Genomic DNA, 288,358 nt, shown 5'->3' on the forward strand with positions numbered 1-288,358 from the left:
TTTTTTTTTTTTTTTTTTTTCTGGTACATAGGTATTTTTATATTTACAGAAATGCTCTCAATAATAAACATTTTAGAAGAATTGGAAAAATCACAGAAAAATATATACATAAATACACACTACTAGACAAAATAACAGAGGTGATGATATATTTTCTGTATTGTACATGATGATTTCAGTAGCCTAAATGGTCAGATGAAGTTTGCTTGTTTGATGCCATCTCCTTTCTGGGTTGTGATTGCTGCACGACGCGCTTCTCAATTTGAAGTCTTTCAGCACTACAATATTACCACTTTAATGTACGTCCATATATGTATATAGTCACCGTGAATGTACAGAATGTACATAAAACATCCTAAATCTCTTCTTTAATTCCTTTTTGTATTTTTATTTTTCTTATTCTTTGATCCACTGTATATATATGGACACTGTATATACCTGATGCACCTTTTCCTCCTTTTGACACCTTCTTTTGATTATTGAGCCGATGAGACAAGTGAATTTCTCCAATGCGAGATCAATAAAGCCTATCTTATCTTATCTTATCTTAACAAACAGCCAGAGCTGCAGTGAAATGGTTCAGATCAAGCAAAATTTCTGTGTAAGAATGGACCAGTCAAAGTCCGGTATTGTTTGGCATTCATAAGCTTTCCTTCCCGTCTGACTGAGTTTGAGGTATTTCGCAAACTAAACGAGTAAAACAAAACGTCTTTAGACGTATTAGGATGGCAGACACGCACGCCAAAAGACCTGCAGCTGCGATCGCAGCAAAAGATGCTTTTACGACGTATTGACAGGGTGAATACAAATGCACCCCCCCCCCCCCTTCCAATCTACTCTATGGTGTAAATCTCCAATAACATACACAGACATTTATGGCAGTAAAGTGCATCTAAAAGCAACTGCAACTTTAACCCTGGTATAAAACACGGCGTATCGCAGCATCCCATCATCTATAAATACAGGAGAAACAGAAGTGCATTAAACCGTGCTGAAAAGGACTCAAGCTCTGCAGGGGGATTTCATTTTGCTCCATGTTGCCTTTTCCCATTCTGCCTCTGGATCGTGTTTCTTCATACTTATGCTTGTGATGATGAAAAGTTGGCCTGCCTGACCCGCGATGCTGTGGCGGTGGGCCCAGCTGTGGGGATGCCTCTCACGGGGCGCTTCGCTCTTAGCCGGGGTTGGATGAGCTCACACTGTTGGCTGCTTGCATGGTTCTCGTTGCAGAACGGGAAACGGGATGAGAAGCTGCAGCCTCCTCGGTTCTGTTATGCCCCCAGGTTGTTATTTCAGCTTCTTTTGTTGTCTCTGCTGGTGAGCTGGTCCACATTTAAAGGCGGGGAGACATTTTCAAAAGGCTGTCTTTTCAGTCTAATGTATTCAAGATTTATCTTTTTTTTTACCTCTCATATTTAATCATAGGTCATCTGTTGCACTCAGAAATAAATTGAAGGAGCTTAATATTACCTCGACTCTTTTTCGTTGTTTTAGTCACAGTGCTTAGTCTTCTCTGTGAGCTGGAAGCTGTTAATTAAAATGCATATTTTAAACACACGCAAGCAGAACCATTTTTATCTTGCTCAATCACATCATCTGGTGTTTATTTCAAAAAAAAAAAAAGTATCCCCTATACATCTTTAAAAAAAAGAGGGAGTGCATTTAATGGAAAATAACATTTACGTAATAACATTTTAGGAAGACTATGTCAAATAATTGATTTGCACGTCATCGGCATGATGCTGCCACCACCGTGTTCCACAGTCGTGTTCACGGTGTGGCTTCGCACGTCATATTTTTTTGTGATCTTTTAAAAACAAACATTGACTTGGTTGTTTGGGCCACATTGAAGTATGTGATCTGATCACATAAAAACCTACAAACGGAAATAGATACAGGAAATACTTATGCAACAACAACAAAACCACTCCGTTATCTGTGCTCTGAGTGATTCTATGATCAAAGTCCCGGCTTCATATGTTCTTATAGCATGATCAATTTGTAAAACCATATTTCCATTTAGAGGTGAAATACATATTTCGTTCCATGTTTGGAGATGTACATGTGGCATTTCTTCAGTATTCCGCTATAACAAAACAGACTTCACACTTTTCTCCATCATTTTTGGACTTTATTATGATTATTAAAGCTGATTTTTTTTTTGTGCTTCATAAAGTTGAACTATAGCACAGCATTTTGTTGGCATTTGATGGGGGAATTTAACTGGGGCACAGAAGGGACCCTTGCCTGACGGCGCTTACGTGAAGTAGAATTCAAAGTGCAAGCTTTGCTTCTCTAGCTGCCCCTTAGAAAATAAAAGAAAATAAAAAGCGTTGTATACAACCGTGTACATTACGGTAATGTATTACCTGTAAATGCTCTGCGAGCATGATGCGCCAGGAGCGTTTTAAAGGGGAAGAGGTTCGTGTTATTATATAGGAGAGCGGAGCGTCAAGGCACGGATGAGAGGACCAATCAGAGAGCAGTCAGGCAGTTTCTCTTCGTGATTTTTCTCCTTTCCCCCCATTTTTTTTTTATTATCTGTACTGTATCTCAGACGCTGGATGAAGAGCAGGCATCCTCCTCCTCGCTGTAACCCGTGGCCGGATAATAACGCGAGTGTGCGCGTTGCCGTGTTTTCTGATTTGGCTCGGCGCTAGGACCGGGCACCCAGTCAGTGCGCAAATCCCAGCAGAGAGAGGCAGCTCTCCGACGAGGAACGACAGAGGCAGGGGCTGTCTGTCTGCTCTGCAGGTTCAACCCATCACCGGCGGGGGCTGCTGCACCTTCTGCCCGCCGACGGACCTGAACCAGCCGGCCTCGCCTAACCGGTGCCCTCCTTATGGGCTCACCATGCGCAGGATACGGGCCAACGCCATCGCCATTCTGACCGTCGCCTGGATCCTCGGCACCTTTTATTACCTGTGGCAGGACAACAAGCCCGCGTCGACGCCGTCGTCGTCGTCGTCGTCGTCGGCGTCGCAGGCTCGGGGCAGGGGCCACGGGCAGAAGCTGGTCCCCGGTCGGCTGGAGATCCACCGGGACGAGCGGACCATCCCGCTGATCGTAAGTAAAACGGGGACATCTCTCATCATCAAAACAATGGGGCTGCCTGCGGGAGAGTGTGTGCTGCATGTTGATGTGGCCGGTGTGTGAAAGTTGGAGCGATGTGGTGCTGCCCAGCTGAGGAGCGCCTGCAGACGCACGCCACTGGCTCAGCTGGGTGGCTCGCCGGGGAACGCGTTCAGCCGACGCGTGAGTAGTGCGGGGACACCGTCGTCCTCCTGTGCGGACATGCCTTTATCCAGTAGGCGTCTCAGCGCAATCCGCAGGCTGATCGGTTTCCCCCCTGAGTAACCCAGTCCGGAGCCCATACAGCCGATCCTTAAGGACCTTCTCCCATGAGAAGCTGTCTCTTGGGTCACTGGTGCCCAAACTTTTTGTCAGACGGACCAAAAGTACAGGCGTGCCATTTTTACCCCCCCCCCCCCCCCCCCCCCAAAAAAAAAAAGAAAAATAAAAATAAAATGATATGGTGAATCAACAATTATCTAAGCGGTCTTGTAATTAAACATATAAAGTAGCCGCTTTTTTTCTGGAAAACATTATCTACTGTATTTCCACCACTTAAAAATACTTTTGCATGTGTATCTTACTAAAAAAGAAAGGCATCCAGTTTGAAAATTCTTTTGGGCTCGACTGAATAAAAGTATATAGCCTAATGTAGTCTGCGCTTGGCAACAAGTTGGATTTGGCTCTCTCTTTCTATGAGCAGCTGCTTGCTGCAGGGAAGTTAAGATACATTAGGGGCACGTAAATCTGCTTTTGAGAAAAAGTCACCGGGCAGACGTGGTCCTACTACGACATCGCAGAGAATGCAAAAGCATGGGTATTAAAAGATAAGAACTTTAAATTTTCCACTGAGGGAAGAAATTTATTTGCTCTAATAAAAAAAAAACACGATCTGCATTGCATCTAATGAATTAATCTGCATCGACTAGATCACATTTGTATCATTCATGAGTTGCAGCTGGGAGGCCACACCAAATCAGTCCAGGGGCCACAAATGGCCCCCGGGTCGGTCTTTGGACGCCCCTGTCTTATGTCCTATGTGTCATGCCTAAACAGATGGTAAATAAATTGCCCTGAGAACTTTCCACGGGTGCCTCCAGTTTTATGCGGGGCAGCCAAATTGGGGGCCACTAATAGTTGTGAGGTGGCTCTAAAACCAACAGTAAGAACAGAAATTCAGGAGTTTATTTGTATGCTGCAGAGCCGTACCACAATCACAATCATTGTGCTATATCACCATGCAATACGGCAATCACAAAGGACTGATTGGATGCAGTTTGGTTGGATATTTCTTACCACGCTTTCACTCTCAGCATTTTAATTTATACCATGCTCACTGCTCTGAGAGACATAAAATGTGTCACCTGTACCCAGCCACTAGCGTCCTAGGGGTCTCTGCAGGTAGGTACGAAGAGCTAAAAGGGCTCTTTGCACTGGAAATGTGTGTTCACCCCAACTATATACAACCAAAATTTGTTGTTTTATTGTTCACGAGTTTAGAAAACTGTATCTCTGCTCATTTCTGATCAAATGATGCATTCTATTTGTACTCAATTTTCTGATTTCTCAGTTGGAAATACAAAAGGAAATTCTAATATCCGAGTTCGGTTTCCAATATGGCTGCCGAACATGCGAAACGTTGTTTTTTTGTTTTGTTTTGTTTTTTGCTGAAGATGTCTTTGGTCGGTTCTGACAGCTTTTATGCCATTCAACCTGTGTCCCTAACAGTGCTGTTCAACCTCTATTTGTGAAGGTTGATTTAGTGTTTAAATGCATTAAATGGAGAGAAATACACTGTTATTGTCTTGAATTGCTAGTTTTAGTTAGCACCACAACAACTTCCAAAGACCTTTAGTCTTCCGACTTGTCTTCCCAGAGCACGCTAAACAATGGCGTAACGTCTTTCCTAGATTCAGGCTTCAACTTCACAGAGAGTCCAACACAACAATTTTATGAGATTCTGGGGTCATCTGAGGGCAGGGCCGGGGTTGAGTGGCAGGCATTCAAAAAGGAGCACTATAAAGGACATGAACATGAATGCATGTTAATATGAATTAATAAATTATTCTTGTGACCCGTTAAAGTTTGTCCTTATCTCCCTTAAATTCATGCATTTAAAAAAAAATGCTTTTCATGTAAAGTGGGAAGCCAGCAAATCCACGGTGTGGCTGTCGCCCACTCCCCCCCCCCTCCCCCCTCCCCTGAGTGGTTGCCACTGGAACGCTAGAAAAACAACAGATTTCAGGTCAAGACACGAGACGAGGACCTAGTAATCTACAGTCTGTCACTAAAGGTTTATCTGTCAGATCAGATCCTGTAAATAGCCCTGTTGACTTCTCCAGGGCTCAGAGTCTAAAATAACCCATTGCAAATGTTGAAACTGGTGCGGCAGGGGTTCATCAACCCCCTGTGTGCAGCCACAGATCCAGTCAAAGAGCGTGTCCTCACCTTGGATTCTGGGGGGGGGGGGTTCTCTGCAAGTTCGGCTTAGACTATGTTTTCTGTCTGACTGCAAGCATTCTGTTGCATTACCTGTAAGGATGTTAGAGTATGAATTTATAGCTGTAAGGAGGAGCTGGGAGTAATCTTGTAATAAAGTACCCACCTACCTATTTAATCAAGAATCCGAATAAAAAATGCATAAATAGTAGGTTCTTACTGTCTTCAAAGCTGAGATAGAACAGGTACACTAAGTGTATCCAGTTTTTCAGTTTACCAAATCTCTCCTTCTTAGTTTACTCTTCTAATATATCTGGCTGCAGGAAAATCCTTCAAATTGGCAGCTGCGTTTGCGTGATTTTTTTTTTAAGGGAAGAGCCAGACGGGGGTTCTTTCTGTTGCATCTACCCGTGCCGCCCTCCGTAAGCAGTCCCCTCACCTGGGGAACTGTGCTCCGCGTCCGTGTGTGAACGCGTAAGCCGAGGTTTGGGTGGTGAATCGGAGGACGGACGCAGTGATCTCTTTCCATAAGCAGGGCTTCATCCCTCCAGCAGAGTCTCCGGGCTCACGCTGTACTCTGGCAGTCAGACATCAATTCTAATCAGATCGCTCTTTGACCTGAAAGTGAAGCTCCCTCTTTTGTATTTGCTGATTTTTTGTCAAAAGGGATGGTTGGCCTGTCACCAAACGGAGATGTCCCCGCTGTTTGTTTTGGTAAGCTGACCTGACGCCTGCCTGCTGCCAGCCAGCCAGCCGTGCCCCTCTCTCTCCGGCTGGTGCAGACAGGAGGCCTGCTGGGAGTCTCTTTCTGTCATAACTGATAGCTTGTTTTCTTTGTGGATTTAAATTGATTCTTCCATCTTTTGTTTCTGCATATTGACACACATATTGCTTTGCAAAAGTGGACAAAAATAAAATTTTTCACATTTTCTAATGTCAAAACCACAAACTTCCAACATATTTTATTAGGATTTTATGGTATACTAAAACAAAAATTGCATAATTATGAATTGAACAAAAAAAGGACACATGGTTTCCAAACATTTTCCCCCTGATGCCTCTAAATAAAATACCAGTCAACGATTTGCCTTTAGAAATCACCTAATTTGTAATTTATTTAAATACAAATCCACTTGTCTGGCCTCAAGGGTTTTTTTAGAGGACATAATTGATCTTTTGGAATCCAAGGAGCACAGCAGGCAGGTCGGGGATAACTTTGTGGAGAAGTTGTTCTTTGAACATATCATGGAGGACAAAGGAAAACCTACTATGTAACTTGATCTGCCAGGATTAATCGTCCCCTGAAAAGGAACGAGGGCATTAATCAGAGAAGCAGCCAACAGCCCTGTGGTAACTGTAGAGGACCTTCACAGATACTGTTTATAGGACAGGACAACAATTAAACGTGGACTCTCTGGTCCTTATTGAAGAGTGGCAAGAGGAAAGCCAGAAGTCCGTGTCACGGTTCGCTGCAAAGGAGACGCAGCAGACATGTAGAAGAAGGTGCCCATGTCACATGAGATCAAACATGAACTTTTTATTTTAGCCAATAAGCAGATCACTAACACTGAACCCACTATCTCCATGATGTAGGGATGCTTTTTTTCACACGGACGGAAGCTAATCAGATTTGATGGGAGGGTGGTTGGAAGCAAATACAGGAAAATCCGTCAAAGAAAAGAAGAAGAGCAACCCTAAATGTACAGTCAGAGCTGCAATGGGATGGTTTAGGTTAATGCATATATGTGTGTTAGAATGGCCCAGTCAAAGTCCAGTCCAAGACATGGACATTTACGTTCTCAGGTGCTTTTCATCCAATCTGGTTGACACAGAGCTGTTTTGCAGGAGGGAATGAGGGGGAAAACGTCAGTCTTCTAATGTCTAAAGTGGGTAAAGACACATCCAAAAAGACTTGAAATTGTAAAGGGTGGGTTTAGTGTACTTTTTACCAGGGCTGAGTTTAAAAATCAATGCCGCACTCTTCCAATTTTTATTTGTGAATGAGGTCAAAAACTCTCATTCCACTTCCTAATATGTACTTTGTGTTGGTCTGTCACATCAAATCCTTGTAAAATACACTAAGGCTTGTTTTTGTAGTATAAAATGTGGAAAGGTTCAGGGATATGGATTCATTTGCAAGTCAGTTTATCTCTGCAACCCTTTTTCTCTCAAACTCTCTTCGTATTTTTATTAGCTGCATTTGTTACAGGTAATCGAATTTGTGAGAGCAGACGCCGCTTTCCTCTCCCATTTTTCTTGCCTCCCAACTTGTGTTTGCAGTAACACGTTACGTTGCATGTGAACTTTCCCTGATTAAATTTTCAGCGTTCGCTGTAATCACCGCACTCACTGACCTGCACATCTGTTGCCTTGTTATTAACGCTGGGCATGTTGCAAACATTCGACCTTAGCTTGTCATTAACCCTCGGGCTTTAGCTAATGTCACCGCACCCATATACTTTATGTGTGTCATTGGGCTTTTATCTAAGGTTTAAGTTCCTTATGTTTTAATCTAATATTAACCAGATTCCAGTGCCTAGGCTCGAATAAGGCTGCTGGGCTTTGTGGTCGGGTTCTGCACCGACACGAGGTCCAACTTTCTTTTTTTTTCCCCAACGGACATGTGATCGTATTAAAACTTCATGACAGAATTGGGTTAAATGTGCTGATAACAATGTTGTCTGAGCTGGGATTAACTACATGTTCCATTACTGTAATGCTTCCAAAAAAGGAGTTTGTGCGAGAGGCCAAACCTTGACTTAAATAGAAGCAGTTTAGTTTTCTAACTAGATGACACTCAGTAAAATATATAGGACTGTACTTCAGGAGAAATAAAAAAAATGACTGCTGTTTCAGTGAAAGATTTATATAGAAATGTCTTCATGTGTGAAAAACATCTGATTTAAAAACTATATATGATGTGGCATTTTGAATACAGGACTGTCATGCCACAAGGAAGTTGTGCTAACAGCTTGCCTTAAAGAAATCCATCTATCCATCCACCTATCTGTCCATTGCTTATGTTGCGAGGGGCAGAGTACACCCTGCCCTGGACCGTGCAAGTTTGAGCAACCTGAATTAACGATAAAAAAAACAACAACAACCAAGAAGTGAAATCTGCAATGTGATATCATATAGATGATGTGACTTTGGCAGAAAAATTGCATTTAACGAGGCCATCCAGTCCCTTGTGGAGAGGGAACTTTTGCTATTTTGATTGGATGTATTTACAAAAAGAGTCTATGTTAATAATTAAGAGGTTTTCATTGACAGCAAAGTGGAGCCAGCGTCTAATTCCTTGTTGTATGAAGCAACTTAGCAATTAAACCTGAATCTGATATAATTATTTCAGTGTGATCCCCTCTGGCAGACGTAAGGAAATCGTGAATCAAGCTTAACCCACCGTAGCCGGTTAGTCTGATGCACTGTGTATCTTTGGTCTTCATCACGTCACAACCCCCTAAGAACCAACACAGAGCTGCACTTCGTAGTGCATAGGGCAGATGCTGCTAGCTTGTAATTTGTTGAGTGTTTTAGCTCAGCTTGTGAGAGCAGACCTGATCATCTTCAGGCAAGGCTCATACATATTTCACAAGACTGGGCCTCAAAGGGTCTAATGTTACTGTTTTCTATCATCTGCCTGCTAGTTAGTTTTTTTTTTTTGTTTTTTGTTTTTTACAGTTTTTTTTAATGCAGATCATACTTTTCAGGGATAGATGTTAGATGATTTGTGTCATGTGTTGTTTTGTGGTCATGGAGCCAATGTACAAACACGAGAGCGGGAGCCATATGCTGAGTGGAAGAGTGATTTATTAAATTAAATAATAAGGCGTACAGACCAGCAGGAGACACAGGGACCGGGAACACGACAGAGCAGGGACCAGAACAGAGGAGGACCTGGCTATGAGTATGGCGGGACTGGTTGACTAATCAGAGGAGGAAACAGAAGGGACCACAGGTAGAGCGATTTAGTACCGGTGTAAAGATAATTAGACTGAAGGATAGAGATGGCAGTGATCTGACCGGGACATGAGGAGAACAGAATCTACAGGAATACATGATGAATTACCTAAAATGATAGACTAAACAAATTAACTGTGGTAAATGACTTCATCAAGTCCAAGGACCTCAGAGCGCTTTACACTACAGTCACCTCCTGATGGTGGTGAGCTTTGCAAGAACACAATGGACACAACGACTGAGACGTTCAGAACTGGGGATCAAACCAGCAACCCGCCGGTTACAGGACAAACTCCTTCACTGTTGCGCCACCGTCACAAGACTTCTGAGGACAGGCAGGAAGGAAAATAAGGATCTAACGCACAAGAATAGGCTCCTTAAATAATGAGTGGAAAACTGACTAATGACAGAAACAAGGATCTACAGATCTAAAGAGGTGCAAAAACAGACTGCAGGGTTCCCAGGAATCAAAGAAATAAACAAAGACCAGAGGATCCTGACAATTTGAGAAACAGAACATGAGTTTGAATATTACATTTTTCATCTTACAAGCTTCTTTGAGTAGCTCAGGCGAAGTTTTAGATACATTTGCATATGTTGCCTCACGTCCTTGTTTTTTTTCTGCTGCTTTGTAGCGTTTCGATTAACAAGTTAAGATGAATTGTTCTTACGGCTGAACAGCTAAAAAGCGCTCACTTCGTATGCTCTCTCTTGTTGTTTTGGTCTTTTTGTAGTTGGTATTTTTTTTTTTTTGGGTCAAAATGGAGTCATCTGCATGTAGTACTGGCCATATGTCCCTTTGTACACACCTCTGGGATGTTTCATACTGACAAATTCATACTCACCTTGGGAATGTTTCGAATGGACCACGCATCAGTTCATGCAAGCTTTGCTAGCATTTCGTACCAACCAAGCATACATTTGTATCCCCACTGTAGACATTTTCTTATCAACCATGTGCCAGTTTGTGTCCACTTTGGGAATGTTTTATACCAACTATGCAACAATTCATACCCACTTTAAGGACATTTGGTACCAACACTCCATCAATATGTATGTTTTAGACAGACCATGTGGCAATGGACACCTGCTTCAGGGATGTCTCTTGCGTGTCATGCATGGGCCTGATTTGTGCCGACTACGTCTCCATTTGTTTCCCTGTAGTGATGTTTCATACTGACCACGAATCCAGTCATAACTAGCTTAAATTTTTTTTTTTTTTTTTACTGACCATGCTTAAATTTGTACCTACCATAGGCATCAGTGCCTGCTTTAGAGAAGTTTTATGTTGACCATGTGTATACTGTAGAGAAATGTGGAAGTTCATAAACTACTGGTTTCATAACTTTGAGTTTGTCTATTTGTGGAGCAGAATGCAAATAAATGGATCGGTATTGTACAAAGATTTCAGAAAATTATGTAAATTTAAATTACATTCTATGTGATACTCAAGTATTTTTATGAACATGGCTATAATTAAAAAAATCTAACTACAAGGAAGCTGTTACACAATAGTTTAATTGCATAGTTGTGAATTGTTTTGTTCTTCAGTACAAAATTGAAGACGGGAAAAACATGACATATCTATATATGGATACAAAATGTGAGTACGAATTAGCGCTAGGGCAGAGTGATTGTCAAAAACAACAAATACATTCCGCTCAGAGGCTGCATCACTTTATATTGGAATGTCAACGAACCACAGAGCTGTGTGGATTAAATAAGAAAAATTAAATATTCAATATTTTTTGTTAAAGCTGAGGATTTCTACAACTGTATTAGAGATCTCTATTTTTTAGTTGATAATTATTAAAGGTTCATGAAATATATAACCTAAGTGATATGGTATTGTTAATGTAGTCTGAATTCTTTACCATTATTTTATGAACTGATTACATTAAATTATCTGTTTACAGCAAGAGAATTAGATAACATTAAATAAACTCATCAGGTTTTTTTTACATTTGCAGGTGGACTTATAGTCACAAGTTATGATGCAATAATCCTATTATTGGTTTATTGCATTAGTTCAAGCAAATTAACCTTTTATTTGTCCTAATTATTTTGGCTGCCATCCAGTAGGACTTTTTGCATCACTGTATACTTATTTGAAATACATTTTGTAAATTATAAAAATATAGAGTCAAAATGTGAGAACAAGGTCCATATGCTGCTTTTTGTGATACTTCTATAGCACAAATAAATACCATCTACTCTTCTTTGATATTATTTAAATATTTTTCTCACAGTTTTAACAGGTTTTCTCACCAAACCCAAACTGAAAATGTAATATGGCTGCCACGCACATAAAACAACAAAAATGGAGTAAAAAAAACTACAGCTGTACAGATCAACATTTTGTAGCTAATCGCTGCTGATATAGATTTTTGTAGATTCTAATTCCTCTTTAATAACTATAATATAATATAGCATGACATAAAATAACCTTAGCCTTTGTGTAGTAAGCGATCATTGATCATTTAAATTAGGTACATGGGCATCATCAAGTCCATGTGTTGCTGGGAAACCGTTTAAGTGATAAAATAGAGACAATATAATTACACAATAATTAAACATTTTAACCGATCTTTAGCGCCCCATGTTAGCCATTAGCTTGGTTAGCTTCAATAGCTGTGAACATTACTCTCCATTTCTATTCACAGCGAAATATAGAGACCTGCATTTACAGAACAATTTTTAAAGGCTACAATTATTTCCAGATGAAGTAGATTGTAGGACAGACTTAGGTTACAAGCACAATAGGATGAAGCAGGACAATTTTCCTGTTATCCCATAAAAGTCTTGTTCTCTTTGGGAAGGATCACAGTTACAAAAAGGCAGTGACGAGCATGTCGTGCCTTTTTAAACATCTTCTTACATTTCTATTATTTCTCTTATTATTAACACCTTACTTTTTCCTGGAGTGAAAATGTCCACAGCGACGAGCGTAGTGACTGATCTAGTACTACATGCTGTTCACTAATTGGAAAATAATTGGATTTTTGAGCTTGTGACCATCCAGTCACCAGTCAGGCCTAATAAAGCGAATTCTGGTCAACAGCTGATTTAGTTATTTTTGGTAAAAAAACTGTTTATTGACAGTTTTATACTTCATTGAATAAACTGCAAACACAGCGCTGTACAACTTCTGTAAGGGAACCTTGTCTATAAGTGGATTGTTACATCACTCCCATAGATCAGGCATTTGGATTGCAACATTACAACTGTCTTTATTAGAGTTTGTCAGGCTACTATTTTTTTTTTTAAGTAAATGCACAATGAGTGTTCATGAGCAACTGGTTGGGCCGGTTTCCATCGGTATTCGAAGAACCTTTGGCCTCTGAAAGGTAGCTGATCATATATCCAGCTTTCATTTCTAGCAACCTGAAAGTCTCTCCTCTCACAGTCAGCTATTCACTTTGTTCCAGCTCAGGTTTTTTTTTTTTTTTTTTCACACTTTTGGGGTCATGCTGCTTCACTGGGGAGGCTGAAAATGAGGTCAGTCTCACCTCAGCCTCTTCAAGAGCTTGTTCTACACACCCTTCAAGGTGCACACCGAAGCAGCAGCAGCCTGTGCTGTGTCTGCATTTGAACCTCTTTGATGAGACCTTCTCTTACTCCCTTGAAGTATTCATCGGCTGTGTTTTTTTTTTTTCAGATGTGTCCTGTTGAGGCATTTCAGGCATAGCATATGGAGAAGCGGGTTGCCTACGTTACCAGGGCAGTTCTACTCTACAAAGAGGAAATCTTAAGATGGAATCCTCGTTGCATGGTTGACTTCATTAAATTCACACTCTGTCTGGCATCAAAATAAACAGGCCAGATTAATGGAATAGGTTCCTTTGTGCACGTTGACCTTGACGTCCCTGAAACGGGAGAGGCAGCAGCCTCCAGGCCAAGAAGGCCCGGTGTGAGACGTACGGTACCGAACAATCCCCATTTTGGCTGATGAAGGTATTCATAATGAATTAAAAGTCAACCCAATTGATTTATTCCTTGGCATCGCGTATAGAGATGGGGGACATTAATAACCATTGCTGCAAATGCGCTGAGAGTTTGCCAAGAGGCTGTTTTTGTCCTTTCCCCTGGAACAAACTCAACAAAGTCACCCAGGAGAAATGACAAACATCTTTTGGAAATAAAAGTTCTGATCCTGAGGGACAAGGCTTTTTTTTATCCTCACTCTGGCTTTGCTTAAGTTAATTGTATGTAACAGAGTCTTGCAAAAGTATTCATACCCCTTGAAAAGGAAAAGGAAAGGTGGCATTTAAAAAAAAAAGAAATAAAAATAAAAATGTGGCATGCATTTATATTGAGTCAGTAGCGTCTAGAATTATGTTGAGGTGCGATTACAGCAGTAAGTCAAGTATTTTGGAGTATGTTTTTATCGGCTTCACACATCTAGCACGAGAATCAGTTCTGACGCAGATTCTCTTTGGGTTGAAGTTGTTTCTTTGACTAGGCCATTCTATTGCGTGGTTATGCTTTTATCTAACCTATTCTATTTAAGCTCTGGCTGTATATTTAGGGGTTTTCTGTTAGAGGGTGAACCTCGACCAGAGTCTCGAGTCTCTAATGGGGCTTTTAAACTAAGTCCAGTTCTTAACCGCGGCTTATGTTGGAGCAAGTTCCTAACTGGTTCTGTAGAACAACTGGTTTGCTTTTCTCACCTCCTGAAAGCCAGGTTGGTTAGAGATAATTTAACCCCACATATGTTATTGTTAATCCCAGTAAATAAAATTAATCCCAGTGCCTCTCTGATTAATGCCTTACTGGCTTGTGTTCTGGTGGGCTTCCCTATTCTGGCAGGCTTTCTGTGGTACCATGCGCTTTCCATCTGAATATGACAGATCTGATGGTGCTTCCAGTGAACATGAAAAAGTTGGAAATTTTTTTCTAACCCCACCCTGACTTGTACTTCTCAACAACTTTGTCCCTGACTTGTTTGGAGAGCTCCTTGGTCTTCATGGTTTGATGGCTGTACCCCAGTAGTGCTGCAGACTAGGGCCTTTTAGAAAAGCTGTGTCTATACTGACAGATCATGTGACGAGCACTTGCGTGCAGCTTAAGTGTCTTAGACTATTTTGTGCAGACCCATCACAAAAAATCATGCATATTACTGGTTGTAATGTAACAAAATAGTTAAAAAGCCAAGGTAGGCACATAACTTTTCCAAGGCACTGTCTGTTTTATATTTGACAGATCAAAAACAAAACAAAACCTTTGAGGGGTCACAACATTTTGATTGTCTGCTGTTCCCATGTGCCGGCCCTTAGCTGCTGACGCAAGTGGTTCTTTTATGGAGCTAAAACAGTGACAGCTTGCAGCGACATTGAAAAGAGATTTGGCATTGTAAAAGCAAACACTGAAAAATGAAACATTGAAAAATCACTTGCAATGATATCAAAAAAGAGATTTTGCTTTGAAAAATTAGACATTGAAAAGTCAAACATTGTTAGAAAGTAAAAACTTATGATGATATTCTCATTTTATGCCGCAGCTTTTTTTCAACGAGAGATGTTTTCAGTGTCACTGCAGAGTTCCTTCAGCTGCGATGTCACTACGAGGTGGCACTGTTTTGCCGTCAGGGGCGGAGCTAAATTGAAGGCCCCTTCATGGGCCTTCCGTTTTTCCGGTTCCCTTCTGGATGTTTCCTTCCAGAATTGCCCTGTATCCATCCATCTTCCCAGCTGCTCTGACCAGCAACACTGATGCTGCCACCACCTTACATGATGGAGATGGTTAGTCCAGGGTGATATGTAGTATTAGTTTTCCTCCGTACAAATACTTTTTCATGTAAGCCAAAGAATTTAGTTCCGGTCTTATCTGACCAGAGTATAATTTTTCAGGTTTGCTGTGTCCCCTACAGGGCTTGTGGTAAACAGCACACAGGTGGACTTTATTTAGCCCGTCTTTCAGCAATGCCGTTCTTCTTGCCAGATAGTTGTTTTGTTGCTTGAATTTCCTACCTGCCCTATGAATCTCTGCAGCTCTTTCAGACTCTCTTTGCTGCTTCTCTGATTGGTACATGAGTTACATTTATGCTGTCATCAAATTCTACAGATGGGCTCTGGTTACTAATGAAGTGACAACCGAAGGCAGTTAGCTGTACTGAATTTTTATCAAGGGGCAAGAGAGTTAAGTTGGATGACAACAAATGCATTCCACACTTTTCCAGATTTTTACGTCCAAAATGATCAAGATAACAGTATGTCCTTCCACTGCACTACTTCGTTTGCACTAATGCGTGTTGGATTGTCGCATGTTAACCCAAATAAACACAGTGTGGTTTGTGGTTATTATAAATATTTTTTAAAAGCTCAAGGACTAGGAATACTGTATGTATATTTGTATAAATGTGTCCGCTTTCCGTTGTCTTTGCACTTTTGGATTAACGTGGATACATTTTACATCCTGTGCAGGTGACTCAGCCCCCTCGAGCCGAGCATCAGAGCCAACTGCTGGGCAGCTTTGATGAGAAGGCCTACCTGGCAGCCAAGCAGCTCAAACCAGGGGACGACCCATACAAGGAGCATGCCTTTAATCTGCAGGAGAGCGACCGTCTGGGCAGTGAGCGAGCCATCCGAGACACTAGACACTACAGGTGATGTAGGGCTTCCTCCTTAGAGTACATGTTGTTGATCTTCACAATATGAGCAGGATGATCATGCTGTTTTAAAACTCCTAAAAGTATGAATTGGGACATTTCATTGTAGAGTTTTGCATTTTTCAAGTGGAACCACTATTGCCAATGTCAGTATGTAATTTATGGGTGATTAAACAAAGAAAAAAATAAAATTTGCTAAGCCTAACCTAATTTCTGTAACCGTGTCTGTGCAGTGAAGCATTTCTCTGAGAGAGTTGGCGATGTTTGAAAGACATTTAAATGGCATCTTGTGTTCCGCCCAACCATCAGGCGGATGCTGCCACTGCTCGTCAGTCTTTGCCGTCAACTTACTGGCAAACCGCTGCATTATTTTAGATTTTTATTTACCGGCTATTTCCTGTACTTTGATATCCAGTCAGGCTTCCACTGGCATTCCTAACTCTGGTACACTTCTCTGGTGAATCTGACCTCACCTTGCATCATGAAGCTGGGACAACTGTGTGAATGGACTGTGTTCTCTTGGGTTCTCCTGTTCGGTCTTTATAAGCCTGCATTTGGTCTTCTGCAATACTCTGCTGCCGAACTCCTTTGACACACCCAGACTCTCTCAGCACCCCCCCCCCCCCCAACTGTTTCATCCGGATGCCGCTCTCCCTCTTTGCCGAAGATATATTCATTGTGGCTCCCGCCGCAACCACCATGTCAATAAATCCTCAACTATAAACTCCATTTGATCCACTTCTCATTGACCCGACCGTATCTCTGGCTGGAGAGTTGACTGCATGGTGCTAGCCTACTTATCCAGGGTGGCTATTGTTCCCCCGTAACAGCATCATAGTAAATGTTGGCCTTTTGAACATCCGCTCTCTCTACGGTAAAGGACAGCTCATTCAGGATCTCATCCCTGATCACATCGTGGATTTTGGATGTCTCACGGAAACCTGGCAACAGCAGCACACTTAACGAAGCTACTCCCCGGACAACATCTCTCCTGAACAATTCCCTGTTTCTGATCATTTTCACTTTCATTTGCTGCCTCGTTACCTTCAACAGTCATTATATCACCTCGCCATATTTCTTACAGGATACAAACCTGGACATTTGCTCTCAACTTATTAACAACTTGTTGGTCCTTAATCCTTCCATCCCCCTGACAATATGGCTGCTGCTTGTAATGATACTCTTCCCACTATTCTTGATTCCCTTGTAAGGATACTCCTCCTTACTTTTATGGCCATCCATAACCTTGCCTCTCCCTATTTGTCCAAACTTCTCCATATTTACACGCCCTGTCCCTTTCTCAGGTCTTCCTCTTCCATTTGTCTCTCAGTCCCCTCTATCCGCCTCAAGACCATGGATGGCAGAGCTTTCTCCTATTCTGCTACCCAACTCTGAAATCAGCTGCCTCCTGACATCCGCAATGTTGCCTCCCTCTCCCATTTTAAAAGTTGCCTCAAAACTTAGCTTTTTAAAGCTGCCCACTCTGTAAATGTTTTATTTCCTATGTGTTTTAGATTATTGATGCATTGTTATTTTGCTATTTGGATTGTTTTATTTTTATGCAGCATTCTTGAATGTTATTAAAGGCGCTTTTCAAATAAAATGCATTGTTATTATTATTATTATTATTATTATTAAAGTGCTATGAAATAGTATTTGTGAAAACAAATATTGAGGCTCATTTTAGAAACTTAGGGTCCAACAGGCTTAAAAAGTTGAGGAGGATTGAAACTGATACCCAAACTGATTACAGTAGCAGTTAAAATGACCAAGTTCAATGCTCCTGCTGAAGAAAAGCATCCCTACACCATTATGCTGCCACTGCCATGTTTCAAAACTCAGGGTGATGTGCGGTTTTAGTTCAAAATTGCAAAATTCTCATGGCATACACTGAAGCTGATAATTCAATGTTGGTATTTTTCTCCCCAATATATCACAGACCAAAGCCTGATTTCTAACTTGCGCTATCGCCTTATTAGCCATGGAATGTTTGAGAAAAGTGAAATTAGCTCTCTAGATTGTTAGATCATCATTGTGGCACGCTTAAAACTGCATCATGTGTAAATATGATTAAATATTAGCTGTCTACGTTAAACTGTGAGAAGAAACTGGACTCACAAATCAATCAGTCAATCAATCACTTATTTAAAGGCTTATAGACTTAACGCATGTTCACTTGTTAATACATGCACTCATTCATGATGATTATCTGTAAAGAATAACTCCCCCTTTCTTCCCTAAACACGGTTAAGCAATAGATAATAGACATATGCGTTGATATTGAGGAAAATAAAACCTTCTAAAGAGCTCCTAAACATTTAGACACACTTAAAAGATGCTAATTGAACTCCCAATGAAATAATAAAGTTACAATGACCTGTCCATAACGGATATTGTTGGTAACAATTAGGAAAAAGTTGCTTCGTTTGCTGTAAAGATATTTAAAAAGTTTACATTTCAGCTGTATACGATATTTCAGCCTCATTTCTTCTGACCTGGGCTGGAGTCTCCCAGCATTAAACATAAGAGAAGAAAGTGGTCCCAAACCTGTGCAATTGTTGCCGGGCAACTAGATATCTTCATGTCACTAATGGCAACAATGAGGCTACTCCTGCTAATCACAGCTGCCTGGGACTCTGCTCAATATGCGGTCTGCTTTGTGAGTGGATAGAGAGCTAATCACGTGTGACTGACTGAGCACATATATCAAATCTCGTTTTTCTGTCTTTTGTCATTTTAGATGCGCATCTTTGACCTATGATGCAGACCTTCCCTCCACAAGCATCATCATCACTTTCCACAATGAAGCTCGCTCCACTTTACTTCGCACCATCAAAAGGTAATGAGGCTTAACGTAAATGGCTTAGACCGGCGCTATGACACAAGCACGTGTTTTCATTTGGATCTCCTCTCGCTCCCTTTCCCTTTCAGTGTCCTGATGCGAAGTCCCCCATCTCTCATCCAGGAAATAATCCTCATAGATGACTTCAGCACCGACCGTAAGTTCTGTCATTTGTTCTTTGTTTACACACTGAATGTAGCAAAGTACCATATTATTCCATTTTTATGCTCCATTTATTTAATGCGGCTATGCTGGATGGCTTTATAATGACAGTGCTCTGCTGAACTATTAGCTGGTGGGAGGTTTATTTGAACTTTGATTGTTTTCAGTCATTTTTCATTTAGGCTGTTGCTTTTGAATAATTAGAGCCTGCAGTTCTTTGTTTTTGAAAATGCTTTAGGTTACATGACTGTAAATAAAATGTATTGGCACGGCCCAGAACTAGTACGGACTGACCCTGACAGCCTCAGACAGCACATCATGAAAAGAAGACTCAACATCCTGGTTTTTCTATCTATCTATCTATCTATCTATCTATCTATCTATCTATCTATCTATCTATCTATCTATCTATCTATCTATCTATCTGTCTATCTATCTATCTATCTATCTATCTATCTATCTATCTATCTATCTATCTATCTATCTATCTATCTATCTATCTATCTATCTATCTATCTATCTATCTATCTATCCATCCATCCATCGTTCCATCCATCCATCCATCCATCCATCGTTCCATCCATCCATCCATCCATCCATCGTTCCATCCATCCATCCATCCATCCATCCATCCATCCATCCATCTATCTATCTATCAACAACTAAAGCAGTGCACTGTCATTATAAAACCATTGACTTTGGAAAGTGCCTTGAGATGACATGTTTAATGAATTGGCGCTATATAAATAAAATTGAATTTTAAATTATTCCTGAATCAATGGTTTTGAGTCCAACAGGAACAAACCATAAATGGGACCAAATGGCTTGTCGGCATTTGGTCTGAAACTATTATTGGAGGTTGTATGGCATAGGTAACTTATTTTCACTCACTTAAAATATTTTTTGTAGTTTATGCAGGTCTTAAAATGAAATCATTATGGTCTTACATTGAACCTACCGAACCAAAGAATGTTTTGTCCAGCGTTCAGGAAAATGCAAAGGGCAAAGATCTTGGGGGTATGAGTAACCTTTAAATTGAGTTGCACTATTGTTTAAAAACATAAAGTCAGAGACTGAATGGGGGTCAAAGCCTCCTAGTGGTTTACTCAGTTTTTATGTTCATGGTAAAAAGAAAGGACACCATCTTTCAAATCTTGCGTTTTAGGAAACGAGCGACATTGAGCATGATCTCTGGTTTTTATTACACTCTGAAAATTAAAACTAACATTTACTTACAATTTTTACACTGATTACAAATACATCTCAGCAAATATTAACCAGTAATCTGGATTGCATTTAAGCTCAGCTAATTAAACCAGACCCCCTTTCTCAGATTCCACCAGATTTGCATTAAAATGCTGTTAATGGTGGCGATATTCTTTACAGGAAAAGGGCCAAAAACAAGGCACAAACAACCTTGGGCCAGCCCTGGTGGTCACACACCGGCTGATGCCCAATTTTCTTATGGATCAAAATCTTATGAAAGCAGCAATGTGTCAAAAACGCCATAGTTTTTGACACACTATTAAGTGTGTTTTTTTCACTTAAATTTAGTTTCCAATCATCTTAGAACCCAGTAAAAACCACAGCAGGTTCTTCTCTCTATTTTTACTATGACTGTTGGTGAGATAAAGCCATCTAGATATCATAAGCTTGCTTCAAGATATAACACTTGCTGGAAAAGAAAATGTGAACTTGAAGTGGGCCCTTAGAATGGGTCTTTTGCGCTCAGAAGCCCCACAAAAAACAGTTGTTTCTAGAGCAGCCCATGGAAATAGGGAAATTATTCCCCTTTGTCAGCATTAGGCAGATGAATTACATGAGCTCATGTTTAACACTGTCCACTGTGCTTTCTGTAATTTCCACCACATGCATTTTGTCTGTGGGAACCGCACGCTGACCTAAATTCCCCGTGTGCTCGGACCCACATAAGGACACACTTGAAAGTGCCGGCGCTGGCCAGACATCTAAACAGTGGTGTCTCAGCGGATGTAGCAGCAGGAGCACTTTAAGCTCCCTAATGCCATGATTTATTCTCCCCGTGGGCTGCCAGTCTAGCAACACCCACGACGAACAGCCAGCATCCACCATGTCTGCACTGGCCTCTCTCTGCCCAAAAGACCTCTAAACAAGACTTAAAGCCCGCTCCCTGTTTTTTAATTGCAATTCCTAGTATTGAGTATCACATGAAACAGCTTCATGTAGCCCCTGGTTACAATTTGAGGCTTTTAGTTTTGCCCCTGTCTGACTGTGAGCCTCTTTCTTGCTCACCTTTTTGTTCCTCTGGGTGTTGTGTGTGGTTTTTTTTTTTGTTTGTTGGTGCTTCTGTGTTCTTAGCACTAGAAGAAAGAAGGAAGAGCTCACTGAGAGTCTCCCTTGTCAGAGACAAATAAATCAAACTTTCCCAACGCTCATAAAGCCATCAGTAGAACAACCTGTCAAAAATCAGGTCAGATTCATAGTCTCAAAATGAATCTAAGGGATGAATTCTTCAATGAGCGATCTTCACCATACTTAGTTTTTTTATCTACGCTGTATAAAGACAAAGAACCTTTTTTGTTTTGACGACAATCTTTCTCACTTCCTGATATAAATAAGGCTCAACTTTCCCTGTCACGAGGTACGTTCACACCGAAATGCGATCCAGGCGAATATTTCGTCTGGACCGGCTGTCGTTGGGCGCTTCAGATTTCACCTCTCTCTCTCTCACAAACAATCAACACTGACAACGCAGTTGTTTCTTATATTACTTTGACAATTGCGCAGCCATAAAAGTCTAGACTATGGCATCTTGCCAATATAAATGGTATAATTGTAGTGTGGAAGGGGTGGGTGGGTGTGGGGGTTAATCAGCCCCGATTACATGAGACTGAGGGAAAGGCAGTGAGAGTGTGAGCATGTTGGTCAATAGATGAGATCTGGCAGGCAGACAGGCGAAGTAGGTGGCGGAGCACGTCGGTCAGCAATAGTATTAAGAACTGTCCTGGTGGAGTGTAATCCCATTAAGGCTCACCTTAACTATATGCTCTGTGTCCTCAGTCAAGGACACTGATCTTTACTGTGTCTGGACAAGTTCATGTGTGTCCAGTATCCCTGGGAAAAGAATAGGTTGCTCAAAAATTACATACAAATTATTATAATGATCATTTACTGAGCAAGATTTATATACAGTAACGGCAATAGAATGTATAAATACTCAGGATACTCACGACAACAATAAGAGCAACGGACGAGGAGAACCTTAGTGTCATCTTTGATTGAGGTTAAACAATTTTTGATCTCATGGAGTAAGAAAAACAGGAAGGCGGGAGGAGGGAGCTGAGTTTAGAGACAAATATTTGGTTCTATCTGTATATTTATGAAAGCTGATATTGAACTTATGGAAAATATTGCTGAGCGGAAGAAGATATGGGATGAATGGGAGACGTCTGAGGACAGAACCTTGAGGAATACCACTAGCGACAGGACATTACTGTAATTAATGACAAATTTAGTTTATATGTTTTAGGACAGATGTTTTGTTTTGTAATGTTGTATAGTATATTCAGGAGTCATTTTCTATAATTTTCTAATTTTATCATAGGATTAAGCTATTTTCTAGATAGCTTTAAGGTGGTTGTTGCTAGCAAAATAAACTAGAATCGTTCAACTTCTGAAGAAGTTGAAGAAGGCGCCCGCCTGGTGGTGCGCGTAACCGTCAAAGGCAAAGCTTCCGAGTTCCTTGGTCGTAGGCTTTTATCACTTGGGGATTTTAAATCAAATCTTCTGAGTGTGAAAAGGATTTGTCTTCGTCAAAACCAGCCGACAGGAGAAGGTCTGCATCCAAGCAGCATGGAAAATTGGTGTTATTAAAGCATGATTAAATACTTCAATGTGGCATGAAAAAATTAAATATGTGAATAAAAATGTTAAAGGCATTACAAACTACTAAAGGAAGTACAAACTCTGTGAAGCAGAAGTTGGTGAGACCTTCCTAGAGCTACTTCCGGTTAGCAACATGCTAAGCGTTAGCCGCTAACACGGTTGTGTCCAGTATGACCGTATGATTGTACTCTGTTAGTTTGGTCCAAATCCTGTACTGGGAAGTTCCTCAAAAAGGGTGCCAATACTTAATGTCACCAAAGCTCACTTTGGCCTCCTTTAGCAACTAAGCCTCACCAAATCTGGGTCCAGAACTCAACATTTGACAAAAATGGTGTGTTGGGGTGCCAATACTTAATGTCACTAAAGCTCACTAAAGGCTATGTGTCAGATCGGCCTCCTTTAGCAACTAAGCCTCACCAAATCTGGGCCCAGAACTCAACATTTGACAAAAATGGTGTGTAGTTCCATTTCCCACAGGTGAGTGGTGCTGTATTGGCCGGGGGGTAGTTCTTGCTGTTGCAATTTTTTCATCATTCATTCATTTATATCAGTTGTTCAAATTATTTATTTGTTACTTGTAAAAAAGAAAAAAAATATTCGGTACCCCAAGCGGCTTGCGAACCTGCGACCTTTGGTGCACCAGCCCAACACCTAAACCCCTGTACCAAAAAAAAGTGCCATGCTGAGCTCTGCATTTTTGAGAGGTCAACTGTGTCTAGGAAGTGGTTTTGAGAAGTGGTTTTTGGTTAATTTTGTCACCACGGTAACTTTAAATGGCGTCAAGTACAAATAGCACACTTCGCGGCGTCGAGACGCACGTTTTGATATATAGTTTGTGGGGGTACAGCCTACGGTTCGGGCTGTATTGACGGTGACGAACCGTGTCCACATGCTCTTTTTATTCACGAAGGAAGTCATAACTTAGATCCGGGGATGATACCACACCTTTAATTTAAGTGTCTTCACATTACATATCATTAAATAATGCTATTTGCTAAACAATGTACTCTGTAAGGATTATTACTGTGAAGGTGACTGATTTTGATTAGTAACAAGCCATCAGAAGTGCAAATAAACAATTCATTACTTTTGATATAGCCATATTTTATGCCTATGACAGTCATATTGGATGCTGGGTTTAATAAAGGCTCCTCAGACTCTGTCCAAGTACATTTCTGACTTCTAGATTAATTTAGGCAAAACAAAAGAAACTGCAGTCATTGACAAAACAGCTGATTTGGGTTGATTTTGAAAATGTACCATGAATGAATGGTTCATGAATAGTTCATTTTCAAAAGCAAGTACAAATACTTCCTTTTTTAATGTTACTTCCCCTTCTAGTAACATTAAAAAAGTAGCAGACTACTTGTTGTCTATCCTATAAGGTCCCAATAGAATACAGTATGTGGTGGCAACATGGCAATGTGTGGAAATGTAAAACATGTGTGCGTCCCTCTGCAAGGTGCTGCCTCGATGACAAATTTGCACAAGCTCTCGAAAACGAATGCTATGGTGCGCGCACATTTCATTTGGCTGGAATGCAACATCTGCTCTGTGAGTGCAACCGGTGGCTTTCCTCTCATCTTCCCTGGGTGATTAGTTCCCCGTACAGACATGTTTGCACACACGCGCACACCTCCTGTCCGGCACTTCTTTCTCTCACGCACACACCCACGTCCCCTGTGACATATCGGGGACCTGTGAACACAAACAAACGAGTTGGGACGGGCGACGTTATTTAATCAAAGAGGATTACGAGTTGTCGAGCTTCAGTCTGTGACCATAAGGCCGCGTCTCTGCCAGAGAAGGGGGGGGGGGGCTGCTAGATCTACCCACAATCCCTCAGTAAGATCACACTCACTCTCTGCTGCTGATACTAATCCTCGAAAGGCCACGAGTGTGTGTCAGCGCTCATATTTGTAATGCCGACCGTCTGCAGTGGCAAAAGGTCGGCTTTTGCTCAAGCAGAGAGAGTTGGAGGAAACTGGCTGCTTGCTGAATTTGTTTATAGCTGATAGCCTAGTGAGGTAAATTAGTCAGTGAAACGAAACTCCTTTGTTTAAGCACTCATTTTGTGCATGTTTACCTGTTTCTGGGTAGCGCATTTTTTAGCAACGATGGATGTTTGCTGGTCTGCGTTTCTTAGGTCCATGCTTGTGTGGCTGCCGCCGTGTCCTTTTGGGTCCATGTTACTGACTAAGAGTGAGGCGAGGCGAAAAAAAGAGTAGTGTTTTTAATCTGTGTGTGTTCTGCCCCCAGAATAACATGTCATCTCCTCTGCTCTCCTCCTCCAGCTGAGGACTGCCAGCTGCTCTCCCAGATCCCCAAAGTGCGCTGCCTGAGGAATAGCAGGAGAGAGGGTGAGTGGAGCGGCGGGGAAGAGATTGGGAGGAGGTTGGAACTCAAAACGCTCCAGTGGGAAACATACAGCACTCAAAAGTGCTGTGTAGTGCGTTTTAAGTAGCCTAAGCTTTAAAAAAATAAATAAATTGTGCACATGCAAAAGGTCATAAGAAACAAACTGAATTCATGGTGACAAAAATGTGATAAAGTGTATAATTTACCGTTTAGAATTACAGTGCCTTGGAAGTGTATTCTTATGTCTTGAATCATTTCATATTACAACAACAAACTAGAATGCATATTGATGAGATTCCATGGGGGTGATCTAATGTCAGAAAAAAAAATCCTACTATTTTGTGAAGCTCTCAGGTGTTTGTCAGTGAACATTAGTGAACAAATAGTCACAGAGACCAAGGGACACACATAGGATCACGAGGAACATGGCAGACAGGCCAGGGATGAAAAGCACTGCTCAATCCATCAGCTGCAAATCTACCAGAACATGGCTGCAAATGTCAACCACTCGGCTCTAAACAGAAAAACAGCCAAGATGCCTATAAATGTGGAGGAGCTGCAGAGATCCAGAGCTCAGGTGGGACAATGGGTCACAGGACAACTAGCAGTCGTACACTCTTCAAAGTTCAATGTGCAAAATGGTTGTGACAGCATCATTCTGTGGGGATTACTTTATTCAGCAGGGACAAGGAAGACTGTCAAGGTTCATGGGAAGACGGATAGAGATAAATGAGTGACAACCCTGGAAGAAAATATTAAGAGAAAGCATAATTACCAAAAAAGGGCATTTGACCAAAGCGGCATTTCCCCTTCCAGTAGGACAACAGCCCTAAACACTCAGCCGGTGCTACAGTCGAATTATCCCAAAGTATATTTGTATTGGACTGATCCAGATCTAAATACAAATTAGTATTTATTGCAAAAGTAAAAACTTGATGTTTCCCATACAATCTGAGTCTGAGTTAAAGAAGAAATCTCCCTCTGTAGTTGCGCTGCTCCAGCAGAGGTTCACTCCAAAGCCTCACTGCTGTAATTGCAGCTGTTCTAAAGCGCATTGCGGCAGATGTGCTGAATATAAATTTGCGATTTTGAAAATGATATATTATTTCAATTTTAGTCGTTTTTCAGTTCTACTTTGTGTTGCTCTGACAAATAAGATCCCAATAAAATAGATTAAATCTTGTGGTTGCATTTTTCTGTTTAAGCAAGTTTCTGCTGACATGCACATTAAAATACCTATAAGTAATACTGACAGCTTGTGGCTCAAATCGGTACAACATTCTGCCAATCACAACAATCTAATATGCCGTTTTTAAACTGTGTGTTGCTATTGTGAGTTTTTACTTCCACAGGATAGGTCGAAGATGTAATATCCTGTTCTATTTCTGGTCCGCTTCTCTTACTGGCTTCCATGTTAGCAGGCTGCTGCTCTTTTGCCAAGATAAAATACTAAGTGCTGCGTTCTGTTTTGGGAACCCTGGGAACGCTCGTATTATTGGCTGAGGAACCAGGAAGTAAACACAAGCTTCACTCTGAACCGAAGTAGTTCAGGACCGTGACCTCTAGGTTTGAAAGGAGAGAAAAATGACTAAGACATTGTTGATGGAGAGGACCGATTGTTTATAGAGAATGTTACCTCCATCCCAGGTGAGAAATTAGAATGATTTAGGTTGATTTTACAGTAAATATCTTACTTATAGCTCATTTAAAAGGTGACCTCAAAGTGTCCAAGTGACCAAGTTTTGCCTTGTTTGTCATTACACTATGACTGTTCTGACGTACAAACCAGTCTCTGGAAATTATTCAAACGAACAAAGCTAATTTCCACATAGTCTGACTGCTCTTTCACTTGAACCTGCTGAGAATGTGGTGAAACGCTAAGATATTCAGGTCAGACTTTCTTCGGTAAACCTCTGAGTTTCTGCCTAAATTAGAGCCGTGTTTGCTGCCTCTGCTGCTGCTCACAGCAAACAAAGTATTTGTTTCGGCTTATCAAGCACATGCTGACAAAGCAGAAGTATGTCGTATTCAGGCCAGCATTGTCCGACTGGCAGTTACTGTGAACCAGATCAAGCTTATCTTAAAGATTTTCTATTCTGCCAGCTTTAAAATCCAGGCCAGAGATTTAAGGCTTCCAGCATGAGCTAAATCTTCACAGCTTTTCAGAGATAAAAATGTTCAAGGCGGATTACTGTATTTTTAATTTTTTTATTTTTTTTACCACAACAGCAGAAGAAACTGAAAACAAAACAGCACTGAGTTTTATCAAATGACATTATTTGTTGTTGAACTGATCTGCGCTTTAGCTTCACACCTTCGGGCATCATTGACTTTCTCCCATTAAATGTGTTGCACTGTGCTGGAGGTCAGCGAGCACTGATGCAAGCACTGGATCAACATTACCAGCAGGCTAACACAACAAGGTGGGCTTTCCCATCGAGTTGTCAACCAAGCTGATGCCCACCAAAAAAACATTTGATTTAGGTGTTAAAGCTAAAAGAGCTGGGATTTCATTTCCAGTTGGGCTCAAAAGCTTTATAGGTAAAATGTTTGCTATGAACTTGGTGCCTGAAATGTCCAGCCTTTTTTTTTCAGCACATACGACACAGCTACATCTGACATATCGGATGTAGGATCACTCAGACCCTTGCATTCACACCTCTGGAGCATTTTCAGAGTTTGTCACAACACAAACACAAACATCAGTGTATTTCATAGGGATTTTATCTAATAGGCCAACACAACGTGCATCATAGTTGATAAGTGGAAGGAAAATTCTAAACATTTGCTCAAAATTTAAATATCTGACTAATGCATATCCAAACATGTGGCTTATATTTCTGTTAACCTCTCTTGAATCATTGCATTGTTGGACCAGTTGCATGTCTTTTAGGGTATGTTGCTACCAGCTTGCCGCACGTGCGGGACCTTTTCCCCATTATGCTGCCATTCTAACGCATGAACAAACATGGATTTAATCCATTCCATTGGAGCTCTTGCTGTGTGTTTTGGGTCAATGTCCTGATGGCAGATAAACATCCACCCTAGTGTTTTTAAGCTTTTAACACAATTTTTTTTAATTGCTCATTAAACCTTTTTAAAACCTCTCAGTGGAGTTTCTCCACCTCTGAACAACTCCTGCCTTAAACTCTCATAGCAGTTTAGTTAAATACTATTTTTTGAACATTTAAACTGCTATGTTTGTGCGGGGGGTGGGTGGGGGTGGAACTACACAGAGCTGAATAACTATTTACAAAACAAATGTAGGCAGAAAACAGTGCCTCACTAGTGAGCTTCCTGTGTAAAAACATAAAGTACCAGTAATGTTTAGAACAACTCTTTGAGAAAGGATTAAGGCAATGCTAAACAAAAATAAATAAATAAATAAAAAAAACTGAGCTTTGCTCTTTCTGCCAGGCAATTATTCTGATTAGAAATGCTTTATATATTCTCAGTACACCGGAAGACCATCAGTGAGGCACTGCCTCCTGCCTTCGTTCCCGTGTAAATAATCATTCTCCTTACTGTAAATAACCACCCGATGCTAATGTGACAGCAGTTTAAAGGTTCATAAAGGTCAGACGGGTCTTGACCTCTCCCTGACGAACCGTTAGCTTTATCTTCCGGAACTAATCTGGATTTATGCTAAAAGAAGAAGCCTAGAGAGTTGTCCTATAAGGGTAAGATATTAACTCTTAATAACCGTGTTACAAAACCTCAGTTAAAAATGTTCATCTATCCGTTTACTGTCCAACAAGGACTTCTATGTCAAATGTCACTTACTATCATTGAAAATATAGTTTTTATTGGGAAAGATACATCTATTTATATAGATGACATGTTTTTAACATATCATCTATATAAATAGATTTTACCCTCAGCTCAAATGGCATTTTGTTCACAAGCCATTTATTTCACCCGCATTGGCAGAAAGGGAGACACTCTTGTATCTAGCTCAGACTAATCCAGTTAATCGCTTCCATGTCTAAAGGCTGTTTGGTCTTCAGAGCATGTGCCAGCTTATGTTAAGTGTAAATATCACCAAAACATTTTTAGCTTCCTCCAGAAAGTCAATTACTTTTAAAAGAAACTGACATAAAAAGCCATGGAGATGCTGGCCTTAAAGTTCAGCAGCGCTCATAAAAAAATTGTTTAATAAAAAGGAGCAAAAGGATATTTTGATTGATGAGTGATGGGTACAGGGAAATCCAAAAATCCACATTTTTCAAAACATGGATGGATAGATGGATGGATTATGTAACAATAAAACAACATGTAAAAAGGTCACTATCATTATAAGGATTTATTTAATAATACTGCAAACATTTAGGATTAAGAAATGTTTAAATCACTGTGAAGTTTGATATTTAAATAGACCCGTGTTGTACCAGATGTACTTTAATGCACCATAAAAGTGCAGTGATGGGAAATCGCCTCTGATCAGGAGGACTTGTCAGACAGCATCGTCGTGTTGCTGCATCTCATATGCTGTGCAGCGTTTTGGACTGGTTGAATGCTGCAGGAAGCTGAATTTGGACTTTAGCTGATTATTCTCCGGTACCAGTGATGTTTCACAAGCAGCTTGACTTTGTTTCAGCTGAGCAATTCAGTGACGTGCAAAGCGAGCTTATTCTTGATACTCAAGTATCACAAGTGCTAACTTTTACACAACTACACATGTTTCCAAACAAATTAATTTGTCTTTCCGATAAGCATGGTAGCCTTCTCTTAGCTGGCTGACCAGTAGTGCGCTAAAACAAGTAGGGGAGGGGCAGCGCTGCCTATCTGTTTCCAGCATACGATAGTCATGCCATTCCTCTGACATTAAAAATTAAAAGGACTTTAAACCGAAAGATATTCAGAGTCAAAAGACATTTCTTTTTGCTGCCTGTGTTGCTGCTCACACGGCAAACTACAGTAACACCTGTGCGTAAGACATGGTGATACTTTCCACTTTGCTTAAGTGTTCCTTAAATGATCCAAACATGGTGTGGCATTTTAATAATCCACTTTGATAGCAATAACCATTTCAAGACAATATCAAGGTTTTGCGATGATGCTCCATCAAGAAAAAGGAGGAATTAATTTTCTGTCACCAGCTTCCTCGGTGTGCAGCCATCTGGATACACTTCAATTTGGCATTTAACCTCATAGGTTATCTGATTCAGACTGATGTAATTTTCACATGGGACTGGGGAAAATACATAATATACATTTCAGCAAAATATGTTTTGTGGTTCATTGGTAAGGAGGTTTGTCAGTGTGTGGGTAAAAAACAATTTAAACGGCACTAAATGGGGACAACCTACTGTAATGAATCAGACACGAGACAACGTTTTTGCCAGACACGGAGAGCGTTTTAACATTAATTTTTCAAAGAAAAGCTGGTGGGAAACTGGAATCTGCCAGAGGCACGAGCAAGATCCACTGTAAATAGAGAGAACAGGTTAGTTGTACTTGCTACTGGGGGTTTTATTGAATGAAAGAAAGCTCAGATATAGAACCACTAACATTCTCAGGGTTCGTTGTTTTTACCGGTGAAGTTGTCGTTGTTCTTGGAAGCCAGCAAGCAGGCGCTGCAGGGATGATGGCATCACAGGAGGCAGTGGCTTGGAAAGGACAGGTGCTGACTTCAAGTGCTGTGGCAGCGTTAGGCAAAGGGACTGACACTTGGTACTGATCATGGGGACATGCTTGGGCCATACACAGGTAGTCAGGATAGGGCAGACAAATCCTAGGGATGGACAAAGATTGTTGGCCACAAGACAGAATCAGGGTCTTGGTCCAGTAATCAGAAGCTTGGTGGGAGCCAAACAAGTGCAGGGCAAAAAGGGAAAATCTAAAGAACATGGTTGTGTCATGACATGGTCATAACAAGGCAGAAAGGCATGGGAAACCCACTGGACAGCTACAGGCAGTTTTTTAAAAAGAAATCTGGCACTGTCTTGCTGTATGAGAGGAGCTTATAAAGGGTTTGAAACAGGTGTATGGAATGAGGTTGATGGCAGCATAGCAAAGAGGCAGTCATGTAGCTGCGGTGAATAATCCTTACTGACACCGTGGAGAGGAGAAATGACTGGATGCAGTGCAGACAGGTCAGAAACATGACACCTACTCTGTGCCACACTGGTTCATTCACACTAAATGATCTATCTGACAAACTAAACAAATGGGATGGGTTGTACAAAGTGTTGTATTGAATTTAATTGAATTGCCTTTATTTTCCCCCGTAGGGGGAATTACGTTTCAGTACTACCCATTAAGAGAAAGACAAACATCAGACAAACATTGGTAGACAGGTCCACTGAGGCCTTACTGTTGTTTTGAAGGCGCTACCTTGTAGCAGAATTTAGAAAAGAATACATTGGGATGGTTGAGGAAAAAAAGTGCATTTCTCGCACTGTCTCTTGTAGACAGTAGGAGAATGCAGATGAAAACTCTCAGCACAAAATAGCAACATACACACGACATTATAAGCATAACGTACACCAGTCATGGGACCAAGTCACTGTTTTGCAAGTCCCAAGTAAGTCTCAAGTCTTTATCCTCAAGTCCTGAGTGAAGCATCAAGTACAGAAAGCCGAGAGAGAGTCAGGGCTCAAGTCAAAACAGCTATTTCTCAGCTCACATCCCAAGTCTGAAACTTCTAATTTCAAGTCGTTTCGAGTCGTTAACAATGTTGAAATATACGTAAAATCTAAATAATAGAGCATCAGATAAATCAGTATTTATCTCAAAACAGAATGAAACCAGTGCTTACCTTCGAGAATAGTCCTCCTTTGAACTATATTTTTCTTTTCCTTTTTAAAAAAAATCTGGTTAATTTGATTGGCTGTGCTGCATCTCACGCACACATACGTACAGAGTGCGGAAAGAGAGAGACTACCTGCGTTTGTAGATACTGATTGAGTTAAATTAATTTATGATGCGCACTTTTTAAATCATAGATATCTTAAGCTTTAGATTTTGTTTAAAAAATTCTAGTCTTTTCAAGCAAACATGTTCAAGTCCAATTCAAGCCTCAAGTTACTGATATTAAAGTCCAAATCAAGTCACAAGTCTCTGAGCACTTTTTCAAGTCAAGTCTAAAGTCATAAAATCAATGACTTGAGTCTGATTCGAGTCATGTGACTCGAGTCCCCCACCACTGATGTACCCAGCGAGGGCAGTGAGTCATAGCGGGGGTGTATTTATTGCTATGTTCATATGTACTGTATGTGTGGGTGTGTGCATCAATGTAGGCCTATGACTGCCCAGTAGCCTCCTCCACCCATAGTCTCAGATGGTGTGTTATCAGCAGTTCAGTAGAGCATTTTGCAGGTCACAAGTGTAGAGGGGTAGAGCGTCTTGTTTGCATAACATCCAAGAGAGTTTGAGTTAAAAACCAGCCTCCAAGGCCAGCATAGGGAGCCAAATTCAATAACAAAGAAATTGTTTTGTCTCAGACTGTAAATTTTCTGCCTTAAAGTCTTTACTGATGCGTCCCAGTGGCGAGTCCCAAACAGCCGAATTTGTTGGCCTTTCTGCCGTAAAACGAGCTAGAGTTTTCCTGAGGTTTTTTCCCTTTCACCATTGTGTTCACACCACAGCCGGCCTGCGATGCTGTGCCAGGATCGCATCCAGCTTGCGGTTTTGCTCACAAAGCATTTGATTCTGGGTGTGTACAGCTCGATTTAATCCCTCACACACTGCCGGCACCCTTACCAAGACCAGAACTGCCGCAGAGATCTTCCGAATTTGCCGATATACCAGGTAACTGCCAGCTCCGATAAGCAGAAATCCTGTTATCATAAATCCAATGGTGTACACCATCTTCCAACTTCCCCAGGAATCCAGGGTGTATCCCGCTGCATGTGTCCCCTAAGGACAGCTTGGTTCCCCTGTGCCTGGTCTTCTCGTTGAGAAAATCAGTTGTGTTGAACGACCAGCTAACCAGATCCATGATTTATGATTTGGATGATTTGCAGAAAATTATTCTTAGAGACTTAAGCAGCATAGAGACAAGAGAGCCCAAGCAGGAGAGGTTTGGGGAGGAGAGGGCAGAAAAGCGTGCGCCTTCACTGAGGCAAGTTAGTGGTCACATAACGGCTCTCAGCTTTGGGCGTTGGTGGTCACATAATCAAACCATGTCTTAGCACAGTGCTTTAATACATGAACTACCACATGCGATGGAGCCTCAGCAGGTCTCGGAGGATTATTACTATGCATTTAGCATAATAAGCAACAGTTGGCATTAACAGTTACCATTACTGACTATACATGGTTCTCTGTGTGTATTCCCTAAAAAAATACAGATCCTTACCTTAGCTGCACCCTGGCAGCAGCCAGTGTAATTCTTAGTACACTTAACAAGCTTTGAACCTTAAGGTGTCTGCATCATGCGTTTTTTTTTTACAGGGTTGATCCGATCGCGAGTGAGAGGAGCCAACACGGCCTCTGCCACCGTTTTGACCTTCTTGGACAGCCACTGTGAGGTGAACACTGACTGGCTGCAGCCGATGATCCAGAGAGTCAAGGAGGTACGACAACACAGACCCACACGCTCTGGTCGGCCATTCTGTACACGGAGCAATGCATTCACGGTCACTCTGTCCTGGGGTGACATACTGTTGCTGCTTTCCAGGATATATTTAATGGTCATAATGTTAACAGGCTGCCACTGCAATATGCTAAGATTTAAGTCATTTCATACCTTCCCACTGCTATGTATATATTGAGTCCTCTAAAGTAATGCAAATTATAGACTCCTTAATGGTGCTTTATATGAATGTGTACGTTTGATATCTTGATACAAAGACCTGCAGTGCTTCTCAGTATTTGGTATCTGTTTTGTGTTTCTGCTGTGTTGCATTGCAGTCAGTGTTTACTGCTGCTCCAGGCAGCATGCCGCCTTGTTTTGTGATCAAAAACAGCCTTTGTTAATGCAGCCGACAGATTCTTTCGATTCAGTGCGTCCTGGAAATTAAGTTATGCAGCCCACCGGGGACACCGCACTCACAACTAACAAAGAATGCACAGAATACATAATGGAATGCAAAACCAGCCACTTTTCATCATGAGTAGTTTTATTTTATTTTTTTGTACTCTAGCTTTTTAATTTCACTGGAATTGGAACGTGACCTCTCAAGGACATTTTCACTGTGAGCCGTCTCTGTTTCTCAAGAGTACAAAGCTGCTGCAAAGCTAGATTAGACATTAGACATGAGGGTCTGGCATTTTGATGGACCGAAATGTAACCGTGGAGTGAGACCATCATCCCTCACCTATGTGTGAGTAGATTTTTTTTTCTTTTGTCATACGTCCACTGGCATTATAAACCTGCAAGATTGGCTGGAGGGCCAGATGGCTAATTTCATATTCCTTTAATTTCTTTCCTCTGAACCTGTATGGTTCATTACATCCTTTTCCCTACACATCATGGGTGTTTTTGACATCCAGCTCTAAGATGGCAATACAAACAACTGCATGTTCGAAATCCATAGAAATCTTATATGCTGTATGTATTTGCTTTTTATTTTTTTTTTGCCTTTGTTCTAATTTATCAGTTGCTTTGTGGTGAAAAAACTACTAAATATCATCTCAAAGGAACACACAAGAATAGCCTTTTTCTAAATTAGTTGAAAAACTCCATGTTTTAAAGCCAAATAAGTACCCATACCACATATCAATTAGAAATCAGAACTTACTACAACACGCACAACAATGCTCCTATTGTCTTAACTCGCAGGAAACAGGATGGGTTTGTTTACAATGTTTGCTTTTTGTAAACTCATCTTTGGCTTTGGGCCGCTGTGACTCATTCGCGCTTTCATTACAGCCTTTTAGTTTTGCATTCATGAGAGCCCAGCGATAATTAACTAAATCCTCATCTTCGCTCCATCTGGTTCTGAAGTCATTTGTTTCCCTGAGATTACAGCTCTGGGCTTAAAGTGGGAGACAAATGACGTTGTTTGTTTCCATATGGTGACCACTATTAATTATAAACTCCCTACTAAGACTCAAACTGCTTTAATTTAATTAAATGGCAAGAATTAATAATCGCCCACTTCAGTTATGAAACTGTTGCGGTCTCTCAAATTTATAGTTTTTCAAAAAGATGGAGCTTCTTAATCTAATTTTGGCTTAGGGCACTGAGGAATCGTTTCAAAGCTTAAAAGTAAATTTCCTGGCAGGTAAGTTTTCATTAATGCTTTTTGAATAATCTAATATCTCAGGCCCTCTGTTTCATAAAGATTAATAACCGCCCCACTAAATTATACAGCATTTTAATTCAATTTTAATCTACTTCTCTTCCGTCCACCTGCGGCACTGCCATGATTTCCTATTCCAGTTTGGAGACAACTTGTAAAACAGTCCAGATATAATTTTAATTCTCACTTGAAAGCAAAACTGATAAGGACATTTTGAGACGTTATTTGATAAGAACCAGATGAAACTGTAATATTTACACTTGAAAAGGATGTATTTTGTAAATTGTCATTATTGTAAAGCCGGTTCACAAAAGCTGATCTAATCCAAGGGTGATTTTGTATATAGCTATTACGGGTCTAAATATTCAGTGCAGCCCTGTCGGTTCTCTAGGCCTGTGTCCCAAACAAATACAAAGTTGTTTTATATCTGAACTCGTGGAAAAAGTTTCTGCCTGGCACCAAGTGTGCAATGTTCCATTCTGTTATGCAACCGACTTTTAAAAGTGACACCAAAACATAACAGAGAGGACCTCCAGCTGTGGGAACAGTCAGGTTTTTAATGCAGCTACAGTGAAGAACAGTAGACCGAACCAAAACTTTATCTTAGCATGTGCATTTTGCAACAGCAGTAAATTATATTGCTCGCTCTGCATTTGCTGAATTGCTCGGCTGAAACAAAGCCAAGCAGCATGTGAAACATCACTGGTCAAAATCCAGCTGCTTGCAACACTCAACCAGTCCACAACACTGCACAACATGAGATAACATCACACTGGTACTGTCTGACCAAACCCTGTGACCAAAGGAGAGTTCCCAACAGCTGTGCTTTTATGGTGCATTCAAGTACAACTGGTACACTGGCTTGTTTAAATATCAAACTCCAAAGTGAATTATACCTTTTCATTCTTAAACATTTTCAGGTGGTTGTGTTGTCCATCTGTCCATCAGTTGATCCAGTCAGTGGCTATAACTCTTCTTTTATTGATAAAAAAAGTCAAACTTCACCTTTTTGCCTCACCTTTATCACCTTTCTTTCTGTTTTACCTTTCCATTTCTGTGTCCATAGAAATTTAAATAATCCCAAAATAGTATCTAATGAACTTTATGCATACATATCAAGCTGAGCACTATAGCGGAAGCAGTAATGCTCCACTTGTGAAAGTAAATCTGTTGGGCTCTCTTTTGGCATTAAGAAAGCAATTCTTAGTGCTACACAGCCAGACAGGGCACGTAAAAAAAGAAAAAGTCGAACCAAATCCCTGGTCAGTTCTATAGCGGCCAATTTGTGATTGTTTCTGTTGATTAAAGCATACTAAAAATGTACTTTAAAAACCCAACCGTGATTTGTCTGTTCTGTTGCACTCCTAATCCTCATAGTGCTCTCTACACTTAATACACTGCTATTATTTTAGAAAGAAAATAAGAAGAAGCAAGGGTAAAGATATTATTGGCAGCTGTTTCAAATGTACACACATTTTAATTGTCTATTAAAAGCCTAATAAACATTTCAAGCTGTAATAAACTCACAGCCACTGATGGTTTTAAGGGGTGGGGGTGTAGGGGGGGGGGGGGTTGCTGGTACTTCAGTCTTTAATCCTCAATCTTGTGAGAAATTTATTAGAATAGGTTAAGCAAGCTGATGCAGTTTAAGCCATGGCCCCAGAAATAATACAATGCGGCATGTTAAAAATGTACAGCTTGTTTGGCCGAGCCTTAAAATCTATTCACAGTTTTACTTAAAACAGAAGTCCTCTGTGTTGTGATTGAAAATTGCCAGCACATGTCAAAGCTGCCCTGCTGTGCTTTGGGTTCACCTTTTCTTTTCTTTTTTGTTAACCAAACATTCCAAGCATCATTCCACATGAGTCAAGTGCCACCGGATCACCCGATCCAATTAGAGGCAGTGCAGAACAGGCCATCACTAAGCAACAGTATAACGACACATCCACCATGAGAGATGAGCATATTGATGATTACAGTCTAATCTGTTATCTGCACCAATCTTTTTTCATACCTAGACTTAAGCATAAACTTTTCAAGGGCATCTGTCTGTTGTTGGGCTATTTGCTTGGGTAGTGCTAATTTGTAGACAGCTGCTCACAGATGGCCAAATGTTGGTTTTTTTAAGCAGTGTTACTTTCAATATTACTCAGTGGTACTCCATTTAATTTCCACGCCATGACAATCTGGATCTTCCAGCTGAAAATGTTTCAAAATAAGATGAGTTTTACCAAAGCAAGATAAAAATGTAGCTGTCCTCTTTCAACAAGCTGTTACTCTATGTGCCATGCAGGCAGAGGAAAACTGCACGCCAGCCAATACTTTACCTGACATCTCATTAAAATGACTTTAAACTGTAAGAAAAGTTAGTTCCTATAGTTACATGTTTCAAATGCTAACTTTTTAAAAACTTGCTTCAACTTTAAATTGATCACCAGCCAAGATATTTATCCAGATGTTGTGTTTTCTATGCTCCTCTTATTCTACATTGGTCCAAATGTAAAAAAAAAAAAAGAAACAACAACAAAAAAACATTTAAATGCTTCCTTCCTGTGATTCCCAGTGTAAAATTATCCAGTTCATGTTTCATCATCTAGTAGGCCTATGTTAGGTAACATAATCAAATCTATTCCAGATTTTGTATCAACACTGTGAAACAGCCCGTATGTAGGTTCCAGAAGGAAGTTGCCGTCTTTAGCCGCTAACTGTTAGCTAGTTACATTATCCTCCAACTGATTCCAAATCATTTTTATCTTGTCTGTCACCTCTTCGTTTTTCTACCGGGTACCTAAAAAAATAACCAGATAAACAGTTTAAAAAGCGGTGGAGACGTCTCCAGTGCTGTCGTAACTAAGCATTGTAAGTTGGCTTGATCAACAGTGTTGTTGTTTTTTTTTTAGTCGACTCAACTTCAACAAGACAAACCTAGAATGAACAGGTTTTGAAGCTTAAAGCACCCAGTTTAACAGAAAGAGGTGAACGGCTAAAATTGAAAACAGCTGTTTGTTTGGAGCCAATGTTAAAGTCTTCAGTCCTACACACACACACACACACAACATACACACATAACACACACACACCAAACACACACACACATACACACACACCTAACTCATGAACAAACAAAAGTGGTAACCTGCACATCATGTTCACACACACACACACACATACTAAAATAAGGGCAACAGTTTGCTCATCGGTTGTATTTACTTTCAGGATCATGTTGCCTTTGCAACAAGAGGTAGTTAAACACTTGACAGATGTGAAAGCTCCACAGAGAGCTTGGCTATTTTTTCCCCATTGTTTTTCTTAACAAATCACTGTGAAAGCGATTATAAACCTTGACCTAATCCATTCCTGCAGTCCTCCTGGTACAGAAAAAAAAGAAAAACTTTGCCAACATATCCTTTCTGTTTCTGGCCAAATGTAATGTTTCGCAGTTTTTTTTGGATAAACTTGAGGTCTAACCCTGTCGTGTGTTTCTGTTGGTCCTTCCAGGATCATACACGAGTGGTCAGCCCCATCATAGATGTGATCAGCCTGGATAACTTTGCTTACTTGGCTGCATCTGCCGATCTAAGAGGAGGTAAACACAACACAACACAACACACATGGAGCAGTAATACAACCCATGGTATGCCATTTATGCTATATTGCCAAAAACCTCCAAATTACATTGGATGTTCCAATCTCTTCTATGACCACAGGTGTTTAAAATCCAGCAGCGAGGCATGCAGACTGCTTTGCCAACGTATCCTAACAACCATTCTTTAACAACCATTTGTTAAAGAATGGGTCTCTTACTCTGGAGGTCCGTGAATTGATACCAGTCCTTTAGGGACATTTTCTTTCTAATAGACAAACTCTTGACTCTCCTTGAAAAGTGTGGAAATGGCCCCTTTAGTTCCAGTACTAGTGCACAAAGCAATGTCAATATAAACATGAATGAGTTTGGTGTGAAGTAATCTGAAATCTCACAAGGGTTGAGGTCAGAAATCTTCAGATTTCTGACATCAACCCTAGTAAGAGCACTTTTTGGATATACTGTAAGCCAAGCTATCTCATCCAACATTAGTGTCTGACCTTACAAATGCTCTCCTGGAAGAATGGTCATATATCCCCACACTTCTAAGCGTTGCAGAAAGCCTTTTGAAAAGGTACTTTGCTAGCTGCTTTAGCTGCAAATGATGGGCTAATGCCGTTTTAAAGCTTTTGTAGTACGAATGGGATGCCTGTTAAGTTCATGTGCGTGTAAAGGCAAGTAATCCAATATTTAAATCCTACCAGGAAAGAAAGAAATTGGGGAAACCTGTAGTTTGCAGTGGCGGGATATATTTTATGAACAGATTTGGTGCGCTGACATACAACTACGACAGATTTTGATATAAAACACAGATAATCAGGTTGGATCAATTAGCTTTATTTTCTATTTGTCCACCTGGACCCAATAAAACCAAATTCTTGACAACATATTTAAAGAGCCAGATGTATATTCTTGTTTTTTGCGTCCCAGTCAACTCAAACTGTCTTTTTTCTTTTTCATGTTAGGATTCGATTGGAGTCTCCACTTCAAATGGGAGCAGATTCCCATCGAGCAGAAAATGGCGAGAAGCGATCCCACGCAGCCCATAAGGTACGTCTACACTAGTAATTGGGTTACTTACTCGTACATTACGAACTCCGTCTTTCAATTTTATGCCGTTTTAATTCTAAAGCCGAAAAGCGGAATAATAAGGAAAAATTCTGAAGAAAATGCATTCTTGAAGTTAAAAAATTGGTTTGCGTGTCTTTGGGTGAAACAAGTATTAAATTCCCTGCAACACAACCAGAATAATGAATTTATCATTTCTCAGAGGTGGAAACATTTTGTTGCAAAGACCAAGAAACATAAACGATTTAGAGAGTTTTCCAACAAGGGGTAGAAAGAGAATGCTTTTCTTCCTGATAATGGTTGGTTCCTTTCATGCTTTGATGAAGAACCAATTACTCATATCCATCATCATAATCAGTTTGTCCTCACCTGGTCAGACAGGTCTTTTTGTAAAAAAAAAAATCCTTTAGTGCTAGAAACATAAAATAGTTAGAGGTTCTTTGTTATCATCTCATTTTGCTAATAGTAGCTTGCACCAGTAAAATTGGCTAATCTCAATGGTTTTGCCATTTTCAACCAGAACACATTCAAACTGGGCGTGACGCCCTTTTCAGATCGGAGCTCTGACTCCCGAGAGGAATTATACGCTGCATTAAATGTAGGTAAATCCACTGTGGGATGAAAGAACTCGGGTCATTTAACATAATCTCTTGAACAAAGGCAAAATGTTCAACCGGTTTATTAAAAGCTACGCCCCCTCTTGTTGTTCTCATGAGGTTAATTAGCATTGCGGTACTGCCAGTCCAAAATGCACTTGTAGAGAGCAGAGAAAATAGTAGATTGCAGCTCTGGACCATTCAGTATGGCGTTAACGCAGAAGAAGCTTGCATCAGTTCAGGGAAGCTAGCCGGGCCATTTTAAGTCACTCTTTTCAGTGAGAAAAATTATTCTCAAGCGGAAAACTATTCTAGTTGGCTGCCAATTTTTCCAGTGATGTAGCCCAGTTAGTATGAGGTCATATTGTGCAATGCTCAGCAAAATGGGAAAAAGAAGAAGAAAAACAAAACAAAAAACACATACATCTGAGAATGTATGAGGGCTTTTTTTTTTAACAATTTAATTAAATTAGAAAAAGACTGACTAAGTAGGGTATTTGTGAGAAGATGTTGGAGTTAACAGACCCATATTTGGTTAAAAGTGTGATGGCAACTGCACCTCATTCAATTTCTTCTACCCAGTGAAGGACTAATGATGAGGATTTTTTGTTGCAGCAGCAGGACCTGGGTATATTTCATTCACAGAGCTAGCCATGGGCCAATGATCCCAATATGAGCACTAAATTTAGATCAGAATGAATGTTTTCACAACTTAAAATCCCAACTCCAACCTGACTAAAATGATGCAATGGAACATTTTCGAACAGAAAACCCAAAAACCTTAGAGAACTGAAGCACCATTATCAAAAGGTATACGGCAAAATCGTTTATTTATAGTACCGCTGCTGTAGGGTGTTCTTACTTTTTTTTTTTTTTTACATACTGTTCCTGCATTAAGCTAAATTTACTGAAGTACTTTTGGCCTAAATGTTATGCTCATGTTGGGAGCATTGTATTTAAATTGCATTTAAAGTGTATTTAAATAAAATTTGGTTTGTAAATAATGTAAATGGACATGCGGGAGCACAAGGCTCGTTTAATATTGGATCCCGATGTTCAACCTGGTAAGAAACAGATGAATATTTTTCCGTCGCATTAAGAAAAGACCTCAGAATAATTGGAGTGTAAAATTCCTTTTAGCTATGACTGTATGTGAATCATTTCGGCTACAGTGCCTTGCCAGAATATTAATACTACGTGAACCTTTCCACAATTTGTGACACTGCAACAAATAAACTGTATTTTATTCTTATTTACGTGACAGACTGACACAAAGTAGTCAATAAATGGGAAGTGAAAGGAAAAAGATGCAGGGTTTTAAAATGTTTGACAGTAAAAATGGAGCACAATGCATTTATATTCAGCCCCTCGTACCCAGACAGGTCTAGCCAATTGCAGCAAGCTGCTGTTATAAGTCACTAAATTAGTCCACCTGTGTGTAATTTTATCTCAGTATAAACCAAGCTGTTCTGTGAAGGACTCAGATGTTTTATTCTTGTAGATTTAAAAAAAACAAAAAAAAAAAACACGCATTGACCCAAATATTAGCTCAAGGCTGGTTCACACAGCAGGATAAAGTAGGCCGATTTTGCCCCAAATTTCCCCTTCCAACAGGCCCCGACTAATGTTAAATATATATATATATAGATATATATATAGATAGATATATAGATATATAGATAGATATATAGATAGATATATATATAGATAGATAGATATATATATATATATATATATATAGTATGTATACCTGTATAGATAGATAGATAGATAGATAGATAGATAGATAGATAGATAGATAGATAGATAGATAGATAGATAGATAGAAATGCGCTTTCGGGGTGGTTTTTCTCATTTGCACTGCTTCCAACTAAACTGACTAGTATTACAAGAAGAACTTTTATCATGTAAGCAACCTCTGGAGGAGTTGCAGAGATCTATAGCTCAGATTGGAGAATCTGTTGACAGAAGACAGATTTTGTTGAAAGACAGAAAATAATTTTAAGCTGTGTAGAGGAGACAGCAAGCATGTGGCAGGAAACTAACTTTATACATTATACACTACCCCCACTGTGAAACATGATCATGGCAGTGTCATGCTATGTGGAAGCTTTTCTTTAGCAGGGAGAGGTAGGCTGGAAAAAATATGTGGGAAGATGTAAAAGCTAAACAGAACAATTTTAGTAGAAACCCTGTTAAAGGCTGCAAAAGAACGGACCAGAGGTTCAAAATCCAGCTGGAGAACATTGCTAAACATGCAACCAGAGCTGCGTTGGAATAATTTAGGTCTCAACATAGTCATACGTTAGAATGGCCTAGTAGCCAGACCCAAATCCAAATAACAACCTCTGGTAGCGTCTGAAAAGTGTTGCCACTGATGTTCTGTATCACATTTCATGGAACTTCAGCCATTTTGCAAAGAAAGATTAGCCAAATTTTCAGTCTTTAGCTATGCAAAGCTGATAGAAACTTAGAAGAAATAGATACCAAAAACATCTGCAGCTGCAATTGCAGAGGTCGATGACTCGGGGAGGCTGGAGACGAACACACATCACATTTTTCAGATACATGTACATTTATTAATACTCATGAAGGTGAAAACTCCCTCTTCCTCATCCCACAGGACTCCTGTCATTGCGGGGGGCATCTTCGTCATGGACAAGAGCTGGTTCAACCACCTGGGCCAGTATGACACTCACATGGACATCTGGGGCGGGGAGAACTTTGGTGAGCTCTCTGAGGAGTTGAAATTCTTCTGCAGCTCAATACAAATGTCTTTAAAGCAGATTTAGAAATTATTTCATGCTGAACATTTAGAAAGGGCACGACAGAGCGAATCTGTCTGCGATTCTCACAGTATAGTAATCCCAAGTAAAAGACACCTACTTTATTTCTGTCGCTACTTAAATAATGCAATACATTGTTTATTACAGTTAATGATAATTCATAACTATTTTATATTGTTTAGATTTTTTATACATTGACCATCGTGATGTCATGTGGCCATTAGCTAAAATCACATCAAAGACCCCTTCATAACGTAGTCATTTTAAATAGTGCTGCGTCTTTTTTTTCTGCGCCATGACTGTTTCCATTTTCTCTGAGGCTGGAAATGTTTCCAAACTGGAATATAAGTGTTGGATGTTTGGCGCTTCCTCTCTTTGGAATTCGCAACCAAAACAGTCCTTTTGGATCAGCTGGATTCTAGTCTCTAACACAGAGGCAAAATGAGGCTTCCGCAAAGATTAGATGTTGAAGAAAAACCAAAAGTTTCTCTCAGACATCAACTTGATGTCATCAGATGCTGAACACCTTATATTTACCTCTCGGAGGAGTATATTCTAAAACAGAGATCAGTGATGGAAGTCAGAGGTTTCTCTCAAAGTTAACAACCTACGATGAAATATTAAAGTCAAACTAAACCCTGGAAATTGTCTGTTTTCAGTCATTGTATAATGGTGAACTTGAAGTATTATAAGATAAGATAAGATAGGCTTTATTGATCTAACGTTGGAGAAATCCACTTGTCCCATCGGCTCAATAGTCAATCAATAGTCAGGAGAAGGTGCCAAAAGTAGGAAAAGGTGCATCAGTTATATACAGTGTATCACTATATATTATCGCTAGTAATTGTCTACCGACGCCCGCCAATATAGAATGAAGATGAATGTTTTATCATTCTTGAGCTTTTCACTGGTGCTGCCTTCTTGGCATCCAAATTACGCACCGTTCCTCAAATCACGCAGGAACAGGCGTGGGCCCACAATTCAAGTGTGTTGGTCGGGCTCAACACGGGTCGGGTCGGGTCGGGCTTTATGCCCACAGGGTTGGGTTGAGCAGCATTTACTGGGCCAGATCTATACTGTTCCCTGGAATATGAATGTGCAGTAGATCTAAACATGGTGGAATCTCAGGCATACGGTTGCACAAGTGAACCACGCGGATGCAAAGGGAAGTCCTTTTTCAAAATTCCCCACCCATTGACAGATGCACGTGTGCGAGAACAAGCAGCAGCCGCCTGGCATGCCGACTGACTGACAGCTCGCAGTGTGACGTGAAGGTGTGTTCACACCCTCCTTGGTGCAGTTTGTATTGATGTACGTCACTTACGGGCTTACGGTTGAGTTAATAATGGCCGCGCTCAAGGATTGCTATTGCAGTGCTTTAGGGGGTGTCAGGAGGTTACAATGTAGCACGTATCAATTATGAATGCACCAATGTGTTATAGTAAGAATATGGCACGTTTTACATGAAAATTATTTGTTTGACTTTAAAAGCTGAATGGTTTACTGAACTTAAAATATTACTTTAAGAGCATTACTTTGACACACATTGACTTGCACCTAAATGAGCAGTTTCTCGTGACATTTATGTAACTGTCAGTTTATAACTTTGTATTAAGCAGAACAGATTATTCCAACTCAGTGCAATATCTGCAGAAAGGTCGGATTTCTGATGTGTTTTTAATGCCGCAGTGCCCCATGTCTGATTGAGATGGAGAAAAAAAAAAAACCTGAATATGCCTTTTAGTCTTGATTTAACCCTGACTCCTTTGAATGGTGCGAGCATTTAACACCAGGCCTGAATTTTAAACCTGTTCTTGGAACTTGCAAAAGTTTAAAAAAATATGTTAATTACGATAAATGTCAGTGTTTTTGGATCTGGTTTGCATCTTTCATCCCTAAAAAGCTGCTAGGGAATTCGGTCAGTGATTTCCTGACGGTGCATATTAGATGTTCAGTAAGATAAATAAACAACCTGAAAGAAATGCTGAACAGTCTTCAGCAGCATGTCTGCAACCTTTGCCAACGTGTCTTCTTGCAGAGCTTTCGTTCCGAGTGTGGATGTGTGGAGGAAGTCTGGAGATCCTTCCCTGCAGCCGCGTGGGTCATGTGTTCAGGAAACGACACCCGTACGACTTCCCAGAGGGCAACGCTCTTACCTACATCAAGTGAGTGGCTAGGGTGTTTACTGGCATCATAATTTGATGGCAGTAAAGCGAGCTTAGTTTCTGTGCTCCCCACCAAAATATTACTTATCAAATTAAGCCGGATGAGAAAAAACATGTCAGGTGACACATGTTTACACTTAAACATGTGTCACCTGACACAAGTTTTCTTGACAAATGAGCTGTAATAACTCTGATAAACATAACTGTTTATTTCTAATTTGGAATTTGTTCTATGTATTCTGTAGTTATTAATGACAAAGATGGTAAAATTAAGTTTAGTAATTTGGTGGTCAATTAAAGGATAAATAAGTAAAATGTAACAAAGTAAGATGAAAATGTTTTGACCTTTTACCCTTTAGCCCCCTTCATCTTTAAACAAAAATTTTTGTGTCTCAAAAATGTGTGTTCCCACATTAAAATTATTAAAATAAATATTGTATTCCGAGGCAGGGCATGGCAAATTTATTTGTATAGCACATTTCAGTACAAAGACAATGCAAAGTGCTTTTGCATGATTAAAATATAGGAAAATAAAAACAGAATTAAAGCATGTTGGAATAAAATGTAGAAAAGTTGAAACAAAATAATTCAAGGGAAAATGGAAACTAGGAAATACAGTCAGAGACTTACATTTTAGTAATGCCAGCCATGGTAACTGTGACCATCCTCCTTTGAAGATGATTAAAGCAGGTTAAAATTTAAACTCAGTTATAATTTTCAAAACAGTTTCTAAAATATAAATTTCTATTTCACAACAGTTTAATTCTCAGATATAGTACGGCATAATTTCCATTCCATAAATAATTAATGACTGGTCACAGCAGGACGTAGAAAAGAAAGCATTTTGAATTCTATTTTCACATCTTTTAACATAAATCTTAATAAAAAAAATTGCTTTGATTGTTCAGAGCTCAGCAACCCCCGCGACCCCATGAGGGATAAAGCGGTTCGGAAAATGGATGGATGGATGTTCAGAGCTCTACAAAATAGTAAATAAAAAAAGACAATTTCTGCCCCAAAAATCAGCCCTAAAATTCCAATCAGTGGATTTCTAATTTTACTCTTAAAGCTTGTTTTAAAATAAATAACTTGTTTCAAGTCGTTAAACTACCCGAAAAACAAAGTCTTGAAACATGATTTTCTTTCTGATGGGGTGCAGAGCAGTTCTTATGTCTGGAGGGCCCTCCATGCAACAAAGTCATTAGAGCTGACTGCAGGAATCCCAACAGCACTGTAATCACAGCATCTAAGCAGGTTGTGTGTGTGTGTGTGTGTGTGTGTGTGTGTGTGTGTGTGTGTGTGTGTGTGTGTGTGTGTGTGTGTGTGTGTGTGTGTGTGTGTGTGTGTGTGTGTGTGTGTGTGTGTGTCGATGCAGGAACACCCGACGGGCTGCTGAGGTGTGGATGGATGAGTATAAACAGTACTACTACTCCGCACGGCCGTCCGCTCAGGGCAAGGCCTTTGGCAGGTTTGTCTCTTAGAATTATACCTCCTCAGTTTGTGTATGATCCAGCATGAAGACAGGCGCCCAAAAATAGGACGGGCAATGTTTCACACAAGTCAGACCCATTTTAGTCAGGCACGCTACACTTTTAAAAAATGCTTACTGTCATGCTTTTAAAAGCGCAGCTATTATTTACTATTTTTAAAGGTATATCTGCTCTTGTGGGGTAAATGTCACCCGTTTAATGTGTAAAAACTTTTATAATGTAAGAAAAATCAGTGATTATGTCAATAGGGAAGATTTGGGGTTTTCTGTTTTCTTATACTTGCTTTTTCTAATACTTTTTTTTATACTTTCCATCATCTCTGTCTCTCCTCCCATCTCTCACTCCTACCATTTTACATGATTTTCCCTTTGTTTTGCTCCTCCTGCTTTTTTTCTTCTTCTTCTCCTTTTGTTTACAGCATCGCCGACCGTCTGACACTGCGGCGAAAATTGAATTGCAAACCTTTCCGTTGGTACATGGAGAACGTCTATCCTGAGCTGAGGTGAGACAATTTAGCAAAGGAAATATTTTCTGTGGTCTGCATTTGCTTTTGTAGGGGGAAACATAGCTGAACTTAAATCTGTACGCTGAGTAAAAGTAAAAAAATTTTAAACATTGTCCGTCTAGCTACAGTAGCAAATTAAAGATTTCCCTGTTTTTCCTTGCAAAAAAGCTCAGACTCAGCCAGAATGGATGGAGACCATCTGAGAACATAAGTTTTAAAGTCTTTCCAAGTCTTTTGCAACAGGTTTTTTTCCAGTAGAGCCCAGTTTTAGCTTCATCAAACTTCCCATCATTTATTAATTTAGCACGGATAAATGTATCAAGCAAGTAAAGTGAATGGATTTCAGCAGGAGATTGTACTCGGTTTTATTTTAGTCCATCATAAGAAGAGGAGCTGAACACAAATAGTCATCAGGTTTTTATATTTATTAAGAATATAAAGAATACATTTTTTCCCTTTGGCATACATATAATTCTGATATCAAAACTTTTTTATTTTTGCTGTGCAGTATATAAAAAGTGATAAAGTTAAATTGGAAAAAGTTATTTAATAACTTTGAAGAGGGTAGCAATCCCCCAAGTTAAAAAATAAGCCGTCCAAAGGTAACCGATTTCAGATGGGACCGTTTGCCTTGATTTATATCAGGATCTCAACAGCTTGTGTTTCTGGCCTCTTCAGCTGTATGTGCTGCAAACAACTGGGCTCTGACGGCGTAACTATATATGTCTAGAAGAGCTTGCCATAATAAGACACAGTACTTGTGGAGAGATGCAATTACTCGATACAGCTACCCATCACTGCAGTCTATCTGCTCTTTATTGTTTGTAATAAGATCATTTCATTGACCTCCCTCCTCTCTGTCTTTGATTTCCTCAGGGTCCCTGAGCAGGAAGCGGTATCCAGTGTGCTGAAACAAGGCAGTTTGTGTCTGGAGACCCGTGGGAGGGACGGCATCGGGCTGGCAGAGTGCAGGGGCGCTGGAACCAATAGACCGCAGTCACAGGTCAGGAGACCGTAGATAACAGGTCATGTTTGAAAACTACTGTGTAATCTCACTCTTAGCTTTAAAAGGCTTGGTGAAGCAGCCCAGCTCAATATTTCCAGGACATTTCTGACACTGCTTGATATTTGTCATAAGTCATCTTTGGGTGTGAGTCCGCTAAATTGGCCATCCGTGATCCCATCATGCTGAACAACCACAGATTGCTAACTAATGCTTTGGACCTATGAGTGTTCTCAAAATTCTTTAAAAATGAAATATTTTATCAGCAACGGCCTGAAATCTTACAATGTGAACCCAGTTTAAAGCAACCAGTAGATAGCCTCGTGTTGATTAGGTCCGCTAATTCATCTCTACCCTTCATACATCCAATGTCTATATTCACTTATTCATGCAGGTTCACCTGTGGCCTGGTGCATATTTTCAGGTGTCTTAGGAAGAAAGACGAAGTATACACCCTGGGCAGGTCTCACCTCGGCCAGCTTATCTGAAATCCCTTTCTTTAATATATGTTTTAAGAAGTGATACTACAAATGGTTTTGAAAATATTACTTTCAGGTTGCAATCTTAAAGAGCTACTAACGTTTATGTTGCAATTGGAAAAAGAAATACAAGCCAAAACTTTTAAAAACAGTCTTACACCTGTATTGAATTGCACTGAATTAAACTGAAGAGAATCACATTAACTCAAGAGCTAAATCTATAATAGAAGCATACACATAATACAAACTTTCTTTCTTGGAAGTAACTCTAACCAGGTCCCTAAACTGACTCTTTTCGGAATAGTGCTGAAGAAATTTTGGCAGTAAACATCAATATCTTATTGAAGACAATACTATTGAGTATCTGCCCTGCTTTTCAGTGGTTAAGAAGATGTGCAGTTTTAAGTTAGTAACGCTCCAGTGTTGCGTCCGTTTACATGTAACAATGTAGCATACATTGATCAGCAACTAAACCCAGCTACCACACATCGTTCAGACACATCCAATATTCTACGACATGAGGGTTTCAACTCTGAGATACTATATTTACCACACACGGGCTCTGCCGCTATGGAACTGAAATAAGGGGTACACCAAAGTCACAACAGTTCCATGGTATGCTATGCAGTTGCTTTGTCTGCGCTGATGAAGATTAACTTATGTCTGCATGCTAAATGTTTGTCAGCTCCTGACGGCTTCCCAACCTTATCTCTGATTGATTTACCTAATAATCATTTGACCACTTTGAGGTATTTAAAATGACTGAATCTTCATCTTTAAATGATTGGTTGCTCCTTAATAATGGAGAAAAAATGTAATGTCACAACAATAGAAAGATACACATTCACACTCTTTACAGACACATACTTTAAATATGTATCAGAACTTGATCACCTAATATTCCATTTAATTAAATTTATTCCATTTAATATTACATTCAGAAGCACATAGCATGTTTTTAGATATGCCAACATACGTGGACAAATAGGAAACACTACAATAAATAGAAAATCAATTTTTTTTAAAATCTATACATTTCTGCTCTTACTAAAATCTTAAATACAAACGCGAATGTCACTTGTAAAATGTTTTACTTTAAAAAAGCTTAAATGAGAATGAATTTTTTTCTGAAAACTCAAGCTTTCGATACCTGGTGTCCACACTTTCCCCTGCTTTCTGGGTTTGCAGAAATGGGAGCTATCGGAGCCCCTGATTCGGCAACAGGACCTGTGCCTGGCCATTTCTGCCTTCACAGCAGGGTCAAAAGTCAAGATGGAGTCCTGCAACTCAAAAGAGCCCAGACAGGTAAGAGGAAGAAACATTTTGTTTGCCATGTCTTGCTAAATGGGGGGAAATTATATAGAGCTTTCTCATTCATACTATTTAAAGCATCTTGTACTATAGCCACATCCATTCACATTTATACATCAATATGTGGGGAACTTGGGTTTTAATTGCCTTGACCTTCTGTTTGCAAGACAACTACCCTTGACACAGAGTTTTTAGTTCTTAATACACCTTAATGCATACAAATACTTCTTTAACTATACCATGAAACTGTTGATGCTTTGTGGATGTTCCATATACAGTAACTTAGCCATATAATGGCAAATGTGTAATTTTGACATGGTTTGACACTCAAGTCCTAGATGCAATCTTCATCTCTTACGATTAGAAATGAAACAAATTCAATAGTAAGTCAGAGACTGTATCCCTTTGACAAGTTATGTGCTGCATACACATATTCTACTGTAGCAGGGTGTAACAGTGATGTTTGTCAGTTGTGGACTATAAATAGGGTATAACAATGAGAAAAGGTTTTTTTTAAATTATTTAAGACTAGACTTATGCTTGAGTTAAAAGACTTGAGATTTGACTTGGATTCGTCTTTAAAGACTTCAGGCTTGACTTTGGGACTCCAGTTTACCACATTATCCACAAATAGAGAAAACACAAAACAGTGGAGAACCTTCACAGGCTTTGAATGGTCGACCATAATTGACAACACATTCATCACCAACACATTGAGCAAATCTGAAAAGAACTGAGAACATTTAAATCACTGCAAAGTCAATTGTCAAAAATGTCGCTTACCAAAAAGAACACAAAGGCCCGTCTCACATTCAGCCAAAAAAATAAAATAAACGATTCCCTAAACGTTTGGGAAAAGAAAACATTTACTGAGGGAGCTCAGTAAATGTTGAACTTGAAAGTGTGTTTCTGGTGTTACACTAATACAGCATTTTAGAAAAACAACAAACACGGTGGTGGTAGAGTGATGGTCTGGGGCTGCTTTGATGCTTAGGGGCCTGGACGACTCGTCGTTATTGATGACACCGTTAATTCTAAAAGAAAATTTCCAAGCATCAGTTGATGATCTGAAATTCAAGCCCACTTGGGTTAGGCAGCAGGACAATAATCCAAAGTTTACCAGCAGGGCCACCTCTGAATGGTAAGAAGAAAAAAAAAGAACGTTTTGGTGTGGTCTAGTCAAAGTCCAAACTCCAATCAGATTAAGATGCTGTGCCATTAAAATCTGTAATTTGGTTGAATTAAAACAGTTTTTTAAAAGAGTCTCAATTCCTTTTTCACAAAAGTCCAGGTTGTTTTTGGATAGCCTCCCTTTACTCAATAAATGAGTCAAAGCTAAAGCTAACCCTTGACTGGGGATAACTGTAAATAACTGTAGGAAAATACAACAAAAACTATATATATATATATATATATATATATATATATATATATATATATATATATATATATATATATATATATATGTATGTATGTATAAATATGGTTTCACACAGATCAAGTATGGAGTGTTCTGTTTTCTGACTATAATGAGGTTTTTTAGAGTTAAATCTTGAAGGATTTACAGATAAGAGGTAATTTGAGAACAGATGTGTTGCTGCCAGAGGAGCTGTGTGAGACCTCGAATGGCCTTATTCTACTAATGCAGATCCTGGCAGGCTGATTTTATAGGTGGAGCAGCTGAACAAGCACTCTAAAGACTCCAGCCCCTGCTGGTTCCTTCCTTGTTCTCCTTTTTGTGGACGTTAAATACTAACATCCTGCGTGGACGGGGAGTTTGATCTGTTCGTGATTTGGGGCGTTGCAGGAGTTCAGACTCTTGCCAAGGCTTCTTCTCCTCCGTTACTTGGCCCATCACGATCCCTTCAGCGTTCTTTAGGGGCTTTCCCATCAACAGTCAACCACTTATTTCTGATGGACATATTTGGCATCGCTATAGAAAGAAGGGAAAATAAATTCCTCTTGACTGTGTACTGGTCTGTCTTTCTGTGAGAAAGTGGACATGTCATCCATCACCAGCATTACTCAGGCTTTTTTTTTCCTAATCTCTCTGCTGGAAAACAGTCTGGTACGTATAAGGCTTCTCTATCCTAGTGTTCATATGTTGTAGACACTTTCTGTCTTTAGAAATACCATGTTGATGTAGCTTTGGGTTTTGCATAAAATATTATGTTCATTGCTGCTTTACTAAATTAAAGGCTGCGCATAAATTAAATGAAGATAATGAAATGCAGTGCTGTGCAAGAGCCAGTGCACCCCCCCCCCCACCCCCATCTGTCAGCATTTTGCTTCCAAGAAGCCACATTTTTCTTGTAATCCTTTAAAGTGGTTGTCGTCAATAGTTCTTCAGGCTTTAATAGTTTTTCCTTTTGAATCTCATTTTGTTTCTACCCGTTTCCAATGGATATCTTTTTTCTTTGATAAGCGTCTTTACACTGACTTGTGAAATGAATACGGTAACTTGCTAAAGTATTCATACCCCTTCAACGTTTTCACTAACGCCTTGTTGAAACCGCAAACTTTAATGGGTTTATTGGGGGATGTCTTGCAGACCAACACAAACGTCTGTAAAGTAGAAGGAAAGTGGAAAACGTTTTTTTAACATTTCTTGAAAATAGAAATCTGAAACGTGTGGGGAGCTCATGCACTCAGCCCCATAAGCCAACAGCACCCCGAGTCAGCTTTCTACACCTAGAAACTGGAATTTCTGACCATTCTTCTTTGCGAGATAGCTCAAGCCGATTGCTAGACACTGTCTGTAAGTTCTAAAATAGATCTGGACTTTGACTAGGCCATTTAAACACATGAATGTGCTCCGATCTAAAGCATCCCATCATTGCTGTGGCTGTATGTTTAGGGTCATTGACCAGCTGGAAGGATGGACAAGTCGACAGTCCATCACAGAGATACATCGGACAAACAACCATGCATATACCGATGGGTAATTTTCTCCCGGAGACAACCAATTAATCTAACAAGTCATATTTTTGGACTGTGGGAGGAAGCCAGAGTACCCGGAGAGAACCCACACATGCACAGGGAGACCATGCGAACTCCAGGCAGAAAGACGCCAGGCCTAGGACTTTCTTGCTGCAAGGCGACGGTGCTACTAACTGCGCCGCTGTGCAGCGCACAGAGTAAATTTTACACCTTGTATTGTCAGTCAAAAGCTTTAATTTTGGTCTCATCTGACCAGAGCACCTGCCTCCATGGGTTTGTGGAGTCCTTCCCATAGTTAGAGGTAGTATGGCCTTCCTTCAACAATGACTTTCCTCTTGCCACTCTTTCACAAAAGGCCAAAATTTGTCAAGCACATGCCAAAAAGTTGTCCTGTAGATTCTCCCGCATGATCTTAGGATCTCTCAGCTCTTCCAGAGTAATCACTTGTCTCCAATAAATGCTGTCCTTACTCAGCCTGTCAGTTCAGACTGATGGCCGTGTTGTGGCAGGTTCGCCTCCTGTACTCCTCCAGTTTCAGATGACAGGCCTCTGTGAGATGAACAGAACTTCCTCCCTGATCTGTCTGATGTTTGTATATTTGTTCTCTAAGGTTCTCTAGCAACCCTCTGAGGCTCTTACACAATTATGCTAAGATTAAATTACACACAGTGTGGTCTCAGTGTAATAATAACGGGATGTTTTACTGGGTTTTATTTAGAAGTTTCAGAGTAAAGGGGGCTGAAGACAAAGACAAACCAGACTTTTAATATTTTTAGCATTTGCCTTCATCAGAATGCACAAAGCTTTGTAGCTGCAACTTGACAATATGTAAGAGGATGAATAATTTGTGAAGATACTTATAAATAAACATTTAACATGAGGTCTGTCATTGCCATATTCTCTGGCATGTGTGCAGACACAACGCTAGTTCATGTCTTGAGTTTCAGACTTTCACATCGTCTATCTCCGTTTTTCAAGTGAGCACTGGGCAAAACCCTCAGAATTCCTTACTATTAAATACAAACTTTAAAACACATTTGGCGTACATAATACCTTCTACCCTACACGCAGCGTCTCCAAGCCTGCCATGAACCTGCGGTGCATGTTACACTGTGTTCCATCATGTCACCCACAGCCAGCAGTCACAGCAGCATCACCGTTAGACCTCATTTTTGTCTGTCTGCGGTTCTGCTGTCCAAACATTCCTGCTCCTCCAGGCCCAAACAGGTCACGCCCCTGCAGCAGTCCATGTTTACTCCCAGCGACACACATACACGGAGACACTTTCTCGGGGATTTTAAGATTAACCCCTCGCTCGGCTGCAGACTCCGTCCATGTGACTCCATAAATCTGTACTTAACGCTCTCGCGCCTGGAGTTCAGCGGCTCTATCCACTTATCGATTGAGCTAAAAAAGGAGACAGGCGCAGCGTCCTTTGCGGTCTGTGGGCAGCCTGTGCCTAAGGAGCAAACTGTCTCACTGTCTGCAGCTTCTGGCGCATCTTTCTTGTCCAACCTGCTCTACCGCTGTGCGTGCAGAACCTTGTGGAGAAACGCCTTCAGGAAAACCAGTGCACTGTCGAGTTTAAGGAGTTTAATCAACGCGCAGAATTCAGCGCAGTCAATTTTTAGCACATTAGCTGACGCTAATATTGTCACAGTTCTGGTATAAGTTATTAAATTCAGTAGTAAAGATGTGTGAAGGTCTTTGAATGAAATCACCAATTATTGCAGTGGCATTATTCTACACATAATAGAAATAAAGTTTGTTGGTCTGTTGGTTTGGCAATATGTTTTAAAAGTTATCCAGCTGAAAGACCCAATAATGATCCGTTGTCGCTTTAATTGTAACCATTTATAATAATTTAAGCTAACATAAGAAGATAAGAAATTCCTTTACCTTCCCACAGCGGGGAATTTGGGGTGTGACAGTGGCCCATGCAGTTTATAGTAGTAAAAAAAAAAAAAAAAAAAAAGTTAATCTGATCTAAAGTTAGTTCCAAAGCAGCAGAGGATGGGCTTTATCAGAAAAGGCAAAATAAAAATTTAAAAATGTGTCAGAAATGTTATGGTATTTCAGAATGTTTTGCAACACTGAGGTTGCAAAACTAAATTTTGCTTAAAAAAAACACATAACCATCAGTAATAATACTTCAAAGTTATTCAAATGAATTTCAATTTCCAACAAGCTGAACTATTTGAGACATTTTAGAGATTATCCCTGGTGCGTAGCAGATGATTACATTTATCAGAGGTACAATATGTTTAGGCATGATCAGTATTTTGTTGTGAAAAGCAGATATGCTCCATTTCTTTGATGGGTGAATCATTCTGACTCAAAGGCTCATGTTGCATTTTATGCATCTTCAAAAATGTGCAATGCGACTTGACTAAAGAAAAAATATATTTTAAGTGTTGCGTTCAACATTGCATTGAATATCATGTCCAGACAGAAATTGTAAACTGCACCCTCTGAAGAAGGAAAAATGTTCTGCCCCCCCCCAAAAAAAAAAGTATCCTCTGCCGTTTTCTGTTTTAATGCATTAAAGCTGTCGTTCTGAATATTACCCAGAAGCCCTTTTACATTTTCTAACATATGTATGGATTAATTTACTACATATGACAATGGTTTCTAACAACGTGCCACACCATCAACATTCCCACACCCTTTTTCAATATATGATATTAACAGCAATATAAATGGCTTTTAGCCTGACCTGCAGTCAGCTTTTAACTAGCTATGAACCTCATATGACAAAAATAACATCAAGCCATTAATATTAAAGATAAACTTCAGTTACATTAAGTTTAGTTACATACACCCAACATTAGTTCGGGTGTAAATAACTGAGGCTGTTTTAGGCCCCCTGTAACTGTAATAGTAAGAAGTGTGACAAAAAATGAAATGATGCATAATTATGTGCAAAAATATGCTGATTTCTCCTAAAAAAAAATTTAATTAAAATCGGGGATGGGGTGCTGTGACATCTTCCACCACCTCCTATAAGACAATTGGTATCCACAGATGTCTACGATAGGTAACTGTACGTGCTATCCACCAAACCTAGCTGCCCCTGTCTTCATGTGACGCTCTGCTCCTGGGGCGGTGCTGCTGGATGTTCTGGGACGTATCCACGGTGCATACTGTTTGTCAGTATAATTCACTAATCCCAGCCTGAGTCAGGCCATTACTCATTACTAACATGATCCTCCTGTGCTGATGCACATCGTGGAAAGCAAACCAGAGAGCGCGCCAGGGTGTCTCTGTACAGACTGAAACAGCTTTTCCCTTTTTTTCCCCTCCCCCCAATCTCTTTGCAGAAGTGGAGGCCAAAAGGCCCGGCTCTTCAGCACATGGTGAGCGGCCTGTGCCTGGACAGCCAGAGCGCCAGCGGACCCCTGGTCATCACGCAGTGCCGCCCCCAGATGGCCGGCCAGTCGTGGGAGCCGCAGGTCGTCGCCTGAAGCGTGCCTGATGGGAAGGGTAGGAGACTGTGGAGGCGGTCCGCAGAAGGACACGAGGAGGGGGGCGGGGGAACCGGTCGAGTTGCTAAGGGACAGACGAAGTCAAAACTGTGTTTCTCTGACGTCAACCTCTGACTGATCATTTTAAGGCCTTGTTGAGGGGAAACCCTCCTGAGGTCCTCTGTGTACAGCGGTTCATCCTGCGAGGACGCAGCATAATCTTCTATGTATTCTAAGCTTTCCACTGAAAAAGTTGCACATCTCACCACTTTGTTTCTGTTTCTACTGCGGTCCACGGTTTGCTTTCGTTTTGAAACGATTTGACGAGCGCAAGCGGTTACTGTAGCAAGCGCCTGAGCGACTCTTCGATCAAAGTCACTGCTTTTGTGAAGCAGCCCGGTTTTAGGCGCGTCGAAAGGCCGCGAGGGACCAGGGCGGCTTTGTGCGCGGCCCCCCCGGAAAACGGGAGCTTTATTGTTGCTGATTAGCAAAGCACTGTCAGGACATTATTTATTGTTTTGCACGGTCAGACCCAAAGAATGTTTTTGATTTTATTTTTTTCCTTTTGTTTCTGTCTCCTAAAAAAAAAAAAAAAAATGTTATGTAAATATCTGAAACAGGTCCTTGTTTTTGTGTAATCTGTATGTGGTTTTAAAAATAAAACGTGGTTACAAAGACAGTAGCATTGGAGCCATTTCTAAAATAAATTGCATAATAGTGCAAACAATATTGGTATTATTAAACCCCATTACAGGTGTGTGCTGTATTCTTTTTTTTCTTTTTTTTCTCTAAACTGTTCTGTCGTAGATCTGGTCGTGTGTTTAGGGTCGTCATCCTGCTGGAAGGGGAAACTCCTCGCCGGTTCCATATATCTCAGCCTCTAACGACTTTTCTTCCTGACCTGCCCTAAACGTAGCTTCAGCCTTCTTCCCATCCTCTCTGTCCAGCCTCCTCGTCTCTGCTTAAGACAGGCATTCCGCCGCCCGTATTTTACTGTGGGGACGTTGTGCTGAGTTATCTTTCTTCCACTCAAAGTTCAGTTTATGTCTGGCCTGACCAGAACATCTTCATCCACGTTTGCTGTTTCCCTGACACTTCTGCCCCTGCCTTCCTTATCAAAAACAGCTCTCTTCTTACAGCAAAACAGTGAACGATGTACTGCTATTCCGAAAAGGCTGGAGTTTAGCACACGGCTAATAGTTGTGCTGACATCTGATTCTACCCCCAGGAGCTGAGGGTCTATGCAGCTCCTCCAGAGCTCCCACGGGCAGGGGCGGTTCTAGACAGGGGCCGACAGGGGCCCATGCCCCTGTAGAAATGGTCCTGGCCCCTGTTATGGCCCCTGTACTAAAGACATAACATTAAATACACTTCAAAGAAACCATAACTGATTGGTTGCTTTGACCAATTTTATTTTTTACTTATACAGTTTTCCTCTTAGAAGGATTTAAAAATTAAGATGTTTCATGTTTAGCTTTAGCCGTATTGAGCTGGGGGCAAAGTTTTCAACTGCTAGATAAGGGGTCCGAAACCTGCAGTTCCAAAACCACAAGTGGCTCACTTAATATTATTACACAGTTAAATATTGCCATTTTATTGTTTCATTTTTTTGTTCTGTGCCCCTGTGAAAAAACACTGGCCCCACCTTGGCCCCCCTGGTAAATTTGGTCTAGAACCGCCACTGCCCATGGGCCGCTTGGCTATACCTTTCTGATTATTGCTCTCGTTGCCCAGCCAGTCAGTCTAGGTGGACGGCCCCGCCTTGGTGGGTTTGCAGTTTTGCTGTACTCTTTCTATTTTTTGGATGGCCAAGCATTCAACCTGACTTTAATCTTCTCCGGTACGTTCTCCCTGTTGTGTCCTTTGGTCGTCATGATGCTGTTCGCCCACCAATGTTGTCCTAGAAACCTCTGAGGCCAGAAACAGAACCGCTGGATTAATACTGAGTTTATATCCCACTCAGATGGACTCTATTAACTAATAGGAGGACTTCTGTAGGTGCTTGGTTTCATCTATGGGTGTCAGAGTAAAGGGCGAGGTGGTATGTCCCTAATAAGTCAATAGTTGGTTTTTCACACACGTTTTTTTTATATGGGGTTTTGGATGTGATCTACTATTCCATTCATCAGTTGTTAAATGTTAGAGCTCCAGAGATAACTAATGAGGTTATGTCTCCCTGTTTTTCAGTCTGCCAGGAGTAATCCATCATGGATGTACTCTGGCTGATCTCTTATTTGTAATTTACAAGCACTGGCCATCGGTCTTAAGATGAATTGGGACATCCAGGGAGTTGAGGGGGTGGGGTTCAGACACACATCTTAATCGCTCGGTACTTTCTCCAGACACTTTTAGCTGCGGTGATGTGCGGAAACTCTTCTTGTCATCGTCTCAGTCCTCGGGATACAGAAGGAATGAGTCTGAGGCCACGTCTGCGGTGGGCATGACCCCGCGTCGATATGCGCTGCAGTTCCTGTTATCAGAGAAACGCAGTTCACTGTAATGGATTTATGAATTTGATTACGCTCTAACGAGACTGCTGCGGCAGGATCTGCTGTGCGGATGAGCCACTGTATGATGGCAGGGTCAGACAGGTTTCATGGAATAGCTGCCAGCTCCTAAGACAAAACATACTTATTTTCAGGAGAATCAATACTGCATGACTTTATTTATTGGTTTATTACTTATATTTATTATTATTTATTCAACAGACTTCATTGCAGTGACGTGTGCTCCTGTTTTAAACAGACAAAAGGCACAGCAAATCCTGTTCACACAGACTCAAACAACAACAAAAATACAGCCAAGACATATTGAACGTTCAATTCAGCCCCAAATTATTCATCACCCCCGGAGAGATTTAGATTTAAAATTGTTCTCATTCAACCAATAAGCTTGTTTCTAATAGGTAATGAGATGTTTGTCTCTCAAAAGATGATAAAGCAACGTAAAAAAAACCAGAAAGTATTTCATCTATTTTCTTTACATTTTACTCAGAATTGGCTGGTCAAGAACTATTTATACCCTCTTCAATAATCACTGGAAAAATATTTTATCGACAACATTACAGCAACGGAAGCCTTCTCATCACTGCCCAGCAGCTTTCTGAAACTGTCCGCTCGTATTGTGAAGATTTCTCCTTGGTGATGAACTCGAAGTGTTGCCGACTCCTCGCCATCACCCTAACCCAGGGGTGTCAAACATACGGCCCGCGGGCCGGATCCGGCCCACCGAACAATTTAGTCCGGCCCGGTGGCTAAATGCATTATCATTATAAAAAAAAAGAAAAAAAAAGATTTTTTTTTTCAGTGTCCTGTCTTAATGCCAAAAAGAGCTCATCAGATTTGACTTTCACAAGTGGAGCAGTACGGCTTTTGCCATAGTGCTCCGCTTGATTTATGAATGTGAATAGTTTTATTATGATTCATGCGGGGAATATCTCAAATGATATGGACACTACAATGGGAAAGTAGGAGAGGAAAGGAAGAACAAGAAGAAAAAAGAAAAGGTGAAAGAATGAGGAGATAAAAGGAAGAGAATGATAAAACAATTATTGGAAAAAACATGTACTTTGTTTAATTGAAAATCTGCAGTTCATATATTGTCCACGAGGGGCGCTGTGTTTTAATCAGCAGATGGTAGCACTGAGCTTCAGATGTGGAAAATAGATTTTAAATCATTTCTTAATTTTTATCTGTTTCATGTATTTTGTCATGCAGGACAGTGTTTTTAAGTTCCAAAAAATGTGAATAAATGTTTTTCAACATTGTATAATCACTGTGATCAGTTCTTATGCATAATGCACTTAAGTAAATGTTTAACTGAGTAAAAGTATTGTTGAAATTGCACATACTTTTCTTAAAAACGCTGAGGTTATTCATAATATATTGTGTAAAAGTGAAATTCATTTAATATAAAAATCAACAACAAGTCCACTTTTATTAGTTCTATTTAATCTTGCAGTGAGTTTACTCGTGTGGCCCTCTTGAGATCAGATTAAGCTGAATGCGGCCCCTCAACCAAAATGAGTTTGACACCCCTGCCCTAACCTTTAGCTCCCTTTATAGATTCTCGGTACGATTCAAGTCGGGACCCTGGCTGGGCCGATCCAAAATGATTACATGACTTCCTGCCATTTTAAACATGTCAGTCAAGTTAAAACATGACTTTATAACTGAATTTGCCTTGGGTGTGAATAATTTTGGGTTAAACTTTATGAAATTATTATGATAATAATAGCCATATTTTACTAAAGTAGCCAAAATCTCACTGGGAAAAGAAACACTGCAGAGAAAACCACTTAGAGAATGACAGGACAATTTCATTTAATGTCTTCGAAAACTGTAAACTTTCAATAGCTGGAAACATGTTTCATGGAAATTAGAACTCTGCATCCATCTTAAATAATAAAACATCAACAAGAGCAAGACTTAAATTAATTATTAAAAGTTGTACTCTTCCAGGATTGCTTATAAGGATGTACATTAGAGAATCCATTGTGGATGATGGATCGCTGCGGTTCATCTGTTCCACTGTATGGTAGGAACCCAGATATTCGCTGTAAAGTGCCTTGGAAAATTAGAATCATATTTAATGCGTTTCATTGGAATTTAATATGATGGACCAACACAACGGGCAGTGTAGTTGCAATGTGGAAAGAAAATAGTAATTTAGTTGTATTTAGCCTCCTTTCCTCTGATGCCACTAAATACTATGCAACAAATGGCATTCAGAAGTCAGCTACTTTGTAAAGGAGGGTGTAATTCAGAGAGGCAGAAAAAGAGTCCACTCTGGAGGAGCTGCAGAGATCCACAGCCCAGCTGGGCCATTCTGTCTGCAGAACAACTCAGGTGTGTGATCCGCAAAGCTAACCTTTATGGAAGAGTGGCAAGAAAAAAAGCAAAGGCGCAATGTCAAAGGAAATACGCGCAAGAAGGTGCTGTGATCCGAGACCAAAGCAGAATCTTTCGGCTTTAATGCAAAATGCTATATGTGGGGTAAAACCAACACTGCACACCTCCACATAGAAACATGATGGCAACGTTATGCTGAGGGGATGCTTCTCTTCTTCAGTTGATGGGGAGATGGTTGGACTGTAAGACAAACTGTTAGTTAAATAAAAAGAAGTATGCCAAGGTTCACCTTCCTACAGATCAACTTTAATCTAGAGCCAGAGCTACGATAGAATGGCTCGGCATGATGGTGTGTTAGAACGGTCCAGTCAAAGTCCAGAACAAAACCAAATGTAGTTTCTGTGGGAAGACTTAGAAATTGCAGCTCACCAACGATCTCCATCCTATCCGACAAAGCTTGTCGGATAGGATGGAGCGGTCAAAGCAACAATTTCCCTCCCAGAAATGTGTAAAGCTCTTAAACGCATTCCTGTTGCCAAGGTGAAGGTGTTTTGACAAAATATTGACTCAGGCGACTGAATGCAAATGCACACCGCTGTTTCCTGATTCTATATGTCGCCTACTTTCTCCTTGACATTTTGTGTTCGTCCATCGTGTACATCTTGATGTTGTACTTTTAAAAAAAAACTGAAAAAAGAAGGGGTATGAATGCTTTTGCAAAGCAAAGTAGGGCAGGCATGAAACCTCGTGTAAAGAGTCATATTTGGCCATTTCAGAGATAACGTTGAAGACCCAATGGTTATGGTTATCTTAGGAGATGGTTTGGAGATAGTTATTCATGCAGTGCTGGAAAATGATTCCCCACCCACATACATCTAGCTTTTAAAAACTAATTTAGCCTTGAGATTTATTTTATGACACAGACTGCCAGTGAGGAATACGCTGTTTATTTTTACTCAGAATATGTTTCTGAAAAGTTTCCATCCTATAATAAACCACCACCCCAACGCCCCAGGGGACAACAGGAGCAAGATGGGCAGTAAATTTACTCAAAATAACATACACAAATACGAAAAGATATTAAACAGCTTCACTGCATTTAAGAAAATTAGGACATTTCCTCTGGCTGCTGCTACACCCTGGCTGCAGATATGTCTCTATAGGTCTCTGCGTCAGGAAGGCAGGTGATCAAATCCATGCGAACTGCCTCAAATCAACAGAGCAAACCATCCAGGACGACATAAAAAGACCCAATCAATATGTCAGGGAAGGGCTCCCACCAAACCTCTCTCTCTGACTCTGACACCGCCTGAGGTCTCAACGCCTGAAAGCCAGCGTGGTGTCCGTATTGTGCGTCACAGGGCCAGCGCACATAAGCAACACGCCTGTCCTCCTCACCCACTGCACCAAAAAGAGAAAGCAAAGAGCTGATGCTGGATGGGTCCCAAACACATGGACCAAAGCGGCTTTGTCGCTGCCACGTCCGTCACAGCGAGGACCCAACCCCAGGTAGTTCTCCTGGCATAAAGTGATGAACTACATAAAAGAAGATTTGAATCCCAGTCATCATCTATAGGTTAGATGTTTGATTTATTATTCAAACTCAAATCCTAAACTAACTTCCAATTAGGTTTGCACATCCTGTACTCCTCCTTTATCCTGTATCAGATTGTTTTTTTCTTTAAAAAAAAAAACTTCTAGCAGTGATTTCCTGCGCAGGTTTGGAGGAAAGCAGGGTCGTTAGGCTAACTTTATTGTAAGCGTCTTCCTGGGGGGGAAAAAAAGGTCTAATATTGCACAAAACTGAGCGTCTGGGTCAGTGCTTTGTTGTTGAACTTACCAATGTTGACCACACGGGGGCGGGATAGCCTAACTAAAAAAGGAAATGGAAAGGAGTCTCACACACACACAAAAATCCTCACTTACAAATGTTGATTGATTTCTTTAGGGTTACATTTTTTATACTGGACATAAAAATAATGAGATTATTAACATTAAAAAGGAGACAAAAAAAAAGTTAGTGTAAGTGTTTGACAGAGAGAAGGAGCATTTTCCATTGAAGTACTTCCACAAACACATTTACATGGCAATCATCAACATACTGTAACAGGCCTGACAACTTTGTTGCCTTTGTTGGTGTGTGTGTGTGTGTATGTGTGTGTGTGTGTGTGTGTGTGTGTCCTTTGTTCTCTTCGTAACCTTTGCAGGCACAAAATATGCAACACTGCTGCTTTGTAAACTTCAAAACTATGCAAGGAATGCAGATAAACTTGTGGCCTTTTGGAGTGTCCAGTGTGTCATCATCAGAGGGGGAGGGGGGGTTGCATGAAAACAGGAGAGAACGATGAGGACAATGAACGTGAAAAAAAGTGAGTTTGATTCAGTTTGACAAAACGAGGTGAAACAGTAAGAAAATGGCACTGATTTGAAATCCTCTGTGTTGAATTTGGAAGGATGTGAGGGAGATGGACGTATCCAAACCTTCCCCCGAAGCGTGACCATTACCTAGCAGGGCGTAATAGGTAGATAGGTTTCATTTCACATAGACAGCGAGCATAGTGGAAAAGCTATTTTCTTTGACCGCTTGTCTAACAGCGGTCAAAGAAAATAATTTTTTAAATCTGAAGATGGATATTTAAACACTTGACTTCAATGAATAACCTGCAAAGCAACATTAATCATGGAAACATATCGGAGTCATAAGTCATCGATGAGCAATCATGGTCTATTAAAAGCCTCGCTTTGAATAGGCCAATGTGAATCAATGTGAATCAAGATCTAAATAAAGTTGTGCAAAAGTATTTACGGTGCATCTGGGAAGTAATCAGTGTGCCACTTTTTCCATATTTGGTAATGCTTCAGCCCTACTCCAAAATGGATTACATTCATTTTTTTCCAATCATAGTTCCATAAACAATACCTCATAATAATAAAGTTAAGTAAAATGTATTCTCAACTCTGCATCTAGGGTGTTTTCTACCCTTCTTCTATGCAGAACCTCTTCAACCCGATTAGGTTATTAAATGCCGTTCAGGAGTTCAGCCCAAGTTCTAGCTGGGCCTCTAAAGGACATTCGCAGATTGTACCTGACGCCACTCCTGTGTTATCTCGTCTGTGTGCTTTAGGTCATTATCTGGTTGGAAGATGCATCGGTACGAGGTCCAGAGCAATCTGGAGCAAGTCTTCTTGAAGAAGCTCTATATTTGGTGTCATCTTTTACTCTCCTTGCTGAACTGAATTAAGTGACAAACCCTCTCGGTTCCTGCTGAATGAAAACCTCCCCACAGCATGATGCTGACACCGCCATGCTTCCCAGCAGGCATGGTCTTGGCAGAGTAATGAGCAGAGACCCCCCCCCCCCCCTTTTACACGACAGGTGGAGTTCAGGTCAAAAATTTCTGTCTTTGTCTTATCAGGACTAAGAGTTATGTTTGTCCTGGTCTGACATCCTATAAGATGGGTTCCTGTTAAATTCCAGTGGGTTGTGATGCCCATTTGATCAACTGTGCCATAAAAGCCTGACCGGTGGAGTGCATTAGCAAGCGCTGACCCTCTGGGTGGATTTTATACCTCCACATGGGAGCTCCAACATATTATGTAGTTTAATTACCTGTCTGACAGAGAGAGGCCCTTCTTCCCTGATTACCCAGGCAGGTGAGATGTCCAGATCTAAGCAGGGTGCTGATGATTCCTAGATGTTTTCCATTAGTACATGATGGACAGTACAAGGGCGTTTTGGGAGGTTCAATGCCGCTGACTTTTCTTACGTCCTTTCAGCAGCTTCGTGCTTTGACAAAAATCAGGTCACGGAAATCTACAGACAGTTCTCTCCACCTTGTTGCTTTGCTTCTGCTCTTTTATGCACTGCCATCTGGGAGCCCTTACACGTGTATAAAAGGGAATTCCAGATTGCAGACGTCGATCTAATAGAGCAGGGGGTCTCAAACTTCTCAGACTGTGACCCCCAAAATAATAACGTCAGAGACCAGTGACCCTCTTTGTGTGTGTGTGTGTGTGTGTTAGTGTGTGTGTGCGCGCAACAATGTCGAGCATCATCGGTTTCACAATTAAGGAAATACTAATTATCTTTAGCAAATCAGCATCAAATTATTATTATTAGTTTCAGAATTTTGAAACGATTAAGCAAAACATTGTGGAACTTTGTTCTTGTAATATTATGACTTTATTCTCGTAATATTCTTTATTATTGTACACCTAATATTGAGACTTTCTTCTTGTAATTTCCAAAAAAAAAATGTATTGCAGTCATTGTAGATTAAAGAAATTAAATGATTGGCAACAGAGATGTAAATTACCACACACACACACAAACTCCTACCTTTTCGAGAACTTTTTCTTTTTCTTCCATGATTAAAGGCATATATTTGCTATATTAAAACAAGCATATCTCTGACATCGTAAATTCAGAAATTTTGGATCATTATTTGAATCATGTCGTGACCCCCACCATGGTAACCTCCTGGGGGGTGAGGACCTCTACTTTGGGAACCCCTGTAATAGAGAATCTATGGAGGGAGCAAAAAATGAAGACAATGAAGGAGACCTTATTCGAAATTTTATTCGAACATGAACATGATACAAATATAAAAATAAAATAGTGCACAGTAACAAGAAGTGCATAAGAAAGAAGAGAAAATACAGATTTTTGTTTCAGTTAACATATCATGCTCAAAATGGGGTAGGAAGAAGTGAGAACTTATAAACTCCTACCCCTAAACACTTGAGACTTTAGAGTCCGACTGTCATTAAAAAAAAAAAAATCAAAATCAAAGTGGCAGTTTGAAGTAACAGTTACTAATATTTACCTATACATTTTCCCATTTTATGCTGGTTTATCTTTCTAAACCCTTACACCAAGTTATTATCTTCAATACACACATTATTGCTTTCTGTCCCCATGTGTATATCTATTGAAAATTACCTCTTTGTACCTTCTTTTGAATTGTGTTAAACTATTGCTTTGTTTTGAATCTTCCCACACAGACATGGAGTTCATCGTCAAAGATGAATCACCAATTCCAGAAACGCCTAGGTTGAGTTTTAAATAATCTAAAAACGATTATATATAGCGGAAATCGCTGAATATGTAGCACGGTTGATGGTATTATTCATCAATTTAACACCCCCTCACTTTGGATTCCAAAGCCGCAGTGGGGTCCATATCCCGACTTGGTGCAAAAAAAGAACCAAATCTGTCACAAAAATGTTTTAAAAGTCAGAATAAGGCATTAGTCGCATGAGATACATGCATTTCCTGTTCTACTGACGGTGGGTTTCTAGCGCCTCCATCCCCATCGTCGCACCGCTGGGTTTCTGACCCTGCCTCCATTACTATGGGCTATCGATCACCTCGGAGCTGCGCGAGCGGGCGGGCCAATGAGGTCACGCGGAGGCGGTCCGTTGCTAAGGAGGAGGTTTGGTTGAGTCTCCGCGTAGCAGCCATTCAGCGGCGGTGGCTGAGGCGATTGGACTGGGAGGGCTGCTCCGACACTTTTTTGTGGAATTTGAATTATTTTGGCACAGCGCGGCTCTTGGTTCATAGGTGACGGCTTGAGCGGGACGGCTTGCGGGTCGCAGAGGTGGTCACAGGTGAGTTACAGAGCAAAGAGGAAGAAGACGAATAAGTGCGCAGAGTCCTGCCGGGACTAGCGAGCCTGGTGAAGCTTGCGTTAGCTCGCCGAGCTAAGCGCCCACTGGCCCTTCTGAATGCGGCACACGCAGCTACGCTAGCTCCCGATTTCAAGCCATCCTGCTAACCCGAGTGTTTGGCGGAATGAGAAAAACGGTATTGGTGAATCTGTCTGCCGCTGTCTGCGCACGTAGGCGAGACCGCGTTGTGGTGAGGCGGCCGGCGGAGGCAGCAGGTTCCTCGGTTAGTCGCATCCTGGTAATTGGCCAGACGGCTCTCAAGTTACCTGGATAACTTTGAGAGAAGGGAGGGCGTCCGTCGGCGAAACGAAGGGCTCCATCTCCGACGGAAACGTGCGGCTCGTCCTACACACGGGCTGTCACGACTTGTTTCCCCCGCGGATCGCTTGTGTAATGTCGTCGTTACAAACGTTGTCCGCCGCGGGGAAAAAAAAAAAAAAAACACGGGATCCGCTTTCCTGCCAAGTTTACTGTCAAGGTGTCAACAGTCTAGCTCCTTCAGATCAGAAAACATACGGCCCAGAAACGCCAGGCAGCCGGGCAGCCGGGCAACCTGCCTGAGTCATGACTCATGGTCTTAACACGCTGCATTTTTGTAAAGTTTGACAAGGCGTCTCAGATTGTTGTGCAAGGTGTCTTTGTGGGACTCCTGGCTCGTACAGTGGTTTTACTAGCAGGGGGAGGGAGAGATCTCTCACTCTGGCATCAGTGATCGGTGGTCGGATTACTTCCTGCCTGCTGACCCGACGAAGGTAAACACAGGAAGCGTCCCGTTTACCAAATAGGATTCTCCTAGTGATCCGTGTTTGTAGTTTGTGAATAGCGTGGAGGGAGGGAAATGGAGGCAAAATGTTTTCCTTTTTATTGGCTTTTAAGTCAGAGATGCACCGATCAGCTTGTTTTGTCGTGGCCGATTTCCGACACAATTGTGAAAGGCCTATTGTTGCCTTTTATTTTCCTAATCTCTGGCCAGACAAACATCAAATAATACAACTATTTATGGCAGAATGGGATTGGAAGCTTTTCAAAATGAGCCCCAATTTACTGTACACAGCTGTCCCTCTGTGCTGCATCACCGAAAAATCAACAACTAAGGTAAAATAATCCATGTTAGGGGACAGAGGTATCTATAAATAAAAATAAAATTTAAAAAACAGCTGTAAAAACGATAGATTTTTTTTTTTTTTTTACAGCTGACACATGAATTGAATACAGGAAGAAAAAAAAAGTTTTATATTTGACTTGCGGGATTGTCATCCGCCCATCTCTGATGGTTTAATTGGAGCATCTCTTACCTGAGCCGTCTTAACACGTACCGCATAAATCTGCTCTTAAATTGTTTTAGATTTATGTTTTAGAATAATCAGCCAATACAAATTATAGAAGGAGGGGGGAGAAGCAGTAATGTAATCTGATTGGCAAAGCAGTTTATCTCTCCTGAGGGTATGAGTTAGACTGCTGGTACTTCTCAAACATCTTGAAAGTAGCTCACGGCTCGGCTCTTCTCGGCACAGAGAGGGAGCCGGGGTTGGCCGTCTGCCACCACAACCCACTGTCTAAGTATGTCAGCTGTTTCAGGGAGGAGCACAAGCCTCTTTCTGCCGCTTTGCTTCACTCCGTGGGAGAGAGCGGCCGTTTTTTTTTTGGCCCTGCTCTCAGGGCGACAGGCCCCTCCTCGGCAGCGAGCTGTGCCTGTGAATTACGAGAAGTGACGCAACACAGGTAGATAAACCTGCTGCGTGATGACGACGCAGCCGGAAGTGCTTCTGCTCCCGGCGGCTGGCAGCTCGTCCAGCCTCTGGTTGCATGTGTTGAAATCACTGTCGGCGTCAGCTTAGCTCGCTGTTGGCCAAACTATCACGGCCCCGTACCCCGGAGCAGTGCTTTATTTTCTTTGCCTACCAGTCTGTGTCGAGGAGTTTTGTTTTTCTCTCTCGCTTTTTAAATCTCAACCCCATTATAGGGCCTTCTTTCCCTGTCTACTGTGTACTTGTGAGTAGGGCTGGGTGATCTGGTGCAAAAATAATGTCTCAGTATTTTTCAGCTGAATGCAGACACACAATATTCATCTCAACGTGTTTTTCTTTTCATTTCATAATCACGAAAAGGCTTCTCTGAATCAAAGACGTGTCCCAAACGTCTCACTGGATGTAGATCAATATGAGAAACAGCTGAAGAATAACCCACTGGGATACGCAGAAGTATGATTGTCTATAAATTAGTCAGTTAAATCGCCATCCAATCAATTAAATAATTCATTTCCATCTTGATAGCAACGATATAGTCTCATCTTGCATTTCTTTCTTTTTTTTATCTCTATTTTTAAAATCTCCATATATTTCCCGGCTCTATTTGTGACCGCATCCCTTCAACATTTCCCACTTCCTTGCATTTCAACCCAAGACCTGATTGTATTTTATTGGCATCTCTGTGTGATAAAGCAGCCCAACGTCTACAATGTAAATCTCAGCCTCCGCTTGGCACAGAGCAGGATGGCTACGCCGGGCTTGTTTTTGATCCATGCCTCGAAACGATTGGCACGGGGAGACTTCCGGCAGAGAGGCTTCTGGGAGCCTAGCGCCGTCGTTAACGTCGCGTCGCCCGGCGCTGGTGGCATCATCCCTGAAGGCTCATGAACCGTGCGAGACGTTGCTGTCTTCACTTTGGATTTTCTGCGTGGTCGGATTGGGTTAGGTCGACTCTGTAAAGTGCCTTGAGGTGACATGTTGTGAACTGATGCTATCTGAATAAAATGAAACTGATCTGAATCAAGTAAGTTCTACGGAAGAGGATTAGGGCCATTCAAAATAGGTAATAAAAGTCTATTTAATTCTGATTTTTTTTCCCAGAATTCTGAGATTAAAGTCTGAATTTAGAGAGAAAAAGTCTGAATTCTGAGAAAAAAGTCAGAATTCTCAGAATTCTGAGAAAAAGTCAGAATTGAATAGAAATTTTTCTTTTCTTTTTTGAATGGCCCTAATCCTCTTCCGTAGACTTCCAACATGGCGGCCGGTTGCTCTGTATTTCTTGAGGAAATGGGCTTGAATGCAGAAACTTTATATAGATAATTTTCTCCCCGTTTCACAGTCTTGCACTATTTTTATGTTGGCGAATTCCATAAAATCATTAAATGCATAAAAGTTTGTTGGGGCCCTGAAATGAGCAGTTTTCATTCATTTTAATTTACTCTGTAAAATAGGCCATTAATCCCCCTGTTTTGTTTAGCAAAGATAAGAATACTGCAACTGACTCAAGGCTCTAACCTGTGACATGGATAGCATTTAGAGAGATTTGTGAAAGGCAAATCATTTTTCCCTAGCTACTGCAAAGGCCCACGTAGCGGGCGGGTGGCTCCGCGTCCCGGCAAAGCGAGCATCTTCGCCCGGGCCCGCCGTCCGGCAGAGACACTCTGGCAAGGCTCGACCGGAGGGCAGGTTTAAAGAGCCGCGATCTCAAATGTGCAGCTGACCCCATTTCAGAAACAAGCAGCTGAAAATAGGTCCGCTGGAACGGCTTTGCCGCCTTTTGGGGGACGAGCGCCGTTCTGCCGTCTCCTCTTCCAGAGGATAGCCGTCGCCGGTCACGTGTCCTTCAAAGAGGATCTGTGTGTCGGGCGAGCCGAGCACACAGCTGAACAAACAGGAAACGGCAGCAACTGATTACCGCGAGTGATTATCACGCGGCAAACGTGCAAGATCCAAGAGGGAAAACGGGACGAGTTGTTTTCGGGGGGGTGTCCGGCCGGGTTGCTGAAGCAAGAGGCCATCAAACTGTAGTCAAGCGAGGGGTTCTCTCTGTAAAGCGCCATCATTGCTGTCAATTACCCAGAAGGGCTGGTGTCAGATCGTGTGCAGCCATGCTTTGAGCTGCACTGATGGCCGAAGGTACCTAGCCACAGCTTTCTGTTCTTCTCCCCTGTCTAAGACCTTTCAGAACGACTCCGTACTCCCGGCATTGATCTTGTGCAAACAGGCATGTGGTCTCGTTTAAATTTTTCCTGTTAATCAGATTGGTCACGACTTTCTCTGTCTGGTTGTTTTATTCCTTTGAATGCACTTCCTTGAGGGTGCCGTTTTGGGTCAGTCATTTTAAGCTTTAATTGGCCTCAACGGGTCTGGATCTCCCCTCCTTGCCCTTACTGTATCATCAGGGAGGGCGGGGAGGGGTTGGGGGGGTTATCACTGTATGCAAGGAGTTGCCTTTCAGGTCGGTGCCTGTGTGTGACTCCTCCCTGGAGCCGCTGTAAGGCTCAGGGACTCCTTTTGTCTTTGAAGGCCCCCTATATAATGTGATACCCGAGCCTCTGGCACTGGAACAGCTCATGCTTTATTCAGCCCTCTGATCTCTGCTTTAATTACGGCCGAGGCAGGGCGAAGCGGCCCGTGGTTGGATCTTCCTAGGGAGGGGGATTATGGTACCAGCTCCCAGTTGCAGTCAGGAGTTTAGATAGATATGTAGGCTCAGGTGCCGGCCACCACCACCAAAACACACACAGACGCGTGTCGCAGCGGCCAAATGAAAGGGCAAGACCAGCCTGCTGTGACACAGCTGAGGGGGGGGGGGGGGGGGGGGGGGGAGTTGGTGCCCACATCTGCTGGCGATCTCTACAGCTTTGTCTTAAGTCTATGACATAATGTCCACCTGTCTGGGGAAATTCACAAATGTGCTCTTGATGGGGCGACTGTGGCTTGGGTAGTCGTCTCGCAACTGGAAGGTTGTGGGTTCGATTCCAGTTTCCCCTTGTCACGCGTTGATGTGCCCATGGGCAAGGCACCTAACCCCAAGTCGCCTACCGCTCTGCGTATCGGATGTGTGCGCGTCAGTGGGAGCACCTGTGGCTGTAGTGTACAGAGCTTTGGGTGGTCAGCGTGACTGGAAGAGCGCTGTATACGTTCAGTCCATCCACCATTTTTGCTGTTGTTAGTCCTACTCAGAGTGCGAAATAAGGGTTAATCGGGGGGGGAGGGGGTTGGGGGGGGGGGGGGGGGGCTCGACCCCCCCCCCCCCCCCCCCCCCCCCAACCCCCTCCCCGATTAACCCATGAGACCCCCTGAAAGCCTCAAAAGCAAAATTTAAAGGGGGTCTTAAATTGTGTCAAAAAAAATTAAAAATTAAATATTTTTTGTCACTAATGGTCACTAAAAAATTTTTAAGCTCAACATGTCCAGTATTCAAAATTCAAAACATTTATACACAAATATCAGAATTAGAATCAGACATACTTTAATAATCCCAGGGGGAAATATGTTCTGTTTTTTGCCAAGTGGAGCCAGCCAATCCTATTAGCGGATGCAAATTAGCCATGTGCGCGCCGAGCAGAAGAAAGACGTAACGTTGACAACAATTAATACTAAAAATGTTTAAATTTTAGTATTAGGAACTGATCTTATCTGTTGTGCCTGTGCACTTTATCTGTTTCACTGTTGGTGAATTAGAAACCTCCTCTCGAGTCCTTGTATGTCTGGTGAATGTGAAGAATTGACATTAAAGCTAACTTTGACTTTGACATTGTAATGTAGGCCTACTGCATATTGAGAAAATTTACATCGGTATTGCGCAACAATCGGGAGACGGGGACCCCCCCAAATATTGACAGGTATTTCGCACACTGGTCCTACTCTATCCAACCGTATTTGTGGAACATTTAGCGGAAGGACTAAAAGGGGCTCACAAGAAGATGCGCAGCTACGGCCTTCAGAGGATCGAAGGGATTTATACTTTACTTCCAACTGGACTTTGGGCATCGCCCCACCAAAAATACCGGCGCCTGGTCTAATGACCACGGCATCACTGAATGGCCGGCTTGACCTAAATACCACGCAGAATCTCTGAGGTGTTGCCAAGAGCAAGAGGAGACCCCAGTAGCAGCGAAGCAGACCAGCTGACGGACGGTCAGCCTGCAGCTCGGCAGAGACGCGGGCCGACCGGCTCCCCGGTAAAACTAATTGACATGCAGGCACACGTTTGTCTCTGTGTCCAGGACGTGGACGCAGTGTCCGTACATGGTGTGCCTGCCCCTCCAGCTACTTCCCGTCGGGCTCCATGTGACGCGTAGCATCTTTTGGCCGTCACGGTTACCTTGGCACCAGTTTCCACCGCAGAGGCTGCTTAGACGCAGTGGAGAAGACAGAATACCCAAGAATGACACAGCGGTGACTCTCATCATCGCGCTTCGCTCTGAACATCTTTGTTTGACTCAAATGCAGCGTTTTGAACAGAGGCGAGACGGAAGGCCAGCAGCGCGCTAGTTTAAAGCAGCACTCCCTTGTCCGTCGTCGGCAACACTGGAAGAGTGACATGGCCTCACAGGCTGGACAAGGAGAGCATTACTCAAGGGAATGGTAACTCTGGAGGAGATGTAGAGATCCACGGCTCAGGTGGGAAGATCCGTCAGCAGTTTTAAGCAGGAAGAAGGCCGCTGACAGAACCAGTCCGCATGAGGTCCTGTTTGGAGTTGGCCCTGTATGTGGGCCAAACACGGCACACGTGAGGAGCGAGGGGATCTTCTGTATGACAGATGCGCCACATGCAAACACATGCAAAGAGGTAGAAGGGAAGAGATCATGCTTTAGGGAGCAGGGAGGCTAGTCCCAGTTGGTGGGAAGATGGATGGAGCTGAATACAGAGTAGTTGACGGAGGAAATGTTTTCAAGGCCAGGGCAGAGATCCACCTTCCAGCACCAAACAAACAGCCTCTAGATCAGGGGTGTCCAACATGTGGCCCGAGGGCCATTCCTGGCCCGAGGGCTGGTTTTCTGCACATCTATCCAATGACTTTTATTCAAATGCAGACTTTGCTTCTAGTTCATCTAGTGAAGGAGGCCAAGTACAGCAAGTCTGCTGAGAACAGACAACAAGCCTTTCCATCAAGCCCAAAAATAATTTGCAAATTAGGGGGGGGGGGGGAAATCAGTTTTTGTTAATTTTATTGTTTATTTATTTGTTTTATTGGCCCTCCAGTAATTTTGACTTGACAATTTGGCCCACGTGACAAAAAGTTTGGACCTCCCTGCTCTACATCAATGTGTCGGAACGGTCTAGTCAAAGTCAAAATCCAAGGGAGAATCAGCGGCAGGAAAAGAAAACGCCGTTCCCAGACACTCTTCATCCACGTCGGCTGGAGTTGAGCTGCTCTGCGTTGGACTATTACGTCACGTCTAAATGAAGATGGGGTTTAGAAGGCCGTCTTTTCATAACCCATCTCAGCCGTCGCATCAAAAGAGGCGCAGCTGTAATGCCGGCGTCCAAGGAGAGGCTTTATTTAGGCATAAAACGGGAGACTCTGAAGAGCGAACTGTCTCCCCAGACTCCTCTGCCTTTTGAAAAGACGGATTCTTTTGTCTCAGCCGTGGTTTTTACAGCGAAGAGCCTTCTCGCCTCCCGTGGGCCCACGTTCACCGGCGCTTGTTGCGTAACCGACACGGGCCCGACCCCGTAGTCCTTTTGTCAGCTGTTTTCCCGTTGGATAACTGGGTCGCGATGAGTGGGCAACAGACTCCGCGAGGAGAAAATCAAATTTGGAGGTTCAGTCGAGCCATTTTCTTTTGTGTAGCGACACCACATTCTGAGGTGTGGGGTGAAGTGAGGCAGGTTACAGCGGAGGGAGCACCTGCTCCACAGCAACCGGCACCGAAGCTTTGCCTGATCGATAATGAAAGTTCCCCCCCCGTGCCAGAAGGAGTCAATTATTAATGAGCCAAATATCATGTTCTGCCTCCAGTAAGAGGGGAGTTGTTTTTCCTTTTTTTTTCCTTCTTTTTTTTAATGAATCATTGCTTCTCCCTTGCAGTTGGACAAATACCAAGATGAGAGCAAAAATCAATTTCTTTTGATCTAGTCGATCTGGATTTTTTTTTTTTTTTTACGGATTGTATGCGGCTCTTCGTTTGGTCGGGCATTAAGGAGGGCAGCTCCGAGCACGGTCGGCGTTTAGCTGAGTCAAAAGCTCCAGGGACGGGTGTCCCGAGTAGCACGTTTGCTGTGACCTGTGCTGCATATGTGTGCGTTACTGGCATCGTGTGGGTGAAGGAATCCGAGACACGGACAGCAGCAAGTTCGCACGTTGCACAGCCTCGCACCATTCCTCGACTGCGAGCGGCCTGCTGAGAGGGATGTCTGGCCCGTGAGAGAGCGAGCTGTGCTGAGTCGACAGGAGGGAAGGGGTGGGGGGGGGGACAATGCCGCTGCTGTGCGGCTCGTCGGTTTGGCTGCCTTTCTGCAGCTTTTCAGACAGGCCCACCATCAGCTTTTGGCTCCGTGAGCCATGTTGACTAGGCCCTTGCCTGGTGGTTACTGACCCTTTGTGCCCGCGGTGCCTGCAGCTCGTCGGGGCTCCGAAGGCTGCCGATTATCCCGCAGTAATTGGTGCTTGGGCCCTGACTGATCAAAGGTGTCCAGCTGATTGTGGGGGCCCTGGTAATTTTCCATCCTCTGATGCTCTGCAGTCATCGCCTATTTGCCCGTTCCTCTGGCTCACTGTTTGCCTGGCTGCTCGTACTATATCTGGACAAAGGGGGTTGATGCATCGCTGCATAATTATTCTTCTCCTTTTTTCCCCCCCAAAAGTGATTATGACTGGTGGTAACCCATTCGCAAAAATACAAACAGCTAAATTTACAGCAAAAATCTTCTCGTCAACTCGTTTTCTCAACATCAGCTGTTACCTGTAAGCCCTAGAGGAATGGAGTGTGCCCAGCAGCCATGTGACTTGGCAAAGATTTTATTCAACTCGCACACCTCAGTCATGTGCTTTTTAGTTGTTGTTGGGTTTTTTTTTTTAGTTAGTAAGGACTTTGTACTTTTCTGCTTTAAATGTATTAGTCTGGCTGAACATCTCCTTATGAAAGTGCATTAAAATTACGTGCAAATAACCTCTTAAAGTACCAAAATATTGTTATTCTTAGCATAAATTTAAAGAGGACATGTGAGGCTTTTGACTGCCATTCATTTCACATTCAAACCATTCAGTTGTGATCCTTATGAAGCGGGACAACAATCCTTTGGTCTGAATTCCTTGTTATTGTTGCTCTCTTTAGCCCCCGTTCCAAGGTGTGTCTGAGAGCAACTCGTTTTGGCGCTGTCTCTTTAAATCTAAAGGAGGCACTTCACACCCCGCCCCCTTCCATTCCTTTCTGACATTTTGTGTAGTTTGATAGCAGAGATGCGATTATTGACAAACCTACAGAACCCATCCTTTTAAATGAATGCATCACATTGGTGTGTTACTGTATCTACGCCATCACACCAACTTCACTATAATATGGAGCGTAGCTTCACTATGCCGCCCAACCCATGCATTTCAAACAGCTATTTAACACTGGCAAAAGAATATTCAAACACACAATTAAAGATTTGCAAAAAGGTTGATTTAAGCTATCTCATTTTGTGTTGGTCTCTTGATGGTAGAAATGTACAAAATAAACTCTTACAGTTCTTTTAGTTAATAACCCTGAAAGAGGTGTAATGAATTTTGTGGGTGAATACATCCAACAACTGAACATTTACGCTTATCCACTTGTAGCTTCGCCATCCGTGACCCAGGACTAAAAATCCACTGTGAGGAAAAAAAACAAAACAAAAAAAAAAAGTGGATTTACGTCGTAGGTTAGCCAAAAGTCTACAACCTTGTTTAGCAGCTCCGCAACAAATGCTGCGATGTAATTTTTCCAAAAAACGTAATAGAAAACAGAGAAAATTGAACGGATTGAAAAATATGACCCAAACCAAATAGGATACCTACGCACCCCCTAGACAGACTAGATTCAACTTTTCCGCTCCCCTAGAGACTCCAAGTACACAACAATTTTATTTAGGGGCTTAAAAAAAGTAGATTTTGCATATGTCCCCTTTTTTTTAAAGTTTTGAAATTGAAATAAAACGACTTTCTCAAACTGCCCTAAGTTTCAAAGCTTTCTTTTTATGCATCGACTAAGAGATACTTAAAGAATAAGATCCCTAGATTATGAGGAAGTGGGATAAAATAAAACACAACCAAAGAGAACTTTTTGGGGGCTTTCTTGTCCCAAACGGTGTATAAAAGAAAGCAGTGAATTTTTCACGGCTGTGCACTCAACCAGGATTTTAGTTTGTTTTTGTTTGTTTTTTTTCCCGATCAAAGCTACAATAAGAGTGATATTTTAAATAGCCTTTAGCATCTTATATTAGCATTTAGCAAGATTAGCACATTTTGTAGGGTTAGCATTCCTATTTATAGACATCAGTCTCTCCGCTGTTACAAAATGTCCAAAAATCTATTAATAACCCAACATTTTTCTAATCCAGCGGTGGCAGAACTGGACGTTTCACAAGCGTAAAACCGCGTCTTAGTTGCAAAACGTTCAGCTTCCAGTTACCTGCTGAACCCTTACCCTGTCGTGGCAGCCCGAATGAACAGCCAACATGCCTCCATAGAAAGAAGTTTCATTTCTCGAAGCTTCTTACAGCTTTCGGGCTCCGACTTCATTGTTCAATCACCTCAGTGATACTGGATGAGTGTTCTTCACTTGGTAAACACGATCCGGGGCAATGCGATTTGTTTTCAGTGTAACCTGTTAGTACCTATGTACGGTTCATTCAGTGATTGGAGAGGAAAAATTGGGGGATTTTTCATTTATGGTTGGCTGATCACCAACCATAAAAAACAAAGGTTGTCATTATAGCACTGTTTTCAGGAGGCGTCCCACATTTCTTTTAGTTATTTTGGAAATAACTAAAAGTAAGTCAGATTTTCTTGAAATTTGTTTATGTGTCCTTGATTTGAGCAGGTGAATGGAATGAGTATTTTTTGACCCCCTAAAATAAGACAATTAGATATACTGCACTGGATTAGATAAGATGATGGAGAGTTGTTTTTTTTATTTTAAGTGCAAAATTCTTTTTCCATTGGCAGATGATTTAAACTTGCCTGCTCACATCCAGAACAGATACACTCATTCCAGGAACATTTTACTTCCTTTTAGTTCCCTTATTGCTGTGTGAGAAGGACCCTTAACTGAGCCCCCTAATGCTGTCTCCTTCTGAATGATATTCCCGAGTACACGGTCCCTCCTAATTGGGGTTCTTCTGTAACATTAGCCTCTTCTGTCGTGATTCCCTGATCCGTATGCCAGGGATCTGCAGGCCAAACACAATCGTTAAAGGTTTCGGCGCAAGGATGCGTCAGCAAACTGTACGTTCATCGATGCATGCTGTTTTCTAATGACAATCACCCATTCCCTTTATCAGGATTCCCATAGTGCAATATTTTCTTTTACGTCTGAGGTTCGTCTGGTTTGACTGAAATAAAGCATAGTAAATAAAAATGTTACTACAATAGTTCCACGCTTGCGTCAGCAATTAGGGTGACCTTCCTGGGGAAACACCAGACATACATTAGCTGTAACGCAGCGGTCGTGACCAGCTTCTGAAAGTGTCCCTTTGCTTCACCCTTGCTTGGGCTTCCTGGAGAAATCTGCTGGGTAAACAGCGGCACGGTGTTGCTTAGTCTACCGCGTGTCTGCCTTGGTATTCAGCAGCCACCCTTTGCCGAACAAATAGCCCGGCCAGCACACAAAGAGCCAGACCCAGGTGTGTGCAAAGAATCCCCGATGTGGTGCGCAGCTCAACAGCTGCACTGCATTTCACAGAAAGCTTTAACCGTCCAACCCTCTTCAGCCGGCGTCTCCATGCTGTCCATCCAGAGAGGATGGCCGCCGCTTTGTGCCGACCTCCTCCTTCCTTTCAGTGACCGCCACCGGCAGCCCGTACACTTGATAAAGGGTTGCAGTGTGGTTATAATTTTGCACGTCTCAAATCAGCTTTAGCCAAGCTCGAGGGCAGGTGAGGGCAGTGTGTGTGTGTGTGTGTGTGTGTGTGTGTGTGTGTGTGTGTGTGTGTGGAGGGCATTTGGTCACGATGTGTCTACTTTAAGCCGTGTGTGTTTCTGCGAGCTGTAGTCTTGTCGGACAGCCAATGTGGCAACTGCATGTCTGTTCACGCAGCAGGAAGTTCCTGTTCCACTCCATCCTCTCGTCACTCACGCTGCTAGACTAAATCTGCCACGCATTCCCATAAACACACACACACACACACACACACACACACAGCCACCAACCTATGCTACGGTGTTGCCATTCACCCGTAGTTCTGTCGCTGTTAACATTATAAATCAGCGGTTCTCCAGGTGGGATCTGTCTTTATATATACACGCCGTGCTTTAAATAAGTATTCACACCCCATTCAATCCCCCCCCCCACACACACACATTTTTCCCATGTTTTGTCTGGATTTCACGCTGCAGAGTAGCACAACGTAAGGGAGGGTTGTGGAGCGGGAGGAAAAGCCGCCACGATCAGGTGTCGCCATAAAAGGCGGTCAAAGTCCATCCGACTGGCCAAATATACTATTGGCAGGCAGAGTTTGAATGCATAGCACTTGAAATATTATAGCCTTCCAAATATTGCATCCAAACAGTTCCCTGCAATCACCCCGTTACACACACACACCGGAACTGCTGTCTGGATTGCAATTCGATATTTAGGGCAGCTCTAGATCGTGAGAGGGCAAACGGAGACCAAGGAACACATCCGACAGGTTTAGGGTAAAGTTGTGGTTTTGTTTAAAAAAAAAAAAAAAAAAAGGGGAGGGGGGTGGTAGGTCCTGAAATAGTATCCTAAGCTTTAAACATCTGACAGAGTTCTGATCAGTCCGTCATCTGAAGATGGAAAGAGTGTGGCACAACCTGGCAACGCGCGGCCGTCCACCTGAACAGACTGGCTGGGCAGGGAGGGCATGAAGCTAGAGAAGCTTATGATCAGGTCTGCAATGGCTGAAGAATCCATCTCCTCCTGCAGCCGTCTCCAGACGATGGTGGGGGGGTGGGGGGGGGGGGCGTTGAAGAGTGACAGGCCTTTATCGCCGTGTCAAGACCACAAACAAGCGCACAGACACCATCCCTCACTGCCATGCGCTTTGAGGCGCCCTAATGGATGCTCCGGCAGCCAGCTCAAATTATCTTCCTCGACACACAAATTACCAAGTGGGGAAAAATACAGAATGCAAATTATGTTTGTTAATCTTGATCAGGAAAAAAATAGAAAACATATTGACTCCCCTCCCTGTGTTGCAAATGCGATGTAAATTATCATAATAAAATCAATTCTAATTTTTTTTTCGATAATCCCATCCTGGTCAGAGGCACCACATACAGGCTGATTTCTTTTTTTCTAATGGCTTCTCTAAAAGTCAGGCAGGCACAGCGGTGACACTTTTTTCATCCCCGTGCGGTGGAATCCCAGTCGGTTTGGCTCAGGAGCTCATGTACGGGGGGGGGGGGGGCTCTAATCACTGAATCATTTCTGTTTCTCTGTAGTTTTTCTTTGATGGCTAAATGAACACGTCTGTACAATTTGTGATCAGATAAGGGGCACTAAAGCAATAAAGGTTCTTATTTACTGAGCATTTGACTGTAAGTCATTACGCCGTTTATTTCTACATCTCGCTAGTTAGTCAGACCTTGTTTCAGAGAAGTGCATGCAAATGCATTTTTCTTCAATCAATTATCACAGAGAATAGATTAGTTACAAAGTTGTTCTTTTTTTTTTTTATATAGATATGTACTTTATTGTCCCCATGAGGAAATTCGTCTTGGACATAGTACGCTAAACAAAGCTGCTTCAGCAATCAAATACATTACAAACAATAAAGATCATCTACGATAAAAATCATCATCATAAAGTTTATTAAATGCAGCAGTTATGTTTTAGTTGAGTAATCTTTTTTTTCTCATTCTGGTACCTTTTTTTTCCCCCCTTTACTCATTCATTATGTCATCATTATATTCAGACGCAGGGGGTTTATGGCTGCTTGGGTGTCGGCAGGAATGCCGCTGCTGTGGAAGAGCTGAGCGGTAACTCTGAGAGCCTGAATGAAGGGTTGCCGTAGCGCAAAGCAAAAGCTGCGCGTAAAACTTACCACAGATTGTTTTAATCATCTCCTGTTATCACTGATCATGTGCAGTTTCGTTTCTTTTGAGTCAGAGGCTTGGTAGGTAGTTGTTGTGGTCTAAGGAGGCATCACAATCGGTGCCAGAAACAAAGACGCTTTAGGACGGATGTATTTAAAGTGCCTGTGACGTCAATGTTTTTAAGATAAACTTAACGATATCAATGGAAGGTTAACATCGACAATATTGTTTCGAAAGACGTATTTCGCCGCTTAAATGAACGGTTGTTAAGATATATGGTCATAAATCTCCCTAAAAAAAGGACATTTTTTTTAGATTCTGTTAGCTCCTTTATGACGTAAAAGGAGAACCCCGGCGCTGCTACAATGGCTGACAACACAGAAAGCAGGAAGCAGTCTGACGTTTCTGCAGAAATGGCTCAGTCTCTATCAGCTGACTAATAGTGACTCGGTATGGTGAGGAAGCCGAGTCAGGAGAAGACAGTCAGCCGTCATCGTCAGCTGGTGGGGAACAAGTTTTGGGAGCGGCTTCTTCTGTGTTTCCGGCCGCCAGCAGATCTGAGAGCTCCCCCTGGAGGTTAGGCTCCGCAGCGACAAGCAGCAGACAGCGGCTTTTTTTTTTTTTTTTAGACTAGAAGACAAAACTGGTTTGTAATTTTAAAAGTTTACATAGGAATATTTAGATAAATATTCATTCCATAATATTATATTCACCCTTGATCATTTATCAGATGTGGTATATTACCAGTGCACTTGCGGCAGCTGTGACAGCAAGGCAAGTATGACAGAGTGTTGCTAAGAAGTTCCTCAAGTTGTAAATGTCCTGACAGACTACGAGCAATTTTTTTTCTCTCTCCACAAAGACCGACACCTAACAAACATCTAGCCACACCCGGGATTTCTCACCGTATGTTCGGACGTTTGGGTCCTGCAGATAGCGTACGGTGTGCAGTGGAACATCATGCAGATGCAAATCAGCTGCTTTAGTGTAACCACCAGCGAGTATATGTTTCAAAGGAAATATGAAGTAAATTTATCTTAAAATTTCTTTAACAATGATTTTTGTAGGGTTACAGGAAATGCTGCTTATCGACAATTTGTCCAGTACCTGGTTGCCTGTTCCGAGTCGCACTGAAACCGTGACATCAGAAGACTGCTGGTCACTGATTGGTTTGGGGGCGGGGTAATTATTTTAATAACTTATATCTTCAACCGTTAAATAATTTTACTCTGGACTTATTGTGTATGAGCACTATATTATAGCAAGCTAGCATTAGGTAGGGTTAGCTTAGCTTCACGTAGCCTTCTGTTTGATGCTGGATGGCTTCTTTCTCCTGTACACATCCAGGGTGCTTCATCTAGCTGCTCACAGCCTTCCCTGGTTCTCATCTTTTACAGTCTGATAACAGCCATAAACTGAGCAGCAGTCGGCGTATCGGACCGTGGAGCCGCGTTGCTATAAAAAATCCCTACCCCATTGAGATGCTACTCGATTGTAATAGAAATGAATCAAACCGTGTTGAACTGACCCGAGCCATCTCCACCCCAATAAAGCCTGGTGGTCCGCCGGGGCTTATAATACAGTGGGGGAAACCCTGAAGGCAAACTATATAAAAATGTTTCCCATTTAAAAACCGGTACAACTGATTTGTCTGATGTTTAAATTGAAAGAAATGCAAAATCTCCCCGTCGCATTCCATCAAGCTATTTGGATACATTTTTTTGTAATCTTAGAATAAAACCCTCTTGAATCCAGTCTTATATAGCCAGTCAACGGCACATGGAGCACACAGCGGCGCTTCATATGGCCTCAATGATCACTGCTGTGATCATTGAGGCCAAAGTTCAAACATCAGTGTCATATATTAGCAATTAGTGCGTGTGGCAATACTACTTGTTAACGGCAGCCTCTAAGAATGTTGTCCCAGATTTCCAAAAGGCTGCAATCATTTTGTCCACCATGCTGAGTTTGTCCTAGGTCCATTTTTTTTCCTTCCCCTAATAATCGATCGGCCCCCAAGGCAGGTATGAATTTATGGCTGCTTTCTGTAGTGGGAGAAAAGTTGAGTAATGGGGAAGGAATGAAAAGCCCAGGAGCAGTCAAGTTTAGTTCTCTGCTGCAGTAGCCTGTATAAACAACCAAAATGCCTCCGTTAAAGCAATCTCGATTCCTTTTTAAATGGCCTTACAGACTCTGTACCTCTGCAGACTTCATTTTTAAACACCTCACTCACTCCTACCGAAAATGGCTAATGTCGTGTCGACGTCCTACAGTGACTCCTTCCACACCAATGAGTTTTGTCAACACAACCAGGTAGCCCTCAGACGTGGTGCATTCATTGATCAGAGAAAGCTTGGTATTTTTGAATTTTCTCCCCAGCCATTCGCCGGTCTGGGCCGGTCAAGCCAAAACTCGTCCTTTCCCACCCACCAGCGGATCTTTTAGTGAATGTCTTTGTCCCAGTCAACATAAAGCTTCACCGGTGGTTCTAACTTGAGTCGACGGCCTGCGGCGTAAAGCTTTAGAACGTAGCCTGGTGCCATGAAATGTGGTTTTACATTGTAGATGGAGTACCTGACCACATGTTGTGTGTATTATCTAACGTCAGCATCATACCAAAAATGATACTATGACAGTAAGGGAAAACTGAACTTTATGGTAACTGTATTTGACCACGACAGCTTGTTTTTAAGGATGGGCTTGTAAGGGAATATCGACGCGTGTGACTTTGACCAAAGCTCTGATAATACAAGAGTCCCCGCCTCCTCACATAAAGTCTCAGCTGGCAGCAGCCGTTTAGGCCCAGATGTGGCGGTTCGCCCTGTTTTTGTCTCCGCTGATGGCAGGGCTGGATCAGCGTGTTAAACATTGTCTCAGCCTTCGGGGGTAAAATCTGCATGCTCGGATCACAATGCTTCCTCGCAGACTGCTATAAATTAGATTGAGCCTGCTTTCTCATAGCGAGCCTGCCATACGTAGGAGTAATGGGTCACGTATTAACAGCACCTGGTGAATATGTAACGGTGACGGTGCTTCTTCAGGTCACTGCTGTGTACAGACCAGAGGAAGTACTCAGTGTTAACACTCAGCCCCGTTTCTTCAGTTTGCTGAAACTCTGGTCATCTGTATTCCTCGTTAGACTTTTTTTTTTTTTTTGTCTTCGGTTCTTCTCCTGCTTTTTGTTAATGAATTTTTAGTGGCATTTGAACAGGAAAATGTAAACATCGTCTTCGTAAGAACCTTTTTCACCCAGATCCTTTTCAAGAGTTCATAAAATTGTTTTTTGGGGGTTTTTTGTTTACATTTGGGAGGATGTCTTGCTAATAATTAGTTTTGCCAGTACAGGTTTGATATTCTGTCCCATCCCAACGTGGGCATTACACCAATAAAGCATTAAAAGTTTCTCTTCCTGCCTTTTCACAAACGTCACAAAGATTTATTAAAATTCAAAAGTTTTTTTTTAATGAATCTCTGTTTGGTGTCTAATCTAATTCGGGTTTAATCAAAGTCTTTTCCATATCGAGGTAGGGATGATCAAACTGCACTCTAGGCTAATTAAAGACTGCTTAAAGACACTTCTTCCGTTCAGTAATGTCATCGATGAATATCTTCCGCCTGTTTCTGTCTGTAAACTCGTCTACCCATAGCGTGTACTTTGAAAATCAGATAAAGGTTATGGTCATTTGTTTTTAGACATAGATAAGGATGAGCTTACATTGCCTTCATTTCCCTTTGGGAATCAAAAATAGCTTCCTCTAAGATGTAAGCAGAAGAAATTGTAGCTATTTAATGAGTTATGGGCTTTGGGGGGTGGGCAGGGAGTGTAAATCTTTAGATCAGATCCCAGAGAAAACTGAAAATCAATATTAACTGAGAAAACCCCGATCACTGCGTCTCTTATCTGTCACCAGTTTTATTAGAAAGAGTTTTTTTTTTTATCAGTCGACTCTCTCAGCACAATAGGGAAACTCAAAAGCTACTTCAACATTAAATTCTCAAGCATATTTCTAAGAGGAGCACAGTTTTTTTTAATCAAAGTATGGTAGACTTTACCAGGTTTTTTTTTTTTTTTTTTTTTTTTTGCATTTTCCAGTCAATCCGCAAACGAAGTAAGATCCGTTCTGTCGGGTACAGCACTGAGTCATTGCTCACACAATTACCTTTCGGCTCCATAAAGACATTTTTCCGTGGCTACCACATGAGTTAGTACTCACTGCATTTCCAGCAGCAGCTTCCAATAAATAGAAACGAGAATGGATGGCGTCGGATGCTCAGAACACTAAGTCAAACCACTCTCACCAGGCCCCTGCTGTCAGTCCCCAACGTCTCTGCACTGCCCGACTAGAGTGTTTACACCATACACCTAGTTATTTGAAGCTCTTCCCCATTAAGGTTCTTAGAAGCACAACCTCAGAATGGATCTTTGGGGGGAAATCAAGGAATATAAATCTTTAGAGGGACTTCTTGACACCCTGTATTTGTCTCTGTGGTGGAAAACCTTTCAGATCCTGATTGATTCAGTCAGTGAATCATAACCGGGGCATGCCTGGGGGGGATGGTACAGCGACGGTGATTTGGAACTGCTTCACTGCCAGGGTACTGCCCTGGATGTTTAAATGTGGCCTCAGCTGTTGCCCTAAGTGATGCTTAGCTCCGAGAGTTGAACGGCGTGCTAGCTGGTCAACCTGCTCTCCGCCTGGAGATCATCACTGCCACGCCGGACCACACCTAGAGAGGCACGGTATGGAAGCAATAACACAGTATGTGCTGCTCTGCGGTCTGGTCCATATGTTTTACTGTTTTTCCTCCCCTGCCTGCACTCTAACCCCAGTCAGACGTTGACTGAGGAAATAGAGTCGTCGTGTCATTCAGAGGGCAGAGAACAGATTCACCCTGTAATTATTCAGTGGCAGACAGGGAGCTTGTCAGCAGGTCAAACAGTGTCCAGCACTCCTATTCCCACCATTTCCTTCCTCTCTGGCATTGCACCCATCTTCCTCATGGCCTTATCAGTTGCTGTCATGTATTCAGGTTGAGAATTAGCATGTCCATGCTCAAAGGCCATGTTTACATGACAACAATCCATTGAAAACTGGCCATTTTTCCCCGTTTCTGTTTAAACCAGGGTTCTCGCCAGTGCATTCCAGTCTTAATTACACAGAAATTAGACAAAGGTACAACAAGGAACAGTACAACATAAAGCTGTAGAATGTGCATCAGCGCTGTTATAAACCTCCTGGACACACACACACACACACACATATACACATAAACTGTAATTCCCATGCCGCACCACTAGAGGTGCTTTGTTATTTGAAACTTGCATACTGGCTAAAAGCTGCTGCGATTAATAAGTTTGAGATGGCAGAGTTCAACTGTTGGGCTGCACCAAGTCATGGTTATACTCAGAGGAGTCAGCAGCCAAAGTGTTTCTCTGCTATCCGCGATTTTTCCGTCTTCTGTAGTTCTTAAAATTGTTGGCAGCTGTAATGTTGTGCCTGTGTGCATTCATTTCTACCGATTTCTGTTATACGGCGCAGGAGCCAAGGATTCATGGTTTATTAAAAAAAAAAAAAATTCTGTTTTTCCTGTTTACATGACAATGGAAAATGGGACGTTTTTGAACCACTGAACCAGTACACTCTGGAACCCGTTCTCAAAATGTGCCGTTGTCAGAGAAAACATTCAGCGTTGTGGTGAAAATGAACCGTACAAACGCAAACAAACCGTTCTGTTTTGTCCAGAAAACGTTGTTGTGTAAACGGGCCCAACAATAAATGTTCTACCAGTCCTGGGCCAGTATGTGGTGTATTAGCATGTAAAATACCAAAAAAAACTAAATCAGTACGCCAAAATATTATACCTTTTATGCTGCTCGTTGCTCGTCAACGGTTGTTTTAAAACAACAATTCTTGCTTAAAACAGATTGGCCATGCTTTTCAACTGGAAATATTTACAGTAGAATGAATCTGTCTTTCTTGGAAGCAATGGTAAACATTCAGCAGCCATCATTTTGTGACTTATATCCGTTTTGATACAACTTTAAAAGACATGTTGGTTTACCTTGGTACTGGCAAGCAGCCCTTATTTATATTACACAGGGAAAATCCACGTGTTTGTCTTGCTTTCAGAGTAGCAGCGTGGAGTGGTTCACTTTAGCGCGCGTCTTCAGCAGGCTTATACCCATGAAGCACCCTGCTGACAGTCTCTGTAAAGTGATTGTGGCCGTTGTGCAGAGGGCGGTGAAAAGTGTGCTGATCGTCAAAGGAATGAGCGGTGTGCTCAGCCCGGAGCGATCAGCCAGTGATGATTCTCACTTATTTCTGCACAGTCTGCCTTTAAGTCTCTGATTTTTAGAAGTTAGCAGCTTCTGCAGCTTATGTTTTTTTTTTTTTTGGACTGTTAAAGTTTATGGACCTGAAATAAAAATATGGAGCTGGGCCAACGTATTTAAGCTTTAAAACATGGCTCTGAATTGCATAATTGTAGCACAAGTCAGAATGCGTTTTTTACATTTGGGCTGTGTAAAAATGTAATAAGATGTCAAGTAATGAGCAATCTACCTGAAACCGTGCCTATTCAATCTATTTCTGAGCAAGCGATTTGTTCTTTTTGGGATTCAGTCGTGCCTGCTAAACTGTCAGATGAAATATGAGACTCTTAGATTTCCTTTTTGATTATTCCAAAATCAGATTTCTGATTGGATTTGAAAAGAGAAACACGGTCGCTGCTTCAGAATTGCAGTTTGGCTGGAGCAGCGACTGCTTTAAGGTTTGCAATAACATCCCTCTACTTTGCATAAAGACATCATCCCTGTGACATTGAATGGACTCGATTCAGGTCAGACGTCCCCCGAGTGCCCATGTGTAATACTGTAATTAATTGTATGCGGTTGCATGTGACCCGGAACATTACATTGGAGGAACGGCATCAATCAAATGAGCCACTGGTTGTGCGTGGTTTCGCTCATGTTTGAACTTGGATTTTTAGTACTGAACCAGTGCTGATTAAGCATGCTGGATCTGTTTGTCTGCTTACTTAATTTGTCATGTTTTGTCACCATAGAGTTATGGATAAAAAAAACAACAACAGAAAACATTGTTCTATCTAGAGCTGCATCTAATGATTTTGGTAGCTGACTAATTTCTAAATATATTTCTAAATAATTTTAGTCCGCGGCTATTTTGATTCACTTCTGCTCTGTGTGGGTGCATCCGCTGTTACTAACCATGTTTATTGCGTAATGTTGCCACATTACTGTAGAAATCCTCACAATGAAGTAAAATGAGTCAGAAATATGACTTTAAATACAGTTTACCTTATTTGGTCGGTTCTCAGGTTAAACCTGACCTAAATGTGGGTCTGATTATACATTCTTTGGAACCTGATTATACGTTCTTTGGAACACAGTTTGGGGTTTCTGAGGGAGGGGATGGTGATTTCAGAATTTAATTTGGCTTTGTAGCCCTTCTGGGATCTGATCCAAGTATTGAAGATGCAAAGAGATTGAAGTTAAGGCCTAATCCATGTCCTAAATTTGGTCATCGGTGCATGCCCACCAGGGTCTGTTTGGACGTAATGTTTGGATGTAACGTCCAGGTTTTTGTTGAAACCTGCCGTTAAGATACTCATGCGTTTGGCTAAGGCTACTATGGCGGGAGAGCTTCGGTTACAGCCCAACAACTTCCTGTGGTGCTTTGCAGTTGTTGAGAAATTTAAAACAAAACATGGAGGTGGTTTTCCACGTCAGGTCAATGTTTTTGGTCTCAAACGGTGGGATCCTCATGACTTTATCTTCATTCGTACACCTGGCGAGCCAGATTGATAACGTCTAGCACTCTACGTTCCGGGGCAACGTCATCTCCAGCTTACTGTTATATCAGGGCTCAGTGGATGTGCTTTACTTGGTCAGTTTGCTTTACAAGTCTCTAGCTTCACCGAGTAGATGATATACAATAGTATTATTGAGCTATAGGCTATAAACACGCGTAACATGGAATTTCCTGAGCATGGCAGAATAAAATGGCATTAGCCGTGTTAGTTTGTGGGACAAGTGGTGAAAGAAGATGGGCGGATTGTTTTGCCTTGAACTGCCCTCTGTTTCTCAGTCTCACACTCACTCCCTCTTCTAGGCCCTCACTCCCTCCTTTCTTTGTCAGAGCCAACTGCTTTACTCATCCCTGGGCTCCTTTCTGCCGGGATTAATCAGTTTTCCATTCCTGGAGAGATTATTCAAATACCGTTACATCTGCAGCTAACTGCAGCACATCCCCTCCCTCCCTCCATCCTTCCAGGCACATCGCAGACGAAAGCCAGTCGACAGAAGTCTTGCTCCTTCTATCTTTTTACCCCCCCTATTTGTCCAGTTCTACCCTTCTACCCCACCCAAAATGTTGCACATGCAGGGACCTGATGGGACTTCCCACCTTTTACCATTTACGCTAGAGCTGTGCGTGTTCTGATGAATACAGAGTGAGTATGGATGGTTCTTATGTAATTGTTCTCGTCCGTGGTAACCGTAGAGAAGCCAGAGTTTCTCTAGGATCGCTGACCGCTCCAGCAGAGTTTAGATCCTGCTCTCCTACACTAAAGCCTTTACGTCCTGACACAGCCACTCGTCTCACCATGGAGACCAAGGACCAAAACAGACGGGTAATGGGGGGGGAAAAATTAGAACCGACCATATCTTATCTAAACCTGCAAAGACATGGCCTTCCACTAAAACGACAGTCTAGGTAGGAGATCTAAAATCAAAGAAGCAGCCAAGAGGCCCAATGGTAACTCTGGAGGAGCTGCAGAGATCTGCAGCTCAGGTGGTAGAACCTATCCTCAGGCAGCTACTACTTGTGAACGCCACAAATATGGCCTTTATGGAAGAGAAGAAGAAGGCTGGAGAAGGAGGAAGCCATTTAGCCAAACTACAGATGAATATTAGCCTCCATGGCTAACTCTGGTCTTTAGAACTGTTAATTAATATGCACAGTCCCATCTTAAACCCTCCCAAAACAAAACCAAAACATGTGGAAGAAGGCGCTTTGGTCAGAATAGACCAAAAGGTTTACCCTCCATATGCTATAGTGCAGGGTTTTATGTCAAGTTTTACATCGTTTATGTTGAAATGGCGTGGTCATATTACAGAGCATGAGCACATTTCAGCATCTATGGCCAGACTGTAAAGCCAATAATGTTCACAGAGGCTCCCTGTGTAATGACATAACATGCAAAGACCAAATGGTGCTAATCAGTTTATACGTGAGAATAGTCAGTACAGACGTTACCCCCATAACACCCGCACCTGTAAATGGATCAAAGTTCTATAAAGTATTGGCACCGGAGGGGGGCGAACGCAAGGGCAACAGAATCGTTTTGAGTCATCTGTCCCTCTCCTTCCAGGCCACAGATATTCCTCACTTTGTGTTGGTCTGGCACATGTGTTAAAGTCCAAGGGGCTGTGAATACTTTTGCTTGGCACTTAACATACCTCGGCCTTAAGGAGGACCAAAGGAAATGAATGCTTTGGGCATTTCAGCATTATGTTTTTGAGATGGGACCAAAATAATGCACAGCCATAAAATGATGCGGCGACAGGAGCTGAAGCACAGCTGTGGAAAAAGCAGAGAAGATGAGTTTATTTATAAAACTCACACATTTGAACAGTTGTTTTTCTTCTTTTTATAGGAAAGAGAAGTTAATTGTACGTTTAACTTCTGAGGGTTGCTGAGGGCTTTGGTGTCTGTGGTGCACTTCTTGTGGTTTGTATTTATTACAATGCCACGACTCAAGCAGATTTCTTGTATTTCTCAGTTTCTGGTCAAAAAGGACTTAACTGTTCTTCCAGTGTGTTTTTTTTCTGCCTTAAGCTTCCATCATAACAGGATTTTTCTGATTAGTGATAATAGTATAGGATAATACTATGTCTGCGTTGCGTCTCTGGTGATGGATCAGTGGATGTATCAGAAGACGATATGTAACCACATTTCTAGCTCTGCATGGTGTCATTCATCACTTTCATTCTCTGTAATCTCAGAGCCTGCAGTTGACTAAATATGATCTCATTACTCATCTCTTATTCATATTTGACTGATTTTGTGTTTCTTTTCATCTCTCGCCTGCTGTTGCATGTTTACTTGGCGTGTTGCGTTTTAGCAAAGAGCTAAATGTACCAAACATGACCTCTTGCCTACTACTGTGCAGCAGCTTTCTGCACCAGCACACTGCTGCACGTCTTTGTGGCTCACTCCCTCCGACCTCAATCCTGATAACTGCCCATCTACCTGCTGTCGTCATCCTTAAACGGTGCCTTGAAATAGTATTCATATCCCTTGAACTGGTTCTCATAAGTCTATTGGACATTACAGAAAAGCAGCCTCATGATGCTTAAGAAACACATTGGTTAGGTCAGTGATGAAGCTGTGGTTAAATTTAAACCAGGGTTAAGTTGCCCTGTTCAGTGTTTGAATGGGAAATGGGAACATTTGCGCACAACTGCCAATCTAACCAGACTTTTCCGTCCACCTCAATGATATGAGAGCCAAGGAGAGCAAAAATCAGAGCTAAAATAGCTAAAAATAGGCTACTTTTTCATGTAAATTTTGAAATATCGCAGAAGAAGGGTCAATATAAACGCCAAAATGCAAAATAAACTCCTCAGTTTCACCTGAGATGCTTTTTGGATTTTGCAAACAAAGAGTTTATACTCAAAACAAGAGATGGAAACACATTTGCCGAAAAAGTTCCCGTAAATTGTCACTTGCCCAATAGCAACATGTTCCTGAAAGCCTCTCTCCTTTTGTTGGATGTGTGGTCCTTGCTAGTTTTAAACCTCTATTTCCTGTTTATTACAGCTCTAAACCAGTGGAAGGAAACATGGCTAATTCGTATTTTAATTTTTGCAACATTTAAAATGTTTGTTCACAATGCGCATTACATTTGGATGGAAACATGGCTATTTAAAGTAAGATATTTACTTTAAAAATCAACCCACATACGTTCCACGGAGAAATGAGACATGCGGACACAACGTCTAGTGTTTATGTTCCATGTAGCTTTTCCTCTGAAGTAGCACTATTCTCCTAGATTGTAGAGGGCAGTGTTGCGCCCCTACACCAAGCATACTACACCTACGTAGAAGTGGAAAACACAGTTGTTTCCAAGAGTGACAACAATTTTTGTCTCTGCAGCTCATCCAGGATGAATTCACAGCTCAAGTAGAAGAATGGGAAGAGGGGAAAAAGAAAGCACTAAAAGTCCCATGAAAAAAATAAAATTGTATGCAGAGGGGCTGAATACAAACAGGCGCTGCTCTTTTCAGATTTTTTTTTATTTTATTTGTGAAAACATTTTTGTTTTTTCTTCATGTAGCAGTTAAGCACTAGTCATTCACATCAAATCCAGATAGAAACACATTGATGTCTGGGGTTGTAGCATGACAAAATGTGGAAAAGAACGCTTTTTTCGGCCCAAACTCTTTCGAGTTGTTGTGAGAGATCATTGTTTATTTTAACCCTAAAAACTCCAACTCTACCTTTTTAAGAATAAGAATTCCTTTATTGCCTGGCAGTGAGGAAAGTCGGGTGTGGCGCCCGAGACAGTTACACACAATTATTAGCAATGAAGAGAAGAAGAAAAAAGCACAAACCAGTCTGACCTAAAATTATCTCTAAAGAAAGAATCCACCAATAGAAGATAGAAGTAAATACCAGAGTAAATATTGCACAGTGAAAAGTATTTAACAGTGGAAAAAAACTCCAGTTTATTTACATAAGGCACAATACCAGAATATGCAATATGCATGATAGTGCAGCAGCATTCCTAGCCGAGGCGTGTGCAAGTCACCTTAGCATCAGGGAACAGTGTAAACAATTAATGGTTGAATCAGAACCTGTGCCACCATTAGCATGATGTAAACAGTTATTTTGTCTGCTGGGAGCAGCAGAGATTATAAAGTCTGACTGCGTCCGCGAGAAACAACCTATGAAAATGCTCCTTAGATCATCTGGGATGCAGCAGCTTGTCCCTGAAAGAGCGCTCCAGCTCTGCAACAGCTCCGTGCATGGGGTGGAAGACACTGTCCAGCAGTGATGAGATTTGTTTCTTAAAGGAAATCCCAGGAGTAACAGTAAAGTCGGCTTAGACACCACCCCTACAATCTATAAAAAGAAGGTGAAACCCAAGCCTCAAGAAATGTACAACAGGCCACAGCAATGCAGATTTATTACACAATATCATTGGTTGACGTTGGCCTGTGAACATATGTTGCACCTTGTTGACCTGCTGGCTTGTTTTCACAGTGTAATCCCTGGCTCTTAGTGTTGACACACACCACGCTGCGCAGCCTCAGGTTGGCTAGCTGCTGAGCTGTATGGACGCAAGTGGAGATTCCTGTGTAACAATTAATGTTTAGTGGGGGGAAAAAAAGGACTTATGCTTCACATAACAAGTTTGAAAAATAAGGTACAAAATCTTTTCCTACAAGAATCTACATAAATCCGTTCAAATTGCCACCAGTGTTGATCCCAAAGCCTTCTAAGGGTTACGGTGTACCCACCACTACCATTGAGATGACACCTGTTGTTACGTGACCGGATAGAAATTACACTCTGCAAACGCAAGCATTTTTTTTAATTCATCAGTTAGTATGGAAATCTGGAGTTGTGGATGTATTCTCCGCTGATCTCATTAAACGCCTCCCGGTGTCCCTTTTTGCACTTGGCAGGAATTTAAATGAGATTTAAAAAAAAAAAAAACGACACAGCGGTGCAGAGATTCTGCGTCTTTGCAATCCTTCACTGCTTGATGAAAGCCTATTTGCCTTTTTTTTTCTGTTAGCATTTATATCTTTTTAAAATTGTACAACAACTTCTCACAGTCCTTGTTGTATATTCCCCGCTGGAACAGGAGAGACAAATGTAAGGCCACTCTGTTCTGTTCTATTTGTTGGTGGTAAATCACTTTTAATTTTTTATGCAACTAATTTCTTCATCTCTGCACCATCAGTCTGCACCCATTGCATCTTTTGGCCTTTCCCCTGATTTTGCTCTTTCATATACTGTATTTTATCTCTTGCTTCACTTGAATTCCATCTTAGGTTTAATATTGATCCAACATAGAAGGATTTTAAGACGTTTTTAGGTTTGGTATAGTTTGGTGTATTTAAGTCATCTTGAAATCTTTGTTAATGGTTTAATGTGTAATTTGCTATTCCAAGTTTCCGGTTAATTATGTTGATCATATGTTGAAGTAGGGCTCACTGGGAGCCACAATAGGGCATCTCTTTTCAAATATAGGCTTTAAACTTTTTTTAAATGATCGTTGTTTTTTTTTAAATACTTAAAATTATTTTTAAGCTGCTTTTGTAGGTAAAACATTGTTCACTAGAGATGGAATGTTTGAAATGTTCTTTGTCAGAGGTCTGAGCTGACGCCCGGGCTGGTGCTTTGCTCCTTGCTGTGTGTCAGAAACCTGTGGCTCAGATCATTGGCGAATCTGGATCGTTTATGGGTCAGTGCTCGCTTTGTGCTGTCACCCTGTAGACCTTTTCGAGGCGCAGTAGAATCAGATTCGCAAGTCATAACAGTCTGCAGTGGGAGTCGGGTTGTTGCTCTTCCCAGACATGCAACGTTCTGTCGGAGGCCCCGATGTCCCAAGATGATAGGCGCGCACATGTTGAGGTCTGGTTTGTTATTTACATATGCTAGGTCAAGATCCAGCGCTGCTCTCATAGATCCATGCCCTGCACACGAACGCCGTCTTTCCCACGCACATGAATAAACAGCCTATGTTTTCACCCAGGTGCCCTCCCTGTCTTTTGTTATCTCTGTTGCAGACCGGATCCTTCGGTGTGTGTGGGGGGGTTGGTTGGTAGCTGACAGTGAGTGGTAGGAAATCTGGAAGATGAGTTCAGTAGCTGTGTTATATCACACACATAAAGTCACTTCAATTGGGTCAGTTTCCCATACTCTTGCTTTCTGAGCCAGGATGAGCCACTTGTCTGTTCTCTCTGATTGTCTGCTTGACATCTCTTTGTGTTTGGGATTGACTAAATTTCAGAAAACATGGCTACCTAATGTTGAGACATTTAGTATTCTCAACCATTGCGATGAGCGGCTCCTCCCGAGCTACCAAATCAATCCCCGGCTTTTGTTTTAGTTTTTGCTTTATTAAAAAGACACCGTTCTCTTCTGTTTGACGTGTATCTCCAGCATGACTGCTCACAGTTGTATATTTAGGGTCCGAATTGTTGAAATCAGAAACCCACTTCAGGTTTGTGTATCAACGCCGAGCATTTGCTTGAGTTCACAGACTAAACCTTAATATTGAAGGGGTGACGTTTCATCAGCTGAGTTAAATATGTCGGTATTGAATGAATGACTGTCGGTAGCACCTGTTGATGTGTCTAATTTAGACATCAGTGTTTCCCGCAGGAATTTGATTAGGCGAGGCGTAAGTTTGGTGGGGGGGGGGGGGGGGGGGTGGTATTGGCGGTTGGACGACAAGTGTTACGCGGCCCGACACGCGGAGCGGGGGGGGGGGGGGGGGGGGGTACGACACGTTTTCTTTCCGCGGACCGACTCGCGGAGCGGGGGGTATCCAAGTGTTTTTTCCCTGCCATTCACGCACGCGCGTGTTGACGTCACACTTCTTTTTTTTTTTTTTTTTTTTTTTTTTTTGGGAACGTTGGCGTGGCGGGGGCGTGAGTTTGGCGAGGCAGCCGCCACGCCAAGATAGCGCTGCGGGAAACCCTGGACATTACGGGTGGTGTGACCTAAACAAATGAGTTTCTCAGCAGATTGACTACAGATGCACCAACTGGGCTCTTCCTGGTTGATACTGATTATTTGTTTTCCTTGAGGTCTGAACAGTTCATTCTGATTTTGACCAATTACGTACACCCCCCATCCTTTTCCCCCCCCCTACAGACTGTTCAATGTAACTCGTTTTAATTCAGTTTATCTACAAACAAACAAAAGTAGTGCAACTTTTTATTATGGACAGTTTTAGTCCAACCAAAAATGAGAGAGTTACAATATTATCTCTATGCATCAAAGCATGTGTCATTAAACCTTATGCGATTTTTTTATTTCATTTTTTTTACTGAACACCAAAGAATGTCTGTGAATGAACATAGTGTTACGTGATGCTGTGTACTCAGGAGGTTCTTAGTATTGAAATGGGAGTATAATATTTTCAATATTTTCCTGCCAATTACCGATCAGAGCCGATCCGAGGTAAATAGCTTTTTTTTTTGTCCGAGAACAAGTATCGAGTTCTGCTACTGATCAAAGAAATATTGATGATGTGGAACTGAGGTCAGTTGTTATGTCTTGTTTTAGTTGTAGAGATGCAAAAATCAACCAGTCACACAGAATGGAATAAATACGCACACAAATTTCTCTCCTGGCCCGCTGGGCCGTCACTCCAAAATCCATTATTTCTTCCTGTGAGTGAACGCACCATGCCACAGGTGAGAAAGTATCTCCGTCCTACGGTAGGGTCGACTCACTCTACAGAAAAGACGCCGTGTCTGTTGTTTAGTACGTGATGCTAACAATGCTAACCGCTAACATAAAAGGTGAAAGTTCACATGTCATTGCCATTCTTTTAGATGTCTTTGTACACACGCGGCGTGACAGCGCCTCAGGCGAATACACCGACTGTTCAACTCAGAAAGGCTCCCTAAGTCTTGTGTGTAGATATGAAAAATAAATGAATGGTTTAACAATCATGTATCATATTCGATGGAAACTTAGAGTTTTTCCTCTCAAATATGAAGTTAGACATGGGTGTTATGCATTCTAAAGGGATTTGGTTGGAAAACATGTTATGTTCTGCTGACAATGTTGGTCTTTTATGTTTTAAAGTGTGCAAATATCAAGCAGCTATTGTAATTAGAATCGACTAACATCATTATTCGCCGGCCAGAGCATTACAGAAATCCGACACTAAGCCGCAAACCCTGATCGCTGCATTTCTACCCTTTACCGATATTTCTCTTTTTTTTTTTTTTCGCTTCATAATTCATTTGGTCGTTAGAGCCCTCCTAATGTCATTGCTTAATGGTAACAAGTACATGAATTCTGTTGAGGCGAAGACGCGATGCAGATGGATCTGTTTTCCTCCGGTCTGCGGTGTGGCATCACACAGTCTGTCACAGGCTCTGCAGTGAGCGCAAACATGATATGACCTAAATAAATGAGTTTAATAGAGGAGAGCTGCAGGAGCGAGGCACGAAGCACGTTTATTCCCTTGCTTGTCGTCTTATTTTTTTGGGGGGGGGGATTTGAACCTCAATTCCAGTATGACTCCTATGAATATGATACCTGGAGCTGTGCACTCACTCATTTTCTTTGCTTCTAAGCACCTGCTTTGCACTCCGGTGTCCATTTTCCTGCCTCGTCTTAAACATTTTCACTTTATTTTTTTATCATGTTGCAGCCACAAACTCTGATTTGTTTAACTGGGATCTTATGTAATGTACCAACACAAACAGGCGCATCATTTTGAAGCGTAACAAAGGGGATTCGGGGTTTAAACGCTCTTTTTGCTCTGCCAGTTGTTCAGAATGTGAGGTGTTGTTTCATAACCCGACATCGCTTTAATCCTCCTCCCTGACCTACCTGCCTGCTGCGAAGGGTCTGCTCTTTGCTTGCAGCAACAAGGGAGCCGGTTGTGTTTAGGTGTGCTTCTGTGCTTTGGCTTGGTCCGACCCGCAAAGCCTTTTTTTTTTATTGTGTCCTGGCTCCAGAGCTGGGGGGCCTGGCACGGACAGATAAGGGAACCTCACCTCAAGTACGCCGTGTGCTCCCAGTCACTGCAGGACGGCTTTCATTATGCAAACAGACAGCCTCTGTCGTCTGCGTCGTACGCGTGCGAGCGCGGTTTAGCCAGAGCCGCGTGCATGTGATCGGTCGGGCTGGCTGTGCAAGCGCATGCTGCGGCTCGTTCTTGCCTGTGCGCGTTTGTGGACACTCAGCTCTCCTGGATTAAGGACCGTAAATCCAGACAGATCCTCATCAGTTCAGAAGTCAGTGGGTCCAACTCGTTAGTCGAAGGACTTTTCTCTACTCGTGTTTAAAGGGAGAATTTCATGGCCGAATGGCTTTTGGTCCCCCCAGTTTTGTAGTAGATCGGGGTGTTTTGAGCCAGGCTCTCCATGATGGATGGACCTCTCACTTCTAATTTGCGTCAGCAACTTTTAATTGGGTCTCCGCTTTTCTTGTGCATCTTAATCCCCTTTCAAAGCCAAGAAAAAGTGCGCGTAGTGGTACTGTCACCTTAATTAAATACGTTTTGGGTTTTTTTTGGTCAGATTTTACTGTTTGAACCTGGTTGAAGCTCATAACCAAACACCAAGAAGTAACTTTTTGAAAGAATATTCCTAGTTTGAGATTATTTAATCCTAAATTAAGGCCACAGTTGAAGTTTTTTACATTGCATTGTTGAGCAGGAAGCCTAAAAGTAGTTTAAAGTGGAACCAGGATGTGGGTTTGCAAACTGTTATGTGTTCATACTAGACCATAAGTGAGAAATGTGCTCTGGTGTGTTGCCTTCCAAACGAACGTGCTAACCTACAGAGTGGCAGAGCTGTTCACGTTCATTTCAGGGCTGCTCCGTTTTTGCGTCACTGAGTGTATTTTTAACGTTAATTCTTAGATCTGATGAAATGATGAGTGACTGATGCATGACTTGACTGATCGGTCAAACATTTCCCGATTAGCCATGGATTATTTTTAATCATGCCTGCTTTCTGTGGGGGACATCTTTGGTTCCCGCCGTGCTGGTACGTGTTTTGTCATGCCTATGAATGTCAGCCTGATGCCTCTGCATTAGGATGTAAATTCCCACACTAAATGGAAATGACTCATAAAACCTGACTTGGAAAATCCAGTTCATAATCTAAAATGTTGAAGTTCTGTACGGGTCAGAGAATCTTTTTAAATGTAGTTTGATCTTTAAATCCTATTTTTGTTTGTGGAAAAAAGGGGCTGTACTTTAAATCAAGTTTTTAAGACCGTAGCTGGAATATTTGACTATGAAAATACAATTTTGTTCTGTTTTTTTTTTTTTTTCGCTCTAAATCGTTTTAAAGGCTGGGTTATACGTATAATAATTCAGTTCAGGTATAATTGGTTTCAGATTTTGACGTGGTGAAATAACTCAACCTACGTGCGACTTCCATTCACCATTTCATCATTGCCGCTGACGTATTTCGCAAACATGGCTAAAACATTTTTCAATGGCTGTAGTGAATGGTCATCATGATATGACTTATTAATCCCTTGGAGATACTCTGGTATTTACAAGGTTCTAATAAGTCACCAAAAGAGCTACATTTATCTGTTTTTGAGAAATGCACAGTTAGAAGTAATTCTCAAATTTATAGTTCTGGATGAGAAATTTGGGTGTGACGCAAAAGTACAAAATCGATGATGGTCTAAGTCCATAACCACATAATAAATGTGTCTCGGCTATTAAAATTAAAACATTTGTGTTGCTTTATCTAATATAATTTTTTTTTTCAAATCATGTGACAGTAGGTACTGAAAGAGTCTGGGCTTTCAGTGCTTGGCTAAAACCTTTAATCAGTAACTGTTAAGAGAGTTACAATATACTGGACTAAATGCGCTGAAGTTAGATAACTTATTGGTGTAAAAGTAATCGAGTGACATTCCACAAATGAAGAAACACCAATTTGAGTTGACAAAGTTCTTTGGAACTTGTTTTTACTATGATGATAGTTAAATGTAAGCGGTTAAGTTACTTTTTTGGAATGGGTGGAAGCCTTAAATTTAAAATTACCATAACAAGTCCCAAAGTCTCCAATTCAACTAGCAAATGCTTAGAGAAATCCTGAAATTTTCATAGTTCTTGGTTGATTTAAGACTTAGCATCCACACCTTTTTTGTAGTAGACATCATCGTTGAAGTGATCATTGCAACCCGAGGTACGGTTCGACGATAAAAGAGAAAAAAAAGCATATTGATAATATAAAAGGCATTGATCGATATTGATAATTATAAAAAATAAAAAAAAAACATATGTTTTAAGCGCAGCCCTGGGCATTTTATGCTGTTGCTTAACGACCTATTTTTAGATACAGAACACAAAGAATCACTGAATTCGAACTCAACCCTTTATTCAACCAACTTTTTGCCAAAACTGCAGGTTTTTAAAAGAAAGGGTAGGAAAAAAGTTCTTCTATTGAACATTTTATTTACCCTTTTCTTCTAATGCACCACACGTCTATTTATCGATATATATTGTCACTTATTTATCGTTCGACCCTAAACATTTATTGTACTTGTAGGTGTAGTAAACACCAGCAGAAAAACTGTTCAAGCTTGCATTTGGTAATGGTCAAATCTTCCTGCTTTGTGCTTTGTCTGTAAATTAAAGATGAAGAGCAGACCTGTCATTGTTCTGCAGAGCTTAAACAAGCAGCGAGTCAAAGTGCTCACAGAGAGAGAGCAGCGTTGGGGCTGCCTAACCTTCCAGCCATTTGTTGCTCTGTAGGTTATTAGCTCTTAACTCCTGACGTTTGTCTTCTGGCTCTTTGGCTTTGGACATCCAGTGAACACTGAAGACGTCATGCATCATTCACTGAGCCCATTGTTCACATTCAGGGATACTAACTGAAACTTGATTCAAACTGTTACTTGTTTAAAAAGTCTTTTAGCAAGTTTGGAGAGTATGTCCTGTTTGAGATGAAATGCCACGGGATCAGGATGTTTATTCAAACCCATCTTCTCGCATAGTGAGCCTGCAGTCATCTGTTTGTAGCTTTTTGTGACTGTCCACATTATGTTTTTTTTCTATTTTGTTTTTTTGTGAACAACAAAAAAGCGTGCAAACGTTCTTCAAGCCAACTGACTAGAATCTCATTAAAAAGACTTTAAAGCAGAGTAATGGTCTGATGGAACGTTGTAGCGAATGTCTAGATTTGGATTCCAGTCACTGGCCCATGTAGACATTTGCATTCAAGCTTTTTCAAAAGATGCCTTTTTGTTTAGAAAGTGGTTTAAGTTTTTTTTTTTTGTGTTCTCTGGTTTGAAGATGGTGACATATTCGTTACCGTTAGCCCATTTTAACGGTCCCTTCTTCCCCCCCCTCCCTCCTCACAGGGAGCTCAGCGATGAATAAGCTACGGCAGAGCTTCCGGCGCAAGAAAGACATCTACGTGCCGGAGTCGAGTCGGCCGCACCAGTGGCAGACGGACGAGGAGGCGGTCCGCAGCGGCAAATGCAGCTTTGCAGTCAAGGTGACTCTCCCCCCACGGTTGCCGGAGCACGAACACACCTGCATACACAAATTTTCTAAACAAATACTTGACCAACACATAAAATGGATTGCACTGTGCCGGCCTTGCTGCGAAACAACTGTTCCTCAGAGAAACTTCCCCCGCGGTGTCTCTGCATCCAAGGACGCCGCCGTGATTAATCAAATGCTTTCAGAGGATGTGAGCACAACGTTATTCTGGGTTACAGCTCCCGGGGCGTGGGCTCCTTAAGACGTTCAAGCTGAGTGCGCTGTGTCCTGATCTCTGCAACTTTATTAAATGCATGACATGAAATGATACTGAGAAATGAGAGGATAAGTTTTAGGAACACTGACAAGAGCAAAGGTGTGTAAAGAGAGGGCCCGGGGCGTGAAGCGCCACTCCGACCTGTTATGTTGGAGTTGATGTAGTGGAGAGTTCGTTTTATTTTGGCAACACGGTCTTCCACTTTTGCAAACAGAAGTGCAACGGTATGCTTCCTCTCATCACATGGGGCCACACGGTCTCCTCACTCAAGTAAAGGGAGAACTGAAGACATGGGTTTGTGAGAGGGAAGTGTTTTCTACATAACATGACATGTGTAGCTCTTTATTAGATAAAAATATCCCCAATTGAGTGTGCTTAGTTTTAGTTAGATTTTTTTTAAAATCATTATTTATTTATTTTCTTCTGTGTAGTCAGAGCAAGAAGTGGGATTTCAGAATAGGCTGAAGTTGTATTAATGGTGAAAGCTGGGGCCTTAGTGTTACAGTAAGACTATAAAGGAATGGATGTATGTTAACCAGGGATGTCAATTTTATTTATATTTTGATATAATCCATACTCGGGGTGTATGGATCATATTTATCGTATTTTTTTATTGTTATTGTGACAAATTTGGATTTATCTTGGCAACAATAAATTCCAATTAGTTACATCTGAGAACCCCAAAAACTGCCAGTATTGTCAAGATTGTTATTTTAGGTTTTTCCCCCACTGTTGGTTTCAATAAATAGCAATTAATTAAAAAATATAATTAAATGCATTTGCTGTGTGGTTTAGTGATAAAAATCACACATCTTTGTGTAACTATGGACTGATGAAACGTATTTTGAATTTTATTTTAATATTACTTAAAAAACGACTTATCATCACTTTTATCATAACCATAATAGTACCACAATATATTGTTATAAAATGTAAAGTCTATATCGCCCAAACCTATTACTACTTTCTCAAGAATTTTAGATAAGAAAAGAAGATTAGATATAGGTCTGTAATTTACTAACTCATCTTGATCAGGAGATGGTTTCTTAAGTAAAGGTTTAATAACAGCTACTTTAAAAGCCTGTGGTACATATCCATTTACTAAGGATAGATTTATTTTAGACTTGATCATCACTAAAAGTCCAAAGATTTCTAAAGTCAATGTAACTGATGTTGCCCTATCTGATCACTTTTCTGTTAACTTTGAATGCATAATTTCCTGTGACTCATTTAGCCAAAGGGACATCGTAAGAAAACGCACCTTTAAGGAGAATGCCACAAAAACCTTTATTCAAGCTTACTCTGCTACTTCAACCTTGGGCTGCAACTCAGTAGATGAGCTAGTAGATAACTTTTGCTGTGCAATTATACACCGTTTAAAGTTATTTAATGTTTCATAAATAACTCTCTGTCTGTTAAGTATTGTCTGGTGATGATCAGCTCTTAAGCTGATATCAGGACAATGGTTGAAAGGGATGAATTCGAGCACTAGCGATCTTTTAACAGCAAAACCTGCACACACATACTAAGTAATTTAATTATTGCTGCTGGAAGTTTAAACTCTGCTAACATGGCAAACACAGCCAGAAGAACACATGTGTCCCCATTTAGCCGACAAAGCAAACACAAAGGAGATTATCTGAGGTACTTTTCCTATTAGGCGAACAGAGAGGGAAAGAAAGAAACGCTGAATCACCCCACATGCTACTTGTGCTAACGCCAGATGCTAAAACTACAGTTGTTTGAGGGACACTGAAAAACATCTGCAAAGCTCCTGTATCCGCAACGGTGAATTAACACACATGCTGAAAAACATAAGCTAACAGTAGCTATGTTTACACGCACAAAATTTCACAATTGGATCAAAATGTATTCGGATTGAATAATCTGATTGTACCATTTATATGGGTACTCGATCAAGTAATTTAATCTTAATGTGCGTGTATATGCACCTGACTTTACTCAGAATAGAATCACTCTGACGTGCAGTTATCAGACCCCCCCCCCCCCCCCCCCACAAAAAAAAAAAACATGGAAGAAGAATAACTTCCGTCTTTGCTAAACAACAAAATATAGTGAAAGCAGTATTATAAGTGTTTGTTTGTCTTCCAAGTGCTCAGGATGCTCTTGCACAATGTTTTACTTATGGTTGAAACATTACTGAATAAATAATAACTTTGAGCTCTTTTAATCTTTCGAACAGAAAGGTTGTATCGGGAGCCCCGACAGTTTTGCTGCCCGACGTATTTCCGCCACTCAACAACGCGGAAATGCGCCACGTTTACGTCGGGCGCACATGTGCTTCCGGGTCAGTTTGCCACATTCGGAATAACTTGAGCTTGACAAGAGTTTATACGCATGTTGATCGGATTATCAATCGGCATAAACCACCCCTCTCATGTGGGTCATAATTTCATTCTGATTGAGCTTGATCCGATTATCATATTCCGACTGGCTTGTTTATCATTACAGATTTTTTATTTGGATCGGCCCTTTGTTCTGATTACTTTCGTTCATGTAAACTTAGCTAATGTTTGTTTAAATGTTAGTTTAATGGACACAGGCAGCCCGGTGACGGGATTCTGTCGATGTGAGCTCCCTCGTCGAGGTATGCTTCCCCTCTGTTCTACTGCTGTACTAATCTAATCAGCAGAGGAAAATGTTCATTAGCTGACGACTCAGTCAGCCACTGAACAGTGAAGCAGCAAAGCAAACCTGTGCACGCTTCTCCTCTACTCCTCCGTTTAGTTTTAAGGGTATTGGAGGCTAATGTGGCTAATACTAACATAGGTTATGGTGGAGCCAGACTTTGAGCTGACAATCAGAGTAGAAGGAACATTTTTATCAACATCAAACTGGCAAGCAAATGGAATACACATAGTGGCACAATAAAGATAAGCAACTATAATAAAATAAAATAGTTGCATGACTTCTATTATCTAGTTCACTGTTTTGCCAAACGGCAAAGTGACGCTTTTAAATGATATAATTCTCTAAACAGGGGCTGAATTGTTCCCTTCTTATTGATTTGTCCCTAATTAAAGAACTTAAAATACTGTCATTTTGGAAGAAATCACATGTTTTGCTCTTAATTAGAAAGAAACTTGTGCCTTCAAATAGTCCTGCCGGGCTATTGAAAGTGGTATTGAGTGTTTTTCTAAGCATCGGTACCGGGTTTAAAAGCTATGCATCATAGCTAACATCTCTAACCTTTATCTGGTGTTCATTAAACTTGGAAAGGCGAAATAAAGCGGCCACTGTCGCTTTAACAGTATTTGACCTGCTGATCACCAAACAGATCATGGTTAATTAGGCCTGTTCCCGTCTTTGTCTGTTTAATTGGTGGATTTTTGCTAGCAACAGCCTTTTCTGTCCATTTTTTTTGTTTTACAGCTGCAAATAAAGAAGTAGTTCACCACATAATTCATTTTCCTTCAGTTTGTGTGTTGTAAAAAATGTTTAATTAAACTACTCCATTTTTCACAATAAAAGTCAGCTTAAATAAATTTTCAGTTGTTAACATACTAGAAAAGACATTACGCCATGCGATGGTGAAAGCATTTTCTCACTTTGTTGAGGCACCTGTATAAGTGGGGGGAAAGTAAATAGTTTTAATTTCTTTCCTCTGCTCTTCCTTTCTTTCTGAGAGTGCAACCTACCATGCTACTGTACTCCTCTTTGTCCCTCCTCCCCTTCCTGCTCCCGGACTTCCTCTTTAGGTGCCTCAGATGAGGCGAGTCGTGTGCCGGTTGTTGCCGTAAAATTATCACCAACTGCAGCATTCATGCAGAATGGGAGAGGGTATGAACTGAAAATGCATGTTTCCAAGAAGTGTCTGGGGAAGATTTGGAGCTCTTCTGTTTAGGAGAAATGAGAGACAAATATTAGGAGCTTTGGAAAATATGTCCAAACTGTATTTATATTGTCTTAATTGTTCTTCCTTTTAGTCCAACTTTTTTCATGTAAAAGTGTGATTAGATAAGTCTGTATGTATTGGGGTGGGGGGTGGGGGTTGCACCAAATTAAAATCTTCAGTTTCAATGGTTTTAATAGTAGCAATAATAAAATTAACATTAAAAGTTTTTGTGTTGCTGGGATGCAATGTTTTTTTTTATGATTTAACCATGGTAGTTGTATAGTTTTAGTGTAGTGAGTTGAAACTTAACTTATGATCAAAACTATACAAGATGAGGGTACTTTATAAAAAAAAAAAAAAAAAAAAAAAAAAAATCTGAAATGTTTTGACCAGCAATCACAATTACTTACTACCTTCCTGGAAGGCCAGTATCTTCACAAGCCGTCAGAATCCGTTTTCTCCTCCTTAGCTGGATCTTCCTGCTCTTCAGTATGGTTTATCTTTTTCACCGGTTGTCAGCTCGTCCAATTTATGAGACGGCCAGTATTGTGACTGGGGGCCGAGCAGCCATTGCTTATAACGCCAATAGGGCAAACCTTCACAATGACAGCCTCATCGAGGTATGGTGTGCCTTAACTTCAAAAATCGAAGATGAAAACTAATTCTAACTGCTTACAGAATAATTTTTTGTCCAAAAAAAATCCAACAGTGCAACGTCTGCTCAAGCTGTAGGCTATTTTACCCCTGACAGATGTCATTTAATACGGTGAACGTCCTGAGTGGGATGAAATGATGAAAACTATTGCAACTACTACTGCTCCAGATAACATTACAACAGCATTTAAACTGCTGAATGTTTTGTGTTTGATATTAAGAAACATCTCCCTGTAGTGTTGCTCTTTACCTTCCTTAACTTTCTGGATGCCGTTTTTAAATGTAGCGGCTTCTTATGCGTCCAGTTTATACATTTTGATGTCTTCAGCTTGCTTTAAAAACTCGGTAGTTGGTTACCAATTATATTCGATGTCGGCTCCTTACAGCTGAAAAGTCCACCCTTTTAGGAAAGCATGAATGCAAAGATGGAGATTCCATCTGAGACGGCGTATAAGTTTCCGAACATTCGCTGCACATAAAGTAAGCAACCGTACATGTTGGATTAAATACGTCAATGGATATCTTTCCAGTTTTTGTCGTGTTACAAGCCCAGACCCTTCATGTGTATTGATTAGAAGGCTGAAGAGGAACAGTTTAAACATACAGTATCTTACCTTGTCGTTTGGTTTTCAGCAACAGCAGGAAGCCTTTCACTGTGTGAAGTCTTGGAAATGTTTTTATAATGACCTCTCTGCTCTCTTCCTATTTACCGATTGGCCACCAAGTTGCACTTTATTGGATTTAGAAGGAAAAGAGGAATTAAGACATGCCACACTTTTCACATTTTTACTAGTGAAGAGGTTAAATCGTGTTATTTTCTGTTTATAATTATGCACTACTTTGAATGGATGTGTTGTATAAACTCCCAATCAATGCATTGAAGTTTGTGATTGCAATGCGACGAAATATATAATATATTTTTATATGGCATAAACAGAAATATTCTGTTTTTTTTTTTTTTTTTTGAAAAGTTCATTGTGTCATCTGAAAGTATTTTTATTGCTATTTTTCTTGGCCTGGGATAACGGCAAGCTCTGATGAGGTATTTATTGTGACCGTTTAAGCCGACCCTGCGTTCACTCACATCCGCTCCCACTCATCTCCTGGCTGATCCCCGTTTAGAGACACTGCTGCGTTCGCTGTCCTGGCTACCCACGGCTGCCTCCTCGCATCACTATTGTCCCGACATCCTACGTTTGTAGTCTGCATCCGCGACGGGGATGCATGCAGAAATGCATGCTCGTGTGTTATAATACGCTTGACGGTGTGAGTCACAGCTGTTACGTCACATTCTTAAAATAGCAGAGCCGGCGGGGTGGGGTGACAGGCGTGGGTCAGCGACACTGGCTTTGTGTGTGTGTGCGTGCGTGCGTGTGTGTGTAAGGAAAGGGTAAGGACTTCCTCTCTGGCCCGGCATGCACAATAGCTTCTGAGGAGGTCAGGGTTGTGAGTGGAGGGACACATCATGATGCTGTTTCGAGTCCAGCAGGAAGGAGGGAGCGATATATTCTGGCTAGAGGCAATATTTGCTCTGGGTTCAGTTGCACTTTAACCTAGATTTATGCATACATATACATGTACTGTTGACAGAAAAACAGAAGCACTCCGGCTTCTTCTTCATCATCTCTTGGCCTTGTTCTTGCATGCTTCTCTCTAATTTACCTTTGTAGTTCTTTTACTTTTGGGAGTGCATGAAAGTACAAGTGCGGACGGTGTTAGACTCAGTTCTTTGTGAAACTCGGTTCATGTGTGAAAGCTTTAGTGTCGTTTGAGACAGTTTTATTACATTTGAAGCTGCCCTCTTGGGTATCATTGGTTTGGGAGTAAAATAGTTTTACGACTTACCATTTCATGCCAGAAGGATTATACAGTGACCAAAATCCTTTGAAAAATGACCCCCCCCCCCCCCCCTTTACAAGCATTAACATTCTTTCTTGGTTTTGTAACCAGCTCTCATGGTTACCCAGTAAAAAATGGCCACATAAAGGTTGTTGCAATTGATGGCACTCACCTGTCACTAGGGCTGCACAATGTATGGATATATTTTTAAAAGAGATATGAGACTATATTGTTTATATCTAGATGGTCTATATGGCATTATAATTATACCTTTTGGTTTTCCAGTAGGTTATTTTTCAGCCATTTATCTACAGCTGTTTTGCTTTTTGAATGTGCCTGTGAGACATTTGGGATAAAGCTTTGATTTAGAGAACCTTTTCTAGAGTTACTTTACGAAAAAAAAAAAACACATCGAGATAAAAATCGTGTGTCGGCATCAGCCTAAAAATATTATTATTGGTCCATATCGCCCAGCTCCACCTGTCACCCCATACCTCTTCTTTTTATTGCTAATTTGGTTGTTGTCTATTATTCCCTGATGAACAATTCAGTTCGTTTTGCATGCACCTGGTTTAGAGAGATGTTCTGTGAAATCGGATGTTAAAAAGACAAAGTTGATTTTTCAACTTGATGAACCATGTGCAGCCAATCAAAAATAAATGTCTCTGAACGCTAGTTGTCACAGTGCAAAAATGTCAAACCCTGTACCGGTGCTTCGAAAAAAACTCAATATTTGATCCCATTTTCAATAGCCTGGCAATATTTTTTGAAGGTACAGAGTTATTTCTAGTTGGGGGCAAAAAATTTTTATTTATTCCAATATGACGGTATTTTAACATCCTCAATTAGGGCCAAACTAATAGGTAGGGGACAATTCAGCCCTTGTTTAGAGAAACATATCATTTAAAAGTGTCACTTCCCTGTTTGGCTAAACAGTGGACAAGATAATATCCTTTATGGAAGTATGTACCTTTGATTCAGTCATGAAACTATTTCATTTCATTATAATTGCTTGTCTTTGGCGTGCCACTGTGTGCTTCATTTGCCTGTCAATTTGCTCAATTTGATACAAATACATTTTCCTACTGAGGGACAAATAAAGAATCATTCTAGGCTGGAATAAATTGCGTTTCTAAACAAACATGGATCGAGTGCATACAAACCATATTTTTACAGCATATACAAGAATCTAGTCAATGCAAATGTATTCAGCAGCAGCCCCGTGCAATTTCTGTCTTTCTGGTAATTTGGTAATATATTTTCTTCAGTGAGCAACAACAGCAGCATGGAAAGTTTGTACGAGTTCCTACTTTTTTCTGCTTGCTCAGTTTCAGCCTGGTTTCACCACAACCCGTGTTATTAGCCTCCGATGCCTTTACAACTAAACAGAGGGGTAATGGGGGGTGGGGGGTTCACTGGTTTGTTTCCTTGCTTCACTACTTGGTAGCCAATGGAGCTGTCAGCTGATGAACATTTTTCCATCATTGATTCGTACTGCAGTAGAACGGAGCATTGCGCGGTTCGGAGCTGGACACCCGGGAAGCGCATCTAGACAAGTAATCATGGAAGGAGCTCAGACTGACATCGGGCCATCTGTGTCCGTGGAGCTAACATGCAGCCTCTGATTTTCTCTTCTTGGAGGTTTAGTACTTCACTGTTGCAGATACAGGAGCTTTGCTGACCTTTTTATGTTGCTCTCAAACACCAGCGTCGTAGCGTTAGCTTGTAGGGTTAGCATAACTAGCATGTGGCATCTGAAGAGCAGGGTCAATCCGTGCTGGCTCGAGAGAAGTTTTTACTGAACGCCCCTCTTTTCATTGATTGGCCGTGGGGCGGAGAGAAACGAGAAGGTTTTCTCCGAGGAAGTCCAGAAAAACCGAAGAGCAACGACATTAGTATTAAGGACCACTATGAACACAGAGAGTCAAACCAAAATACAATTTTATTATTTTCAAACCGTGAACCACATCTGAAGGGGAAAAAAGACACTTCAGTTTTCTATACCCAGACGCGCTGTATATGATCTGTAGATCTTTTGAGGCTGTTTCTCATTTTACGCTGAAAGCTGCTGAGTTTTGTCTCTGAACTGTCCATCCGTCCACCTCAGGCAAGGTCTGACAGCCCAAAAATAAAAATGACTTCACTACAATCTTTTCTTAACATGTTCTCCTAGCCCCCGCCATAGCTGAAGCAAAACATCTCATATAAAGGGTTAAATATTAACTCTGTCACTGAAAACAGCTTGAATAGGGAACGGGAACCTGCAGCGACACTCTCAAACACAGTTTCAAAGCAGACAGAGATTTTATCATTAGATGTGTGATCCACATATTTATCCCGGTGGATTGCTACTTAAAGATATCCAAGACAATCTTGCATGTACATGTATAGAAACATTATTTATATTTTTGTTTCATTTATGTTTAATTTTTAATTATGTGTTTTTATGGTTTACCATTTCTCGCAGATTTCTTTAAAGTGTCAACAGGGGGGTGGGGGATGAGGTGTGGGATGGGGGCTAAAGTGACGCCCAGGAGGCGTGTCCCCCTTTCTGGCCTTTCTAGACCAGTGGAATCACTAAACCAGGCGAAGACAAGCGGGGAGGAGTCGAGTAGGACAGGAGAAAAGGGGTGGGCCGGTGGAAATGCGCCTTAAAGTGGTCTTCAAGAGAAATCTGAACTGGCCAAATAGTTTTTGACAGATGAGCGTTTTCAGGATTGGAAATCAAATAAGCCACAAAACTCGGTCGATCGGTGCACCTCTCCTACATATTTGTTCACTTTTCTCAAGAAAGTGTAGAGGTTAGTCAGCTTCTAAACTGACTAGATTGGAGATCAACTGAAGGCGCAATCGGGCTTCAAAGTGATACGTTATTAGATTTAATCTAATCAGCAGCACAGTGGTAGAGTGATGGTATGGAAAAAAAGCCGGCTCAAATAGCACCAGGTCAAAACGCGGGGTGTTTGTCAAATCCCTGGTGCTATAACTAGCAGAAGGGTTTTTTACAGTCTAGCTGAGCCTCTTTCTGTCTGTCTGTCTACTCCTGTTTGCAGTACCTGGGGCATGTGGAAGTGGAGGAGTCGAGAGGCATGCACATCTGCGAGGATGCAGTGAAGCGGCTTAAGACGGTAGGCATTACAACAAAACCTCTCTCTACCTCCAGGAATGTGGGTGCGAAATGCAAGATATTCCGCCTCCTCTCTCTCCTCAAACTTGTGCACCCTTTATTACCTCTTTCTCTGTCTCTCTCACTATCTCTCACGCTCACACTCACTCTCTCACGGTTGTCTGTACGTTTTCGTTCTTCCTTGTAGTTCGTTGTTTTATCCCACTTAGCTTTTTTCCCTATTCTTAGAGGTTGAAGTGGGTTTCCACCCATCCCAGCCCTCAAGCAATCCTCCCCGGTTTCTCTTCTGACGCCCGGTCCTGGCTGGAGCAGCAAGGTCGGCGTGTACTTCCTGCTCCTGTAGAATCCGGCAGTGTTGCGCAAAAAAAAAAAAAGAAAAGAAAGAAATTCCAGCTTAGGCAGCGAGAGCAGGCAAAGCGGGAAGCAATTTCTTTTGCATGTCGTCAGTTGTTTGCCCGAGCTCCACCCAGGTCATAAACTCCTGCGGGTTGATGAGGTTGAATCTCTGTGAAGTCGGGGCCAAACCTGAGTCGGCAGGTTTGCTGGAGTGCGCCGTCTGTCTGTACGATCGGGTTCTCTCCAGACACATTAACGGATTGTGGTTGAGTTTCAGCACAGACGGGGGATGGAAATCGTTTGCCTTGTGCGCTGTCAGGTTTCACTTATAGCGTGGGCTAACTTCGACTGGCATCCAGTTGCTCTCTATGAGTACCTACTTCATTTATCCTGCTACTGTGTAAAGAGCCTTTTAGTCCTGTTGCATATTCTGCTGATAGAATTGCTGAAGACTACTTGAGCGTCGAGAGTCCTTTGTCAGTATAATTATGCTGAAGAACATGACGAGGAGGTATTTATATAGTTGGTGTGTACATTCAACAAACTACAATACTTGACATTCTTATTATATTCCAATTAAATACATACAGGGTAAACATGCACGTAAAACGGCTTTTTTTCACATTCATAGTCTGTTCCCAGCGACAGAAACGTACCCTTTTTTTAGTCGGCACCGTGAACTCAGCAACCACGCAAACCCCAGCTCGTGTTTTCTGTAACAAAACGTTTGCTTTGTTCATCAGATTTAGAGATATAAGACAACACGCAGCCGCATATTTTCGTGCAGTGTTCATATTTGCTTACTTTTAGACACATACACTGAACGATGTGTGGGGAAAAAATACAACAACACTGCACATCACCAAGAGACCCCGTCTCTGCACAACCAAACATGGTGGTGGCTGCAGGCAAGCTGGTATCACAACAGACCGGAGAAGCCTTGGAGAATTATGGTCTCAGATGCTCCCCAGTGTGATCAGACTAGGTTTCAGCTGCTTTGTAAAGAAGAATGAGCCATACTATACAGTATGCCATTCTCTAGCTGTGCAAAGCTGAGAGAGATATCGGCAAAGAGACATGCAGCTGCAATCGGAGCATAAAGTGTTTCTGCACAGTCCTGACTGGGGGGGGTAAATGCACAGCACACTTGTAGTCACTTCTGGCCTACATGCAGAACATATACCATCCCCATTGGCGACAGCAGGGTCAGTGCGTGTGCGTGTGATGGACGGGCCCAGTCAAAGTCCAGACCTAAATAAATGCAACACATCCAGAAAACTTGCCGTGAGTGATTTCTCCCTTTGCGTACTGGTACACCTATGCCACCGAGTACACTCACTGACGTGGTTTGTAAACACAAAACCATGCCGGGTGTAAAGTACAGATGAAAATGCTGTACATACACGCAATCAAACATGCATAGGGTACAAAAGTACAAAGGTCCAAACAGATAGAAAACGTCATAAAAAAAAAGCACTTTTTGTAAGCTGCACTCTCATGCACTTGACCAGCTTGCTGAGTGTCCACAGAGCCTGAGGGCCGTAAGGTTTTGCTGAGTTGCAGCCATTTTACCAAGGCCACAAAATGGAGCCGAGTCACAGGACGAGGTATGTGCTTCTGCCTCCTGTTCTCCTGCTGGCTCCCAGCTATCTGCCGCAGTCCGGCTGGGTGACGTTTCCTCGTCTGGGTCATCCCCTCCTTCACCTCCCACTGTCCAGAAGCTTTACTTGGAAATTTGCACTACAACAGTCCAGCTGATCGGTATTCATGAACGGGAATCCAAATTAGCGTCTACCTCCTCCCAGACACCTCACGTTGGCGTCGTATCAAGGCCCTGTCCTGTAAAGCGCGTCTCTGCTGTTGCAGAAAGGAGGATTTAATAAAGCTTGGGCTAGCAGCTGATATTTGCAGTATTGCTGCTGCTGACATGTGCTATCTAACTTTGAGACTGTGCCCAAGTGTCCCGGTTTATCCCATATAGCAGCAATACATAGCAGTATCAGAAAACAATCCCCTTTAAAAGAGCCAGTATTTCGTTCTAATAAAAAGAACAAACTTTTGTAGAGATGGACCCATGAAAATATTCACAGTAACAACCATTGTTATTCAAAACTATTCGTCAACAGCGTCTCAGAGTCCTGCACCTCCTGCATTTCCAGCTCATCCCTCTTTCTTGAATAATTTAAAGTGCACCTCTGTACCTTCTTCTTGATTTCAATAAAACGTACTCGGGGTTTAAAGCGTGCGATTTCCGACATAATGTTATCTGCTTACCTGGTAGCTTCCTGAGAGAAGTCTGCTTGAGCTGACCAGAAGGCCTGCGTCCCAGGGAGTGTTGATCTGACATTTGGATTGAATGCGGTACCGCGCGCGAGCTATTTTTAGAAACACAACGTCACGATGACGTCACATCACGTGGTACGCAGTGGGGCAAACTCCGGAAAGCCGCCGTTGTTTTGCTGTAAGAGACGCGCGTTAGCCTAGGTTTTACTCGGTAAACGACTGCTTTTTCCAAGTCTAAGACCATGGTTTTTAAACATTGTTGCTATGGAACGTGCAACAGCGACTCGAGTTACGCTGATCGGCCGCATATGAAGGATGTTTTCTTCAAGACTGCCAAGGAGAAATGTGTGCGCTTGGTACACCGGGGCGGTCGGCCTACACAACAGTTCAACCCGGAAAAAGTTACCAAATTCAAGTACATATGTAGCAAGCATTTTGTCGGAGGAAAGGGCACAACCGAAGAACATCCTGACCCAATTCCAGCGACATCAAGTCAAGGTAAGAGTATTTTGGTGGCCGACATGTTAATAAAGTAGCGCCTGCTACCATGATCGCATATAGGCTATCATGGTAGCAGGCGCTAACATGATAGCCTGCTTCCAGGCTTACTCAAAAACATTTCAAATGAGACAAACATTAAACATATACCCATTCCTGGACGATGATTGCAAACAAAAAAAAAAAAAAAAAAAACGGCCGACGCTGCCATGATCGCCGCGCAGGAAAAAAAAAACAAAGCTTACCGTTCATCAACTCGGCCAGTTTTCCAGTCTTTTTAAGCCATCGAACCTCAAGCCATCGTTTGAGCTGAAGGTTGGTGTGTTCTTCGACAGTGCGACCAGTAAACCGTGTGCCTGGGACATCATCTTGGGAAAGTTTAACGGCTGTAAAGTCGGTCATATCTGTTATCCGTGCGTTCTCTCCTGTATGCGTTCTCTCCTGTATGCCCTACCTAAGCGGCAAAAGGGGCGTTGCTCTTGAGACTGTGACGTCACGTGCGCGGTACCGCATTGTTTAATTCCCAAACCAGCTGATTAATCTTTTACGAAGCAACAATTAAATACGTTCTTCGATATGGTATAAAGTTATAGTGGACGATGTTTTTTCGGCATCGAGTTCCGGGGGTATCTCCTAATCTATTGGTTGCCCCACACGCCAATCATTGTAAGGTGCTCAAGTAAGGCCAGTGTGCGCCCACATTCCTTGTTAGTTGTGCTTTGCTGGCTGCACACTTTGTCTTACGTATCTGGTTAGCCTAGCTGTTAGCTTTGGTGTTAGCCGTTCATTATAGCTCCGCTGCTCTCACCGTATATTTTAAACATGGCTGTGAGTCACAAGTCTTACAAGTTTATGAGATTAAGAGGAAGGCCCCAGAAGACAGAACTAAGACCAGAGTGAATTTGGGTGATTCTATCACGCGATCCCCCTGAGGAGCAGAAGAACAGGTAGGATGGTCTTGCACATGCGGATGGTCTGAACTACTGTCATCTGAAAGTTTAAGCACATATTGGCCGAACTCAGAATCAACAAATATGATTGGTGAACAGTGTAAACAGAAATGGGTGACTTGGGCATCCCTGAGGTGCCCCAGTGCCACTGACAGCTATGTCTGAGAGGACAGAGTAATAATTCACCAGTTGTGGCCTACTGCAAAGCAATGAACAGGACCATTTAATCATGAAAGGGATTTACCTTCAAATGGAGCTGTTTTTTGGAAGAGTGTGTGGCTGAATTGAATTAAAGTTGAATTAAAATCTGTAAAAGGAAGCCTGGCATATTCAGAGGTGGAAAACCAAATGCGTTGTTGTTAAAATGGCACCATTCATCCTGCGTTTCCTTGTATAGGCAAACTGATACTGATTGAGGGTAATTCACCCTCTGAATGCAGCACCTGTATTAATAGTTTTGCCTAAGCTTTCATAGCATTGAGGTCAGCACCACAAGCTGAGGATCATTGTTCTCTTGAGGACCCAGACTTTTTGGGAACCGGATCTGTCCTGGATTTTGTCCAAAGCTCTGGCACCGAGTCAGTTGAAAGCATAAAAAGTGTTGCCATCAAAGTGTTAGTTCCTCTGAAAAGGTATTTAAAAAGAAGGCAGACGTATTGTCTTGCCCGGCTGCCTTCTTAGGGTGAACAGTTTTAAAATGCTGACCTCATTCATGTCCCTTGTAACATATTTTATTATCTACTGAAAAATATTAGTCTAATTTCCAACCAGGAACCAACTCATTGGTTGATTTTCTTTTTTCACTAATCCTGCCAGGGGTTGGACAAGGCGACGTCACTCTGTGTGCGGTGGAGCAGTTGGCATAGTGCAGCTCTGCAGTCAAAGGGGATTTCAGTTTTTCAAAAATAATAACTTGGGGAGACATTTGAAGCTGCCTTTAGGACCTTTAAATGAAGGTTCAGCACAGTTAGCATTACTAACGGCAGTCTCTTTGTGTTTAATGATTAGAACCTCACTTTAAACCTGAGATTTCCCACAGATAGCGAACACCCCTTTATTCTAGCATGGTCTATGTCAGATACAGACGCGTCAAACGGATAAAACAGCAACTCAACTGTAGTGGGTAAAGCATTTCAGTTCTCTGCTGATGTCTCCTGTCCTGTTAAAGTAGCAGCCTATATTTTATACCTCCATAGAAAATGCAGTTTCCTTTCTGGGTGGGTCTAAAACCTTGCCTGTTTTATTTTCAAACACCAAACCGAAGATGGCTTACTTCGACTCTTCTTCCTGCGGTGAATACATCAGCGCTGATGGCTAGCTGTTAGCAAGGCCTGTTGTAGGGTTTACTGTTGGTCTCCCGCCGATCACCATTCGGGGGCCCTCAAGGATATAATCGATCAGCTCCACTAACCCGCTGATATCGTGGTGCATCTCTAAAGTTTTGTTTTCAGTTTTAGAGTTAAAGTGGGTCACTGTGCCTATAACCTTACTCAGATATTTTTAAATCACACTTAGGTGGGTCATCCTCACTCAGTCTCCTTATGCCAGACAGTATTGTTAAAGTAGGGCTGTCAGACCGAGGCAAGCCTTTAGACAAATACAATTAGCAAAGCCCTCTTCATCTTCACTAAGTCTTTACTAAACTGGCTGTTGCCAGGCAACAAATTCAGTCCCTATCGGCGGAGAGCGCATCAGCTAGCATCGCTCTGGAAGTAGACTCTGTTTTCTCGGAACTGATAACTGCGTTGGACAGCAAACCGGTTTTAAACCTGTAGGCAAGTCATGTTTGGTGTCCCTAAACTTCCAGCCCCGAAGCAGGCAGACAGCAGCTGGATTACCGTCGGTACGGCAGCATCATTCACTTCAGGAGATGAAGAACAGTGAGCTGAAGTTCATGAATGGGTAGAAAACAAAGCCAGTGGAGATGTGTCTGAATGTTCGGCTGGGCGGCAAGGAGTCGGCCGAGCAGCTGTCAGTCATGTGAGGCAGCTCTGAAGTGTCGTCAGCAGCCTTTGGTGGCGTAAGAAGAGTTTTCTCACAGCCCTGTGATCCGTGACTCAGAGGGTGGAAGGAGGAGGAGGAGGAGGAGGAGGAGGCTGCACTGCGGCACCATCAACCTCCAAGCTGCCCTCTTGTTATTATGACATCACTTCCTTTCGTTTGCTGACTGGTGCTCTGAGTTTTATCAGTGTTTGTGCCGTTACTCAGCTGCTCATAGTGACGCGGGGGGTTTTCTGGTTGTTGCCGTGTCTGTGGGGTGGGGCAGCACACCTTGCAGATTCTGACTCAGTGAAAGGAAATTCAGACAGTAAGCTAAGGTCCGTGGGCTTTCATTGAAAAGTACCGATTGAAAAGCTGCAAATATGTCTTCCGCTTTCCCGTCTCCAGCTGGTTTTTCCGAAGTCGATGCTAAATTTGAGAAGGAATGAAAACCAAGTCCTCATTTGCTTTGCCGTTCAAATATTTATCCCCCCCCCCCCTCCCCCTGTTGATTCTTGAGGAAAATGTTGTAAATCTAGAATGGTTTCACAAAGATCTTACACAAGTGAGGTGAGGTTTCACTCGGTGTCCTGCCAGTGTTTCCAATTGCTTTCACTGAAGAATTTCTATTACTCGCCAGTAGGCCTGATCTGGCATGATAACCTGGAAAAGTAAGTAGACATCACACTAACATTTAAAACAAAAGTGGATAAGTGCTAAACTAAAATACATTGATAATATGCATTTGTTATTTTTATTTGTAATAGAAACTTATAATTTAACTGTAATTATATATTTTTTGTGGAATAATTTTTGCCATTCTGCTCCACACAGAGTAAGAGTAGCATTAAAAAAGTGGTTAATTAGTCAGGTTGTCTGCTTCTGTAGCCAGCCTACCAGGTGTGGCTTAAACTTCCATTGTTTAGAAGTGAAGGCTATTAAAGTCGTGCATTTGTATTTGTTGTTAACAGAAACCGCCTAATTTGTCTGAAAAAAGTGCAATAGCCTTCCTTCCTTCCTTCAGCCAGCTGGCCCACAGTGGGCAGCAGCAGGTGGGGGAGGGGCAACACTGCCTTACGCTATCCCTTCTACAGCAGGAGTTGATGCTTGCGGGTTTGAAACTTTAATTTCTTAAAACGTTGCTATACTGTGACACCCGGTAAACGGCCAACGCCTACTCACCAGGTGGTGGAAAGTATTTTCAGTGTTTAAAAAAAAAAGAAAGATAAAAATTCCCTGTTTAGGTCAGTTCGTTAGCTTGTTTAGTTTTAATATTGTTGGCTTTGTTTTTGAATTTTTTAAACGTGCAAATATCTTCCGCTTGGAAAAGCTTTTTTTTCTTTTTCGTGGTATGATTTCATTCATGAATGTTGAATGACATTTTTGCGTGTCTTATACTTTTTGTCCTTTTTTTTTTAAGCAGGTTTAAATTGCAGAGAATTTCCTCCAAATCCTACTTCCTTCTTTTCTGGAGTTGTAGTGATCTCTCTGACCTAGACATTGTTCTCCTAACCTTAGTCTACTAATACACCACTACCCGTCTTTGAGGCTCCCACCAACACTAACGAGGGCTTAACTCACACCAAACCAATGTCCGTTTCTGGGTAACATGTTTAATCATGCATTAACACGCTGCTCCAAGAGCCGTCTGCACCGTGGCAGTGTAAGAGGAGCCCAATGGCACTCCTTTGTATAGTTTATGGGAAGGAGAGCAACTCGCAGCAAGCGGGTGGTTGCAGAGAAGGGATTAAGACCTGGTCTGGTAAGATTTTTTTTTTTCTTCTTTCCCCTTCCTGAAAGTGGTTCTGTAGTTCGGACCTGAACCCCAAGCTCAGCAAACAGTCACAGGCTTGACCCAGAGGTCAGCCTTCCTTCTGCAGCAATCTGTTTCTGTCTGCTGAGCAGCCATGGAAGGATCAGCTCTACGTCTGGGAGTCGGAGGAGAAAGAATAAAACTGGGACTTTAGGTTTATCCATTCCCCAAAGGCTTACGATGTCAACCCTGTAATCATTTTCTTTGTTTTGAAATTATGCAAATCTTTTTGGTGTGGAAGCTGTAAGTCAAGGAAAAAGTCTTAGAGTTAGCCATTTCCTGTTTCAGTATGATTTTAAAAAAATAAAAATAAATCAAACAAGCCCAAAGGTGTGATAAATGATTTAACAACCATATTTATGACATACTGTATCTACAGTCCAGGCTGGGAGAGCGGAAGACTTCTAGCAGATAACAGCAAGGCTGAACTAATACCAGCAATCAGCTCTGTTTTATCCTTTCTAGCGTTCAGCCTCCACCTGTTATAAAAGGCAGCTTTACCTAGAGTTAAGTTAGGCTCTACATTTTCCAGGGAATATACACAGACAGCTGTTCTAGTACTTCTAGCAACAACAACCATGCTAGCTGCTTGATAAAAGAATGCTAAAGACTATTTAGAATGTAATTTCTTTGTTTTTAGAATCGGAAAACAGTTTTTTTTTTATAACAATCGCTCTAACCCGTAATCACTGCTCAAGCCAAGATTTGAGTTCGTATACACGAGACGATGGAATGAGATGAAATCCGTATCGGTCGGTTAAAGTCAGACACCAACAGGAGATGGGAAACCGGCCGCTACTCTCTGTTTGGCCTCTCCGTACTAAGCGCAGTCACTTCCTGCTGTCAGACGGGTTCTGCTGCGAGCGTTCACTCTTTCGGGGCGGGCTTTCCTTTACGGTTCTACTAACAGCAGTTGGCACCAACACAGTGTCACCCATCAATAACTTTGACATGCATTCATGTGGCGCTAACTGAGCAATAGCATCACTCACCTCCATCATAACCCTGCTTCAACTTGACTAAAAAAAAAAACAACAACAAAAAAACAAAACCCCAGCTTCCAATCAAACCCCATCCTGTTGGCTCTAGTCAACTTTTAGACATCTTAGGTAACATTTTCATGCCTTGTTCCTCCCCCCGTCTCCTCCAACCCTCTCACCCGCCCTCCCTTTTTGCCACATCCACTTCCAGGACAGGAAATTCTTCAAAGGATTCTTTGCTAAAGTAAGTTATTGCTCTGTGTGTCTGAGTGTTTCTCCTTTCTCACTGGCTTTATTATTTTCTCCCACTTCACTCTTTGATCACACCTGATGACGTGAGGAAACACATGGACACGCACGCACACACTCACACACACAGGGGAAGTGATTCTGGAGAGAAACGCAGCAGTGCATGTGTCTTTGAGCCAGAGGGAGGGGTCGGGGAGCACACTTTTTAGTCATCCCCGTGTTTGTGGTTTTTATTAACAGGCGCGTCACCTCTTCCTTTCGCCCTGCTTCCATGAAGCAGCACTGGAACAATGAGCAATTTGTGTGAATGAGTATTTCCCTTTTTTTTAATGATGCTGTTCTAACAAATGGGGTCGTCACTACCGACTGCACCGGTCCACAGAATCTCCCACCAACCCTCTCTTGGTTTCTTGATTAAAGTTCGTCTCCTCTTGTGTGGCACAGCTCTTTGAGAACACATTTCTTTTTCTGTGTGCCTTTTACGTGCTGCTATCTCTTTTATTCACAGGTGAGCTCTTTCAGTGTGTGTGTGTGTGTCCTAATATTTTTTTTTTATGAATAGGTGCAGAGGAATAGTACAAAAGAAGGTAATCCTGTGGGATGATGAAAAAGCTCTTTTTGTTAACGCGATGCTTTGCGTGTGTGTGTGTGTGTTCACAGGCTGGGAAGAAGGCGGTGCGAGCTGTGCTGTGGGTCTCGGCTGATGGTCTTCGTGTCGTAGACGACAAAACAAAGGTAAGGCGAACTGAGGTATCGCTCTCTGGTGCTAATGGTGCATGGTAAAAAGACAAAACATAAATCTGAAAGTGCACCCACACGCTCATACTCGGCGGCCATGTTTTTCCACTAGAGTACCCAGAGAGATCCCACACATGCAAAGGCAGAGAATGTGAAATCCATGCTGAGAACCCCCCGCAGGGGTTCGTTAGTGCTAATTGCTGAGCCGTCGAGCAGCCCACTCTTCATCTACCGAGTAGAAACAGAACGTGGTGCAACAGCAAGCCAGCCACGGCACGATCATCCTTCCACACTTTAAGGCAAGAGCAGACTTAATCAGAGCAGCGGCCAGGAAGGGTTCGGTGGCTGTGGAGAAGCTGCAGAGATCCTCAGATCAGACGGCAGAAAGAAAATGGAATGTAACTCAGTTGCATACGAGTTTCTTTAAAGAGTTGTCGTAGATGGTGGAAGCGGTCTGTATTACAACAGATCTGAAAAAGCCTCTGGCTGAAAACACTGCCAGTCTAAAAAAAAAAAAAGGCAGGGAGAAGCCAATTAGGCAAGAACCATGAAGGGGACACAGAAAACAATAGAAAGAAGATGCTGCAGTGAAAATGAGACCTTAACCTGAGCCAACACTGCTCAACACGCTGAACGTGAAAGTGTTTTTTTTTTTTCACACACAATGATTTTCTCATTTATTATGAGTTGAAAATCTACTGTAGAATTGACCAAATGACCTCAGGTGGCCGTCATTGGCCTCATGCACCCTGTGCACCTGCTAAGGTGGTACAAAAGAGTTGCTACGTAGAATCAAATAAAGAGTCACACTGACATCTGCTGGAAATATCTGGTAATGCCACAGGGTGTTCGCCCCAAACGTCAAAGACTTTTGGGTCAGCTGCTGTAAGTTGGATATGTTGAAAAATAAAAATTATGTTCTTTTTCCTTTGTGTCTCAATTAATAAGCAATGTATGGATAGTGTTCATTGAGCTGAATCTGGATTCGAACAACTGGTGACTTTACCGGCCAGGCTAGGTTTTTCAGGGACTGAAGTATTTCAGTGTAATTGAACATGTTTGTTCCTAGGTTCAATGTTAATTTCTTTATTTGGCTAACCTTTTTGTGCATTTTTAATGAAAGAAATGTCTCATTAGGTATAATTACAGAACCAAAAGTTGTCTTAAGCTGCATTTTCTATTCTATGTGAAAAACCAAAAGACAAGCATAAACATTCTGTGTTAAACATTTTGCATGTCTCTTTATACGTACGTATTAGTCATTTGTAGTTCTAGGACCTAGATCAGGCCAATGCTAGTCCATTTAAAGCTCTGATCATCAGAGGAGTCTCCGTTTAACCCTTCAGCTCATGTTTTGATGTGTGTTTGATGTGCCATGCCCATGCTCATGATAGAAACTGCTTCCTGCAGGACCTGATTCTGGATCAGACAATAGAGAAGGTTTCGTTCTGTGCTCCAGACAGGAACTTTGAGAGGGCGTTCTCGTACATCTGCAGGGATGGCACCACGCGCCGCTGGATCTGCCACTGTTTCATGGCCATCAAAGACTCAGTAAGAAGCGCTTCGGCCGCCGTAATCTTCCTGTTCACGGTGCTTTAGAGGAGCAAGGCCTGAGCCGTCCCCCAGGGGTCTGAGCTGTCATCTTGTGAAATAAGCAGCCGTGTTTTTGGCTTCTCCCGAGGGTTGTCGTGTCTACCAGAGACCGTGAACTGTCTGTCTCGTCCCCGGCAGGGAGAGCGGCTCAGCCACGCTGTGGGCTGTGCCTTTGCTGCGTGTCTGGAGAGGAAACAGAAGCGGGAGAAGGAGTGTGGCGTCACGGCAACCTTCGACGCCAACAGAACCACTTTTACCCGGGAAGGCTCATTCCGCGTTACCACAGCAACAGAGGCTGCGGAGAGAGAAGAAGTCATGAGGCAATTGCAGGATGCTAGAAAAGGTGTGGACTTTTATGGTCGGGGATTTGGACCGGTAGATTGGGGTGGGGGGGGGGTCTCATCAAGTATGTAATTCTGACATTGATAATATGTGGGTACCTTGCCTAATTAAAATGGGTGTTTACCAGTTGTTTGTGTATTGCAGTACACTAATAAGTCCCACATCTCAGTGGGGATTAAGCGGGTATAGATAATAGATGGATGGAGTAAATATTAGTGGGTTAGTTATTCATTTATTTATTTAAAGAATTAATTTTTTTTTAGGAAACTTGTCAGTTGGCTTTAATATAAATCTTTTGGGTTCCAAAAAATTTTTAAAAAACAAAACTGGACTTTTTTTCCGAAGTTTGACAACGTTTTGCAGGCCAACAATGATCCTAACAACTCCCCGTTGCTAAGGGGTGAACCAGTTTCAGTTTAATTTGCATGTTATCTAAGCCAGAGCAACGTTTTTTGGGCAATAATATAAAGCTTGGAACTCCACACTATTCCAGACATTTGAATTGAGAAAGCTTTATGGATAGGAAGGGAAACATCTTCAAACTTCTCGAAAAAAGTCCAGTTTTGTTTTTAACTTTTTTTTTTTTTTTTTGAATGATCATGACCTGGATGACTGAGAATCTTCACCAGCAAATCTCTTGGGTCTTCAGCTACTTATTGCCTCACTGTCACCTTCCTTTACCAGCAGAGACGGACGTGAAGGTCGCCGGGAACTCTGCCAACAGCGTGACGAACTCTGCGGTGCACCAGCCGGGAGGCTCCCCGTCCCCCTCGTCCTCCCCGCCTCTGTCGGTGGTGGCGCTGGGACCTCAGGTGATACCCCGCAGGCACGCGCCGGCCGAGGCGCTCGCCCGGCAGGGCTCCTTCAGAGGCTTCCCGGCCCTCAGCCAGAAGACCTCTCCCTTCAAACGGCAGATGTCGCTGCGCATGAATGAGCTGCCCTCCACCATGCAGCGAAAGTCGGACTTCCCGATAAAAAACACAGGTGATGGTTTAAGGCACCTTATAAAGAAATTGCAGTATTATAAAGGCTCCATACACAGTGGGTAAAAGAGTGGCAAAAAACTCAAACAGCAACAAAAGCTCTGCGTTTAAGCTGCAGCAAAGAGGGGCATGTTGAGGTCACCAAGTGTCAGAGTGCAAGGCGTCCTGAACTCTTGGAGGTTTTAAAGAACTTTAATGGACTCGGCCAGAACACTGAGAATGCATCTCCTGTTGGTCTTAATGATCCAAAACATTTAAAAAAACAAGCGATGTGTTAATTCCTGCTATCAGGAGGGACCTACTGGAGCATGACGGCTGCATACAGACAGACAGAAACACCTATTTATTAGCTTCAAAATGTATCACTGATATACGTTTGGAAAACAGAAATTCAACAGAGTTCATTAAAGGTCGTGGGTCAAAATTCATTAAACATTAAGCCCTTTTCTGTATTTTTTTCTGTATTTGGAAAGGAACACAATACTGTATTACCTTTCCACAGAGTGCAGTTCATTTGTCTACCTGTGCAGGTGTGTGAACTCTTGCTTCTGTGAAACCTTTCCCTGCAGTCCCTGAGGTGGAGGGAGAAGGTGACAGCATCAGTTCGCTGTGCACTCAGATCGCCAGCGCTTTCAGCGGACCCCCGGAGGACCCGTTCTCTTCCGCTCCGATGCCCAAACCAGCGTCCTCCCCACAGTCTCCAGTGGCCCCAGGTACGACCTGAGAACATCTGCTGTGGGCGTTGGCAGACGCCCTGCCTTGTATTCAGGTTTTTCAGGCTCTACAATCCTTCAAGGAGAGAGCTAATAGTAACAGTTTGAGTGAAAATCAGATTAAAACGATCAGTCTGTTCAGGTTATGATATGAACAGTCAACTTTTGGTTGATCAGACTGTTGTGATGGTTTACATCTAACTACTGCTGTAATGCCTGCCTCATTTATTTCCCTCGATAACATTCTATAACGTTTCTCGCGCTTATGTTAAAGAGGTTGTTTAACACTTAAGGCTACCTATTAACAGCATGGCAACATCGCATGTCTGACAAAACACCCCCATCTTTCAGAGCTTGCATTAGCTTTTGTCTCTTATTTGCTTTAGTAAACGGCACCATGCCTGCCTTCTCTGTTGCCACCGCCACCGCCGCCATCCCCCCAGTGCTGCACCCTGCTCTGCCTGCTCGAGAGACTAACCCCTGGGCTACAAACCCAGCAGGGCCCCCGGTTTCAGCCCACCCAGGTAAGCAGCTCTGCAGGGAACCTGACTTTTTTTTTTATAGATTTAGGGTCCCGTGTCTGTTCATTCTGGGTTATCTGATCACAAGCAGATTGAGTACAGTTCATATTTATTCACAACCCCTTATCAGAGATTTGGTGGAGATTAGATCCTCATTCTCGATAAAGCCAAACTCAATGTAACTGTGGTCATTCTTCCTAATTTTAGCTGATTTGGCTTTTACCTTAAGTGGACGAAGTTAAATATTTGTCCACTGTGTTACTTAGCTCAACCCCGACGCATCCTGAGCAGCGCCTCCTCAGGGCCGACAACATGCGTTTCACGGACCCCCAACCCGTGGTTCATGGACCCCTGAGGGTCCGGGGATCCCAGTTTTAGGGCCGCTGATGTAGGGGACAGAGAAAAGATGTGGAAGGTGCTCTGATAACTCTAACTCTGCATGTCATGGTGGGGGCAACACCATGCACCATGCTGTAGGAGGGATTACTTCACCAGACTTGAAAGTTGTTGTTACCAGACTTTTTCCATCCAGCTGGACTGAGCTTGAGCTAATTCACACAAAAGAAAGGGCAAAACGTCAGTCTCTAGATACGCACGGACGGTGGAGACAAACTCTAAAAGATGAAGTAGTGAAGTTTGAACATGGAAAGTGATCAATTGGGGGAAACTATTGTAGCTCTGCTTAATATCAATGACGTTATCACTGATTGTGTCTCTTCGTTAATGCAGGAGCGGACTGGCCATCGACGACACCAGTGATAGTAGCCCCGCCCACCGGCTCTCCAGCCTCGTCCGCTCACAAACGATCATCATCGGAAGCCGACCGCTGGCTGGAAGAAGTCACCAAATCTGTCCGAGCGCCGCAGTCTAAACCAATCCCTGCAGGAGGCACGCCTCCCCCCCAGCTGTTTGCCGCTCCGGCGCAGATGCCAATGGCCTCCGTCTCTGTCGTCCCGCCGGTGCCCTTCATCCCTTCCCTACCCCCTACTGTCCCCATGGTGCCCCCCCGCCAGCCCACTTTCCACGCCCAGGCGCCGGCCTCCTACCCAGTGTCCAACGGGCTGCCGTTTCCTCAGCCCGGCGTCCAGGTGTTCGGCATAACTCCTTCCCAGATGGTGGCTAATGTCTTTGGCTCCGCCACCCATCCCCAGCCTTTTCCAGTTCCGGCCTCCACAACGCCACAGACTGATGCTCAGGCCATCCATAACATTTCCCCGTACATGAAGCCCCCGCTGCCCGCGGAGGTAAGCCCCGCCCCCCTGCAGCCCGCCAACGGCCGGGCCGCCTTCAACGGCGCCGACGGCTGGGCGGCCTCGTCCCAAGTCGCTTCGCCTTCTCCGTACGTCCAGTCTGCGCCAGCGCAGCAGGAAGATGCTTTTGAAGCCCAGTGGGCCGCCCTGGAGAACCGCCCGCACCAGCGCACCACCCCCTCCCCCACAAACCCCTTCTCCACCGAGCTGCAAAAGACATTTGAGATCCAGCTCTGAACACTGTGCAGGTTAGAAAGCACTGGGCAACGGGGACTTAATGGCTAGAAGGCAGATGGGAGAGTCGTCCTGCCTTCCTCCTGGGTTTTAATGGACACACTCAGCGGGGGGGGCGACTAAAACTGGGAGGGGGGGTCCGAAGGAACCTCGCTCAGCAACAAGAGGCAGAAATGAGAACGAAGCAGGTTGCTAAGAATAGATTTCCAGCTCCTCAGGCATTTTGTTTGTATTTACTGTATTGCTTTGTTTGTGCTCTGGCGCGCAAGGTTATCACTACCCTGTGGCGAATCCCTGTCGAAACAACCCCCCCCCCCCCCATCCGCTGCCTAGCTACGCTTGTTGAGGCCCCCCCCCCCCCCCCCCCCGATGGCAGGACGGGACCTCCCTCAGCCTGGCAGAAGGGCTGCAGCACTGAGAAAACGCCACTTCCTGATGAGAAGTGCTCCTTAAAAGCTACCCAATCAGAAGAGGAGAGTGAGATGATGCCAAAATCTTTTATTTTTATGCAGCAACTATATTTTAAATAGCTTTGGAATCTAACAGAAGAGTTGTAAGTAATCTTGCCAAAGGCACGGGATAGTTACAATGTTTATGTATACAAGTAATGATCATGTAGATTATACATAAATGCAAATATATATATATATATATATATATATCTAAAGAATCTATACTGTACACAGCTCACAGCAGTGCACATTTTTAATGTGATGTAAAGAGATTTTTGTGAAGGGATTGCTGCTTTGAGTGTGTGCGTTTTTTGTTTGGTTTCTTTTTTTCTTTTCTTTTTTTTTTTTGACATAAAAATCTCGATGCTGTTTCTTGCATCACGTGAATGAAAAATATCTCACCGTGAAATAGGGTATCTCTGCAGCAACAATCAGTTTGGACTTGACCATGGTGGTGGTGCCTGTATGGTTGCCTCTCTCTTACCTGTCCTGAGTTGTTTTTTTTTTTTTTGTTTTTTTTTTTATGGTTTAGTACAAATTAGAACTTTTTTTGGTCCTTTTTTTTTCTAGTACCAATCTTGTTTTATATTATTATTATTATTTAACAACATAGGATGACACAGTCCTGTTTTACCATGTCCTCCTGGGGGATTTTATTATGTAGTTGATTTGTATGTTCTTTTTTTAATTATTATTATTTTGCACATGCACTAAACCGAATCATTTGACCTCACAGATGAGCTTGATTAACATGGGTTTGGGCAGCTGAAAAGCTGCATGCTGTTCTGCCCTGGTTTCCGTTAGCCTCCTGTGGCTCTGATGGGCGGCAAGAACCCTGCTGGGAGAAAAAAACATAAATGGTTTCCTCCTCACTATCTGATTTTTCTCTATTGTGTTTTTATTTTGTTTTTTAATCAAACCTGCGGATATGATCAATTCTCTGATCTATATATTTTTTTTCCATTTTGTAAGTATTTCATTTCTTTAATCCAGCTCTGGAGAAAAGATGAAGCTAATGGGTTGAATAAATTTATGGTGATAGAAAAAAAAAATGCAGTCTGTGTTTCTGATTTATTCCCATTCAGTGCCTTGTAACAGTAGTCCTGCACGTTAAATCTGTTCGCGTTTTGTCACATTACCACCACATGTGTCTTATTAGACCAACACAAAGTAGCACGTGATGGTGAAGAAACATGATTTTTGTCTTCTTCTTTTTTTTTTTTTTTTTTTCAAATAAAAGTTTCAAAAGTTGTGTGCATATACCTCTAGGACTTCCATGTTTCACTCTTTTGGTGATTGTCTCTACCAGCTTTGCCCTTCTACACTGCTTTTTTTTTCTTCGCAAATTGCATCCCTACAGCATGCTGCAATCACCGTGCTTCAACACTGCAAAAAAAGGAACTAAAAGTAAGTAAAAATGTTCTTGTAATGAATGTAACCGTCGTTGATTTGAGCAGGTAAGTAAGATTAATTGCCTATAGAATGAGTATTTTCTAGACTTAGACTTAGACAACTTTGTCATTTTGTATGCACAAAGTGCGTACAGAACGAAATTTCGTTTGCATACAGCTTGAAAAATCACAGTAAATTGCAGTAAATTCCCAGATAAGTGCAGCAGCGATTTATGTAAACAATTGAAATGTAAACAATGCAGGGGAAATAGACAGTGTGCGATTCAGTGTACAGGTGAGTATTATTAAAACCGTGCAATATACCCCTAAAATAAGATTAGATATACTGCGCTTGAAATGAGATGATCGTGACTTGTTTGTGTTTTAATTGCAAAAATGTTATTCCATTGGCAGATAATCTTATTTACCTGCTTAAATCAAGGACAAACTAATTTCCACAAAATTTGACTTACTTTTAGGTCCCTTTTTGCAATGAAGGTGGGGATGAGATATTGTTTTTTTTGTACCAGCTTTGTGCATACAAATGTCAACAAATATTTCTTTACAAAATCGCACAAACCCAGTCAGATGGGATGCACTGTGTGAACACCACCGTGCTTTGCTGTGGTGGTGGTGATTCTGCAGTGGTTTTCCCCCAGCACATTTCATGTTAAGAGATGTGGGGAAAAAAGTTTAATGTCGGAGAGTTCTGCATGGTCCTTTACATCTAATGGAAATGTTTTCATTATTTCAGTATTTGTTTTTGCAATAACTAAACCACAAGGGGCATGTGGTTTGAGTGCTTTATTTTGTTCTTATGAACTTCTTTTACTTGTGGTATACTCTGACTTTAACCCCAGACGTATTCCTAACCCTGGACGTTCAAGCTGAAACGCGGATGTATTTGTAACAATTTAATCTTATTGGAGGTATGAATAAATGACAACCAAGCATGCTGTAAAGAGTAGATGTCCTATTTTATATTATTAACTTTTTTTTTGTAACGTGGCCCTACTGGTGTTTTTGTTTCCCCGGTCGTTCATCCCTCCAGCAGGGGGCGCTAGCTGCGGCGCTGCGCCCCGCTGACGCTGTGCAGTTATAAATGCAGCTCAGAAGAAATGGCTCGGCAGCGCAGCGAACAGCTTTACATGCACGTGAAAGGGGCGTCCTGCTAGCTAGAGACATAAAGGTAAGGCTGGCCACCAGTCGCGGTACCCCGTTGCCTTGTAAAGCAAATTCCTCGCCGCCGCAGTCAGGCGAAGTGCAGCGAGCTGCTGAGGAGGAAGCTAGTTTACCGGGTTAGCTGTTGACGCTAACCACTTTAACCTGGTGTTAACGCGATAGGAAAATGAAACGCAGGGAACGCTGTCGAGTTACTCTGTAGGCTTTCGTGCATTTAACTTGCATGCGAGCTTAAAGCGGAGTGGCAGCAGCGTCGACGCCACAGAGCTGCTGCTGGTTGGCTGCTTGTTTTCTATTAGCTTCAGCGCTGGAGTAAACAGAGGCGATTTCATTGAAGCTGGGATGTCTGGGTCTTAATGCTTGGCAGGGTCCAACCCATACTGAGCGCTTCTGCACCGCCTACAGACTTTTTATAAGACTGTTTTTTGCAATGTGTGAACACTCAAGAGATTTTAAGGCTTTTATTTTGAAAATGTAACATTTAACGGAGTTGTCAAATGAAATGCCCAGCTGTACTTGCAGGACTTGACCCGGTCAAACCATGTCTGCATTGTACACGGTGACGTGTACAATGCAGACATGCTTTTATTATATTGTCAAACCACAAAGTGCTTATAGCGATGCGTTTTTATTTTTGCACTGAGTTCACATTAGATGAGGTCAATCGTTAAGATTGCTGCACTGGATTGTCCCATATTAAAGCAAAGATCCTTTAAAACTGGGGCTCTAAAACGTGAAGTCAAAGGGGGAAAATGTTTGTGAGTTTTTAAATAAGATCCACATAAGTGTTGCATCCATCATGACTGGGGATCGTCAACCTGGTTGATGTGTGTGTGTGTATAGTCTCCCTGTTAAAGTGACTGAATGCTGAGGTGTAGACCTGTGGATGGCCACTGCATGAAAGGCTGACGTGTTTATTAGCGTGTAAAAGCGGGACAACTGTGAGCCGATCCCTCTGGCCGGATTTTAAAGGCAGTTCTGATCGTTGGTTGTTGGGCTTCTCTGCCTGCAGCGGTCAGCGCGCGTGTTGGTACCAGCTCTGAACAGAGCCATTGAGGCTGACCTGTGAAAGGAGGACGTTGCTTTCTTTACGCAGAGATGCACCGAGCCAGTTAAGGTAACAGAAACGAGGACTTAATGGGAATTCACTGATCAAAAGGAAGGTAAGACATTATAAACCGGTGGATGCCTCCTTCCAGATCAGCTCACTGTCTAAAACTCCCGTTTCTTCTTTCCCCTCCTAGGTTTGCACTTTCCAGCCTGTTTAAATCGGAGTCAACATGTCTCACCGAGGGCCTTTAACCGCGGTCATAACCACAGTACTGGGGGCGGCCTTTGGAGGGCTGCTCATATGGCACGTCTATCGCACAAAACGGAGGAAGCCGTCTTCTGTCCAGAAGGCGGCGGATCCGGTGGCCGCTCCGTGTCCCGTCGAACGGGATCCGGCTGCCGCGGAGGGTCAACACATCCCGGTGCCGCGTCTGGCTGACGAGGAGCTTACGACCGCCGAGTGTCGGACCCCCAAGGCGCCGCCTCCCGTCCGGATCCCGTCCTGTGACCAGCTGCTGGCGGTGACGCCGGTCATGGTCGGCTCCGAAGACGATTGGCAGCGGATGTGGCCGCTGATGCAGAAGGAGCTGTCGGTGTTCCCCGTGCTGGGGCTTGACTGTGAATGGGTAAAGACCGAAGGCGTAAGGAATACCTTTTGCATGCTTTTCACACAGTCCAAAAAAAGGGAAAACTCCACCTGGAAGTTCAGCTCTCTCGCATCGCAGCAGTAGAGGAAAGGCACTGGTGGACTTTTCCTTTTTCAGGACTGTCTGTTTCCGGTGGATTATCCTCGTCTGACCCCGCCCCCCCCTTCTCTCCTTGCAGGTGTCGGTAAAGGGCCGAGCCTCCGCGGTCTCGCTGCTGCAGATGGCCACGTACTCGGGTCTGTGCGTTCTGGTGAGGCTGCTGACGTTTCGCGGCGGCCAGCAGCCGTTCCCGCCGAGCTTCGTGGACGTCCTCAGGGATCCACACATTTTGAAAGTTGGAGTGGGTTGCTATGACGACGGGAGGCGGCTGACGCGCGACTACGGCCTGTCCCTGGCCTCTACAGTCGACCTGCGCTACGTCGCCTTGAGGCAGAGGTGTGGCTGAAGAGAAGTCCTGTCAGTGGTGATAGTTGTGAATTGGACAGCAAACCCCGTGCTTATAACACGACTCCTGCTTTCAGGCGGTCCTCGGTCAGTAACGGCCTCAGTCTGAAGTCCTTGGCTGCAGATCTGTTGAACGTGTCTCTGGATAAATCTCTGGAGTTGCGCTGCAGCGACTGGGAAGCAGATCAGTTAACACTGGAGCAGGTAACGAGCCGCTGCTTTGAGCGCATTTCAAGAAATTTTCTGAAATGAGAGACGAAGAGGTACAAGATGCAACGGCAGCATCCATCCGGCTGCCAGCAGTCATGACATGTGTGTGTTGTTAGAGGGGAGACGTCGCACTAAACAGCAGAAAGCAGTCACTGTAAAATGCCGTTACCGTTTCCAAACCAAAGATGAAGTGAGTGTGGAGTTTTCTTAAACTGGCTGTAGCTTGTATTGATTATCAGCGTGGTTAGTTTGATCTCTATGGGGGTCCCTGTAGTTTGTTTTTCTTTAAGAGTGCAGATCCTGTAACGTTTGACATTTTCCTAATAGATGCCAACCCTTTAAAATGTACAATGTTTTGTAACAGAGAGCAGGTTTGCCGTAATGCCTTCCTGTTGTCTGCTGGACATTTTACTCTCCATCTCACTTTGGCACAGGCCAAATGAACTGCAGACGTATCATGAGTCTTTGTGTCCCTCCTGCCCGGTAACTGAGATTGGGATTTAAGTCGCACTTAAATCCCATCAGCCTCAACTTCTGGCTTGACTTAAATTATAATAAGTAGACTTGACAGTAGCAACCAACATTTTCTATTCTTTAGTCACTCCTTTACTTTCACCTCTGATTACAAGAGGGGAAGATTGTTTATGATAAATCAAGATCCTAAGGAGCAGGCACATGCAACAGATTCTCAGGAATCTTTGTAGCTCCGGAACAAAAATGTTAAAGTTTAGGTAAAGGGCTAAAGGCTCTCGCATTAAATACACTTTGTCCGATCGCGGTCACCAGTTCATCACGCACAGGCCTCGGTTCTTGCTTTCTTACCCGCTTCCCGTTCCTCTTCAAGGATCCTGAATGAGGCGTGCGTATCTCACTTGTATCATGGGTTAAAGTTTTCCTCAATTGGAAAATGAGAAGAAAAAATACATCCACTTTGATATTTTTTTTTGCGGGTCCATTCAGACGTATTTGAGGTTTTAAACTGAAGCTGCTCTCAACCAATGAAACCTGGCAGAGCTGGGATATTAGCCAATCCGAGAGAAGGGCGGGTCTTTGTGAAGCGGACATCTGCCAGTCTGAGGTTTGTTGATGCTCCATAGGTTTAATGTTTGAAAAAACATCCCATACTGGTCACAGATGGCATGAATGAAAGTAGCGCTGGTCAAAAGTTTTCTTTGGATTTATGTGAACCAAAAAGTTCAGCAGCTCAAACATCTGAGAAAAACTTTCACTCAGTCTGTCGCCACTCAGTTAAATTAACGAGTTATTTCTCCCCGTGGCCACGTCAGGTCGGCGTTTATTCCCTCGCTTCCAGTAACCAACCAGGGCTCTCCTCATGATTCGCTGTTAACGATTTAATTTAAAACAGGAAGAAGGGTAACGCGCTAGCTCAGGCTAATTTAGCATGAACGCGCTTTTTATTGAAGAAGTGTCTGATATCGACCGTTGACAGTGGTGTTAAGAATAAAATGAAAAAGGTTTAAATTAGGTTTCAAAGTAATGATTACAGCAACGCAGACCAGACGAGGGGTACCCGGCGTTCACTGCAGCGGCCTCACCCACCTCTCTGCTTCCTCCAGATGACGTACGCTGCCAGAGACGCTCAGATTTCTATTGCGCTCTTCGTCGATCTCCTCGGCCTCCAGACGGACGCCGGTCCCGCCTTTCCCAGCGGCAGCTCCTACGCGGAGCTGGCGTCCCGCTGCCAGGGCCTGGTGGACGTCCCCTTCAGGGGCCGGGGAGACGGAGACGACGGGGCGCAGGAAGGAGAGAGGAGGCGGAGGGCGCGCAAGCCGGCAGCGTGCGAAAGCCCAGAGTCTGGAGATCAACAAGTCCCAGACCCTCGAAACAACCACAAGAGGAAACCGCTGGGTGTCGGCTATTCCGCCAGGTGAGACCAGACGGAGACTCTTTGGTTTTCAGTCCGTCCTCGCTGTTGGAGTTTTAAAAGCTGCTGCTTCCGCCTGTCGCAGGAAGTCTCCTCTCTACGACAACTGCTTCCTGTACGCACCTGATGGCCAACCTCTCTGTACGTGTGACAAGAAGAAAGCCAAGTGGTACCTGGACAAAGGAATCGGAGGTAAAGCCACTTTTAAACCTGTAGAGGGTAGCAGAATACGTCCTTCTTTGTATTTCCTGTTCATTCAGCGACAAACTTGCCCTAAAAGTTGCATATTTTGTGTTTTTGCTGCACCTTCAAGGCCCTCATATAATTATTTTATAGTCCAGTAGAATTTTTTCATGTTTTGACACTTCAATCACATGCTTCATCATATTTATTAGGAATTTCTGTGATCGACCACTAAACACTAAATGTCGTGTAAATGTGAGGCAGAAGGAAAGTGATCCAGGGGTTTTCAAACCTCTTGCCAATAAAAATCAGTAGACTTGGTTTATTTTACACGGTTTACAACATTGACCACCGATGCCCACCTCCCATCCTGGTGGTTGCATGTTCCACTTAGTGTTTGAATTAGGCGATACGTGGAAAGAGTTCCCACATTTATTCTCATTAAATGAGTTATTCTGTTGCATTTCTTGTCAAATGAGCTTTTTCTGTCTGGTTATCTAAATATTGCTGTAAATTGCAGTGCTGCAGAGCGAAGATCCCTTCATCGTGAGGCTGCTCTTTGAGCCGTCGGGGCGTCCTGACTCCAAGCAGGACTACTACCTGACCGCCAAGGAAAACCTCTGTGTCGTCTGTGGGGTAGCAGATTCCTACATCAGGTTTGACCGCTTTACATCCTGCGCGTTACTTCTCAGGAATTTCTCTTTTTCCTATTAAATTTGTGAAATTTGTGTTCAACCCGCCCCGGCCCGGCAGGAAAAACATCGTACCACACGAGTACAGGCGACATTTCCCCACGGAGATGAAAGACCACAACTCCCATGACATCCTGCTGCTCTGCACGGGCTGCCACGCGGCCTCCAACGTGCACGACAGCTTCCTGAAGCAGCAGCTGGCCGACGAATTCGCCGCCCCTCAAGGCTGCGAGGAAGGAGTCCGGCTGCTGGAGGACTCGGCCCGCCGGCGGGTTCGCTCGGCGGCCCGGGCGCTGCTCAGCGCCAAGGACGGGCTGCCGGCGCAGCGGCGGGAGGAGCTGCAGGCGCTGATCAAGAACTACATGAACATGAACGAGGAGCAGGAGCTGACGGACGAGGCGCTGCAGGAGGCTGCCAGCCTGGAGACGAGGTGATTCTGCTCATTATCAACGTCTCAGGGACGTAATCTGTGTAACGCAAGCAGGAAGTGGTGCAGACTCCGGTTTAGGGATGAAACGCATATTAGTTTTAGTGATCACCAGGATGAAGCTTCTAATTGCTAATACCTTTTTTTGTGAAAAGTTAGCGTTAAAACAGTATTTGATAAGCTTAAAAATAGAAACTAAGAGTTTTTAAAAGCGGCATCTAAAACCAGTCATGGCGGTCGAACAGCACTCATTTGATTGGACCTTAGCAGCGGCAAAATGGTTTTGGTGCCTCGTTGGCCGTTTCTCGCGCTCTGCCCAAAGAAGGCGGGAATCGCCATGGCAATCAAAGACTGCATGTAGGAGTTAGCCCCCTACAGGAAAAGGCTTAAGTTGGAATTTCAAAGTAAACTTTTGAGATACTCTTCATACTAAACATCACACTTTTTCAAACTTCAACAAGGAAACCAAAAGATTAAGATTCCCAGTTAGCTTGATTTAGCAAAAATTAGAAATGTATTTATAAAATAAAGCTAGCAGATATTTTCAAGGAATTTAGGTTTTATATGGTTGGATTATTGGTAGAAGTCATGGACCTTCTTAATAAGGATTACAGGGTTTTATTTTTCTTAAGATGCCAGTATTTCATAGGTCTCAAAAGTGGTTTCCACGTTACAGATGGTGCTAAACTTTATATGGAAAAATGTAGTTTCTTCCCATTCAAAGAAAGGTATATAGATGTCGTCTTTTATAGTTCAAATTGAATATTACAGATGAAACTCAATCGGTAATAGAAAAGGGAATTGTTAGCCTTTTGAATTAAAGCTCAGCAAAGCGCTTCTTTATCACATTAGTGGGGTTTTAATTCCTTGTGGGCCTAAAGCTGTGATTAAAAATGAATAAAGCTCAGCCTTCAGACTCCCATCGTCTTAAAAATAAAATCTCAAAGTCTTGCCCTTTCTATGCAAAAAAAAAAGTTCAAGTTTAGTTAAGGGGCTAATTGGTCTGCATTAAATACACTTTGTCTGCCAGTGGTCACGAGTTCATCACACATGCGCTCGGTTGTGGCTTTCTTACCCGCTCCTCTCTCTTGAAGGATCCTAAATGAGGCCTACATACCTCACGGCCTGAAGGTGGTGCGCGCTCACGCCGAGCGGGGCCTGCGGGGCCTCATGGAGCTGGAGCGGCGCTGGAGGCAGCACTTCCTCACCGCCATGCAGCCTCGCCACCTCCCTCCTCTGTGGTCCGTGGACCACAACCACAGCAAGTTCCTCCGCAAATACGGAGAGGACCTGCCCATCAAACTCAACTGACCAGAGCGGCACGAGCGGCCGCTCACCCCCAACTCTAAAGACCCCCCCCCTCCCCTCTGTGACAGACAGAGGGACATTCCTAAACCTGTGGTGAAGAAATCCAACAATCTGAAATTACGCTAACCTGCCAGTGTCATGGTGGATGTTGTGGATGTTTTTTTTAACTATTTATTTATGAAAATCTTTTGAGATATAAAAAAAAAAAAGAAAAGAAAATCATGATGGGATTTTTAGAATAAAAGCTGCTGCTGCCTGCTCTTAATTTCCCGTCCAGTTAATAAGTGAGTCCTTTCCCCCCATGCAGGCGAGCAGCTCGGTCCTTTCCTCAGTCTGGAGGATGGTTGGTTATGATGTATTTGGCACTCCTCCGCCCCTGTTTTTCCCTTTTTTTGTAATCTATTGTCTGTTTTAGGTCAATAGAAGAGAGGCAAGATTCCTTCAGACGCCTTGAAATCAAACAATATTTAGCTGTTCCTTTTTTTTTTTTTTTTTTTTTCTGCTAGATAAGTTTGGTCTCGATGCGTTTGGGTTTGTTGTTTTTCCGACTTTTTGCAGGGAGAGATGAGTGCAAGCAGATCAAAGCCCGGCACCTATCGGTTGATCATTTAAGCTCTGGATGTTTCCGTCCTGCTGCCGAGTCTCTGATGGTCGGGGTGGTTGGGGGGGGACATCGTCATGGCTCATGTTTTAGTGGGCCTCTTAAACCCCCCTCCTCCTCCCTGGTCGGATACTTATCGGCGCATCGGGACGAGACGGTTCATCAGTTTACCGCAGTTTCAGCACGACGTCGTTATTTTTCCATAAGTCAAACAGCTCAGTAAACGGGTGCCAACTCTTTCTCGATGTAACCCCATTAAACTGAACCCCTCCTTTTTTGTAAGGCTGTCTTTATGAGGATTGTGAATTAATAGAAGTATCTGAGAAACAGTTTAAATCACGAACTTTGCTGTGTAAAGTGTCGAAGATGTCCCTCCCCAAAAGAAATCTAAATTAAAGAATAAAATTGTTTGTAATAATCAACATGGTTTTATTTTTTCTCGTTTTTGCACACCCATTCATCAAGTCTGAAAAAAGGTGACAGACACATTTATTTCTTACAAAATCACAGTTTAATAAATAGCTTGTAAAAATGAGTACAAAAGTGGTTTTCTTAACATTTCTCATATGAATGACTCGTTTCAGGTCAAAGGAGTCTTTCGTTGAACCCTTTTTTTTTTTATCAACATTTCTTTTTATTTATTTTTTTACAATCTAGTTCTGCTGAATTAAGGCCTCTTGATTTTGGCATCAGAACAATCTGCTAGTCGAATGTTTTGTATCTGACGTTACGTGTAAAGTTATGAGCTCCCCTGGTTTTCACAGTTCAGTCAGAAACGCTGAATAAAGCACATTTACAAATAAATAAAATGGCTCAACATGCAGAACTCTTTTTATCCGATGATCCACACAGACTACGTTTCTAAAGGGCAGCGTTGGACGCTGCGACAGTAACCATGGCACATGAGGCTGCTTCATTCAAGGGGGTTTCCCGTCAATGTGGACGTTCTCTCGTTTGTGAGAGGCCTTCAATTATAAATCAGAACTTTGGGAAATACTTTGCTAAAAATAATAATAAAGGAATTCCCCTTAAAAGAAGTTGAGCGGTGACAGAGTGCAATCTGTTGTGAAAGACACTGACATCTTTACTGCATTTTTGCTGAAACCGTTGAAGGTGGAGACACTAGGACATCCAACATGCCTTTTAATTCTGAAAGCTCCTTTCGATGAACTTTTGCCAGTTATGGTGCCTTGTAAAAGTATTCATTGACCCCTTTATATATTTTTTTTATTGGACGTTATCTGATACTGATGCGTGATGGTGCATAATAGCAAATGTAGTAGGATCCTTTTATTTACCGAGAACAATCTGGGGACAAAAAGTGACGAGAAGGAAGGTCCATTTGTTTTTTTTTGTTTTTTTTTTGCAAAATGCTACATGTGTCAGAGAATCATAACTCAGAACACACCATCCCCATGCTGAAACATAGTGGTGGCACCATCATGCTGTGGGGATGCTTTTCTTCAGTAAGACCACAGATGACGGTCAATTATTGGGAAAACTGTAGGAGACTAGAGGAGGTTAACCCTCCAACACAACTAAGCCCTACCCATACAACTGAGCTACAATGGATTGGTTAAGACCAAACATCTGTGTTAGAATGGTCCAGTTTAAGAATGGGGCAGAAAATCTCCCGTCGCTAGATCTGCAAAGACGGTACAGGCCTGTAATTACAATAAAAACATGGTTCACATGAGCTGCAGGGTAAATACGCTAAAGTTTAAAGCTGTAACGTGGCAAAATGTGGAAAGGTTCAAGGGGTGTAAATGCTTTTCCAAGTCACCATTCGCTTTAGAAAAGGAATCTAATGCTTAAGCGGGCAGCTTTTGCCTATCACAAAATCTACCAACGTTACCAAACCAGGCTAGATAGCCATGACCTCAGCTTCAGCATACAGACAACTTTTATGGGTCCTCCATGTCTCCACCAACACTAGTACATTTAGTTTCAACACTAAATTACTGCATATTAAAACTCCTTTTGTTCAATGTGACAAAAGACTATTTAAACACGCACACAAAGACTCGTACAATCCAAGAAAACAATGTTAGAAAGCCGTTTAGCCCCAAATGTCTGGATGTTGTCTCTTTTCCTAACACCAAGATGACGCAATAGCTAGAAAAACACACCCTATCTATCTTATTTGTGATTTATTTTGAAATATTTCCAATCCATAAATTGTTTTAACCCCTAAATGTATGGAGTTAGTTTTGTGTCATTAAATTGCAAACCTAAATCCGAGAGCATCAATAAAAAGCTCAATAAAAAATAAAACGTTCAATAGAAGAGCAGTTTTCCTTGCTTTTACATTCTAGCCATGTAGGCTAATATTACAGTCATTACATCTTCCCAACCAATCAAAACGCAGGTCCAGGAACTAAGCTCCGCCCCCTTCATAGAGTTCAGAGAGCACATGTTCTTTTTTCTTTTTAAAAAACATGCAGTTTTGGTAAAAAGTTTGTTGAATAAAGGGTTGAGTTTGAATTTGAAACAGGTTGCTAAACAACAGCATAAACTGGGCAGGGCTGCACTTAAAATATATGATTTAAATTTGTTTATAATTACCAATATCGATCAATATGATTTGTATTTTATCAATATGCTTTTTTATGCTATATCGTCCAGCCCTACTTCATTCTCATTGCTTTTATTTAAAAACAGGAGAAACAAATATTTTACTGTTGCTAAAAGCAATATAATATCCTCCTGTTACAAATACCGGGGATAATTGAATGCAGTCACTGAGCTCTGCGTTGCAACTCCTACGGTGAATTAATCTACAAGTTGTGCTTATTTAGATAATTTTTATTTATCCATGATGCAACAGCTACTATTCTCAGTCCCAGTTGGCAACACCTGCAACCACCAGGAAAAATGGGGGAATCGATGTATATATCCATCTCTACACACATAGCTAGAACATTCTGTATAAATCAAATAGCGGCTGAAGTATAGAATATATATTCCAATGAAAGAGTTGATTTATTTTAAACAATTGTTTTCATATTTTTTATTGCAAATATAATAATACAAAAGTGACTCCATACGTCAACACACCAAAGGCAAATTTCTGAGGCATGTTTTAAGTCCATTCTACAAGTAAGAAAGATATTTTGCTGTTTTTACAGCTTAAACTTTGACCTTCAAGCTAAAAAAAAAATCACCTACGGCAAATGTTTTGCAAACATTTCATTACGAGCTTGCGAAGGTCGGTTGCAACAGAATTCACATTTTCAGAGGGGCCGGTTAGATTGTCACAATAACATAAGAAGCTGCAAAAACTGCTTTTAAATCAACTTTAAGGGTAGCAGACGATTTGTTGTGGTTTTTTGGTCAAAGGCTGACGATGCAGAGAGGCTCAAACTCTAGATTTTCTCCTAGTTTTGGTGTATATCTTTCCAAAACTGAACATTACTCATGGTCATTGACGCCAATAAGCCAACTTTAAGCCCTTGGGACATGTTAGAATTATTTTCTAAACATCAAAGGCCTTTATGACAAAAAAAAGCATCTCTCATTTCTGCGAAACAATCTTCGTTTTTACCCAATCCCAGTTACCAAACAGGCTTCTTCCTGCACCACGGAGCTCCCAACAACCCTAACCTATTATTGCTTGCATGTTCATAAATACAGTAGGGGGAAACTGTTCTAGTCTCTGAAAGCAGACTCAAAACTAGCAGTATTTCACAGTTTGACTCGCATAATGGTCCAAACCTTCAAAAATAGCAACAAAACACGGCTGTCTAATGTGTTTCTACGCCCCCACCGGGTTCTTCTTCTTTTTTCTTCTACTTCAACGAGGACAGACTCCAGTTTGCGGGAAGAGACATGACGTGGACGTTTGCTGGTGTATTCAGAATGTAGCAAGTCACTAAATCTTTGGAGTTTCATTCATTAAGCCAGGATGACGGCGAACGCGGGATATTTGTGTTTCACTCCGTCACGTGATCCGATGCTTTTACACACACACACATACACACGCACGCGAGCAAATCCACGCAACCCTAATCCGAAGGAGAACACTCATACCTCGCACATTCACTGCATTTCTCAATGCATAACACAATTGGCACAAAGTATCAAAATAAATACCCTGGAAGATTGGCACTATGCAAAAAAAAACAAAGAAAAAAAGAAAAGCTTCACAATTTTCAAAAACAAAATCTTATAAAAACTATTGAATAATCTCAGTCTACTCCATGTTTTATTATCCTCACTATTACTTATATACTATATGCTGATGAAGGTTACACCAGTGTCGTAAACCTCTGAAGGACTTAACTACCACTGAAACAATATAGCTCCTATTCAAATAGATTTTTTTTTCCACAAACATACATCGAAAATGAAGTACCTAACATCTATCGGACTATAGATAGTGCTGTTGTCTGGTATGCATCTCTTTATAGTGCCTATTCATTGTTTTCTTCCCTCACGCCATCAGTTCAAGCAACGTCTTCATCATCCACATCTTTGTGTTGACCCCTGTAGGGTTACCTCACAGGTGTCCCTCCAGGATGCTGGTGACAGGCTGGTCCAGTGAAGGGCCCGGCGCCGCCCTGCCCGGGGCCGTGGAGGGGCCCTGCAGGCGCTGCAGCTCCAGTATGCTGTCTATGGCACTCTGTAGATGTTCGCTGAGGATGTTGTCTTCTTGGAAAGGCAGGGACGCAGGGCTGAAGCGCTGCTCCGGCTGTGGCGACACATCCAGCCTGTAGCATTTCAGTTTAGGGGAGCCGATGTCTCTGGTGGCGATCTCAAAGCAAACGTCCTCTGGTTCTGTCAACGGGAGGGGAGTTGGAGGTTTTGTCTGGGAACGGGGCGCCGTCCGTGGGACCTGTTCTGCAGCGTCGAAGCCGAGACCTTCGTCGGATGGTTCCTCTCCACGCTGGGGACGCATTGAAGCTCCGTTGGCTGCCTGAGGGTGACGCTCGTTTACACCTCCGCCCCCGTTGGTCAGCTGCCCCGTGTGGTCCCTTTTGAGTCCCGGGTCGCAGGCAGAGTTGTGGATCACTTTGCGAGAGCCTGACTCCTGTTTGATGGTGAGCCTTAGAGCTCCGCGGGAGCTGGAACGATACGTCTTCAGTCCTGGGGGTCTTTCTGTCAGTCGAGCCCAGGCTGGCGGGGAGGAGGGGCTGCTAGAGGAGGGTACGTGAGAGAAGCCAGAGGACTTGGCACCGGGAGGGGGAGACGCTGGCGTCACCAAAGCTGTCATAAAAGTTTCTAGAAGGAAGAAAAATGGAGTGTTGCAAAAATGTGGTTAGTTAGTATTGGGTACGTTGGCAGACAGAAGTTTTGCAGTACTCAAGATTGGTTTTGGTCCCAAGACCGGTTGTAAGACCACAAACTCAAAGTCTTGGTCTGGTCTGACTCTTGGATGAGTCTCAGGATGGTTTCTTGAGACCAGACCTGCAACATCCTTTTCTTTATTAGCCTCGTGAGACCATCCTGATCTCGCGAGCTTTCAAGGTTTCACTCGCAGATCAGTCTGGCTACTTTCCGTTAAAGAAAATTTGGAGCAGTTCACCAAACGAACGTCCAATCAGCGTTGGCTTTGAGGCGGGTTGAGGTGTGACGCAACGAGAAGCGCGACAGTTCAGTTTAAAGAACATGGCGGCTTCAGCCGATAAAACTAGCGTTAGCGTGGCTATCGAGCAAGTTTTATCGGAATTACAGAGTATTTCTTTGCTGAAAGAAAAGCAAAACTCTGCTCTGGAGGCTTTTCTCAGAGGAAAAGATGTTTTTGCTCTTCTCCCGACTGGTTTCGGCAAGAGCTTGTGGTTCTGTTTTCGTCGTCGCTGTTAGTACGTCATATGCTTCGTTGATCTGATTGGTTTATTTGGCCCGTCTATCACCAACATAGGCCAATCAGCTAACCAGTATTTTCGCCCCTTCCCAAAATTACTTCAACGGAAGGTTTCCAGATGGATATGCGGAGCAAATCCATCTGGTGGAGTCAGGTTATTTCTTTATTGTACCTGAGGTCAAAATTTTAGCAGTATTCAAATGCACCCAATAAAGAGTTTTATTTTGAAAAAAAAAACACGCAGTTAGCAGAAACGCTAAGTGATTTAAGATGTCCTCTCACTGTGGTTGCAGCAAATGCTAACGGCTAGCTGGATCTGTGCTCTCTCCAGAGCTGTCTGCTTTGTCTGTTGCTACCAGTTAGCTATATTGGACGGGTGGTCTGTAGTCAGGGGGGTCTGCTGGAGACAAATGTAGATTCATATATAAGTTGTGGCTTGCTAATGAGCTTCTACGTACAGATTTATCAGCCTTGGTCCTGTCTTGGTCTTACGTCGGTCTTGCTAGGTCGCTGAGACCACAACACTACCAAACACCTTGGCAGCGCCGTTACTATGTGTAACACCTTATTTTTGTCGCTGCATCATTTTGTCTAAAAAAATGCATGTTATAACAATCAGGGTGCATGCTGGGGCAGCAATAAGGTCCTAGGTTGAAATCCCGGCCACTCTCTTCCAGCATGGGGTTTTCTTGCTTCCATCGTGGATTTGTGTATTCCCAGGGTACTCTGGCTTCTCCTAGCAGTCCAGTAAACGTGAAGGTTAGGTTACTCTTATCTGCCTTTAGGTTTGAGGGTGTGCATCCTTCTTTGTCCCGTGGGTCTCTTTGTTCCAATGAGCACCCTGCGTGATGCAGGTTTACCCCTTGAACTTTTCCACATTAAGTCACATCGCAACCACAAATATGAAAGTCTTTTATTGGTATCTGTTAACAGGAGAACTATTTGTCATACAATTGTGGCCTGTGTGGAGTTTCCATTCTTGGAATATGTGCTGAAAGATGTCCCACTGCAGTTTGTCACGAGTAGAGGATATAGCAACCGTGCACCTAAAACTACACGCCAATCTGAACACGTCATCCCCACAGTGACACAGGGGGGTGGCAGTGCCATGCTGTGGGGATGTTATGCTATAGCAGAGAAAAAAAAGGAAAGTTTGTTATTGTTAAAAGGGTTGGCAGCTGTAACTGTGGTAAAAAGTACTTCTACAAAATATTGACTCATGTCGGCTAAAAAGCAAACACACAAACGACTTCACAGTTTTGTTCATCTGTTACGTAAACTCCCAATAAAATAAAGCTTGAGTGGATGCAGTGTGACAAAAAGGTGAAAAAGTTTAAGCAATAAAAATGCCTTTACAAGTGCTGTATTCTGCTTTGGTTCTCTTTATCCTTGTTTTCGTTGGTGCTGGTTCAACATGCGGATCGGACATAATCTGCTCCAATATCTCTTTAATGTTGTGATTTATTGTTGCACTGTAGAGACCACGTCAATCAAATATCGACACTTTTTTTTAGAGCTCCCTGTGATAAATATAATCTAATATATAAAAATGTCTTAAATCATGCAGTGTCTAAATGAGTTTTAGATTTAGATTGGTAATATGTTCTCTGAACCTCCAGAGTCTAGCAGCGGCCAGGTCTGACATTTAACAGCTATCAAGAGTCCCCTACCTTCTTTCAGCTCCTTAATTAACATAAAAACAGCTTTAATTTGCCCCTAACTTCTCCCATGTAATTGTTCCATCATCAGGCAGCCCTCCTCAGCCCAAATTTACATGTCTTAATCACTCATTCACACCTTGGAGCTCCACTGGAGCAAATATGGAGGTTAAGTGCAGCGCCCTAAGGAACCACTTGAATCGTCTATGAAAAGAAAACATATGACTTACTCAATCACGTTCCTGAGTCAGTTTAAATGTTCGCACTCTGCTTGGAGACGATTATTTTCTCATTGAGAGACTCCTTGTGGTGGTACCAGCCCCCCACCCCCCTCCCCCCGCTGGGACACTGACCTGGATCTTTGCGAGCCCGCCTTCGCTCCTCGGCTAACGCGAACCTCTCGGCCTGGAGGAAGAGACGCTCCAGCATCACCATCTCTGCCGACGGACTCTCCTGCTGCGGGAAACCAGTTCACATGTCATCAACGGCGGAGACAGGGACACCTTCACGTCGGTTCAAGTCACAAACGCTGTACTCCGTTAGGATTTTATGTGGCAGACCTACTCAAACTAGTGCCTGATTGCGAGAAACGGAAGAGGAAACTGTTCACAGATAAAAATCTAAAAAGTGTGGCGTACATTTGTGTTCACCTTCCTGAGTCAGTACTTTGTGGAACCCCTTTTAGTGCAATTACAGCACCATATTTCACTTAAAGATTAAATTGCCCAGTCAGTCCATCCTAATGAAGGGGGCGTAAACATAGACTGAAAGGAGAGCTTCTTCTTGCCACGGATTCTCAATCTGAACTTTGACTAGGCCATTCAAACATATGACTACGCTTTGATCTACATCCTCCAGCTGTTGTTCTGACCGTATGTTTAAGGTTGTTGTCCTGTATTTAGGTTCCCTGTCTCTGCAGCAGAACAGCCCTCCTGCACCATGATGCAACCACTCCCGTGTTTCAAGGCATGGATCGTGTTCAGGGTGACATACGGTTTTAGCTTTCAGCCGCACATGTAGCATTTAGCAAGTAGACAAAAATTTGGCCTCATCTCATCTGACAAGAGCACCTTCTTCCATGTGTGTGATGTATAGCCATAATCAATAAATTAGAATATCAATTCTGTTCAGTCTTGTTTATATAGCGCCAATTCACAACACACGTCATCTCAAGGCACTTTCTGAAGTCACATTCACTCAAATCGTACAGATTGGTCAGAAAGTTTCCTGTCTAAGAAAACCCAGCAGACTGCATCGAGTCTTAATAAGCAGCATTCACACCATATTATTGAACAATATTGAAAAGTTAATATATTTCAGTAACTCATTTCACTAAGGGAAACATATAAAGATTAACACAGACTGATGATGTTTTAAAGCCTTTATTTCTGTTAATTATGATTTTTTCATCCCTCCAGCTATTAAAAACAGCATTTAAGATTAGAATATTACATCAGACCAATAAAAAACAAATGTTTTCAAGAAGGAACAGGGCCTTGATGAAAAGTATGTTTAAGACCAGCTTAAAGGCTGTTTTTTATTTTTTTTTTTCAAAAGGTACTTTTAATCTGGCAAACAAGCCTCAAAAAAATGCATATTTTAATCTATTGAATATGACTACAAGATAAGATGGCTTTGAATGGTCTTGTTACTGAAAAATGCTATATAAATAAACTCAAACCATAGACAAGAAACCTTGGGGCTTTCTTTTAACAAGGTTTCACATCTTGCCATTTTACATACAGATCAGATTTGTGAAGTCTATGATTAATAGTTGTTCTCTTGTCAGATTCCCCTGCCGGAGCTGCTGATCTATGCAGCTCCTCCAGAGCTACCATGGATGTCTTGGCTGCTTCTCTGACTAATGCTCCCCTTGTCCAGCCTGTCAGTTCATGGTGATGACCATATATCGCTCGCTTTGCAGACCGTTCTGCCATACTCTTTGTTTGTTCACTAACGCTCACTAACAACGCAGGCCTTCACAGAACAGCTGCGTTTATAGTGATTTTAGGTGACATCTGGTTAGCTGAACTGCATTTCATTCAGGGGGATCATGGTGCAAGGGAACTGTACAAGTGCACACCACACTTCTAAAACCACATATAATTTTACTTCCACATAACCACCACTTTGTTTTGGTTGGTCACATTAAATCCCTAAAAAACAATACGTTGAAATCTAAAAAAAAACATAAAGGTTTAAGGAGTATGAATCCTTTTCAAGCCACTGTTGATACACCGTTTACTGCAAATATGTAGTTCTGCATCAGAAATCTGGAGAGGCGTGGGTTGTGCTAAGCATGAATAAAACGTGCTTTGTCTCACCTGGGTTTCCTTAACCAATAGCTGCCTGTATTTGTTGACCATGTCCTTGGTGCGTTTTAGCAGGAAACCGGAAACGGTGTCAAACTCCTGGTCCACTATTGAAAAGAGACAGGCGTGTCACTTCCAGATGAAGGTGACATTGTCAGAGAATCTGGATGTTCCTTGTAAGCTTGTTCAGTAGTTTAACAGAGATAAAGAAAAACATGACAGGAGAAATAGGAAAGTCAATGAAACCCGAAGCCAAATAAAATATCCACATGATGGTTAGATCTGAAATATTTTTAGACTTTATAAATCATGGACCAATGCGAATGAACCTAAATTGAAGTCGTCTTGAGCGGGCGGGTGACCGGCACAGGCGTGGTACGGCAGCAGGCGTCTGACGGCGTCTTTCAGAGTGGTGAACGCCGGTCGTGTGAACGGGTTCTGCACGGCTCCGTGGTCCGAACAAAGCTGCTGCTGGAGTCTGGTGAAAAAACGGCGAGGTCTCAGCGTTAACATGCAGGGTTTAGCTCGGCAGCAGAAGAAGCAAGGTGCTAGCATGTGAAACGAAGCTGGTTGTCGGGTCACGGAGGACTAATCTATTGGAGGACAAGGTAGCAGGTCCAAGTCATTTGGGGAATGCTCACCTCGATAGTTAATAATAATAATAATAATAATAATAATAATAATAATAATAATAATAATAATAATTATTATTATTATTATTATTATTATTATTTGAAAAGAGCCTGTCATGACACTCAATGACACTGTACAAAATTAAATCCAGACAAATGGCAATACAACCACAAAGCATCAATAATCTAAAACAAATACAAAATAAAGCATTGATAGAGATTAGGCAGCTTTAAAATTTGACGTTTTGAGGCGACTTCTGCTTGTCCTCCTCTTTTGAAATGGCTCAAGTTTGGAATCCGTGATGCTGCCACCACCATGTTCTAGCTATGGATCTCTGCAGCTCCTCCAGAGTTGCTAAAAGCCTCTTGGCTCCTCCTGGGACTTCTTCTCCCTTCAGATGGACGGCAGTGTCTTTGTAGGTTTGCCAAAAAACGTTGTGTTCTCTGGCGGACCGAACAGTGGCGCATGGCATGTTGGCAGCTTAGGACACTGTTTTAAAGCCCAGACACAGCCCCATCGCTGACCTGTCTGCCGTGTTCCTTTGGTTGTTACGATTATGACTGAACCACATACATGCGGGCTCTGTTCACTAGACAGGGCAGACGTCGCCTAACCTGACTCATGCCAGATGTATGTCTCGCTCCGCCTAGCTCCACTCACATACATCTGGGACATCTCCATAGGAATTGCCTTTACTGAAGGCTGGGCCTTATCAAAAATTCCTTACATATGATTGGATAAGCCACTTGTCTGTCATCTTTATCGACGTGCTATTTCAACCACTCACACCGAAGCTAACCCGTGACGCTGATGAGAGCGATGCAGGAAAAAAAACACTTTTTTTTTTATGTGTTTGCGGCTCTAGTGTTACGTGTTTTATTGACAGTGAGCTGACAGGAAGAGGGGGGAAGACAGGCGGCAAAGCGCCGCGGGTCGATCCCGGGCCGACCGCATTGAGGACTAAAGGCCTCCTAACATGGTTCACGCTAACCGCTCCGCCACGGGCGCGCCCCGGAAAACAAAACTTGCCAAATCCGGTTGGGAGAAGGGCGAAAACATGGTTTCCACCAACAAAAGCCTTCAGAGCCGTTCTCTGATGTTCTTTTAATGAAACAATATTAGGTAGATTGGACAACACGGAAGAAATAGCAGCATCAATGTTAACGCTTGCTTCCTCGACGAGCCGCCATTGCTATCAAAACAGTCTCACGGTCGCTTCTCCACTACGTCACATCTATGAAACTGCAGCCCTGCGTCCTGATTGGCCAGACCATAAAATTGGTTGGAGAAATCACTTCTCTATGGGAGATGTCCCAGATGTATGTGAGTGAAGCTAGGCGGAGCGACATCCGTCTGGCATGAGTCAGGTTAGGCGACGTCTGAAGGCAGCTGAGATTCGCGCCACAGATTGAGACTTTTATTTGCCAGGCAAGTTGGAAAATTCCAAACCAAATCTTCAATACTTGCACCACTTGGTTTGGGTCTACAGCAAATAGGGCCGACTGAACGAGCAGGAGTTCAACTTAAGGAACAAAAAGTTAGCAGGATTTCTTGGAAAAGCAGAGAATCGAGCGACAAATAAACGTTTGACGGTAAATGGAACCAACACATAAAATTAATTTTACTTCTAAATCTGACTTTCTTACCTGTGCCTGCGCATTGCTGGTGTGAGCCTCTCCTCCTTCTGCAGCTCCAGATCGCTTGCCGCCTGCTGGATGCAGGATATTCAATGAGACAACATGGACTCGCTGGTGCGTTTTGGGTGGAATAATTCAGAGTGCGCTGCATGGTGTGTCAAACAAACTCGTCGCGCCTTTTCGCCGCTCACCTGGAAGGGGCTGCACGGAGCGGGAGGCCCGTGAACCCGAACCCCCTGATCTGCAGGAGAGGATGGACGCACGCTGAGAGTAAAGGTCTTACTCTCCAAGGCAGCTGTGGGTTCTGATGAACGACACAAAGACGAAAAACATGAACCCAGCGGAGCAGGAGACACAGACACTGGCAGTGAGTGGGCTTTTTTCTCTTTTATGGAGCTGCAGGTGGACTCACTGTTTAGGGTGTGCTGTTGGACAGCAGAGTCGTCGCCCTCCTTAGGGAGGAGAGCTGCCTGCTGCGGAGGCACCGGGACGCTGACGTGCTGAGGGGAGGGGCTGCTCCGGGCTGGAAGCTGGGAAACGGATGAGTGATCATTGGCCTGGGTCTCAGCAAACAAGCCCTGCGGGACCTGGTGCTGGTGGGGGACTTGGTACTGGACCTGGGCCTCCGCGTGGGACTGGGGGGCGCACGCTTGGAGCCCGGCTGGAGGGGAGAAAGTTGTAGGAGCCGGTCCCGCGGCGTCCCGAGCCAGAGACGGGGAGCGGGTCTGCGGCGTGTCCTCGGGGTCTGAGGGCTGAGGAGACGCTTCCCCACACCGGCCGGGGAGCAGGTGAGCGTCCGCTTCAGACACGGCACCCGTCTGGGGTCGGCCCTCTCCGTCGCTGCCGGCCGGGGAGTTGAGGGGCTCAATCGGTACCACTGGCAGTGCTCCAACCAATAATTCAGATGGGATGGGAGAACTAAGAGCCTCCTGCTGTGGGCGGAGAAAATCAGACCATAATTCAGGCCAACTTCTGGTACGAGGCACTAAATGCTGCTTTGAATGACGCTATTCTTCACCTCTGCCTTTTGAATTCATTTAGTGTTTAATTCATTTATTAAACATCACTCCTCTGTCTTAATTTTACAATCTCAAACTTCATTTTTTTTTGTTTTTTATTGTTTTTTGAAGGGGGGGTTATGTGATAAACCAACACAAAGCAGTATTTAAAGATGAATTGGAAAGAAAAACAGTACGTGTTACAAAAAAAACTGAAATAAATCTAAAAGGTTTGGCGTCAAACCTGAACAAACCGCTTTGTAAAGACCAAAAAAAAAACCCAGCAGACAGGTCAGGGGTTGGGTTAGGAAACAACTCTCCAAGTCTGGGACCTTTTAAAGAGCTGCTCTTCGCATGGCTCAGCTGCCAAACGACCACAACATGGTCGTCCATCTAAACTTTAAGGCCGCAAAAAGAGAGCATTAATCATGGAAACCATCCAGGAGGCCCGAGAAGGAGCTCTGGAGGGGGTGCAGAGATCCACAGTTCAGGTGGGAGAACTATTGGTCGTACAATCCACAAATCCGGGCTCTCATTTAGAAAACATTGCTTGGACTCCATACTAAAAGTGTACGTATGCCCCAAAAAAAAGGCAGATTTATAAAAACCATGCGCACGCACACCAGCACCCAATTTCCCTTGATAGATCCCAGCTGCACCTGAACGCCTCATGTTCTGCCCGCTGCATAGCACATGCAACCACAAAGCCCCTGTGGGTGAATGCCAGAGTGCATTTACTGATCATTGTTATGTCGCTGTTCACAAAGGCAGCCACGGAAAAAAGGCAGAGAAACTACGCTCACAGACGCTCTCCATCCCAGCTGACTGAGAAAAAAGTCGTTTTCAAAGAACGACGGGCAGAAAATGTCTCCACGCATGGAAAATCAGCAGCGAGGCCCCTCCTAAATGACCTGCAGCTGAGGGTTCCACAGAGCGATGATGACACAGCGAGGCCGACTATAAATGCACACCATGCTTTTAGATTTTTTTTTGTGTGCAAAAAAACCCAAAAATTCAAACCACAAATGATTTTGATTGTAGTCTACTTCCTGCGCTGCTTTGTGTTGGTCTCTCACGGAGAATCCCCACAGCGTGACACCAAAGTACGGTACGACGCGCTCAGCAGGAGACATGACACGCACTGACCTGTGGCACGTGCTGCACGAAGGCCTGGCTCCGACCCAGCGAGCGGCCGGCCTCCTCCACAGCTTGGCTGAAGTCCGCCGGGGGCATCAGGAGTTTGGGCGTCTCCACCGCTGCTTCGGGAACGTGAGGTGGCTCGGGGTGGGGCTGCAGGACTGCAACTATGGGAGGAGGAGAGGACTGCTGCCCTGCGGAGTGGGGCTGCACCGGGACGTGCTGGACGACGTGTCCAAGGGGCTGCAGGAAGAGAGGCAAGGCAGGTAAGACAAAACTTGTGCTGTGCATCATGGCAACATATAGGGCTGGGCGATATAGAAAAATGGCATATCCATAAAATAGAAAATCATATCGATATTGATAACTATCAACAAATTCAAAACATATATTTTAAGCGCAGCCCTGGCCATTTTATGTTGTTACTTAGCGACCTATTTTAGATACAGAACTCAAAAATACTGAATTAAAACTCAACCCTTTATTCAACCAACTATTTACCAAAACCGCAGGTTTTTAAAAAAGAAAAAGAACGCATGCTCTCTGAACTCTTTGAAGGGAGCTTGGTTCCTGGGTCTGCGTTGTGATTGGTTGGGAGGATGTAATGACTGTAATATTAACCTACATGAAAGGCTAAAATGCAAAAGGAAGGAAAACTGTTCATCTATTGAACTTTTTATTGAGCCTTTTATTTCTATCATCGACATACATCTGTCGATCGATACATATTGTCATTGAATTATCGTCCAGCCCTAGCAACATCCAGGTTTTTTGCATTTCAGGACAGAATAAACACTCATTTAATCCACAAGAGGAAGACTAGGCTCAGCTGACGGACAGCCGGCATCACAGATGACCCGGCATGCAGAGGCGTTCCCAGTCACTGTGGCAGCAAACCGAACCCAAAATCACCACACCTCCACCACTGTGCTTGGAAGCTGGGGTTAAGCTCTTTGTGTTTTTTCACACCACATCCTGTACATGTCCACCTTTGACTGAGCTGTCCAAACAACAGTTAGAAAATCTAACTCCACGCGCTACAACTTTGACCGTGCCGACTGAGATTTCAGTTTTTTCCCCTTAGCTCCCAAGAAAGAAACAAATTCTCAATGCAGGGATTCCACCCAAAGGCTCTGATTTTTGGCTGTTTTATTTCCCCCCAAGTTATTGTACAGCACCTCGCAGAAGTATTCACCCCTCTTGGCTTTTTACCCATGTCGTTACAGTCCAACTTGTGATTTCAACAGAAGTGGGTGGAGTAGCCAAAAAATTGTACTCAAGTAAAAGCAGCACTACATCAACATGTTTTAGAGTAAAAAAAGTATTCAGTAAGAGGGATACACCATGAAGACCAAGGAGCTCTCCAGACAAGTCAGGGACAAAGTTGGTGAGAAGTACAAGTCAGGGTGGAGTTATAGAAAAATATCCATATCTTTGATCTTCCCTGGCTAGAGAGGATTGCTCACCAGAACCCACAGACCAGGAAAGGAGGGCATTAATCAGAGAGGCAGAGACCAAAGGTCACCCTGAAGGAGCTGCAGAGCTCCACAGCTGAGAGTGGAGGATCTGTCCATAGGACCACAATAAGCTGTAGACTCCATAGAGCTGGGCTTTATGGAAGAGTGGCCAGAAAAAAAGCCATTAATTAGATTAGAAGGCATGTTTTGAGTTTGCCAAAAGGCATGTGAGCAACGTGTATTGAGGAAGGTGCTCTGGTAAGATGAGACGATAATGTAACTTTTTTGCCCACCGAGGAAAATGCTATGTCTGGCTCCTAAGCCAACACGTGCCATCACCCCATGAACACCATCCCTACAGTGAAAAATGGTGGTGGCAGCGCTGCAGAAGCCTATCTGGCCAGCAGAGCTGCTGTTAGAAGACATCAGTGAACAAGCAGCACCCTGAAGGCCAACGGACACAGCAGACAGGAGAACCTTAAAGCAGGGTTAGGTGGAAAAAACAATGCTTAAAGCTTTGAACATGATTCACCCTCTTCTGAAAATGGTAGATCCCTACTGGCAGCGCTGCGGTGGTACCAACACACGATCGTCCATCTACACAGACCGGCCCAGGAAGCAGAACATGAATCAGAGAAGCAGCCAAGAGCCCCGTGGCAAGGAAGGGAGTAAGAAAGCACCTGTGGACGTCCTACTGGAGTCAATCAAGTTGACATATGAGAAAGAAGTCGTTCTGCTGTTTAGCCGACAAGCAAGACAATATGTGCGGCGCCAACACAATGAAACATGGTGGCGGCGGCATCATGATCTGGGGAAGCTGGTCGGAGTGGACGGGACGATGAAGGGACGCGCAATCCGGGCCGGTCCTGGAGCTAAATCGACAGACTCCAGACGGAGGTTCGCCTTCCAGAAGAGCGATGACACTCAACTCACAGCCGGAGCTCCAACGGGACGGTGTACGCCACTCTTCAGTTTTCTATTTCTAGCCTGTATTTCTTTCCTTCGCAAATCCCAATCGTACATTGCCTTGTTCTGGTCCGTGACATACAATCCCCACCAACGGCAGCTGGAGTTTGAGGCTGTAACATTACAAAATGTGTGTGCATGTATAAACCCATGCAGCTACTTAAATCCTTCCTTTAAAAAGTAAACACCGTGTATTCGTGGCGTTCATCTCACCTGCTGCAGCTGGTGGAAAGCCTCCTCTGAGCTGCCCCTCTCGTCCTGAACGGGCCTCTCAGGCAGCAGCACCACGGAGGCCCGCTGAAGGCTCAGCTGTCCTTCGGTACCGCCCGCCTGAGGAGCCGCGGCCTGGGCGGTAAACGGCAGTCCCTGAACCACCGAGGGCCCGTTGACAATAGAGATGGAAGTGAGATCCTGGGGAAGCACCCCTGAGCTGTTGATCAAGGTGATGTGGTTCCCAAGAGCGGGGCCGTGGACCAGGGTAGCTTGTTGCCCCTGCCCCCCTGCGGTGTAGGCTCCAGCCAGCTGTGCTGGCATCTGGAAGACAGTAGCGGGGGCTGACTGTAGCTGCAAAGATCCTGAAAGCACAGTGGCCTGGCGGAGAGCTAGCTGCCCTGTAGGGGTGGCGAAGACCGGGCTGAAATTCAGCTGTCTTTGGGGGACGGTTAGGATCTGAGAGCCGTCCACGAGCTGCCCGGTGGAGGCGGCAACGCCGTGAACAGACGGGCCTGGATGACTGGGGGTGAGAAGAGGTTGCACTGCCCTGGCAGGCTGGGAGATTGTAACGGGACACTGGCCCGGAAGAAGAAACTGGTTCTGACCTTGGAAGAGTCCCTGAGGCTGGAGCACGAAGGAGCCGCCCTGGTTGACCAGCTGCAGGCTGACGGGTTTTGGGAGCTGCTGTGCCGGCGGCGGAGCTACAGTCTTCTGGCCCGGGGTCTGGGACAGTAAAATGTTAGGCGAGGCAGTGGCCGGGACAAACGTGAGGCCAGGGGTGGCTTTCTGCCCCGAGGGCTTGGGGCTGATCTGAACCAGTCTGGGCTGGATGCTGATGGGCAGCTTGGGCTGGATAGGGAGAGGGGCACGCTGCAGGACGATGCCTGGCGCTGGTGCTGCTGCAGCTCGAAGAGCCGGACTGAGGAGGGGGCGGGCGGCGACGCCGGGCACGGCCTTGTGGATGATCATGCTTGAGCCTTGAGCGGGACTCAGGGAGAAGGAATTGTCTGGAGATGGAGCAGGAAACACGTTTCCAGGGAGGAGTCCCATCAGCTGAGGCGGGGCGGCAGGCTTTAGAGACGGGCAACCTGGTCCGACAGCCAGCAGGGAGGGCTGGGGGGGCTCCACTGCCGCCTGGGTGTCTCTGGGCAACGGCGGGGCGACGGGCAAAGTAACGGGCTTGGGTAGGAACGGCACAGCAGGCGGAGAGAGGAGAGGGGCGGGGGAATACAGGGACAAACCGTCTCCTGCTTGCGCCAGCCCCGCTTCCAGGGCCATGGTCTGCTCAGTGATCTCCGCCTCCTGCAAACTCTGCTGGAGGATATCGCAAGCCACCTCCGCCTCCCCCGCTTCCTCCTTCTTGGCCTCGCATCCAGCCTCCGCAGGCGGCGGCGCGGCCTCCGGGTCCTCCCCGCCCTCCGGGGACGACAGGAGAGCCTCCTCCAAGAAGGACAGGTCCACACAGCCGGGGGGAGGCGTGTCTGTGCAGTCCCCGCCGTCTCCCAGCAGCGAGACGGGACTCTGGAGGACGAAGCGGCGGGAGAGAGAGAGAGACAGAGAGACACACACAGAGACAATAGAGGGGGAAGAGGGGTGGTTGTGTGATTAGTCAGCGTTAACAGGAGGCACCAAACGGAGAGAAAAACAGCAAATCTCCTGGGGGGTGGTAACGCTGGCTGCTGCCTCGCTGCTGGCTGCGCATCCAGCACTCACCGGAGCATCTGCGAAGAGGGAGGGCTCCCCAGAGGAGGAGTTAATGAGCAGGTCCTCAGTCTGCAGCTGGTGGGATAGAAATGAGTCAATTTTAGCTTTGGCCAGCCTGAGCGAGGAGAAAAATGCATTCAGGGTTACATTATGACTCTGTAATAACTGCGTGCCCTCCCACGAAGGTTTCCCAAATCTGATTCATTAGAAGCCCGACTGGCTTCGCGCTACAACCTCAAATATCAATGTATCGAACTGGGATGGAGCAACACAGACGAATGCGTGACCGAGAACTGGAAGACAAATGATACATGGTTTTCAGAAGATCTTTATGAGGAGAAGTCCCGTAAGCGTGGTGTGAATTTCTTTTCAGACCTGTGTGTCAAATGGGCTGAATTTTAATCACGTGGAAAGATGGGACAGGTTTTAAAAAATAGCTAATGAGCTTTTATCTACAGCAGTGGGAAACGGTGGGATTGATACAATCAGCAGCAGTTTGTTATTTAACATCAGCTGCTAAGTTTCAGATCGAGTTTTTAGTTAATGAAACAAACGCAGTTTCCAATGTAACAAATAAAAACATCACTTTAACGCCCCCAAATAATACTAATATTTAATGAACACACAAAGGAAATGATTCTCCTTAAAGATGTAAAGCAGTACCAAAAAGTGTTCTGGCATGAAATTAATTTTTAGGGCAATTTTAAATACACTGTTATATTCAGTAAATTAGAATATGCTTTTGGATCAGGCTCATTTATCAAATTTAAAGTGCTCTTTGGAAAAACAACTTTTAAGCAGGTCTTAAACATACTTTTCATTGAGCCCACATTTCTGTATTACAATTTTTTTTTTTGGTTTGGCATGCCTTCACCAGCTGTAAGTGGAAAACCACCACAACAGGAATAAAGGCATAAAAACAGCACTCTGCCTATAATTAATCTATATAATGTGTTTAGTCGAGTGAAACGAGTTTTTTAATATTTTTTTAATATTATTGTAATTTTTTGAACATGAGTGTAGTTTGTGGACAAAGATGCAGCAAAGCTGACTCGACTAAAACTTGAGAAAACCCAAAATGGGAGTAGACAGTGAGCAGAACTACTTTTGTGAGTAAATCCCTTGTTACCTCACTGGTCCCATGAAGGAAGTCGTTCAGGGCTTGGGGGTCACTGCAACGGGAGAAGCAGAACAACAGGACTGAAATCAGTGGAATCCATGCGGACTTCTGTTGCAAACAAATGTGACGTTTGATACATTTCGGAGAGTGGCGCCTCACACGAAACACTTCCCAGCACGTTCAGATCGCTTTGTCTTATTCCTCTCATTAGAACATCTACAGGCCAGCTTTACAGAGTATGAGTGTAAGCACCAATCAGACACTTACCACAAAACATCAAGTAGACAAGTCCCATCTTCATCCTCCATGTCAGCTGAGAGAAAGAAGGGGAACTGTTACTCCCGGCATAAAAACACGTTTTTTTTTCTTAAAGCTCCCCTGTTAAAAAAAAAAAAACAATCATTCTGATATCAGGATAAAACACATTCAAACACAGCAAATGCTGTTGTTGCATCCACATTACCCGTAGATAATGTGAATGAGCTTTAAAATGCCCTGGCTGCTGTGTCTTGTGTAATTGCAAATTGAATATGGTTGACTTTAAAAAAACAAGCAAAAAAAACCTTTTCTACAAGCACAGAACATCCCCGGCTTGGAATTGCTTCCTTTTTATGGCAACACATACGTCAGAGCCTCATAAGAAAGAAAACAAGATGCAGAACAGCGGCGCTGCCAACCCTTCACCTCTCAAGTTTTAGCTTTTACTTACGCCGCTGTGAAAAATTATTTGGCCCCTTACAGATTCCTTTGGTTTTTGCTTTTTTGGCACAGTTAGATCTTTCTGATTATCCAATAATTTTCTTTAAGAAAAAGAGAACTTTAATATAATTCACCAGCCACACCCAGGCCTGATTACTTAAAGAAAGACATCACGACCAAATCTAAAGAAATTCGACAACTGAGGAACAAAGTCACCGACTGAAGCGCTGCAGGCCTCACTTACTTCAGCTCAACATCAATGATTCAACAGCGAGACAGAGACGGGGCAAAAACAGCATCAGCTGGAGGGGTTCCATGGTGGTGGTGTTGTTGCGTCAGCCTTCCAGAGATCAGCTCAGGGTTTCTGGTTCAGATCTTCTCTGCGTCTCCAGAATCAGAGCCAAACGTGGAGGAGGGGCTTTCAGGTTTTAAGCTCCGTCAATCTGGAGCAAACAGACCTGGACCTTGCTTATGGTTGGTGAAAACGTCTCACCTCTATTTGAAAGTTTGCTAAACAGGAAGGTATTTCCTGTGCACTGATTGACTGGGACTGCTAAGGTGGAAGAAGCCTGTCTGGATCAGAGGTGAACCATCTTCAAGAGGTTGGCCACCATCATTCATAAGACAGACCAGCGCAATAAGTTGCTAGCTTTGCTGGACATTAAAAGTATTCAGATGAAAGCCTGTCCTGTTATGGCGTTTCGATCAACTACGCTAGAAGCTTAAACTTAAAAACGGACAAACAAACATTGCAGAACACATCAAGTAAACGGTGGTGATGAGACGGAGGTTTGTCCAATGCGAACAACAACAAACAGTGTCGTTTACTGGGTTTTTATGAGCCGGAGCGACGGCGGGCGTGCTGTGAAGCTTCAAGAAAAAGGTTGCCAAGTTTTCCCATCACTAAAAATCTGAAAAGTGTGGCGTGCATCTGTATTCAGCCGCCTTGACTCTGATAGCTCTCTATAAAACCCAGTGCCAGTAATTCCCTTCAGAAGTCAAGTCCCCTAATGTGTCAACCAGGCCCATTAATCTCAGTCTAAATCCAGCTGTTCTGTGAAGGTTTGTTGGAGAACATCAGGGAACAAACAGCATCATGAAGACCAAGGAACACAGCAGACAGGTCAGGGACAAAGTTATGGAGACGTTTAGGGTAGGGTTAGATTATTAAAAGAAAAACGACCCAAGCTTAGAACATTTTACAAGACAATTTTCATTCAATCCATCGTGTGTGGCTCAAGAAACGTACCAAGAACTGTTCTTCCACGTAAAACTGACAGCTAACCAGAGCATTGGAGATCCAACTCAGGGGGAATAAACATCCGACAGCACAACTATTAGTTGTGCGCTCCACAGATTTGACATTTATGGCAAGAGGACAACCTTTACTGAAAGAAAGCCCCGCAGATTCCTGGTTTTTAACTCTGTAGACGAAGGTGCTCTGGTCAAATTAGACTGAGCTGAACTCATTACATGCAAAAGCTCTACTTGTGGAAGAAAAGTGACAATCACCCCCGATCTCACAGTTGCCACCATGAAACTGGAGAAGCTATCGCAGGCAGCAAAAGAGTTGAGACTTGGAGCAGAGGCTTGACTTCCAGCAGGACAGGGAGCCAGTTTAATGGTTTAGATCAAAGCACTTCCGTGTGTTAGAACGGCCCAGTCAAAGTCCGTTATTAAACGCAATTAAAAAAAGAAAAAACAGCCATTAACGGATGCTCTCTGTTAAATCCTCCAGATTTATTTGCAGGTGACTCAACAAAGGGTCGTCACATTGGGGCAGAGCACAAATACACGTCACCCTTTTTTTTTAATTTCTTGGTAAAAGTGGGGAAACATAAATAGCTATCTTTAGATTTCACAATTAAGCGCCACTCTGCGTTGGTCAGTCCCATTAAATCCCAATCAGATGCGTTGGCTTTGGTGTGATTTGAGAAAATGTGAGGAAAGGCTCACGGTGGCACATGTTCTCTATTTAACTTAGAAGAAGTTTGATCATCTAGGTTTTATTTAGCAGAAATGAACAGTTTTAAACCCTACATTTAAAAAAAATTTCCAGTTTTTGTGCATTTCAAGTAATTGGAGGGAAAGAAATAATGTCCACCGTCCCGTCATGATTAAAGGAAAAACTGAGAGAAGAGGTGAGCTTACTTCACATGTGAGAGGCCCCATGCAGAGCGGTCGAGCTGAGTTGTGGTGGGGGCTTCATGGGAAGCTGTGGCCGCTCTTCGGCGTCTGGGGGCGGGCGGGTAGTACCGGGCCGAGGCGGCGGGACGGAGACCAGACGTTCCTCTGCCGGGGCATCGCTGCGGGGTGGTGGATGGAGGGAGGCTGGGGGGGGGGGGGGGGGGGGGGGGATGAAACACAGCGCACGCCGTCAGCTCACCCCGGGGTGCTCCCCATAAAGACACACACCTTCACATCAGGACCGATCAATGTGTGATTCATCAGCTGTCTGGCGCAGATCTATACCCACAGCAGCGTCGTGTTTCTGATTATTGATGCCGCCCGAGGCCGGGGGAGGGGGGGGGGGGGGGGTAGACATGAGAGGCAGGTCGGAGCCCATTGATGTGACTTGTCCTCATGGCTGCTGCTGGTGAGGAGACAAGCAGCAGCGATGTGGATCAGCCCGCTCCAAAACATTATTACTCACTGCCTTGCGCTCAATTTCAAAGTCTCTCCCCTCCTCCCCCCCTCCAGACGCGTTTTTGTTTTTTTGTTGTTTTTTTTGTTTACATCGAGACAGCCGCATTAACACCCCCGAAGGTACCGCATCGCCCAATGAAATCCACGCACCGCCGCCCCGCTCATCCGGACCTGCGGCGGCAAGTGCGCCGCGCTCTCCTCCGGCCACGGCAGCGCCAGGACCCGCCGGTGCGTTTCTGGGTTACGTAAGGTGATGCGGGGTTCATGCTAAAAAAAAAATCTACGTCCGAGCCGCCGTTTGTCGCTATTTCTCCCCTCCATCATCCTCATCCTTCTTCTTCTTATTCGTCTTTCCCCCTCCCTGATGCATTTCCTCAGGATGGGTCCGCGGCAGCTGACGCCTGCTGTAAATCATATCGCGGTAACAAAAGATGCCTTGCGTTAAACATCTCCCCTCGCCGTCAGCCCCGAGCGATTCCCTTCTCGTTGGGTCGCTGGAGGAAATTCCGCTATTACGAGATTAACCAAGAGAGGATATATATATATTTATATATATATAAAAAAAACACACACCCTCACCCCTTCTTTGTGGTTTATTGTCCTGTCAAGCGGGCCTCTGCGCCATCGATTCTCACTCAGTGGTCTTTTCAGATGCTAAAAGGAGGAGAGGGGGGGTGGAGGTGGTGGTGGAGGGGGTAGGACAGGGTGGGATGAAGGAGGAGGAGGAGGAGGAGGAGGAGGGAGGGGTGTGGTAGGGGCGCCGGAGTGGGTGTGAGAAAACAGACCGCGATCACAACACAAAGGTAGGGAGGGAGAGATGGGTGGTGGTGGTGGTGGTGGGGGGGGGGGGGGGGGGGGAGGGAGGGGGGGGGGGGCGCACACATGAGAGGCGAGCATCCAGGCTTCAGCAGCGCGAGTGCAGGAGAAGCGTGGCCGCCTCCTGCGCCCCACCAGGCGGCACGCACGCTTCCAGTGTCCCCCCCCCCCTCCCTGCGCTCCCCGCGCTTCAACGGCGCGTTCCTTCACACGGCTCGCAGGCGGGGTTTTTTAAATCGCCTTTTATTGATTTTTCTTTCAAATCCACTTAACGACGTTCAAACCTTGGAAAAAAAAAAAAAAAGCAGGAGGGGAACATGACGTGTAATCTATGTAAAAGTTAAGGATTTCTACCCCTGAAAGGATGGAAAATTAGATGAACAGATTCACGCTTTTAGGAATATTTTTTAAGACACATTCCTTACATCCCACTCTTGTTTTGTTTTTTTGTTTTTTTTTATTGTGTGTTTATTTTATTTATTTTGCCCTGTTATGTTTTTCTTTTAATTCAAGATTGTAAATGTATCAATATAGAAAATGTAACACTTTGCAAATGCCCCTTGAACTTTTCTGCATCTTCTCACTTTGCAAACACAAACCTCGTAAGATTTGGATCATTAAGTAGTAACACATTTATATACGTATTGGATAACTGTTTTTGTTTTAACTGTTTTAATTTGATTTATTTATTTGCCTGCATTAGACCAAAACTATCACCGCAATCAGAGCTCAAGTCCTGTTTGTCTCTGCTGGATTTGCAGACAAAGACTAATTTTGTTGCCTATTCTTTGCAAACTAGCTCAAGCTCAGGTAGGCAGGATAGGAAGCGTACATGAACTTAAATCATTTTAGTCCTGCAACATATTCTAAATTGGATTTAGGTCTTGACTTTGACTGGGCCCCTTTTACCAGGTTGAAGGGTTTTAATCCAAGCAATTCTGTTGTCTGCATTTTTATGGTTGTCCTGCTGGAAGCAAAGTCTTTTGCAGCCTCTTTCAGGTCTTCCTCCAGGACTGCCCTGTGTTTAGCTCCATGTTCCCATCAACGCTGACCACTTTCCCTCTCCCTGTCGAAGAAGAAAAAAAAAAAAAAAACCCACACAGCATGACGATTGGATGCTGTGTTGTTGGTTTTCTCTAGCACAGCATAATCACTTATAGGCCCGAAAGTCAAATTCTAGCCTGACCTGAACAGAGCACATTCTTCCATGTTCTTGCTGAGTCCAGAGCTTAAGGCTGAGTAGAAATGGGACTTCTCATGGCTTTATTCTTTTTATCCTTCTATAAAAAAAGGTTCAGACTTATCTTTCATAACAGATTTGCAGAGCTGAGCTTGGGATCTCTGCACCTCCTCCAGAGTTACCACATGTATTTTTCAGCTGTGCAATACTGCAATTTTTAAATGGTTATAATTTAAGACGTCCAAAGTTGGAGATATTGTTTCAGAACCTCCCTCTGCTCTACGCCGTCTCCCTGACCCGCCTGATGCGTCACCTTTTGTTCTCAAGGTTCTCTGACCGACCTCCGCGGCCTTCAGAGCAGCTGTATCAGATTTTGAAACCCTGTATCCTTTGCCTTCGACCTCTCAGCGCCGCGCTGCTCTGTGTCGGTCTGTGAACTGAAATCCCAACAAAATACAGATACGTGGGTTTGTATTGTGAGAAGTTGCGATGCGTGAAAACCTCAGGCAGGTGCTGTGGCAGGGAAAAAGAAAACAAAAGAACAATAAATAAAAAAAGGAAAATACCTTAAAAGTAGAAGAAAGCCATGAAAATGTGAGCGGTCCAAAAGGTAACAGGGCATGGTGTTTATTGTACAATGGCCTCAATGTGAATGAATGGAGTAAAGCACAGTAACAGTGATATACGCAATGACAAATCTCAAGTACTAGTGTTATTTAACAGGAATCTTTATTAATAAATCAAACAAGGACATATAAAATACACCCCAGGAGAACAGAAAAACAACTTTTTAACGTGTCAGCCCTAACCCCCCCGCCCACACACACACACATCTTCTCAGGACTTGGCTGTTTGCTGGGCTTGGCAGCGAAGCAGCATGTAGATCTTCTCTTTGATCCAGTCCTTGTTGTAAGGCTGGTAGGTCTGTGTGTTGGCACGATACCTAAAAGGTAGAACGATAGATTTGAATCTCTCATTTGGTCACACCGTTACAAGACAATGCTGTCCTTTACGTTACAGCAGACAATGCATTTTAACATTAATCAAATCACAGTTTTCTCATGCCTCTAAAGATGACTTACCCTGATTTTGTGATCTGAACATAAAAGAAACAGTTTTGCTAAAAGGCACGCAAACAGATGCTCTCAATAGGTTAGATTTAGCTGAACAGTTTCATACTAAACTACAAACACCATTAACACAAAAGGAGAGGCTTTATTGAAATAAAGGGGTACACTTACAAAATCTAAAAATCAATATTTCTAGTATTTATTTTAAACTTGATAAATGAGACCATGGTGCTCATCTCCAGCACTCATTGGGTGAGAGGCGGGGGTAAACCGGACAGGTTGCCAGCATGCACACAGAATACAACTTAAGGGAAATTTTGAAACCAATTAACCAAACCAGGAGAGAACCCATATATGCACAGGGAGAAAATGCTAACTTCATGTAGAAAGTCCCCAGCGTCATTTACATCATGACTCAAGTTGAAATGTGTTGCCTATTTATTTCAAATGCAAGTGAATGGACCAGTTTATATTCTAAAAAAAAAAAAAAAATTGAATCAGGAAATGTCCATCCTGACCCTCTAAACCTGGAGCGTTCTAAGTGTGACCCGTGGGCCAATTTTCAGCCCTTCTAGTGAAATTGTGCGACATTCTGGTCGGATGAGATCGAAACAGAACCCGTTTTTGGCCGATTTGCTCAACTCTTTATTTGTGAAACACGTCGGTGGCAGCATCGTTCTGTGGGGGTGCTTTTCTTTAGCAGGGACGGGGAAGCTGGTCAGGGTTGATGGGTGGAGCTAAATACAGAACAATCCCAGAAGAAGAACGCCTGTTAGAGGCTGCAAAAGAATTAAGGCGAGGGAGAAAAAGGCCCCTGCTAAGCAGCTCAATGAGCCTAAACCTACTGTACAGTCAGAGCTGCAACAGAACGGCTTAGATCAAAGCAGGTTCCAATAAAAAGTCCAGACCTAAACTTGACTGAGAATCTGTGATAGATGGAAAGGAGAAGGAAGGAAGGAAGGAGTTTGAGTTTTGACTTACATCCCCAGGAGTCCCTCCAGCTAATTCAAATGTTTTGAAAAAAACTACAAGAAGCTTACATAACATCATAATCTGGTGTTTCCTATTTTTTGTAAGTCAGAAGTCCTAACGTATGCAAACTGATTGAAGAAAACTGTAATAAATAAGGGTAAACTGTTTGGTTTACCCCTATTTACCTCAATTCTGTCAACCCTCTAGAAATATCACACAAAAGCAACAGATAATCCTCCATTTAGATCAGGGGTGTCAAAGTCATTTTGGTTGAGGGGCCACATTCAGCTTAATCTGATCTCAAGAGGGCCACACGAGTAAACTCATTGCAAGATTAAATAGAACTAATAAATGTGGACTTGTTGTTGATTTTTATATTAAATGAATTTCACTTTTACACAATATATTATGAATAACTTCAGCGTTTTTAAGAAAAGTATGTGCAATTTCAACAATACTTTTACTCAGTTAAACATTTACTTAAGTGCATCATGCATAATAACTGATCACAGTGATTATACAATGTTGAAAAACATTTATTCACATTTTTTGGAACTTAAAAACACTGTCCTGCATGACAAAATACATCAAACAGATAAAAATTAAGAAATGATTTAAATTTTTCCACACCTGAAGCTTAATCTGCTAATTAAAACACAGCGCCCCTCGTGGCCAATATAGGAACTGCATATTTTCAATTAAACAAAGTACATGTTTTTTTTCAATAATTGTTTTATCATTCTCTTCCTTTTATCTCCTCTTTCTTTCACCTTTTCCTTTTTTCTTCTTGTTCTTCCTTTCCTCTCCTACTTTCCCATTGTAGTGTCCATATCATTTGAGATATTCCCCGCATGAATCATAATAAAACTATTCACATTCATAAATCAAGCGGAGCAAAAAGCAGTTCTGCTCCACTTGTGAAAGTCAAATCTGTTGAGCTCTTTTTGGCATTAAGACAACAATTCTTATTGCCACATTGCCAGACAGGACACTGGGGGGGAAAAAAAAGAAGAAGTTTTTATTTTTTATTAATGATAATGCATTTAGCCACAGGGCCGGACTAAATTGTTCGGCGGGCCGAATTCGGCCCGCGGGCCGTATGTTTGACACCCCTGATTTAGAGTATCATTAAAGTATCAAAGTATCTTATTCTTTACAACCTGTTATGTTGTCTGAAAAAATGAGGCAGTTTGGAATCAGGCCAAATCATTAAGGCAGTCTGCTGGAAAAGACGACTAACTTTTTGTACAGTAAATGTGGAGAGATTGTTCGTTTTACAATGCTTTCCATTAATTTGACAAACTGAATTAGATTCACAGGATTGAACCGGTACTTCAGACAACTCTGTCGTGTCTCTTCATGAAGTTCCTGAAGTCAGGGTAGCTGAAGTACCAACAGAAGGTCTTCTTTACTATTACTTAATTATGTAAATCCCACATCTATGAAAAACCCAGATCCTTTAGCCAAGCCTTTCCCTTTGTCTGACTTTTTACCAGCAGGCCGCTTAAAAGCTGTGGAGAGCAGAAGTGGATCTTCCCTACCTGACTCTCTTCCTAACACCTACTTCTCTTTTTAAAATTGGTGATCCAACATATTACATTTTACGACTAGTAAAAGCAACACGTGTTTGCACAGGGCCTCACCAAATTTTATCCACAGTCACAGTTTAATCCACCACAAATAATCTCTCCATAGTAAAATGAAGACGTAAAACAAAAACACTTGGAAGATTCTCTAAACTCCTTTGAGTCCCGAACCGTTCATATCGCATAGCCGTTTTAATATTTGGTCAGGTTAAAGCCACTTACTTTAATTAATTTAATAACAGAATAGATGGCTCTCAATGTTTTTTTTGTTGTTGTTGTTTTAAATAAAGATTTAAACTGTGATGTATATTTGTATTCTGCCCAACTGAAGCATAACAACTAATTGAGCTATGTTTCATGGCAGTTACAGCTTCAGGTCTTTCAGAGGGTCTCCGCCTGCTGTACACACATGCAAATGGTCATTTTTTTTATCGACATTTGCTCAGGCAGATTGGAAGGACAGCATCTGTGAGCAACATTTGTAAGTCTTAAGATGTAGGTTTGGACTTTGACTAGGCCACAAAACACAATCAATGTGTTGTAGCAGGTTTGCAGGTGTGTGTCATACCCAACAATTAACGACGATGGTATAAATAGTGCTGCTTGAAAAGTTCCTATCTTAGGGTATTTTTTAGAACCTAACCCTGGTTCTGGAGAACTTCTCCCACACTGCCTCCACACACCATCCTCGACAACACCGTGTCTACCGTGGATGACTCGTGGTTCCTAGAAAGCAGCCTTTTTAGGGACCTGAGCCTGTCGTCACACATCGACACTGAAGAAGGCCCAGCAGAGTCTGGACTTCCTGCGACAACTCAACCTCAGGAGCTGCAGGTCATCGTCTACACCGCCACATTCAGTCTGTCCTGTGTTCATCCATCACTGTGTGGTTTGGCTCATCCAAACAACAAGGGTCAAGGGTCAGGAAAACTTCTCTGCAGACCCCACACATCCTGGACACAAACTGTTTGGACCTTTACCTCCAGCTTGGCGCTACAGAGCGCTGGTTCACAAAAACCAGCCGCCACACAGACAGTTTCTAACCTCAGGCTGTCTCTCTCTACACAAACATGCAATCCTTTATTTCCTTGAAGGTTTAGCTGATTAAGATGATTCTGATTCTTTAAACTTGCTCTCTAAGAATCCTTTGAGGCCTTTTACAGAATTAACAGATTAACTGCATGAGATCCTTATAAGATTTGTTTGGAAAAATATAGAAAATCCTGTAGAAATTCATTGTAATTTACAAACACCATTTTTTTGTTGTTGTTTATAATTTTCAGTCACAATAAATGAATAATAATATATAGAAGAGTTCAAGGGGAATGAATGTTTAAGTTACCATCTCTGTGTACATTTTTTTACTGTCCTTGGAATAACAGCAACATAAAGAGCATTGTTGCTGTGGAGTGTGCAGTACCAGGACTTTTTAGTCTACTCACACCAAACAGCTGAGGTCGGCCAGGTCATCGATGAAGTCAAACAGCTGGCTGATGTCGTACGTTATTGATGGACTGTTGGGGTTCATTCTCTTTAAATGCTCCTCATACATCTTGCAAACACCTGCAGGACAACAACACACTATGGATTAGACTGTTGGAGTGACACTAGCCACATAATCAGGAGTGCCGCCAGGAGTTTGGGGCCACATCACAAAAAATAATCGCCCTAAAAGCTCACACACACTTTCTTTTTGGGGGCCACTGGAGTTTTCTAACTTCTCCCCCTTATACGGCACCCCTGCACATAATATAAATAAAAATGGGAATGAATGACAGAAAATTTGTCTGACAATGTTTTGACCCCAAAGTCTGATTGAAGAATTAGTGAAATGTGCTGGTGTGTGCGCATGGGTCCACAATATATCAGTGTTAAAGCTTTGAGGCGGGTTTGCTGTCTTTGAGCTGTTGCTACTGGTGTTAAAGCTATAGTTGGTAATCCTGTTCGGGCCGAGTCTAGTCAAATCCTTTTTTTTTTTAACGCCATTTCATGCTCTAGCCTGTGACACGCTTACCTTCCAAACATTCGTTGACCGATTCGTAATCAGCATATGTGCGACCCTCTGGCCTCTTCGTGGGCTGCACCAGCAGCATGGTGTGAGACTGGAAATCCCATCGATATTGTTAGATGGGAATAAAACGCGTCACATTCAAAATACACTTGTGTCAAAGTAAACAAAGGCTAATGTGTGAACTGTGTACAGAATGAATACAAAATATATGTATTCAGTGTATTTAAATGGCAGCCCTTAAACTGTTCAATATTTTGTTACTGGGACTTTATGTGACAGACCAACGCAGGGCAATTTCCAACAAATAAAAACCTGATAGGTGTATCGCTCTCATGCATTCAGCCAGAGATTAAAATCCAACTTTGACATCCCTGAATTAAATTTCAGTGTAAGTAACCTAAATAGTTAGGGTAAGGTTATAAAAACAATTTCCCAGGGATTGGACATGCCGTTGAACACAGTTTAAGTATCATTTGAACAAAGGAAAGAGTACGGCGCAACCGCAAGCCTAGCAAGATCCGGGTATCCGCCTAAACTCACAGGCCACGCAAGCGGTGCGTGAATCGGGGGAGCAGTCAAGAGGCCCAGGGATTCTCTGGAGCAGCTGCAGAGACTGACAGCTCGGGTGGCACAGACCGTTAACGCGACACTCCGAGAGTCGAGCCTTTAAGGAAGAGTGGCAAGAAGAAAGCCAACTATGTGGAAGATGGCGCTCTGGTCAGGTGAGACCAAAATTTAATCTTTTGATCCACATGGAACCAACACCGTTAATCTCTAGCTCAGCATCCCAATAACACAAAATGAAAATTATGGTCCCAACAAGACTAAATGTGGAAAAAGTTCAAGGTTTGTGAGAACTTTCTCAAGGCACTGAAAGCTGCAAACTGACTAGTTTTAATAAAGTGCTTTTGAATCTGTTCAGGAGCTCCAACGTACAGAGCCCCCTAGGGGACATGGGGATTTTTATTCAAGAGTTTTTATAGTTACCTAGCTAAAGTATTACATTCCCTTGCAATACTTTTGCGTTCCCTCGCAATAACCTAATAGATTGTTCATGCGGCATATTGAACACTGAAAGTCTTTCTGCTACCAAATGGTTTTTATAAGGTTTGTCCACGTATCTTAATATCTAGTTAGTGAAATAACAGAATTTTTATATATTTTCTTTAGGATATAAATGCACCACAAACTTAAGTGCAAAAGCAAAGGGGTTAAATATGGGCTTTCCATCTCTTTCCATTCCTTCTAAGACAAACAAAATTTCCATAAGAAGAAAGAAAAAAATGCATTCAAGCCATTTGGACTGTTTTTGTGTTATTTTCTCAGAGTAATAAAGTCATCTGACAGTTTTAATTGTGTTTTTTTTGTGTTGGTATTCTGGCTAAAAAAAAAGGGCAGTTTTCATGCGCACTACCATCTCAACCTTACACAATCATGAACACGCGGTTAAAAGATCGATTTTCAATCAGTTTTCTGCAAGAGTTAAGAATGTATAAACGCGTTTTCGCTGAGGCTCTTAAAAAAAAAGATGTTTGCATTTTTAAATTGAACCTTTTATTGTAGCAAAAAGACTCAATAAGCCGCACAAACCGTCAACTAGGGTATTGCGAGGGATCGCAATAATATATAATAATAATAATCATCATCATAATAATTCTGATGTCCTCTAGGGTGCCCTGTACCAACGTATTTTAACAATTGTACAGATAAAGAATAATAAATAAAAAAAAAAATAAAATACCAATTTCGTTAATACATAAACACGGCATTGGTTTTTAAAGGAAATTAAAATACATTTAGAATTTTAAAAGGCCAGAAGTATTTAACATTAGGTAGTTATGGCAATTTCATCTCAAGAGCTCTGAAGACTTCTTCGTTTACAGATTTCAAAAGAACATTTCCACAGCCTACGCTATGGGGACAATGCTACAATCAACAGTTTACCCAGACTAAACAACAAACAACAGGCCAACTAAGAGCTGTTGTTACAACTTAATTCCCACTGAAAAAGTGGTTTAATTTTTGGAGCAATTTGTTGTTGCAGCACTTCAATGTGCTTCAAACATTTGATGCTAACGTTTGCCACTGTAATTTTCCACACGCTCTTTAAAAGAAACACTACAATTGATTTAACACAATACGTAAGCTTTAGATTTTATTGGGAACTATACAAAGGATTGTCCATTATGGACGTCTTATTAAAACATACCATGTTTGTTGCGGCTTTCGACGATTTTCAGGGATACCCGTTCTGTTCGATAGAGCTGACCTCTATCACCGGAAGAACAATTGAACGAGACGGAAACGAGAGAGCTGTCACCATAGACATCAATATAAGAATAAACCCCGCATTGACTGTCGCGGCGCAGGAATTACGGCCGCCATCTTGGGGCGGTCGACCTGCTACCCTAACCTGCTGATTCAAGCTGAACACACTAATGATACCTCAGCACTTTGCGGCGTATTTTTGTTTAAATCGACGAACTATTGACGTCTGTGCTCGAGGGATAACATTTCACAAGTAAGATTAAAAGATTTTGTTTAGATTATAATGTGATTTTTCTAATATTAGGTAGAGAGATACAGGTCTACACGTCCAAGTTTTTGTAACTTAGTCTCTCCAAAATTGCATCTACTCCATGAAGGCATCAGAGATTTAGACTTTGGTGAATAATATATATATATATATATATATATATATATATATATATATATATATATATATATATATATATATATATATATATATATATATGAGGTGATAGAGGTCAGCTCTATCGAACATATATATATATATATATATATATATATATATATATATATATATATATATATATATATATATATATATATATATATATATATATATATTATTCACTAATGTCAAAGTTCTGATGCCTTCACAGAGCAGCTACAATACACATATAAAGCCGAGCCATCCCCTAACCTCGAGAGATAAAGCAACTTCTCGGCGCGTTCTGCGTCGGACAGGGAGTAACGCCGGAGAAGCAGGTGTTTGAGCGTGCTGTACTTTCCGTCCGCGGGAGGGTTGCGAAGCAGGGTCATTGCGCGCCTGATAGAAGGCGGATCCAGCGCCGAAACCACATAGTGGTACTTTGTGTCGTCCGATGAGATTCCACGAAGAGCGAACTGTGCTTCAACGTGGAAGAGCATGATTGCGGATCATGTAGCCAGAAATCCGGGATCTTAACGGCCACAGCAAAAGAAGCCGGAGGAGCCGGTGGAGGTCCACCAGAAACGGCGATCGGCTGTGAGGAGCTGGGCAGGCCATCAGATGTGGACATGTTGGCTCACAGGGGTCACCAATGTTTGCCCCAGTCCTTTGTTCCTGAAAACTTAAAAGCCTCTAAATTTGTTTGTGTTCGACACGATAATAATAATAATAATAATAAATTTTATTTGTAATGCACTTTACATTTAAGAAAAATCTCAAAGTGCTACAGGTAAAATCACCATAGAAGGGTAAAATCAAAATTTAAAACTAAGCATCGCTTTAAAACACTTATGAATAAAATCAATAGCATAATTGTAAAATGTTAAAAGTCATACGTCCTGCTAAAAATAAATGTTTTTAATCCTTTTTTAAAAGTCCGAATGCACATAGAACACCACTACGACCTTTGTATGATGGTCCTTTCAGGGTCCTTGAACCAGGGCCTAAACATTTTCTTTTAGATTTGGGGGGGCGTAAAGAAACTATCTGTATTGACAGGGTAAAACACGCTCATGTGCTGGTGGACGATCAGGTGGTAACGGCCCAAGCTCCTCGCAGGGGAAGACCCTCCTCCACTGTTTTAATGGACCGCTGTCCTCCCTCCAGACGCCCTTAGCTGTTGGAGGCTCGACCCCCCTGCAGCCCCTCCGTGTCGCCCTCGTCCTCAGGCGCGGATGTCCCAGGATCGTCCTACAGGGTCCAAGTTCAGCCGTTTTGGACGTTTGTTGAAACCCAAGGATCTGGATTAGGTTGTTTGTTCGGTGGTGTATATATATATATATATATATATATATATATATATATATATATATATATATATATAGGGTTTCTGTACAGTTGCTCAGTTGTTGGAGTTGAGTAAAGAACTGTTCAAACCTACATCCTTTGTGTCGTCATTATCACTCCTCCACAATATATATATATATATATATATAATTCACCAATGTCTAAAGCTCTGATGCCTTCACGGAGTAGATTTTGGAGAGACTAAGTCACAAAAACTTGGACGTGTAGACCTGTATCTCTCTATCTAATCTTAGAAAAATCACATTCTAATATAAACAATATCTTTTAATCGTACTTGTGAAAAATTATCCCTCGATCCCTGACGTCAATAGTCCGTCGATTTAAACAAAAATACGCCGCACAGTGCTGAGGTATCATTAGTTTGTTCAGCTTGAATCAGCAGGTTAGGTTAGCAGGTCGACCGCCCCAAGATGGCGGCCGTAATTCCTGCGCCGCGACAGTCAATGCGGGGTCTGCTCTTATATTATGTCTATGAGGATTACGCTTTGCGACAGCGACTGTGTTTATGGCACACGTGAGAGTGAGGTGTAGTGTGATCTGCATCATGGCGAAGGTCTCAAAGAAAAAGGGCAGTAAAAAGATCAAGAAAGTTGTCATGAGCGTCGAGGAGCAACCGCCTGTGAATGAAGAGGAAGAGGAAGAGGCCGGCATGGCTGGAGCTGAAGGAGACATCGGTAGCAGCGGGGAGGACGAAGGCGAGGATGAACGAAAACGGCAAAAGCTGCTGCAGGCGATCAGCGCTCTGGGTGGGAAAAGGAAGAAGGCGCTGGGGGAGAGGTCGGAGGCGGCCGTGGACATGTCCGAGTTCTCGGTTAACCCCGAGGATGGTCCCGGTAAGGTGCAACTCTCGGATCTGATGGGGACCTTGGAGAAAACCCCCGCCGTCCCAGCTAAAACCAGAAAGCTGCTGGAGAATCTGCAACGCAACAAGAAAACCGTCGATTCTCCGCTCAGCAAACAGGAAACCGAGAGGATCCAGAGGGGCATGGCTTTCCAAAAGGCAGCGACGGAGGTGAGCCGCTGGGACAGCGTGATCACTCAGAACCAGAGGGCCGAACAGCTGCTCTTCCCTCTCAACCAGGAGCCGGCCGGCCCCAGACCGATAGAGAGACTGGTGGCGGGCTGGAAGGCTCAGACTCCCCTGGAACAGGAAGTGTTCGCCCTGTTGTCCGCTAACAAGCAGCCTTTTACTGACCCGATCCTAACTCCTGCCGAAGAGGCGTCAGTAAAGGCCATGAGTCTGGAGGAAGCGAAGATCCGCCGTGCAGAGTTGCAGAAAGCTCGGGCCCTGCAGTCCTATTACGAGGCCAAGGCTCGGAGAGAGAAGAAAATTAAAAGCAAGAAGTATCACAAAGTGCAGAACAAGGTCAAGCGGAAAGGATTGCTGAAGCACATCGAGCAGATGATCAAGACGGACCCGGCGGCTGCCATGCAGGAGCTAAATAAGATGGAGCTGGCCAGGATGCAGGAGAGGATGTCTCTAAAGCACCAGAACAGCAGCAAGTGGGCCAAATCGAAGGCCATCATGGCCAAATATGACGAAGAGGCTCGCAAAGCCATGCAGCAGCAGCTGGAGATGAACAGGGAGCTCACTCAAAAGCTGGTGACGCCACTGAACGAGGAAGAGGAGGAGGAGGAGGAAGGGGCAGCAGGTGAGGCTGATGTGCTCCCTGACTTTGTGAACGATGCAGTGGACGGGCCACCAAATCCTTGGATGAAAGGGAAGCTCACCGAAGAGCCAACGAAGGAGCAAGTGAACGATGCGGCGCCTGAGGCGGCAAGCGTGTCGGCGGCGGCCGCCGAGGAAGAGGAAGAGGAGTGGGCGGCCGACAAAACAGAAGAGGAGGCCCTCCTCAGAGAGTTCGACTGCAGGAGGAAACGGCATCAAGCTCAAGAGTCCGACACGGCAGGGAGCATTTTTCAGGAGGAGATGACAGAAGCTGCAGCAGAAGATTCGGGGGCTTCTGACTGCGATGAAGAAGCTCGTTCAGAGTTCAGAAGCATCTCCAGAGGAGGAGAAGAGGGCTTTAAAGCGACTGAAGCAGTCAACTGTGCTGACCGCACCGATGAGTCGGCTCAGCTGGAGGAGAGGCTGATCAGGATCCGGACCGTGGAGGACCTGGAACGTCTCCCTCACGAACCGTCGGCCGAGCCCAGGGATCCTCCCACCACTAAAGCCCAACCATCTGAGGAGAAACGCGTGGGCAAAAGCAAAAAGAAGAAAGGGATTGAGCTGAAAGAGGTTCTCACTAAAAACACAAATATTATCAAAGTTCCCCTCGCTCCGACCGGCACGGACTCTGAAGATCCAGAAGCAAAGGTGGACCAAAAAGGACTGATCAAGGAAGCTTTCGCAGGAGATGACGTCATCTCAGACTTTCTTAAGGATAAAAGGAGGCAGGAGGATGAGGGGAAGCCTAAGGTGATCGACCTGACGCTGCCCGGCTGGGGCGAGTGGGGAGGCTTGGGTTTAAAGCCACCCAAAAGAAAGCGCAGAAAGGTTAGGAGTGCTCCCCCCCCACCCAGAAAAGACCAGCGTCTTCCTACTGTTATCATCACCGAGAAGAAGAATGCATCCATCAGCCTCCACCAGGTCCATTCCCTGCCCTTCCCCTTCGAGAACCACGCACAGTTTGAGAGCTGTTTCCGCTCACCGCTGGGCCGCACGTGGAACACGGAGCGTACCGTGAAGAAAGTCACCAAGCCCAGGGTGGTCACCCAGATGGGGGCCATCATCGATCCCATGGCTGAGGAGGAACTGTTAAGGAACAAGGATGCTGTTGCCAGGGAAACTAGCTCGGTGAACTCCAAGAAGAGCAGATAATGGCAACAGCAGCAATTACTGTTGTTGCCATTATCTGCGTTCATCGGGGGGCTTTTCGGTCACATATGACTGAGTACAAAAATCTATCCTTTAAATGCAGAGAATGGGACTGATTGGAAATTTGTCCAGTCACATTTATGTGAACTGATTGAGAGATTAAATGTGTAATTACCAGTGTAGTACATGCCATGTGTTTGTGAACAAAAGAGTGAAAGTAAGGCTGGGATGTATTAGCTTTCTGAAAAACAATTTTCACAGTTTAGGTTGGTGTGTGCTGGGCATCTGTGATAATCTTCACAATTCACGTTCACGTCTTAATTGTTTTGTATCAATGGCAACGTTTGTGTAATGCTGTGCAAGCATATGCTTTTTTTTTTATTTTTTATTTTGCTCAATTGGCACAATAGTTTACCTAATGTGAAAGGAAGGAAAACTGAGACAAACTGCTTGTGAAATATTGAAGCTACATCAATAATAAATAAAAAAAATCAGATGATCAACAATACTGGTGTATTTCCTGTAATCTAAGATTTTAAAAAGCAATAATCAGAATAACATTTAATATAACTGGTATAACAGAGTAAATATTATCTAGTAGCAAAATGCCTAATAAGTATTACATGCGTAATGAAATAGATCTGTATTGTAGGGATTATTCAATCTCATTTGGATTGCATCTAGGTTTCAATTCTGTCTTTTTGGATGTAAATCTTATTAACATGTCCTCATGAATTAATGTGATGATAGGGCTGATAATCTGGAAGCAAAACATCACAGTAGCATTTCAACATACAGCGATTGATTATTAAACAATTTATGGCATATATTTAGGAAGAGACTAGAAAAGTCCAACTGGCTTTCATTTGGGGGAAACTGAAAAAAATATTAAAAGAAAAAAATATTAACCACAGTGGAGAAATATTAAGACATTAATATTCCAAATTTTACAAAAGCTGTGTTTTATTTAGATTGTATACATTGATACCATAAAAAGTAAATCGTGTCCAGTGAGTATAATCTACCAGTGTTGGAAGTATAGCTGTGAGCAGACAGATGGTGGCTCTGCAGGGACATATTTGTATTTGTGAATGAAATTGTAGTTGAAATATTGCAGGGTTAATCATGTAGTCTCTGCTGCTGGGAAGAAAGACCTGTGAAATGGCAACAGGAGATGATTGCTCAGGGGGCTTTCCAGCACAGCTACAATGTCCTTAGTGTGAGAAACATTATCCAGAATAACATTAGCGGGAGTACAAAGCTTATTTAGAGGTTCAATGTTAACCTTAACCCTGGTAATGTGTGTTGCAATCTAACATTATTCCTGCTCCTACCAAATTTAGTTTTAAAATGTTCACTCAACCAAGAAATTGTTACTGATACTGAGATACTGAGAGGACATCTTTTAATGGATAAGATTATTACACTGTTTCTATATAGATTTTCATTTAAAAAAAATGCATGTTGAAAATATTATACTCCTGCGTAATTAACAAAACAGTTGTATTGGCATTAAAACATTTAAGCCCTTCTTAAACTTGCTGACCAACTTTTTGCTTGTTTCCACGCAAAAAGAAAAAAATATTTTGATTATTTTTGGTGCTGAGCTCCAAATCATTGAGATGTGAATTATTCCTTACGATCTCTTTAATCTTTTGCTCCCTCCACAGATTGTCTATAAGTTTCAGGTCAGGAGGTTGGCTGGGTGACTCCAAAACATTATTACTTCCAGTCAGGAGAAACCTGTTGGTAAAAAAGAAAAGCTCATTTTAAACCATAATCTGAGAGGCCTGTCAATAATTTTCGGTTTAACTGTCAAGTTTCAGCTTTTATGCATGGGTTGTGGTTGAAGTGTCTAATAGCAGCATTTCTCCTCTCTGTTCCCTGGCTCGTTCTCACAGCTATTTTTAGACCATGCAGCAGTGTTGGGGAAAAAAAAAAGCGATTTCACTTGGGTGAAAACTTCCCACATGGGTAAGACTGCATACTTTGGTGTCTTGATGGACTCATTGCAGAATGCAATAATAGACTATGCATCGGTTCACATAATGTTTGTCAGCCTGAATTCCCCAGAGACAATAGAGAATTGCATTAGAAATCTTCTAGTTGCAGAGCCAGTCATTCTTCACTTTGCTTTCCACTCAACCACTTCACCAGACCAATTACAACAGCCCTATACAGCTTTGTGGAATAAAAAGATAATTTGTTTTTATATCTCCACTGACCATAGACGCGGGAAGGGGGGGGAGTGCTGCGGGGGCTGCAGCCTCCCTCGTCATAGCATCAGCCCCCCATGGTGGGGGGCTGTGGAGTAACATGATATTGTACTTAAAAACGTGAAATTATTTACGTATTTCTTTTTTAAAAGACTGTGTTAGATATGGGATTAAAATGATGGGCTGCGTATAAGATATAAACTAATGATTCATTAAAAAGAATAAAAGACTAGGCTACTCCCCAGGAAGTGCTTCCGCCACCATATGTCTCTTTATATATGTCTATGATCATATATGTGGACGCGTCATTGGGCGGGTTCTGCCTATGCTGCGATGCGTCAGAGCGTCCGCCATCTTAAACGTGGCAAATCTGCAGTTACTCAGTCACTTAAACAGTATCAGAGGGACTTTAATCTCTGAATATACTTTGTATGCGTAGTATTTTTGTTTTTGTAATATTACAAGTTTATTTTCGTATCCCTTTAGCTTCATTCTCCTGAATTTATTCTCCTAAAGAATACATTTTTTTTTTAAAATAATCTAACCAGGCCCTATTACTCCAGGAATGAAATAATTCTGCAAACTGTGATTATTCTGGAAATGTTCCCTCTTAATTCTAATAATATGACGTTTTTCTCATAACATTATCACTTTTGTGTTTGTTTATTTTTACTTTATTGACCTAGGACTTTTTTTCCTCATATTATTAATTTTACCTCTTTAATACTCCCCCAAAAAGTCTGTTCCTAAAGGTTCACATGTGACATGGTTTTATAAAATAATGAAGACCACAATGTTTAGATTTAACAAATTGATCCTTATATTCATAACACATACACACACAAATATATATATATATATATATATATATATATATATATATATATATAAAGCAGATCCAAGTAGTGAAATCAGCCAGAATACATTTCCATGCAGCTCAGGAATGAGGCATCTTTTCTGATTCACGTTCACAATAACAGAACTCAACTTTTTTTCTGCCACATACAATATGGCGGTGACGTTGACGTGCTGTCTGTATATCTATCTATCTATCTATCTATCTATCTATCTATCTATCTATCTATCTATATCTATATATATATATATATATATATATATATATATATATATATATATATATATATATATATATATATATATAAGTCACACAGCTATTTATTTGGCTTATTTAGAATGCTTGAAAATCTATATATGCACATCTAAAATTACTAATATGAGAAAAAAAGACCTAGGACAATAAAGTAAAAAAAAAAAGCAAAAAAAAAAAAGTGGTAATGTTATGAGAATTATGAGAATTAAGAGGGAACATTTCCAGAATTAGTAATAACCCTAACCCATGGGCGATGGGTTATCATTGTTATGGTAAATGGCTTGTACTTGTATAAAGCGTTTTTTTTTTTTTTATATAATATTTTATTTTTAAATTTTCAGTAGAAATGGACAAAAACAACAACAATCAACAACAATCAGGCTCAGACATAAAAAAAATAAAAAAAATTAATAATAATAATAATAATAATAAACATTTACAACAGACAAATGAATGGAAGAATAACAAACCTGCCAGTCACAGATAAGCCGAATATACACATTGTCTCAACCAAGTCCCAGGTAAATAGTCTGGTGAGGCTCTCATCTTGTTCTGGTCATATCCAGATGGGTCAGAAATGGATCCCAGATAGCTGAGAACTTTTCAAGTGAATTAGCTCTCGTAAACCGGAGTTTCTCCATTTGTATGACAGAGGTCATATCAGTTAGCCATCTCTGAAAGGAGGGAGGAGAGGTTGAGTTCCAGTCCATCAGGATGAGCCTTTTAGCAACAATAATCCCCAGCATCAGGGATTGTCGCATTGCTGTGGGTATATTTGCTGTGGACTGTGAGCAGTATAAAGCGCTTTTAACTAGTCTGACGACCCCAAAGCACTTCACACTACAGTCAGTCATTCACCCATTCACACCCTGACGGTGGTGAGCTATGTTAGTAGCCACAGCTGCCCGGGGGCAGACTGACAGAAGCAAGGCTGCCATACATCGGCGCCACTGGCCCTCTGACCACCGGCAGCAGGTGAAGTGTCTTGCCCAAGGACATAATGACTGCGCCCCACATTATTATCATATCATCATATTTGGAAAAAAGAGGACTTTTAAGTAAACAACAAAGTGGGTTCAGTGAAGGAAGATCTACAGTACAGTGGATGATTTAGTAAGGTTAGCAATGAGGCAGAAAAAGCTATTAATATCATAATCATGGCTGTACTATATTTTGTTATTGAAAAAGCTTGTGATTCAAAGTGGAGAGAAGGGTTGCTGGTGTATAAAATGGGCATTGGTGGTAGACTTTACAATGGGGGTTTGGATTTTCTCTCTTGTCAGACATTCCAAGTTAAAATAAGATTAAATAGCTTGATTTTAAAAGAAACACAAAGAAGAGATTTGTTGATGAAAATATTTACATTACTTTTAAGAATACAAGGAGCTGGAATTGATGTGAAATTCTGCTGGGTTCCTGAACATGTTGGCGTAGAGGGAAATGAAAAAGCAGATGAGTTTACAATGAGAGCATTAAAAATGTATGATGAAATAATGAACCATTTAGAAAAGGTGTGGCCAAATCACTAATAAGAACAGCAGTGAGGGATATGCCAGAAGAAGTGGGACACCAATACTAAAGGAAGACATTATTACAGATTACAGAAATCAATTGTGGCATACTGGAATAAAATCAACTGTATATTTAATGGCTAAGTGGGTATCTAATAAATCTGATATTTGCGGTGTTTCAGAGGATGTAAAACATGTTATTTTGAATTGTAGTAAATATGATTTTGAGAGGCGTATTACGCGTGAAAGGATGTATGAGTTGCAACGAGGATGGAACTAGCAAGGAATATTAGGTAGTCAGGAAAAAAGAAAAGGGAAGGATATAAAGCGTTATTTACATTTTTAAAAGATACAGGTTTCGTCCATATTTTATCGTTTATTATTATTGTTGTTTTGTTTTTGTTTTCTACCTTTTGAGAATGTAACCCGAAGTATAAATCCTGAAGTTACACGCTCCGCGCCAGTAGGTGGCAATATGCACCTGAGAACGTTGGTTGCGATTCACCATTAAACAGGGGGGAGAAGAAGAAGAAGAAGAAGAAGAAGAAGAAGAAGAAGAAGAAGACCTGCAGGTGGAGCTGTTTCCGCCTGACAGCGGAGCTCTGCATCTAATCGACGCGAGCAGGAAGCGGACACGGATGTTCTGGGAGGAAAGGCAGGAACAACAAAGAGGAGGAGGAGTGGTTGCCCGGGTTTTAAACCTGTATAAAGAGAATTTGAAAGAAAGTGCATCACGTTCGTTGTAGGTGAGTGCGGTTCCTCGCGTAGTATTGTTAAAGCACCACATTTGATGTGAGCAGTGGAGGCTACCCGGTGTTAGCCGCTCCGCTCCGCTGTGCCGTAATGACAACAGTAGCTAACATTAACTAGCCGCTGTACCTTTCCACATATGGGAGATGCCCATGTGAGCATTAATGCTGGTTATATGTCGAGTCTCGTCAATCGCTTTCTCTCTGCTTGTCATGTAGCGTCGAAAGGAAGACGTTTTTGTTCCCCAGCAGCTCAGCAGATATTAATGGCGTTTTTTTTAGGGGAATATTAATCCGCACTGTTCCCGCTAACGGGAACCTTAATGGTACTAATGTACTAATATTCAGAAAAGTTAATTGAGTAGTTTGGGTCCTGTTTGGCAGCATGTTATGTTGGATTGAAGACACATCGGGTAATACCGTTGTGAGCAAATGCAGTAGTAAATTTATTGTGAAAAGCTTGAAAATAAATAATACAGCACAATTTAAATTACATCAGCATAGTCTTTGCATGGAAAATTATTATTGTTTTTTAACTTGCTCTGTATCCGTACAGCCCATTGTAACCATAGCAATTATTGATATAGAAAATGTTTTAGACCAAGTTAGGTCTTTGTTGATTAGATTTTTTTAAATTTAGGCCTTAATGTGGTGAGGTGATTAAGCAAGTTCATAACTAGAATGAAATGTGAAAGGCACTCAGCCGACTTTCCTAACATACGGCAATAGTTTACTTATTTTAAGGAAAATATCACATCCGTGATCTGTAAAAGATTTGGATTGCCTTACTGTGGTAATTTTAGGCTACGTTGTCACGTATTATACATAATATTGAGTTTTCTTCTAATTTGGAGCTGTGTATGCAGAGTGTATATCTGTTTTTGCATGACATCAGCTCACACAAAAGTGTTGTCATGTCTACTGCTTCCTGTGAAGGTGTTACAACATGCAAACCTTCCTGCTTTAAGCAACTTCTCAAGAAATAAATCAACCTCAAGCTGTCACAGACAGATAACAAAGAGTCTGCGTTATTGTCTTACTATAGATATTTACACAAGCACGCTCCAAGTAAGGGAGCGGTGACATCTTTTTTTTTTTACCAAGCAAAGATTCCAGTGGATCTAAAAGGTATTTCAGTGATTGCTCATGTTAAGAGACAATTGTTGAAAAATCCCAGCTTTAAATTTCAGAAAGTATATTTACTACAGAAAATCTCATTAATTTATAAATGCTTTTTAATACAGTTACTTGTATCCCTGCTGTCAATAGTTTTACACCCATCCCGTGGCTTTTCTATAGGCTTTATCTGAGGAGACCAAGATTGGCATTGAAAAAGGTTGATGACGTGTTTCATGATCAATTTCTGTTCTCATTTGGCCTTGTGGGGTTCCCAGGGTCTTTGGACCTGTTGACTTCTTCACTCTTAGTCTGCAGAGCAGTGTGGAGATCTCCCTTACCATCCCGCATGCTGCCAACCCATGTGGGTCCTCATTCAGTTTGACAGTGGCTGATAGAAATTATTATTTTTTTAAGGTTATACTATTACAATAAGATGCTCTTTAAGGCTTGTTATCCATATTTACCTGCAGTGTGTGAAAACATGAATTAGCGTTCTCATTTTCTACAGTAATCAACATCAGTTCTGTTTAAAAAAATATTGCTGTTGTAATATTTACTGCCAAATCGACCAGTTTGAGTTCATATCAATTAGCCCGGGCACCACACGGCCTCCTTTTGTCTTCACAGTCCCACCGTGATTCGCTGTCTTTCATTTTATGATTATAGTGCCTTTGTTTCTGGCGGTCAAAGGATAATTGGGTCTGTTCTTCTCTCGCATCAGGGGGACGGAGGTTTGTTTGCATGTGAGGGCAAGTGTCAGCTGAGCCATCATGGAGAACAACGCTGAGGACGTTGAGAACAGTATGGTGAGTACGACGCCTGCATCACAGCAGTGTCTGTAAAGTGTCGGGTAATAATTATCCAGCGTTTTTGTTTACGTGCGAGTTACTTTGACGTCTTGCATAGTGGAGAACTCTCTGTATCATCAGTAAACTTTGAGGTTATTTGACCAATATTGGATCGTGTCTTTAGATTTTGTTCGCCTGTCTAATTTCTAGAGTATAATACGATTGCGTTTTACATATGGTGTTGTTTGAAAGGATCCATTCAGCTTAAGCTTTTTCCTTTTTCACGCTGTAGTGCAACAATAGGTTTGGTTTTGCTATGAATAAAGAGAAGTAAGAAAGGCAATTATTAACAAAATTTGTCAATTAATCCAAAGTCGTGGCACCACCTGATTATCAGGAAATAGCAGGCAAAAGTTCTCAGTCTCTGTCAATTATTGTTTTATGAACAGCTGCCTGGTGAGCTGAACTATTAGAACAACAAACAAAGGAGGGAAAATGTGCACTTAAATAATTTTACTTCCACTTAAATCATTTTAATTAGTCAACACGCTCCTGAACTAAGCTAGTAACCTTCAACTAAACTACAAAGTAAAAAAGAAATGAGTATAAGAATAACTAACAAAATATGGAAAATAAGCTAATAAAACTGAAACCAGTAATAAATAAAATGATGCAGTGATGTCAAATCTGAGTGTGATTTATGTATGTTTAAGAATGCGTGGCTTTGTTTACAAGTTATAGTTGCAAAAATACAGTGTGAAAGCAAACGAGACAAAAAAAATCTGCTTTTAGTGCGGACCAACCAAGAAGACTAAAGGACTATCCTGATGTGAATCTCCCTTAATGTTGTGTCAACGGTTTTTGACTCCATGGTGGCATCGCCCATCTTCTATTTGTTGTGGTTTGTTGGAGCAGTATCTTATGAGATGAACAGGATCCCCCCTCCACCCTGTTGGACAGTGTCTCCTACCCTATGAATGGAGTTGTTACAGAGCTGGAGAGCTCCTTCAGGGACAGACTGCTGCAGCAGATGTACAAAGGACCGTCACTGCTCCCAACAAATTCAATACATGTTTCCATCTCTGCTGTTAATTGCATTTTCCCCATTTTTCATTTTTCTGAATTTCTCCACTGTGTTTTTGGTGGGGCGGGATGCCCCCCTTGTAGAATAGTAAGGGATGCACTGATCTCTGTACCTCCTGTAGCGTAACCACAGACCTATGGGTTTTGACTTTTATCACTGAACTCTGCTTAAACCTTCTCCACAACTTTCTCTGTGACCTGTCTGCTGTGTTCCTTGGCTTCCATGATGCTTTGTGTTTAGTAATGTTCTCTCATTTTTCTATGGTCTCCACAGAAAAAAATGTAAAGTGCAATTAAAATATACAGCGATATTTACTAATTAGGTGACATCTGAAGTCAGTAGGTTGCACTAGGTTTTACTTAGGGATGTTAAATATTAAAATTAAAGGCTCTATCCACATTTTTCAGATTTATTAAAAAATAATTAAAAACAATATACAATTTCACTTTTTATCTTCCATTATGCTCCGTGTTAAATCTGTCACATTCGGTTCTGGTAAAATACCTTAAAGTTTGCTGTTGGAATGTAAAAAAAAAAAAAAAAAAAAAGACGTGAAAAATCAGCACTTCCGTTATGTAAAGGTTTACTAATTGGCTGTTCCAGTAAATCTGGGCGTTTCCTTCACCGCTGGGGAGCAGAGTCAAAGTCCCTCTTTACTGCCTTGAAAAACTTGTTTTACTCTACAGCAGCTGTACTTGTATAGGGCTCAGAGGGTACAGCAGTCGTCATGCAATTGGAACGTTGTGTGTTAAATTCCAGCTTCCTCCTGTCACATGTCAACGCGCCCCTGGGCAAGGCACTTGACATATTCGCGAGTGCACTTGTGTGCTATAGTGTAAAACACGTTGTCATACACTATAATCAGTCTGTATGACAAGAAAAGCGCTTTATGAATCCAGTTCATTTAACATTTGTATCGTCAAATATCACCTGACAATTAGAGATGCACTGATACGATACCCGAATAGGATATCGTCTCCGATATTGACGAATTAGCCGGATTGGATATCGGATGATTGATGCCAATACCGCATTGTGATGCTGTCATTTTTTTCTTTTTATTAATATTATACACAGCAACACAGTTACAGAGATTTAATTACTTCCATATGTTTGCATCCGTGGTTACACAGAACACGCACAGCAGCTAGCGGTGAGCAAACACAGAGCAACATGGACCAAGTGCCGGGCCGAGCCAAGTCTGCTGTTTGGAAAATTTCAAACTTGACGCCAACAAGTCCGACTGCAAACATGCAGCATCAGCAATGAATAAGTTGCGAGGGGTGGTGATAAAGTTGGTAAATTCAACACCACAAACTTAAATAAGCACCTCCAAAAGCACCAGGCTATTAATGTTTATTTCAAGCCTGATAACTTCACTCACATGGCAAGGTACATGATTTATTCATTCAACAGTAGTACCAGATCGGTATCGGTGATCGGCTGGTGTCGCATCGGATGGATGGGGAAAAACTGGATTGGTGCATCTCTGCTGACAATAAAACACAACCTATTTGTTTCATACTGCATAATATTAGTAACCATTTGTGGTCTGATTGCTGTTTTATCGTGTAAATAATCCTTTTCCTATACGCACTGTTCCAGTGTTGCTAAATGCCGGTTAATGTAACACCCGTTGACTCTGCATGGTGTGTCCTTGGCCTTATTCCCAGGCCATTGAAACAATGCAGCACAGAATACAGCGAGATCCTTTTTCACTGCAGCCTGTTTGAATGTTCGGTTAGCGCTGACAGTTCACATCGAATTTCTGGCAATGCCTCCCGTCGAGCTTGGGCTGTATCTGGATGAAGGGCTTCTTGTTCTCGATGTGACAAGCGTCAACCTGCCTCACTGTCTGGCCCTTCAAGTTTAAACATTTGTTTTTTTCTGAATCTTGAGTTTTGCTCTGTCAGAGCCGACCCTCGGGGTGATTTACAGTGAGGAAAGTGTAAAACGCGGCCGCTGCACCCCTTGTGGCTCTGAGATGCAGGTCATGGAAGTGGGAAGTTGGCTGTTTTCTGTTTCTGATTTAGTAATGAGGGTCTAATGCTGGTTTCATTCACAGTGCAGGTGGCATGCTGCTCCATACCCTGATGAAGTTTTCCAACTGTTGCACAACAGCTGTTCTGATCCGTGTTTAGCTGAGCCCAAAGCTGTAAGCTCTGTCACTGCTTGCTGCCCCGATGTTAAAACATGTTTAACCCAGGAACAGCACGGCGTTAAAAAACAAACCCTCTGTCTGTCTGGACCTGCACAGTCGAGCAAAATCACAGCATTTATAGAACTACATTCCAAGTGTGATGCATTTAGACCCAGCAAGCCAATAATATCTTTGGTTTGCCTCTATCCAGCGGGCATTGGCCGAGAGGCGGGGGAACACCCTGAACAGGTTGTTAAAAAATATACAGCTTCCTGCAGATCACTGAAGTCACTCTTGATGTTTGCTCCACCCTTTTCTGCTCTGGGTTTCACTCCAGCACCAACAAGTGCAGCATCCCTCCTACCCAGTCTGAAATCAAGTCATTTAGAGTTCTGTTGTTTAGGAAGTGAAACATCTTGACTTTTCTTTACCTTTCCATTCGTTGAACTTTTATGATTCCGTCTCGTTCACTACGAAATATTTCGACCCGATACATCTGCAGCAAGTGGCAGGAAAAGTGACCCGAGTCAGAACTTTCGTCATTTCTGGGCTTGCCAGACCTGACTGACCAAACCGAAAAAAAAAAAAAAAAAAAAAAAAGAGAGGGGAAAAAAACCTGTTAAAAGCGTAGAACTATTACATATGGTAATAAAGAAGACACCATCAGCACACAACTACACTAAAGCATAGAAAAAACATCGCACCTACAGGCTCCAGTCCCCACAAAATGTGCAATCAGGCAACCAAATAATCTACACACAAAGATCCCTTTCACAATGCTTTCACCCCTCCCCCCCATATGAGTTGCAAGCCTAACTTAATTTGACATGTCTGTCTTTTTCTCTTTGGCAGAGTATACATCAATGTAACATTTCTCGTTCACACACAGCCACGAAACGTTTTCATGTTGATCAGTTGACCTCTGACCCCTGATTGAGCCGTTTTTAATTGACGTTTACCCAAACCACAGTGACACTTGATTAACCAATGATTGTTAGTCGTTGATGGTGTCAGCTTTGACAGATTCTAGACATTTTGAAATAAATTGACTAATAAAATGATCGCAAAAAACAGCATTTTATTAAAAGGTTTTTTACTTTTTCGACACACAGTGACAACTATTTTGATACAGTGTTCCTCTGAGTACTTCCTAAATACCTGCCTGTTGTGAAAAGCAGTCCAAATTTTAAAGTTTTTTTTTTTCCAGCCAAACCTGTTCAAAAGAAGCGCTATAGGATGGAAACAATGGTTGTACGGATTGGCTTCTTTAAAACATTAAATTATTACTGTTGCTTGTCGGCTTCATCAAACTTCATCAGAAAAGAATACGCATGTCCTGATTGCTGGAAAGCCCCCCCGGCCATCACCCTAATCTTTAGCTCTCTCCAAAGGTTGTCTGTCAGATTCAGGTCTGGACTGTGGCTGTGCCGCTGCAAAACGTTAACAAGCGTGTTCTTTACACGCTCTAACCCACATCTGCCAGTAGTTTGAGTAATTCGGACTCAACTGTTGCTTTCATCAAAAATATACCACGAACACCCAAAGGTAACATTTTTTGTAAACCAGCCAGCTGGCAGGCAGTGTGCAGTTGCGTCAAAGACTTCATCAACACACTGTCTGGGTCAAATACCAGCAGAAACCTGCAAAAAGCTGGTAAAACCTGTATGTTGTGTTGTTCTTGCTGCTTTAACCTTTTTAAATAAAAGGGATTAGATCAGGTAATGTGTTTAGGTCTTAAACTTTACTGTAGCTACAGCGATGGGATTTTATTACTACTATTTTTATGGTGTCGTGCTGTGAGAATCTCAAGCCGGCCTGACTCAGAACCAACGGCATGTCCTGAATTGTAAGGCAGCGCGGTATCAGAAAACACATGTAATTGAAATGTCATCGCAGGAAATTGCGACACTGATTTAAATTACGGTTATCTTTTTTTTCCCCCTTTTCTTTTAACATTACGCAATGTCTCCCAGACTCTGTGAGCTTTAGTTAGCTCAGCTGCTAATAATCTACTCCAGGTTAAGGCATTAAGGCTGTGAGAGTCCATAGGAAGAAATCTAATAAATGTGTCGTGCTGGATATCCTGACTCTTATTTTATATTTTTTCAAGTATTTGGTCCAAATATTTCTTTGTGATTGCGGTATTATGCACTGATGGTACAATTTGCGATTTGTTGTTCCCTTAATTTTGTCTCTGGTTTGCTTCTTGTGCTTTAAACTACTACTCTCATTGCTTCAATTTATTTTTCATGTTTTTTTTGTACTTTCTCTGTAGTGTTGCATATGCATTATCCACTCAAAATAATAAGTTTCTTCTTCTCTGCCAAAAGGAGCAACAACAGGCGAATACAGCCCCCGAACCCGGCCAGCAGCCCCAGGAGCCACCGGCGACGAGAGCGAGGTCCAGGGGAGGCTCCGGGGCTGGAGCGGCTGATGGGGGAGGAGGAGACGGCGGAGGCGGCAACGGCACCGGGCCCGAGCAGAACGGCCAGCCGCCCACCGCTCGTCCCGCTCGAGTGGTGGACGCCGAAGAGGAAGAGGATGAGGAGATGACGCTGAAATACGGGGCCAAGCACGTCATCATGCTCTTTGTTCCTGTGACGCTGTGCATGGTGGTGGTCGTGGCGACGATAAAGTCGGTCAGCTTCTACACCAGGAATGACGGACAGAGACTGTGAGTGTTTTCTCACCCTTATCGGGCTGGTGGTGATAAACAGAGACCTAGTGTAGGACTTTGACCAGGTCTAAAACTCCTCACCCCTGGTGTTGGATTGGCATGTAGTAGAACACAATTACCACTAGGTGGAGGCAATGTATCGTCTTTATATTATATGTTTGACAGTAAAGTATTTAAAGATTACTAAGGTGGCTGTTGGAGCAAATGACCAGCTTCCACTGTTTCTTTTTTTCCCCCCAGATTGTAGAAAAATAACAATTTCTACACATTTGCAGAGGTTTTATCTTCTAGTCTCTTCTGTTGGAATAAAGTCTTAAGCGGTTCTCTCTAACATCACCTCCAGGATCTACACACCATTCCCCGAAGAGACAGACACGGTAGCACAGCGAGCCGTCAACTCCATCCTGAACGCCACCATCATGATCACCGTGATCATCGTCATGACTTTGGTGCTGGTGCTGTTATACAAGTATCGCTGCTACAAGGTACGGACAAAAGCTTACGCATGGCCAAGATCTGTAGAACAGTTCCCCTAAACTCCCCTAAGTGTTATTTGCTATCGTCACCATTTATATTTGTTATTGCAAAAAGGAATGTAGTTTGGGGGGATTAGAGTCGGGATAGTAACCAAACTCTAATTAAACATATTTTTACACTTTGTCAGGTTACAACAGCAAAGTTTAAAGTATTTTCTGTGGGTTTATGTCATAAACACAAAGTAGCTCATGATTGCAAGGGCTGTTTAGGTGCCAAAACGGGGACTAACACACTATAAAGGTGGTCATAATGTTATGCCTGTCCAGTGTAGGTCTGGGTTTTTATTCAAAGCGTTCTGTTACAGCTCAGGCTTTGTTTAGGGTGAACCTCCACCCAGTCTCAGATATTTAGCAGATTTCCCTCCTGAGTTTCCAGGCATTTAGTCTCATCTATCTTCCCACCAACTTTGATCAGGTTCCATCTGTGATGAAGAATATAATCCCAACAGCATGATGCTGCCTCCTGGTTTCACCATAGGGATGGTGTGTCCAGTGTGATGTGCAGTGTTATAGTTCCACCACACAGTTTTGCATGTGTTGGCTTACTGATCACTTGTGAAGGTAACTGGTTTCACTAGATTTTGTTTAGGTGTATCGGAATAGAGCTGACTGAAAACTAATATATCCCACATTCTTCAAAATCTTCTTCGTAAAACATTTTATTGACGTTATTGAATTTTCATTCTATTACATGGTTACCCACTACGTTTGTCAGTCTATCACATAAAAGCCCTATAAAATAAATGAAAAGCTGTGGTTGTTGCATTATAAAACATGAATACAATAAGGGTGGGAATTCCTTTTGCTAATTCACTGACTTCCTTTAGAAATTAATTTTGTTTTTAAATTGTTTTTTATTTATGCAAAAAGCAGCTCTGTCAGTTTAGAACTGATTACGGTTCAGTCTGACAAAATGACACATAAAACTGTACATGAACAGAGCTGGGCTCCAAAACAGACACTCTTGCACTTATTCACTGCCTTGTTGACAACAGAGGTCATTCAAACTTACAAACTTAATAAGATGCAACACACAGCAAGACAAAGTATTTGTAGGGTTCCCCTGTGGGCAGGACAATTTAACTTCTGCTTCTTTGGTTATAGTTTTAAAAAGTTGCTAGCGAGCCAAGCTGTGGCACCGTAAATGGATCAAATATATAGACAAGCTGTAAAAATGGCAACAAACTTCCAAATTTAAAGTGCAACTCACCCGGAGGTAAAGGCATAACCCAGCCCCAGACACATTTAGAAAAATGCCACCAATTGGTGGGCAGCTACAAGAGGCTCCAAGAGACAAGGATGAGCGGTGGGGGTTTTAGGCAGGGGTCTTTGGTGGGGTGGTCAGGATGAGGGAAAGTGACCTGTTAAAACTTAGTGACCAGGCAGCATCTGGATAGGAATAAGAAAATTCAGCTGTAGTAGCCACCATTCAATACCGTTCAACAAGTTTACAGAAAATGGAAGAAAATGCACAGTAACGTTAAAGTTGATTTTTGGGGTGAGTAACACCTTAAAGTATAAACTACAGATGATGCTATTTGTACACAAGAATCACGTATTTTCTGATACGTGTAATTAATACATGGGAAGGAATATTAAAGACGATAGCTACAACTTTAACTCCTCCCGGCCAGTAGGTGGCGCACTCGCCCGCTCTCATTCCAACCTTTAGTTGTACTGTTTGCCAGCTGGCTGCCAGGTTCTTGGGTTAGCATTAGCCAACATTTAACTTACCTGTCCAAGATGAAAGCGGCAACCTCCGTGTGGTTTCTGAGCCCCTTTTGCTTCCTTGCGTTGGTATAAATGCTCACAGGCTTGACCGATGTTCACCCTTGTTTTGCTTTTCCTTTGGTCCGCTTCAATCTGAGAAACGCAGAATAACATTTAGTACATTTCTAATGAGTTGGTTAATAGCTTGCTTGGACACTGAATAGGTTTTAAATGAATGGAATTAAAATAGTTCCCATCAGATAAATGTACATTTAATCAGCCCTATGGTAAATGACTTCTGACTGAGACCTTTAACTTTAGATTTCTTGGATGATGATGTGGTATTTTCCATTCTTTTCTTTTTTTTTCCCACCTCTTCCACTCTGATTCGATGATGATTTTTAATCATTTCTTTATTTTAGAAAGAAATGTAACATTTACTTAAAACTGGATGGGATAAAATTGTGAGTAAACCTACAACATAGCATGTCCTGTAAAAACGTACACAGATGTTTGGTTAAACTTTTACAAGAATCCTAAACTAAAACCAGACGACCGGAGGCCATAGCTGGCTAAGATGAGCACAATCAGAACTTTGTCCAGACTTTGTCGCTCCCTATATCTTGGTTTAGGTGGTAAAACGCACACAAGCGTTAATGTTAAACACCAGAGCAAACATGCAGATTAACCAGACTACTGGGACAGTGCTGCACATTAACCTGTCTGTTTACTTTCTCAGGTGATCCAGGGCTGGCTGTTTCTCTCCTCCCTCCTCTTGCTCTTCTTCTTTTCCTTCATCTACCTCAAGTAAGCCTCGCTAACCTATCTTTAAATTCATTTTTGCACTATTGCTAATGGTTTGCATGCATGTTGAAAAACCTGCCTCCTCCTTATTGTAACGGTATTTCCACATTGCTGCTGCGCTCTCCATTAGAGAGGTTTTCAAAACCTACAATGTGGCCATGGACTGCATCACCCTGGCAATAGTAGTGTGGAATTTCGGCGTGGTTGGCATGATATGTATTCACTGGAAGGGACCGCTGCGGCTCCAGCAGGCCTACCTCATCATGATTAGCGCCCTGATGGCCCTGGTTTTCATCAAATACCTGCCAGAGTGGACCGCCTGGCTCATTTTGGCTGTCATATCTGTTTATGGTAAATCTTCTCGTCCGTTTCCCGACTTTTATCAAACAGAAAGAAGCTTCGTCTTTTTACCAACTTAGAGAGATTTCAAGTTTTAATATAGTGGCTCCCAGATGTGTTATATGTACATTATTCCTGCTTTGAATTACTGCATTTAGAAAAAAAAAAAATTAACTAAATAGTGCTTAACACAGGAATTCTAGTCAACTTGTATTAATTATAGGAAGAAGGCTTTAAAGAAGAACATTTGGGACTGTAGCAGGCAGAAAATCTGCATTTCCTTATTGTTATTTATTGAAACTTTTGTCTATGACGCTGTCTTTGGTGCACAGCATCACCTGCCTGATTTTTCTTTTCTTTTCTCTCACAGATCTGTTGGCAGTGCTCTGTCCTAAAGGACCACTGAGAATCCTTGTGGAGACGGCCCAGGAGAGAAATGAACCCATATTTCCAGCTCTCATCTATTCTTGTAAGTTGGAGAAAGATTTCAAGTTTTTTTTTTTCACTTTGTCATCAAACGTTTTGAAAATAATAAACACAGGACAAGCAATATAATGGGTAAGATTTGTAAGCTCGTTCAAAATAGAATATTAGGGTTCCTACATTGTCTTGAAAAGTGTGAAACGTATTTTGATCACTTTATGATTCTGGATAAATATGTATAATAGTATGGAATACGATCCAACATTCCACACTTAAGATCTGAATCCATTACCTTAAAAATCAGGAATTATTGAAATAATAAAATGCTTTCTATGTTGATTTACATTTAGGTACTAACCTTTATCTTTGGTTTGTCCAGAAGGGTTTTACATTTACTCACAGATAAAACACTCACTCGCTGAAAAATCTGAAACAGATCCTTTCACTATGTTTTTATCTTTATATTCTTTTATGTCTGGATTTAAAACTAGAGGTTTGGTTTGGCATTGCCGTTTTTATTTTATAAAATTAACATGTTACTGATCACAAACATTGATTTAAAAGGTCTGTATTCAACATAATCTAGTCCGGTTGCATTAAGTGTAAACCAAGTATTTTATATTTTAACTGAGTTAAATTTTTTTTCCAGATGCCACATAAAGGAGATAAATTGTCCTTTACCAGGCTGGGCTTCCTCGGCACTGTATTATTATGATTGGCAAAAAGAAAAACAGTTAAATGTTTATTATCATTAAAACCTGATGGAGAAAATCTGGAAAACTATTAATTGTGAAATTATATTTTTATCTTTTCACATTTAATAGTTTTACATATTTTCTTGAATCCTGAAATATATTGCAGTCAGAATATCCTGTACATCGGCTGATAAATCCTAAACTGCAAATTAAAATCCCTGCCTCTAATTCTGAGTTTTTAAGATTCGGTCCTTGTTTGTTCAATATAGTAGCTGTTAAAATCAGTGGCCAGTCATCCAAATAAGGGAACAGTAAGTAATGTTCACAATGGGAATATATTGATTCAGAGCAGAAAAAGGTAAAGAAAAACTTCAGAGGCAAAAGCGTTTATATTTTAATGATTTCACATCATTTACATTCTAAAATATGAATTCAGTTTGATTTTATTTATATGGCGGCAATTCACAACACGTCATCTGAAGGCACTTTACAAAGTCAAATTGAATCAAATCATCCAGACAGATTGGTCAAAGTTTCCTATCTAAGGGAACTCAGTAGATTGCATCAAAGTCCCGACAAGCAGCATTCACTCCTCCTGAAAGAGCGTAGAGCCACAGGGAGAGTCGTCTGCATTGTTGATGGCTTTGCAGCAATCCCTCATACTGAGCATGCATGAAGCGACAGTGGAGAGGAAAACTCCCCCTTTAACAGGGAGGAAAACCTCCAGCAGAACCAGAACCAGGCTCAGTATGAACGCTTATCTGCCTCGACCCACTGGGGGTTAGAGAAGACAGAGCAGAGACACACAAAGCACAGAAGCACACATTGATCCAGGAAATAATGTTAATAGCGGATGCTCTGTCTTCCCTGGATGGTGTCACAACTAACAGAATACCAGATCAGGTGTACCAACTATGAAGACAGAGAACAAAAAGTTACAAATTGAAATAACAAGCAATGCAAATTGAAGAACAGTAGAACTCAGTAGAGTGAGAAAATTAGACCCTGATGTCCTCCAGTAGCCTAAGCCTATAGCAGCATAACTATAGAGATAGCTCAGGGTATGAGCCACTCTAACTATAAGCTTTGTCAAAAAGGAAAGTTTTAAGCCTAGTCTTAAAAGTAGACAGGGTGTCTGCCTCACGGACCAAAACTGGGAGTTGGTTCCACAGGAGAGGAGCCTGATAACTAAAAGTTATGCCTCCCATTCTACTTTTAGAGACTCTAGGAACCACCAGCAGACCTGCAGTCTGAGAGCGAAGTGCTCTGTTAGGAACATACGGGGTAATCAGAGCTCTGATATATGATGGAGCTTGATTATTAAGGGCTTTATACGTTAGAAGAAGAATTTTAAATTCTATTCTTGATTTAACAGGAAGCCAATGAAGGGAAGCTAAAATTGGAGAAATATGATCCCTCTTGTTGATTTTCATCAGAACTCTTGACTTTCAACTGCATTTTGTGGAATTCCTGATAGTAAAGAATTACAATAGTCCAGCCTTGAAGTAACAAATGTGTTTAATAAAACACAACCTGTAAAATTGTGCAACAGAAACACATTGTGTTTTCTTTCTAGTTGAAACACGCTACCTTACATTGTCTGGAAACAGACAAAATCAGACCGTTGAGAAGAGGCACACAGGTTTAGCAGACGTTTCCTAATCCACCCATTACTAAATCCTGCTTTTAGCATCGCCCAGCCTTCCCTGCTTTGACTTAAAATTTCACTTTTATTACTTTTTAAAAGTTTAGTGCCATAAGTTCAGTTTTCAGTAAAAAAAAAAGTGTCTGCATGTCATTTTCTACCTTTTTGTTTTTTCAACTTTCCATGAATTTTTATCTTATTATTTTTTTATATACACCATTTTCTTGTTCTCCAGCTACAATGGTATGGCTCGTCAACATGGCAGACACTGACAGGCCGAAGAGGAACTCAGCAGAAGCAGGATCAGTTCAGCAACCAACTCAAGAATGTGAGTATTGATTCAAATGTCTTACTTGTCAAGAGAAAATTCTCGGTCCCAGCTGTGTTGCCCCCTACCCCCCAAAAATGTGAACTTGACCTAAGATTGTTCAACAGCAGCTGTAGAGTCTCCAGCCCCCTCAAGTCCTTCGCAGGATGACGGGGGCTTCACCTCTTCCTGGGTCAGTCAACAGCAGCACCGACTGGGGCCCCTCCAGTCCACTGAGGAGACCAGACGGGAGATCCAGCAGATGCCGTCGGCCCGCCCCCCCGTGGAAGACGACGATGAGGAGAGTGAGTGCCGAAGACAGAATTATCTAACATTTTAATATTTTAATCATGGATATAAGATTCGTAATGGATCAGCAAGATGAATATTTACATCTGGTTTCCGCTACATGTGTTTGATTGTGGCGCACCGCCACACCAAAACAAAAGCCGCCACACCTTCAGAGTGAATTAAAAAATAGGTTAAAACAATGTAAAGCAGTGAATTGGGGTCCAAATAATTTATCTATCACGGTCCAGGCTACTACAAATAGAGAAAAATAATGAAAGCTGTCACCGGGCTGTGCCTGGTGTGCCATGCGACATGCAAGCAGCTGATGAAGATGCACCTATTCACAGCCATCGATCCTCTATGTGGTGGTGTGTTTAAACAAACCTATCTGATTAGAGTGAACAGGACAGGGTGTCCGTGACAAGAATTAATTCTCAAATCAAATAAAAAAGTTTTTTTCTTGATTTGCGAAGCAGCACTGTTCTGAACCTGTGGAGCCTCTCATGTCGTAACAGCTCTGATTAGACGCAGGTCGTAGCAGCTGTCACACTGTGAGATATTCTTTCTAAATATGTGACACTGTCAGATATTGATCGCAGGTTATTTTTGGTGGCAAGACGCAAACAACAGCCGTCCCAGAGCCTGTCTCACTGTGCGACGTAAAGCCGCAGATTTTAAGCCACGACCAAAGATTTCTCATCGATTTCCTTTTAGTCCCCGTCTTTCGTCTGCAACAGTCCAAAACCACACAGCATGTACCGGGCATGATGCAGACTGTTCCTACAGTCTTCTGTGTTTTGATGTAACTTTTCAAACCGAAGCCTTAACTGTTTTATTCTTTTTTTAGATAAAGAACCAAGCCATGCTTCTTTTATTCTTTTGGTTGTAGTGCCATGACCTTTAAGATCTAAACGCTAAAGCATTTAGCATATCTTTGAGTTCTGCACGCTCTGACCTGATGGAATTCCCACTAGTTGGATATTCCAGTCCATTTCCAGGGACTAATCACAGTCATTTCACTATAAACCAAGGATTAGTTAAAACGGTTGTATATCATCAGCATAGCGGGAAACTTTATATTTGGTGTGAGCTATTTAGATGCCCTAAATGTGCCCGCAGCATTAGAGGAATAATGCCAAGGCTTTGATTCCTAGATCGACAGCAGACTAGCAATTACTTTTTAATGTTGAGGCCACTGTGGTTTTTTATGCATTTGATTTATTTTGTTTTTATCTTGTTTATTGAAACATTAAATCAGTGGTTACATGTTTTTAGTTATCCGAGTGTAGCATATGAAAAGAAAAAAAGAAAAACAGCTCAAAAGAGACACTGGCTTACTTCAGCGCATCTTCCTTTAAGATAAATCCACTTTTGTACAAATGGTTTATAGCTAAAAACAGTAAAACTTGTTAAATGATGACAACACAGACGGTAAATCATTGGGAGATTTGAAATACAAACCAAGAAATCAGTATTAAAAAAAAACCTTCATCTCATCGTGTCCTCATATGACTTAGAATAACTTTTTTCAGTCTCTTTACTTTAATATTTCCCCAACCCGTGTATTATGGCAGTGGAAACCAAGGCAGGTGTATTTCTACAGCATGACTCACACACATGGCTGTTCAAAGTGTTTAACAGAGGTGAACATTAGGTGCTCGCCCCTTTCAAAAGGGGAAAATGTTCAAACATGGGAACACTTATGTTCGTAAGCAGCTGTAATGGTAAATTATGAGTTCTTTGGCTTACTTCCCGAGCTTTAATATGAACACAAACTTTGTAATTTAAACCTGTTAATTCAAAGATTTTTCTCTGCTCAGTTGCCTCAGCTCAGTTCTCTGCAGACATATAAACCATTTCTGGAATGCTTCTCTGTGTCCCTCTTTCCGTGAAATTGCGGCGTGCGCGAATGCCGCAGTTTTCTTTTTTCAGTCGAAACCGATTAGGAAGTGATCATTTTTGGCAATTGCTAGGTTTACGTGTCCTCACCAGTTGGACAGCCTGTGCTCTTTCTAACTTAAATCCTCCCTAAATATGGGGTCGGCGCTCTTATTTTTATAGTAATTACAGCTGTGAGAAGCCGGAGGGTGTCGGGCTAACCGGAGCGGTTTGAATTGACTCCACCCTAAATGTGGCGACCTCCTGTGTTCTCAGGGGGCGTCAAGCTGGGGCTCGGAGACTTCATCTTCTACAGCATGCTGGTGGGGAAGGCCTCGGCCACAGCCAGCGGCGACTGGAACACCACGCTCGCCTGCTTCGTAGCCATCCTCATCGTGAGTGACCGGCTACTTATTTACCCGTCAAGCACAAGCCACCGCAGCCTCCTCTCTGTCTCTCAGCACGATATCTATCCTCATTTTATGCAAACCACCTCATAGTTTAACCATCTTCCCCTGCAGAGATGGGTTTGTTTTGAATGGTAATCGCTCAGTGAGCTATGTTTGTCTCTTCCTCCCCTGCAGGGCCTGTGTCTGACCCTCCTCCTGCTCGCCATCTTCAGGAAGGCTCTCCCCGCTCTGCCTATCTCCATCTTTTTCGGCCTCGTCTTCTACTTCGCGACAGATAACCTGGTGCGGCCCTTCATGGACCAGCTGGCGCTACACCAGTTCTACATTTAGCAGGACACCCTCCCTCACTCCCCCCCTCTCCCCCACAGTCCAGGCAACCATCGCCCACCACAGCCCCCCCCCGGCCAACAACACGAGAGCACTCCCTTTGTGGCCAGGAGAACAACGAACGATGCAAAAACACCCCCTCTTTAAAAACACGATGCTGGAACGCCAGCCGTTTTTCACTCTGCCTTCATTTCTGGCACCGAGATACAGTGTTCTCCAAAACGGCAGATCTTAAATGTTTTATCTCCCTTTTAAACCAAGCAGTGACGTTTTTCACCCAAGAGGAGACCAGCGGTCTCAGGCACAGACTAAGCGGGAATGTTTGATCCCTGTTTAGGCCCGGGAGGCTCTTGTGTTTCCATCTACACGCCTCTATCAGCCGCAGTCCCATCTGAAAGGGGCTTTACAGCAGATGCCTTCTTCAGGGTCACCTACATTCAGAAGTGGGGGGGTATTCTCTTCTATAACTTCCTTTTTTAAAGGTTATCGCAAAAATTCCTCTCTGGTCCATTTTCATTACAACCGCAGCTCTAACCCTTATCGCGCCTTGATGACGGTAACGGACAGTCCGACGGTGACACCGCTAATAGATAGAAACGTCTTGTTTGAATGTGTACCAGATGTCGGCACGTGCTTTGCTCACTGCTGCTAACGAGTGGTAAATAGTTATTACGTTTTTATCAGTTTTTTGTTTTCTGCAGAAACAAAATTCAGACCTGACTGATTTTTTTTTTTTTTTTTCACACACAAAGATAAATACTCGTCTGAACAAGACTCTCCCTCTCCGAGGATGAAGGTGGGATGTTTTTTTTTTTTTTTTTCCTCGCCGAGTTGCGTTCCGAGTCGAATTTGGGAGACTTCACCGCGTTTTCCGCCCTCACCTTCACATTGGAGAATTCACAGCCGGAGGCGAGGCCACGGCGTGGCGAGAAGTGTCAGCCGCCGAGCAGTCCCGCTGAAGCAATGTGAGGGTTCAGTGCCTTGCTCAAGGGCATTTCAGTCGTCGTTCTTGTTATGACTGTGTGACAAACATGTGCTTTGTTTGTTTAACTCATTTCTTTCCCCCGGTCTGTCCAGGGATTGTAACCCGTGATTACTTGGTCACAAACTCTAAACCTTTAGGCTACAGCTGCCCTCATGACGCTCGCCTGGTGCTGTCTGGAACTATGCTACATCCGACACTGAACTTACCGCATCGCACAGATGCCGCTGGGACTCGGTTTTTCTCTTTTTATTGTGCTGTCTGAAAAGAACGTGTTTGACGCAAGCATCCAGCGTCGGGCACTGCTTAAATGAGAGAATGTGATCCATTAATTTGGAAAGATGTTTGGGAAAATGTCACAATTTCCTCATCCTGCTGTAAGCTGTTTTGGCCACAAAGAAAAGGTAAGAGGCAAACAAACCCAACCTAAAAGATGGAGTCTGGTTTAAAGAAGAACAAGCAGTGTGAATAAAGTAATTAATTTTGGATACAAAGGAGGACTTGCTGCACTGACTGTTTTTTTATTTTTTTGTTTCTTTTGCACTCGGGTTTTGTGCTCGTGAAGAACCACAGAGGGAACAATAGAGTAACTTTTGTTCTGAGACAGCTTTTATTCCCCTCTTGTTATAGGGAAACTGTTGGGTGACTGGCTTACTTTTGGTTCCTTCACATACATATGTGTGTTATGCAAGGTTATTCTGATTTTGTTCTTTTTTTTTTGTTCTTTTTTTTTTTAAATAAACAGTGAAACATTGAACATTTTTTTACAGTTGCTCTTTTTTTACGCGTTGTGCAGGGGCAATATTTCTAATGACAAAAACAAAAGGTGTTGATTTAAAAAACAAAGCAAAAAAAAAGTTAAATCAATAAAATGTTTTAAAGCCACTTTTGCTGTTGCCGTTGATCTTGACAGCCTGTGTGCAGTTTATAACGCTGTGAAGGGTTTTAAATGGGAGCTGTTAACGGCCGGTTCGAGAGCCTCCCGGTACAATAACCTTGGGTGGAGAAAATTCCACTTTCTCATCCACTTATTCTAACATTTTAAACAAAAATATTACCTGATCTTAGTATTTTGATTTAAATTTAAAACCAATTATTTCAACTGTTTTACGCATCAAACAGTTTAATTTTGATTTACAGGCTAAATACAAAATCTAGACTATACCCCTGTTCAGTTTAGCAATAGATTATTGCTAAATGCTCTTTGCACTGGGTGTTACACCATTTTCTTGTTAAACTCTTCTTAGAATAACTAATAAAATCAGCTAATATTTGCTGGTTAATTCATTAGGCTTACTAGGTCACCAGCCTGCAGTTACCCAACTACATTAAAAAAAGCCTAAAACTAAGTGATGGGCAGCAGCAATCTTATATTCTTTATTATTGGAAATGTTACTTCTAATCGAAAAGGAAACTTTAATTAGCTGATCTTGCAGGCAGCTGATTGGCAGTAAGGGAAAATGTGCAGTGATGGTGGGGCGGGACTGTTGCTTTATGGCACTGTGCCTGTAATCTCAAAAGATAATTTTTTTTATTTAATTTAAAAAAATATATATATATATTTTTTAAACCTTGGCATACCCTGAGACTAATAGCTCATTGTGGATGTAATTCTAATCAATCACTGACTTCCCAGAGTTACTGAATAAGGAGACGGCGGTGATGAAGTTCCAGCACTTTTATTGAGGAACAGAGCAGAGATCACATGAATGGAAAGTAATCGCACCCCACAGTCCCGCTGCAGTCAGTGTCTGCCCTGTCTCTGAATATCTTCATTCTAGCCTCCCTTCTAAATGCCCCACAGCAGGCCCGCAGTTAGACAAGACAGAGGCAGTCTATCCTAGACAATTAGTATTCTGCATAGTAACACCAAGCATTGACCTTGCAATCAGCAAACAGTGGATACATTTTGTAACAGTATTTATTGTGATGACTTCTTTCAATAATAACTTCTTTGTTCTTTGTACTTTTCTGGATAACTATTGCTGTAACTGCATGTTCCTGCACTCAATTATTTAATCGTAGTTTCTCTTTTTATTATTTATGGAGGTTCTCGTGGAACCAGCAGTGGTACAAAAGTAACAATTCCAACCGCTCATTGGAATTTGTAGCCATTAGAAGGCAAAACGCTTTTAAGAAATTTTACACTACAGCAAAATACGCAATGCTAAGTGCCCATCCCTACATTAGCCAATTACATGGCAGAAACTTCATACACTTAGGAATCTAGAGTATGATTCCTAAGCTTCCCTTCCTGAAGCTTTGAACTTCAGCAAGCCTTGCTGAAGTTCAAAGCTTCAGGAAGGGAAACAAAGGCGATTGGTTGATTGTGTGAGATGGACTAGTCTGAGCATTTCAAAAACTGCTGATCTGCTGGGATTTCCATACAAAACCATCTCTATGGAAACAGATAAAAAAAAAACACTTTGGAAAAAGAAAACTTCGGTGAAAGGCTGATGTTCCCACATAGGTATACAGGTTACGAACTCTTGACACATAATCCGTCGAAACCCTGAAGCCGATAAGCTCCAGCAAACTGTGACACACAGGTGCGGGTGGCTCAAAATCTTCATTTCAGTGAAAAGAAAACAGGTTGTCATGTTCAACTCTAACAAAATCTCTGACACATCCATAGTGCAACAGTCTGTGACCAACGTAGGTTTCTTGATGGACTCAGCTTCTAATTTCCAGAAACAAATTAACTATTTTGCTAAAAAAAGCTTTTTCCACTCAGGGCAGATTTCTACACTGAAGCCAGGGTTGCAGACCACCATGAGGCAATTATCACTAGTTCTGACTGCTCACTACCGCCTCTACAACTAGTGCAAAAATGCAGCTACCTGTCCTCTAACTGGAACACGAAGATATCCCCACAACATCAAAGAGTAGGTTTTAAAATACTGATGCTGTTTTTAAACGATTAAATGACCTTGCGCCTTATTTGCTTTTTGAACTGCTTCGTTCTCACTTTTCCTCACAGGTAGCGAGATCTCAAGGCAAAACAGGGTCTAACCTCGCTCTGGCAGGATGTGCCTCATCCAGTGGCTGGTGAGTGAATTTTTTTTGGCTTTAATTTTGTTTCGTTTGTGGATTTCTTTTTCTCCTTTGCACAGAGGTTAACACCTTGGAGGCGGTTATAATACAGTTGTCACATAGTTATGAAATGCAGTGACTGATGATCAAAGAGCTCATCCTCCAGTTACTGATGCTAAGCAGAAGATGGGGGACATTGTGGGAATTCCTTGATAATTTGGCACCCCAACATTCCTCCCTCTCCATCTCCTGGTGCCAATTGGCTGATGGGAGTCGTGGGCCTTCGTTCAGATAGGGTCACACAATATTTTTGAAAGTGTTCCCGGGTTGATGAATGTGCAGAACCTTATTATTAAAAAAAACCCATACTTACACTTCATCTCATAGTATCTTGTAAACATAGTCATATCCCTTGAATGTTTTTACATCACAACAAAGATGTCCAGTGTGTGGCCTAGTGGCCATGTGCAGCCCCTCCGAACTGCAATTTAAGAAGGATTTGGTGGTTGATGCAGATGGAGACCTTTTGTTTTTAATAAGGGCAAAAATATTACAGACCTGGCCAAATCTTCTTACAATTGAAAAGTACAATACAAAGTATTCATCTTTTCATAGCCACACTGCTTCTCTTTTTTTTTTTTTTTTTTTTTTTACAAACTCTTTAATTTCCTAGTTAAAAAGACCACATCTATCCGATGACTTTTACTCAAATGCAGAATTTGGCGCACCAAAATCTCCTTTTAAATCATTTATCAAAACTGGATAAATACAAAAAGTGTTTTCAAAGACAAACCCAAGTCCGGTTCTTATTTCTGAGACTAGACAAAAGAATTTGAAACAACAAAAACGTCTGGACGCCCCTGCATTACAACAAGCGCTGCTGTATTGTGTTGGGACGTTATCCAAGAGGCCGACAAAAAGAAGTGGATAATTGTCAAGTACAAGGGAAATGATGCATGGTTGTAAACATTTTTGGTAAATAAAAATCCGAAAAGTCAGACGTGCATCTGTGTTCAGTCCCTTGGCCAGTCCTCTGTGGAAACCCCTTTCACTTCAGTGACCGCTGCAAAACTCCTGGGGGTTTGTCTCCACCCTCTATGCACATCTAGCACCTCTAAACATCAGTTTGCTAATCTAGCCACAGATTTTAATCAGATTTAGGCACAGGGATGTTGACCAAGCCACTCAATCTCTTGAATAGGAATTCCAGAAGAGGTCGTAAAAAAAATACTTTATATGTATGTTTTTCCCCCTTAACGCTGCTTTGTGTCGGTCCATCATATAAACCCCGACCACCAAACACTGCGGTTTGTTACCCTATACAAACTATACATGTGAAAGAAGTGAGGTCGATGAAAACAATGGGAGGAGGGGGATTTTTTTCAGTAGACGTCACATTTCTTTGTAGGCCTTTAAGCTTGTTTGAGACTAGAGTGAACCGAGGTAATCTGTCCATCACTTTCATCCTCTGTATGGGGTGGACTTAGGCGGGAGATGCTGTCGCTGTGTGTAACTCTGATGTGCGCTACAGGTTTCCAGGGATAAGTCTGCTAAGGGGATTACTGAGCAGGGAGGGACGTCTGTTCCACATGAGATGTGCAGCCAACCTGCGCCGAGGATTAGATTTTACCGATCACTGCAGACAAGGATCAAGCTCAGACACCTCAGAGCACACTGGGGGAAAGTCTGCGTGAAAACGATAAAAAAACCCAACAACAACGCCTCCATAGGTGAATAAGAGATCCCGAGATGTCGAAGGAAAAGCTGGAAAGCCTGGTGAAGCGCATGGAGGAGACTCTCGCGGAGATGGAGCAGCTGAAGCAGCACTGCGGGAAGCAGAGCGAAGAGCTGAGCCAGCTGGTGGTGGAGCTCCGGCGGGAGAACCAGGAGCTGGTTGAGAAGTACAACCAGCTCACCGTGGAGATGAAGGAGGCCAAGGAGATCATAGAACAGCTGCAGGACACGAAGTACGCCTTCAATGCGAAGGAGCGGCAGGCGCAAAAGCTCAGCCGGCAGCTTTGAGGGCCGCCGTGCTCCACTGGAAGCATGACTGGCAGGGGATGTGATCTTGGCCAGATGAAGACAACATCCAGGAGGAAAACAACTAAAGGAGGAGGACAGAAAAAAAAAACCCATGTTGCACAAGATTTTTAAAAGACTGGATGGCCGAGGAAGCTAAACTGAGTGCAGCTGTTTTCCTTAATGTATAGAGGGTGTTCTTCCCTGACTCAGAGCAAGCATGTATGCATTGCTTAGTAATTTGAACCTAAATCCTGTGGCTTAGAGCTCTTTTTAAAGCTACAGCTAGATTTAATGACCTGAAATCAAAGCAGAAGGTCTGGTTGTGGAAAATGTAAACTTTGGTTGAAAAAGGTTTTCTATTTAAATCAGAGACAAACATCCAAAGCATTGTGCTCATTAGGCTTTGGTAATAAAAAAAAAACACTATTCCTGGAACATAGGATGCAAAACCTTGTAAAGATTTTAGTGAATGCCAACTTGGAAGTGGGTGGTCATCTATTTTTGGTCTCCTGCAGAGCTGAGCACTAAAAATACCTGATTATCCCTCTTTACCTTCAGCATATTGAGGTCTGAGACCTCAGGTCAACCACCCTCTGCTAAAATGAAAGCCAATTAAAAAAAAGTACAACTCGAAACAAGATTTCATGTGAGTTGTTTGCACAACATAATACATTTTGTTGATGCAATCTTGAAATGAATTCTTATGTTCAATAAAGTTGTGAAAGTAATTACCACCGATGTTTTTGGACTTGTACTTTTTTAGTCTCGGTCTTTACCTCCCAATGCATGAAATGGGTTCCAGTCCCATACGGGAGCCTGTGTGCTTGCAGTCAGAAACACAGATAACAACGTAGATCTGCAGTGTCTGGGTGCTTAAAAACTTACATTGCTCATCCATTTGTTCTCCATTGCAGTCAGAAACACCAGGTGCTCTCGCATGGGGAGTCCACGGTATATTTGTTTGAAAACGTTTAGCCGGCAGTGATTGCGCTATGGAATAATTGGAAGCTTCTTTGCCGTTCCATTTAACCCCATTACTTCAAAAGCTCAAAGCAAAATAAATTGCAACCAATATCGTTAAAACACTACCTAATTAGTAAATATATAACCTAAATCCAGCTGTGAACAAACAGCCTCATGGAGACCAAAGAACAGAGTGGACGGGTCGGGAATAAAGTTGCGGAGAAGCTTAATTCTGCATTAGATTATAAAACAGTATCCCAGGCTTTAAACATCTTTCAGAGCAAAGTTCAAGCCACCATCTGAAAATGGAAAGTGGATGGCACAACTGCAGACCTACCAAGACATGCCAGTTTACTTGAACTAACAGCCCAAGTAAGCAGGGGATTGATCAGAGAAGCAGGGCCATGGTAACTCTGGTAGACGTCCAAGTCTCAGTTGAGAGTATCTGTCCACAGGACAGCTATTTGACACTCAACAGATTTGGCCATTTTGGAAAGGAAACTAGAGGATTAAGGTTTCCAGTTTGACAAAAAAGAAAAAGAAAAAAATAATCGTGTAGGGGGGATGCTTTTCTTCAACAGGGACAGGGGGGATGGATGGAGTTAAATACAGAAGAACTCTGGTAGAAAGGACTTCAGATTTGAAAATTTTGTTTATGGATGCTCAAAAGTCTGCCCAGTTTGATGTTGCTTGATCTATTTTACAGATGAACTAGCTAAAAAGCTAGCTGTCCACAGCTAGTAGATACTCAGTTAATTAAACAGCTTGAAGCTAACTGCAGTGAAAGGACGGCTAAATACAAAGGCACAGCACTCTTTTCAAATGTGTCTCATTATTATTCATGGCCTCAGACTTTTGAACTTTACTTTCCTCCCGAATGGTTATGTTTTTTAATCTTTCTACAATACCCCAAAACTCATGTTGGAGCCCATAAGATGGGTCAATCAAAAAAGTCCTGAATCATTAAATGTCCATCCAATCAAAGCAGATCAAATCCTAAAAGATATAAAAAAAATTATGACTAGTACCCATTACTTTAAAGGACATGATGCATTTATTGACCTTATAAGGCCTTTTTATTTATGTATCCTCAGTTAAATAAAAAAGGTTGGAGAACTGAAATAAAACAGAATGCTTGATTTGCATTTTTAATGTTTAGAAGCAGTAAAAAAAATCTGTAAAAAATCTCTATCAGCTGTAAAAAATCTTCAAACAGCAGAACATTTAAAACTTGTTGCATTCAAATATGTAAATATGCACTGTCAGAAGCAAAATTAATGTGTTAAATGAAAGACTCTTATGGGTGTAGTTTTTAATTCCACACTTTTTATTTGGTTTACCGATGTCTGCAGAGAGTCTCAGAAAGGCCACGTTGGCTTGCTACTGCTTCAATAAAATGTTTTTAAATGTATACCAGGCATGAAAAATTACACAAACCGTAGACATTTGTCTCCAGACAGACACACTTTTACACTCAATATGTATTTGTTTTCTTTCTACATACAACAGAAACTTAATTTTAGGTAATTGAGGTGTGAAAAAAGCCTCACTGGTAAAATGAGAGAAGACATTCTTCTAAGGGAAACATTCTGGCAGATATGTAAATACAGCTTTGCTTATGTGGTTTCCTCTTTAAAACCCAAAAATAATCACTTTTCCTTGTTGTTTACATGTAGTCTTGACTTGTTTTTTTTTGAAGACCATCAACATATCTATAATAAGAATGCTTGGGTTTTCTGTTCCCTTATATCAGCCTTTTCAATTATTTCTGAAAAATCCAGAAGCATAACATGTCTTTAAATCGATTGAATAATCTGGCAATTCCACAGTTCCATTTAAACCCTCAGATAGCCCCAAGACCTGACAGATTCAGATGCCCCAGTTGGCTTTGATTAGCCTTTTTTATTGGTTCCTTTAAAACACCAACAAAAACACTAACCTAATGTAATAATTGCCTGACCACCTTTAAATCCAGAGGCGGACAGAGTACACAGCTTCATTACTTGAGTAAAAGTACAGATACACCTTGCTAAATTTTACTCAAGTACAAGTAAAAGTACTGCAGTCAGATGTCTACTTAAGTAAAAGTACTGAAGTACTTGTTTTTAAAAGTACTTGAGTATCAAGAGTACATTTTCTAAATATTGCATTACGACTGCCACAGTGCTTACATTTATGTACAGAAATGTCCTACACGTCGAGTTATGAAAAATGTTAATGTTAATACATTGGAGAATGTAAAAGGAATTGAAAGTAAAACCAAGTCATTTAATCTTTTTACCATGTTGCTTTATTTAACATTTCTCACAAGGCAGTAGCACAATGGCAACACTCTGACAAACCTCTGCTAGAGTTTGAATGGATTTTTTTGCACCCACATTTGAACCTGACTGTGTTAAACACACCGCATACTAAAGAACATCAAACCAAATGCTCGGCTTCATTTTTGTAGGCAGTGATGAAGTTCTGTTTGGGTAAACACAGCAAACACTTGAAGCGAAAACTATCATTTCAATTGTTCCGAAAATTGAAATAGTCGGGCGAGGTGGGGCCACGGGTTGACACATTCCCGGGATGGAACTGCTGCGTCTTCATCCATTGTTCGTCTCTTGTCTAATAAATCTGACCATGGAGTTGATTTCGGCGGAAAGCTGAATGTGATTGCTGATAGGCTGTCCCAATCAGTGGCGCCTTGCCGCCTGCACAATCCAATCACGTTTGAGAGGGAAACAACATCCGAGATTTTTTTATTTTATTTTATTTTTTTAGATTTTTTTTTTTTACTCACAGTTATGGATAGAAATGTAGCGGAGTAAAGAGTACAATATTTACCTCTCAGATGTACTTGAGTAAAGTCATGAGTACTCCCCAAAAATTATACTCGAGTAACGTACAGATCCCTCAAAATTTTACTTAAGTACTGTACTCAAGTAAATGTACTCCGTTACTGTCCGGCTCTGTTTAAATCAGTCAGACTTGTGCTGTATTTTGTTTGGTATTTTAAGTCTGGCCAACATACAGCCACCCCAGAAAATACTTGCCTCCTAACAGAGTTCCTCTGTTATACTTTATTTTGTCACACTTTAACACAACCTGTCTGACAACATCAAGTAGGATAAAAGATCTTACAAGGCAACTAATCACACCCCAATCTAAAGAAATTCAGAATCAGATGTCAAACAAGTTCATTGATACGATCAGTGTGGAAAGTGGTTACATGGGGATTTCTAAGGCTTTAGGACTCTAGGGAACAAACGACGACAGGCAATATACATTAATGGAGAAAACATGCAACAGTGGAGAACCTTTCTAGAACTGGATGACCTGCCAAAGTGACTTCAAGATCGCCACTGTAAATTAAGTTTTTGGAGTGGCTTAGTCAAGGCCTGAGTCTAAATGATACCGTGATGTGACCGTTCATATCATAGAAAGCCCTAAAATGTAGTGGAATTAAAACCATTCTGCATAGCTGAGTGTAAGGACCAAAAATCCTAAGCTTTTTTCCATAACAAATTAAATCATTGTGTGAAAAGCATGTTTTGCATTTACTCTGGTTATTATGGAAGTGCATTGCATTCACCAAAGAAAAAAACAGAAACCTTATCTGATAATTACCAGATTCTGATCTGGTAATTATGAGAAAAGTTGTCATTACAGAATCCACATCTGGTAATCAAGAGACACCAGGAAAGGGAGCATTTGCATTAATTTATAGCCCTGAAGCGTCCCGTATTGGTTTAATTGTGCTCCTGCAGGAAGAGAGAGACTTCCACCAAGTCAGAGTAAATTAAGCTATCTGTACAATGTTGACATTCCAATTTTAATGCCATCCACATTAAGTAAACTCAATATTTCCCAGTGCTTCATACCTAAGAAGAGGAAATAAAAGCATATCAAATCCGATTCCTTTACTGCCAGCCTAGGTCAGCAATAACTGTCCTTAACTTTTCTCATAAGTATAATATCTATGAGATCCTGATCTCACAACATCTTTTTTCATAATATCAAGATCTTTTCTCATAATTACGAGATGTTGTAAGTATGATGTCTTTTTTTTCTTTGGTGAATGCGATGCGCTTCTGTAGCCTATTCATGTCTAGTATAGAAATGTGTTGATCTAAACGTGCTTCGTCTCGATCATTGAAACCATCAATGTTTAAGTTAACGTTCAGCAAATAATCATCATCTCTCTGCTGAGAGTCCAGCTTAACTCTTACCTGACTCCGCCAGATGGATTTGCTCCGCATATCCATCTGGAAACCTTCCGTTGAAGTAATTTTGGGAAGGGGCGAAAATACTGGTTAGCTGATTGGCCTATGTTGGTGATAGACGGGCCAAATAAACCAATCAGATTCGTCGTCGCTCGTAACAGAGCGACGACGAAAACACAACCACAAGCCAAGCTACTCTTGCTGCTGCAGGTAAAGGCTCGTTAACTCAGCAAATAAATACTCTGTAATTCCGATAAAACTTGCTCGATAGCCACGCTAACGCTAGTTTCATCGGCTGAAGCCGCAATGTTCTTTAGACTGAACTGTCGTGCTTCCGGTTGCGTCACACCTCAACCCGCCTCAAAGCCAACGCTGATTGGACGTTCGTTTGGTGAACGGCTCCAAATTTTCTTTAACGGAGAGTATCCAGACTGATCTGCGAGTGAAACCTTGAAAGCTCGCGAGATCAGGATGGTCTCACGAGGCTAGCTTAACTCAGCCCAGTCCCGCCTCTTCCTGGCTAACATTAGATCACCATTAGATCAATTGCCAACAAACTGGATGACAACAAACATTCAAGGATCGCCTCACGTAAGATAGATAGCTTCACGGACCGGCTGGACAACAACATCCCCGACACCGCGGCCAAAACCCAACGCCACGGTTTTGGCCAAACATTGTACCATAGAGCAAAGGTTTAGGTCTGGCTATGTATATTTATAACCAGACATCAGTTTCTCAAAGCTTGACTAAAAATTCTGTTTGGTTGCTGACAAGATTGAGTACACTTCAAAAATCACGTTAGCTTCAATAACACTGCATTTTGATTAGCAACAGTGAATCAATTGGGTGGAATTGTCTCAAAGGGTGACGGACGATGGTGTCCTTCTAACTGCTAATTTATTGCTGGTTTTGTTAATATTCAGCCCAGAATAAATCCTGGTTTAGTAATAGGTTCTAACTGATTTTGACCTATTTCTAAACTGGGGCTGTTTAAAGAGGGCGCTGATCTGGAGGAATACACATCAACTGTGCTGTCCTATATTCACTTTTTGCACTGATGCTGTCCCACCCACAAAGACAATCAGAATGTTTCCTAACCAGAAACCATGGATAGGCAGCACAGTGCGGTCACTGCTGAAGCATACAGAGAAGAAGATAGACTGGCCTACAGCAGGGCTTGAAAATAGCATCCATAAGGCAAAGCACAGACACAAGCAGCGCATCGAGGACAACTTCAGCAGCAGCAACCCACGTAACATGTGGAGAGGCATCAGGACCATCACAGATTATAAACACAGTGATCAGCAGCTCAGCAATGACCCATCTCTCCCTGACACCTTCAACGTTTCGAGTCTCCAAGCAGCAGAAGGCCTGAAGATTTTCCTCAGCTAGAGGTGCAGCGTCAGCTTCACCAATATCAACAAGGCTGCAGGCCCAGACATGGTGTCAGGTTTGATGCTAAAATCCTGTGCTGACCGACTTGCAGGGTTTTTTCTGGACATCTTTAACCTCTCCCTGCAGCTCTCCATAGTCTCTGCCTGTCTGAAGTCCTCCATCATTGTGCTTTTGCCCAGTAAACAACCATCACCTGCTTCAACGATTACCATCCTAATAATCTGACCGCTGTCATCATGAAGGATCCTCTTGAAATACATCAATGACACCATCCCTTCTGGCCTGGACAACCTGCTGTACGGTTACAGGGAGAATCGCTCCACAGAGGATGCTGTCTTGTTGGCGTATGTTAGAATATTATTGTTGGACATCCGCTGCAGCGTTGTGTCCTCAGCCCTGCTGTCTTTACCCTTTTCACCCACGTCAGCTCTGCTGTCCGCCCTACAAACGTGGTTGTGAAGTTTGTGGACATCTCCGTGGTGGGTCTCATATCCAACAACGATGAGACCCTCTAGAGAGAGGAGGTGCACAATCTGACACAGTGGTGAACAACCCAATCTTGAACACCAATAAGACCAAGGAGATCCTGGACTACAGGAGCTCCAGGAAGACTGAACATGCTCATCTCTGCATACAGAGGAGGTGGTGAAGTATGTGGACAGCATAAAATTTCTTGGTCTTCACATTTCCTCTGACCTCTCCCGGACATTAGGTTTATCGTGAAGTGTTGTTGGTCAGTGCAGTCAACCGATTTAAGGGGAAAAAAAAGGTTTGGAATGATAGCGTCTTGTTCTGTGTGTGTGTTATGTGTGATCTGTGTGTGTTCTTAGACGGTGTTTGACTCATCAAAAATGTCATTAAGGAAACACATAATCACAATAAAGATTCTTGATTCTTGAACTTGTGGTTGCCATGGATGGCATCCTTCAAGTGTTGCTACTTAGTTAACCCCTTCATGGAATCCATATAGTTGGCCCAGCAATATGTGACGAAACTCTGATGGTACTGGGTGCCTTGACTCTGAGCAGGGGGTCACTTTTTGAGATAATAGTCTATCCCAGCACTTTCTCAATGAACTTGACCCACATTTCCTAGGTGGAACGCTGAAGCAGGCGACAATATGCACACGCCTCATACTCAGTCAATACTCTTCTGGTATGGACAACACAAAGACACATTGGATAAACCTTGTGTTGGCCCTTGTCGCGTAAGAAGCCACACCCTGGGGACAGGGTTGAACTGAAGACTTTTGCCATGCCGTATTTGCTAATATCATGATGAGACAAAAAAAATCTGTGTTCAAAATAAAAAAAACAAAACAGACATTGGCACTCCATGGGCGGACCCTCAGAGGCAGCAGTTGCTAAACCCAAAAAGAGATAAATAAACTAGCTTTAAGATTTTTCAAATACAGAGCTATCTAGAAACACCTAGTTAGCCTGAATGAATAGAGAGGTGCTGTTAGTGAGGTGAAGAGCGTAGGAACTGGACGATGTTGTGATGACAGGTGTGTTTAACTGCAGGTGGATATCATTTCGTTCTTGCAGCTGAACAAGTTTCTCACTTCCTGCAGAGTATGTAACAATCTTAAAGGCGTGATTAGAGGCGTCTTCATTCAGGACACGCAAGGGTGTGATGTACCATTCTATATGTGTTGCACTGAAAGGGGACAGAAGAAATTGTAAGGGCCAAATAGTTTTATATGCCACCGTGTGGGTAATACGCTATCATGTCTAATAAGGCTATTATTGAGAAATAATTTTGTACAAAGGAATTGATCCAGGAATGGATTAATTTACCTTGACAGTAATGACTTTACTGTTAATTCTTTGGTCAAAGTATGAACGATAACAGTTGTTAGCACCAGCTTGCGCTATTTATTTATTAGGTAAAATGCTAATGTTAGCTTAAGTGAGCAAACATTTTAACTAAAGTATTTAACACAAGCCATTGACAATAACATTATGCAACATAATTTTTCTGACCTGTCATTTCTTTTTTCATCCAGCAGAAGAGTTTCTCTAGTTCCAATGGCTCCCTTCTGTCTCCCATAAAACCCATTTTTGACCCAGTGTTTGGTTAAAAACGCCCAACATCTGTCCCAAAAACTTCACTTGGGTTTAAAAATAAACTAAAAGCTGTACTTCTCAGAATGTTTATTAAAACTTTTATTAATGATGTTAGGAGTAAAAATAAAAATGACACCAAGGTGGAAACTGCTCCAAGCTGCAAGGCAAAGGTAACATGTGGGACCCATTTGTGGCTAAAACTGTAACTCAGCCTTAACATTAGACCCATATGGCATCGCATGATTGCCCTGCTATTACATAACTCCTATTCAATGCACAAACGTTTCCCAAAACCTTCCTCTGTGTCTCTGGCTATGGAGAGGCTAACACAAAACGAAAGCTCGCACTGTTATTTGTGCAGTCTGAAATTACATGATGGGCGTGAAACGTCCCCGTGTCTGTCAGGAGGGGCTGTAATTGGGCTGAAAGGGTTGCTGGTTAAAAGGCGCGGAGCAGACGCCACACAGGATCTTCGACCAGCAACACTTTCTCCTCTGCCTGTTGGTTTCCTGTTGGAACGCACATACAGAGAGAGAGAGAGAAAGAAAGAGAGAGAGAGACAGACAGGGGTTTCCAGACAGACAGCTCCTGCTCACATATCCAGGACACTGCGACTCTTTACGGACACGTTGAGCCAGTCCTCTGCTGTCAGCTGAGCTGCGTCCATCCAGGGGTGAAGACATCACATTCAAAAGCCACTGAGCAGGGTGAGTAATTTTTCTCCTTTTAATCCAAAACCTTTTACATATATTCTTGAGTGTGAGACATCTCAGTCAATGTTGTTTTCTCTCAAAAACATGAATTCTAGTGAAACGGAGCCTTGGTGACATTTAAGGGCGACAGATATTTAGCCTAATTCAATAAAAGATCTATCAATAAAGATTTCTATTATTTGTCCAGATTCAGGCTTCCCACCTGGTACACAGGGTACAACAAGACCCTGCTTGCCCTGCTGACTGAGGAGCAGGATAATAGCTAATTTAGTCTGATGAAGGCAGGTAATGACCTGAGGGCTTTATGAGCTGGTGCACCGATGACACATGAACCTTACAGGAAATTTGACTGATTCATCGTTGCAGCCAATCAGTGCTTCCAAGTGAGTTTAAAGGGACAGTCCTAAATCCAGTTTTCAGGCGTCAAAATGCAACTAATTGTTTTAAATGACCTTTATTGTTGTGGCACATTGTGGATCATGATGTAGTGTGATAACAGATGTGAGGTGCAGACTTTGTGATGCTGAGGATCTTTTTGTTATGTTGATGCCAAGTTTATTATTAAAAGTTGACTGTAAATTAAATGATCATGCGCTGATAAAATTGTTTTGCAGGGGACTTTTGGTAGTGGTGCCCCCAAACGTTGGTTTTAATGATAGGTACATGGCCAATAGATTAATAAGTAGGTATTTACATTACGTGTCAATTATTTAAACTTTATGCTCCTTGATGTCGGTCCACAAAGAGTCTCAAACGGCCTGTCAGGACTAATTGTAGCATCAAGTTACCCAATACTGGCCCCTTATAATGTGCTTGAGACAGAGGGACTCCTTGAAATAATCTGGACTTGGATCACCCATCCTCTGGACTTCTTGCATGTTCACAGAGGGGTATCTGTCCTCAGCGGGGGCATTTGGTGGTCACGGCTTGTGGGTCCGATGGGGTTCGGTGGCCTCAGTTGACCCTCATTCTTTATCTGAGGAGAGGCAGGAAGCTCTCTGTTTAGCCAAGGATAAACAAACAGATCTTCCTATTGCAACAAAGGTGAAGTGTTTTATTCAGCTAGTCACTTCAGTAGAGTAAGAAAGAACAGATAATATATGGCTTCATTATCCTGCTCCACATGGGGTGAGCTTAAGTGCTGTTTAAGATGTCTACGTCATTCAAATTCAAAGTGCGGATCTCTGTAATGACAGCAAATACTTGTACAGATTGATCAAAACAATATTAATGTTAAACCTTTATTTAACCTGATAAAAATTTCAAGCTTACCAATTTAAGATTTGAAACACAATTGCTGTTTGAAGGATTTCCGTTGTTGGTTTCTTAAAATAGAGCTGAAAGGTTTCAGTGAAAGCAGTTCTGATCGTTTCAGCTCAGTTTGGAGAGCATCCCAAGCAGAAGGGACGGAAAACTGGCAGCTTTCTTTCCCAGTGTCTATAAAAATGAGATGAAAATATTGGGAGGACATGAAATCCTATCAGATCTCATTTTGATGTGAGTTTGAAAAATAGCTAGTGAGACTTAATCTTTGCGTACAATATATGTCTTATTTAGGTTTGCTTAAGTTTCGTCGAAAAGGAGAATCTAGTTCCATTCTAGGATGAATATTCCACCAAGGCGTGAGGAGAGGAGTTTCCTTAAATTTAATGGAGACACTAAGAAATTCCTCCATGGATTTATATTTTAGGCAACCAAATTTAGTCAACTAAAACTAGACTCAAGCCTAAAATGATTACAGATAATAAAATTGTGAAATAGAATTTGCTGTTAAAATGAATTCTGTAATGAAACAGTTTCAGCACCTATTTCTAAAGTTAAAGGGTCCATTTTTTTGACTGTTAGCCCCCCAAAAGTATAAATTTTACCATCAAATGTCTGTTTATTTTTTTAAATTATTTTATTGAGTCATCGGCAGATTGTTTTTACACCTCTGAACTGCAAAAGAGGAAGTAAAATTTAAGATTTTTTTTCCATATCCAAACTGAGTGGACAAGCATGGCATAGTAATTGATTCGATTTCAGAGGTTTGGTTGCAGGTGAAGCTTTCAACTCCATGATCAAAGCTCTCACATCAATGCCGCACAAACATATTTATTCATTTGGAAAGGTTTGGGGAAGCGCTTGCGGGCAACATGACTGGTGTGCACTGTCAGCCAAAACAGTTCCAGACAAGGACCTCGCCTCTCTCTGCCCTTGGTTTCTATTTGTGTGTATAAACCAGACACTGATTTATTACATCAATGTCTGGGGCTGACAGTCCACAATAAGTAACTTGAAATCTTTTGTGTTTTGCCTTGTTTTTTTTTTTTTTTTTTACAGGATTTAGTGAAGATGCTCTTTCTTCTGGTGATCCTGCAGCTGCTTCTGGCTCCTGCATTCATGGTAAACGTATTTTTGCTATAAATAAAGGTACAGATAGACCAAAAAAGCTCGCAACCAAAGTATATATTTGTCCAAAGTCAAGACGCCTGTCTCTCTTTAAAGCCCTCTTTCCTTTGTTACATTTCTAAATATTTTTTAACCCAAAAAAGGCCCAAGCCTTGGTATTGTATTAAAATATCTTGTTCAAAAGTGTACTTAGCCCTTTTAATTGTTCACATTTTGTCACATGACCTTTAAACTTCAGTGGATATTTAAGGATTTTGTGCAACAAATCATTGCAAAGTAGAGCATATCTTGCCAAGTGGAAGGTAAGGAATATAATATATTCCTTATAATATATTATAAGGAATATAATATAATAAAATATAATATATTCCTATGTTTGCTTTATTTATGCGGTTCCCTTCACTCTGACACCCCTAAATACAATCCAGCGCGATTCATTTCCTTATGAGGTTACCTAGCCAGTAGGGCTCAGAGGTTTGTTAGAGAAGCAGCACCAGAAGACCGGGGAACGCAGCAGACAGGTCAGGGAGAAAGCTGAGAAGAGGAACCCCATTGTAACTCTGGAGGAGCTGCAGAGAGCCACAGCTCAGGAGGGAGAATCCCAAAGCAGAGAAGCTTTTCTTCATCAGGGACAGGAAAACTGGTCAGAACTGATGGGAAGATGGATGGAGGCGAATACAGGGAAACCTTGGAAGCAAACCTGTTATATGTAGGCAGCAAAAGTCTTGGGTTAGTCTTGTCAGTTCAAAGACCCTAAACAGACATGATGATGTGCAGCAAAATAGGGTTCAACAAAGCCTTGACACAGGGCAGGCTGAATACGGATGCACACCGCACTTTTCAGATTTGTATTGGTAAAGAACTGTTGAAATCGTGGGCACATTGCTTTCCTTCCGCTTCACAGGTATGCAATACTTTGTATTGGTCTCTAATCTAAAATTTTGAGGTTGTAAATGAACATTAATTTCTCTGTGATGGATATAATTAGTCCTGCAATTAAAAGACAACAGTTTATATGCTGATTCCCATATATAACTACTAATAGGTGAAACCTTACTGCCTTTCTGTGCGTCCAGGTGCCCAGTGTGGATTACTGGGACTCATGGGGTCCTTACGGCGAGTGCAGTCGCAGCTGTGCCGGCGGTGTCACCACCAGAACAAGACGCTGCATCACTCAGAGGTGCGTCTTGCATTTCTCCATTTCGCATGCACTCACATGCACTGTTTATCATCTCACTGTTGATAAAGTCCCACACTGCTCACTCTAACAGTCAGGCTCTCTTCAGACTGGAACACATACAGTGTATTCAGGTGCCCTGATCATTTAAACATTGTTTTTTTCCCCCTCCTGTGCGCTAAAGGGACGTTAAGAAGAATAGTCTGTATGATAACGGTGAAAGGGTGATATGAACGCAGCAAAGGTGATTTTCTGGGTTGGGTGTTGGCTCCTGAAAAGGATCAGTTGGGCGTCGCCATCTGCACTTTTGACTTGCACAATCTTCCTCATGAATGGGTTGTTTCAGGGTTTTACGGTATCCTTGATAATTTTAGGTCTGCTTTTTAATTGTTTCCCACCCTGCTGCCTCTCCATCTACGTGCAACAAGATGCAGTTTGGCACATCGGTTCATGCTGTTGTCAGATACCTTTGTGAGCGTTATTTTCTCAGCTGTCGCTTCTGGAATTCAACTGGCACATTGTCTCACGTCATCATCAAAGGCACCTGGATTCATGATGTGATTCAGATCGTGTTTTATTCACCATGCGTTCCCCTCCTCAGCATTTCAGTGGATATTTAGATCCTTGCCCTCCTGTCACACTATTGTGTATCAGGGTATTGTGTATCCATGCCCAGCACAAATCTAACCTTTATAGAAAAGAGGGCAGGAAAAAGCCGTCGTTGTAGTCACCATCAGCATGGGGAAGAATGGATGAAGGTATGCTTTTCATCAGCAGCGACAGAAAACTTGGACAACAGCCCTCAACATACAACCAGAGCTACAACTGAATACCTTGGGTCAAAGGATATCTGTGCTAGAATGGCCCAGTCCAAGCTCAGAACTTAATCTCACTGAGAAGCTTTGGAAAGGCTTGAGAATAATGTTCACTGATGCTCTCCGGCCTATCAGAGCCTGAGCTGGGGTGCAAACAAAAACGGGCAAAGATGTCCGTCTCTCGGTGTATTTCAGTCTTGCGGCTGTAATGGCGGTGAAAGATGGTTCTTCAAAGCTCTGACTCAGCAGGGACACAGATGTACGTCACGCTATTCAGACGTTTGTTTGTGAGAAATATTAAAAATAAAAAATCTCAATGTATGTCCTTTACTTTCCCGTTCAGAGTTACATGCTAGTTTGTGTCGGCCTGTCACCGCTGTGAGCCTCGCCGATGGGCTATCAGAGTGTCGATGCGTCTCGGTTGAGCAATGGCTTTACGGGAATTTGATAAAACCAACAATTTTGCTGCTTCCCAACATGTCCGTGCAGTCAGTCAGTCAGTGAGTCAGACCGTCTAGAAGTGAGTGATTCCCCGCTATACCTCGGTGATCATAACAAACAGGGAGATGCCCAGCCCATTGCTCCCGTCGTGACTCAACCCTGCCATATCTTGTCTCCCAGGTTCGGCTGAATCACTCCTTTAAACACAGTGATTGGACTTGTTGAATCATTATGTACTTTACAGAGACTCCTATTTTGCCATATGTTCATTTTAGAAGGAAATTGCCTCCAACTGGAGGACTTTTTAAACTGAGTTACTCTGTCTGTGAAAGGAGATGCGTATGAGGAGTCTCTTGAAGACAGACCCTGAACTTTTTCTCCACATTTGGTCCATCTATCATGTTAAAGTGAAAGCCTCGTTTGAGCCGCACATGTCGGACTTTGCATTCTTTAGTGAAAGGTTGTTCGGAAAGGTTGTTCCGACGTGTTGTAGTCTCGGATCTGGCAGGCTGACAGGAGCGTGCGTTGCTTCTGCCAGCCTGAGGGCTGGTACCTTTTTACTTTTTTCCCTCTTTTTTTTTAAAGGGGGCCTAATCCTGCAATCACTGCGAAGTGGGAATGGAGGGCTTGGAGATGATATTTAGAGCTGAAACTAGATATTTCTCCTCTTGCAGAGTAATTGAGCTGTACTTTTATGCAGCCTCTGCAGCTAGTCTTTAACTGGTTTGGCTCAGAGCGATAAATAAGAAGACTCTACCAAAATCTAGGCAGCAAAGATTGAAAATGTAACTTGCATTAATTAGCCTGTGAGAACCTTGGGGCTGTATGTTCTGTGACTGCTTTAAAGATGCCTACTATTATGTCTCCTCACTGGTGTGTATAGGGAGACATGCATTGTTAGTTTTCATCCAGACATAGCACATTCCTTGTATGCAAAAAAACAAACACAAAAAAAAACAAACACATTTTGGTCCAATGCGACCAGAGAACCATCTTATGGCAAACTGCAGGTTTTCTTCAACAAAGACTTTCTCCTCACCTCCCCTCCAGGTGGAAATGTTCAAAAGATGTGTGTGTGTGTTTTTGCAAGGCACTGTATATACAGTATTTTTGTCGGTGTAAATGGCCTGACACGAACCTACCATGTTTAAAAAAAACAGGACACGGACAAGAAATTGGATCTTATCTTGAGTTGCGCATTTGAATGCGCGCTGCAGGGTTTGCTGGTTGAAGGAGAACCAGAAGGCCTGTTTGGGCGAATGCAGAAAAACCTGTGACCACCGAGGTCTAAGGAGAGAAACCGTGTAGCAGCAGGTTCATTTTACAAGCTGTTGATCTTTAAGGCAGTTGGCATTCAGGAGTAAAGGTATATTGTTCTATGCGTTTGTGTATATCTGCTGTTTTGAACTCAGGTATAGGCCAAACAAAAATGTATTTTAAATTAAGATGACCTTCAGAATTTCTCAGTGTTCCACAATGCATATGGATCTAAAGTGTGGCGGTGCTCTGCTACATTTCATCAACATGAAAAAGCTATTTTGTGCATACTTTTTTTTTTATTTTAAAGATTTATTAAAATGCTAACATTGCCTATATTCATTCCCATCATTATGTTCAGATGATAGGATGTGCTGTCTTATAGTTCAGATCAGATGCTGCAGAGACTGTTTGAATCCAACAGTGGAGTTGGTATAAATTGAGCTAAACATTTCCTAACTATCCAATGATCATCCTTTATTTATTTTTGCACACAGGACAGACGGTGGACATAACTGCGTGGGACCAGACAAGTCTTATCGCATCTGCAACATCCAGGTGAACAAAGACAACTCAAAGGAGTTCCGTTTTTCATATCTGAAAGCCTTTGGTTCAGTAATTCACGACTTTTGCACACTGACCTTAGAGTATTGTTTCAATGGAATAAGCTAGAGACATTATTTGTTTATCTTGCCGATAAATATCATATTATTTAAACCACTAATTTTTTCTGGATGACTAACTTCCAGCGTCTCTTTTCTCCCTCCGTTGTTCCATCAGGACTGTCCAGAGGGATCCAGGGATTTTCGGGAAGAGCAGTGTTCCCAGTTTGACGGGACTGACTTCCAGGGAAAACGCTACAAGTGGCTCCCATATTACGGAGGTCAGAGCGAGGGGTTTAGGCACAACTTCTATTGACTTAGAGTTGAAATGCAAACCACGGACATTAGACTGAACCCTGTACAGATTTAGTCAAGGTGCAGGCATCCTAAAAAACCTCCCTGTTTAGGTTCCAAAGTGAAAGTAATTTCTTTTTTTTTTTTTTCAAACAGCGGAGAATCCCTGCGAGCTGAACTGCATGCCGAGAGGGGAAAACTTTTACTACCGTCACCGCAGCTCTGTCGTTGATGGTACACCCTGCCACCCAGGACGGAGGGATATTTGTGTGGGCGGAGTCTGTAAGGTACTTAAAAAAAAAAAGCAGAGAGGCAGAAGGGAACCTTGTTACGTCTGAATAGCAATCTTTGCTTCCCAGTGTTAATTGCTATCTAAGGAGAGCTGTTATCAAACTTCTGCCAACACTTCTATCAAATCAGGGCTGTGCAGAAGTATTCACACCCCTTGGATTCTTTATAAAATACAAATGCATGCCACACATTTCAGATTTTTGTTTTGTGCGAAATCAAAACCAGGTATCGTTTATTATTTTTCTTCCACTTCACAAACCCTGCTCTATTTACGCCAACCTCCTTCGGCTTTTCTGGTTCGAAGAAGAAAGCCCCGTCTGACGAGCTCATCATTTTCCAGAAGGTTAAAAGAGGTCTCTCTGCGTCGGTTGTGTGTTGTTTAGGGTTCGTTTTAATTTTTGTGATTAATGGCTCAAGCCAGAGGCGCATTCTGGCCTTTAACAGTGATGTACTGCGTGCTCCAAACTATGCAGTAAGCTCAGATTTCCCACTTTCAAATAGAGTTCCCTATAGTTTTAACTTGCTTACACAAAAAAGGCTTAAGAAAGTACAGCACATATCTAAGCCCATATATCTGAATTTGTTCAGCGTTGTATAATTCTTAAGTAATTCTGTAACACTAAAACCCCATAAAGCCCAGGGAAGTAGAGATCTGACCAGAAAAGGTAAATAAACAGTAAAATGTCTGACAGCATCATAATTGCTCCTTCATGATGTTTTCAGTCATTTACAGACACAGCAGGATAATATCTCATTGGTTCATAATGGCCCTGAAATCCTCCCTGAGAGCATCACTTTATTAATCAGATGTGACACACTCAGAGGAACACAGCAGCAGGGATGAAGATTAGGTTCACTATGAGGTAACATCAAACACTTCCTGTTCTCGCTTATTTCATATATAATTATAACTCCTGCTTGTCATGCCGTTCCTCCTGGGACCGGTCTTCTTAGCCCCTGACTTTATGTCGCTAATACCTCCTAAACGTAGATCAGCTCTTTGCTCAATCTTAAAAAATTGCAAAAAAAAAAAAACTCTTTCAAGTAGCATTTTTTCCCCCTCATTACAGATTTCAGTCGTAATGAGAACTATGATGTTTTTATTCATTTTTAAAATGTATTTGTAGAAGATAATGCTAAGTTTCAGTCTCACCCTCCCTCTCTGAGCTGACTGAGGTGTGATTTGGTTACATTTTTGAGGGATTTGGCTTATGGGGGCTAGTTTTCCCAAAAATTTGCCCCCCTCCCAATTCATAACATAATCAGGCACCAATGATTCTGCTCCTTATGTTAATCAAAGAAAGCACACAATATAATTTATGAGATGCAGAGTTGATTGTTTGAGGCAGTTTTATGGTTCATCCAGATGATGATATTTTATTTCTATGCCATAAAATATAACAGGGCTGCTCAATTTATACCCGTAGATTATGTCGGCCCTCGTCTAGTGTTTATATCTTAGTTTATGGAAGGGAAAAAAAAGAAGAAAAATTTCACCTTTTTCAAAAAACAATTGATGGTGTCTCCTTATGTTATAGCTAAATTATTTATTTATTTATTTTTTTCTTCCTTTCTTCTTTCTCTTTTTTTTTTTTTTTTCTTCCAGTGTCCTGTCTAGCAATGTGGCAATAAAAATTGATATCTTAATGCTAAATAGAGCTCGACAGATTTTGCTTTCACAAGTGGAGCAAACAGCTTTCGCCATAATGCTCCGCTTGATTTATGCATGTAAATAGCTTTATTTTGATTCCTGCAGGGAGAATTTCAAATTATATGGACACTACAATGGGAAAGTAGGAGAGTAAAAGAAAAACAAGAAGAGAAAAAAAAGAGAAAGAAGAGGTGAAAGAAAGAAGAGATAAAAGGAAGAGAATGATAAAACGTCCTCTGTCTGCTCCATCACCTGGAAAGAGACACAAAAAGAACAGCACAACCAACAGACATAAAGCAACAGATACAATCGTGTAACACCTTGATACCATTGCTAAATCATATGTATTATTATTTATGCTGACATGTGTAATGTGATACCTAAAAAAAAAAAAGTAAAAGAAAATAAATAAATTATAGCCTTTCTGTATATAAGTGAACATTTAATACCTGGGACCCAGCACCTGTGGGAGATTGTGAGAGTGCACTAGTTTAGGTGAAAATTATCCAGAAGGAAATGGCTTGATAGTGATTGTGGAGAACCGAAGACCCACCTTCCCCGAGCACAGAGGCAGGGGTCAGGGGACCCATAACCCCGGACTCCCAAAGGGGCCCCCAAAGCAGTGCGCCCGAGAGGGGCCTTCACAGGAAATCTACAACCCATAGCTATATTAAAATACATCAAAAAAATGTTTGAATGTCATTTTACGCCTCATTAAACCCAAGAAAACGACTACAACTGACCAACCTAAACAGTGTTTGTAGCTAAATACAACATGATGCAGCAAGTTGTGTGGCTTGCAACAAAAATTATTAGTACTTATTATTCAATTCCAACTTCGGCATCCTCCTCTGTGTTTTTAGCTCTAAAATGAACTTTTACTCCTCTGTGAAGAATAAATGTTAAAAATGCATCCATACTTATTTCAAGATGTGGGTCATGTTGTTGGGGTTTATTGGATCAAACCGAGTTTGGATCACCTGTTAACATCAACTCTGGCAAGCAATGGGCAAAATGTGGCTAGAATTTACCTACATTTCAGGCTCTAATATAAGTTTTTACTTTCCCCCTTTTTTTTAAGCGCCTGGGCTGTGACAACATGCTAGAGTCTCCTCAGCAGGAAGACCCCTGCCTGCAATGTGGGGGCAACGGCCAGTCCTGCTACCTCGTCAAGAACACCTTCACTGTGCGCGACCTGCCAGCTGGTATGATGTCTGGACTACTTACGTTAACGCAGAGCAAATTTGCTTCTTGCATCAACAATTGTGGCAAAATCTGGATTCACTGCACTTTGTTGTTCAAAGTCAAGGATTACTGAACCGAACTCTTAATCTGATTAGATCCTAATACCCTATGTTGTCCTCTTCCACCATACAGTGAGGGTCCTTCAGTTTTACCTCTGCTTACATACAATGCCTTGCAAAAGGCACACCCCTTGAACTTTTTTTTACATTCTATCATGTTAAAATGTATTTTAGTGGGATTATGCTATACAAGGTGGTGCATAATTGTTAAAAAGAAATCAGCATCTTCAGATAAAAGTAACCCCTCACTGCCACCACCATGTGTTACAGTGGGAATTGCGTGTTTAGGCCCATATGCATATTTTTCTTCTACACGTTGTGCTTTGCATGTAGGCAAAAAAGTGGAATATTAGGTTTATTTTCACCTTATAGCACCTCCTTCCACATATTTGCTGTGGCACCTACTGTAATGTAACTATCTGAAATAGGACTTGCAAAGACTTTCTTTCAAAAATAGCTTTGTGTTTGCTCCTAGTCTAAAAAGCTCAGGTTTGTTGATTGCGAGGCGAATAGTTGCCCTGTCAACAAATCCTTCCACCTGAGTTCTGAGTCACTGCATGTCCTCCAGAGTTACCACGGGGGTTGCACCCGGTGGCAGGATTCAACACCCACACATTTTTCCACAGTTTTAAACAGTCAGTGCTCCACTCAGTGTCTCTGGACCCGCTGTCGTTCGTTGAATGGCGACGTCAGCTTTGAGTCACACCAGCTGATGATTGGCCTCTGCCTTTCTTTTGCTGTTTGTTCAGCGCTGAGGAGAACTAGCTTGGTTGGTGGTTCGTACAGGTGTCTTGCCAAGGTGCTTATCCCCAATGGAATCTGGTTCCTCTGCGTCGGGAGAGTCCACTCTTTAAACCAGTGCATATTCACCTTAAAGGGCTTATGCAAAGCCTAAATATTGTTTTTGTGGACTGGCTAGCGTAAGTAAGTACAGTTTATCAGTCTCCCAGTCCTGTCACCCAGGCCCAGGTGGCCATTAGATTTATCCTATTTGCCAGATAGTTTCTGTAAGATGCATAAAAGAAAATGCAGAGTAAAATAGGATCCTTTTTTAAAATGAAGCTTAAATGATGTTGAAAGCAGATAATGGAAATATATTGAAGTAAAATCATGAACTATTTCACTTAGATACAGTTTTGTATTCATGCCCTGGTATTACTTTAGTTCAAACTTAGTCCCTTATCTGTGCAGCCTCCTTGGTAGCATATCAGGTGTGTGTGTGTGTGTCACGGGTGAAACTGTGTTTCTATCCAAGGTGGACATGTGTCTGGGGTGCATGGTAGCCCTATACAAAATTACAAATTTCCCTTTTAGGCTTTAATGAGGGCTTATGTAAAGATTTGGCCAAAGAGTGAAAGACAGGGAGGAAGAGGCAGAACTGGATGGCGGGGTGGAAGGACAGAGAGAGGAAGAGGTCAGAGATGAATTAGCTGAGGGTCAGAAAACTCAGATAAAGCTTTAACTAACAGTAGTTCAGTAAGCCCAATCAACCAGATCCAAAATACATTGTAAGGCAGTCCTTACCCGTTCACTGAACAATGCTCAGAGAGAAGTTCAAAGTTTGGTTCATTGTTTTATACCTTAACTGCGCTTCCTTCCAATGTTCTCTAACGTTCCCTTACAAACCTCTGATGCTGTCAGCTGGATTTACAGTGAGATTAAATCAATGCATGTTGACTCTGTTACCTAATAAGGTTACCACTGCAGGTTATATATGCATTATATGTGGCAGAATCCCTGTAAATGGGGCTGAATACAGGTGCAACACACACTTTACAAAATTTTGTATGTATAGTTCTTGATAAATATACATAATATTTAGAGGTTGTAAAAAGTTCAAGGGGAATGAGAACTTTCACAAAGCTTTGCAGCAGATGAGATTTGGGGATAAAGGTCACCTTTCCTATTCTGATCTTCATCATAAATTATTTTCAACGCGGCTGTGTCTGTGTTTTCCTCCCAGGCTACAACCAGATGTTCATCATCCCAGTCGGAGCCACAACCATCAGCATCAGAGAGACGTCGGCGACACGGAACTACCTCGGTAGGTTTGTGCTGACGGTTTGGGAAACAAGGGGAGACGGTAGCCGTAAGTTTACATTTAAACAGTTTTACAACACTCTGAGGTTCATTTTTAACCTTTCCCGCTACGCACGATCAGCCATCAAGAACCTGCGTGGCGAATACTACCTCAATGGCCATTGGGTAATCGAGTTTTCTAGGGCAACACCCATTGCCGGGACCATGCTCTACTACCAACGAGGTGCTGAGGGTGAAAGCGTACCTGAAACCATCATCGGCCGCGGTCCTACGACTGAACCACTCGTTGTTGAGGTGATTTTAATGCCTTTCATCTGCCAAACATTTTGTAAGGCTGACTGATCAGTGGTTTGATCCCTCTTTATGTGCTATTCCAACTTCTCAGCTGATCAGCCAAGAGCCTAACCAGGGCATCGAGTATGAATATTACCTCCCGAATGGACGTTCCAGGGAGGGCTACTATTGGAGCTTTGGATCATGGTCTTCTTGCAGCAAAGAATGTGGATCAGGTCAGACAGGAAGCACAACTTGGTCGTTTGCTTTTCTGATTCCCAAGCTCTGACTCTGAAAATAAACCATTCACTCCTCTGCCTCTCCACCAGGCTATCAGTCTCGCTTGGTCTTCTGCACGATTGACAATGAAGCCTATCCGGACTACCTCTGCGCTTCTCTGCCAAGGCCACAGTCAAACCGTACATGCAACCCTCATCCATGCCCACAAACCCAAAGGTTAGTTATTCTTTTAGGTTGAAGGAAAATTATGTCAGATGTGGGAACATTTTGGGAGCAGGCCCCAGCTGAGTTGTCACCCAGATTTCCTTTTTTGTTTCAACTAATAATGTCCAACACAGCTTTTTGACTGGCTTTTTATGACTGTCTGAAAGGATGGCATACCTGTATCCACCACAGTTGTGGAGATCCTTCATGAGACTCAGAGTACTCAGGTAACTCAGGGTCTGTAGTCGTAGTGAAATTCAAACTGACTGCAAACACAAGGGGGAGATAAAACAACTCCTTTTTAGCAGTCCTATTAGTTCATTAACATTTTTGCAATAAATTGGAGATAAGGAAAACAGGCTAGTATTTGGCTAAAGATCTACAAAAGACACTGATTTAGCCAAAGCAGATTTGTAAATCTATTGTAAATCTATGAAATCTCCGTCCAGAATCATAGCATCTCCCCCTTAAAATGTGTTTGTATGTAGTACAAAGCTTAGTCCTGCACGTAGAATAAGAACTAAAGTATGTGGCAACTGTCCTGCTCAGAGATCACCTTTCAGATTAGATTTGTTTACCATGTCTCTGGAGGAATAACATACGCCTTTTCCCTTCTTAACCCCCCAGCCTGCAGCCTCTGTACATGATGTCTGAGCTGGATTGACTGATTTAATAAATTGTGGAACTTTTTGTCCATGTCCACTAACATAGCAGAGCACTGTGAACTGTTCATAGGTCATAGCTTGTCATAAAGTGTAACCGTTTTTGTACATCTGATTAGAACAGAGCAGCAGTAGACAGCTGGAGCTCCACACTCTAACAAACTAATTTGTTGTAAATTTGCTGACTCAGCCACGGGTCAAATATGGATGGATCCATCCCTGAATCATGCATTAACTGATGAAGTTAATGCATGATCAATTTATTTTCCCAAAAAAAAAATCAATTAAAGTGATTCATGTTTTACTTTAAGGCTGCCCAACTGTAGTTTGATGCTAATAACCCATAATCTAGATTACTAAACAAGTAACATGTAGATCAAAAAAGTTATGCTTCCATGTTTTAAAATCGGCAAAATACTCTGTTAATATTTTCCAAATTACAAGGTATTTCAATCATATTCTAAATGAACCATTTACTTTGAAAAGACTACACTTAAAAAATGTTATTGACTCACATTATGACCTTGGTCAAAGTGGAACAGAGCTAGCATTGTCTTGTGCTGAGCTACCTAGCAGGTAAAGCTAATATTATCTTGAAAGAAAAATGTGTACATTACTGTGAACTAAAGTCAATAACACAAGCCAATGACATTACCATTGCTATATGGAATTATTTTACCATCTTACCAAATAGGGTCAGTGACATGGATGATGCGAGTCAAATCCGGGCCTACAGCCTTCTGAAAATGAAGGCTGTAGGCATTTTGTGAGCGATCTCTTCTCTCAGGACATTTTTGTTAATTTCTGTGAGGGGGCTGTGCTGATACTTCATGTAACGCAAAGAATTGTGGGATACCTAAAGGTTTCCTAGCGCCTGTAAGGGACGTTGCGGGTTTGAGTCCTTGCTCTATAAGGGTATTTGGATTGAGCCAAAGTCTTTTTCGAGGTTCCGCTGTGGCCTCCTCCTCAGGCAGGAAAGTAGCAGCTAGAAGTCACTAAATGGGGTAATAGCCCAATTTCCATAATTGACCAGCTGTATAAAAATTTTATTGCAATGAAAGATGAAGTGAACAGTGTTGTAGAAGTCACAATAAGTGAGCACAAAACTCCCCTAAATACACAATAAAAAATTAAAATGCTTTTGAGATATTTTTTCTTAATTTATGCATTCTGAGCCTTACTTTAAGTTTCTAAGACCTTGTTTGGTTTTGATTTTTTTTAGCCCTTATTCCACTTAAAGGAGAAATAAGTAAGACATTTACTGTAAAATTAACCTAAATCATTCAAATTTGTCAAATTTGGATGGAAGTAACATTCCCTATAAATCGGTCCTCCCCATCAATAATGTCTTAGTCAAGCTTTTCTCCTTTCAAACCTGGCGGTACGATGCGGATCTACTTTGTTGCAATGTATAGCGTGTTTACTTCCTGGTTCCTGAGCCAGTCATATGAAAGCTCCCACGGTTGCCTAAACAGAGCGCAGTTTTTGGGGTTTTATGTTGGCAAAAGAGTAGCAAACATGGAAGCCAGTAAGAGAAGCGGACCAGAAATAGTCTCAAATAGTCTAAGAAGCCTCCGCATCCTTTAAAAAGGGCAAACGACCAAAGGCAGGGTAAAACAAGGATTAAAATGTGTGACTTGTTTTTTCTTCACTTGTCATCTCCAATTCAGCTGCCCTACGTCCTCGTCTCTCTTGACTTGGTAACCTGCGTGACACTCTCCAAAGGAGGGGGGCGGGACACACACACACACACACACACACACACACACACACACACACACACACACACACACACACACACGCTATTTTGTGTGTTGTTCCAATTCAGCATTATTACTGATTTTTCCTTTAACAATCAACAAGAAGGTTTTTGTACAATACAATAGAATACAGATTAAATACACAAATAGACAAAAATAGAAAATTCTGTAGAAATGCAGTTATTTATGTATTGTAGAGAGAGACAATTTTACATTCACATCCTGCTAAGACTAGAAGGGACCATTGAACATCACAGTTAATTTGCAGTTCAGTCTGGACATAGGTCTAGTTCAGGGACTGCACAAAGAGGACCTGGCTCACTATGAGAATCAAGTTTTTACTACAGTGACTGCTCTTTCTGCATCTTTTTTTCGCCTAATCCCTGCATGTTTATGAAGCTGGAGTGTTGTTAACCAACTGATTCTTATTCCTACATTTTAACACTTTTAGGACTAAATAGTTTTTGTTTAAAATTCTATTTATGTGTAAACTAATAGGTCAAATCTGAATATATCGGTATTAGTTTTCTATACTGTGCAGCTGCTCCTGACTACTAAGATGTGTTTTGTTTTGATGTCTCTGTGTTTCCGTAGCTCAGACTGTGTTAGTATATATCGGAGGCGTGTTATAAGCTGTTATAAACGTTAGAATGTTCAATGTTTGACTGTGCATTGCTATGAAAGGATTTTTTATACAAATTTAGAAAATCATTCCCCAAGAGATTTTTTTAACCCTTTGTTATTGCAACAGTTTCTGTGCCACTTTTACTATTGTTTATTGAAGAGGATATCCAATTCACGAATGTAAATGTTGGCTCATACAACCTGTATTCTGTGTTTTACAGTTTTTTTCAGTAAAATGTAGCACCGATACACAACACATGTTATCTCAAGGCACTTTACAAAGTAAAGTCAATTCAATTAAATCATACACACAGATTCCAAGTCATGTGCATCAATACAAGTTCAAATTAAAGGTCCTCAGGAACTGGCCCTCATTTTAACAGATGCATTCCCCTCTGCTTTAATGAAATCCATTTTTTCAGTAGTTTCCCTGTCTTTTAGTATGTGGAACTGAAACATGCTTTCTGCCTCTGTCCATATTTATTGTGGATTCCTTAGCTGGAGAACCGGTGAGTGGAATGCCTGCTCAGTTACCTGTGGTGGGGGCTCTCAGCTGCGCACTGTGCAGTGCATAATGCATGACGCTGCTGGTCCCCGGGTGGTGGAGGACGCCATTTGTGCCACCTTCGCTGATGCTCCTCCCTCTCTGCAGACCTGCAACATGCACAAATGTGCCGAGTACCGTGTGACTGGATGGAGCTCGGTGAGTAAACAGAGTGCAGGCGATCAAGCTGCAGATGGACCACTAGAAATTTAAATAATCAGACATTTTGTTATTAAAATATCATATGAAGATAAGTTAGATTTCTGTTCTGTGTAGAATCACACTAAATGATCAATATTTTAACATCTTCAGTGCTCAGTGAGCTGCGGTTCAGGTGAACAGACCAGAGAGGTCACCTGTGTGGGATCAGGCGGCGCAATGCTCGAGGAAGCGTCCTGCAGGACTTTGCTGCCTCCACCCTCCATCCAGGCGTGTCAGATGCCCGCCTGTCCTAAACAGATCCGTTGGCATGTAGGAGCATGGGGGCTGGTGAGTTGGATGCACTCATTCTCAAAGATATGGGTAGTCTAGAAGTTAACTACATCTTGCAAAGGTACTCGGTGAGGCCAGTCAGACTTTACTAAAAGATAGATGGAGCTAAAAGTGAGAACTGAAGAATATAAGGAAAGGCTGCAAGACAAAGTTTACCATGTAGCTGGTCAAGAACCCTGAACTTTCAGCCCAATTTACAACAGAGCAGTGCAATTTACAACTGAGGTGACAGCTGAAGACCATTTTGTTGCACTGGATTTAATTACTGAGCATTAAAGTACTACATTCACACCAATTTATTCTTACTTTTGAAATACAATATATTTTAATTCCGCTTCTCTATGATCATTTAAAATATAATGTTCTATCATCTAAAATCCTCATTTATTGTCAGATTGTTTGTACTGGATTTTATTTAGGGATGTCAGCTCAAAGGTGGACGTAGGACAAACACCCATCCCATCTGTGAAAAACAATAACAAAATCAAATTTGTGGTTGAAATGTGACAAAACGTGAAAAAGGGAAAGTGGTGCAAATACGTTTGCAAGCTGTTTCGCTAATTAAAATGACCGTTTGTGTTCCTGCAGTGCTCCAAAAGCTGTGGTTCTGGCACTCGAGAGCGCCAGGTGATCTGCTCGGACCAGGAGAGGAACCTCTACCATGTCGACCAATGCAACGCTCACCCCAAACCCTCCACAATGGAGCGCTGCAACACCCAGCCATGCTTTAGTCCACAGGGTAAACTGCTCCGAATCATCGGAATTACGCTTTTATCCCAGTTGAAGCCTATTGTGTCTTGTTGTATCATTTGACTTTTCCTTCATTAAGAATGCACGTGTTAAATTTCTATTTGCTTTTTACACCTTTAAAATACATCTCCTTTCAGTGAATACTGCATTTATTTTCCTTAGACCCTCTTTATAACAGATTAAGACTCCAGCACCTCTCCAACATGGCTGAAATACAGGGAGTCTGAAAAGGCTGCTCTCAGTAGCTGCCAGATAGATTTCTACTTGCTGCTTTCCTCGCTACTCTACCTTAACTTCACTACTAAAATTTCGCCATTATCTGTAAATTCCCCTGCTTATCTTTTCCGTTTGTGTAAACTTTGTTCACTCGGGCAGACCAAGAAGTTTGATTTTCTTTAAAAAAAAAAGTCCAACAATTATTATTTATTATTTTTCTCTCGTTATGGATTGTTTGCAGTTGTCCCCAGCATTCAGGACCCACGAGGACACGACAGCACTCAGACGAGCTTCCAGCCGTATGTGCCAGATCACGCAACAGGTGACACCGCCATATAAGATCCACCTCTATATTTGTTGGCTCTGATGAATAAACCCTTTCAGCTATACAAAGAACTGTAAATTAAAAGTTGTTTTCCTTTAAAGTAAATAATTTCCATCACGAATCAGAAGGAAGGATTATTGTGAACGTCATCTCTCCCTTTAGTTTTCAGCCTCTCGGCCTCACCGTCTAATCCGCTGTGTTGATATAACGACTGCCGCTTTGTCCCCAACTGTCCCCCCACCTCTGACCTCCTCCATCCATCCATTCCCAGCACTAATTATCCAGGCCTGATTGGCATGTTTTCACGACTCCGTGAGCATTGTTGGCCTGATTAAAATGTTTCAGAAGCACTGAGCTGTGCCGTTCCTGACTGTAGTGTTTCTGGAATTTTAAACGCCGTGCACTGCCTCAGCGCGCAGGAATTTGACATGTCGTTTGCTTTTTTTCCCCCCCTTTGACATTGTTTCTGATCACTGGAACTGATCACTGATTTTTCAAAACATTATTAGTTTCCATCAAGTAATGTGTGAGCTCTCAGGAAGTGTAAACACTGAGAGTTTTGGTTTTACAATGAAGGGTTTCTTGGTTTTGTCTCAGCCCGCAGGCCTGAGACAAGAGATCCCACCCAGATAAACACGGTACACGATCCTCACAGCCTCTCCCCCGCCCTCCACTGCAGTCAGTCTTATTATGGCTGCTGCCCAGATGGACGCACCACAGCCAGGGGCCCCGAGGGTCTGGGCTGCCCGCTGTCTCCAGCGCCCACTCCTGCCCCGTCTTCCTGCATCCAGACAAGGTACGCTCCATCCCTGTGGTTTGGATCACAAAATACATGGAGCCCGTTTTAGACTTGTTTACTGGGTGTTACTTTTATGATGGAGTTACCGCACTAGCCGCACATTGTGCATCGCCTAAAAAGAAATCCCCACTATCCACAATAAACATAGTTTGTTTTCGTTTTTTGGCACATTTTTTGTTTTGTTATTTTTGACTCTGACATTGAGTACTCGTTGCCCAATTGTTCCAGTTACGGCTGCTGCCGAGATGGTGTGACAGCTGCTCAGGGCCCCAACAAAGAGGGCTGCCTGGAATATGTGGCCCCTGCACCCACAGTAAGCAAATTCTCACATTGTTTTACCTGTTAGCTGGGAAGCCCTTGTTTTTTTTATCATCAAATAAATAAATGAATCCAGTATAACACCTAAAAAAGAGTTTTTCCTTCTGTAATGCCTGCCTCCTCAGGTTGCTTCTCTTCCAACGGAGAATGCTGTGGAGTGCCGCACCACCACTTATGGTTGCTGCTATGATCGGAAGACACCGGCAGGGGGTCCGAATGGAGAGGGCTGCCCCAACCCACCCAACCACAGTAAGGGACCAGAAAGCTAAAACCACGTTAAAGCAGAGGACACATGGCCTTACTTTCCTTCAAATACAAATCTGTAATTGTGGCTTTCAGTCATATTCGTCCCCCCTTACTCAGGTACCCCTAAACAAAACGCAATGCAAATAATTGCTATCAGAGGTCCTACAATGTTTAGCTCCTCCAAAAAGGACAGCATTAAGTCAGATGTGCAGCTCATGGTAACTCTGGGGGAACTGCAGAGACTTAGAGCTCAGGTAACAATCCATCAATGGGATTACGATCAGCTGTGCACTCCAAGAAATCTGGTCTTATTGGTAGAGTGACAAGAAATTCATTGTTGAAAGAAAGTCATTAAAAGTCCAATTTACAAAAAATAGTAATCTAGTTAGATAAGACCAAAATTGAACATTCTGCCGTACATGCAAAATACAAACGTGTGGTGGAAAACTAACACCTCTTATTGCACACTGAATGCACTCTCCCATCTGTGAAGCTACGTAATAATAGCAGCATAGTGCAGTAGAGATGCCTATGTGCTAGAACGACCCAATCAAAGCCCAGGGACCTAAATCTAACTAACTAAATCACACACTTTGATTGAGCCTGATCTATTTTGCAAAGAACAATGGGAAAAAATGTCTGTCCTAAAAGATGGCGGAGACCCAAAAGACGTACCGCTATAACTGCTGTGGAGTTTGTTTCTACAACGTATTGTTTCAAGGGGGCTGAATTCAACATTTATCAGCCACAGTTGTCAGATTTGTGTCGGTCTATCACATAATATGGCAGTGAAGTACGATCAAATTGAAAGATGAATAGGTTATGGGAATATGTTTATTTTTGCAAGGCACTGTAACTCCACTGTAATGGAACATCTTTTGTTTTTGCAGTTGAGCGATCCATCTGCTCCCTGCCTCGCGCCGCCGGCTCCTGCAGCAGCTGGACCTCGCGGTACCATTTTGACGTCATCACCTCCAAGTGCGTCCACTTCTGGTACGGCGGTTGCCACGGCAACAGCAACAACTTCCCGACCAGAGCAGAGTGCCAGAGGGCGTGTCAGGCGCCCAGCCAGCAGCGTCCTCAGCCCGTCGCGCCCGTCGGCGAGTCGACGTCCACCAGAGAAGGCGGAGCGTCGTCTCCCTCCGCAGGGTCAACAGATGCGCAGTCGCGCGACATGGGCCGCACGTTCACAGTTCAGGGCAGCTCGCCCAGCGACTCCGGCAGACACGGCACTAGCGCAGCCAGACACGCCCACAGAGCTCGGGTGTACCTGAGACCACGCCGGCCTTCGTCTGGCGCACGGGCTCAGCTCACCGGGCCAGCTGCGAGGTAAGAATCCCGGAGACACAGGAGCCCGCTGAAAAGTCTGAGCTCCAATCCCACCATCGCCACCGGCTTCACAAAGCTGTTGACAGCCTTCTAATCACTGCCGAAGGAGCCCCAAACCCCCCTTGGTGCTATAAAGCCAAAGAGTAAACTGAAGGCCACAGGAACAAAGTTCAAAGATAAATCCGGTGTCATTCTGGATTATGATGAGGAAGTTTGTGTTCTATGCAGTCAAACAACTAAATAACTTTACCATTTATAAAATATATTCCTCATCCAAAATAAAACAAAGAAATAAATAAATTACATAAAAGTAGTAATAATTTAGAGCTTTAGCTATTTTAAGTGAAACTTAGAAGTTACTATTGAAGTAAACAAAACACACAAGTATGAATTAAAAAAAAGTATTCTTTTATCCAGGTTTGAGGTAAATACTGAAATTTAAATAGTAAGTCTATACCATACTAAACAGACAATGTTAATGTAGATTTTTTTTTATTATGATTTAGAGATCTTATTGGTAATAGCTCGCTTACCAGTAGGAGACAGATGTTATATCAAAGATGTTGAAGAAAAGTAAAGGAAGCATCAGAACAATGGAAGAGTAACACATCGCCAGACAGACCCATATATTAAGAGGTGTTGGTCATTCAAACTCAAATTTAAAATTGTAGCCGTACAATACGATGCCTGGCAAATTCTAAATGTGTATACTTTCACGAGAGTCTAGCAAATTTTGTTTTGGTACGTTTTTGCAGCAGAACATATTCCATATTCTCAATCTATTTTGATCAACACTGCCAATCTAAGTTGCCACCCAATCCGCTGATGAGTATAACTTCTAAACTATGAGACCAGGAGAAGCTGGGTAACAATCAATATATGATGCCTGTCACAAAATCTCAAAGTTTCAAAGTTGCAGGTAGTCAGGTTCATGAAAAACAGGGTAGCAAAACAAGACATTTGAGAAAACATTTAATCTTTAGTAACAGAGCTCTGCATCGAAAAAAATAACATTTTCAGTTTGTCTTGTTTTAAACATTCTAAAATCTGCTGATTTTAATGGAGAAACTCTGATTGGCTAGCTGTTAGTCTTCCACCAACCAGTCCAAGAGTTTTGTCCCTTCTCTGCAAACTCACTACGATGTGACATCTTTCTATCACATGTCAAAGTGTGATTACTGATAACTTCACAGAACCTATGAAAATGAGACCTGTCCCTTTAAAAAGAGGTATTTAAACATCTCAGAAATACCACTCAAAATATGTAACTACAATATAAACATGAACTGGCCAGTTTGTACTTATTAGCAAAGCCCATAACTATGAGAGCAAAGGCAGGAGTTCCTGCAGATTATGTTGTTTGCTGATGACATTGAGATCTATAGTCAGGGTGATACAGTGTTGTAGAGCTGCATGTATGTTTTATATATGAAGCAACTATACTTCAATTTTATGTACAATATACTCTTGTAAATCCTGTTTTGTACATTATTTCATACCATTTACCTTTTATATGTTCTTTGTGATGCTAATATAATCAACACATGCTTTCCCGCTGCTTCTAGCTCCACACACTCCCATTAAATCTTGCTTGCATAGCGGCACCTTGTTTCCCCTAAAAGAAACCTGGGGGCCAAATATTTCTAGAAAGGGACCATTACGCTGTTAAATGCTTTGTGGACTCCTTGCTGTTTGTCTGATTTAATGTTGGTGCTGTTTGTCTGATTTGATTAATGTTGGTGCTTATCTGCGTCTGCTAACTCACTGTGTCACTTGTCACGACCTCTGGGCTTTGTCTGTTCGAAAGGACCACATCTAACACTAATAAAGCTTTTATTGTGATACTGTCACATCTGTGTCGTGGTGTCATGTTTGGGGGCATTTGGGAGTTTGTCGTGGTGAAGAGTCTTTTGGTTTTGTCTTCCTGTGGGGCATCATCATTGTTGGTTCAAATATTTGTTAACCTATGTCGTCTTAGTTTGTTGGATGGTAGGAGCCCAGTTTTTGTTGATGTGTTTTTTTTTTTTTTTTGTGATGTCGCATGGCTCCTTTTGTGAGTGCTATTTTCTGTCTATTTCTCTGTGTTTTTTTTCTGACAAACCTGAAAGCCAGGTTGGGCGCGGCTCTCTTTATGCTTGCTTTGTCAACCAACAGCGGAGCATAAAGTGAATATTATTCTCATCTTCTCTTGAAACCTCTCCCTCTCTTCTTCCTCTTTCCTTCATTTTTTGTCATCCTTTCTGTCGTCTTTCCTTGTATCTCTCCATGTTTCCTCAGTTTGACCCTGGCAGGCATAAGCATCGATAAGAGCGACCCGGACAAAGTGGAAGCTTTAGTTGGCCAGACGGTGGTGCTGCCCTGCAGAGTCAGCCCACCACCTTCGTCCACCATCATCGTGGAGTGGAGAAGGGATGGTATCCCTCTGTCGGCTCAAAGGTTGGCTCTAGCACAAACAAAGTGGATCAGTTAACATCCAATTCTTCTTGATAAGCTGTAATCTTTGCCATGTGTTGTTTCTGATTTCCTCAGACATCACCAGCAACCAAATGGGTCCCTGCTAGTTGGTCCTCTTATGAAGTCAGACTCCGGCTGGTTCTTGTGCTTTGCTACTCGAGAACGGGAGAGAGACCATCGCTACATTTATTTGTCTGTCTCAGGTATTGTCGCACATGCACATAAAAAAATTAAAAAAGATGTTAATAAAAACCAGCTTGTTGCTGCTCTGAAATGCTTAGTTTTATGTGATCGCCAACTACTTTGTAAAAAGCCCATCGTTGTCCATTCAGCTCATAGTGTTGCATTACTACATTTTGGTTTTTCAAATCAAATCTCAATAAAACGCATTAAGGTTAAAAGTTGTAACATGACAAAATGTGAAATGATTTAATGAGCATAAAATCTCCTGTAAAGGTGTTTAATTAGATCATGCTACATCTTATAGTAGCAAATATTCAGTCATGTCAAAAAGATTAGGATACAGCTTTTATTCCACTACCTTTGCTAGTAAATGCTGACATTAAATAAACTTTCAAGTGCTCATTCGTTGTCTAAATGTGTGTTTTGAACAGAGGCTTCACCTCAGCTCTTTCCAACATTGCTGCCCAAAGATGGCCCTATCCCCAGGTGAGAACATCCAAACACAACATCATTGTTCATTAGTAATCCCTCATAAATCTGATACCCATTTAATTTTACAGTCAGTGTGGGACTGTAACGAGATTTGCCCCGTTTATAAATTCCTGTACTGTTTTTCAGGTTCAGCATTGATCAGTCAAGCCCATCAACAGTAGAAATGCAAACAGGGCAAACTGCAAGACTGCCCTGCACCATCCTTCCAGCTGCAGCTCTGCAATCTGTCAGCATTCAGTGGACTAAAGATGGAAAAACCCTCAGTGACTCCAGGTAAGCTGTGTGGATCGCATGTTTAGTCATTTCTAACTGTATTGTTACAAAAAAAGGAATTGTGTTTTTATAGTATCTTAAAAGTTGCATGGAGTTTGCAAGTTTTCTCCAAATACTCAGTCTCTTTTCTACAGTCTAAAAGTTTGTATTTAAGGTTAATTGGTCATTGTAAATTCCCCCTATACATGACAGTGCTTTTGGTTGTCTGTTTTCTTTGCTGCCTTGTGGGGAGATTTCTACTGTGTCCCGCGTGTACCAGCCTGTTGCTCAATGACTCCTGGAGATAGCATGTTGGCTGTCCACTTTAGTCAAAATGGACAATTCAATCTCACCAAGTTGGTAGTAAAAGGAATTTCCTATTCATTTATGTTGCGTCAGAATTACACAGCATACCGAAGGCACCTTGATCATCAGCCCTCTGAGATCTGACGACTCTGGGGTCTACACATGTACAGCTGCCAGCCCACAACAGCTGGAGCAGAGGCAGTTGCAGCTCAGAGTCCAAGGTGATTTTCTTTTCACATCTTTATCATCTCACACACATACAGTTCTTAAGATCCTCCTAGTAGTATACAAGCACTGTGCGTATAGCTGATGTCTCAAGTAGCCACCACCAGGGGGTAGTAAATGTTAAAAAATCTGTTGATACTCAAACCTTCAATCTCATAAATAGTTACAAGATTGTCTCCCTATTAGAGCATTTATACTTATTTATTTACAAAGTTGATCTAATAGGCTGTTTATTAATATATTTATCTATTTTTCTTAGCTGACTTGAAGATCACCACAGCTCCCAATAACATCCAGGTGTCTGAAGGCAGCACAGCTCAGCTTCCGTGCGTGGTGTCCGGAGATAACGTCAACATCGGCTGGTCCAGGTAAAAATCGCTTTGCTTTGGAGAATTATTAAGATTCTCAGGGGACCTTATTGTTCAGTGTTGAAAACTTCATGCGCCTCATTACTATACATCCAAGAACTCTGAGAGTGGAAAATGTTAAAGAATAAAATTAAGTAGACTAATTATTATTGGCATTACAGCAAACGCTTCTTACGATTGACCAGGTTTTTGCATGTTTCTGATGGTACATTGACAATTTATATTGGTGATAACTTTCAAGCCTACATTTGGACGTGGGTCATATGGCTCACTACCCAGGGCAGCATGTCATTAGATCATCACAACAACATCTGTTATCCAGTCAGATGTATGTGGGTTCGCCCAGGTGTTTTGCACAGTGTAAGCCCTGTTAGAAGACATGGCTGGCAATCCCTGAAGCAACTTCAAATTCCATTAAATTAAAAGAACAATTTACATACATTTTCAGGCTCTAGACACATTTTATTAAAATCCAATATCCTTATCCAAGCTGAACCTGATAATGCAACACTAAACATAAATTCCTTAATATACAGTTTGAGTTATTGGAACCTTTATTGCATTCAATAGTTTACTAGTTTCTTTTAAACATGATGTAGGCGGGCCTCGCCCCGGGTTTCAGAACTGCCACTACCTCCAGGTCTTTGAGGTTGTATGGTCTCCTTTCCATCACCCTAATCTTTAACTCTCTCCATGGATTTTCTATCAGTTCCAAGTCTAGACTCTTGCTGGGCCTCTTCATAAATTTCAATAATGTAAACGAACAAACAAAATATGAGTGAAGATCAAAACAACATTCATAGTTTGGGAAAAAAATAGATTTATTTTAAGAATATCAAAATTAATGAGTAGGTTTGGGTTTTTAAGATCTTTTACAAGTTTACTGTTGTGCACAGATGTGGCAATATCTTTTTGCCTTGTTAAGGTTGATAAAAACCAGGAGTTTACTCAGATCAGTGTTGAATAAAATGGTTTCTTCTCTTCTCAGTTCTTATCACAGTCAACTAGCCGTTCAAGCAATGAAAAGATCAGAAAACGTACAAAACAACTTTGCATCAAATCACCGGAGTTTATGAATTCCCACTGAGCTGATGGCCTCAATGGCCTTTATTTCTGTTGGCAGGAATGGAGTGCCAGTGCGTCCAGATGGGCGAAACATCCTGGTTTCATCTGATGGCAGCCTGATCCTAAATTACGTGAAGGCCTCAGATGAGGGAACCTACACCTGTAATGCTTACACAGGCATTTATTCTGTTAGCGCCACGGCTGACGTAAAGGTCCTTAAAGACACACAAGGTGAGAACAATGATTTTTTACAAATAATTACTTTAGATTAGATTGCAATAGATTCTGTCTTTATTATCATTGTGCAGGGTACACCCAACCAGAAGTGGAAGAACAGCATTAAATACACATTTTAAACAAACTAAATGATGGTAAGAGTAGATATGTGTGGAGTAGAGACGTAACAAGGATTTACAGACAGGGATAAGTAAACACGGAAATGAACAAACAAGAACATATAAGAACGAAACAAAGTCATTAAGAAGAGCATTTCATTACTTTGAGAAGCATTGTAGATTAGGAGTGGTAAAGTTACCACAGAAAACAGTAATAGAGCCATAAAAATGCTCCTATTAATTCAGCTACTGAAGTCAGTGAGAGCTGTGGACAATGGTAGGCTTAGTCTGTATAGCTGTATGTGGAAGTATAATAAATGGTCCTTTTTTACTACAATAGATGGGTTGACATACCCATGGAGATTGTCTGTATAAATAATCTCAATTTGATTTAACGCTTGACACAAATCCCACTTTAGATTCATGGGTGACAATAGTGGGCTGTGCTTTGCACTGGTTTCTCCATTATCATCAAATTCTCTCTAGTCTTTTGGTTTTCTAGATGCAAGTTAATATCTTTCACGTTGAGCTTCATCACTGGAGGCCGTCTGAGTATCTACTTTAAGCACTCCTACCACTATAATGTTATTGTCTTGATTGTAATGTTGAACCAATAAGAAGGGGTACATACAGAGATGAATACAGAGTAGAGCAGAGGACTCCACCGTTAAGTGATGGTTCAGAGAGAATCAGTTCCCTATTTTAATAGACTATGGTAATTACATCAGAAACTAAAATGTGTTTTGCTAATGCAACTCGCTTTTCATCAGTTCTAAATGCTGCTAGAAAAGGTTGGCATCAGTGAAAGCATTTTAAATCTTCCCAAATTACATTTCATATTTATATATAATCTATATAATTAATTAAATAAATAAATTAAAATAAGAATTTTAATGATTAGGGCAAAACAGGTGGGACTGTTTCATACAATAAAGTGAAATATGTAGATGAGATGACAACAACAAATAAATTGCAGCAAAGTTTGGTGTCAGCATTTTTGTTGACAACCATATGGTTGACATATTCTGTCAACTCAATTGTGCTCTGAATAATAATAATAATAATAATAATAATAATAATAATAATAATATTAATAATAATAATTAATAAAACATCTTGAATTTGCTCTTTCAGGTATTGATGTGCAGTCAGACTGTGTGGACCAGAATGAACTTGCCAACTGCAAACTCATAGTTTACGCCCGACTATGCGACCATCAGTACTATTCCAGCTTCTGCTGCGCCAGCTGTGCCAAGCATGCGGCGAAGAACGGGAGGAATGGTCGACACGCCTTTTGATACTCTGACCTTTCAGCTTTGAACTTCTGCATTTGCCAAATGGAATCAAAAACAGGGACTAGACTGTGGAGAATTTTTTTTTTTTTAAAGGAACTGATGAACGAGGAGTTCAATTGTCGGCACTTTGCTCAGATTGCCTTTTGTATTAAACAACATGAAACTTTAACATGAAGCATCCCATATATGATCTACCGGATGCGAGGAGGCACTAAAAATAAGCTATTTACACACTGGACCTATGTGTTCTCTGTTTTTTAGAGAATCTAATAATCTTAAAATTATGTAACTTTATTGTTTGATTCATTATTTTGACTACTACTTCTATTTTTAAACAACATATCTGCAAATTCACCTCTTGTGGATGCTGTCTCTTATGTATTTGACTGTTTTTTTTGCATTTAATAGTATGTTACTATGTGAAATAAACTTATTTTGTTAACCTCTGGGTATTTTTGAGCTGATGTTCCTGTTTTCACCACAGGAGGGCATTCTGCGTGACAAATCAGCTTCCTGTCTTAACAGCTGGGTGCTTCTGTTTGTTTTTTGTTTGCTAATGTGCAACAGTTGTTCTCAACGTGTTTCTTTTTAATTTTTTTTTTTTACAGTTTTTAAACCTGTTACCACATATTTATGTGTTACAGACTTAAATAGTGGAGAGATGAAGGCATTGCAAACATAAAATGTTAAAATATTCTTTTAAATGATGGGAAGTGTTTTGGCATATGTCAAATCTGTAAAGTTTTTTCCCCACTGTAAAGTTTTTTCCCCACTGTAAAGTTTTTTTCCCTCTCTGAAAACCCAATTTTTACTCTTGAGGGACAGAACAAACATTTATATTAGTTGCTTTGCTTCTTACCTTGTGATGAAACTTTCTGAAGATTTTCTGTCATCTACAGAAGGTTAATCTAAATTTAGATGTAGTGCATCTGACCAGTGCAGGTCCATGAGATCAATGGAAATTCCCTCTCTGAGAAGGATAAGTTTGGGCCAAAGATTTCTTTAACATGATCACATGTAAAACATTATTTTAAAGATTTACACATGCAAAATTATTACAAATGGTCAGTGTAAATTTTCATATTATCTATACTCGCTCACCTCTGATTTGTTTAGTTGTTATTAAGATGTCTGGAAGACAGACAAGAAAATAACCCAGAGTTCTGACCTGTTCATCTAAAATGTTGCAGCTGAAATCGAGACACAGCGACCCAGGCAACGTTTTTCAGTTCTGTTACAATCTAATATATGGGGGTCTGTGTAAATTGACTGGCCAGCCCAAATAGCATCAAAAGAAACCTGTCAGTGGATGTTTAGTGTCAAATAGACTAAGTCTAGACTTTGACCTACAAGACATGAGTATGTTTTGATCTAAAGCATTCCACCGTCCCTCTAGCTGTATGTTTAGGACTGCTGTCCTGCTGAAAGGTGAACCTCCACTCCAGTCTCAACTTTTTTTGCTGCCTCTCACAGTTTTTCTGACATGTTTGTCCTGTTACAGCTCCATCCATCTTTACTGCAATGCTCTGACTTCCCTGTTCGTGCTTTCAGAAAATAGCAGCCCAACTGCATATTGCTAACACCACTTTTCTCCCACACTGTACTATACATGCAAGAATGCTAACGTTTTACAAACCTCTGAGGTTTCCACAAAATAGCTTTAATTATAATGAGATTAAATTATACAAAGATGGACTCTGTATGCTACTAAGGTAATGTCTGAAGGAAAGTTTGCTGCACTGGATTTTATTTAAGGGTAGCTAAATAAAGAGGATGTATTACCTACAGTATGCAGACAAAACTTTCCATTTTTTTTTCTGTAAAGGCATAAAAGCCACATATCACTTTAATTCCACTTCTCTGTTATTTCCTAAAATGTGTTCGTATATAACTTGAAATCTCAATAAAATACAAAGACGTTAATTGAAATGTGAAAAAGTTAAAGTGGTGTGAAAACTTTTGCAAGACAGTAATTGTAAAGTTGTAATATCAGTAAATTAAACTCATCCTCCTCTAAAAAGTTATTTTAGATTATATAATTCAGCATTACTTATGAGTCTTAATAACGAAGCTGTTTTTTTTTTTTTTTTTACATTGATATAGGGATTGTGGTTTGAAGACATGTTTTTTTTATTCCCAGGTGCACCATGTTTCTGGTGCAGCACAGATGTTGTTTACTGTTGACCTGACATGTTTTAAAGAAAACAGCTGAAGAGAGCGAGGATTATTCTTCAGAAATGTACGTTCACGTTAAATGGCATGAAAAGCCAAAAAGATTTTGACTTTGGGTCAATTACACAAGGAACTTGTTGTTTGGTGGTGCACATTTGTTTAATTAAACTAGGGCTGCACAATTAATCGCATTTGCAATATAATCGCAATTTAAAAAAACGCAATTTCCAAATCGCAGAGGTCTGCAATTTTTGGCTATGTAACAATTAGTGAATGAAACGCGTCCATTAGGTGTCAGTAAAATGTTTAAAGTGGGTTTGCTCAACATGGAGGGGAAGACAACAGCAGCACTGAGATAATCTAATTTTATTACTTGTTTTAGTGTTTATATAATCATACCTTTTTACCAGAAACTCTCAGGAATCTAACCATAGCATTAAGTTCTGGTCAATCAGTTTAATACATAGACTTGATTGTTGGTTGCACTTTGCACTTTATGTTCAACAAGGATTGATGTCCAAATCAATTAAAAGCTGTTCTCTTGAATAATATTCTGATTAATAAAAACACTAAAAGTTCTTGTTTTAAATAGTCCAGTTTTAAATAGAGGCCATTTTTGTTGCTTGTGGTTAATGCAGAGAAAAGTCAAAATCAAATCGCAATTTTGATTGAAATATATCGTAGGCAGAACGCAATCATTTCTGCTCCGAGTTGAGACGCAGCGGGTCTTTTAGCGCCTAATCTGCACAGCGACAAAACGGATTGACTTGTTGTTATATGTTTAAAAAGACATGATAAATTAAACAGAAAAAAATTATAATAATCACATTAAATTCCAATATTTAGATAAAAAAATTGCAATTAGATTAATTTCCAAAATGGTTCAGTCCTAAGTTAAACTCACTTATTCATGAATTAATACTTAATCTCTGATAGATTTCTTTTGCTTTTCACCTTATTTCTTTAGATCGTCAAACCCATTTTAAAACCAGACAAGAATAACATAAATGAATACAAACAGCAGAGTTTAAATTACTCCATTTATTAAGGGAAAAAAAGATAATCAAACCAGCCTGGCCGAGTTTGAAAACTAAAACTAACAACTGGTTGTGGCAACAACTGTCACCGAGTTGTTGGTAAAACGGGCTATATGAGTTATTTACACAACTATGGAGGAGTTTTGGCCAACTCCTATATGGCTGTATGGTTTATATTCAGCCGTATCAGAGAGGGCTTTTGAGCAGCATGCCCCAGACGCATCTGGATCAAATTTAAATTCAGACTTTGACTAGGCCGCTGGTAAACCTCACAACAATTCTTTGCTGGTGCGCCGTGAATCTATATCCTCGTGCGCATCCCAAGTGCGCTTCAGCTCAAAGTTCACTTACTGATGGCTGGATATTCTCCTCCAGGGTAGAAAACCCTGGAGGAGAGCAGAATTCGTGTTCGCATCAACAGCGGCAGGTTGATGGATGATCCTGTGATCTGCTGTTGACAGTTCAGCCTTCAAGTTGTCAGACTGGGTTTGTTTAAATGATTTCTCCAGTTTGCAGGTCAGGTAGTAACCAGGCCATGATGTGGTGAATGAAGGGAATCTAAAATAGGCTTTATAACAGTCCACTCATGATTTAACAAATAGGGAGCATTTCTATTTACACATGGGGCCAAGTTAGACTGGATCACTTTTTCCCCTTAATACATGAAATCATCATCTGAGGACCGCTTTCCAAACTCACTCAGGTCATCCTTTTCTGATATTACGGTAAAAATGATTTGATGACCATAAGCATTTAAACGTGTTGGAGAACCAAAAACAGAAGAAATTTGCAAGAGGGCAAATACGTTTGGCACAAGCAGACCCTTTTAATTTGATCAGTGCGACAAGTTTACATCGCAGCTGCTACAGAGTAGAAAAGAATTCATTTCTGACCCAGATCAGAATATACAGTTGTTTTTTTGTCGTTTGCCGTATAACACGTTTCGTTTTGGCTTCAGTTGACACAGAAATGGAGCTTTTACCAGCTGTTTGCTTAGAGATGAACAGTGTGAATGTGTGGAGGGGGTGGGGGGTGGGGGTGCCTGGATGCAGGTGCACTAGTTGAGCCGGAGGTTGCGGTAAAGGTTGCAGCCTGCACCGCCGTCGTTTCTCAGCAGAGAGACGGCGCTGCAGGCTGCTCTGCGACCACATCCTGTCCTCTGCTGTCGCTCTCTGCTCCTCTGCAGCGTTTCATCTTCCTCCCCAGCAGCAGCTCTGACCTCCTTCTCTGCACGGATGACACCGCCGGCTTCCTGTTCTCAAGCAGCAGGCTCACACCCTTATCTCCTACTAAAAATGCTCGAACTAACGGAAAGAGGCTTGTTGCTTGGCAAAACGGAGAATCTTAATTTAAATGTTCTGAAGCTGAGATGTTTCAGGTAAATGGGGAAAGGAAAATGATCTGGCTTCTCAGAAGTCAGCTAAAAATATCTGACGCAACCTGTGGAAGAAGTGATGCTCAGCGGGGGAGCGTGGCTGGAGGAACTGACTGTTGCTGAATTACATTTTCAGTCAGGTTCTCTGTTGTTTTTGAGTTATGTCCGATAGAAATACTCATTCAATAAGTTTGTGGTTTTGAAATTAAAATACCAAGCTTGACACCTGAGTAAAGCCCCTTTACCAGTTTTTCATACAAGCTGGAGACAGAAAATTGGACACCCATGACATCTAGAATTATTTAAAACTTTTTTTTTTATTGAAGAGCATATGGAGATAAAAAAAAAGCAATTACTAAGGAAGTATCAAGAAAAAAAATACAAATGTTGACTTATTTGCATGTCACCTATCAATTCTATGAAGTAACATGAAACATCCAAAGATTTGCTTCTGGTTATACAGAATAACAGCAGATCGGGTTTAGTATGTACAGGGAGGAGGAATCAAAGCTTCAGGTCGGCTCTCACTTGCTGTGTTTTCCACGTTTTCCCTGAAAAATACATCAAAATATTCTCTCTCAGCGTCAGAAGCTCTTCGTATCAAATGCAGAACAATTGATCAGAACCACCAGGGTTGCTCTGGACAGACCTGCAGCTTCCACACCAGAAAGCAGACGAAGGCTCCGTAGAGGCAGCTCTTGACGATCAGGACGCCGTAGGAGAGTTTGGCGTTCTGGTGGACCTTCAGATATTTCTCTGCAGGAAACAGAGCAGTTCAGACTTTCCCAACGCCATCGACATCCCGCAGACATTATATTCTCTGCGCTTTAAGAGTGAAGAACAGCAAGATGTTGCAGTTTACCTCGGGTAATGCCTGAGTCTGTTGATGGTTGTGCTGGAAGAATAAAGAGGTTAGACATGATGAGACGTTGAGAAATGTAATCAAAAAGAGTTCGTTGAGGATAAACGTGTGTTAAAGGAACGTACATGAGATGGTAGCATTGTAAAGGTTGGTATCCGTTCCATCAAAGAAGCTGACAAAGCACATAAATACATTATTGGGTTTATTCCAGTCTCTGAGAGGGACCTTCAGCCGGCTGGTGATTTTGTAATAGTTTCCATCCCTCTTGGCGTTGGTGTCAGTCGCCACACCATTAGTGATGTTCTGGCCATTAAGCTGCCAGAACACGCTGACATGATCGGGGTAGAAATCAGAGGCCACACAGACCAGCGTCTTCTTCTTCTTGCCGTCTCGTCCCTTGCATTCTTTTTCTGAAGGTTGAAGCACTGTCACATTCGGGTGTTTGATAGTAATTGTCTGGATCTGAAAGAAGAGTGAAAGACAATTAACTCAGTCAAAGCTCTAATCTGACTATTTGGATATGTGAACTTGGATGTGAGTGTAGGGATGTTTTTCTTCTGTCTTTGTTGTCATCAGTTTTAAATGTTTACAGACATGCAGCAACGTGGTTGAGAACATCAACTAATAATAGACTGTCAGACCCAATGAGGAAGACCCATAAGGAGGTCCATGTTCTTAAAAGTATGGATCAGCTAAAATCTAAACTATCTTCTCAGCCCTTGTATGTTTATGACAATTGTAAATTTCAATCCATTACAGGCAAAAAAAGGAATTAACCAATAAAAAGATAATACCTGATTGGTATAGTTAGTAATAAAAGACATTATTATTACATAAAGAGCAACTTCACTGAATACTCTTGACTATAATAATCATGTATTTTGGTTTGTTTTGCTTCCTTTTTTGCATTCTTTGAAGTAACCTCTTCTGGCTTTTATGACAGTGAGGCACATTTACAATATATATATTTAGCTTGAAAACAGAACCCATCTTTGCAGTTCTTTACATTATTTCAGCAATGATCCAAATAAATGCAACATCAAACAACACAGCAAGCGGACAGAGTCAGCACAACATATTAACGACCTTTGTATTCTTAAACAGAGAAATCCCAGACGCACACAAACAGATATTATACACTATCAGCACACAAACCACATGATTACCACAAACAAATTTTTTTTTTTTTTCCTTAGACGGTCTTACCCAGGACTGTTAGTTTGGTTCCTTTTCCAAATTCGGCAGGGTATGAGCCAGAGCACAACGCTCAGTCACAGTTAAAAAACTGATTAAGATCTAAGAGGTTTGAGGTTCTTTGTAACTTCATTTTTCAACAATATGATTCCTCTACATTTATAATTTGAAACACAAAAAACCCCCACAAATGTTACTCATTTGTCCAACGGTCAGAATCACTAACAAACTCCCATATCTTCACAGCTCTCAACTAATTTTGCATCGCAGTTCTCCGGCTGTAGATCGGCTTTAGTTCTAATCACACATTTTTATATTTACTTCGCAACCTAATCCTTTACAGCAGCCGATCAGGATTCTGAGAAGTTATTTTTAAAGTTAATTTTCCAAATAACGAACAGGTGACTTTTGTATTTTCTTACCTAAAACTGTGAGTCTGGTGCCTCCGCCAAAGTAAGCAGGTTCATAGTTGGTCACACTGAGAAACGGCTGCAGGAAAAGCTGCTGAAGCTGTCAGCACTGAGAGCTAAAGGCTTACTTTTCTTTCCCCAAACAGAGCCGCAATACTGAAGTACTGAAATAAATGATTTGCCAGGATCCTAAACTTTAGTCTGTGGCCTCTTTGACAAGACATGATTAAAAACTTACCAGTAGAAATCATATCAATCGCTCCAGACTCAAACCCCACAGACTCAAACCCCTACTCCAAACTTTCATATGTCCATTTTTCTTTTTTTTTTATCCAGTAAATTTCTTCAACTTGAATTGCATGGGAAAAGAATTAGCCAGAGCGGTTCTAGTTTCCTTACCTAAGACGGTGAGTCGGGTGCCTCTGCCAAAGTAAGCGGGGTCGTAGTTGTTCACACTGAGAAACGGCTGCAGAAAAAGCAGCTGAGAACCAGCGGCCGTATATTCTCCTCTTATTTCACTACAACTAAACTGCTTGTGCCAAGACACATCTCAAAATGAGTCTGAGCTTTTGATTTTTGGCCTTTTTCAGAAGATTTCATCAAAAACCTCATTTCAAGAATCAAACGCGCCACTCTCTGTCAGCACTCAGTAGACCCATTTGCCGTTAAAATCTTTCATTTGAGCGTTTTCTCTTCTTTCCTGCTACTCAAAATGAATTTCCTTTTAAAAAAAAAACGTGAGTTTTTCTCAGTTTCTTACCTAAAACGGTGAGTCTGGTGCCTCTGCCAAAGTAAGCAGGGTTGTAGCCGTCCACACCGATAAGCAGCTGCAGAAAAAGCTGCAGATGCCTTCAACCTTCTGTCTCTCTAACTAAAACTAACCCCTTTGTGCAAACATGCACAGAGCAGCATGGGGACTGTACAGAGGAGAATTATTTGTAAACTGCCTAAATGATCTGTTTGTGGTCTTTTTACGGGAAAAAAATACACTCCACAGACACACTCCAATGCCGAAAGCTTTCCACCTTTACAGTCAGTGCAGTCTTACCTAAAACGGTGAGTTTAGTTCCAGCTCCAAAGTAAGCTTCAGACTGGTAGTCACAGTGTTTCACAGAGCTGATAAAAACTGGCTCAGAGACGGATAATCTAGGCTTTGAGCCAAACATCTAGTAGCTGCACATCTTTGACGTGGGAATCATTGCTTTCATTCACACAATATGGCCTCTACTCTCCAGAAAAAGCTGATTCCATGCTTTAGAAATGTATTTTAAATGAAGCCCGGTTATGAGGAAAAAAAAAAGAGAGAGCTCCTTTCAGCTTGATGTTTGCTCATGTTTTAGTTTTCTCTTACCTAAAACGGTGAGTTTAGTTCCAGCTCCAAAGTAAGCTTCATTGCCGTAGGAGCACAGAGGCTCCGGACTGCAACACAAACCCTTCCCGCAGCTGCTCAGACTGGGAAACCTTCAGATTTCTGCCAACTTTAACACCTTGAGAAACTGTCTTGACGTTTTTTACATAACAATGCAACAATTTTTTTTTTGCCAACATTTTTGAGCCGTCATTTGGCATTGATATTACTTAACATGGCATGAAGATATTAACAGCTTTGATGTTATATTCACACCATTACATCAGTCAAGCTATAAAGCAGGTCATACTACTCAATAATTCAGACTTTGAAACAACTTCTTACCTAAAACAGTCAATTTAGTTCCTCCACCAAAGATAGCTTCAGACGTACTGTCACAGTGAGCAGGATCAGTGCCCAAAACAGCTCCACAGGCTGTTTTCCCTCTGCTCTTCTTCTGTTTAAAGTTACACTAAAATTTCATTTAAAACTAGCAAACGCTGAAGGAAAAAGCTCCTGAAGCAGGTTTCCATCGTTTCATTTACAAAGAAACCTTTGTCTTGTGAAATGAGCTCCTATCTGACACAGTTTGGGTAAAGAGTGAGCTGATCTTCAGCCGTGTTTGGTTTTTTTTTGCCGTTTTTGAGTGGATTTCTTACCTAAAACGGTCAACTTGGTTCCTGCTCCGAAATAAGCTTCAGCGGCACCACCAGTCACAGTGCACACCATCAGTACTCAAAACATCGCGAGGTGCTTCATTCTTTGCTGCATTACGTTTTAGTTTCTATGTATTTTCCTTGCCTGTCTTAAATCGCTTTTCACATCCCCCTCAACACAAACTTTTCACTTTTTAAAACTTATATTTAGAATTAAAAAAACCACAAAGATTTTCCAGGGTAAGAGGAGAGTTTTGCTTGCTTGTGCAGGAATCAAACCTGCAGGCTTTACTCACCCAGGACGGTCAGTTTTGTTCCCTGGCCGAAGTAAGCCTCGTAGTTGGCACAGCAGTTATAGTTCAGAGTAAAAAGTGTTGAGCTCAGATAGCGAGGAGCTTAAGAGCGGCTCAGCTTTGACTGGAAATCTTTTAATGTTTGTTCTGATTGTTCAGGTTTTTTTTTTAAAAAACATGTTCAAATAACATGCGTATTTCTTATGACTCTTACCCAAAACTGTTAACTTTGTTCCTCCTCCGAAGTAAGCTTCACCACCACCAGTGGCACAGTGCACAGGATCAGTGTGCAAAACGCTCGCAACATGCAGCTTTTTGCATCGAGGTATTTAGAACTGTTGTACGTTTAAAGGTAATTTTCCCTCAAAAACAGCTAAACGGCTGCAGAAATCCCACAATCCTTCCCCCTGGCATCGGTTCACCATTCTGATTGACTTTGTTTGGACTTTACTCACCCAGAACAGTCAGTTTGGTTCCCTGGCCGAAATAGGCTTCTCTATTAGCACAGAGCTGCAGCTTCATATCAGAAACTATATCAGGAACTACTGGGTAGAATATTAACTAGAAAGACTTGCACATGTGCTGCTCATCTAAGCACATGTACAGTTTAGAAATGTGGTGATATGTTTCATTCCTGGAAACCGTACTCACCCAAAACTGTTAGCTTGGTTCCTTTTCCAAAGTAAGCTTCGTTTAGATTGCCACAGTGCAGCGATACTGAACGTTAACCTTTCTAGCTGTCAGATTTATGTGGACAACAACGGCATTAAGGCTTAATTAAGTGTAACCTATCAGAACACAGCATGAAAGCTAAATAATTACCTAACACCGTCAGTCTGGTTCCTCGGCCGAAGTAAGCAGGATCTCCGAGGTTCACAGTGTTTTGAGTACAGCTCAATATGTCAAAACGCTTCAACTGAACACATTGTTATTATGCTCAATCTAACTATTATTTTAGCTGCAGAACTGAACACGGGAGAAGTCCAACTTACCCAAAACTGTGAGTTTTGTTCCTTTGCCAAAGTAAGCTTCAGCATTGTCACAGTGCAGCAATACTGAACATGAACCTTTCTAGCTGTCATATTTGTGTGAAACCGTCCATTATGAGTACAAACCGTCAACATAAAGGCTTGATTAAGTGTAACCCATCAGAACACAGTATTAAAGATAAATAATCACCTAAAACTGTCACTTTGGTTCCTCGGCCGAAGTAAGCAGGTTCTCCGTAGGTCACAGTGTTTTGGCTACAGCTCAATATGTCGAAACGCTGAAAACTAAACAACTGCTTGTTTGAGTCTAATCTATAAATAACTTCAGTTTAAATCTAATTCGGTGAACTGAAGAAGGGAGAAGTCCAACTTACCCAAAACTGTGAGTCTTGTTCCTTTTCCAAAGTAAGCTTCAGATCCAGTGTCACAGTGAATTTCTCATCCACCAAAAAGTCCAAAAAGCTTCCAGAATCATCTTCTTCAGACACGCTGCATTAACACAGATCATCAGGAAAGGTTAGACATGCAGGATGAGCTTCTTGATGTTTAAAGAATTGGTGATTTAAGAAGACAAGGAACGCATGATCCAAATGCTGCACATATGAACCCAAAGATCTCTTTATAAAACATGTTTCTGATGCAGATTCTGCACATTAAATCAGCTTTTAATGCCTAGTTGAGCCTCCATCCTGCCCACCTTCACATGATTCATTTTCCTGCTCTCTGAGGCGCTCTGAGATCCACTCAGCCGTCTACATAATGGATGTTAATGGGAGGAGGTTTTTGTACGGCGCCTCTATGGGGTTGTATCACCGTGGCCCCCTGTCCCCACGGTGAAAAAGCATCACACAAAAACCCGGCGCCTCTGTCTCTCCCCCCTCTCCGCCTCCCCCAGCCCGCCTCCCCGTATCTCGGCCTCCATCTCTGTGCGTCTCTGCGGGAGCAGCTGTGCGGCTCGGGCTGGCTGCTGCTATTTCTGTGACAGCTAAGAAAAGAAGGGGAGGAAGCTGCTGTTTGTTTTTGTTTGTCTGGAGCTGCTCGCAGGAAGTGACATCTCCGCTGGTCACGGCTCTTCAGCCAATCAGTCAGCAGAGAGAAACATCTACGACGAGAACAAAGGTGTTGATCTTGTGATTCCTGAACGGACTATCAGAATAGTTGGTATGATAAAAAGAACAGAATCCTTTCAGGATTAAAATAAAACCCTGTCAAAGCTCCAACCTTCTTCTGAGGTGTGCCTCTAACAGCGTTGCACATCTAGAGAAAGTTTTCCTCATCCTTCTTTGTCAAATAGATCAAATTTCTCAGTCAGACTCACAATTGGATTAAGCTCTGGACTTTGACTGGGCCATTCAGGTACAAGCATAACATTTTTTTTTACCAGGTTTTAGCTCCATTCATTTTCCGTCACAAACTACACTGCAAAAACGGATCTAAAAACAAGTAAAATGTTCTTAAAGTTAGCCTATTTGTCCTTCATTTGACCCAGTAAATAAGATTATCTGCCAATGGAATGAGTATCTTTACCCCTAAAATAAGATAATTAGACATCCTGCACTTGAAATAAGATGGTGGAGATGAATTGTTCCTATTTTAAGAGGAAAAATCTTCTTCCATTGGCAAATAGTCTTATTTACCTGCTCAAATCAAGGACAAATACACTTATTTTAAGAAAATTTTAACTTATTTTTAGTTCTGTTTTTGCAGTGTATGGCCAAGTTCTCTGTGCCAATGAAATGATTCACTTGTAATCTCATATGAAACCAGTAGAGGTCAGTAAAAGATGCTCATTTTAACTTTATTTTCACCCTATCAAGGGCAATGCAGGATTATGGCAAACCCAAAATGTGGAGATGACAGAAAGAGAGAGAGACAGACGTGATGAGCAGATCAGGATAATGTTGCAAAACAGGAAAACTACGCTGCTGACAGCTGCTCTGCAATCTGAATTGATCAGCTTTGTGGCTTCCAGGAAACATGACTGAGCTCTGAAGAGGAAGGTTTCATTCCTTAATCCTACAAGTCTCTAAAAGTTTGCTTTGTTTAAAACCAGTATTCTCTGAATTATACCTCATATCCCTCTGAAATGTCTTCCCGCGTTGAACTTTCTCATCACTCCAGCTTCCTAATGCCTTTGTTGTATTCTCCTGAGGTTGTTGTCAAGCAGCTGAGGCAGTCTGGAGCACTGTGGTGCTTAGAAGCGCAGAAATACATAGCAGAGTCTCCGGCCTCCACAGGGTGAATCTGGAGAGAGCTTCTCAGCAGCTCTGGTCGGGTCATGGTATATTTGGACAGACTGAAAGGCGCTTCAATGCTCGATGTGTTTTTACCAGGAGAATATATCAGTAACTGCAGTTCCCCGCTGCTCGCTTGCCTGTACCAGTACATGTAGTAGTGCTGATCATTGTCCTGCTCACACCGGAGGGTCACACTCTGCTCTCCGTCTCTGGTGAACACAGATGGAGGCTGGTGAATACTGACAGCAGCAGCTGAGAAATCTGGACAGCAAGAGAAAAACTCAATGAAACATGTTGTTTTTAATCAATGAGGAAAGGAAAATGCAGCTTCTCCGCCGCAGAGGAGTTTTTCTTACCAGGCAAGAATAAAAGTGCAATAAAAACCACCTGCTTCATTCCTGCATTGATTATGCTGCTTTAACTGGTGCTGCTGCTATAAAATATAACCAAAGAAGGTCTGACCCTCCTCCCTCCTTCAAACAGAAGATATGAATGAGCTTCTCTCTTTAGCTGCAGTCTGGAGGCAAACCAACTGTCTTAAAGGGGCAGTGCCGAGATATTTGAGGTGAGGTTATGTTAAAAAGGTCATAATGAAAGATGCAACAATATGCACTGATATGATTTCTTCGACCACTTTCAAACCACTTCTGAGACGCTGCATTAAATGGACAGACCCCGATTTTGAAGTGAGGTTATTGTAAAATATTACAGTTAGCATCTTACCTGCAGCAGAAAACTCTTGTCGTCTTTATTTAGTATGAATCCAGATTGGCTGGTGGAGTTGTTTTAAGTGAGTACGAGTCAACTGTGTTTGTCTTTCTCAGTGTAGTTAGAGTCAGTCTGGATTCTTAATGAAAGAAGATGCTTATAAGCTTTAAACATAACCTAACAGCAAAAATATCCAATTATCCATTTAAAAAGATGATTCAAAAGATTGTCCATCCAATTTACAATCCAGATAAATGTATTTATTGTTTTAGACCGATTGTAACAATAATATAGTTTTACTTACAAGGGGTCAAGTCGTAGTTAGTTACTACATTTAATGATTGCCATATTTGATGCATTATCCTTCTTTACATTCTCTCCTCTGCAGGGAAGTGAATCATTCTTCATTGTTGTTTTGGAAATTGTTATGAAAATTTCTTGCCTTTGGCTTCACAACAACAACAATAACATGTGGTATCATCTATGAGAGGGAAATTATTCCAGATCTTTTGAACAACAACTTATAAACTCTGTTGCGCAATGTGAGCCTGAAGTGGGGAATGGTGAACAGTGTCAGAAGATCTAATGGTGAATAGTTTATTCATACTGCATGTTATATGAGAAGGGCACAAGCTTAATAGTAATAGTGAAGATTGGGGTTTCACCTTGTGGAGCACTGAAGAGCTTATTACCAAAATGTTAAGATATATTCGGAATTCAGTTTTTAGATTGCGAAAAAATATGAAACAAGACTTTTGTGGCTTTGCAGATTCTTTTATCAAGATGAACTTAGATATAATAACATAAAAAAATGTAACGACACATACACCTTTTATTTATTATTTTACAAACCAGTCCAGTTTAAAAGGGATCTAGAGCCACAATTGGATGTTGGTGAGAAACCTGCATGGCAGAGCTTTTCATCCGCTCAGGCATGGACTAGTACATCTCTACTGTAGTAGTCCTGAGGTGGTTGTATTAGATTGTGTGTCAGGGAAATATATGGTGGTCTATATGTGTCCTTCCATAACAGTGGAAAAAAAGTTGTACCCAAGACTTAAAAGATTAACTAATGACCATAATCACCAAACATTAAAAAGATGTTTAAAAAAAACATTCATACTTATTCTTGAGTTTCAAGCTGTGTTCAGATGAGCAAATGTATGAAACTAAGGACGTATCTTGGTGCAGTATTGGGGAAAAATTATCAGGGTGTCAGAGATTAATGGTCCATCTTTATTGTTTAAGATTTGGGGAGCCAATAGGAATCCTCCAATGCCAGACCCTTCCATTAGCTTCTAAATTAGCTTTTAAAAAAAATCACAATTATTGTGTCTTGATCCACATGTTATCATATTGATGTAAAACATGTTTGAGAACTCTGTTTGGAGCCTGTGAAAGGTTTCATGTGTTGATTCCACCAACTCCAAAAGAACAATTTGGTATCTGGAAAGCCTTTATTGCCTACGTAGAAGAAAATGTATCAAAAGAACTGTTCCTGTAATAACTCTCAGAGACATACTGGACCATTTGTGAAACCTCTATAAGCAGAATTACATCTTTTAGACTAGGACGGATTAGACAGTCTATGCCATAGTATTCTTGAGAATCAAGTAATTTTCAGATTTTTCTCAGAACAGTTTGCTTCCCTTTCTCATAACAATCACCTCCTCATTCTTCCAGCTAGCACTGCACTCATTACTAATATATAAGATCCATGTGGAACCACAGTAAAATTTTCATTGGTGAAGAATATGTGACGATGACAGTTTCCAGCATTTTCACTGCCGTTGCTGTTGTTTTAATGTCTAACAAGCCACAGCTCCTTCCTGTCTGAGTACCACAGACGGTCTTGTTATTTGTATGACTGTTTGATCTGTGTGCATCACTGTGACTGGCAGCACAGTAGTAGGTGCTGCTGTCATTCAGAAACAACTCGGAGATTCGAAGAGAAAACATATTGTTTGAGGCCTCAAGCTTAGACCGGAAACGTCCGACAGATTCTTCGTATTCTTTGAGGATGAACTCCATTTGGGCTCCATGGCACTTTTGACGGTACCAGAGCATGGTTTGGCTGCCCATGCTGTACCCTGTCCCCATCCTGCACTCCAGCGTCACTGCGTCTCCTGGGCGAGAAAATAGATCCCCAGACTGAAGAACCACAAGAGTGAAACCTGCAGGACAGAAAGAGGGATGTTTCAGAAAGTTTCATCTTCAGACAAATCTAAGCGAATTAACTCATAGATAAAATACATGGGTAGACCGCAACTGTTCAGCAACTCCATCTACCTGAGTGCAACCAAAGTGAAAGACAAATGACAGCCACAAACATGTTAGTGATGATCTGCCTCCAGCTAAATGAAGGAGGGGATGAAACCGTGTCTCTGTTTAACAGGAACCATGAAGTCACATGATCATGTTGCTACAGGATGTGTGAGATATTTTACTCTCCTTCACAAAATCTCCAAGGTCGTTTAAACTCAGCATTGCTTTAGAAAAACAACAACATGTTTAGTTTCATTTGTTAAAGTAACATGAAAGACATGTGAATTCCGTGTTTTTTTAAATGGAATTGTTTTGAAAGATTTTGACATAGTAATGTGGGAAACCCATAAGATTACATTAGACATTACATTACATTCGTTTGAAACCCATTTCATTTGCATGTGATGTCCACGTTTGTACATTTTATCTTCAATAAGCCTTCAACTCAACATGAGACATCCATTTTCCTGTCTGCTCTTGAGTCCAGTCATCCCACAGATCATGACACTTCAATATCCATGTGAAACTACTAGGATTACTTGCTACGTCCAATTGAAACCAATGGAATTATAGATACAATCAAAATTGGAGTTTTCTTCTGGAAATGCGATTGTTCTCATAATGCACATAAAAGTATCTAAAAAATTCAGTTGACTTCATTTTTAACCTGTTTTAGTTTCCATGGCCTGAATAACTGAGAATGTGCACAGGCAATGGGATTACACTTGAATCCAGTTGATAGCTTATTATGCTGATGTGAAGCCCACTGGATCAGAAGCAATATCCAGGAAAAACCCACGTAATTAAGTGCAATCTCCATTTAAAAAATTTGGGATTACATCTGATTTCCATGTGATGCCCATTAATTGCATGTCATGTCCATGAAAATCAATAGCACCATTTTTTTCTTTCAGTAAACCATGCTAAACCAATGGGACTACATGTAATGTCCACCTGAATCTGGTCGTATTACATGGTATATCCATGTGAAACCGCATAAGAATTACACATAATCCTTTTGTAAAAAAACAACCCTCAAGATGACTTTTAATATCCAGGTAAAACCTCATGCGATTCTGTGTAATGTTGATTTTAATACCATGGGATTACACATGATATGCATATGAAACACATGGAATTACATGTGATGTCCATGAGAATCCATTGGGATCTCTTGTGATGTTTTTGGGAAGCCAATGTGATTCAATGCAATGCCCACATGAAACATCCTAGGATGACATGAGATTACATGCAATGTCCATATGAAACCATTCAGTTGTATGTGATGTCCATCTTAAAAGGATGTCCTGTCAATGTGAAATCTTTTAATTACGTGCGATCACCATGTAATTCCTATGTGAAACCAATGGGGTTACATTGATACACATATGAAATACATGTGAAACTCATGGGATCACATGCATAGGGGTAAAGCTATATTTTCACTGAAGGTAATTATACATTATGAGTCCCATGCACCCAACATGACTTATTCATCTAGAGATGCGCAGCTTGGGGTTTGGTGATTTGTCCAAGGAGGTGGTGATGGGTGCAGAAGAATCAGACTCACAACCATCTGATTGCTGTCTCCTCTTGTAAATATTCCAAAGTCACCCATGCTCTTTCAAACACTAACCTCATTCTTATGTTGATATTATGTACAAAGCTAATCACAATTTCTGGGTTTTAACTTTATATTTGCTGTAATGGTCCTTCATGACTTCTCTTTGGCTTATGTGTTTTTATTGCAAATACAGAAGACAAGTAATCTCTGTCTGTTAAATATTTAATTTAACTACATTTAAGGTCAAACGAGCTGGGTATCGACTCTTAATAATTCCTTTAATAAAGTTAAATAAATATGAGGCATGTAGGCTAAGTTGTATCTGTGTGTGTAAAAATATGACATGGGCAGTGAATTTCAATACGTAAATAGCAGACATCTTGTCATCAGATCTGTAGTCTCATTAATCTCATTAACTTTCCAAGAATATTATCATATATCACATTGGCCTCATGCAGTTTTGTTTGATATTTCTTATGACCATACTCTCTGCTGTAGGTTTTATTTTGACTACAAATATTTTATAACTCTTTTTCTGATTATAGATTTAAGCCGAATAGTCAGTAGTTACTCAGAATTCTGAAGATAACTCATTTGACCCATACCTGCTGAATTTGTCAGGGTAACCTGTCTTGTTAAAACACAAGGTAATACAGTGCAGATGAGATTTTCCGATAAAAGTACAGATTATGTAATCAAGACAAACATATTGTGCTTGCTGTGTAAATAAAATAAAATACAATAAAATAAGGGTAATGTAAGTTTCAAATTTGACCCACCAAGGTTTGCTTAAAGACTGGTTGTGATTCACTCATCTATTCTTTAATCAGTTTATAGTAATTATGTTGCTTTATTAATCTGAATAATTTTGTAAAACTCACCTAAGATACATTCTTGTTTTGAGCTGATTTTTGCCCAGGTGATGCAAGACAAAGCAAATTTATTTGTAAAGCACATTTCAGTACAAAGACAATGCAATGTGCTTTACATAATGCGGTAGTTTAATACTTTGTTCTGTTGTTGCCAGTTTGATTGTTTGAGAAAACAACCTGTAGTGCTGAAGATTATTAAAACTCTGCATTAGACAACATATCACTATTCATTTAAAATAGGTATACATGATGTTCAGGCTGTGCCTGTAATAAATCTCAACAAAGGTGCCCTTTTTCTCCACTTGAGCACCTGCCCCCCAAAATGCCCGCGCACGCCACTGCCTGGACAACCCTCTGAACTTCTGCCAGGCACTGAAATTGATAACACAGATTTCTGTTGCTGGAGGTTCACCTGCTGTGTGATTCCCAGCAGCCTCCAGTGTAGTGGTGGCTGTTGGGCTCTGCCTTTAACCTAGATTCAGAGAGGAGATAACGTGAGGCCATAGGTGGAAGTTTTTGTTCAGGGCTGGTGGATGTTTGACACAGTGTGCTTCCCTTGAAGCACAGAAGTATGTAGCCGTGTGCTCGGCTTTCACACCGACTATGGAAAGGGAGAGGTTTTTCTTGGCCGCCGCTAAATCTCCACCTAACTTAAAATGTTTCCTGAACATTCCTTCCACGCTGTCGTTACTGATCTGTCCGTATCCATATCCGACGAGTTTCAGGGCCTCGTCTCCGGGCGTCTTCTGGTACCACAGTACGACTCTGTGTTCTGACTTGGAGTGTGAGCAGAAAATCTGGACGTCAGCGCCCGTGTTGCTGAAGACATTAGAGGGAGACTGATGGATGTGAACCCCCAGAGAAAAACCTACAGAAACAGACAAATACTGTTGAAACGGCTAAATAAAAACACAGTGATTGAAGAAGTAAAGGATTTACATTACCTGCAAGGTAACAGAAAATTAACATAGAAATCATTTTGATTCTCTGCTGCAGATTTTGTTGTTGTGATGAGGACAAAGGATGATGTACAATGCGCTCACAAAAAAAAACACACAAGTAGAAGAACAAGGAAATCACGTCAGAGTCACATGACCGAATGAGAGCAGCTGGCTGAAAGTTGCTTCCTGACTCACTAGTCTCTGCATTTATATAGAACAGATAGCTCTCCTCAGCACAGAAATATAATTACCAAGCGCTCATACTAAACTTTTTTTTGTTCGATGTATGCTGTGTTTCATTAATCCTGGAAAACAACGAGATTTCCCACAGTTAATCTTTACTGGCAAGTCTTTTAATCCGCTGATGTCCCACAAAAAATCCTTTTCACCTCAGAAATCAAATAAATAAAACTAGAAACTGATTGAGACTAAATATTTCTATTCATCGAAGGGGATTTAATTCATATTTGTTATGACAATACAAATAAACAAAAATAAATAAATGGGGCAGACAAACTAAGATTCTATCTTCTTTCTGCTCCCTTTTTGCTCATGGGAATTGTATGACAGAAAGTGACTGTTTTTGTGATTTTTGCCATGGAGCAATAAATAAATAAATAAATAAACATGTACTTGTACAGCGCTTTATCAAGTCAGAACACCTCAAAGTGCTTTACACTACATTCAGTCATTCACCCACACATTCACATGCTGACGGTGGGGAGCCACATCTGTAGCCACAGCTGCCCTGAAAGACGGACCACCAGGTCCTCTGACCAAGACCAGCAGGCAAGGCGAGTGAAGTTTGTTGCCCAAGAGCACAGCGACCGAGACAGTTGGAGCATTGGGGGTTCGAACCGGCAACCGGGTAAACTCCTAGCTCATGCACCACTGATGCAATATTTCTAAGGGCCTCCAGATAGAAACATCAAAGGCAATGGTCATTAATCAGAATGTCTGTAAATTTTCTGGTTTATTTTCCCAGAAAATCCAGAAAAGTGACGGCCATTGTTCAACAAGAATACGCAGCAAGAAGGTCCCGGGTTTGAATCCTGGTCAGGGATCTTTTTGTATGCCGTTTACATGTTCTCCCCTTCCATGTGTAGTTCACTCCAGGTACTCCAGCTTCCTCCCACAGTCCAGAACCATGACTGTTGTGTTGACTGGTCTCTGGTTGTGTCTCTGTGATGGACTGGAGTCTGGTGACCTGTCCAGGGTGAACACTGCCTCTCCCACTAAAGATTGGCACTTCCCTCAAATAAAACCTCATATATTTTGTGAATGGTCTCCTCTCTGTATGATTAGTTATATCTTTTTTTGCTGCATGTATGATGTGGGGTTGTAAAGATGGGCCTTTGCAGCTAGTAGGGAAGCTCCCCTAAAGCTTTGTAGGTAGGATCAGCTGTTATTACTGATAAACAAATAGAGGCCTCTGTGTATTTCTGTGGTTGTCTTCCTTGCTCTAGAGATACTTAAATAAGATTATTAAAAAGGACTTCAACACACGGGAACGACAGTTGCATTAGGAAACACGTACATGCATGTAGTGACCACAATAAGGCTGCTGGGAAGACTGAAAACCACAGATGATAAAAAATATTGTGCAGTTTTTGTAAAGATCAGAGGTGTTTTTTTGTCATTGTGCTTTGCCTGCTGCGCAGAAGTAGAAAGCGCTGTGCTTTCCCTCTGCTGCGCTGATTATGAGAGAGGAGTTTTTTAACGTATTCACACTCAGATCTCCAGAAATGTTGAAATCCTTTTTGTACGTCTCCTCCATGGTGGTGTCCTTGAAGTACAAAAATCCGATGAGGTCCATGGCGGTGTCTCCAGATGGGCGCCGGTACCAGAGCATCTGTCTGTAGTCAGTTTTATCGTAGGTGCAGAACATCTCAACTCTGACATCAGGATTCATGATGAGATCAGAGTGAGAGCGATGGACCTCAAATGCCAGAGCAACACCTAAAAATTATTGTAATTTATTAAGAATTTATCGAGAAACCCCCCCCCCCCCAAAAAAAAAAAAATTCAAGTTTGCTCTATACTTGTTTTTGTTTTTTTTACCTGCCAGGCATGATAGGATGAGGATAGGAGTCATTTTACTTCTATAAATTAAGCATCAGCTGACAATCAACCAAACTTCAAAACAGATCGTTAGCAGTTTGTTTTTGCCAGAGGAATTGCTCTAAGATTCAAGACATGCCATAATAAGCAGCTGATGGTGTCGAGGATTTAACTGAAACCTCAAGAGGAAAGGGAAGTGACGAACAAAACCAAACCCTCAGTAACGACAGGTGAAGTCAAAGGCTTTCAGTCGAAGTCTTTCAGTAGGCTTTGACTGAAAAGAGCCATTAAATCAATATTTAATGGCTTAATCTTTGAGCATATGCTACTGGCAGGATCAACCAGCTAGCCCACTGATATGCACCGGGTCTGGGCCAAGTAGGGAATTTTGAATTACCCGCTTTGGGAGCAGTGGGCTGCCACCGTTTGGCTGCCCAGGTCTTGCTCAGAGACGCAGAGTGTCAGTCTGTGGGATTTGAACCAGTGAACTTGCAGCGTTCCCAGGACACAAGCGCCTTGCTTTAAGCACTGGCCTGCTTGCCATGATAATGATCATTTCATCCGATAAATGTTGTTGAGGTGAGATTTTGTACAAAATCTTCTTAGAAGAAAGCAATATCTGGTTGATCGGGATTATGTAATAGACTTTCTGAGAGTGACTTATGAGCATGTTTATGTTTCTTGAGTTGTATGTATTTATACCTTACTTGAAACAGATTTAATTACTATTTCTAACCGTTTTCCTTCTTCATTTGGTCATATCTAAACACTATCTTCAACTACAAGAAAGGAAAGTGCATTTGTTTTTTTGAATCAATCCCTGTCAAGAAAAACACAGACAGACATAGAGCACCATCCATCCCATGTTAGAATCTTTTGAAGGGAGCAACTGTGAAGTTAAAATGAGTTAAAGCTCTCCTATTTGATCTATAAAGAGCAAATTTGCAAAAATATGTGCTGTTTTGTATGCTGAAAAAGCACAATTGAAAACTCCTACTATATTTTGTAGATGTTTTTCTATATTTGATTGTATATTTTCTTCCCCTTTAGGGGCTGTGAGATAGCATATTTTGTGTACTTCAGGGGAAATATGTTTGTTCTGGAGGAGTCAAATAAACAGCGCCCTCTAGAGACGCAAAGGTTCGTGACTTGATGACGACACCTTTAGTGGCCATTTAAGATAAGAGATAAGATAAGATAGGGTTTATTGATGTCACATTGGAGAAATTCACATGTCACATCGGCTCAGTAATCAATAATCAGAAGAAGGTGCCAAAGTAGGACAAGGTGCATCGGTTATATACGGTGTGTCCTCGTTTATACAGTGGATCAAAAAAAAAAAAGAAGTAGATAAGAAAAATACGAATAATAATACAAAATAGAAAAAAGGCAGAGGATGCCTTATGTACATTCACGGTGACTTATATACATGTGTATTGACATATATTCAGGATTATTGCACAGTGTATTAAATAGAATTGCACATTAGTTATTGCACATTGGTTATTACAGTTAGAGTTACAGTTATGGTTACAGTTATAGTGCAGCATTGTAAAGTCTGATAGCAGCAGGGATGAATGACCTGCAGGGATGAATGACCTGCTGCTTCACTCCGTGAAGATTCTCTAAACCCCTCAACATGCAATGGTCTATTAAAGGCCTTTCTGTCAAACTTAGAATAATAGCAGTCTTCAAAAACACAGTTGAACAGTAACAATGCCCACATGGATAATTATAAAGTTAATAATGGTATAGTCTACCATGATAATGTTAAAATAATAACAGCACTCGACTGATTACCCATATGTATCAGTGGTATTTTAATGCAGAGATAAGAAAACGGAATCGCTGACAACACACATAGGTCTCTGACTGAACAGAGGAGGCAGCAGGTTTAGCTAAGCCTGGCTGTTCACCTGGTCTGGAGCAGGCTAGCAGCACACAACAAGTCACCATAGTAACTGATGTGCCACTGCTTTTGTGAAACTGAGTCCAGTTTGTAATAAAAGCAATTAGATCATGTTATGCATTTTGTTTTAAACCCTTGCGTATATATTTTTTTAATCAGACATCAAGAATGGCAAACCGGTCCATGCCTGCTGGATAACGCTGTCTCTTGTGGCCAGTTTGTAATATTAATGTTTTGTTTTTGAAATATCCCAGGCTTGTTCACTGATAATTTCTACTTGAAGCATTCAAGCACAAACGGAGTGAGTAGCAGTCAACATGGGGTTCACGCTGTTGCTCTGAGACGCTTGAACATGTGGTTTGAGGGAAACCAAGATCAAACATTAGATTGGTGAATTATTTCTTGACACCCAGCTCCCCCTAGCGGAAAGTTAAGAAAGTGCAGAGGCAGATTTTGATTAATTGGGTTTATTGGCAGGCAGTTTTTGTTCAGCTGTTAGATTTCCTCACATCACTGTGTTTGCTGACAGCACAGAAATACAGGCCACCGTCATCAGGCTGCAGGTCCTTCACAGTCAGAGCTCCGGTCTCTATGCTGTCTTTGACTGCTGAGTATTTGCTCTGAGGGCTCTCTCCGTAGTCAGGCTGGCCACCAAACGCCGTGTAAACAATCAGAGTCATGGTCTCCCCTGGACGCTGTCTGTACCAGTACATTTGATTATAAGTTATATCTTTCTTGTGGCTGCAATTCATCTCTGCAGACTTAAAACTCCAGCTGATTGTCGGCTCCTGGATGACATCCTGGCAGTAAACTGTGAGGAGAAGAAAACATTTCAGATTTGTATCTAGTAAAAGTCATTTAGCACTAAACATAAGTATTAACTGTGTAGCATCAGTTTTAATACATGAGATCAGAAGGCTACTCAATCCAACCTTGACTGAACACTGGCAATAATCTTCAATCTACAAAGTGTGTAGAACCCAAAATATAATTTCTCCCTAACCCATTAAAAGGGTTAAATTCTAAAAAATGAAAGTGTTTAAATTGACAAATTTAACCTGAACAAAAAAAAAAAAAATTCTTACTATACCTTGAATTGTGAACGAAGAGAAGAGAAATATGATGAGAACTTGCCACATTGCTTTAATTTTAAATGTTCAGTCATTAGAAGCTCCTATCCAACAGAGAGGTGCTGAATACCTGAGGGAGGATAAATAATGTGCTGCTTCACAGAAGATCCTCCCCTTTCAGAGAGAAAAAGAAATGCTTGAATAAAGCAAGCTGATCCAGGTGCAAAGCTGTGTGAGCTACACAACAAAGGGAGGAAAACACTGATAGGTTTTTGTCGTGAGGAGCAGCGATATGGAGCGTTGTGAGGCTGGCAGCACAGAAGTAAACTGCGCTGCTGTTCGGGTTGAGAGCTTCCAGCGTTAAAGCGCAGGTCTGGTCTCTGTCTGCATTCCCACTCAGCTTCACATCCAGTCCAGGTTCAGGATAGCTCTGGGTGATGTACATGTATCCCAGAAGCTCCAGCTGTCCCCCATTCATCTGTTTGTACCACAAGATGCGGTCGTAGTTCGGGATGCTGTGTGAGCATTTTATCGTGGCTGCGGCTCCGGGGCTTTGGAGGATGCTCTCAGGAACCTGGTGAACTTGCTCACTGGGAGAGGAACCTGTTAAACAATACAGCGGTGAAGTCAGATGGATATGCTGCGCCGAAGAATGTGGAGATGTATGCTTAAAGTGTGGGGGAAAAAAAATCCCAAAACGTCTTTTGTACTTTACCTGAGAGAAGGAAAAAATCCAAACTCATGTACAACAAAATGATCATCCTGCTTCTAAGAATCGAACGACACAAATCTTGGTTCACGTTTACCTCCTGACTACGAGAAAAATCACGTACCAAGAAGAGAGAGAGAAACTCCTTCAGCAGTGTCATGCCATAGTGCGCTTTCTTCCTCTTGACATTAAAGCCATGATGTCTAACTAAACAACCTACTGTCTCAGAAGAAGATAGGCTGCCACCTACTGAGAAAAGATCGAGACAACACAGACATTTAATATCAGCATAAACGTATAGTAAGAAAAGTATTTATTAAGAGCCTTTCACAGACCGAGCAATCACAAAGGACTGTACATAAACAAAAACAACAAAAATAATAAAATGAAGATAAAATCAGCAATAAAATCACAACAGAAATAAATATTCAAATTAAAGCCTGATTAAAAAAAGAACAATTTTAACTGATTCTTAAAAGACCGCACAGAGTCAACCGTAAGACTCTATCTGCTATGTGACCCCAGGACTTTAACACAACTAAACATGGCTGCAGAGGTAGGCCGTTCCACAGCCTTGGTGCCGTGGACTGAAAGGCTCGATCCCCCTTTTGTTTTTAATCTGGTGCGTGGAACGTCTAACAGAACCTGAGCTTCTAAACGAAGCTCAGGTTTCAACAAAAAAAGTATGCACCATATCTCTGCCAATTGCTCCTAAAGTATAGAACTGCTTTAGGAGCAATTAAAGGAGAAGAAAACATAATGAGATATGTTATTTCATTTAGACATGAATAAAACCAATTTTACATTTGTTATAAAGATTTAATACCCTGCAGCACAGATCAAATATATACAGTTGGTAATAGATAGAGGTGACCTAAGCTAACATCTCCTCACCCAAACATCCATTCAGTCAACACTTCATTTAGCATAACTGGTTGACTGCTGGTTAACTCTGCAGCTGGTATTCTGAGTCTAAAGGTGAGTTCCCCTCTGTTGCTAGGAAACATCTAAGAAAGATGATGTCATGGCTTCAAGGACTGGACACGTTCCATGGGTTTATGACATCACAGCTGTGGTGTAAACCTCATTCTGTCTGATTCAGTCACGCGAGAAGCACGTTTTAGAAACTAGCTCACCGTTCGTATCCACAGAACTTTAACACTGAAAGCATGGACAAGCAAGGAAGCTACAGCCTGAGCAAAGACCGCAACATGAGACGAGGTAACCCCTCTAACTTGTGGGCGTTGCGTAAAAACCTCAGGGATGACATCCTTGCTCGGTACAGAGGAATCACAAAGATGATTGTTGTGGAGAAAAGTAAGTCTACGTTCCAATATGGAGATCCCGCCTCCATTCCAAGCGAGGATTACGCAGGTTTGAGGGCTCTGTGTAAAAATTACAGATATGACGTGCTTTCCCTCCCATACAGGAATCACTGAAATGACTGCTGAGGAGGACGGCCAACAAGTTGAAATGGCCGTCGCTGCACGTCAGCTACATATGGCTGAGACATCCTACCAGTTCAGTAGGATAGCGTTCTCCAAAATCCGATACAGAAACCCAGCTTCCATCCCCAGCAAAGACTCGGCTGGTCTGTGGGCTTTGCGTAAAAAACGCAGGTATGAGCTACTTGCACGCTTCAGGAAAATTGACAAGTCGGCGATGGAAGACAAAGCCACGGACTGCACTGAAGCTATACCAGTGATAAAAATAAACCCGGTGAGGAGGAAGTCTCAGCAAAATCAAGGCTGGACCCCTCACAGGTTCCCTTCTGGCTGGAGGAAAACAGAAGAGCCGCACTGGTTCAGAAATCATAATTACATGGCAAGAAACAGGTCACAAATGGCTCCCTCAAAGCAACAAGACTTAAAGAGCTATAACTATGGAGGCAACAGCATGAACAGGTCCAACAGCCGATTCGACGGTTGGCGTCAAAGAAACTGGGGATCCAGAAATGGAAATTATTTCCCTCAGGCACAAACCCAGAGAACCTATCCTGGATGCTATAGGCTTGGTGCTGTGCCGTGGACAAAATACGGTAGATCCAACTTCAGACAGCAAACTGCAAACTGTTCTCGATACACTCCTGGTAAGGCGTTTACAACCAGCTCCAGTAACAGCTGCAACCACTACCAAGGACCGCTGTGGAACCAAAGATCGTGTCCACCGCCGTGTCACAGAGGACATTTTGTCTCATGGAACCAGACAAGGTTCAGAGGAAATGTGATGCAGTCAAGAGGCCGAGGTTGGACCAACAGAAACGGGTTCAACAACTTCCAGGGTCCCCAAATGTTCAGAGGACAAAGAGCGAACTGGCATGGCCAAAATGTTAGGAGGTCAGAAGTTTCCAGAAATCTTTCAGCTCTGTCTTACAATTCTTACAACATAAACGGCATCAACAGATTCTCTGGCTTCCAGCTGTTCAGAGCACACAACGCAAACTGGAAAAACCAAAACCGTGGAGGCTTTTACTGAGATACAAGAAAGATACAAAATTGTACAAAAACAATAAAAAACAGGTAAAAATAATAAAAAAAAGGTCTCAAATCTCGAATTGTTCAATTTTCTATTAAATCTTTCATCTCCATTCTTTTCCTGTATTTGAAAAAAGAATAAAAATAGATAAAAACTGAACTAAAAAAGCTTAAAATAAAAAGGGAGCACTGTTGCTTAATTGTTCAGTTTTCTTGGTTTTCTGGTTTCCTTTCCTTATTTGAAAAAATTTTAAAAAAGAATAAAAAGATAAAATATTGAACTAAAACCAGAAAAACTTCATAAGGAAATAGTATTTCAAATGCCTCATTATTCAATTTCTTTAAAGTTATTTTTCCTTTTCTTTTTGCAAAAAACAGCAACCCCAAAAAACAATAAAATAGATTAAAAAAACTGAACTAAAACAAATAAAAGGTCTAAATGCAAAAGGAGCTCATGTCACATTGTTCAGTTTTCTTTAAAACATTTTTCTTTTTTTACCTTTAATTGAAAAAACTTAAAAGAATAAAAATAAAGATAAACTGAAATAAAATAAAGAAGGTCAAAACCCCACACAAAATATTTAATTTTTTTTATAAATCCTTCTACTTGAAATTTATTTCATTTTACTTTTTCTTTTCCTTCCTTCACTTAAAAAATTATAGATGGTGTCACATACCCCTTTTATAACTTCAAAGACACGACGTGTCATGTGTATTTATGACATCACAGCGCTTGTGTGAACATAGATATCACCATGACGACTGTTTCTTTGCACTGATGCATCAATGCAGCATCTGTGGAGTAAGATAACTGTCAATATAAATGTAAGCGTAGGTGTCTGAATTTGTAAATGTAAGTCAATAAATGTGAATGAATGTAACAATTTTATTTGTTCCTTATCCACTCATAAATGTGACATCATGTTTCATCAGATGTTTCAATTGTGAAGAAGTTACGAATACAAGTTACAAAGTTATAACTTTGCAACAATACATGCAAGCACAAATAACTCAACGAATCACAATTACACATCCTGAATGTGTGAGTACGGATCGCAAATGCACGAGTACGAATCACTCATTTACGACTACAAATCACAAACATTGAGTACGAATCTACAACCCCTAAAGAAGCTGTTACACACCTTCCAGTTAGTGGCAGTAATGCACCTGAAAGTGTGAGTGGTTGAAATAGCACGTTGATAAAGATGACAGACAAGTGGCTTATCCAATCATATGCAAGGATTTTTGATAAGGCCCAGCCTTCAAAAAAAGCAATTCCTATGGGTCGGTCCCAGATGGATGTGAGTGAAGCTAGGCGGAGCGAAATACATATGGCTAGAGTCAGGTTAAAGAAACACTGCCAGGCATGACATAAAAAGTAGTCCTCTGAGGACCCAGAATTTCAGCCATGACATAGGAGTGTAGTTACAATAAAATAAGTTTATTGATGCAGAATCAATAAAACACCTCAGGAAATGGCTTGTTACATGCACAGAGACTCAGTCCTGTCATGTGGCGCGTGAGTGTTAGACTGGGAGATATAATATATTTTCTTCATACTGCTCCTTTTCATTCAGATGTTTTAAGTTGTATTGTGTCTGTACTGTTTTGAGAAGAATGAAATACAATTTCCATAACTAAAACTCCTCTTTACTCCACCTGCACCACTCCCTTACCTGTCCACCAGCCAATGTTCCATCCCCACTTCCTTCTGGAATACAAAGGCTCAAACCTACACTGCTCACCACAGTCTACCAACCTCAGACTCAGACTCCTCACTCATTCTTCCTTGGTCTTCATCATCCCCACAAACAGTAACAATCAGCTCCCTCTTCACCATCATCCTTGTCAGTTCCCAAACTCTTCCTCTTCTGCCAATATTTGCCTTGCTGGATCCCTCTTCCTCACCAATCCAAAGATTAAAGGTTATTATTCTATTTCATACCACTTTGCCTTATCAAAGCAAGTCATACAGGTGCATAGGGAGGTCATGTGAGGAGGTTTTTTGTACTGAGCAGCAGTGATATGCAGCACTGTGGTAACTAGCTGCACAGAAGTAAACAGCGCTGCTGTTCACACGGACCTCTTTAATTATTAGAGTGCAGGTCTTGTCTTTATTTGCACTCCCTTTCATCGTGACATTTGCTGCAGGTTCAGGATTGCCGAGGCTCTGTAACATATAGCCCAGGAAATGCAACTGTGTGTCCTGTGATCTCCTGTACCAGAGGATTCGGTCGTAGTTCTGAATACTGTGAGAGCAGCTGATTTCGACTGTTTCTCCTGGGTTTGCTTGGATGTAAAATGGAGTCTGGTGGACTTGGTCACTGAGAGAAGATCCTGCGAAAAAAAGACAGCGCAAAGTGTGTTTGAATTGACATGGAGCAAGTTGTGACCATGACTAGATAACACGCTGAAATAATTTCAGTTGAAGCTTAAACTACAGTAGAGTAAATAATGGATTAGATTAACGAGTACCTGTAACCAGCGCAGAGTTGAGAGCAAACACTAGCAAGAAGATGTCCATGCTTATTTGCTTTTGATGCCAGTGTTGAGGAAGCTGTCAGTGTCTTAGCAGTTGTTTTGAGCCTCTCCTCCTAGTGAAACCAACCAGAATCCAAGAATCTTAATATGTGGGTGGAGCCACAGCACGCCTTAAGCTAGCTAGAATACTTAAAAACACTTTAGCTGATCAAAGGAACTGCTACAGGTGCAAAGTGATGAATATCTTTAATGTACGCTATAAAAAGGAGCTATAGAGGGTATTAATGATCAAACATTGAAATGACGTAAATTTGTATCAAGCATGTTAGTTTGTTAATGTAATATTCAGTAATTAGCTACTTTATTTTGGTACATTGGCAGATTTTGTAGAACGAAAAGTATTTCCAATTTGAACCACCTTAATCAGCCAATCAAAGCATCTCCTCTTTAAGCCAAGAGGGGACATGTCAACTTTTCACTGACAGGCTTTATCTACTTTGTAGGCAGCACTTTTGCTAAAATCAGAATTTTTAGCAATATTGTTTTTTTTGTTACTTAGAGCCAGTTGTTGGCAGTGACTATCACATATTATGGTCCAAACACTTACTTAGAATATATTTAAATAACTCTTACAGTTTTCTTAACACTTTATGCCTTAGACACAAACCATGTTTTGCTTCTTTTTAACATGGTAGAAAGTGAATCATCGTTATCGTTTTTATTTGACTAATTTAGTTGGGTAGATCAGTTTAAAGGGGGATGTGTTGTCCAAGTGGTTAGAGCAGTGCGCTTGTGCTCTGAGAAGGTTGCAAGTACCCGGTTCAATCCCCACCACCTGCACTCTGGGTCCCTGAGCAACACCCTTAACCCCCAATTGCTCCCCGGGTGCCACACAGTGGCAGCCCACTGCTCCCCAAGGGGATGGGTCAAGAAGCATAAGTGAATTTCTCCACTGTGAGATCAATAAAGTTCTATTATTATTATTAAAATTAATAATAAAGTTAATGTCATGTTTTGAGGCTACTTCTTGTTGATTCTGTGTTTTCTCTGCCCTGCTTTGATGTATTGTGGTCTCCTGTGCTGAGGTGGTACACCTGAAGTGCATCTGCTAATTACCTCCTGGGTGTTTATCTACAAGCGCTCCTCTAGTCTCTAGTGCCTAATCATCCAATTTATTTATTTTTTTTTTTTTTTGTGGCAATCAAACTGCCTAGTAACTCTACTCTGTGAAAATATTTCTCAGCATTTATAGCCAGTTTCCCTGTGGGCTTTATAAATGTTTATGTACTCCCCTTGAGTTAACTTTGGTACACCTTTTGAGATCTTTGGCACCTCCCTGGTATGCAAAACAACGGTAAGACTTATCAGGACACTGACCACCGTAAAGGAGATGCTGGATCCATCTACTCGCTGGCGTGATCACATTCCTTGCTTTTGCACAAACTTCCACAATGTAGATGCCATCCATGTAACTATCCATCCATTTTCCAAACCGCTTTATCCGACAGACTGGTGACCTGTCCAGGGTCTACCCCGCCTCTCGCCCAGTGAACGCTGGAGATAGGCACCAGCAACCCCCGCGACCTAATTACCTCAAATGAGAAGAGCAAAAACAAAAACATAGACCTGCCAACACCATTAGTTGTCCATCCTCTGTCTGCTCCATTTCCTAACAAGGACTACAAATTATACTACAGATTCATCATTACCCCCTTAATGTGTAAAATATTACTTCTAATTATACTGTGTATGTAGCAACAGATTTTGTTTTAGATGTTCTGGTGAAGTCATTTTAAAAATACAACTAAGTTGGTTCATAGCTAAAACATCAGTTGTAGCCAGATACATCTTTTTCAATAAACAAATCTTATCTTTTATCTGGGATCAGTTATTGCTGCTGAAACAAGAGCCTTGCAATTTGCACTTTCATAAAAAGCCATCTAAGCTTTCATCTGGTTAATTTCTGTTTTTAAGTCACGAACAGGCTCACTACACATTTCAGGTACATTTTTTAAAATTTCTGCAAAAAACATGAATCTGTTCCAATACAATTTACACCAAATTGAATAGCAGTCTGTTTATTTCAGTGATGTGGAGGTTTTTGTAGTGAGCAGCAGTGATAAGCAGCACTGTGGTAGCGAGCAGCACAGAAGTAAACTGCACTGCTGTTCATAAGGAGCTCTTTTATTTTCATAGTGCAGGTCTGGTCTTTATCTGCTCTCCCTCCCATCTCCACATCCACTCCAGGTTCAGGATTTTTATTGCTTTTATACATGTACCCCAGAAGCTGGAGCTGTGCATCCTCTGATCTCTTGTACCAGAGGATCACGTTGTAGTTCTGAATACTGTGAGAACAGCTGATTTCGACTGTTTCTCCTGGGTTTGCTTGGATGTAAAATGGAGTCTGGTGGACTTGGTCACTGAGAGAAGATCCTGCGAAAAAAAGACAGCGCAAAGTGTGTTTGAATTGACATGGAGCAAGTTGTGACCATGACTAGATAACACGCTGAAATAATTTCAGTTGAAGCTTAAACTACAGTAGAGTAAATAATGGATTAGATTAACGAGTACCTGTAACCAGCGCAGAGTTGAGAGCAAACACTAGCAAGAAGATGTCCATGCTTATTTGCTTTTGATGCCAGTGTTGAGGAAGCTGTCAGTGTCTTAGCAGTTGTTTTGAGCCTCTCCTCCTAGTGAAACCAACCAGAATCCAAGAATCTTAATATGTGGGTGGAGCCACAGCACGCCTTAAGCTAGCTAGCATACTTAAAAACACTTTAGCTGATCAAAGGAACTGCTACAGGTGCAAAGTGATGAATATCTTTAATGTACGCTATAAAAAGGAGCTATAGAGGGTATTAATGATCAAACATTGAAATGACGTAAATTTGTATCAAGCATGTTAGTTTGTTAATGTAATATTCAGTAATTAGCTACTTTATTTTGGTACATTGGCACACTTTGTAGAACAAAAAGTATTTCCTATTTGAACCACCTTAATCAGCCAATCAAAGCATCTCCTCTTTAAGCCAAGAGGGGACATGTCAACTTTTCACTGACAGGCTTTATCTACTTTGTAGGCAGCACTTTTGCTAAAATCAGATTTTTTAGCAATATTGTTTTTTTTGTTACTTAGAGCCAGTTGTTGGCAGTGACTATCACATATTATGGTCCAAACACTTACTTAGAATATATTTAAATAACTCTTACAGTTTTCTTAACACTTTATGCCTTAGACACAAACCATGTTTTGCTTCTTTTTAACATGGTAGAAAGTGAATCATCGTTATCGTTTTTATTTGACTAATTTAGTTGGGTAGATCAGTTTAAAGGGGGATGTGTTGTCCAAGTGGTTAGAGCAGTGCGCTTGTGCTCTGAGAAGGTTGCAAGTACCTGGTTCAATCCCCACCACCTGCACTCTGGGTCCCTCAGCAAGATCCTTAACCCCCAATTGCTCCCCGGGTGCCACACAGTGGCAGCCCACTGCTCCCCAAGGGGATGGGCTAAGATGCATAAGTGAATTTCTCCACTGTGAGATCAATAAAGTTCTATTATTATTATTATTAAAATTAATAATAAAGTTAATGTCATGTTTTGAGGCTACTTCTTGTTGATTCTGTGTTTTCTCTGCCCTGCTTAGCTGTATTGTGGTCTCCTGTGCTGAGGTGGTACACCTGAAGTGCATCTGCTCATTACCTGCAGGGTGTTTATCTACAAGCGCTCCTCTAGTGCCTAATCATCCAATTTTTTTTTTATTTTTTTTTGTGGCAATCAAACTGCCTAGTAACTCTACTCTGTGAAAATATTTCTCAGCATTTATAGCCAGTTTCCCTGTGGGCTTTATAAATGTTTATGTACTCCCCTTGAGTTAACTTTGGTACACCTTTTGAGATCTTTGGCACCTCCCTGGTATGCAAAACAACGGTAAGACTTATCAGGACACTGACCACCGTAGAGGAGATGCTGGATCCATCTACTCGCTGGCGTGATCACATTCCTTGCTTTTGCACAAACTTCCACAATGTAGATGCCATCCATGTAACTAATTACCTCAAATGAGAAGAGCAAAAACAAAAACATAGACCTGCCAACACCATTAGTTGTCCATCTTCTGTCTGCTCCATTTCCTAACAAGGACTACAAATTATACTAGAGATTCATCGTTACCCCCTTAATGTGTAAAATATTACTTCTAATTATACTGTGTATGTAGCAACAGATTTTGTTTTAGATGTTCTGGTGAAGTCATTTTAAAAATACAACTAAGTTGGTTCATAGCTAAAACATCAGTTGTAGCCAGATACATCTTTTTCAATAAACAAATCTTATCTTTTATCTGGGATCAGTTATTGCTGCTGAAACAAGAGCCTTGCAATTTGCACTTTCATAAAAAGCCATCTAAGCTTTCATCTGGTTAATTTCTGCTTTTAACTCACGAACAGGCTCACTCTACATTTCAGGTACATTTTTTAAAATTTCTGCAAAAAACATGAATCTGTTCCAATACAATTTACACCAAATTGAATAGCATTCTGTTTATTTCAGTGATGTGGAGGTTTTTGTACTGAGCAGCAGTGATAAGCAGCACTGTGGTAGCGAGCAGCACAGAAGTAAACTGCACTGCTGTTCATAAGGAGCTGTTTTATTGTCAAAGTGCAGATCTGGTCTTTATCTGCTCTCCCTCCCATCTCCACATCCACTCCAGGTTCTGGATTTTTATTGCTTTTATACATGTACCCCAGGAGCTGGAGCTGTGCATCCTCTGATCTCTTGTACCAGAGGATCACGTTGTAGCTCTGAATACTGTGAGAACAGCTGATCGTGGCTGAGCCTCCTGGATTTGCCTGAATGTGAGCTGGAGTCTGGCGCACCTGATCGCTGAGAGAAGATCCTGCAAAGAACACAAACTCTCATTGCATTAAAACTGTTATAATATCATTTACAGTTATAAAATAAATAAATTACTGCTGGAATAAAACTTTGATTACCTGAAACCAGTATTAGGTTGAGAGCCATCATGGACAGTAAGATCCTCATACTGCTATATGCAAGGTTTTTAATCGTGTTTCTGTTGCTCCTGAAGCTGTTCAGTGTGTCAGTGGTTCAGATTACTTCAAAACCTCCAGTCAGCATGATACATGTGCTCTGTAGGTGGGCGGAGTCACAGCAGAACATAAAGCTTATCATAGTTAGTCCTGTTAGATACTGCTTTACCTTATCGAAGGAGGTAACACAGCTGCACAAGCCTGTGAGGAGGTTTTTGCACTGAGGAGCATTAATATGCAGCACTGTGGTAGCTAGCAGCACAGAAATAAACTGCACTGCTGTTCACATACAGCTCTTTTATTTTCATAGTGCAGATTTGGTTTTTATCTGCACCCCCTCCCATCTCCACATCCACTCCAGGCTCGGGATAGCTGGTGCCCAAAAACCTGTACCCCAGGAGCTGGAGCTGTGCGTCCTCTGATCTCTTGTACCAGAGGATCACGTTGTAGCTCTGAATACTGTGAGAACAGCTGATTTTGGCCGAGCCTCCTGGATGCGCCTGAATGTCAGCTGGAGTCTGGCGGACCTGATCGCTGACAGAAGATCCTGTAGAAAAAAAAAACATAAAAACTATCTAGAGGGACGTTTTGGTAATTCACAAGTGAAAAAAAAGAAAACGACGAACAAAACACAACCAAAACTTTAAGAGTGTAAATTTTGGTAGTTTGGTATTGAAAACTGTGATTACCTGAAAACAGCAGCGTGTTTAGAGTGATTATTAAGAGTCTGACACTCATTCTCTCATTAATCATGCTGCTCTTCCTATATCCTCAGCAGCAGAGCGCTTGTTTTAAGCCTCTCCTTTAAGGCTGCAGCACCTGTTCTCTATAGGTGGGTGGAGTCACGGCAGACCCAACGTCTATTATCATATTTGTCGTGTAAGACATGGCCTGACCTCATCAAAGGAGATAATACAGCTGCACAGCGATGCGGGGAGGTTTGTGTACTGAGAGGCAGCGATGTGCTGCACTGTGTAACCGAGCAGCACAGAAGTAAACTGCTCTGCTTTCTAGGCCCACTCTTTGAATTGTTAAGGTGCAATTCTTGTTTCTGTTTGCATCCCCTTCTATTGTGACATTCTGGTCCTTCTCTGGAAATGCACCGGTTCCATACATGTATCCCAGGAGCTGCATCTCGTGGCCAGCTGACTGTTTGTACCAGAAGATTTGATCGTAGCTTTGAATGCTGTGTGAACAGCTGATGGTAATCTCTTGTCCAGGACGTACGAACATCTCGACAGGAGTCTGGACAATTTGTTCACTCAGAGAGGAACCTGTGGGAGAGGGAAAAAAATTAAAGAAAACAATAGATAAGTTGGAAACATAGGTCCAAAGATAACTGTTTATTTTTTAAGAATCCAGATCTACCCCATAATAAGCAGTGTATGAAGGCTTTTTATGACTTTACCTGAAACCAGCATGGTCTGCAAGCCCATGAAGCAGAGAAGGAACATTGCTAGTTCTTTTTTAGGCTGGTTTGTGTCTAGCCCTGTTGCAGTCATCGAAATAAACAATGACGGGGGCCTACCTCTGTGACTCCTCCTCTTCTGAATACTCAAACTGTTCAGCTCCAGCAGTAGTTATGCATTTTACATTTGTAAAATGTTAAGCTGAACAGATTCAGAATTCCATTCAACAGATATAAGAGCAAAAACTCATTATGTCAAGCTATAAAGGATATATCTCATTTTACTTGGTTATTCTTGTAAGGACACAGCATTTCATGAGTATCCATGCAAAATACCTAACTTGTCACACAGATACATTGTATTTATGGAAGCAGAAGAATAATTTCTCTTACAGAAACTTCGTTTTGAAAGTAACTTTTAATGTTTGCCACGCAGGTCAAAGCAATTCCATAAAACAAAGCAAACATCACCATAGTAAACTGCTATCCACACTGATTAAAACAAAATTTAAATGTAGCAAAGACATTTTTGCAGTAGTTTGTATTTATTTAATCTATAATCATCCATTGTGTAATTACAAAGCTAAATCACACTTTAATCAATTAGGTTAAAATTGCAATCTACATTCCAATAAATTTGCTATCTGCATTTAACTAATCTTTTAGGGAACAGTAGGCTGTCACTGAGCAGTGTCCCGAAGTTGAACCAGGAACTTTCCAGCATCCTGGTTTCTAGCCAATAGGCCACCACTTCCCCAGAAATAGCATTAGCCCAGGTACTGCTGGGATTTAAACCCAGGATCTCCTGTTTACTAGGCAGGAACTTTAACCAACTTAGCCACAGCACATCATGCAGCATCTTGCTTAAATCATTAATGTGTTTTAGTTTTATTAAACATCTTTGGGTTAGGAGTTCTTGCAGCTTGAGCTTGACACATCTTCTGGGCAAGACTTTTTTTTTTTACTTGTTTGGTCCAAAATTAGAAGTGAGCGAGAACTTCCCAGGAGATCTGGACTTGTAAAAACACAAGTCAAGTAAAAAAGGTCCTAGTCAGATCATTCTTATTCTTGCCACTTCAAGTAAAATACCAAATTTCTCTGTATTGACCTTAACTGTTAACTGAATCAACATCTAAATGTTTAAGTAGCTAATGTTGTTAGAATTAACAATTACTGCAGGTCACATCAAACAAACTATAATTCCTTTTTACATTACAGCAACTATTGGAAGAAGAACAATTTCTTCTTCTAATTTGTTTAGGTGGGCCATTGAGCGGCTGCGAACCGGTTCGCAGCCGAGTGCGAAGCGGCCGGGATGAAGATCAGTGCCTCCAAATCTGAGACCATGGTCTTGAGCCGGAAAAGGGTAGAGTGCCTTCTCCGGGTTGGGGAGGAAGTGCTGCCCCTAGTGGAGGAGTTCAAGTATCTTGGGGTCTTGTTCACGAATGAGGGGAAGATGGAGCGGGAGATCGACAGGCGGATTGGTGCGGCGTCTGCTGTGAAGCGGGCGCTGTACCGATCCGTTGTGGTGAAAAGAAAGCTGAGCCAAAAGGCGAAGTTCTCGATTTACCGGTCGATCTACGTTCCTACCCTCATCTATGGTCACGAGCTTTGGGTCGTGACCAAAAGAACGAGATCCCGGATACAAGCGGCTGAAATGAGTTTTCTCCGTAGTGTGTCTGGGCTCTCCCTTAGAGATAGGGTGAGGAGCTCAGTCATCCGGGGAGGACTCAGAGTAGAGCCGCTGCTCCTCCACGTTGAGAGGAGCCAGTTGAGGTGGCTCGGGCATCTGGTCAGGATGCCTCCTGGACGCCTCCCTGGAGAGGTGTTCCGGGCACGTCCCACCGGGAGGAGACCCAGGGGAAGACCCAGGACACGCTGGAGAGACTATGTCTCCCGGCTGGCCTGGGAACGCCTTGGGATTCCTCCTGAGGAGCTGGCCCAAGTGGCTGGGGAGAGAGACGTCTGGGCCTCCCTACTGAAGCTGCTATCCCCGCGACCCGACCCCGGATAAGCGGAAGACGATGGATGGATGGATAATTTGTTTAGGCATTTATTGTCAACATATACTACTTAGATGAAATATTAACTATGTATAGAAAAATACATACTTTCATGGTAAATCGGCATTTCTCCATAACCAAAAAAAAAAAAAAAAAAACCCACAGAAGGATCTTTGGGAAAACACTACCCCCTAGCGGACAAAATAAAATCACACGTTTCTTAATTTGGCCAAACTGGGTGATCTTCTGTGGTTTCCCTGCAGATAATGTTCTTATCAGCAGGTTAATGATGGTTCCTTCTCTACCAGAGAAGGTTTTTGTTGGAGCTGGAGGCTTCATGCAGCACTGTGCTCTACTAGCAGCACAGAAATATACTGCACTGTCCTCAGGATGTCTCAGCTTTAGAATCACAAGGGACGACTGGCTCTGGCCATTACCAGTCACATTACACAAGCTTTTAAATTGATCTTCAACAACATTAGAAGTGTATCGAGTGTAACCAAGAAGACTCATGTTAGTTTTCTTGTTTCAGTGTTTAGTTTTCAGTTCAGTTTCAGTGTTTAAACGTTTAAACACTAAAGCTCTTTCGTGTTTAAATGTTTGAAGCTTGCTTGAACAAATTTCTCCTGGTCCTTCAATCACAGCACAATTTGCTGCTATAGTTTAATGTGCTTTGATGCAGCTGCACTCCTCTGCAGTGTGTGTTTATGTGCTGGTTCATCAGAGAGGTTTTTGTAGCAGGGAGACATCAACTGAGTCACTGTGCTTACTAGCTGCACAGTAATAAGTGCTGCTGTCTTCTGGCTGGAGTTTCTGCACACTGAGCTCAGCTTTTGTTCTGCCGTCTCCAGTCACATTGAAATGATTCTTGAATTCATCTTCAAGTGTTGGATTTGTATAGTAAACATATCCAATTAATTTAAGAGCAGAGTCACCAATTGGCTTCTGGTACCACAATATCACGTTGTATGTATCTATTGAATGGCTGCACTTGATTGTTGTAGGACCCTCAGCATTTCCTAATATTGATGGAGGGTCCTGCTGGACATTGCTGCTCAAAGAAAGATCTGGAAAAAAAGAAAAAAAAAGAAAAACAAGCATTAAGAAGAGAAAGATACATTTGAATGTACATAATTATAAAAAGTCTAACCTACAGCAGAAGCAAAGCAGCAGCAGAATGATCCTGCTGAGGTTTCTTATCATGGTGTCTCTATCTTCCTCTTTGTCTCTTCAGGGACTGACACGCTGAAGACATGTCAGAAGATCAAATGCGAGGGGAGGAGACACAAAATGGTGCCGAAATCCATGTGTATTGCTCAGCTGTCCAATGAAAAAAGAAAAACTATAAAAGTCCTAATGATTTGTAATAAAATCTGGTGCATGTTTTCATGTACATCTGAAATCAGGTTTGTGGTCAACCTGAATTAAAGCGACACGTAACGCATCAGATTATTGCTGAAAACATGTTCAATTACCCTATCTTTTTCTCAATGCAGGGAGAATTAACATTATAGGTGCAGAGAAATCTGATCTTTATGCTAATAAATCACACTGACAGGGCATGGCAAGAAGGCTTTTACTGTGACTTTAGAATGAATTAAAACAAATATTCCATATATTGGGGCTGTCGGAACATCCTTCATTTTCGACCCTGCAGCCATTTTGATGAGCTGTCTATTTGGAGGCATGACCATACATGTCAAATAATGCTCCTTAAAGCAATGTTCTTTCTCTGCTGGTTTAAAACTCAGTGAGTATGCTGTCTTCGCCCTGAGTTTTTTCTAGTTTTCACTAGCTCGACAGCTCAATAACGATGCTCCAATAAACAGACTTCTCTGTTTTTGCTGTTTTATTGAAGAATGGCCTCTGACCATTGCCTTCTCTTTGACCATCAAAAAACTGGAATATACAAACCATGGTATTAGCTGACTAACATCGCAAACTAGCTTGCTACATGCTACATACTGCAAGCTAAAACAAAAACATTTTTATAAATGACTTAAATGTACAAATTATCACACCACTGTTACACAAAACAAAGAGACAACTATTATTTCCGTCATTAACCAGTACTTACAGACAAATCTCATCCACAACATTGTATCAAGGTTGACATCAGCTTTATCTATGATCACTTGGCATTACGTTCCATCATCTTGGACCTGTTTGTTTCCTCTATTTTCTTTTTTTCCAGTGTAACCAAAATAATGTCACAAAACAACCACCAGAGAGAGCTCTATGTCGATTTACAAAAACTAATCTAGTGTAACTTAGAAAAGGCAGAACAGTAAGCTTTCGACACAAAGCCATTCTTCGGCATCCGGCCAATGATATATCTCATTTGGTTCTGGTTCTCTGTGGTCAAATGAGGTAAAACGTTCCAGTGTGGTTTGTAAGACAAGTACATTTTTTCTCGGCCTTGGTATGACCACGTGCCGTGAACAAATTACAATGCTACAAATTTTTCCGTTGCCATCTCAATCCAGGTAAAGAAATTAGAAGAAGATTCTGAGAAAATTGTTTTGTCTGCTGAAACGTGCAATTTTGCATTTGCATACTGTATGCGCTCGGAGTCAGAAATGGCTCTTTGTTTGTATGTTTTTCCATATAACATTGTTCCAGTCTTTATTATTCATCCATCTTTAAAAATGGTTTTGGGAATTTAAGCACTTAATAAGTCACCCTAATGAATCAAAAGACATAATTCAACACTTCATTTTCTTGACTGCTCACCAAACGCATTCTTTGTTTATTACTAACACCTTTATAGAAATGGTAAATGGCTTGTACAGCGCTTTAACTAGTCCAACGACTTTTACACTACAATCAGTCAATCACACACACATTTACACCCAGACGGTGGTGAGCTATGTTAGTAGCCACAGCTGCCCTGGGGCAGATTGACAGAAGGAAGGATGTGTCTTGCCCAAGGACACAACGACAAAACGGTCGGAGTTGGTAAATGCCCCATCCAAACCAAAGACGTTGAGGCATTTGAGGCCGAAAACAGAACACCCAAAACACAGCTGAGCAGTCTTTCGTATGCGTTCCAGTGCAGCGGGGACTCCTACATCAGATTCCTACATCGGATAAATGTACAACAGCTACATAAACTCATGGCACAGCACAGGAGGGCCAGCAGCTTAGGTCAAGATTCAGAAGCCATCTTGGTTAAAAGAGAAAAGCCATCACTAAACAGAGGGGGGGGGGGGGGGACTGAGCTTCCAACTCCTAATCATGATTCAGGTGACCAAGTACTCCACTCACCATAAGCAATAGCTTCTAACGACCCAGGACAGTGACGGGTGGGTCATTGATTTACATCTAACTAAGAATGCACCTAGGAGGATGGGCCTCCATGTCCTTTAAATCAGCAGTGTACCAACTGCAGGTTGCTCAAGTGTGAGCCACCAGAACTGACAAAGACTCCTATTGAAATGTTTTCAGAAAGAACTGAACTAAAGTCCGGTTGCCTCCGATTTAAGCCTGTTTACTGTTGCTCTAAAGATACAGTAATTAATTATAATAAGATTAAAAAAAATGTCAGGACTGAATCAAAGGTGCATTCATAAAGGATATTAACATTAGTAACAAACTTGTTCCACTGTTTTGCCAGACTTGGAAGTTACGGTCTGAAAAAGAACGGTTGAAATTCATCCTTAAAGACCCCAAATAATTAGGACATCCACGCCCATCGCACGTGAAGTTCAGCTTCAGCTGGTTTCAGGTCTGGATGTTCTAATGTTGGCAACTTACCACCAAGGAAATGTAGAGACCAAATAGAGGTCAGATTCCCCGGTAAGGTCCTCCCGGTTACAGGCTTGCATCCAACACTAACATTTCTCGCCAGTCCTCCAGGGTTTTGGAAAACCACTGGAAAAAACTCCATGTGGTCACAATCATCATATCATTAGTGACTTCAGCAGATACCAACGCTGCAGCGGTGTTTGCTTGTTGCCATAATATGTTATGAATATGAATATGCTGAGGCAATGTTCAGGACCTATCTGTTCCCTATTTGTCTCATACAAGTAAACTATTCAAGCATTACTGCCACGGGATGGCCACGACGCATGTTCTAAATTTGGTAATCTGACATTATTTGAGGAATGCCCTATTGCCTTCTATGCCATAACCCTAAACCTTGCTTTGCTCTTGGTTTTAGGATCAGCTGTGTCAATACGTACTAACCTTTTGAAAATCAGGCCCTTAGAGAAAAGCCACCCCTGCTGATACAGTATCTAAAACAAAGTATAGTCTGCACTAGGGCTGGACGAAAAAAAGCATATAGATAAAATAGAAATTATAGTGATCAATATCGATAATTATCAACAAATTCATAACATGAATTTTAAGTGCAGCCCTGGACATTTTATGCTGTTGCTTAGCAACCTATTCTTAGATACAGAACACGCCAACACTGAATTCAAACTCAACCCTTCATTCAACCAACTTTTTACCAAAACTAGTAAAAATAAAATAAAATAAAGAACGCGTGCTCTCTGAACTCTTTGAAGGGGGCGGAGCTTGGTAACAGAGGTTCTTGGGTCTGCGTTGTGATTGGCTGGGAGGATGTAATGACTGTAAAATTAACCTACATGTTAGAATGCAAAATGAAGGAAAAGTGTTATTCTATCGAACTTTTTAATGACTTTTTTCTATCATCGATATACGTCTATCGATCGATATATATTGTTATTGAATTCAGGTTCTGGCGGCTGTTGGTACAAGTTCCCCACCCAGTATGCCCCACCCTAACCGTGACTGTAGTTCATTGTACCTCCAACGCAGAGCAGAGCTGCAGAGAGTTTTATCAGAGCAGCTGGGATCATTATTGTGTAGCAGACTGAACCCAGAGACCACAGCCACTGTCAGTGTGTGTGATGGGAGCTCTCTGTTCGCTGCAGAGATATGAACAGTTGGATTGGGGGGTGGGGTTGTCTTTATTCCGTTAATGTGAGACGCCGTGATGGGGGAGCTGAGATGAACAGTGCTCAGAGGTTTTTGTTCAGCTCACACGTGTGTTTGTGTCACTGTGTTGACTCACAGCACAGAAATACAAGCCTTTGTCTTCTGGCTGCAGATTCTTCACTGTGAACGATCCTCTCTCAGTTGTGTTCTTGGTGGCGGAAAACTTCTCTTTACTGAAATCTCCAAAGTCGTGATCTTTTTTAGTTGTGGATGTGAACACAATGAGTTTCATATTTTCTCCGGGCAGCTGCCTGTACCAGTACATCTGGAAATGGTTAGCATCCTTGGTGTGGCTGCACTCCATCGTTGCATCTTCGCCCTTGTACAGCCACAACATGGGGGTCTGGGAAACATCACTCCCACCAGCACAACCTGCGTGAACAGAGCGGAATGATCTCGCAAAATGTTGATTAAAACCTCAATCTTTAGATGTTTGTTTCAATTACCTGATGTCCACAACAGAAAGATCGAAAATGAGACGAGGTTTCGATTAAATAGGCTGTTTTGTTGCCTGATCATAGCGTAGAAGTGTCGGTATGAGCTGCAGGGGAGAGAGTCATGAGACACTGACTGTGTAACTTTGCGTAATGTGGTTTTGTGGCGTCTAATGACTCTTCAGCATGTTGATGATAGACCTGGCAACAAAGGAGCATGGGTGTATCACTGTGACGTCTGTAATACTGATACACCACTTTGATGATGCATAGAAAAAGGCAGGAAGTTGGAGTTTAGTTGTGATCTAAAAAGCTATTTTGAGGGTTTTCAAAATAAATCTTTCTTTCTATAAAATTAAACAAAGAGTAGAACCGGGTCTTTAAAAGATAAGAAACACAATTATCACAGCAACCGATCATAGGCATTACACAACAATAAATATAACTTGTGGGCAAACAGAGTTGGAGAATATACATACATCAAGAAGTTAGGACACTTTGCCCCATTACAACTCATCTCAACCCCTTTGACTAAAATTAGTTTAGCAAGATGCTTCTGGATCTACTGGTCTCTGACATCGGTCTGAGGAAAGCTTTTCCCCTTCCTCTCTTTCACCTGGGAGATGTTTGAGAAGTTCCTTGCATATAAAGCCTGTTTCAAGACACTCCATGACACCTCAATGATATCAAGGTCTGGGCCAGGGGAGGCCCTGGGTGGAGTCAGGACTCTCCATTCTTAGATTTTAGCTAGCCGTTGGTGGAGTCACTGGCATGTTGCAGGGTCCAGTTCTGTTCAAGCTTTATTTTTTTTTCTTCCATATTTTTCTAGTATTCTAAAGCACCCTCTGTGTACAGTACATCTTGGTTTATATCAGTGGTTCTCCAGTGTTTTCTGTTGCAACCCTCCCACCCCCTTCGAAGAAGGGAGAATTTTTCATCCCCACCCTCATCCCAACAAAATGCTATTTTTATTATTATTGTTTTCTGTTTTAATGCATTAAAGCTTCCATTCTCAAGATGACCCAGAATCCCTTTTAAAATGTATAACATATATATAAACATATTTATGACATATAAAATTGGTGTCTAACAACTAGAATGTTTCATCATTGCCACTATTTAATATTAACAACACTATCAATGGCTTTGGGCCCGACTGTTTTAACTAGCTAGCCATTAATATTAACGATAAACTTACATTAAGTTTTGTACTTTTTTTAAGAAGTTTATTAATAGTATTCATCCTACTACTGACCGCATGGCAGGCAAGGCAAATTTATTCGTATAGCACATTTCAGTACAATGACAACACAAAGTGTTTTACATGATTGAAACATAGGAAAACAAAAACAGAATAAAAGCAAGTTGGAATAAAATGTAGAAAAGTTGAAACAAAATAAAACAGGAAACTCAAAGCAAATATTAATCATTTTAAAAACAGTTGGATTACAAACTTAAACTAATGATGTTTCAGTAAAGCATTTTAACTTGAACAGTCAAAGGCAATCCAGAACAAATGTGTTTTTAATCTTGATTTAAAAGAACCTGTCTAACTCACAGTCTTAGAAGAATTATAAAACAAAGACATAATCCCTAGGTTCACGTTCATAGTTATGGAAAGCAAAGTTCAAACCAATCATGAGATTTTAGCAAGAAAGACATTTTTCCATCGCAAAACAACACACCCACAGGGAGCTTTACTTAAGAATAACAGTATACAATCTTATTTGTTGACTTTTTGGTTGTGTAAAAAAATACTGAGATAGTCTTTCTTGCTTCTCTTTGAGTTTCCTGTTATGTGTCTGTTATTACCCAACAAATGAGCTTCACTTAAAATCTGTTCAAGTTCAGATTTGTTGCTCTGATTGACAGCAGTGTTACAGTTCATCCAGCAGAGGGCAGCAGAGGCTCCTATTGCTTTTAGTGGAAGCTGCTAGTGTGAAGAAACTGCTGGAGGTAGAGGCTTGAAGACAAAGGCCACACCCCCCAGGGTCAGGTGTGAATGAGAACACAGTCCACCTTCTTTTCCGGTTCTTTTCTGAAAGCCTAGCTGATCAGACTCTTTTACACAAGCAAATGTCCTTATAAAGCCCTGTTCTTTCCTTACAAACTGCAACTAGGACATTTGATACAGTATGATCTGTAAAGGTTGTTCCTGTGAGCTTATCATGATGCTTAAACTCTTTAATAACCTTCAAACTGTGCTCCTGTTGTGGAACATTTTATAATGATTACATTATATAAGGCAATGAATCAAATGAAGCTATACAGTTTTAAATGGCTGCTAAAACATTTTCATGTCACTTAAAAATATATATATTTTTTAATAAAACTGATATTTCATCTTTGCTGAACTTCCATGAACGGAATGAATGAACTCTTTTAAAACACATCTAGTTTTATTTGATAAAACTCTGGATTTCACTGACTTGTTAAGGATATTTTTGTCTGTGTTTAGCAGCGATGTGTGTTGATCTATTATGTCTCATTCAGTTGCATGAGCCTCAACATGTGGGAGGGGGATGGTTGGTGTCGTGTTTCTGGGGGTTTGTGATAAGCTACTGTCTGCTTTACAATATCTGTTTACATCGTTATTGATGTATAGATGGATCTGCAAGTGCTGCTCGTGTCTGGTTACCTTTACTGCACACGTGTAGAGGTCCGAATGGATCAGTCTTGAGCTCAGAATTTCTGTTGTGATTCAAATATAAAAGGATTTAAATTGTATTACTGGAAATGTTTGCCAGTAGCTACATGCTGAAAACTGTTTTTAATTTTATGTTAGCGATACAAATCTAACTACATATTCATTTATAATTATCTATACCCAGAGAGACTTCAGAACTATTCACATCCTTTGAACCTTTTTATATTTGGTCTTGTAACATCCAGAAGTGTTTTACGGGATTTTATGCAACAGACCAACACAAAGTAAGACATAATAGTAAAGGGGAAGGAAAATGATGTTTAGTATTAAAATGTATAGTTTAAAAAACAAGAAATAAAAATCTGAAATATTTCACTTGCATTCAGCCTCCCTGAGTCAATACTCTGTAGAACCACTACTTGCTGCAAGTACAGCTACAAGTCTTTTTGGGTATTTCTCTACCAGCATTGCCTATCTACAGACTGAACTTTACCTGTTTTTCTTTAGTAAACAGCTAAACCTCTTGCAGTTTAGATGAACACCATTGAAAAGATCAATTTTCAGTGTCATCTCAGGTTTTACTTGGATTTAGGTTTGGGATTTGACTGGGTCATTCTAACACCTGCATATTCTTGATGCCTAGTGTCATTGTAAGCCCCTGTCTCAAGTCCTTTGCAGCCTGTAACAGCTGTTTTGACCAGCTTTTCTGTCCCTGCTAAAGAAAAGCATCCTGACTGCATGGTGCTGCCAACATCAGTACTAGTTTTCTGTTACACATGGGCTATTGAATGTAGTGTAAAGTTAAAAAAAAATTCTCATCTGACCAGTGCACCCTCTTCTGTGTGTTTGCTTTGCTGCTGACATGGTTTCAGTCAAAACCGAAAGGATTTTCTCAAGAATCAAGAATCTTTATTGTCAATATGTAACCATAATTACATTTTGGTGAGACATCGGCTCAGAATTCAAACAGATTCACACATAACAAGACAAAATGTTTTCAAAGAGTTAAAGGCACCAACAACACCTCCTGGGAGGTGAAAGTGTGCAAAACTAATCCTTAGCATCTGATAAGATCTAAATGTTTGAGCCAAAAAAAGACAGCACTCACTTTACAGATGGTGTAGATTACTATGCGGCTGCATGAATGTATCAGATCAGCACTTCCTGAGAAGTTAAAAGGTGTGCAAATAGTCATTAGGAAAGATTTTAATGTTCAAGATAATTGATGCCCCAGACAAAAAGACAGATGACAGTCAGTATACATGGTGATGTAAAATATTGTGTAGCATG

General features: G+C 41.8%; 10 protein-coding genes and 3 long non-coding RNA genes across 25 annotated transcripts; 9 read left to right on the plus strand and 4 right to left on the minus strand.

Moving 5' to 3' along the window:
- Positions 1–2,627: 2,627 nt before the first annotated feature.
- galnt16 (UDP-N-acetyl-alpha-D-galactosamine:polypeptide N-acetylgalactosaminyltransferase 16) lies at positions 2,628–57,608 on the plus strand. Its single transcript, XM_036150640.1, has 15 exons — positions 2,628–3,066; positions 15,894–16,075; positions 18,819–18,917; positions 19,010–19,077; positions 25,241–25,306; positions 33,702–33,823; positions 38,993–39,080; positions 40,043–40,127; positions 43,365–43,468; positions 45,566–45,692; positions 47,068–47,160; positions 47,601–47,684; positions 48,564–48,690; positions 50,358–50,474; positions 56,741–57,608. Exons 1-15 carry the CDS (start codon positions 2,854–2,856, stop codon positions 56,882–56,884), a joined length of 1,719 nt encoding a protein of 572 aa, XP_036006533.1. The 5' UTR covers positions 2,628–2,853; the 3' UTR covers positions 56,885–57,608.
- Positions 57,609–67,174: 9,566 nt separating this feature from the next.
- On the plus strand, positions 67,175–127,170 carry numb (NUMB endocytic adaptor protein). 5 transcript variants are annotated; one of them, XM_036150510.1, is made up of 11 exons: positions 67,176–67,344; positions 101,467–101,603; positions 111,270–111,344; positions 120,395–120,427; positions 121,093–121,167; positions 122,581–122,721; positions 122,902–123,106; positions 123,790–124,089; positions 124,658–124,801; positions 125,188–125,325; positions 126,052–127,170. In XM_036150510.1, the coding sequence occupies exons 2-11, from the start codon at positions 101,478–101,480 to the stop codon at positions 126,807–126,809; spliced, it is 1,995 nt and encodes a 664-aa protein (XP_036006403.1). In that variant the 5' UTR covers positions 67,176–67,344; positions 101,467–101,477; the 3' UTR covers positions 126,810–127,170. The 5 variants fall into 5 exon arrangements, with proteins under 5 accessions (XP_036006407.1, XP_036006403.1, XP_036006404.1 ...); XM_036150511.1 differs by having other exon boundaries at positions 123,793–124,089; XM_036150514.1 differs by lacking the exon at positions 125,188–125,325 and having other exon boundaries at positions 67,175–67,344.
- LOC118566932 lies at positions 124,102–124,342 on the plus strand. Its single transcript, XR_004933366.1, has 2 exons — positions 124,102–124,225; positions 124,268–124,342. It is a non-coding gene; the product is annotated as an uncharacterized LOC118566932 (long non-coding RNA).
- Positions 127,171–129,730: 2,560 nt separating the features above from the next.
- Positions 129,731–137,813, plus strand: exd2 (exonuclease 3'-5' domain containing 2). Of its 2 annotated transcripts, none has more exons than XM_021308221.2 (10): positions 129,731–129,838; positions 130,844–130,994; positions 131,076–131,522; positions 131,707–131,963; positions 132,050–132,176; positions 133,760–134,070; positions 134,153–134,259; positions 134,771–134,906; positions 135,004–135,372; positions 136,464–137,813. In XM_021308221.2, the coding sequence occupies exons 3-10, from the start codon at positions 131,112–131,114 to the stop codon at positions 136,678–136,680; spliced, it is 1,935 nt and encodes a 644-aa protein (XP_021163896.2). In that variant the 5' UTR covers positions 129,731–129,838; positions 130,844–130,994; positions 131,076–131,111; the 3' UTR covers positions 136,681–137,813. The 2 variants fall into 2 exon arrangements, with proteins under 2 accessions (XP_021163896.2, XP_021163897.2); XM_021308222.2 differs by having other exon boundaries at positions 131,076–131,507.
- Positions 137,814–139,883: 2,070 nt separating this feature from the next.
- On the minus strand, positions 139,884–160,964 carry si:ch211-168d23.3 (BRD4-interacting chromatin-remodeling complex-associated protein). 6 transcript variants are annotated; one of them, XM_036150630.1, is made up of 14 exons: positions 160,841–160,964; positions 159,767–159,946; positions 157,184–157,229; positions 156,926–156,968; positions 155,806–155,871; positions 154,093–155,613; positions 151,466–151,699; positions 149,734–150,253; positions 149,513–149,625; positions 149,331–149,395; positions 147,381–147,529; positions 147,064–147,158; positions 145,093–145,195; positions 139,884–142,498 (listed from the first exon to the last, which is right to left on the minus strand). In XM_036150630.1, exons 3-14 carry the CDS (start codon positions 157,222–157,224, stop codon positions 141,777–141,779), a joined length of 3,672 nt encoding a protein of 1,223 aa, XP_036006523.1. In that variant the 5' UTR covers positions 157,225–157,229; positions 159,767–159,946; positions 160,841–160,964; the 3' UTR covers positions 139,884–141,776. The 6 variants fall into 6 exon arrangements, with proteins under 6 accessions (XP_036006523.1, XP_036006526.1, XP_036006525.1 ...); XM_036150633.1 differs by having other exon boundaries at positions 149,734–150,250; positions 160,835–160,964; XM_036150632.1 differs by having other exon boundaries at positions 149,331–149,392; positions 160,835–160,964.
- Positions 160,965–161,612: 648 nt separating this feature from the next.
- On the plus strand, positions 161,613–162,142 carry LOC118566923. Its single transcript, XR_004933359.1, has 2 exons — positions 161,613–161,928; positions 161,959–162,142. It is a non-coding gene; the product is annotated as an uncharacterized LOC118566923 (long non-coding RNA).
- Positions 162,143–162,958: 816 nt separating this feature from the next.
- On the minus strand, positions 162,959–170,210 carry LOC110366550 (enhancer of rudimentary homolog). Its single transcript, XM_036151044.1, has 4 exons — positions 170,106–170,210; positions 167,900–167,987; positions 167,328–167,448; positions 162,959–163,200 (listed from the first exon to the last, which is right to left on the minus strand). Exons 1-4 carry the CDS (start codon positions 170,106–170,108, stop codon positions 163,095–163,097), a joined length of 318 nt encoding a protein of 105 aa, XP_036006937.1. The 5' UTR covers positions 170,109–170,210; the 3' UTR covers positions 162,959–163,094.
- A 2,214-nt stretch (positions 170,211–172,424) lies between these two features.
- On the plus strand, positions 172,425–175,237 carry si:dkey-251i10.3 (Utp14 domain-containing protein). The gene has a single exon (XM_012881810.3). It carries the CDS (start codon positions 172,444–172,446, stop codon positions 174,760–174,762), a length of 2,319 nt encoding a protein of 772 aa, XP_012737264.2. The 5' UTR covers positions 172,425–172,443; the 3' UTR covers positions 174,763–175,237.
- Positions 175,238–180,179: 4,942 nt separating this feature from the next.
- On the plus strand, positions 180,180–198,257 carry psen1 (presenilin 1). 3 transcript variants are annotated; one of them, XM_036150686.1, is made up of 11 exons: positions 180,180–180,343; positions 182,132–182,271; positions 187,808–188,151; positions 188,498–188,639; positions 191,140–191,207; positions 191,335–191,555; positions 191,914–192,012; positions 194,542–194,634; positions 194,742–194,918; positions 197,059–197,177; positions 197,367–198,257. In XM_036150686.1, the coding sequence occupies exons 2-11, from the start codon at positions 182,236–182,238 to the stop codon at positions 197,520–197,522; spliced, it is 1,455 nt and encodes a 484-aa protein (XP_036006579.1). In that variant the 5' UTR covers positions 180,180–180,343; positions 182,132–182,235; the 3' UTR covers positions 197,523–198,257. The 3 variants fall into 3 exon arrangements, with proteins under 3 accessions (XP_036006579.1, XP_036006578.1, XP_036006580.1); XM_036150685.1 differs by having other exon boundaries at positions 180,181–180,343; positions 182,187–182,271; XM_036150687.1 differs by having other exon boundaries at positions 180,181–180,343; positions 182,187–182,271; positions 194,745–194,918.
- Positions 198,258–212,666: 14,409 nt separating this feature from the next.
- paplna (papilin a, proteoglycan-like sulfated glycoprotein) lies at positions 212,667–241,372 on the plus strand. Its single transcript, XM_036151077.1, has 27 exons — positions 212,667–212,904; positions 215,233–215,295; positions 216,378–216,481; positions 219,489–219,549; positions 219,772–219,874; positions 220,044–220,174; positions 222,911–223,034; positions 225,097–225,177; positions 225,295–225,467; positions 225,559–225,682; positions 225,776–225,902; positions 229,435–229,639; positions 229,793–229,969; positions 230,561–230,711; positions 231,180–231,260; positions 231,861–232,059; positions 232,291–232,375; positions 232,506–232,629; positions 233,517–233,955; positions 236,233–236,391; positions 236,485–236,612; positions 237,024–237,078; positions 237,211–237,357; positions 237,736–237,863; positions 238,127–238,235; positions 239,359–239,531; positions 240,770–241,372. Exons 2-27 carry the CDS (start codon positions 215,245–215,247, stop codon positions 240,931–240,933), a joined length of 3,603 nt encoding a protein of 1,200 aa, XP_036006970.1. The 5' UTR covers positions 212,667–212,904; positions 215,233–215,244; the 3' UTR covers positions 240,934–241,372.
- A 4,434-nt stretch (positions 241,373–245,806) lies between these two features.
- Positions 245,807–259,416, minus strand: LOC105939559 (immunoglobulin lambda-1 light chain). The gene is made up of 8 exons (XM_036150976.1): positions 259,407–259,416; positions 259,325–259,363; positions 256,101–256,385; positions 253,637–253,764; positions 246,502–246,838; positions 246,377–246,409; positions 246,164–246,270; positions 245,807–246,065 (listed from the first exon to the last, which is right to left on the minus strand). The coding sequence occupies exons 1-8, from the start codon at positions 259,414–259,416 to the stop codon at positions 246,039–246,041; spliced, it is 966 nt and encodes a 321-aa protein (XP_036006869.1). The 3' UTR covers positions 245,807–246,038.
- LOC118567055 lies at positions 251,631–252,291 on the minus strand. The gene is made up of 2 exons (XR_004933447.1): positions 251,964–252,291; positions 251,631–251,755 (listed from the first exon to the last, which is right to left on the minus strand). It is a non-coding gene; the product is annotated as an uncharacterized LOC118567055 (long non-coding RNA).
- Positions 259,417–266,677: 7,261 nt separating the features above from the next.
- LOC110366547 lies at positions 266,678–268,640 on the plus strand. The gene is made up of 2 exons (XM_021308224.2): positions 266,678–266,919; positions 267,032–268,640. Exons 1-2 carry the CDS (start codon positions 266,772–266,774, stop codon positions 268,075–268,077), a joined length of 1,194 nt encoding a protein of 397 aa, XP_021163899.2. The 5' UTR covers positions 266,678–266,771; the 3' UTR covers positions 268,078–268,640.
- The last annotated feature ends 19,718 nt before the right edge of the window (positions 268,641–288,358 follow it).

The sequence above is a fragment of the Fundulus heteroclitus genome, chromosome 19, assembly GCF_011125445.2.
Source record: "Fundulus heteroclitus isolate FHET01 chromosome 19, MU-UCD_Fhet_4.1, whole genome shotgun sequence".
In the NCBI taxonomy this organism is placed as follows: Eukaryota; Metazoa; Chordata; class Actinopteri; order Cyprinodontiformes; family Fundulidae; genus Fundulus; species Fundulus heteroclitus.

Excerpts from the sequence above, each read along its gene's own strand:
- galnt16 (XM_036150640.1), top strand. The coding sequence starts at position 2,854 with ATGCGCAGGATACGGGCCAACGCCATCGCCATTCTGACCGTCGCCTGG. Across the intron at positions 16,076-18,818 it reads CGAGACACTAGACACTACAG|ATGCGCATCTTTGACCTATG; the intron begins GTGATGTAGGGC and ends TTGTCATTTTAG. Across the intron at positions 47,161-47,600 it reads CAGGGCAAGGCCTTTGGCAG|CATCGCCGACCGTCTGACAC; the intron begins GTTTGTCTCTTA and ends TTTTGTTTACAG.
- numb (XM_036150510.1), top strand. The coding sequence starts at position 101,478 with ATGAATAAGCTACGGCAGAGCTTCCGGCGCAAGAAAGACATCTACGTG. Across the intron at positions 120,428-121,092 it reads TCAAAGGATTCTTTGCTAAA|GCTGGGAAGAAGGCGGTGCG; the intron begins GTAAGTTATTGC and ends GTGTGTTCACAG. Across the intron at positions 125,326-126,051 it reads CCCGGTTTCAGCCCACCCAG|GAGCGGACTGGCCATCGACG; the intron begins GTAAGCAGCTCT and ends TCGTTAATGCAG.
- exd2 (XM_021308221.2), top strand. The coding sequence starts at position 131,112 with ATGTCTCACCGAGGGCCTTTAACCGCGGTCATAACCACAGTACTGGGG. Across the intron at positions 131,523-131,706 it reads AATGGGTAAAGACCGAAGGC|GTGTCGGTAAAGGGCCGAGC; the intron begins GTAAGGAATACC and ends CTCTCCTTGCAG. Across the intron at positions 131,964-132,049 it reads TACGTCGCCTTGAGGCAGAG|GCGGTCCTCGGTCAGTAACG; the intron begins GTGTGGCTGAAG and ends TCCTGCTTTCAG.
- si:ch211-168d23.3 (XM_036150630.1), bottom strand. The coding sequence starts at position 157,224 with ATGGAGGATGAAGATGGGACTTGTCTACTTGATGTTTTGTG. Across the intron at positions 155,872-156,925 it reads TCCTTCATGGGACCAGTGAG|CTGCAGACTGAGGACCTGCT; the intron begins GTAACAAGGGAT and ends CTATCCCACCAG. Across the intron at positions 155,614-155,805 it reads CCCTCTTCGCAGATGCTCCG|AGTCCCGTCTCGCTGCTGGG; the intron begins GTGAGTGCTGGA and ends TTCGTCCTCCAG.
- LOC110366550 (XM_036151044.1), bottom strand. Across the intron at positions 167,449-167,899 it reads GGTCAACGAATGTTTGGAAG|GTGTTTGCAAGATGTATGAG; the intron begins GTAAGCGTGTCA and ends GTTGTCCTGCAG. Across the intron at positions 163,201-167,327 it reads GCCGACCTCAGCTGTTTGGT|GTATCGTGCCAACACACAGA; the intron begins GTGAGTAGACTA and ends TCTACCTTTTAG.
- si:dkey-251i10.3 (XM_012881810.3), top strand. The coding sequence starts at position 172,444 with ATGGCACACGTGAGAGTGAGGTGTAGTGTGATCTGCATCATGGCGAAG.
- psen1 (XM_036150686.1), top strand. The coding sequence starts at position 182,236 with ATGGAGAACAACGCTGAGGACGTTGAGAACAGTATG. Across the intron at positions 182,272-187,807 it reads AGGACGTTGAGAACAGTATG|GAGCAACAACAGGCGAATAC; the intron begins GTGAGTACGACG and ends CTCTGCCAAAAG. Across the intron at positions 197,178-197,366 it reads GCTTCGTAGCCATCCTCATC|GGCCTGTGTCTGACCCTCCT; the intron begins GTGAGTGACCGG and ends CCTCCCCTGCAG.
- paplna (XM_036151077.1), top strand. The coding sequence starts at position 215,245 with ATGCTCTTTCTTCTGGTGATCCTGCAGCTGCTTCTGGCTCCTGCATTC. Across the intron at positions 225,178-225,294 it reads GGCGACACGGAACTACCTCG|CCATCAAGAACCTGCGTGGC; the intron begins GTAGGTTTGTGC and ends ACGCACGATCAG. Across the intron at positions 239,532-240,769 it reads GGTCCTTAAAGACACACAAG|GTATTGATGTGCAGTCAGAC; the intron begins GTGAGAACAATG and ends TTGCTCTTTCAG.
- LOC105939559 (XM_036150976.1), bottom strand. Across the intron at positions 256,386-259,324 it reads TGCTGGGAATCACACAGCAG|GTTTCACTCTTGTGGTTCTT; the intron begins GTGAACCTCCAG and ends TCTGTCCTGCAG. Across the intron at positions 246,839-253,636 it reads ACATGTACTGGTACAGGCAA|ATCCAGACAATTACTATCAA; the intron begins GCGAGCAGCGGG and ends CTCTTCTTTCAG.
- LOC110366547 (XM_021308224.2), top strand. The coding sequence starts at position 266,772 with ATGGACAAGCAAGGAAGCTACAGCCTGAGCAAAGACCGCAACATGAGA. Across the intron at positions 266,920-267,031 it reads GATGATTGTTGTGGAGAAAA|GAATCACTGAAATGACTGCT; the intron begins GTAAGTCTACGT and ends CCTCCCATACAG.